The sequence below is a fragment of the Platalea leucorodia genome, assembly GCF_965183815.1.
Source record: "Platalea leucorodia genome assembly, chromosome: 7".
Lineage (NCBI taxonomy): Eukaryota > Metazoa > Chordata > Aves > Pelecaniformes > Threskiornithidae > Platalea > Platalea leucorodia.
In genome coordinates this window covers 53141139-53388745 of record NC_138829.1, presented here as the reverse complement: position 1 = coordinate 53388745, position 247607 = coordinate 53141139, and the positions used below count along the sequence as shown (strand labels likewise).

Sequence of the window (247607 nt, the reverse complement as noted above, 5' to 3'; positions counted from 1 at the left end):
TTTTTTTTTAACCTCCAAGAAATTAAAAGCCACGTACAGATGCCACGATAACAAACAAGTTAATTCTGTTTGCACTCTTAGTATAATGGGAAGATAAAGAGCATGATGGCCAGGAAGAATGTCACATGCGAGAACTATATGAAGCTGACACAAAAGGAGAAGGCAATTATGCACCACGCTATTTGACTCCATTTATTACTGCTGGTTTGTGAGCCAGAGGGTGGTTCTGCTTCAAAGAACAAGCAGAACGCTTCAATCCCCCTTTCAAATCAGTGTTTTTTCAGGGCACCTCCGTTTAGCATCACTTGAGAAGATACTTATTTGAAATTCTGCAGAAAACTACCTATAAATGGTTACTATTATATGTTTCTAGTCAAGTAGACATCCCTGGCAAGCAATGGACACAGAGCTGGCCACAAGCTTTGGTGAATACTGCAGAGGAAAGGAGGGAAGCAAGCATGAAAAGCGAGAAGGCAGGGGATGTCCTCCTCTCTTGCTCTTTTTCAAACAAACCCTCCTACCAAGCTTTTTTTTTTTTTGTTATGGAGGCAACACAGCAAAATTTGGAGACTAAAGCTTGATCCTACCCATTAGCTGAACAGTCAGCTTGCTTCTGATGGCAAGTCTGTATGTGTTAGTAGTAAAGAGGTCAGAAAGAACCCCAGCTTACTTTTCACATGCAAGTAAAAGTTGCAAAGCTGGCCTTGAAAGGAAACAAAAAAAAGACACCCAAATATCTTACACTGCATAGATTTTACAGGTGATTACAGTGAGGAATCACATAGCCACACTGATGAATGATAATTATTGCCTGCTACAGGCCGCCTTGCTGAAGCTTTTTGCCGGACCCTTTCCTTCCACAAAGACACAGTCTCAGCACAAGCAGCACCCGCTACCAGATGGTGAGTGCAGGCGGCAGCATGGGATGAAACAAAATGGGAGTTCAAAGCAAGAGCCATAGCAGGATTGCAGAAAACAGCCAGAATAAGAAAAAGTACAAATAAGAAATACATTTTCTGAAACATCCCTCTAACTACCTAAAAGACACCGAGGTCCCTAGAAGTAAAGAAGATCTTACTTTCTTGTTAGCAGCTTCATCGTTTCTATTTCAAAAGCAAGAGCAGCCCACGCAGATGATGTCTACCCAGCTCTGCTGCAGCAAACAAAAGGTTATATGAGGATGTTCTGTTCTCTCTCAGAAACATATTTGCAAGCTGAAATCGGACCCACTACATCACTACCTCTGGCATCTCCTCATTTTATCAGAAGCCCAGCTGTACCATAGCTCCCAAACATTGGCTGAGCTAAAAGCCTCTTAATTAGAAGAGCTGGGAGCCTGACACGGACAAGAGTCTGAAAGGATCACTCACATGTAAAAGACCAAGCCCATTAATTCAATGTTCGGAGTGCAGAGTCTCCTGTTCAAGCTGCTTCAAGTGGCTTCAAGCCAGATGTGGGTCTGTCAATGGCGAGACAGCACTTGTAGAGGAACAAAGCAGCAAATAAGAGAGAGCCCCAGTAAGCAAAATACACTGCAGCTCTGATGGACTTCTCCCCCAGAGGCCTTTCACTGAGAAGCTCTTTGTCTCCATCCCTGTTTGTAAGGGCATTGCATGGTATAAAAGTGGATAAGGCACAAAGCAGATCTCAGTCTAACAAGTGCTGTCATACCTTCCCCAGTTACAGATCATCACTGCAAACTACTGGGGAAGCAGCTTCATCAGCAAGATGCAGACCACCACTGAAGGACAACTTTCAAAGAGGCTGAGGTCACTACAATACTAAAACTGGGGACTGGTACCCAAAAGCAAGGCCAGCAGAGCTGGCTTCAGTGCAGAAAGATCAGTTTGGGAACAGCCATGCTTACCTGACACAAGTGGAGAAGACAGAGAAGATAGGTATGGGCATCTAATGCTTTTGGTCAGGCAAACCTGCCAGGCTCCCCCAGTGAGACGTAGCCAAGCCACCTCCAGTGACAAAGTTTTGGTCGTTACCAAAACTTTCTGACAGGATTATTTTTTCCAGGTCTCTTCTGCCAGGACAAGGCAGTCATTGAGTCAGCACCAGTTAAGAATTAATTTCCACACCTAGCCTGGAGTCAGGACAATCTCTGTGTCTTGGATGTTGCATCATAAGAACATATGCAAGGGGTCATGGCAGAGTTCATTGAGCCCAGCATCTTGCCCTCAACAGTGGCCATGAATGGCTGGCGAGGGAAGAGTAACAGCAGGGCAAGCACAGAGAAGGCTTCCCTGAAGAGATCTGCCAGCCTCTAGCTGCTGTCAGCCTGGGGCAATTCCTGAGCCACATGGTTCCTCCCTCGTCTTCCAAGACATTTGTCCAGCCTCCCTTTGAATCTGTATGAAAACATTCACTGTTCACATGAACGTGCTGATAGAAACGGGGTGCCTGCTGCAATCAGTGGGTGCTGACAAAGCTTTATGGGACTATTCCAGTTTTCTGGGTACACGGTTTGACCAGCACCCTCTCCACAAGAGATGGAGCTCCACCCAGCTTCAGCTCAAACATATGCTTCCTGCTACCTTCACATCTGGGAACCGTGGCAGAGACCAAAACCGGGCCTGGGAGATCTACCAGAAAGATGGAAGTGCCAGGGACATGGGGGCACCAATGGGCTCCAATCACCCTGGCCAGCCTTGGTGTGTAATGTTCTTCTGCAGCCCCCTTTTCCCCCCACCCCAGGGGTTTGGCTGCCTGTGCTCAAGGTCAGCTCTGGTACTTCACAGTCCAGATCTGGGCAGTGTCCAACATCTGAACAACCTGATACAGAGCTTCAGAGAAAGCCAGTCTTCAGGACCTGTGGATTACACCAGATATCTGCCACAGTGTGTGCTGGGGCCTGGCAAGCAAAAATTCACCTGCTCCTGCAAGACAACTTTCCCAGAGCCTGGAAAGCAAACACAGATCTTCTCAGACACAGCACAGAATGGGAAATTTGACTGCCAGTAAAGACAGCTAACACCAAGTCTTGCATTTCTACATAGCAGTAACTCAGACCAGTCTTACGCGCATATTTTAACCACTGCAGTTTGTCCTGTGCAAAGCTGTGCCAGAAAGCCAGCTGGATCCCATGGGCATGGCATTCTTTGGGGAAAATCACAAGACCTGAATTTTAATCCTGACTTAGCTTGCCATATGGCCCTGGATAAGTCACGTCACCTGCCTATGCTTATAGATTGTCAGATCCTCCAATTTGATTCTGATGCTTGTGACAGCTGGCACTTTATTTTAAGACTCAGTTCCTGGAGACTAGTAATTACATGTGAAACTCAAGCATCAAAATAGTTTCAAAGCCCCGAAGCTGAAGAATGAAAAACTTGAACACAGAACTTTAAGAATCTGCAAATTTCAACAAACAGAAGAACAGACCCAAGGTGCTCTTCCTGGAAAGGGGAGATACTACTTTCAAGGTAGCGTTACTGTGTCATGGTTTCCAATATATTGTCTGTGAAAGCTTCTTGTTGTAGCAGTAAGCTGTGTTAAAGAGGTAAAGAAAAGTCATGGCTAAAATGCTACCAACAGCCAAGCCCTTATCTATGTGACCATGACCACCGTGTGCACATGACAACTTCGGGTTTGTTTTTTTTTTCCCCCCACAGCCTGATGACAAGGAGGAAAGGAAAGTGGGGAGCACAGCCAAATTTTCCACAGCTGGTCCTCAGATGACCCCAGTCACTGCAGGGCATTGTACACAGCATTCCTAGGAGTCCTGCCCCAATGCAAGACAACGAATCAACAATTAATGAAGGAGGGAAAACAAAGCACAACTGGCTAAAAGTGGCTTACCCAGGATTTCAGAGCAAGTCCAGTGGTTTGGGTCCTGTGGAGCTATAAGGGAAAGCAGGTTTTTGCTTTCCTGTACCACTGTATTTTTGGCAACATGGAATATTAAAGAAGAATCGTTACAGGTACATAGTAGGTGTCCATGGTGTACCACAAACTGAAGTGCTCAGTTTCCCAAAAGAAGTCCTCCTGTGTCTCTGCCTAAGACAATATTATTAGAAATAACAAAAACACCCCCATACTAAAGCTAAATATTTAAGCCATTTATTTAAATAGATCAGAAGAACACACACCCTTTCCTTTCTACTCCTGGTGCAGAAAAAGAGTCTTACAACTTTAAGGGAAGGAATTCACTGGGTGTTTAGGTGTGCATTGATCATGCTCTTGATGCATATGCTGAATGAGACAGGTCTGATCCCATGCACAAGAGGACATTACACAAAGAGAAGGAGATGAAGGGCTAGGGTAAGGGATCCCTGCAGCAGAAGCCTGTTGCTTCAGCAAATTACAATCACACAGCAGGAGCATGCCAGGATGCAGTAGTACAAAGCATTTGTTGCTTGCTGATGGAATGGGAGCATCACTCAGGAGCAGCTGAGTAACAGGTACATTTTAAAAGAAAAGGGCAGTAAAAGCTTCAAGAGGTCCTTATACCATTTTATATCAAACAGATGCCACTTGCTCTGTTTGTTCTACTTTCCTTTCTCTCCCAATGTTTTGAAAGCAAATAATTACTAAAAAAAGTGCTCCTTGTAGGACACAGTCACATCTACACATCCCAGATTTTACAGTACTATGAGATTCAGTGATCAAATACACATACTTACAATTATTATCCTAGTTGCATGCAGAAAGCACATATTCTAAACGCATTGGCAAAATTACGGCCATGCAAATCTGACCAGGTGAAGGCAGAGCAGAGGTCTTGCCAGGGAATGACACTGACCCCCATGTCAAACTGGTTTCCACGTAGGCTAAATTTCCAAAAGCTGCTCAAAGGAACTGAGCACCCATTCGGTGGAAACTGTTTTAAAAGGCTCTGCCATGGTGCCTGAAAAGGCTGGGAGGAAAGCAGAAAGAAGAGAGTTATTTCTCAGTGTACTTTGTTCAAAATTAATTTTGCTCTTTCCCTTCTCTAAGAAATTTGTTTCCATTGTTTGGAATTTGTTTGGGTGGTTGTTGGGTTCTCCCTTCCCAAAGGGAACAGCAAGGAAAAAAATACACTGAAAAATTAGAAAAGCATCAATTGTTTTTCTGGATTTTTTTTCTTTAAAAAAAACCCTAAGAAAACCCATACACACCCTGGGCAGAGAGCCTGAAATCAGGTGTAATATCTAGAGCTACACTTCACTCACTCTCTCTCTTTTAATTGCCTGCACTTGATTATATCCCTTTAAGGAAACAGGAACGAATCCAGGAACCTTTGTGTTGTTTACTCAGCAGGAGATTAGCCCAGCTTGATAGCCCTGAGCTAACCCATGCTGCAATATCGACAGATGACTTCACCATGGGATATGCCAGTACGATACAGAGGTATATCCCAGAAACACAGACAGCTGTTAGGGATCCATCATTCTGAATAGCACCTTAAAAGAGGTGCTCTGCTGCAATTCACCATTTCCCTCACCAAAGTTCAAAGAGGGACACTTCTTTATGACTTCTCATACGAACTACTTGGTCTCTGCCAAAAAAACTTGCCAGGGAGAAACTTGTTTGATGCAGACTCTATGCTCCTATCTGCAAGCAACTTGAGATTGGTAACAGTTCTCTTTTTTTATTTCAAGAAGTGAACAAATAAACTGCTTAAAACTACACTTATGGATGCTTCCTGATTCAATGACACAACAGAAAGCACCAAACACATGCCAAGAACCATCAATGTAATAAGTCTTCAACACAAACAGGTATCCATGACATACCAAAACAATATTCTTTCCCCCAGAAATTGCCACAAATCCTCCATCACACCTACACACCATTCCCCAGCTATGCCCTTCGTAAGCCAAGCAACACTTTGCAGCTCTTTCACACTGGCACAGCGTCACAGTGTTGGCACTGCAAACACTGAGGGTGCGTGTTTGCACTGGAACTGCTCCTACTAATCGGGGTTTTGGCTTTGTTGCGTTGTTTTGCTTGGGGAGCGGAGAGAGAAAGCATCAGTTTTTCCTCTAATGATATTTGGGCCCAGAGTTAATTCTCAGCAATTAAAAACAAAATCCAAACCACATTTTTTCCATAAACAGCTAAGGGTCTTGGATCTGTCAATGTAACTAGCACACAGCTGATTTTTCAGAAAATAAAGAGCACACCTGCAATAAGACATGACAAATAGCAATAGCTAGTTTAAAAACAACTCATTTTTACAAATTCCTTCACTTTACAAAGGCTTACAGGTTTCCTGAAACTTTTTTTAAAAAAAGACACAGAACAGAACATTGCAACATCTCATACAACACAACATAATGATTCATTGTATATGGAATGGAAAAAACAGCAATATTAGAATCATAGAATCATTTAGGTTGGAAAAGACCCTTAAGATCATCAAGTCCAACTGTTAACCTAGCACTGCCGAGTCCACCAGTAAACCATGCTCCTAAGCACTACATCTACATGTCTTTTAAGTACCTCCAGGGATGGGAACTCAACCACTTCCCTGGCAGCCTGTTCTAGTGCCTGACTACCCTTTCAGTAAAGAAGTTTTTCCTAATATCCAAACTAAACCTCCCCTGGTGCAACTTGAGGCCATTTCCTCTTGTCCTGTTGCTTGTTACTTGGGAGAAGAGACTGACCCCCACCTCTCCACATCCTCCTTTCAGGTAGTTGTAGAGAGCGATAAGGTCTCCCCTGAGCCTCCTCTTCTCCAGACCAAACAACCCCAGTTCCCTCAGCTGCTCCTCATAAGACTTGTTCTTGAGACCCTTCACCAGCTTCATTGTTCTTCTTTGCACACGCTCCAGCACCTTTCTTGCTCCGTCTTTCTTGTAGTGAGGGGCCCAAAACTCAACACAGTATTCAAGGTGCAGCCTCACCAGTACCAAGTACAAGGGAACAATCACTTCCCTAGTCCTGCTGGCCACACTATTTCTGATACAAGCCAGGATGTTATTGGCCTTCTTGGCCACCTGGGCACACTGCTGGCTCATGTTCAGCTGGCTGTTGAGCAGCACGCACAGGTCCTTTTCCACTGGGCAGCTTTCCAGCCACTCTTCCCCAAGCCCGTAGCATTGCATGGGGTTGTTGTGACCCAAGTGCAGGACACAGCACTTGGCCTTGTTGAATGTCATACAATCAGCCTTGGCCCATCGATCCAGCCTGTCCCTCTGTAGAGCCTTCCTACCCTCCGGCAGATCAACTTTTTGTTGATTGTACCCTATTGTACTCTTTGGCTTCAAGAAGAATAATTCATTGTATTTCCGTAGGCTGGAGATCATGCTGCACATCCACAAAGGACATGGTTAGCCAGCGGTAAGTAAATATCATTCACTTAGTCAAGTAGAAAAGGCTCTGAGCAGTATCAAGTTTCCCGTTGATGCCACTGCTGTTAATGTTCTACCACAAATATGCGGTTGTTAGAGGACACAGGCAATCAGCTCAAGAAAATAATTGAGAAAGACAGGATAGTTTAGCCGTGAAGAGATAATACAGCCTTTATTCATGTTAGCTGAACCCAGTGTTGTGAAGTGGAAGGTACATGCTGCTTTGAGTTCAGCAATCAGTAACACCAAGCATGTTGACTGCAGAGCAAATGCTCTGCTCTGCTGGTGATACCTACTGGCAAGGCAGGTAGTCAGGAGGCAAACTTCTTTTGCCAGCCCAGATGTGGGAAAAGGAGAAGACAGAGGACTTGGCACTTGACATCAGACACACTGGATCATTTTTGATTGAAAGTGAACACTGAGCACTGGGAGCCCAGGCAAAGGAGATCCCTGCTCTCTTCTATTTGTCTTTTCCAAGGGCTGGTGCGGCAGGCAGGAACACCCGATAAGGAAGACAAGCTCCAGATCTAAGCTGGCATTCAAAGGTCTTCAAATAGTCTTTACAGGAAATTACGTAAATCCAGGGCAGCTCCTCAGCTTGTTTAATTGAACATTGCTGGCAATTTCCTCCTGCCTTACCAGCCCCTTTAGCAAAGGGAGCACTTGCGTGCAGAGCAAGTTATACCAGAGACAACAACCAGAAGTCAGTGCGCTTCTGGGCTTGTGCCACTAGTTATTGAACAGCTAAGATGTCATCCAGGAACACTCGACACATGATGAGCACCACCTTGGCTGCTGCAGCTCAGCAAGGACACGTCAGCAGAAATGCTGCTGTGGAGACTCCTTTCACACCCTGAGAGCAGCTTAGCCACCTCTACACAAGGCTGTTCCCCTGCCCTCAGGAATGCAACGATGCTCGGTGTTCTGCAGAGAAAATTAACACTGAAAGGAGGCATCCCTCAGTCCTGTGGTGGTGGAGAGATAGACACACTCTGTCAGTGTCCTTGAAGTACTTCAAGGGCAAAATTATATTATGCAGAAACAGCCATTTGTTGAATAAGTGGATAAAAGGTTCTAATGGATATACAAAGCTTCAAATGCAAAAATTTGTTTTTTGTGGAGTTGCCCATGTAACCAATACACGAATGGCAGAGATAGTGAAGAATTGTCCCCAGTCACTGTCGTCTTTAAGAAAAGAATCCAGAAGTCTCAGATAAAACTGGATGGTGGCAGTTGCACGTCAAACAGGAGGAAGCACTTCTCTGCAAACCATTAAAGCATGGGACTCGCTGACACGGGGTGCTGAGGATGTCACAGGTGTTCATGGGCTGCAGAAGTGGCTGGTTTTTTCTTCCCTGAGTTTGTCCATAAAGGACTATTACACAAAGTATCTGTTTTGGTGAAAATTTTCTGAGCCACAAACATCCAAGAGAGTGTACTAGGAAAGTATCATTACACATTTATGCTGGGAAGATGAGGGTAGCTGCTGTTGGAAACACAGTGCTGGTTCAGCCTGGCCCTTCCTCAGCATGAATAGAGGCTGATTTCTTGTCATCAGGAACCACCCTCAAAGTACACAGAGTCTTCTACCAAAAGGACCACAGCATTTGCTGCATTTTCACCAAGGACAGTCCTACGAACTGGACTTGCTACTCCAGCAGCCAAAGGTCAGGCTTCTTCCCACAACTATCACTGCCATCAGACCCATAACTTGGGTGCTGAACTCAACTCAGACCTCCCTTTAAGTCCTCAGATTCTAACCATCTGTGTAATACCAGAACAAAGATTTTCCTTTCCAACAAGAAGCTGAATCTCTCTATGACAGCCACACACATTGTCTGACCTCAGCAGGAACCCTCCTGGGCTGCTGTTACCTATGCACACTCATCCAGCGGAGTCACTGTTTAAGTCAGTCACCCTCTCTAGGCATCCTTTCACTAGTTCTCACCTCTGTTGTAAGAGAGGGAAACAACTGGTATTAGCTTTGTGGAGGATGATCTCTCTGCCACACAACCTTGGCACGCTGAACAAGAAAGGTGTTGACTCCTGCCTCTAGTTGGCTCCCAATCTTGTTCTGTCACTTCTTCATTAAGTTTCCCAACAGCCACCCACTGTCCTGAGCTCAAGCCCCTCCTGCCCATCTGCAAGGTTTCCTCAGCTACTTCAGTGCCCTCTTTGCACAAAGGCTAAAAATCCTGCGGCAATCCCATCTCACCTGGAGTACCACAGGTGTAAGTTCACAGAAGTGGGGCAAGAGCCTTATCTTTGTTGATCAAGATCCTTGATCTTGAAATCGACCTCATACAATCAAAAATTCATAGCCTTATGTTGTCCTCAAATAGCTCCACCACCACATGCACGCATAGATAAAATATCAAACCAGAACATCCGACCACCCAATCCCCTTTCAAAGAAGAAACTTCTTTTTGGTAAAGCACCCACTCACACTGCTTACTGAATACATGTGATGGAAAACGATTTCTTCTCCAGCTGAGCCAGCAAGTTCTCTGCAGCACTTGAAACCTCCTTATCCAGAGGGCTACAACTGCAGGGGGGATGCATGAAGTTCAACCATCTTTTCCTCATTCCAGGAAATTCACCTCCAGTCTCTTGAGAACTGGACACAGTGATCTCACCCCCATAACCTTTTCTGGAAGCAGGGGGAGAAGCTTTACCTCGCTACTCTGAATCTGAAAGATGCACTTAAAGGACAAAAATGGTTTGTGAAGACTGTTTCAAAAAACAAGTAGGAATGAGTATGGAGAGAATTTCTAGGCACCACAACTCTCTGGAGAAGCCTCTCCCTGGCTGGTGATGTATTGGTTTCGCCCAGGAGCAATGTATGGGACCCATGGACAGTTTGACCTTTCTGCAAATGCTATTAAAACAACAAACAGAGCTGAGGCAGCTGGGTGAAGCCCATTTCCAAGAAGACGGTTAACCCATTCTCTGCCTCACAGAGATGAAAATGGCCATAGGCACAGGTGCGTGACACTTGGTTACCTCTCAGCTAAGGATCCACCCTAACAGTGAGCATAAAGATTCACCCCTTCTTGTGAGCTAAGGAGGTGCTGGCTGTGCTATGAAAAACACCTTTCCTGAAAAGCCAGTGTAATCTGTGCACTGGAGAAGGATGAAATCCATACACTCAGTAAAGACATCTCTTGGCTACCAGACGATTGAGGGGGCCACAGGTGAAGACTTGGATCCAGAGGGTTAACACTTCCTTCCCTTAAATAAGAGAGGATCAGTCTGAATATCCAAGAATTCCAGGATCTCATTCAAGATATCAGAAATATCCTCTCCCTTTCTCATTCAGAGGGGACAATCACAACAAAATACTAAAAGCCTCAGAAGCCAAGACAGAAAACCAAAGAATGTTTTGAGCAGCCACAAGCCCTGAGCTGCTCCTCCACAAAGTGGGATAACACGTGCAGCTGAAGGGCACATGTTCCCTGCATACCAGGCACAGCTCAGTGCAAGGAGCAATCAACATAAAGAACAGCATTTAAAGCAAACTTGGAAGCAGATGCTGTCTGAGAGGTGCTTTTGTTCAACTTGTACAACTGTTCTGGGAAAGGTGAAATTACTGGGGGGGAAATATTCCCCTCTTTGACAAAAGCTGTCACTGAGTCAGAAGCTCACAGCAGCAACGCTGCTGTAGGATTACAGAAAATCAGGGAGGGATAGGTATGCTTATGAGAGAGAGTGGAAAATTTCCTGACAAATGTTTTTAAAGGAAAATTTCTAAGTAAGTCTTCACAAAGAATGCAGCAGAAAATCCTTAGTTTTTAATCTAACTAGCTTAAAGATATCCATTTCATAAGAAAACATCACAATCCCACATATTTGAAGCGTGTACTTTTTCCCCTTTACTTTTGAAAATGTAACCATTGCAGCTATTACTCTAAATCAGCAGTTTCCCAAATCAACGAGTTACTAGAATGAGTTAAGCAACCTGCAGAACCACATCAGAACTGAGAGCAAGTTTCTTCAGTTCAACATTTGCAAAGACATTGGGTGATCCAAACTGAAGCATTAACCATCTGCTAATTAAGCACCTCCAGCTCTTGAAAACCAATCAATAAATTTTCCCTCTTCCGTCAGGGGAATAACAACCATTTTCTGCAGTGGTATACAATACCACTGCACTCCGCAACTCTCTGTCCCATTTCTACTCTGCTGCTTTAAAGCAAAAGCAGGAAGTCAGAACAGAAAGTTCCTAGGAAGAAACTCTGCTGAGACACAGCAACTCATAAGCTCGTTCAGACTTCCTTCTACTCAAATAATTCCTTGCCCAGAAGAAACAGACTTTCTTCCCTCCCCTCCACCCCATTACACAACCTTGTTTTCTCTCTCTGCAGGTGTCCCCAAATACCTCAAGTGGCAGGACAGTATCGCTCCCCTTCTCTGGAACCGGCAGTATATTCCACAGTCAAGAGCTTGCGGAGAACAAACACCGCCACTGTAAATAGAGTATCAGAGCAGGTCCAAGCTAGGAGGTGTGGTTTGCAATGCTCCCTGCACATCTCATCCCCTTTCCAACAGGCTAGTAGCCATCGGTTCAGAAAGCAGCACAAGAAAACCTGCCATTAAGCTCCCAAGGTAAATTCCTTGTAATCCTGCCTCATGCACAGCTGTGAAGGAGAAGGGCTTGTTTCTGAGCTGCCTTAGGCAAGAGGGGAAGAAGTGGTAAGAAAGCAGGTGATCCCTTGTCTCATGCTGAACTTAACTTCCCTGAGAAACTCTAGCTGTGCTTGTAGGTAGCCCGCTGCCTACCTCACATCTGATTTCAACAAGGGCAGGACTGGAAACTACCCTTGTGAATCCTACCTCAAAAGTTTAATTCCATTTTTACATAGCTGGTAACCTGTTTCACAAAGAGAAGCGCAGAGACCTTAGGAAAAAAGAAAGGTAAACCACAACATGACACTGCAAGGAGCATCTTTCTTTGGAACCATAAAACACACCCTAGGGGTAGGGTGCACATCCCAGGACCTTCTCACTAAAGCAGCTAGAGATGCCACCCTCTATCTTGCCACTGACCAAAGTACCCCTCTATCCCACAGTGCCACCAAAAGGAAGCAAAGCCACCCCTGCCTGCTGACAGCTGGAGATGCTGATGGGGATTTGTCACTCAGTGGCAGCTCCAGGGCTTCCAGGCAGCATGAAGTTGCCCTCAGCTGTGTCAGCTCCCACTAGTTAGGCCTGACAACTTCTTGGAAGCTGACAAAGAAAAGAAAAAAAGAGCATGTTGAGACCCTGGGAGGCTGGCTCTTCGTCACCTGGTATGGTTTTGTCCCCTTTGCTCACCCCCACCCCAAATGTCTCTTCATGTCAGCCCTCAAGGACAGTATTTGCCCAGCAAATAAGCTTTGCCATACAAGTCACGAGCAGGCAAGCTTAGCCTCTACAGAGCACAAAGACCACTCTTTCACCGATTCCCACTGAGAAGACTCCAGCTGGTATCTGAACAATGGAGACCTCATCAACCTGCAGAGGAGCTACAAATAGCCCCATCCTCCCAGCAGCAAGTGATGATGGGACCTGCAGAAAGCAAAGCTAAAGGCGGGTCCTTCCCCATGTATTTTAAGATGGTTATATCAAACCCCAGACTAAAAAATGGGCATGAAGACTACTACAAACCATCACGCTTGTCTTTAATACAGGTTTAACGGAGCCAGCAAGCTCCTCTGAGCCATCTAGGAGGGCTCTGTGCTGCTGGAGGGCAGCTCTGCTCCTCTCAGACCAGGAGGATCACCTCCCCACTCCTCACAGGCTCACTTTGCGCCAGCCGCAGAACTACACATCCTTTTAGGCTGGCTCTGGCTGTGTAGCTGAAGCAAATAAACCCAAACAAACCCAGACCAAGTGAGTTACCTACTTCTGAGCAGGAGAGTTTACTCACCATTTTGTTTACCGTTGCTGCAGAGGTGATGCTAACACACATGAACCATCGTCTCGGCTGGGATGCTGCTAGAACAGCACAAAAAAGGGAGCAAACTGCTCTTCTGAACCTCGCAGCCTGTTCTGTCTCTAACCTCCTCCTGGGGTCCTTTATAAAACTGCTCTTAGTACTAACCAGAACAAAAAAGCTTATTGAACACAAAAAAATAAATAGCATTTTGGAGCCACATTAATGAATCCTTAGCATTACATGGATAAAGGTCGGGAAATGCAAAAAGTTACGGTTCCCATAGTAATGCTAAATCAACCATACTGCACATCCTGTGTATTTAGTGGTACACGTTGAAAAGAAAAAGGCTTCATCCACTAATGCCAAAAAGGTTTTTGATTTAGTAAAGACACCTGAATACCACCCCCTACACGCAACATTTATTGTTCAGAGAAGTGGATTTTCAGACTGAATTGGATTAAGCCAATCTAAGCATCATTACAGCTCCCCATATCAAGGGCAATAGCAAGAGCTTTCAAGCATGATTACAGACCGAATGTTATTTGCCCAACCTGAATAGAGGAAAGGGACTCAGGCGTCAGAACAGGTTGAGTCACCAAATCGCAGTCGGTGCCGATTCTGCATTTGGATGCAGCAGAGAAGTGGTAAGGAGAGAGGGGAGAGAATAACTGACCAACCCCCACACACCCATAACTAGTAACCGTTAATCCATTTCTATAAACACTTGTTTCTTTGATACTGACAGCCTGAAATATCCCCCTGCCTAGTATCTCACCTCATGAGTCCGGAAACAGGTTGTGAATGAACTAAAACCATGCTGACCTCTCTCCAGCACAAATCTGCGTACTGCTCTGCTCTTCAAGCTCCTGAGGTCTTATCTCCATGCTTTACATAAAGCCCACACCACTCTTCCCAGAGGGAAGAGCTACAAGTGGTCCATTTGCATTTAGCAGCTTTGATTGAGCAACCGGATTTGCATGGGAAGCAAAAGTCTCTTTTTGTGCCATAGGAAACGCATTAAATCAAAGGGGTTTGTGCATCTGTACTGGAGCAGAGGATTACTCCTCTGGCTATGTGTCTGGGAGAGAGGAAAGGTAGAGCAGAGATCTTGCAAACTCGTTTAAGAGGCAAAGAGGATAAGGAGGAAGGAAGGCAGCTCTCAAGCACAGGAGCAAAGTGTGCAATGGAAGAAACGTGTACATTTGTGGGGGCATCCACATGCGTCCTTTTACCCCTCCAATAAATCTGAATTCTTTTCCTAGTTCCCGTGATGTCAGACAGAAGGGCACAGTTCAGGACAACAGACACCTTTGAACTTCAAAAACCTGATAGGTGAAGAGAGATGCTCTGGCGGAGGTCCTCAGCCCTGCTAGACACCAGGGTACCCACACAGCCCTGCTCAGAGGACACTGAGCTGATGGAGCTGCTCACGGAGTGACATCAACCCCAGAGTCCACAGCAGGACACAAACACAGGAAAACACAGCAGAAGTCTTTCTGCCCACGGGGTTACTGCGTGGCTATTCCTTCACTCACACCCCTCAAGCCTTTGCTGTCACCATCCCTTGGGGTGCACCCACCTTCCCTTTTGGGCTCCAGCATCAAGTCTCCACATTTTAAAGAAGCTTTGCAACCCTTCCCACAGCTGCAATGCCTGGCTATTCCTTGGAGCTGCACAAGTCCCAGACAGCATCTACCCACACCTGCCAAGGGTAACAAGGATTTGGTCACGCTTTATCTTATCTAAGCGATGATGACGCTCGTCTTCCTTCTTGGGCAAAGCTCAGCAGCTCTGCACCTGCCAAGAAGGGGAGCTGGCCAGAGGCCAGGAGCTTCAGCTCTGATGGTGATTCACACCAGAGTGGGACAGCTCGCTGGCCTCCCTGTCCCACCCCACAAACCCTTCCTTCTTGGGCATTTAGTCCACAAGCAAGAGTTATGGGGAAAATAAGATTCAGTAATATTTACACATCTCATCTCACCTTCACCTCAGCTGCTAGCACAGGCATACAGCTCACCTTCCCTAGACACAGTACAGCCATGCTAGTCCTTGCCAATAGATAAACCAGTCAATTTTATTTTACAGGGAGTCAGACCATTTGTCCGCGGAGAAGACTTCAACATCCATCATGCCGTCAACCTACAAGTCACCTACAGCTTAAATTCCCAGCTGGAGATGAGCTTGGTTTCATCCTCTTCATTTTACAGAGGGGAAACTGAAGCTGATAAAAGCACTACTCTTACTCAGAGGTGTTTTGCTGAATGAGATGGAGAGAGGTATTCAGCTACTACAACAGTGAGTTCCACCAAGTTTTCCTGTGTTACATGTTAGATGTGCCTCCCCACACCTGCACCTCTCCCAGGCTCCTGCTACGCCCAGCCAAGGTCTTAAAGCTAGCCTGCAAGCCTGTGGTCTCCTTCCAACCCTCTTTTTCCAGAGGCTGGACTTGCCTGGCTATGCCCAGACATAGCTGGATTTTTCCCAAAAGGTTTGCTTTCCATAGCCTAAATTACATATTTAGACATTCCACAATTTTATTTTTAACACCACACAGCTACCAGTCCTACTCCTCCAAAGGTCTGCAGATATCCTGCTTGTTATTCTTTTGAAGAGCTTGAGATAGGAAGCAATAAACAGCTAGATACTGCTACCTTTATTACACAGCTACAACAACTGGACTCGACATTTTTCAAGCCTTCACTGCATTGCTTTAGCCTTCATCCAGCACATGTGCTAAAGGCTAATTCTTTCAAAAAAATGCAGATGAGGTCTTAAGAGCTCTCCCCTTACTCATACTCTCATCTCTTCGGAAATGCAGGTTGCCTCAGCCCATGATACATCATCTGCTGTGAACAGTGACATCTTTGCATCTGCCAGGATCTTAACAGCATCACAAGCTCAGGCCAGCCCCATGGCCAGACAGCGCTGGACCACGACAACAAATGTCAGGAGGTTCAGGGCTCCCAATCACATTTTTAGAGGTCTCCTGCCATCTTCAGAACACCACAAACCTTTCCTGTGGGGCTTTCAGGTGTAATCCTCAAACATCCTTCTGAACCAGGCAGTCTCTTCCACATAGATGGGGCCATTAATTGGTGCAGAAAAGTGATACGGCGTCTTGTACCAGCACAGAGATTAAAACTACAGAAGCAGGAACAACAGCTCCTCCTTCAGATGACATCTCCGCTAAATTAACTGCAATTGCACACTTCACTAGATAGAAAGCAGGGATGTTACAAGCTCTCAGTCTTATTACTTAACAAATTTTCCTCCAGTTATGACAACCAGATGAGAGCACTGTACCCTTCCAGAGAGCTGTACCATACCCCGTTTCCTCCAAAACAAACCAATGATTAAAGTCACAGTCTCTAAGAGCACAAGACAGTACTTTTTCCTGCTTTAGTGCTCTGTGACACATGGTTAAGAGAAAAACACTTGGCTAAAAAGTCCACAGCACTTCCCAATCATGTCACCCCAACCTGAATGAAGCACAGGAAAGCCCACCATGGCTCCAGACTTCACTTGAAAGCTCACAGTACCACAACCTATACACAACCCACAGCAGCTATTAACACGAGGTTTGGCACCATTTTCTCCCAAAGCTCACAACATTTGTTATGCCACTTGAGGCCCCTAGGTCCTGCAGTCAAGTAACATACTGAGATTCAAGCATTCCTGGCAGCTTATACAGACATGCAGAAATCTTCAAGACAGTCAGAAATCAGCATGAGAAAGCAAATTAAGAACAAAATTTTCAAAAAAAAAAAAAAAACAAAAAAACAAAACACACTTATGTCATCCCACAGCACTTTTTTTTTTTTTTTTTTTTCTTCTCCAGTTGTCTGACTGATGGTTTTTAAAAGCTTAGGGCTGGCAACAGCAGAAGCACGCAGGGAATACTTAGTGAATCCACCCCAGCGCTCCTTGCACAGCTGCAGGGGTCAGGTTTGCTTACCGAAATGTGCAATTGGGTCCATGCATAGGGAAATCCTTCTTGGCATGAGCCAAGAAATTAAAGCATTAGGATGCAGGATGGGGAAAAGAGAACACTGCTAGAAAAATATTAAGAGGGGTAATCGGAACATCAACAGCATTTCCCTTTCACACTGCAGGCTATCCATACCTCAAAGGATACACGGTGGCAAAGGAGAGAAAGCCTTACTAATTGTTGCAATTCTGCTCTTTTGATGTGACAACAAAATGGATCATTCAAGATTCAGATGTTCAAAGTAAACCAAGTATTTCCGCCTCAGACTTTATATGGACAGCAAGCAAAGGCATCTGGCAGGAACAGGGAAAACGCTGCTCCCCTCAGTGGAAGATGACACATTTCCTACAGCTGAAGTTTCTTGTCACTGTCTTTAAATCCGAGATGAGCTCCTGCAAGCAGGCGAGGAGAGGTGGGAGGATTCGGTCCCCAGAGCAGCCTTATCAAATCAAATCAAAGAGATTTAGACAGTGAGTAACATGTGGGCTTTATTATGGAAACCAAACCTAGTTAATTGTACATAAGGATCAATATCTGCAAAGCTCTCTGACCATGAAGAACATTGTGCATGGAGCTGTGCCCATATGATTTATGTTACTGCCAATTGTCCTCATCGCATTAGTTTATTCTCTGAGGCTACCTGGCAAAGTCACGAGTAACAGCAGACCCCCAGCACTGTCTGTGTGCTACTAAAGACAGCCCCACATGGAGCCCTCCTTTGCAATACAATCTTCAGATCAGTAGATAGTAGGGTCTTGATTCATTAGATGCATCAAATTGCAGTGGGGGAGAAATCTTCCTATTTGATGGGGACAAAAGAGCCAGACTTTCCAATCTGACAGTTTATGCTACCCAGCTTAGCTTGCTACAGCAGAGAGACCAAAAGAAGAGCGATGCTGTGAAGAACGAGAACGTTGTTTGCCCAGCAAGGTAGCTTTGGCGAGATTTTATACCATCTTATGAAGGATCCTAAAATTTTACGCCTCAGGCCTCACATCAGTCCCTGTGCAGGAGGATGCCCTGGCAAAAAGAGAATTCCTCCACTCCAGCCCATGGCAGTTTCTCAGAACCTCCTCTGGACCACCTGAATGGGCGAGTGAAAGGACAGACTAGATGGATTATCTGTTTGATCTAGAAAAGCAATTCCTGTAGCCCTCAGAAGATGTATATATATATTCATCTGTATATAGCTGCTTATATGATCCTCAGAAATAAATATAGCTCTAGAACATGAAAAATAAGATGTAATTGCCCCTGAACCTGGGTAAGGCAAGGTTAGAAGTTACCAGTTTTCTGAGAGCCCCTTGATGCACAACAGCCATCATCTCCATCAGAATAAGCAAGGACTCAACGGGTCACATCTAAACAAGCAAGCTGTGCTTGGATTATCCTGCCTCCTCGGGATATTCCTGAGCATGGCCTTCTCCCTGTGTCTGAGGCTGGCAATCGCTGGCCTCTTTTCCCCTTGGCTGTTTTCAGGAAGTCCTGCAGGAAGGACCTGAGGTTCAACACACAAGTTCACTGAAGTGCATCCTATGTGCATGGGATGTTAAAGAGAAAGACGCTGCAGTCTTAGGAGACGGAAAGCTCTGGTATTTTTTCCTTCCAAAGAGAAGGAGAAACAGCACTGACAAAGCTGCCATAGGGACCCGCATTATCTTTACTGTGCAGTGTCATCTGCACCTGGATCATGGCAAGAAAGAACATTCCCTGAACAGAGGATGCTGATAAAAAAGGAGAAAATAAAAGATCGCCACTCAGGTCCAGCACGCAGGACCGAAGCCCCTGGACCTCATCTCAAAGGAGTCTGCAGACTTCAGAGTACCCACGGAGGGGAGAAGGCAGAAGGGACGGCAGCTCCCCAGCCCGGACCCCACCACGGCAGCGTTCCCCATCCCACGGCCACAGCTGCAGCTACGCCTCAGGAGCCAAGAAGGCGGCTTTGCACGGGAACGTGGATCCTCCATACCCGTCCTTTGCTGCCGAGGGAGCACCGACAGCTGGGGACGAGGCAGGTATGTCGCTCCGGACAGGCGAGGACCCCCGCAGCACACAGAGCCCCCCCGGCCCTCTTCTCCCCTCTCCCCACAGCCGCAGGGCAGGGACAGGGGGAGCCAACGAGGCGAGGGCGAAGGCACCACCAGGGCCGCTCCCCAACACCTCACCTGCCGGCTCCCCGCCACAGGCTCGGGCCCCTGAGGGGGATCTGCCCGGCGGCCCGGGCGCCAACGGCCACACAAAATGGCGGGGGGCAGCCGCCCCGGTGAGGGGACCCCGTCCCCAGGGGCGACGCGCCCTCAGCCCGCCCGCCCCGCTGCTGCCGGTGCCGCCGCCGGCGCTGCCCGCCCCGGGGAGCCCCTCACACCGCTTACCTGACCCGGCAAAGGGGAGGGGGAGCGGCGCGGAGCGGGCACCTGCGGCCGCCCTGCCCGGGGGAGCGGGCGAGCGGAGCCGCCGTTAGCGCTGGAGGCGGCCCCGACCCGGAAATGAGCGGGGCCGCGGGCGGGCGAGGGAAAAGCCGCCGCACGGCCGGGCGGCGAGCGGGGCGAGCGGGGCGCCCGGGCCGGCTCCCCCCGCCCCGCCCGCCCAACCCGGGCATCTCCCGAACGACGCGGAACCCGCGGGCGGGGGCTTGCGCACCCCGCCCCGCTCGCAGCCGCTCCCCCGGCGAGCCGCAGGCATCGCCCCGTGCCCGCGCTGATTTATGGAAGAAAGATGAACTTCAGCGATTAACGGCACCGCGTTGGGATGTTTGGTTTTTGCTTTATCGGCTGCAGGCTATCATATTAATTACAGCACTTGCGCCTGACCTGATAGCACATGACAAAGTATCCCTCTACACTTTACTGCTGCCAAAAGACTGGAAAAAGAAGGAAAAAAAAGGAGAGCCCAAGCCCTGCAGCACCTGTCAGACACCCGCGGTACAGCCCCAAGGTGTGCCGTGACTCCCCCTGTCCCCCCGTCCCCGCGGGCAGCCCCGGCGGCGGGCGCGCGGCTCCCCGGGGTGGCACCGAGGGCAGCCCCGGGGTGGCACCGAGGGCAGCCCCGGGGTCCCCCCCAGTCCAAGGGCCGCGGGTTCCGGCGTGCCCCAGCTGGAGATCAGCCGGGGAGGACCGTGGTATCCAACTGAAACAGACCAACACGCAACAGCCAGCATCATCTCTTTCACCAGCTGGGAAACAGAGGCCTAAGAGACAGGGTTCATCTTCCCCGAGGGATGGCCCTGGATCGGCGAAGTTTCAAAGTTGTGAATAATTTTTCACTAATCCTTTCACAGGTGCCAAGCACCTGCGGCTCCCACAAGATGGTGCTTAATTCTTCTTGGAAATCAGGGTCTACCCAGAAGCTCCAACAAAACAGAGACTAATATCACTTGGGGCGTTTTGGCTTGTGGAAGTCAGCGCTGGGCCAAAATGCACCATTTTTCACCTCTAGGTCAATGCCCCATTCATCACATGCTGATGCATGCTTACCCCGAGAGGATTTTGAACAGGATGAACTGGATAGGGCCCAGCAAAACAAACCCACATCGTACAGTGCACTCAAAAATTTTTAATAAATCTTTAAAGAGCAAGGTAAGCAACCTACAACAGCCAGGTAAATATATTGAGAAAGTTTTTATTAGAAGGTATATTTCTGCTAAAATAAATAGTTACATTTTCTACACAAAACATTAGAAAAAAAAGAAACAGGAGAAAAAAAAAGCATCAACAATTTAATACTGAACTTTTAAAGTGACTGTGAACACTACTTAGTGACATTGCTGTGTAAATACATGACTTGCATATGCTATTGCTGGTCTAGTTGCTGCTCTGACATCAGTAATTTCCACAGGATCTCCACGTGCGTTGTGTACTTAAGGGTCTTCTAAAACTCAGTGACAGCAGCAGAGGCCCAGGACACATTTAGCTCAAAGAGCTGCTTTAGATGCTGTTTTCCAGAGCAAGAGAAAAGCCCAGAAGGAAAAAGGTTTTTATTTCAAAGTTACATTTTTAAGTCTTCTGTTTGGAACTGGAGGTTTACCCTCCCTGTGCAGGAAGGCTGATGTGGATCCACACAGGGAGATGGATGCAGTTAGAGACTGTCCTAGTAGAGCTGCCTGCAGATTGGAAACAGAGCAATGTCCCACCGGTAGGCAAGGGGAAGGAGGGGGAGGAGAGAGGAACAAGTGCTGCTGCATGCAGAAAGGCAGACACCGCAGGGACACCGAGGGCAGGCAGGCCAGAGCCCACCGTAAAGGCACAAGGGCGTGTTTGGCACAAACGAACTGGCTGACGTGGCAGCCAGGTGAGGTGGTCCATTCTCTCATCGGTTCAAGAGGAAGAAGGAAACAAAGCTTGGAAAAACTGTTGGCAAGGGCCTCTGACTTTGGCAATGCTCAGCCCTGCCACCCACCGCCTCGAGCATGTGTTTAGCAGAAATGGACCCCTAAGGGAAACACACACACGGAGATTCAGCTATTTCTCCCACAACCGCTTTGGCAAAAGTGAGAGCTCTTCTCTCAGAGGAAGGAGTGAATTACTGGATTAATTTTTAAAAATGGGTAAAAACACTGGAGAATATGCAATAAGTACTAGGGGTACCCTGGTGCTGGCAGACAGCAGATTCTCTTTTATTCTCTGGTCTGAGTGTTGCAGATGCACAGCCCTCCAAGAAGTCATGAGAAAACAATTCCTAGGTCCTATTGACAGCAGTCAGAAGTATTTTCTCCTACCCCTTGAAAATCAGCTTGTAAGAGTACTAACAGTAGGGCAGGCAGCAAACCAAACCCAACATACCACACACGCATAGTGGCTTACAGAGCATGCCATAGATATGGCCTGTTGTGCACAACATAAAACAACTCTACAGTGTTGTACAGGTTAGGGGCTGGTTAGATGCACAAGAAGTTCACCTTAGCCTTGTTAAAAGCAACAAGTAGTATCTGTGGCACAGGAAGGAGGGGAAAAAAAAAAAAAAATGTGGATTCCTGAATGCACAAACCCTTTGCACAGACCCTTTACATGAAACAGTGGAAACGGCAAGGGTTGGGACTCTTGCACGAGGGTTCAAGTGAATGCTATAAGGACAATTGGACACTGACTACAGGATGCACTTCTGGTCCAGGAACCTGACCTTTCAACCACCATATACTGGAGAGCAGACAGGCCCTGGCAACTACCAGCTGGTCTGCCCAGCCACACATTTTGCTTAAGAAGGGACTGACTGCTACAGAAAATTACCCTGTTCCTATGAACTTGACAAGTGTAGGTTAATCAGCAGCTGCTGCCCAGAAGATAACACATGCCAGGAGGTACATGTAGAACAAAAGCTTGAAGAATTCCAGTTTGCACTATCACAATAAACCCCTTCAGGTCCAACCCAGAGCCTATTAAGAGGTTTCCAGTGATTTGAAAGTGGAGTCTGATCTAGAGAAGGCAGCACTGCATAACAAAAAGCTATTCTTCAAAAGCCGCCACAGCCCTTTATTCTGCATCGGAAAGCTAGAAAGTCTTGACTACTTTCTTCATCCTTTGCAATCTATGATGAATGAGCAGCAAGAATTTCAAACAAATGCATGAAGCTTCTCTTAAGAAAGAGGAGGGTAGTTTGGGGTATTTTTGACAGATCTTCGGTGCCTTTATCAGACCTTAAATCTATACAGCCAACAAGCTATCACACAACAGCCACTGCATCACTTGGGGAATAAACACAGGCAAACAAAGCGTTAACACGGAGTGGTGCTTTCCCAGTATCCGTTCACACCCTGCAAATTAGCATAGGGAAAACAGGAGTTTCCTCCCTGAAGAGTTAGACCTTTATATTTAAAGCCAGACTTTGGTTTGTGGTTAGAGTTTGAAGTGTACAAAAGCTTCTCTTTGAGAGGTTAATATAATAAAATAAAAAACAGATGAGGTGAAACACAGAATGAAACTCGGGCCTTTTACCAGGCACAGCAGTTAGTCTGTTGAAATGCATGGACCAGAACCAGCAAGCCTCCTGGATCAGAGCAGTGGAAGACAGTGGCATCACCCCAGTCAGTTCTGATGCAAGAGGAGAATACAGGAGATCCAGGGGATAAGGGTGCCAAGCTGCAATTTCTTAGCACACTCCATTGCCAAGAGAATTTTGTTTCATAGTTTAGTGGTTTACATAATCACTCAGTGGTTTTACCAGTCCAGGAAGAAGGGATTAAAAAAAAAAAAAAAAAAATAGTTGCATCATTTTCTCCACCCATATATTAACACAAACAAAGCAGGAGTGAAAAGGGCAGCAGCTTCTAAGCACAAGATTTTCCTCATCTAGCTTTGCCCCTCACAGATGTTTTGCTTCTGGATGAAATGCCCTCATTTCTTGCCACTAAACATCTGTATGTTCTTGCCAATTGCTCTGTGTGCATGAGGGACAAGAGATATGCATTTGGCAAACTAAGCAGCTGTGCACATGCCATTCCCCCAAAGAAGGTAGCCCAAAGCAGTGGAAGAAAAGAAATCCCACAGCAAACCACAAAATAAACACGTTTTCTCAATTCCAATATTCATCAAATTCATTCTGCTCCCACTAACTGACAGCAGCTTGTTGCTGGTTCACTTCGATTACAGTTATATCCATCTAGCAGTGAGCTTTTTCCACAGGCTTTACACAGTCACAGGACTGACTTGTTTTATAATCCAATATTCCGATTCTGGTTTTGGAATCCTCCATTTTTTTCTCTTCCTGTAGTGACTTCCCTGTTACCTAATTGTGTTAACTATGTGACCCTTAAGACTAAATCTGACTGCGTAAGTGCAGGCCTGCTTCATAAGTTATGCAGGCCCTTGTATTACATAGGTAGGTTACATCCATGAAGGGCAGCGGGGTGATACTCTAAGTCACAAGTTCATATTTGCACTGGCGTCTCCCGGACAGTCGGTTAGCACCACAGCTGCCCAGTCTATTGCCTCACAGCTTGCAATGGCCACTGCAGAAAAGTCCTGATGCTTATCAGTCTCCACCACAAACACTCAAACCCACGCCCAGTGCACAATTGTGCTGGTAGGAAATAGCACCCACCACCTCACCCACACTGCTCATGCAGATGCAATCCAGCAGATTCACTACTTTCTCCAGCTATTAGTAGAACTTCTGGAGTTAATTTTACCTTTCTAAATCAAAGGTGCAAAAGAGAGTCTATTATAAGTTGCTATTCCACCTATAGGCTATGTAATCAGCTTCAGATACCCTGTCCTGCTCCCCAGCAAAGAGAGCATATGTTGCTTTGGCCAGTTGCATACTGTTTGTGCTAGGAGAGGTAGAAGACGCCTCATGCAGCTAGGCACACTGCAGAAAAAGATACCAGGAGCTAGTTTTGCGTCACCGTGTGAGGATTTAAGCTTAAGTACCTGCAATCCCCACAGGAAGCCATGTCTCATCAGCCTGTGAAGAACAGGGGGTTCGTGCTTCTGCACAGCAAGTCACAACCAGACCACCACTGAGAAGGCAGTACCTCATAAGGCAGAGTCCTGCCCTGCTACAGACCCACTAGCTCTGGTCTTTTAAGGGACAAGACAAACGTAGCCAGTTCCAAGTAGGCTGCATGTGCACCAACACTCCTAACTTCACTTCCACTTCTCATCCTCCTGCTATTGCCAGCTGCAGAGCTGTACCTGCGAGCCAGGCACGCTGTGAGGCTCGTATAGCTACAAGCCTACATCCTTCTCACTCCAAAGCCTCAGTGTCCAAACTCTTCAAGCAAAAGATAGAGCCAAGCCCCAGTTTGGCAGGAGATCCCTTCCATATTGCCCACTTGGAATTTCCTTCAGTTGTATGGTCCCGTAAGGGGAAAAACCCCTGGTCAGAGGCAGCCACTTCCCTAGCACTTTCTGCGATACTCCACCACAAGCCTCTCAAAAATAACATGCCCTGCACATTCTCACCTTCCTACAAGCACTTCACATTGCTTCAGCTGCTAAACTGAGCCGGAGACAGTCAGGCTGATCTTTTCCAGGGCAACCCCACACTAATTCCATTCACGGTGACAGGAATGGGGCCTCAAATTCAGCATGTTTCCCTGGAAAAAAAAATCTGTCTAAATTACTTCTTTAAAATAAGCTCAATGACTTACTTAACACTCAGAGTTCAAGCTGCAGAAGTTCATGAGGACAAAAATCAAAAAGGGAGAGACCATGACAAAATGAATCAGGGTAAATACATGACTTTTCTACATTTCTGCAGTCTCAGTGCAGTCTGCAGCAGGGCCAGCTCTGGCTTCCAGTGGGGATGCAGTTGAGCGACAGAGAAAAAAAAAAAAACACAAAAAACCATGGCTTCAGCAAAGAAGAAAGCCAAGAGGAGATTTGGAAGCCATGAGAAAAATTGGTTTGGCAAGAGGCTACTTCATCTTTCAGTAACACAAAGAGCCAAGGGATGTCAGATGATTTAAGAAAAAACAAGACTCATGCTCTAAAAAACAAAGGAAGCTAAAAGCTGTATGAACTTGAGAGCGTCATTTAGATCCTGACTATTTGGTGGTAAAAAGCTAACAGCAATTCAAAGTGCATTATTTGGGAGAGCTCAGCTGGGTCAGCATCAGCCTGGCCACCGGCAATGGCCAGTCTCAACACAAGTCTAGAGCAAGGTATCAGCGCACGCGTGCCTTTGAACAGAGACCCCTTGCCTGGCCCCGCGGGCAACAAATGGCTACAGTCAATTCCACCAGTCTCCATCCCAGGGAAATCCCCTTTGCAGCACATTCACGCAGCCCTGCTGCTGAGGGATGAGACTGGTCCCACCCTACATCTGCTCCCCGTCCCGCCCACCCTCATCCTCTCACAGCAGCAGGCTCAGAAGAGTGGCAGGCACTCTTTTGCACAGTCTAGAGGTGGAAGCTTTATCGGAAACCCTTCCCAAGGGAAGACGGAGGCCTGCATGTCCACATTGATGCAGAGTAAGCCCAGCATGAGCTGGCGCTGGTACTCCTCCCACTTCATCATGACATCAGATAGGGAACGATTGCTTCTCATCCACAGAGGCAGTGCTTCACCACAAGCCGATGCAGAAGAAACTGGCAGGCTCTGGGGCCCTCCAAGCTCGAGGTGATAGTAAAGCCTGAAAGGCAAACACATGCAAAGAATCAGTACATGGGAAGACTTGTGCAGGTCACCAGACCAGAGCTCCAGAACCATAAAGCTATTTTGTTCTACCACTGACTGCATGATCTTAGTCAGAAGTCTCTATGTGTGCCCATTTTCCCCCTCACATCTCTTGATTATTCAGACCATGAGCTCTTGTGGGTAAGCATCACCCCCTTGTACTAGGATCTGAATCACAGCTGCAACCTTCTGCCTACTACTGTAATACACAGTTTCCTATCCTCATCCAAGCAACACAGTCTTGCCTCAGCCTAAAGCCATGGCCTGCTGCAGGGAGTTCAGTTCAGAAGCACAGGTGCACACACATGCAGACCCATAGCACTCTGTCTCATTTAGAAACCCTCTGGTGTTTCCTGGCCACCCTAGTGCCTCCCTCACCCTAAACCAGGCCTAGATCTCGAGGCAGAACAGGTCAATTTGAATGCAAGTACCCCTTGGAAGGAACTTTTAGGGGACCTTGGGCCAGCAAATGCCACACAGACAAGCACCTCTGTCTTCTACAGGGAGCATGGAATAAGCTAGCATATTGTTTTAATTAGACCAACATCTTCTGCCCTATTACTATAGTAACTGCTTCATTACAGGGTCTGCCCTGTAATGGGATGAAGAAAGGAGACTACATGCCAAGTCTATCCCAACAGTTAATGAAGCCAAGAGACCATGGACCAGATTTGCATTTTAGGCTAGGCAGTAAATCGTTCTGTTCAATTTGTGCCTTCCTTGCTCTACGCCAATGGAGTAGAGGCTGCAGAAGTCAAAGATGGAAGGGGAAATGGAGGGCTCCTCCAGAATAGTGCTGTGGAAGAAAGCAGCCATACCTGGCTGAAAGATGGCTGCCCAGTTTCTTCTTGGCTTTCTTCACAAGATAGTTGCAGATTTCAGTCATCTGCTCCCTCATCCATCTAATATCCTCAGGGATATCTGGGAGCCATTCCAGCAACCTGGGAAGAGTCAGGAGACAACAATTAGTTGAGCCACAAAGGATAGAATGGAAATAACACCAGTTTTGCCTCCTATCAATGGTTACTCGTTATTTTTAGTGACAAATGCAGTAAGAGTCATTTACACTACCATTCATAGAATTAAGGGGGAGAAGCTGTGAAGGATGAGAACAGCCCAGGCACTTATTCTTTACATTTTGTGTCTGCACTTTCCATATTTTTCATCCATTTTCAGATTTGAAAAGTGTTTTTCCCCAAGCCTTTCTATCACAAACTATCTCCTTCCAGAACCTTTTCATAGGGTACTTTGTACTAAGACCAAGTCTGACAAACCTGTCTTCCTAGCCATGTAAGTGTAGAGCTGAAAATGTCTGGGACTACTCTACCTCTTGCTCCAGAGGGGAACCACCTCTTGTGTGGTTCCGACTTCCATCCCTGCACTCCCAATTCAGAAGTCTCTCTCCAGGCTCCAAAATTTTTCAATATTTCCTAGGGCAAGTTCCAGCACGCAGCCATCTTCCTTCAGGCTGGAATTATTGACTGTAGCTAAATGATACGTGAAGGTAGGCACTTCCCCCCCCCCCCAGGAACTCTTTCTTCTTAGAGAGGATTCTACTCTCCGTCCATTCATGCTCCACCAGCTACATCAAACACTTGGTTGCACTGGGAAGAAAACCACTGAGGGAATCAGTCGAAGGCCTACCTGACAGTGAAGGAAACTGCAGACTCCAGAGGCAGCATATAGGGGACCATCATTGCTGTGGCCACACGTATAGGCAGCATGTTGGTGATACCAGTCAAGAAACTTCTTCTTTCAGCACAAGCCTCCAGAAGAGCTGAAGACAGAAGAGAACATGGCTTAATCCCCATAATAGGACTATCCCTTTCCTTGCCATACCCCAGAAGTTACCCAGCCTGACGTTTCACCTTCCACTTCTTAAGGAAGTCTTGCTCAGGGTAGTAGTTTGCTGAGCACAGATGAGACCAGCAGCTTTTAGCTTTATCAGACTCCCAAAGGAGTGAGCATCAAGATCCCCTCCTCTCCTTACTATGCAGAACACTGTCAAATGACTCACCCTCTCCCAATTCAGCCTCCACAGGGTAAGCCACAACTTTATCTAAGAGTCCCCAACTCCATCTAACCATCAGTAGGTGCCAGTTCAATCCCCAGGTATGGCCAAGCCCAGCTACAAGCAATACCCACATCCCAATAATGCTCTGAAGTAGACCAGGCAGCACAGGAAGATTGCCTGGGCGCTCTCCCTTTGGATCATACCTTGGTTCAGTCTGGGAGGCAAGTGTTCAAAGATGTGCTCTTCAACAACTGCAAGGGCAGCATTTTCATCTAGTTGGTCCTCAGCTTCTGTTTCCTCCTCTTTTTTCTCTTCTGGTGGGGCTTCTATAGCAAGGAGAGGACGGGCAGGACTTGGACGATGAAGGAGACCTGAAAAGAGAAGTCATACTGTAAGGATGATACAAACTAGCTGCCCTGCCTTGCCTTTAGAGTGTTAGCCCTCACTTCACCCTACCCCCCCTCAGACAGACAGACATCATACCCAGCCCCTTTAGCTTACATCTATTAGTAATACTTACCACAATGAGTTAGAAACCTCGCTGCTTTGAGATCATCTTCTTTCCTCACCAGAAATTCTAACTTTTCCCCTTTAAGTACTGCAGGGTGCTGTTTGGCAGCGTTTTCTTGCTATAATCTGCCAGTCACCAATCTTGCAGGTAAGATTTCCCTCCTGCAGCTTAATCCACCAACAGCTGCACAACTGCTCTTATCCCAGTAAAGCACACGTCACAAAGCAAACAAATGTGCTTGATCTGCTATAAATTGACACTAGGTGGCATCAAGCACACACTCAACCTGCTACAATTGGCGGCAAGAAAGTCCAGCGGTTGCACATAGAACAGAGTGAAACAGTAGTGTCAAAGTGCCAGGCACTGGGGGCTGCTGAGGGCATGCCTGCGCTCTGCACTGCTGTGCCACATTAGACGTACCCTGCTCCTTTTTATGTGCAGCTAGGGTACCTGCAGGAGGTCCAAACGGCACTGGTGCCTAACAACTGCGTTGGTGCAGCACTGAACACATGCTAAGTGGCTTCAACACTCAGTTGTGCCAAAGCCACCACTCTGGTATCAGAGTGGTTAGAGTCCTTCTGCATTGCACTAGAAAGGTGTCCACTCCGCCTCTGCTTCCTGAAGCGGTAAAATAGACTTATTAATGGGAATTCCATATTCTGATACATGAGGCACAGCTCAATTCTGCCCTTCCACCTTTCATATGCACAATTGGCTATCCTCAAAGCCAAGCCACCAAGCCTGGCACAGAAGAGGCAAGTCAGTGCACCCTACAAACACCCAGTGCCTTACCATTCTTCTTCAAGAAGTGCAGTGCATCCCGATAGCCCTGCTTGCACATATCCCGCAGCACCTGTGAGCAGAGGAAGGCAAGAGCAAGTCATTTGGAGATTGTCTGGCTGAGCCTAGCAAACACCCAGCTCAATGCTGGCTTTAGAGGAATTCTCCTCACTCCTGAGCTACTCCAAGGACAAGTCTCATCCTTGCCAGCTCTTCCCACGTTTTGAGCAGGAATAGGAGGTATAACATGAATACACTGGATATGGGAATCATAGGATAAATCAGATTGGAAGGGACAGGCCTGCCTAAGTACAGGCTTAGAATCGCAGCCACCTCATTTCGCCATCTAGAGCTGATCTGCTGTGGGCAGCTTTCAGCAAGTCAGAATACTTCTCAGCAGATGCCAGGAAGGGCCACTGCATTTGCAGATAAAGCCAGCTAAGACTAGAGAGGGCGCAGGGAAAAACTTGTCCAAGTAATTCAGCACATGAAGGCATGCTTATTATGCCTAAATGCCAGGGCTATCTGAGGCTGCGTTTGCTCAGAAGCATGCAAAGCTGTTTGCAGTGCCACCTGCTCTACAGGCACTTTTTAGGAGACTGGCTTCAGGCTGGCAGCTCCATCCTGACCTTAAAAAAAAAAAACCTGAAGAGCACATTGGTTCCAATGGCTGATACATCCTTGTTTACAAGTGAGCCTGACTTCCTGGCAAACACCACTCTAGAAAGCCACATGGGAATACTTTCCAAGCAACTGCTACCACCTAAATTCCAGATCTCCAAGTAGCAAAAGAAAATCAAGCAACCTATACAACCCTGTGCAGATGGTCAAGGTTTGCCAAGTCACTGGGTTGATAATGTCAAGGTTAAAAAACAGACAAACAAGAGATACAAAACTAACAGTGTCTGGAATCTTCTGCTAAAGTGCACAGAATAGCCGGTGCCTATCTACTGTCCCCAAGTTCTGGTACTGCCACGAAACTCACCTGCGGCTCTGGAGGAAACAGGGCCTTTGAGAGGCGGTAGAGGTTGCGAAGGTTGAACTGGATGCTTGTATTGGTGACTCTCAGTTCATGCATGTTTGTGGAACCGTCCCGTGGACAGATATCACTCTCTCCTGAGAATGGAGACACCGTAATTGTGTTCTTCAGCTCATATCGTGGCAAGTTGTCAGAAATCCCTCCATCAACGTATCTCTAAAATCAAGACAAATGAAGCACTCTTCATTCTCGTAACTGATCAAGCAGCTTTTTTACTGTTCATATTTATGCCAACAACTTGGGAAGAGAATGGAGTACATCCACAAGCACTGGAAGAGCCAAAACCAGTGCTAGCACAACTGTGTTGCCTATAATATCTTTTTGCTATGTGCCTTTCTTCCTATGGTCAAGTGTGTTGGTCATAAGTCTTCAATGAGAAAGGCATATTCACTTGTGTGACTTCTATCTCCTACAGGGTTTGACTGCTGTCCAATTAAATAATATGACACACCAACAACCACCTGCAGTGCAAATTAGCACTGATCTAAGCTGTCACACTGTGACATTGTGCCATTTTTCACTTGTGTTTAAAACTAATAAGCTCAGACACGGGTCCCCACTGGTGGACTAAGAGTAGACTAAGAGTTAAACTAAGAGTAAAACCAGCTGATTTGTTGCTAGCAGGCTTATCAAGCAGCAATCCCAACACATGCATACACATTTGGAATCTACCTGCTGTGGTGTGATAATAACGTACAAGGGACTTGGACTTCTAACAGGCACACTCTTATCAGAGAGTGTTCTGTACTTATGTACCATAAATAAATACATTTGCGTTACCCTTGCTGGAAGGACAACCCCAGTAGCATGTACTCAATTCAAAGTATTCTTTGAAGTACCATAATTGCACAAGGAGCTGAGCAAGACAGTCCCTACCACAGGCCTTTGGCAGAGCAAGCAACATGCAGAAGATCAAACGAAGCAGATGTTGGTCAAGCCAAAAGAGGAAGAAGTTTGAGACCTTTGGAGAGTAACAACTCAAGCTCTTGTGAACCTCAGTTACAGAGGAGTCCTGCTGATTTTTGTATCAGGGTTGAATCTGCCATTTGCTGCCAGGAACCCTTCCCTTTGGACAGGTTCAAATGCAAACCATCATCAGGAGCTACTCAGCCCCATAAGCAGCAGCTCTAACATCTTTCAGCACTGCTGGCTGAGGAGCTGAGCTGGCAGAGGCTGAACCCAGGCAGAGCATGGAAATGCTGATCGGAAGAGGAGGCACTCCATTCTGTGTCATGCTTTGCCTCATCTCACAGGCAGACTGACCACTGACATCAGTCTTTTGCTGCACAATGCCTAGGAACACGCGGGCTGCTTTGCACTTTGTTCTCTCTTGCTCTGGATGGCAGACAGGCAGACACCTGTTCAAGCAGCTCCTCTGAGCCTAGGGAACAGTTCATAGGCACTTGGGCTGCAAGCAATCAAATTCAGCTATAGGAATCCAGCTCCCATCAAGGCAACCGGGTCAGGGTGAACTGCACAGCAGGTTTCTTGGGGGCAAACTAAACCTCGGGGCTACCTCTGCTTACAGCCTACACGTTCAAGGGAGATGGCTTGTGATTACAGTTGTAGGCTACAGCAGCACTAACTCATAGTGCAGGGCATTTCATCCGCATGTCAGGCGTTGTTCACCAAACACAGTATCAAGACAGACGTGCTTAGTGACTCCTGCACCACTTGGGTTTGGGCAGTGAAGAAAGTGGAAGGATGGGATTAATTAAACTCAAGGAAAAGTACACCCTGTTGGAAACAGGAACAGTCAGGTTGCTTACAGGATGCTTTCTAGACAATGGAGGTCCCAAAAATCAGTTGAACCCTTGCCCCCTTTTAAAGTGGGCATCAGTTTTCCCTTAGCCAAAAGCTATCGTCTTCCCAAAGCCGCTCCACTGAATACCAGATGAGGCACGGCCAGAGCTGGAGATGCCTGGCTGACTTCCTCTTCAAGGATGAGGCCACGACAGGCTGAGTGGGAAGAGGACAGAGCAAAGGAGGTAGTACAGTGCCAGGCACCCACTTCGTTTAAAAAAGATGGAGTTGTGTTTTGGCCTCTTAGCGAAGACAACACTAGTTTTGCTGTAAGGATGCAGAAACGTACGTTCCCCTGAGGGTGGCAGCATGAGTGAATGGATGCCATTAGAAAGAAGGCTTAACTACAACAAGGCTGAAAGGCAAAGCCTCCTCACTGCATGGAAATCTAGGAATACACCTGCAGACCCCGCTCCCTGGTCCACCATTCCTTACTCAACATCAGCCACCACTTCTTTGGATTTGCCTGAACCTCCAGCAACCCAAGACTAACGACTCTCCAACCTCCTGCAAAGCCCCTAACAGCACAGAGCCACAGGCTAGAGCAGCAGCAGCTTTTGGGGATGGTTCACAGACTGGGGTCAACTCTGGGGTGCCCAGTTCCATTCCCTTATCGTGTCCTCCCCCTCACTCACATGAACTGGCAGCTAGCTTTTTGACCCTTGTTAGGGGTTCATCTCACCCATGTGCTGCACACAGTTCACCGCTAGCGCATGTGTTGACAGGCCAGTTATTGACCCTTCCATTTCTCGGTATTTAAGAATTCTTTTTTTCCCTCCCCCCACCCATCTTCATCATCCACTCCATGGGGCTACAAAAGCTCAGAGAAGTGAACACTGGTAAAAGAATAGAAGGAATGCAGAATATGGATTTTACACCTTGCACATAATCATATTGCCTTGAAAACTGGTCCTCATGCCTGTCAGTCTGTCCTGTGGCAAATACAGTCATGCTAAGAACCATGTAGTCCCATTTAAAAGCCTTTTCCCAGGCTCATACCCAATGTAATTTAACCTCTCCCCTTGCCAGTCCCCCTTCAGAGACAGAGCGCCATGATTTTCTGGGGAAGAGGTAAGAATTAATTTCCTCATCTCATATATTCCCTCCCCACCTTTTCCCATGAGGAATCTTGACATGAGAAGTCATCCCTCAGCGTGCCAGGGCAGCTGCACATTCCAGAAACCCTGATGTTGTACGCGGTTTTGGAATTTTGAGAGTTTGCCTGATCCACACTGACCTCAACTAGCCCCAAAGAGGTGGCAGGCAAGAGCCACTGTTATGCTGCCACCAGCTGTGGGACAAAAACTCTGCCTGCAGTTGTTCAGCAAATGCCAAACTATTACTGATTCTGTCGCTTCTCTGAAGGGCTGGACATTGGACATTTCTTCTAGGTCATTCCCTGCCCAACATGCTTGCACAAGACAAAACCAGCCAAGTTGTATATTATGCAGGAGCAAAACTGACCTCACGTTTAGGACACAGGTAGCAATGGGAGCAGATTTGATGCCGTGCTCTGACAGACTGGGTCATCTTGGTCAGGTCACTTATCGGAAACCAGGAGGCACATACATTAATAGCAGTTCTCCCTCTCTCTTTTGACTATTTAGTTTGCAAACAAGCTGCCTTTTAATGTGCACATTAACCTATGTAGCACAAGGGGAGTCCAGGCTCAACTGAGGCCTCTTAAGCGTGACTGCAATTCAGAGACACTCTAGCTTTGTGCAGCTTTCAAGTGTTTTCTTTTCTAACATGCAAACACAGAAGAGAGAAACTGCTCTGGACAGGATGTTAAAGAAAGCTCTATCAGGCAGAAGAATATTATTCTCAGAGGAAGGACAGGAAAAACTCCACGGAAAAGAGGTCTGGTATCAGCACCAGTAGTTAAAACCCTGCAGAAAGCGTCAGGCACATGGGAGAGGGACTACACTCATGATTTCTATCCTGGACCCAAGTTCTTTCCACATGCAGAGGGTCAGAGCCTCAGCGATGGAGAGCATTGTACCAAGCAGCCAGAAGAATCATCTTCCAAGTCATCCAGCACTTGCCCAGATTGCTATATATTACTATCATGTTAAATCCTCTAGTCTTTGGGACATTTATAGCCAACTGCAGGCAACAGTGGAAAGAAGGCACGTCCACTGTTGGAAGTTGTTTATTTGGGAATTTCTCGTGCCTCTACAGGCTATTTGCTGCCAGAAGACAGGCAATAAGACTGCCAAAAATTGAGTACCAGCATTTCTGCCTTCTTATTCGTTAGTATGTGGTTTAATGAAGGAGCATCTTAGAGTCTTACTTACCACTCCACGCAAGGTTGGAGGTATCAGCCCACAGTAGACAGGGATAAAAGTGCTGCAGACACAGGCCTGAGGGAGAAAGAGATCCAGAATGTAAAAAGCAGACCAAAGCCTACTGAACCTATTACTCTTCTCGGAACACCACACTAGTACGTGCTGACTATTATACACAATAAGGACACTTGGAGACGAAGGCAAAACAAAACTGCATGCAGTTCCTGCCTAGCCCTCTGCAATGCTTCCATTCACCTGGATCAGCTCCTCCTTGGAATTGAAGTCCGACAGTATCACATTTTCTCCATCAGAGACCCGTGTCAGGGAAATACCCAGACGTCCTGCTGCAACCTCATGCCCATTCTCTGGCACGGTCTTGGACAGGCACATCCGAATGGTCTTCACCAAGTTGAAAGATGGGTGGAGCGGGCCCAAGAACCTCTTCCGGGCTTCTTTTGACACTCGAATAATGCTAGCGCCAGCCTCACCTGCAACAAGAGAAAGAAAAAGGCACTATGAAATCCTAGCAAAACCAGCCTTCTCCTTTACAAAATAAGGCACAGAAAAGTCTAATTCACAGATTTACTCAGAAGTTTCTCCCCACTGTCTGATACGTAAGACAAGAGGCTATTATGGGTAGTGTTATAGAAGTCATGGAAGTTTGCTGTCTTGGTCCTCATCGCGAAGAGCTACCCTCATCTTACATATGTTTTATAAAGTCAAGGAAGACGACATGCATCTGGCTAAGGCCTCACACTTTTTCAGTAGATCCTGTTTCACTGGCCAATGCAGGGCTGGTGAAAACACAGACTAACAAAGAAAACAAGGAAGATGCTTTAACAGCTTTGACCTTACAGCTAAATCCATTTCAAAACATGTTCCGCTAAAACTTTTCTAGTAAGCATCTTCTTTCTTCTGACATGAAAAAAAGTCATCTGCCTGTAAGCAAAAGTGCCAGTAAACAGGAATGTCGATGCTTTCTATCTAAGCGATCCCAGCTCTGCTGTGAATGTTGGACAGATCTCAGGTGAGCAAGATGGACACTATGCTCCACTAGGGAATCAGTGACATAGTGCCACCTGCAGTGTCTTTGGTGTCCTATCCCTTCCGTGTCCGATTCCACAGCACTAAACTAGGCCCTAGGCAAGCAGGACTTGCGAAGGCATGTCTGCTTTACCCTTTCACACAGCAACCCAGCTGGGTTTGGAGACATCCGATCTGCACAAAAGGGAAGGCATCTGCTAAGCTCATTATCTCACGGTCACTAGGAGCCCAATCTGGCAAAAGCATAAGGGCTCTGCAGTGGGAAAGGAGGCATGGGAGAAAAGAAAACAAAAACATCAACCCAAGCCAAACCCTCAGCACCCAACATGCTGCCCTTTGCACACACTGACTGCTGCTTCCACAGGCATCTTCTAGCCGTGGTGACATACAAGACAACAGTTCCTCTGAGTACCAGGCAATCACTGCACTCTCAGGGGCATCGGGAATATACATGTGGGAAGAATTAAAGAAACCAGAAAAAAAGGGACATGCTTTCACAAATCAAGACTTCTCTCCAATCAAACTGAAGTTCAGTTCCTGGAGAAAGATGAAAGACTATCAGTTCAAGCCAACTGGAAATCCCTCCGTTTTGCTCTCCCACTCAGTCTTGTGGTTGCAGAAAGGAGGCAGCAGAATGAAAGAATCCAAGTTAGACCCAGGTTAATAAATATAACGGAGATAAGAGCAACAACACCCTCAATGCCATATTGACACATCCCACTCTTTTGCAATACACGTGTGCCGGCAACACGTTTTCCATCAACTTAGCCTGGAAATGCAATTCTGTGCTTTGGAAACCCATCAGCACCAGTAGCCCAAGCACAAACAGAACTGGACCCTTGAACATGACCACAGACTCTGGGGTCAGGATTTTAGGCACTGTGAGGTAGCAACTTAGCAGAAAATCCAAGTTCCCCCCTCTGAAGCAATTTTTAGCACTATAATCCCAGTCTTTTACTCTGTCCTAGAGCAATGTTTAGCAGTCTAATTCTGATCTTACTTACTCAATTAGCAGTAAGCCATTGAGCCCAGCCTGTTCCAAATAGTAGCCACATGGTTCAACATCCTTCCCAACATGAAGGAAGCCAGCCTCACAGAAATCATGTTTATCAGCACCGTGACATTAGCACTCATAATGCTCCCTAAGGTGCCTTCATATCTGACAAGGGGAGGAAAGACACACAGAGAGTCTGCAACAGAGCCAACAACTTAATGAATCTCAGCTGAGCACCTCGGCCACACAACCCCAGGAAACTCCACTGCACTGAGTGCATTGCAGGGAACTGGTGGTTTACCTGAAAAACGCAATGGGTGGGTGGGTTTTGAGTGTGCAGCTGTGGGGAGACACCCTGCGCGCAAAGGCCATGCTGGGGGGGGGGGTGTCACCCAAGAGATGGTGCTTAGACAATGATGCTTTCAGACTTGGCATCTCAGTGTGCAGAAAGATTTGATAGCAATACTGAAAACAACTGCAATTAAATTGAGCTTATGACTGAGCTAAAATATGAGCTGGAAGTTGCTTAAGAAAAACAAAACAGCAAAGACCCAACTATGCCAGGAAACAGAGGGGAGACTTCAGTTGCAGCTGCCTGCTCTATCACCATTTCACAGCCAAGTGAGGCGGGGGGACAGAGAAGAACAGAGGACAAAATAAGAATTCTTGCTAATTAGCAATTTCATTCTTTGAATACTTTCAGTCTGTTTGGTTTTTTGGGGGTTGTTTGTTTGTTTTATACACGTGTGCATACACACAGGAGTTTCTGAGGTATTTCAATTTAAGGGAAGCTGTGATTCTGTTGGACTTTCTGGCTCACTTGCACCAAAGCTAAGGCAGAATGGTTCTGTGGGAAGAGACAGGCACAGGATGATCTGCAGCACCACCAGCTTTCCTGGAAATAAGGCTAGCTGAGAGTTCAGCCAAAGAAGTCAGGTTTACGTAGCTAGATCCATGACAGATGACAAGCCCTCTTAGAAATACATTTGGGAGGAGAGAAAAGAGGTGAGAGCATTTTAATCCCATTACTACCAGAAATGCTATTCCAGGAAAACCAGCTCAAATTCTGCTCACAGCCTGCCAGAGGGAGCAGCTGAATGAGAGGTGGTCAAGAGAGACAAGTCCTACAGGGGTCACCCACAAGCTGTCAATTATTACTAGGACTCGACCAGTGCCAATTCCAGTCCGCAGAAAAGCTTCCCATGTTTTTTGATGGATCTGGTGATTCAGGACATAGGATAACGTGAAGAAGCTAAATTAAGTTGTTCTTCCCTTACTGAGGTACATACCGAGGGGCAGAGACAATCCCTAATAGTTGGTATTGATTGCTGAGAAAACATTTCATTCTTCTCCTACCAACCAATTCATTCATCATTTCTCCCTATACAGATTTACCAAGCCAGTATTCCTCTAAAAGTTATATTAATACATGTGGAATATTCCATTTTCATTAGAAAAGCCACATTCCCCTTCTTCCCTGCCCCCAACACTGCCCCAGCGGGTGTTGTTCTACATGAGCCTGAGTACTGCAGGGCTATTGTCCTTATCTGAATTTCAGTTGTGATGACGCAAAGGAGCGTCAGACCGTTGTATCCTGAAACACCCCAACGTGTCCCTTGCGAGACAAGGGAGGCCAGCTGCTCCACCTCTGCTGGTTCATCCTGTGATTCTTCTGCAGGGGCTACAGGGGCAAGTTACTGTTACCCATGGGAAGAGACGTGAAGGCAGCTGCTAGTTCACATTCCATTTTCAAACTATGTTAAGTCAGCTTCACATTAGCTTATTGACAAAGCAAGATGGTTCCCTTAAAGAACTGGTTTTCATCCCCACCAGTCATGCTTAACTCCAAAATAACCCAGTAATCTAAGTCTCTACTGCCTTGCATTCTTGGGCATGGCTGCTCACCACAATATATAAATATATTTTTTTAAAGCCTAGAACAAGATACAGGTCACCCATTTCCAAGAGAAGCAAGAAGAGAGAAGATAGAGAGCTACTGCAAGGAGAGCTCAAAGGAACTAAGGCCCATCACAAGCTTCATCACCTTTTATTCAGAAGGCCCATTCCCCTAAACTACCCTTCTCTAACCCGAAAAGCATTCAAGCAGCATGTGCTATTTGTAACTGTATAAAGACATCTCCAGCCACAGCAACCTGCTACTCCTCTCTCTCTGGAAAAGGAGAAGAGCTGAAGATCAATCACCTAAAACTGATGTTAGCCAGGCAGCTGGAAAGACCTTTAAACGCAGCTAAGAGCTCCAAGATGAAACAGAAAGGCTACTTCAAGCCTGTGCAATGCATAAGGATGAGGACCATCACAAAGGTTAAACACCCCTTGGCAGGACAGGTGGCATGTGGGAAGAAGGGCCTCTTCAGACCCGCATCTTCAGCAGCAGGACTTTTGCACCAAGGGCACCATGATGCTCACCTGCTGATGTTAGACCACACTGATATCCATTTGCCAGCCAGCAAAAGGACAGCTGACCCATACAGTATTTCAAGGGGGGGGGGAACCTACGACACAAACAAAAATAGGAGCAGAGGCTGAGAGGGAGAGAGGCATTCTGGACATTCCACCCAGCAGCTCCTGTGACTGCAGCTCACCCATGACACTGCAGCTCACTCTGGAAGAGCTCCACATCAGCACAAAGATCACCCTCTATGCCAGGGACATTCCTGCTCCCTGGCTAGTGCAGCAGTAAACAGGATACAAGGTTAAAGGAAAGGCTCTCCAACAGGGATGGAGGACAGAGGATGGCACAGACAGTGAATGGATGTAGGGACAGCATCTCCTGTCCCCGCTGGTAGGAGGCATGCACAGAGAGGTCACACCCCAGACTGCAGATGCCATACCTCTCCCAGACTAATGGAGCAGGCAGGGAACTGTGCAAATCCCTGCTAAACCTGCTTCTCATTCAGCACCAGTGAGAATTCAAAGGGACTCCTTCCTACACATCAGCAACACATGAGGCACCACTCCTCCAGCAACACATGAGGCACCGCTCCTCTCTCCTCAGTCCCATTCCCCAACTAAGGCTCCACTGGCCAGACAGACCAATACCAAAAGCTTCGAAAGGAAGCCAGCTAGCAGAAGGAAGTACAGGTGCTTTTGACATTCCTCCAGCACCTGGAGAGCCCAATGCCTTGTTAGTTTGGGATGGCATGACCAAGCTATTTTGACTGCAAGACTTTCAGGACAGGAGCCAGCTCCCACGTACCATAACCAGGGACCTCATTCTGGAGCTGCATACGTTCTGCTTAGCTATCTGTTGGAGCAATGTTTGTGTGATGCTCAGCACAGATGCTCCCTGCAAGAGTCCCCAGCTACGATCTTCACACTTTGCTTTCAACTCAGATAGTTGCTGAGCATCACTGAAGTTCTCATGTCTCCCATTGGTAGACTGCAGTCCAGACTTGAATTCAGGAATAGGATGAGTCAGAAGGAATTTACTAGCATGATCTCCCTCAAGGTTAATTTAGCTTGGTTGCCTGTCCCTTGCTGTTTCAGCTGTTCCTGTACCTCATCCATGGAAAAGCTAAAAGCCAGTCTCTAATGATGAGCATGGGTTTCAGGAGAGCTGTCCTATGGTCCTCCTGGGCACAAATCCCCAAGCTGCTCCAGCTCAGCACACATAGCTCCTGCACCTGCCTCTTCTCTGAATACTGAGAGTAAGCAATGCGCATGCTTTTCCTGCCTGGCCTCTCCCAGGAGATGATACAGTCCTAATTACACCACAGTCCTGTCACCAGCCCAAAAACAAAGCTGTAAACAACAGGCACCGAAACAGAAGTTTGCAAGCTGACATCTAGAAAATAATTAACAGAGAACTTCATTGGATGTTTCCTCACAGGTAGCTCAGACCGCCAGAAAGCGCCCATTCATTCACCCCAAGGAGCAGTGCATAGCAATGCACCGGCGATCCAAGGACAACCCCAGTTCTTGTGGGCGGTGACCTCAGTTTGTGAAAGATCCCATTGCTTGGCTGGATTTCTCTTCCTCTTCCCACACTCACACCGAAGCAACCTGGTTTCCACTCATTGCCCCAAGAGAGCAAGAACCAGACATACCTTCAGCTGAGCTAAGCTGAATAAAGGCCAGCTTGTGCTGAATGGGAACCTGACCCAAGATGTTCTCTGACTGCCTATCAGCAAGGCCAGATGGATGTCAGAGTCAGGCCAGCAGGAAATAAAGTGAAAGCAATATCTTTTGATCTGCCCTTGTAAGACATTTTCAGGTGATAGGTGTACCCTACAGCTGGTAACAGCTCTTTAGTTTCAGCGTGAAATCCTAGACAGATGCCTAAAAGCATTGGGTCTGGAAAGAATACCTATCCCTCACTTGCCAGAAGTTGTATAACTCCCACTATTTAACACAAATCAAAAACGTCCATTTTAAAATATTTGAGGCTGGGGGATGGCAGCTAGCAGTGGAGCCTCTAAAGGGATCAATTCTTTTCACATTTGTACACATCTTCCCGTAAACCAGTAATATTGAGCAACTCCATGTACAAAAACAAGTTGTTCTTCTGGGACTTCCCTAAATTTTGTTGTTCTGAGGTATATTTATTTTAAGGTTTTCACCCAGTCCTTCTCTCCTACTATTTTGCCATCAGATAAGAAACAGCTCAACCGACTTGACTCCAGATAGGAGATACATAAAGGAAGCTTTTCTTTTTTTTTTGGCGATACATAGGTAGCAAACACAACTCCCCCCACAACACACACCCACTCAGTCTGCAGACAGCCCTACTGCTTGACTGGCTGTTCCCTGTGTAACCCTTCCCATCAGGGGCTCTGTGCAGGGATTTAACCCAAGCTCAACAAGTAAATGATTTTGCAAAGGAGATTTCTTAGAAAGCCTGGCCACCTGCTGTAAATAATGGTCTCTCTACCGCTTTGTTCAAGAGTGAGAGGCACCGATACATACCCTATCGGAGTAACTGCTAGGGATCCCTGTCACGCTATGGTAAGCGACACCTATTCTGACCTTGCAGGTGGAGCAGTGGAAACACTGATAGGAAGAGACAGCTTTTCAGGTAGGGGCAGCTCTGACAGCCAGAGGCAGATGCTGAAGGAAGGGCTCAGCCCACAACACTTTCTGGCTCAGATTCTCAGTATTCAGCATTGCAAAGTCTAGACACAAACAGTGCCAAGACACAGCCTGCAGCAGGAGGGCTAAGTAAATCCAGGTCACCTGCAGCTGCTTCAGAGCCAGAAGCCTCCCTCTTATTAACGTGTTTGTCCCCAAGATGTTTACTTTTCTACTTCAAGTAAAATTTGGGGAAAAAGCAAAAAGCTGTTGATCACTATCTTTTCAAATAAAGCCAAACCAAAAGGAGCCAAAAGAGATGGTTATTTTGTGTGGTCTGGATACCAGTTAACAGATGAACCAGAACTATTGCCATATCCTGGATGTGGGGAACATAAGGAGAAGATCTGCTTTTAAGTTGACCCAGTTTTTTCCTCTTTCACGGAGCAGCTCACCAGGCAGCCCACAGTGACTGCTGCCTGCCTGTCCACCCACTAGTACCTACAGGGTAGGACCCTCATGTGCCACAGTGCAGATGCACAATTCATGCTTCATCACATTAAGGCAGGCTGCTCTGCTTTGTCCAGAAGCAAAAAGGCTTTGGGAGAACAGGCACAAGAGCTGCCAGGCTTGATTATGTCTCTAAGCTAAACCTTCACACTGGCCTTAATGTAGTGTCAGCACACCAAAGCCTCATGAGGTGACTGATGCTCTGTAAGCCGAGGCACACTTGTTTCTGCAGCCAGGACTGGAACATTTACTCTTGCAACACAAATCAGAAAACAGTGCAGCTGCTACTGCTAAACAATCGATAGGAAGGCCAAAAGGCAGCTCAGTTCAGGCAGGCAGCCAGGATCATTCTCTGTCACAACCACAACAGCAATCCCCACTAGCCTAATCTTTCTCCACTGTAATTCCCTAATACAAGGCTTAATGCTGCATTTCTGTTCATTGTGTTAGAGAGAAATTAAGTGGTATAACAGTACATGAAAAGAAAAAGTTGCTCAGGACCACAGGCAAGCTCTACTGAAAGCCGCATCCTGTCCTCATCCATCCATCAATCCCTGCCAATGCTACAGTGCAACCCAAATTGCATGGGGTGGCAAGGAAAGGGGATTCACAGAGTAAGAGAAGGTACAGGTCAGATCCCTGCTGCTTGCTCTGAGCCAGAGCAATGCTAGGGTTTGGATCACTTTTTAAAAGCAAGTACTCAGCAAGAGAAAGCTAGTGGAGAGGAGAAACGGACCAAAAAACACGCTGTAATAATGCAAAATTGCCTTTTTCCTCTGCCCTGCACAGAGGCAAAAACGGAACCGCATTGAACTCTTGCTTTATTCATCTGAGTGAAAACCACTAGCACAAAGCTTCCAATGGTTGTTATTCTGAACAGGAGCTGCTGCAGAAGGATCAAGTCTCACCGACATGCACAACGTTACACACACCCCCTCCATACTCATTTCTCAGGGTCAGTTTGCAGGATGGCACTACACACCTAGAGAAAGAGCACGCCGTTTCCACCTCACAGTGGGGGTATCACTAGAGGCAAGATGCTTTGGAAGAAGAGAGACCAGTGCTACAGGACAGTAGATACCTTTGCCAGGCACCTGTACCACAGATTGATGATGTCAAAGTGAAGCGAGCAGTCACCATTTCTGTTTCCAGAGCCTGAAGAAATAGCTGCTATGCCAGCATCACTTCAGCTTTATCACCCACTAGCCATCACCCTCAGCTGGCTCCCCAACACCAAAGCAAGGCCCACACACAGCTTTTGGTGGCTTTCGGTCTAACACCTGCTAAATGCTCTCCTGCATGCTTGCAGGCAGTGATTGTTTGTTGTTGTTCAGCAGAGATGTTACCAGAGACACGGCTGGCTCTGTCATGCAGAAAAGGTCAGCCCGTCTTCCTCCTCCCCTGTCCTTTCTCACTGTATGCTTGCATGGCTTCTAGACCACTGTCTGGCCCTGCCACAGAATGAAAGGAATAGCTCTGCAGTCCTCCACTGGCCCTCAGCCTGCATCATGCCCAGCTCCCTCATGCTTGCGCAGCTAGCCAACTCCTCCAACTGCCAAGCACTTCCCATGCACCTGTGAGCACACTGCTTGCTGTGCCCGCTTTGCCCTTCCCTCTCATACAGGCATGTAAAGTGTCGCCTTACACCCCTGAACTTTTCCCCACTAGCCATGGCATGAGCAGAGCCTGCTACCAGCAAGGAAGCGAGAATGAGAAGCTTTGTTCCAAAGCAGCCCTCAGAAGAGGCACGAGCATTTTGTTCTAGAAGGAATCTCATTTTGATGATGAAGCTTATTTGGGAAGCATCTTCAGTCAGACTGCAAGGCAGGCTGCATTCCTTGGGAGCCACGACACAAGAATATCTGGAGACCAACATTACTTTTTTTCCATGGACGTCAGCAGCAGTCCCCCAACCACAACTCCTGGGCATCAAGATGATTCGGGTTCTGAAACCAGCCACGTGAGCAGGACAGAAGCTGCGCACAGAGGGTTGCACAGATCCCTGCAAGGGACGAGCCTCTGCTCAACCCTTCCTGCAAGGCTGAGCAGTGCACAAGCAAGGAGAGCAGCAAGACAGATGTAGCAGTGTCCACCTGAAGTTCACACACACAGAATGAACACTTTTGTGTGCAGAAGTATGGCTTGTAGTTAAATGGTTAGTTTGTTCCCATAAAGAAGTTTTTACCAATCCCACTATGTAAGAACACTGGGCTAAATAAATCAGTGTAACTCCCCCTGTGCTGACAGGCCACTCTGAAACAGGGTTCTAACTTTCTCATGCGTGCCATAACTATGGCAGCCTCAATCCACACCCTGCCTCCATGATACGCTGGAATAACTTTTTTACCAGGCCCAGCCCTGAATCAGCAGTGTTCAATGAAGCTGGCAAGAGCAGCTCTTGTAATTAACATATGTAAAGGGCTCTGTGATTCATTTACACCCTCAGATGCCACCTCCTCTACTTCAGAATGCTCAACTAGATAATCCACAGGAGCGGCAGCTCAGAGGCACTGCCAGAGCCTCCAACGCTGAAATGGTACTCAATCCATTAAACCCTAACCCAAAAGGCTTCCAAAACCAGTATCCACCCAAACAAACTGCAGTGTATGGAGAGGAAGAGAAAGATTTATTCTCAGAAGAAATCTTCCAGGTATGGCATAGCCAAAGCCTGGGAAACAACTGCAGAAGAGATTTCATTAAGCTTGCTAATTCCAGATGACTTGTCAGACAGAAGCCATCAGTGTAGATTTGGCCTTTATCTGTACCAGAAAGCACCGCAGTTTCAGGTCTGGGCAAGTTCCAAAGGGAAGCACAAAGCCCTGGGTTCTACTAACACTACCAGCTTTTACACCTGACATATCCCAAGTGCCGAGAACAAAGTGCACACCACCCACCTGGACTTGTCACCACTGGGATCGCATGGAGCTTGGCTTGTTCTGAGCCTTTCAGCTGGGGACAGTCTCTTTGTCAAGGAACACTAAGGGCAGCTCTCCCAGACACACTCTACTGCAGACCAGCACAACCCCAGGGATCAGGCCTGTCACAAGCAGCTCTTGTATCACAAGTGCCAAACTCTCTCCTCCCTTCCTCCAGCCTTTGTAGCTACAACAGGCAGAGCCCTCCAGCATCTTTTCTACACTCCCAGGCTCACCAATTCCCTCTCCCTTCTATGTGCTCCTTGGAAGGGATTTTCTACTGCCCCAGACCCTATCACTTCCAGGACACATTCTGCCTTTTCCCAAGGACACAGACTTATTTAGGGCCTTCTACATGGAGTCATCTCCTCTGCCCCTCCTTTTCACCAGCTCTTGCTCTCTCTGGTGCCTTATGCCTGCTTGACAAGGAAGACAGCCCAAAGCAAATACACATACATGAGCTCCCTCAACTCCCAGATTCTTGAAAGCACATCCTGACTTTCACCTCAAGTCCCAAGAACACTTAGCAGAAAGAAAGAGGCTGAGTATTAGAGCTAGGCAACGAAAGTGTAGCAGTGCAGAGGATTCAATGGGAGAGCTGTGGCCAGCTCGGAATCCAGCCAACAGCAGGGTTTGCCTCGTGGAGAGCAAGGTGTCACCTGCTCACACTGCTTCTCTGAGTAGGAGATTTCTGAGCTTTTGCAAAGGCCCTGGAATTAGGAGGCTTGAAGAGGGATGGAGATGGACAGAAAGAAGGAATGCTGACCAAATTACCATTTCTCCAGCCCTTGCATGGTCCTCTTCAAGTACAGTACAAAGCAAGCACAGCAGAGGTGAAAATCCTCTCCCAGCCAGGCCAGTGAACACTTCATCCCTGCTTCATGGAGGGCAGAGGGAAACAGAGAAACCCAGAGCGAGCAGGGAGCTAGCATCAGAGTACAGTCACTCCCAAGCCCACCATGCTGGAAGGCGGCACGGCCCTCTGACAGGCAGGAAACAAACACCATCAGCTACTGGACACGCAGGCAGAGCTGCTGTAACCACTACAGCAGCAGGAGTTTGGAACTGGAAGACAGAGCAAGGAATCTGAGGAAGGTTTTTGATTTATCAGGACTAAGCTTTCAAACATAATCAATAACCAGACATAGGACCCTGAAGAACACACAACAACAACAACTCGTATTTTATAGGGAGGACTTGCAGGTGCCTTGAAGGGTTTTGGGAGGTGAGGCAGAAAGAAGTGGAACAGCCTGGACATGCTACAAGTTCAAGCGAGATGCTGAAATTATGGGCCAGAAGAATGACCATGCAACGATCACTTGTGCTGTTGCCATGACACTGCACAGCTGCTGCGGCTGATGGAGCAAGGCTGGGCACCAAGCTGCTCTGCACACCTACTGTCTACGCGGGGTGACAAAAGAATGAACACATACATTGCTATGACTATGTCTTTTGCTAAGAGTGGCTGGTTGGCTTCCCTTGCGCTCATCCAACAAGATGCCTGCAAGAGCACCTTTCCTCACGGGAACTTCCTTATTAGAGCCAGGCAGACAGCAGGAACAAGTTCCTTCCCTCCCAGCAAAGGGTATTGCAGGGTGCTCTGGCTGCTTGGCTGCCAGCTTACTCATCTGGATACCCGAGCCTGCAGCCCTGTGACCGCTGATGGCACTGATCCAGGCATAGCAGCTTCTCCACCGAGCCAGTGAACATTTCCAACTACGTCAGCACACAGCATCCCCCCACCCACCTCCATTTTCCACCAGAGAAAGAAGCAGCAGCTTTACCACTTCCAGGGAGCGCCAGGAGGCTCCCCATGAATTACATCCACGCCTCCATGTGTGTACATAGGGGTGCCTCTCCTTCCATCAACTGTGCTGGGGCTGCTGAGCTCAACAACTTTTTCCCCAGCTAGGGCCTTTGCAGGAGATACAAATGACAATGTCCTGTGCAGGGAGGAACTCAAGTTTTGAGGGGCCGCAGATGCTATGAAGCTTTCCTTCGTGTACCTGAGGAGATCTATAGAGCTCTTCACACAGCCACAGAAGATAGCATCACATATACTTCCCCTAGGATAAGCTTCACAATTCACGCTTTGGCCAGCACAAACTGGCATTGCTCTGAGGACTCTGTAGAGACTAAGCTGATTTATTTCCCTCTCTCAATCTGGGATTTGGTGTTAGACTCCACACACACAGAGAAAATAACCTCCGTGACCAGTCCTTAAGCCGTTGCACGCACATAATCAAATTTCAGGAGCACAACATTTAAGATGCTGCTGTCCTTCATTATCTCAATTTCAAAAGGTAAAAGAGGGTTGGTTGATCGGTTTGTTTTTTCCTCCTGCTACCCAATGGAAAAAGTCTCTACAGTTCAGCAGTGTATTTCCTGGTGGTCACATGGTTACCGCTGACAAGCAAACCTGAATGTCAAATAACTTACTTCATCTCAGGTCAAGTCTGAAACAGAGTCCTGGCTAAGATACTAGTTCAAAACAAAAAAAAAAAACCAACCAAACAAACAAACAAGCCAAAACAAAACAAAAAAAAAACAACAAAAAACCAAAACAAAACCCAAACCTGTAAACAACCCAGGAATTGCTCTCCAAAGAACACCCCAGACAACACTGCTCAATCTATCAGATATATGGCCTCCTTTCTGTATTCTTAGTACTAGAAGCATCCCCTCAGCTTGCTTTATCATTTTCTGCTGACATTGTCATGCTTTAGGAGAACAGCTAACTCCCACAGATGGGTGTTTGATAGCCAGCTTTGCCTCTGACAGCAGAACCCACTTCTTCCCCCCAAAAAAGAAGCAATTCAGCAGTTCCAACCCACCCTCAGATGAGGGCTATATAGGACAATACTCACACGCTGCACAGACAACTGAGATGCTGTTGGTTAACTATGAGTCACGAGCACAGTCCGGGACCTTAGCATCAGCTCAAAAACAGCTTTTCACTGATTACAGCTTCACATCCCATCATTCATCCAGGCTGCTACGCTTCCAAAGCGGGCACGCCAAATCCCATACAGCTCACCAGAGTGAGATGATTCAAGACCCTTAACAAAAATATATCCCCTACTCTGTATTAAAGATTTAAGAATCTGACAGTGGCTGCATTTTAGCATTACGTGTGACTAAAAAAAAAAAAAAAAAGTCTCATCAAGTCATATAAGTCAGTTTTACTTATCCAGGCCTAGTGACTTAAGGATTTATTCAGACAGGTAAGCATCCTCATAGCTCCAGGCCTAGAGTTTGTGAAAAACTGCAGAATCTCAGGTACGGATAAGGAGAAGACTGCAAAGCCAGCACAAAAGGACTTCTCAGTTGCTTGGCGTATAGAGGTGCATTTCCTGGTGTGCTGGACTCCAACAGCCCCAAGAGAAGACACAGGCATGACAGAATGCCATTTCCCAGAAAACCCTCAGGACAAGAAGTGATTCATGGTACAACACCGCAGTATGCACAGTCAAGTAACTTGTAAACATGCCAGACTTTGCCCGATGCACCTTGATAGCCACACAGATTATTCTAGTGAAAAAACAGCAATGCTTTTTCATGACAGTGAACAGAAGAACCTCAAAGCCGGAGAGAGCACTTCAGATGTGGGACAATACCACCGTTGTAGCCCTGGAGAATAAATCCAAGATCCCTACAACTTAATGGTAAAGTGCTTAACAAGAGCGAGGCAAGGTTATATCAGACCATCAATACCTCCTGGCCTCTTATTTAGAAATAAGGTCCTCTGTTTAGCTCATATAGATGCCCAACATTGTGTTATTTGGTATTCTCAAATGTGCCTGTGAAGTCCACATTGAGCTCTCAAGGCTGCAGATCATTTGGTCAGGGCTTTCAGTTCAGTGTTAGCAAAGCCTTACTGCCATATACAAATGATGACAGCGTGGTCTTAATTCAAGGAATTCAGAATTGGCTTAGAGGCAAGCTGAACAGATACAAAGGCCAGAAGGAAAACACTGAGGTGGGGGGTGGGGTGGGGGGGAGGGAACACAAAAAACCCCAACACACTAAGGGGCATCTTACACTCTAAAGTCCAGGAAAATTTCTGTTCTCTCTGATCAGGGTCTCAAAGGATCGGAACCAAAGAAAAACCACAAAGGAAGAGGTTTTTCCACTCCTCCCCAGGAAGTATTTACCTTTGCACAGTAGAGTCTCATTGACTTCAAAGCCAAGTACAGATGCATGAAGGCACTAACATTATCCACACACAGCCAAATAAGCAAGGCTTCTGCAAAATTCCCCTCTGCTTGTCATCCATCAAGAAATACTATATAGCATTCCAATTTGAGGGACAGGGCAAAAGACAGTGCAGGGTAGCAGTTGCCATAAGCTTCAAAGCCCACAGGCTATTACACCTACTCTGAGACAGAAACCAGCTGCATGGCAAACACAGATACTCGGGATGCTACAACAGCCTGTACTAGGATGAACTGCTCTCCTAGCACAGGCTGCAGCTGTACCTTCTGCCCCATCCCCTTCTTCCCTATGATTTCATTCTAACCCCTGGACCTCAGCCCGGAATCTGCACTGTCAGGAATGTTTACAACAGGGACAAAGTGCAGCAATACTATGCCCCAACCAAGCACCCCGTTTCTTTTTACTTTCAGAAGTCAGCCCTGTTGCCTTAGAGCTGCTCTCTACCCCAGATATATGCCAGCCACACAGGCAGAGTCAAAAGAAAACTATCCCAGAGAAGCCAAACTTAAGACAGAATTTGAACACCCAAGATCCAAGCCTTGGCTGGCTTTAAACAGCATGGTTTGCCCTCTTTCAGGAGGGAGGTGAATGCTGCCTAGAAGGTAGCCCCTAACTCAGTCCTCTTTATCATGCCTCCTCCCCTTGTACCTCATATGAGTGGGAAAATCTATTCTAATCCTGATTCACAGAAAGCTCTCTACCAGGCTGGGTAACTCCCTGAGGGCAACGCCTAGCGCACCGTGGACGCTCAGGACATATAAATAGCCAGAACAAGGTAGACATGATAACAGACTTGCTCAGCACTATAATAGCATCTGAGCAAAGCAAAGGATTTGGGCACTACTGCCAGCCTGTCTCATGTTTGTGCCACACCTCTGAGTAGCACAGGGACCACCCAGTTAGGGAATTAATTGGGCAGGCACCTCTTCAGCAGAAGCAACGGCAAATTAAGCAACCAAATCCCTGGCAGCTATCAGCAAATGGATTCCTCCAGGAGAAGGGATTAGAGGAGGCCTTTTCCCTTGTCCACAATAAAAGCTGGCACCATGGCATGACTACAGCCTTTGAGATCCCAGACTGGGGTTTGAACAGCTGGTAAGAGCTTCCCATCAAGCTCCAGAAGCAACAGTTACACTTCATTGGGCATTTCTGTAAAGAAAACCCTAAGAAGGGGGAAATTTCAAGTGTAACTACACAGAAAAAAGCTAACTTTTGCTGTGTGAAGGCTACATCTCAAAACTCTACCTGTCCCTAAAGAACAGGGAGTGCCGTGGAAAGACACCTGTGATCAAGGTGAGAGGAGTTCAGGCAGTAAACAGCTCTGGTTTCACTTGGCTCTAGGAGACGCTCATACTTCTCCGAGACTAAATAGATATACCTGATTCTCTCACACCACATTCCCCTTTCAAGTTTAAGATACTTTTCTGCATTTGTTATTCTCAAAATACAAGCTTCCAACTACAGACTCTAGCACATGTTTGTTGACTTTTCCCCTCATATGCAAAACAGCTGAACTTCAAAACAGCAAAAGAACAGGAGGCATCACACACCATTCTCTTCAGCTGTTCCCCAGACATGCCCTAAACAGGGACAGACTACATTGGGTGCCTGCTTCAGAGATAACTTTTTAAGGTTTCTTCTGTAACTTGAAAACAGAGATAAGAGCTAACTAAACTGGAGATCTAGCTCTTGGAGAGGGCAAAAAAAATTCCTCAGTGCCCTACACCCCCAGGAACAACCCTCTTCCAGAAATAAATACGCTACGAAAGAATAGAGAGAGATTTCCTGGTTACTTGAAGATGCTGTTCAACTCTAACCCGCACACGCAACACACTGCTTGACGTCTCCATCTCCAGCTGCTTCGCCTCCTGTCTGCAGCCACCAAGAGCTGGCGCCCACACGGCGAGAGGCCAGCTCCTCTCCTCACCAGCAGCCCCACTAGACCTACATTCAAGCAACCCAACCCCAGGAACCCAGCCCTCGCAAGCCCACGTTGCTATGGTGGGGATCAAAACCAGGACCCTGTGCTGACTTCCTACCATCAGGGGCCTTCTTGACGTGTGGCGCCCGTCCCCCCTGCGGACACCTGCCCTGCAGGGCACAGCAGCACCCTCCCTCCCTCCCTCCCTCCGTCCCATGGGGGCCAGGGGGCCATTTCGGACACACGCTTCACCACCCCACGGGGCTGAGGTGCCTCCGACACCCCCTCGGACCCCAGCCTGAGGCACACAGCCACCCACGAGGAAGCGGGGTGAGGGAATACTGAGGTAAAGGCCTTGAAAACAGAGCGTCACAGGCATTTAGGAAGAACGCGGAGGAAGGCGGAGCCCTATTTCCACCCCCACCCCCGATGCTGTTGTAATTAGAAAATTAGTATCAACAACGGCAAGACGCGAAGGAGCGCCCGGCTCCGGCAGCCGGCTGGCCCGGCCGTGACAGCGCCGGCCCCTCAGGCCGGCCTCGCACCGCCCCACGGCCGCCCGCCGCGCCGGTGCCTCCGCGCCCGCCCCGCGCTTACCGAGGCAGGCGCCGCTGACGAGGGCGGTGGCGGTGAGCGCCCCGGCTGAAGCGCCATAGACCTTCCTGGCGTTGGCGACGAGGAAGGGGGCATGTTCCTGCAGGCAGCTGGCTACCCCGATGTGGTAGACCCCCAGGAAGCCGCAGCCGGCGAAGGAGATATTCCAGGGGGCGTCCAGGGGGAACATGGCCTCCGCGCCCCGCTGAAGGCGGGGGAATGCGGGGGCGAAGAAGCAGCCGCGACGGGGAGGGGAAGCCGCGGGGTTCCTCTCACAGCACACCGCCCCTGGGCAGGCGGGACGGAGGACGAGAGCCGGGAGACGCTGCTCCCGAAGGAAAGAGTCGCTGACACGGCGAGCTTCGCCGCTGCGTTACCGGCGGCAGCCCCGAGTTTATATGAGGCGGCCCGGCCTTCGGGCCCGCCCTCGGCCTGCAGAGGGGCCGAGCTGAGGGGCGGCGGCGACACCGCCCCTCAGCTCGGCCCCTCCACAGGCCCCGGCCTTGGGCGGGGAGCAGCCGGCCCCTCCTTCCAACCCTTCCTCCGGTGAACCCCCTCTCTCAGCCCGGGGAGGCCGGACCCCCTGGGCATTGCGGTTTTTCGCCGCCTGTTGAACCACGGCAGCCATAGCGGCGCCTCCTTGGAGCGGCAGAGGCTAAGCCAGTTCCTTCGAGGAGAAGGGGGAAAGGAGAGGATTACGGCTCCTCACAGCACCCCAAACCTTGCCGTGTACCAGGGTAGCAGCCTGTCTCCCCCCCTCAAAACATGCTGTTTCTTGGCGGCCTCTGCCCCAAGTTCTTGGAGTTTCCTGCAGGTACAGTCCTTTGGTTTTGGGGAGATGGACAAGAAACACGAGAGGAAGGGAAAAGCTTTCCCGTTTCATAAAAAGCTGAGGAGCCAGAGGGAGGCAAGGCTCAGCACAGCTACAGCACAAGAACAGAGAGAAAGGCAACCTCTCTGTCTTAACAGCTTTCTCTGCCTCTAAACTCACCAAAACATACACAGTTGCTTCACTTTGCTAACCTTCTCTTCACAGTTTTCTCTACATGCCTCTGAGCTCACCAGAACTCTTACCTGGTGAAATTACTCAGTAATTTTCAGCAGTGCTCCTGCACAAGCTCTTGGTGCAGAGAAGCCCATGGCATATCAGCTCGCCACAGAGCAGCGCTGCGTGAGAGGCCAGTGCTATTAGGAGATCAAAATAGATTTCCGAAGCTGGAAAGATCCCCTTGTCATAAACAATACAGACTATAGTCATTCAAACAATTAGATAAGTGTGAACGTTTACAGGGATATCAAAAAGATCAGCATAGCAAGAGAAGTAGCTGCTCAACTCAAAGCAAGGAAGCAAGATCAGCACCAGGGAGGTTTGGGGGTACAGAACAAAAAGCATAAGTAGTTTTTTAATAGAATCAACATGGGGCAGAATCACTTTCTACCAAAGTTTAAAAAAAAATCCTTAATTCATCTTGGCATAAATCTATTTGCATATAATTTTCTTATAACTGGTCAGAAGTTTCTCATTTGGGGCACTGTTATACCTATCCTGAACAGTTCTCAGACTAGGCAAAGCTAGCCCTTCCTCCCCACAGGAATTTCACCAATTCTGCTAGTGGAGGTCATACAAGTAGCCCCTCTCCTGTTCCTCCCACTCCAAATGTCCTTCCAAAGGATAAAAGGGAGGCTGGTACCCTCCCCATAGAGGGGCCATCCAGGCTGTAAGAACAGCTGTCTACTGCCTCAGTCTGCTGCCTCACAGTCAGCTGGCTGAAGCAACCAAACTCAGCAGGTAACCTTTGTGCAAATCCAATACTTGAGCTCAAGTTAGGCCTCGTACTCCAGCCTCTGCAGACAGAGTGCTTTATCATTAAACATTTGCGCTTTCCTTCCATCAGATGGGCAGGCGTCCAGCCTTATCTTCCTTCTGGGCCCTACCCTGGAGCCCACCACCTCACCTAGCTGCCAGGAGGTACCCTTGATACATATTCGCTCCATCCTGGAGCAGCTAAAGAATTAACTCCACTTATCTGAAGTCCTCTGTTTATGCCCTGTACAAACCCTTCTTTCTCTTCCTCTCGTACCTCTACTCGCTTTTGTGCTCCCTTGCATTTGGCGTGGTTACATAACCCTTGTCAGCCCTCATCTCCTCCACCTGAAGAGGTGAGCACTGGCGCACCTGAGCCTTGACCCTCTTAAAAAGGCCCTTAACACCAAGACAATCAAAGTGCTTTCCCCCCATGCTTCTGGTGACGTGGAAAGGTATTTCCATGTAGCCAAACCCAAAGAAAACATTGTGTCTTGCATTTTCCAGAACAGGGATTGTGCTGCAGAAGAACAATGGGCTGTGACTTTAGCGGAAATCTGTGGCAAAACTGAACACTGAACCTTGTTTGCGGATACCCCCCTAACACTTGTAACCACAAGAACAGCTTCGTTCTCAAGCCAACGCTGCTTCCTCTTTTTTGAGCATTTCACAAACCTTAAGGTTCCTACTATGTCTGGAAAATAGAAACAACCATGCTGTGACAATGCTGGGGTTAGTTTCACTTGATTTCTCAACAGCCATCTCATTCTGAGTTGTTTACACCACTCTGCCTTGGCCCTCAAGGTTACCTGTTTGAGGAGGTGAATGCTGCCCTGTTGAAACAGGTTAATGAAATAAACCATGGGAACAGTCATCTCCTGTGGAGTGCTGCCTGGGTACTGGCACTAGCAGGCTGGCAAATAACTGTGTTTTTCTCAAAAATAAATTATCCCCCAAAACTAATCTTTTTCTCCTCAATAAGAAAGTATTTCCATAATCCTGCAGTTGCTCGTAATCCTGCAATAAGCCAGGTCAGCAGGATTTACATGGCAGCTTTTCGTGTGTATCAAGCTCCTATCAGAGCAATGCGAGTTCACTTGTGCCCTTACACGTGATGCCACTGAGACAGCTTCTCGTGCACTCTCTCTTTGTTGCATTTGTTTTCTAGTCTAATGAATGGTGAGCAGTTAGTACATATGAGATAATAACGTGCAAGCAAACAATCTGTTTGTTTTTTTAGGTAAGACCTTTGTTGTTGGCGGCCAATGGGAATTAATTTTAAAGGGAAGCTGACAGGCAGTCTGTTACACTGTTTTCTTCAGCGTGCTACTTTAGTATTGTTGCTTGCAGTCAGCAAGACTGGGGCACTGGTCATGAAGCCCAACTCGACTGCTGTTAACATCGCTGGAAAGCCTGACTTTGATGTCTTCTTCTTACCTGTGATGTTTGTGTATATTGAACAATTCCATGGCAAACACTTGGGACTTGCTTCATAGGAGCATCTCCTGAGGCAATGGAGCAGTCCCCTTGTCCTGCTCTCTTGGGACTGAATTTTCCTTCTAGGAAAGCTACCGCAGATATCTCTGCCCTACCTAAGTCAAACCTACTGAGTTCAGCAGGGCTGCCTGCATGTACCAGCTTGCAAAATTGGGCCTTAGTAGTAAGAGTGAAGCCAGTCAATTTAACAGCGGCCCCAGGGAGCTATTGTTTATTGCTTTCCAGTAGTGTCCAGGACGTTCTCCCTGCTTTCCAAGTAGTGAAGATGTCATGTCACTCTCCCTGCCCCATGGTGTTTGTAAGGAATGATTTTCAGTCAGAGCTGATTTGAGATGGCGCAGCATTTGTGTCCCAGTGAGGAAAGCTCGCATGTTTCAACGTCAGGCCTATGACTAAATCACTCTCCCCTACCATCAATTTAGTAATCATCAGTTACCAGTGTAATCTCCAGGCACAAGGTTATCCTTTCCTTTCCCTTCAATGCCTTTGAGCCTTTCTTTATGAAGAAGTCAGGAAAAATCTGTTCTAGCTAAAATTGATTCTGCAAGGGGACAGACTAGGCCACCACTCCAAGTGTTTGCAGGCAGTAGTTTTCTCTGAGAGCATCGTGGAATACAACGCATCCACCCCACCACTACCCTTGCCTTTGGAAATCATTGCTAGGTCTGAAAAGGCATCAGTGACACTTGAAAATTCAGAAGAGTGTCCACAGAGCAGGAGCAGGGATCCTAACTCCTTCACAGCTGAAGCTCATTGAGAATGGCAGAACTCCCATCCAGATCACCAAACAAGTCTGCAACAGACTTCCAGGCACATCACTGCCCTGTAAATAGGTACAGGGGAAGAAAGCTTAAAATGCTTTCATTTTGCATTTGGAAGAAATGTTTGCCATGCAGACATTTTAGCAAATTCTGTAAAATGTGTGTGAAATCTTGGAGTAGACCTGTCCGTTGACCTTCACAAGGAATACCTACAGGGTGGTTATGTAAAATACATTGGCTCCCTGTGGCAGTGTAACTAATGCTGTATTTTCAGTACTTTCTCCAAGAGCTGCCCCCAAAAGTTTCTTCTCTAACAGTTTACCAAATGAGCTGTCCTCCTCTTTCTCAAAGCAGATTGAGTCACAGTTTTCATCAAAATGATGCACTTTCAGGAAAGAATTTAAAGGTGATAAGCTGACACCCAGCACAGGATCAGGTCCATAACTCAAGGTTTAACAGGTCATAGGGAGAAGACAGAGAAAAATAGGGGGAAGAAACAAGTTAGTCCAGATGTAGCTCTAGTCCTCCCCTCACCACAGTAGCCAGCAGCTGGCACCACAGGTTTCAGTCTCATCCCACAGGGCTGGGCACAGCAAAACTCACGGAACAGCTCAGTGCCACCGAACCAAATTCCTTTGTGCATGGAAAAACCCTGCTGAGTGGTGTGACAGAGCAGTTATTTCCTGTGAAAACAGTGACTTTGCTTTTGCAGTGGCCAAGCACGGCAATATTGCAGGGTGTATGGGGGGTTACTTCTCAGTAAAACCACATCCAAGAATCACTCTTTTTCAGTGATCTGAAACAGAGAAATCAGCAAGGAAATAGGTATATTTTATATATATATATACATACACATATATATATATACACACACCTATATATATATAGGTACAGGTATACCTGTACCCCTTCCAGTGCCAGACTACAGCTGTTACCAGTCTTGACAGAGAAACAGAGGGAACACGAGCGGTTTTCGTTACTACCACAAAGATCACCGTGCTAGGACTTAAGAGACAAAGTAGATGAAAGGTATTGGCACTCTTACCTCCTGTAACCCTGTCTTGCAGCTGCCACAGAAGGGCAGCAAGTTGCTTAAATCACAGCCATTTTGCGGTCTGACGATCTAACTTTGAACTGCCCTCTCCCTCAGCTGCTGTGAAGTAATGGGCATTTTCTCTCAGTACACCACAGGGAAATAAAATAAGTTTTTCCTACTTGGATTTCACCCATCTCTCCTCTCAGAAGTACTTGCCATGCTTTGTCCCATGACTCATAACCAACATAGCTGTATCAGCTACTGCCTTCTCCCCCCCCCCCCCAAACAACTATGTTAGAAAAGCTTCACAGTACAGACTGCTCCAGGACACCTCTTTTTGACACTACCTGTGGAGACCTGGCATGGGAAGATCATCCCATGTGATCACATGTGCTACTTGTGCCACTCTACCTACTTACAGTGACAGCCAAAGACCGCTGTAGAGGTCAGGGTAACTTGCCTGCCAAAACCATCTCCTAGCAGAAGACACTTCATAAAAGCAAAATTTACTGTCCTCTCAAGCTAATGTGTTCCTCTGGGCACACCAGAGGTCAGTTACATTTCTCCAAAAATCTCCTCATATAGTTTCTCAATAGTTTCTTTTTGTTCAGATCAAGGCGATTCATGTCCCAATAGTGCAGCTACCCCCAGAGCAGCCATTCAGTATGAAGAGCACCTTCGCATTGATCTCAGCATCCCATGAAGAGGAGGATGCGGCATTTTTGTTGGTTACAGATTCTATGTTAAGCATACGGATGAAGCATGAAATCCAAGCACAGTCAAGCATTTTATTGGTGTTGCCCCTAGATCCTGGAAATCTGCCACAGTGATGAAATCTGCACTTTTAGATATTTACAAAAACTAATTACTGTAACTAGCTCTGAAATGATGTTTCTGGACCAATTCAGACCTGCTGTCCATTCAGTTTCACATGTTTTGGAATTGATTAAACAGATCCTGAAAAATAAAGTCCTTTTATTGCTGAATATATGGGACTCTTTCCTGAGTAACTGGGATGGCAAAAGAGTGTGGAAGACAACTTAAGTTAATATTAGGTAGATTGAGCTTCCACATACTGTTTAAGAAACAAGAGTGTCAAAACAAGCATCCAGGTTCACACAACGTTAGCCTTTTCCCAAGTACTTTAAGAGAGATGAATCCCATGGCTTATCATAAAATTCACAAACCTGTTTCAGATAAAGATAGAAGTCAAAGCTTTGTCAGAGCTATTTTAAGAACAGTTGTCTGAATCCAATAGCACTTGTATGGTTATAATAATAAACTCAAAAAACATTTTAAACAAAGAATTTTAATAATTTCTCTATAACAAATAATTAATCAAATAGGCCGAATCCCATGTCATCGTCAGATTCTTCAGATTCCTCCTTCTTCTCTTCTTTCTTCTCCTCAGCTGAAGGGAAAAAAAAAAAAAAAAAAAAAGACCAAGCCACTGGTCAGTATTTACATTTTTTGCACCACAGATTTTCAAGATATACGTTTTGGTGTTCACAGCTTCTGTACTATTGGTATTTCAGCCTCCATGGTTCATCTCACTCCCTTTCGATAGCCAAATACAAACACCGAGGGGACAGACACTTCTACTGAAGGGATGTGCTTTACACAGTGAAGTCTGTCTGATTCTCAGTTCTAAGCCAGACCAATCTTAAGGTGGATAAAGAGCAAATGCTTCTGATTGCCCAAAGGAAAAGTAACTGTTCAGTTTAGACTTCAATCACATAATGAACTCCCAAAGTGGAAAAGCCTTGAAATTTGGACTCAATTGTTAAGATTTTAACAGAGGAAAACGGAGCTGCCCTGTAACAACGCCTCTCCGTGCATACTCACCGGCAGCAGGGGCAGCAGCTGCAGCAGGAGCAGCAGAGCCCCCTCCAGCAGAGACTGCCACAGCTCCCCCAGCCGGCATGCTGGCGAGTTTTCCATTACCTGAGTGGGAGAGAAGAGAAAATATTTAAATGCTCATCCCAAGCACAGAGGTAAAGTGAGAAGGAAGAGAAATGAGAGCGCAGAAAAAACAGATACTATGTCTCATGGACTGAACCTGTCACAATGAGCGGAAAGGAACAAGAGGCTGCACCCATGATAAGAAAGTATAAACTATTCTGTGAAAAAGAACTCAAGAGTTTAAGATTCACAAAGGCTTATCCTGAGACTGACAGCACGTTATTAGTGAGTTTTCTTCTGTACACAAAGTTCCCTATCTTTTTTCCAGAACTGAAATATAAAAATAGTGGCAAACACATCCAATTTTACACATACAGAAAAACTGTATGCTTTCTGAATACAGCATAACAGCCCAGAAATTCATAATTTCAATATACCTCAAAAATAACATATAGGCAACACTGGCTCCCCCCCCCCCTTTTTTTTTTTTAACAGTATAGAGAACTGTGAGGGCATGAGTGGATCACGCTGACAGGAGAAAAGGCGGAGAGATGTATTTATGGCAAAGAGTACAGTATTTTAAACAAATTCTCCAGCACCCTAGGAATCCCACTGCATCGCCTTTCATATTAGGTCTTCTGGTTTATGCTCATCTTTGGAAAGCTAGCTAGTTCTCTGGCATCTGCCTTTCACATACCAAGGCTCCCTTGGCATTCAGAGGTCGTGTACACACAGTATGTTTCCCTGTATTCCAATTTCTAGGAATCAATTTCTAAATAATTCCCTGTACTTCAAGCTCTAATAAACTAGCCAAGTAAACAAACATGTTTCATATGCATGTCAGTATGTTCTAGGAAACAATTTATTTAAAGGAAAAGTATTACAGAAAGAGATAGCGTAAGTGTGTTGTAAGCGCATGCATAATGACTCACTTAGGTCTTCAGACCACACGGACAGAAATGTCCAGTTACTGTTTATAACAGCAAGGCCAGGCAAAGTCCTGGCAACCTTTAAGCAAATATATGCCTAGAAGTTCCCTTGTGCCAACGCAGGTGCAAAAAAAATAGAAATTAATTAATCGGAAACCTCTGCACTACCTCAGCTCTGCTTTATTTCAGCCCTATGACCCAGTCAATTAATGTTAGAAGTTCCAGCTTCGGTAAGAGCCAGCAGGTAAGAGCACAAGCTTCTACAGAAGTCAGCACTCAGGGTCCTGTCTTAGGGAAAAGGAAATGCCAGACTTGGGGAGCTCTAGAAGAGATGTGTATGGAGAGGCTTGTATTAATCGCAGAGGGTGTAACTGTACCCTTCATGTGAATTGACACTTATCTACATTTAACAGCCTGTTCTTCCTGTTTTACATAATTGGTGCATACAAGTGGGTAAATGCAAAGAAAAAATCTCCCAGAGAACTTGAAGGACAGCTCATTCTTCCTCCAATCAACGTGTTCAGAAAACTACGTCATGAGCAAACTACCAGTAAGCTCACACATGCTTAAGTTTTCCAGTTTAGTGTGGTCCACAAGCGAAGCCCAGCAGGTACTGGCACCAACCTGCAGGGAATTAGAATGGACCTGGATTTCAGTCATTTCAGCTGAGATCCTGCATGGAAGTCCTCAACCGCAAAGGCAAACTGACGAACAACCAGGGAGTTGGCAGCAAGTCTACACTCTCGGTCTAAGTCAGCAAAGTAGTAGAGGCAGTTATCTGTGACACTCACGAGACTGTACTTACCCTGAGCAATGACATCCTCAATGTTTTTTCCATTCAGCTCACTAATAACCTGTGGAAATTAAGTTTCGAATGTTAATAGTTTCACAACAGCATGAGTATAAGCTACGTTTAAACAAGTACTGATTAATCATCATGTGCAATGCCTCCATCCTGCTGCTTGTACAGCCCCAGCATTCCCTGTTTCTCAGTGGAAGGAACAGGGCATTGAAATGAAAACTTCAGCTAAGTCTTTCATGCTTTTCTGTGAAAGCTTTTTAATGAAATCTGTCACGATAAATCATAACGAATCCAAAGACCGTGCAGAAAGAAGGATACACAGATATTGTGGAGCCAATCAGGAAACCCCACTAACGGTCTGTCAGTCACTGACCGACTGTTAACATATCTTGCTTAATACCCGCTGGGAGGCCCTGAAGCACTGGACCCCAGACCAAAAGCCACAGGGTCCTGTTCCTAGCGCTACCAAATGTCACAGCCAAGCCGGCTATTGTGTCCTTGCACTGGAACAGTGAGTCCCAACTTCAATTTTACTACCATTGTTGTATAACCAGGGATGAGGAAAGCAAAACACCAGAACAAAAACTGCTAAAGCAAGCAAGCACTTTAAAAAACAAACAAACAAACCCCAAAAGAGAATGCCACAGACCCTACTGGTGAGTCCCTGCTACCAAGAGTCAGTGCTGAACACTGCAGAATCGCCAAAGGACTTTAACCAAGAGCTTTTCGACAGGCACCGCCTGCTTACACAGAGCGTGCGATCTGTGAAATGCCGTGCCTGTGTGCTTCCTTCATCTGGAAGGAAGGTGTTTTTAAGACTTCGCTAGATTTACACTGGTGTAAAATACAGCCAATGCAAATAAAAAAGGGTTAATTAATCATGACCAAAACAAATTCCAGAGAAGCTTTCTGAATACTGGAGGATCAGAGAAAACAACTAATTTATGGAAGTATTAAACAAACGTGAACAATCCAACACTGAAAGACCTGGCATTTAAACAGAAGCACCACAAGTTCAAACCAACATCCCAAACCACAAGGATGCTGTCAGCTCAGTCAACCCATGGTTTGGTTGGGCCAATGGTAAAACACTGTCTCCAGCTGCGAAAGTAACTTGTGTTTTTTTTTTTTTTTTTCATTCCACCTCTCTGGAAACACTCAGCATACAAGTATAGGCCAGGTGATAAGACCATTTTTTTTTTCTTTTGCTTTTTTTTTCCCCCCATGGACATTTATTTTTAAGTCCACAAGGCTGAAAGTCTATTATATCACAAGAAACATTCTAATTAAGATACTCTCTTCTTAGAAAGCCTGTTTTTCAACACAACCATTTCAGCATTAATTTCCAAAATCTTCCTACATATTATTATTGAACACCTTTAATGTCCATGTTATAATTTGCCTATGTTTCTTGGTGACAGAACAAACGCTTCTTTGCAGTAAACTAAATAAGAATTTATTACTGAAAACCAGGCCTTCAGGTGTTAACTTTGAATCAATACTAACCAAAAGCCAAAATTAAATATTAAGCACAAACTATACATTACGTCAGAACAGAACTTATTTTTAATACATGCTAATCTATAGCCACCATCCCATTGAAAATGATTAGATTGATCAGCCAGAAGTCAGCAACAACTGACAGAGATCTTTGTGGAGGACAAGTGTTAAATAAGAAAGCCAGGCTTCTACAAAAATGTTGCAAAAACAGTTCTGATTGGCTAAGCAGTGATTTTAGCAATCACACATATCATATCAGCAAACATCTGAACAAAATAAGCTGGATTAACAGCAAGGCAGCTAAAGAAACACCGAAGCCAAGGAAACAGCTCCAATGTCTGATGCTGGCTGGAACACAACCATCTGGAATTAAGAGGCAACGCCACCTTGTTCATGCGTTCATCGTCCGTCTCAATGCCAACACTGTCGAGGATCTTTTTCAAGTCCTTTGACGTGGGAGATTCATTGCCACCGAGGACCGCTAGAAGGTAAGCTGCGACGTAACGCATCCTGGAAAACAAGAGAACTGGGCCTTCAGTGCTAATGATCTAATTACACGTTTGCAGGAAATTTATCTTCTCACTGGGGGAAGCAAACCTCGCCCTCCCGGCTACAACTGTTTTGCTCTACTTTTAAATGCAAGCCCACGACACGCGAGGCCGCGTACCGGCCTCCTGCCAGCACGGGGCCCCGCACACGGCAGCCCGTCAAACACCGCGAAGCCGCAGCGGCTCCCGCCCTGCGCCGGGCTCCGGGGCGCTGCGGCCCGAGGGCCCCAGCAGCCGGCCCGGCCCAACACCGCCGGCACCGCACGCCTCTCCCGGAGGAAAGCGGCACCGCGGCCTCCCGAACACCTGTTCGCCCCCGGACGCCATCCCCGCCCCGGCTCCCCGCGGCGTTCGCCTCAGCCTGTCCTGTCCTGTCCCGTCCCTCCTCAGGCCCAGGCCCAGGCCCAGGCCGGGAGAGCACATGGCCGCCATTCCCCGCCCCCCCCCGCCCGACGTGGTCTCGCCCCAGCCCCGGCGGCGGCGGGCGGGAGCGGGTGCGCCGGGAGGCACCGTTCCCGCGGGGCGGGGGGAAGGGGCCGCCGCGCGCTTACTTGGGCGGAGGCGGCGGGGCGGGAGACAGGCCCGGGACGTGCGCTCGCGATGGCAGCCGGGCGGCGAAAGGGACGGGAAGGGGCGGTGCCTCGGCAACGCCTTCTTCCCGTCACACCTCAACAACGCGCGCTGCCATTGGGCCAGGCTGGCGGGGAGCGGGCAGGCCAATGGGGAGCCGCGGGCCGCGCCGCCGGTGCCGCATGCGCAGAGCGGGGATGCCGGGCGCGGCCGGGCGGGGCTGGCGGCGGGGTGCGGGCCGCCGGCGGCCGCCTCAGCGCGGGGCCGCGGAGACTGATGTTCCGTCTTCAGGGTCGTTTTTTTCCCCCCAAACTGCGGCATCCGCGCGGGCCGGGCGACGCCACCCGCCGTGCCCTGCCCTGGCGGGGCCTCCCGGGAGGCGCAGGCCCCGCCGCTGAGGAGAAGCTCTCCACGGGAGGGAGCGGGCGGCTCGTCCCGTCCCGTCCCGGGGAGGCCGGGAGTCAGAAACCCAGCGGCAGGGTCTCGCCGTGGGATTGCGGGAGTTACCGCCTGCGCTTGGCTTGCTTGAATCCTTCCTGGATTAGGGAAATACATAAAAGTGAAAAGTTAACGTTGTGCCAAAATCCGCCGGGCCCAAATAAAGCAGAACCGCTGCGGCAACCGGGCTGTGAGGACGCTTTGGCCACCCCTGCCTTGCTGCCCTGGAGGCTCCCCAGAACCCCCCTGCGCGGGTGAGAGTGCTCTCCGCTTCCCTGGCGCCGCCAGAAAACAGCCAGGCTCCCAGTTTTGTAGCTGAGGAGGTGCTTCAGAAAAGCAGATGGTGTTTGCTCCTTGTGGGAAGAGAAATTTCCCTCAGGGCGCCGTGCGGCTTGTGTTCAGCTTTGAGCAAGGGGCGCTTCGCCCAGGGCATTAATGCAGCAGCGCCGCCGTGCCACAGCGCGGAGGCACCAGCCGGCAACCCGCCGTTACAGGAACACCCGGCTTTGCCCCTCGAAGCGCGATGGGGAGCAGCACAAAGGCTGCGGGGCCTCGCCAGGACGCTGCGTCAGACCAAGTGGCGGCCCTCCCTGCGAGACGGCCGGCTGAAGGCAGGCTCCCTCCTGGGCAGCCAAGGCCCAGCCGGGGCAGAGCCCCATGGCTCCGGGCGGAGGGAGGGCTGGCTCTGCAGCACCCGGCCCTGTGCCCTCCCGGGCTTGCGGCCCCGGCTCCCGCTGCGTTGCTCTCCCTGAATCTGCAGCGAGTGAGCACGACAGCAGGCGCTGCCCGCGCCTCCGGCTCCCCGCAGGCTGAACTCGTGTTTGAGCCCAGGGAGCCGCACCGGGACCGGCCGAGGTGCCGAGGCCGTGGCGGTGCTACGAAAATCTCATTTTGTGACATTTTTGTGAGAGCGGGACGCCTGGGCCTGGCTCCCCAGCGCCGCGGGCCCCGTGTCCCGCCGCATCCGGCGCCTCCCCCGCCTCGTCCCGCCCCGGCGGCGCCGCTCGCCTGCAAACTGTGCAGGAAGCGCCGGGGCCGAGCGGCGCGGGGCTGAGCCGGGCCGGGCCGGGCCGGGCCGTCGGGCCCCGGGTTCTCTGTGCCGGGGACCAGGTGCGGAGGGGTGAGGCGAGCGCGGCCGTGCTCAGCGGGGCAGAGCGCATGTGGCCCGGCTGCTCGGCTGTGGGTCCTGCCGGGGGGTCCCCGGGCGCGGAGCCGCGGCCCAGGGGCCCTGTGGGGCGATGGGGGCCTGGGGCTGCCCGCGCCGGCGGCAGGGCAGGCGAGGGCAGCCCGGGGCGAGCGCCTGGGCCTGGGCCTGGGCCTCTGCACGTGTGCGCGCCCGGGTGCCTGCAGCGCCCCTGAGGCTGCGTTTGTGGTCTCCCAGCCCCTCCATCCTGGCCAGCTCAGAGCTGCCCTCTCGTTCCTTCACCACCAATAGCTTTACAAAGCTATAGCAGATGGTCTTCTTGCTTACGCGTGTCTGTAAGAGTGTGTGTGTTGCGCGCAGCCTTTTTGTAACAAATGCTTTTTTTACTAAAGCAGTAGTTTCCATTTACCTGTTCTTCCTCTCCTTGTGTGTCGGTAAGGTTTCTGCTCTTTCAGGGGGCCAGGGGCGAAGCCTCCCCCCAGACTATGCCTTGGGAACATCAGTGCTGCCATGTCCCACAGGCTAACAGTAACAAGCCCTGCTCCTCAGGGTGTTGCAGGGGCATTAGCTTGCTTCTGCTGGCCTTGGACGTTAAAGCCGTTACAAGTGTTTTGTAGTTCTGCATCGCCCACTCGAAACTTACGTTCGCCTATTCGATCCATGGCAGGGTTTAAAAGTCCTGATATTCACACCATAAACTAGTTTAATTGCCAAGCTCAGGAGGCATTGCAAGAGATAAAGGAAGTGGAACGAGCAGGAAACGGGGGGACCTGGAAGTATGTGACTACTGGTATAAAAACAAGCGTGGTGCCTCTGCTCATCTTTGCACTACCAGTGTGCTGTGATGATGGCGGCTGATTTTGAAAGTCCTAGGTGGATGAAGGCTTCTTCACACTAAGAAGGCAGAGGAATAATTAATTTGTTCAAATTTCATACCTCTGCTCCTTTAGGTTTAAATCCTTAGCATGCACTATGTGATATCTGCTTTTCCCCTTTCTCTTTATCCGTGGAGGGTGCTGTGAGGGGAGGAAACAAGGACTAGCTGGTAACTAGCCAGCCATGGCTTTGTGCCTGGTTTGCTCCATTAGAGCATCCCTGCGGACGCAAATCTGCAAGAGCCCCAGTCCCACTGCGCAGTCCAGCGCTCCTGTGCCACGGACGTGCCTTCGCTAACCCCCTCCCTGGCCCTGCCACGTTTGCTCTGCTGCCCTTTGCCCGTTTTCATCTATGCTCACTTTTATCCCATTGGCACCCAGTTTCACAACGGGGTTCGACGAGGACCCATTGCAGCCTGTGAGCAGCCTCCGGGCTCTGCTGCTGGCTCATCTCTCCCTGCCCTGGTTTCCCCCTTCACTTGTAAAACTTCCTGCTAAGGCACTTTGAAATCTGCGTAAGGCATAGGCATTTACATTTACATCTTTTGAAGTTAATATTGCTGTTTATTCTGATGGTGGGTAATTGCTCCATTCCCTGCCGAGATGTTGGCTGCGAAAACTCAGAGGTTTTCCCTAGGAGGAGAAGCCTCTGTGGCATCCGTCACCCTGCATTTCTGTGCTCTCTGCCCACAGAGCTTTCAGTAACACGCGTGTAATCCCTCCTGCCCTCTTGCTGTGATTATAAACTGTTTCCAGCCACTCTGGGCTGGGGCAGGAGGCCTTCATCATGCACTTGTGTTCTCTTTCAGAGCCATCTTTCCTCCTCCTCCTTGTCCCAGCTGCCTTGTGGTGCTGCTGGTGCCTGCCTGCCTGGCAAGTCAGAGCATGTCCAGACCCCGTGGACGAGATGCAGAAGATGGCAGAGCTGCTGGGGCTCGGGGACGAGTGCGGGGAGGGGGCTTCGGGGGCTCCTGCGCTCTCTGGCTCCTGCCTTGCAGACAACAGGCTGAACCTGGATGTTTATCCTGACGGCTGCCACCGGTTCCTCCAGCTGTTCGAGGGGCGACGGGGAGAGGTGGTCCAGGTGGAGTTCCTCCGGCTCAGCAGCAACGATCACCTCCTTGGCACCACGCTGGGCATCCTTCCTCACCTGAAGCACCTGAAATCCCTGGTGCTCAAAGGTAAATTCCTGGGCCCGCCACCATCCAACTTTTCTAGGCTCAGCTTTTTTTTTTTTTTTTCCTTCTCTCCACATCTGCAGGACAAACTGCCCTTGGAATTGTTTTGTTCTAGTGCCCCTTACTACAGCTTTGGCTCTTATCCTTGCTCAGAGCTGCATGCAGATTTCAACAAGATACAGCTTCTAGACTCTTATTTCCTTCCTTTGTTTCTACAGCTGCCTGGGGACCGGTTTTTGGAGTCTGGTTGGGTTGATGCTGCAGCATTTTCTTTAGCCATCCTCTAGAAGAAGAACATTTTTTTCCACAGTTACGCAACGAGAGGGGGATTGAAGGGTGCTGGGTTTTTTGGTAAATATTCAGCCCCTCTTTCATTTTTGGGAGTACGATGAGCTGTCTTTGCTGCATTTCCATCTGAATCAATCCCAGCTTAATCCTTGCTTAGTGTCAGTGAGCATAGGTTTAGCAGAGTTCAAGACAGACCAGAAGAGGCTGCTCAACATTTTATCAAAAGTATGACTTAGGGCATGCACGTAATTTGGCAAGCCGTAATAACTGTTAGACCTATAAATATTAGATCATTCTTTGACTTTCTCATCTCTTTATTGTAGGAGGATCTCAATACAAATAGTATGATTTCTGTATCAGACAGAATCATTTGCTCTTTGGGAGGTGGAATTTTAAAAGAAAATGAGAGAAAAAAGGGGGAGATTGTGGCCAGAATTTAGGGTTCTAGCTGAAAACTGAAAAGATTGAGGTTCATTTCTATATCTGCCACAGATATCTCATGTGAATAATTTCATTTGTCTTTTCCCCCTTTAGTAAGGTGAGCATAACAGCAAATACCTTTTATCAGGCGTATTTTGTGAGATATACACACACCCTGAGCATCCTGAAGTGCAATAAAATAGTTTGCTAAGATTTTCTTATGTACAAATGTGTCTGTTAGTTTGATTGTTCTCATTTTTTACCACTGTGCAGCATAAAAAATGTTTGGTGCCCTCTGCTGTATGTGTATACAAATAGACAACAGTGGAGGGAGAGTAGGAAATGATGAAGAAATGGAGAGTTCTGGAAGTTTCCTTTTATTTGCTCAACTTATTTTCCGTGGGTGCAGCCCTTCTCCAGTTTGAGTGTCACAAGCTGGGGTGGGGGACATGTATCTTTCCCTCTCTGTGCTGCCTGGCCTACACAATACTGAATTACCTGCTTTTTTCCCCCACATTTTCACTGCTTTCCTCACATCTGCTCTCCAGTCTTGCCAGGGGCAGATATCAGTTCCCAGGGCTGTTCATCCCTCAACAGCATGGGCAAAGCCTGGAGGGCAAGGAATGTCATCTTAGTCCATAAAGTGTTGTGTGTTGGCTGCTGGTGCTGGTGGGGAAGAGGTGGGGAAGGAGAGTGGGAGGCTTGGAGGAGTATGGGCCACCCTGCTGAAGGGTGGTAGATGTCTGGAGCGGCCTGGCTCTTTCTGAGCTTCAACTCCAGATGTGTTTAGCAGAGCTCTACTGGTTGACTGTGGCAACCAGTGACCTTGATTTCATAACAGGTCCTCATCATTATGTCCCTTTTACTCATCAGGAAACTGAGGCAAGGAGCAGAAAACCCACTTCTCTATGAGTACTTCAGTATCAGTGCTGCTCATTGTGATCAGTAACTCCCCATCTTCTGGGTCTCTGTGCTGAGGAGTCTCACGTGAGGCTGGTGAGGTACCCCTGTAGCATATTGACCTCTTCCTCCATTTCCCTCCACACCCAGGTGGCCATGCCAGGGATGAGTTTGGTTCGTGTCAGCATGGCTCCCTGACAAGCTTGCCACCAGACATTGGGAACCTGAGGTGTCTCACCCACCTGGATCTCAGCTTCAACAGCCTCTCCACCTTGCCCAGTTGCATCCTCCACCTCCCCAGCCTCCGCGTGCTCCTGGTGAGCCACAACAGCCTGGTGGCACTCCCTGAGGACTTTGGCTCTCTGAGCAAGCTGACTTTCTTCTCTGCTATGAAAAATCAGCTGAAGGACTTACCTCAGAGCATTGGGGAGCTGACAGTGCTGCAGGACCTGGATCTCTCGGAAAATGCTTTGGAATTCCTCCCTGAAGAAGTTGGGAATCTGCACAACTGCACAGAGCTGGATCTCTCTGGGAATCGCTTATCAAGCATCCCAGACTCCTTAGGTAAGTATTTTCTAGGGGAAAAGAAGGACATGGGCTTGCTGAGCTTTTGGTACGGTCTAGGACCCCTGAGGCCATTGGTCTCTGTCCCCAGAGTTCTTAGCACAAACCATCTGTTACGTTAGAGCCAAATGGAAGGGAGATCCAGAAGAAACATGCTTGGTTCAGTCAGTCCCTTTGAGCATTAATGACTCTCTGGACCATGCTTTCTGCTTCTGTGGATCAGCAAGACTGCTAAGATTCCAGTACAATTTACAATAGCTGAGGATCTGGCCTGGCTGGTTTTGGGTAGCACCCAGGACTGGAAACAGAAGAGCTGGGGTTTAATGGGATGCAAATCTGGGCTTGAAATTGCGCTGTCCAGTGTAGACCACTCCACGGAACCGGGCTCTGACTTCTGCTGCCCAGCTTCCTGACTCTTGGGTCCTGTATTATTTTGTGCCCAGGGTTGTCATTGATGCTGTTACAGAAGCATCTTACGTCCATACTCGTAGCTGGGTGCTGAAAAGCAGAGGACAGAGGAGGCTGCGTTGCCTCTCAGCTAATTCCCTGGACCCCTTTATTTTGTGAGGTAAAGAGATGTTGGGCTCTTGTGCTTTTCTCTTCTTGTGTGTCTGTGTGCATGTGACGAGGACAGCGGCAGGAGGGTTAGAGCTGATGTGCAATGCAATTAACAGCATGGATGGGGGGTCATTTCTTGTTCTAACCTGCAGCCAATTTGAAGTCTCTGCGGCGGCTGCATCTCCACAGCAATCTCCTGGTGACGGTCCCTGCCTCGCTTGCCAGCCTGCCCAACTTGTCCAGACTTGATCTGCAGAACAATTGCCTCCGTGCCGTCCCCCCCGAGATCCAGACCTCGCCTTTCGTGCGCCTCCGAGGCAATCCCTTAGGAGAAACTGAGCCATCCCCGCAGGCTGGTAATTGCAAGGCTTCTGCTGCTGTGGGTTCTGCCCAGCTGTTCCCTCACTCAGCCCAGCGTGGTGTGGATGAGTTTGGATTAGAGAAGACAAGCAGGGGGGAATCAGATCAGTATTTATTTGTCTGGAATAATTATTAGGTTGTAAGGATACAGACAGTACTAGTTCTGTTTTCACAAGCCCAAGCCCCGTCTGAAGGGCTCAGTGGTCCCTGGAACTGGGCTTGCTAGGGAAGGTTTTACAATGGAAGTGAAAATGGGAAACGGATCAGGAGAGGCCCCTAAAGGGGTCCAGCCTTTTTAGCAGAGGTGAGCACCAGTTCTTGGACTTGCTGCCTGGCCCTAAGGCTGTGGTGGCTCATGCTAGAAGCACAGAGAGCAGTAAGAGGTCATTCTGCTGTGCAGTTACCTCCTGCTTTCCTGTGGTTTCCGTGCTGCAGAGGAGCAGCTCTTTGCCTGAGATGAAGGTGATGAATGAGCAGGAATCTGAGCAGGGTTTCCCAATGGTGCTCACGTTCACAAGAGCAAGCGCTGATTCCCAGGGGTGGTCCCAGGCAATCAAACATGGCCCTGAGATCTGCAGGGCTGGTAGATTGAAATATTTTCTATTTCCCCCTGCTTCTGAGTTTTCCTGGAGGAGAGTCAGCATTTCCAGTGCATCTTGGGACCCCTAGGCCTCTTCCCGTCCTCCTGCTGCTGCTTGATCTGAAGCCCGCTGCAGTGTGAGCAGGGTTCCTTTAGCGACTTCTGTCAGATTAGGATTAAGCTAAAACTGAAATGCAAGTTCAGCCTTTCTTGCCTACCTTGATTTAAGTAACCTCTGTCTCCTCCTCCCACCCAAACCTTCTTATTGCCACAGATGAATCCAGTGCCAGAGGGCTACAAAGACTTTTCCTTGCATCAGGAGAGGACAGGTAAGCCTCTGTTATTAGGAACTTATATCACAGTGTTGTAACAAGGTCCCAGATAAGATTGGTGCATGGTGGGTATTGCGTGTGTGTATAGGAGCTTATGACCTCAGTAAGCCAGTCCAACACAAGGTAGGAGATTCTTCTGTTGATTTTTGGAGGGCTGAAGTCATTGCATGGTGTCATACATTCATGCATTTCTTCTGGAAGCTTTACTGTCACCTCTGAAGGCTGCAAAGCGGTCCTGGCCTGTGGCATCCATTTCTACTTTCCACCGGGGGCTGCCTCTGGCCCTCTGCGGATCTACTTCCAAACCCTCGCACCGGACCCTCAGTGGGTAAAGCTGAGACACCATGATGTCCTGCTAAGTAGAGTCCTGGAGCTGCAGCCTCATGGAGTCAAATTTCAGCAGGTGAGGACACATCCAGGCCAACTCCTGATCAATCTGCCTCTGCAGTAGCTTGGCAGAGTCTTCTGAGAGAGTCTTTTGGGACTTTTGAGACAGCTACCCCCATCACTACTGCTTTTAAGTAGCTGCAGGACTGCCTTTCAAAGAAGCCCCGCTGCAAAGACTCAAAGGACACAGCCTGGCACTGTGCTGGTCTGGCTCCTTTGCCTTCCTCACTACTCCTGCTTGAGCTGGGCTATAACCTTCCTCACTAACAACCCTCCTCCTGTGCCAGAGGATAAATGCTGTTCCAGCATTTGGCCTTAGCCTGCAAGGAGAATGGTTCACATCCTTCCCTAAAAGTCTGATTCTGTGGTTTTCATTCAAGCTGGTGAGTACTTACACCACCAGCCCCATCATGGCTGACCGCAACTCACTGCAAAAGTTGCTTTGCCCTTTCTGCCCAAAAGCTGCTGAACTTTTCCTGCCGTCACACTACATAGCGGACCTGACATCTACTGTCACCTCCAGGGAGGCTGCAGGTCAGAGCAGGTTCTTATCTCCTCCTCCACTCCCTGCATATGGGCTGTGCTTCGCCCTCCCCCTCTTGTCTGTACAGGAAGCCACAGAGCAGAGCTAGGCTTGGTTTTATCCATTCTATTAGTGTCTCACGGGAATGCTTTTCTGCCAGGAGGTGCAGATCTGGATGCCATATGCCTCCCCTCAAACCCTTCAGCAGCGTGAGGTGGTAGTTCGGACCTTCAGTGGGCAGAGCTGGAGTGATCTGAGAACAAGAGTGGAGCAAAAGAGAAAATCAAAGGTAAGCAGATTGGAATGACCAGTGACACACATCGTTTCTGTTCCTCTCTTTGGTTTTGGCCAGCCAAGAGTGAGCCCATTTGAAACATCTCATGAGCTGTGTTTTGACCAGCTGTGGTGGATTTCAGCTCCAGATTTCCTCTCTCATGGAGGTGTGTCTCCTGAAGGTGATGAGTTGCAGCCTGCCATGCTTCATCCCTGTTCTAGTGCTTTCATCTGCTCGGCTGTTACTGGCACTTATTTTCCTGCCTTTATTGTATTATGTTATGTGCCTATATGTTTTCTCTTCTTCCCTGTCTTCTGTTACAGAAGCATGTGGCTCACTGCAGTGTCCTTCACTTCTCTTGGTTCCTCGTTGTGTCTCGACTTGTGCAAAATGAATGCAAAGTGCCAACAGAGGGGACATTGCTCTTTTCCAGTGTGGATCCAAACATCAAAGTGACCTTTCCTCCTGGAGTCACTGAAGAGACCCGCAGTGTCAAGCTGCAGGTATGCATGCTTTAAAACACAAGCTTTGGTAAGCCCTAGTGCAGCTGTTGTCCCGTGCCAAGTAGGGGAGACGAAGGTGAGATGTCGGCCCTAGGGTAATTCGTGTCTGACATGGATGCTTCATGGGCTGACCCATCTCAGATCACCTTCTGTCTTAGCTTCCCTGCCTGCAAAATGGGCTGTGCTCCAAGCTGCCCTGCATGGGAAAGGGATCTCCTCGCAGATCTGCCAGTGCTCCCTCTGGCAGATCAGCAGGTAGCTGCTGTGAAGGGAACACAAGGAGATTTTGCCTCTTGTTGCCTTGGAAAACATACTGAGCCTGGCAGAATAGCTCAGTGAGTGAGATTGGGGCGGGGATTATTTATGTGGATCTAATTCTAAAGCCACCCTACTAAAATTAATTTTTCTGTAGTGTTGCTAGATAGTGCTAAATGTTATTGTAATACTTTGGTCTGTCCCAGCTTGCCAGGTCGACACCAGTGTTAGAGCAGACTTCAGCCAAAGTTCACTGTGCTTCCATTTCTCACCAGGCCTTTAGCCAAGAGCAGCATTTGCCTGCTGGGTACTGGGGGCACTGAGTGAGTGACGTGGGAGCTTGGGTGCCTGACTGCTCCACTCACCGTACGATCTTCCACATCCAGGTGCTGCCGGTCTCTGCAGAAGAGGTAGAGGAAATCACGGCCGAGGCGGGGTGCAGAGCCAGTCCCCTGCTCTGCCTCTCCCAGGACTCCCTGGTGGATTTTCTGAGGCCAGTGAGAATTCAGCTGCCCCTCCCGCCCGGGGTCACAGGTCAGTTTATTCTCCAAATTGGCAAAGAGAAATGCCATATGCGGAAAACCATGAATGGCAAGCTGGGAATTTTGTTTGTCTCTCCTGTTAATAATAAAGCTTGCTGCTTTTCCTGCAGGAACAGCAAGGTGTGTCTGCTGAGTGAGTGGTGGTGCAGGGTGGTGGGAGCTGAAGGTAGTTCAGGTCCAGCAGACCAGCGCTGGGCTTCACAGACCAGCAGCACGAGCTGGGAGAATGGCCTTGGAAAATGGATTTCTCTGCCGAACTGCATGTGTATTTAGACTGCTAGTTTTGGTATGATGGGTTGGAGAAGCACTCTCACCAGCTGAGGAGATGCTTTGTAAAAGGGCTTTGATTCATGATTGGAAATAGCTTGAAACAGGTAATGAACATGCTGCCTCCAGGGGTCTGCCTTCTCTCTTACTTCGTTGCTCATGAGTCAGGTGCTGAGCCACTGCAGTTAAAAGTGTACGATCATACACTAAGCCATCTCCCACTCTGAATACTGCTATAAACAGCCTCAGCCTTGCCAGGGATTCCTCTGTTTGTGTGCTGAGTACCCTGTGTCTCTTAATTCCTATTTTCTTTGACCTTTCCTGGCTTTCTTGTGAAGAATTAAAAGCTTTTTGGGTGCAGCTTGGCTTCCATTGTAACACTACCTGGTATTTGTATGTCTGAAGTGCATCAGGATTGAGAAGCGTGTGGGATGTACATTTAGAAAGAGACAGAACTTAATTAATAATCCTAGATATTGGTGATGGGAGTTGTCTAATGAATCTGCTGATGGAAATCAGCACAGTATCAGTTTAAGTCTGCATATTCTGCCAGAATATCCTGGAAGCATTGGTGTAGCCTCATCCTTTTATTGCTGCTCTTCTTTGACCAAAGTTCAGTCCTGGATGCTGAAGAGAAGGCCATGAGCCTTAATTTGGTGCTTTTAAAAAGTGAATCACCCAAAACTGTGGCTGGGTTTGTAAAGCCATGAGTAAAGGCTTCTGCTGCATATAGCATCTCTTGATCATTATTGTCTTTAGGGCTAAATTTGGATCGGTCAAGGCTGCATCTTCTCCATGGCGACCTGGAGGGCCAAACCTGGGATGACATTACCAGTCAGGTGGTGCTGGAATTCACCCATCTTTATGCAGTGTTTGAAGTCACTCACTTCTCCTGGTAAGTGCAGGATTAGTCCTGAGGAAAAGATGGGACATTCCTTGGCCTTGCTTTTCCCACACTCTGACCAGGGGTCATGCTATTAACCCTGCCTGTTGCCTTTTCCCTTTGTAAGTCAGGCCCAGCTTAGCACTTTGTCTCTACCCATCATTTTTTACAGTCTTGTGGGTGTGACACTGGCTTGTCTTCCTAGGCAGGATCCCTCCTTTTTCTTAATTCCTTGTCTGCCAGGTACTGGCTGTGGTACACCACCAAGACCTACATTGGAGGCATTGCCAAGAAAGTCTATGAGCGGCTGCGTATGTACCAGGTGAACTTCATTGCTCTGCAGAGGAAGAAGGACCCCGAGCAAGTCCTGCTACAGTGTGTCCCCAAGCACAAGGTCTGATCTGGGTTGCATTGCCTTGCTCCTGAGCTTCCTGGGCCTCCCTTTGCAGGATGTAAGGGCAGCAGTGCACCAAATGGTCCTGTTCAGTGCCCCAGGGTCATGGCTGGGGTATGCTGTCACCACACTGTGTTGGTAGTGTGATACCGGCTCACTGGGAGCTGGGGGAAGAAGGAAAACTCATTCTATGTAGCGGTGGATGCCATGCAGTGATTTCCTCCCCTGCGAACCTTGAGGACTGCGCTGCTAAGATCAGCTGGGCCACAGTAACTGGCCATGTGCATGCTGTTAGTGTCCAGCAAACATGAGGCAAAACATGTTGGCTTAAACTTCAGTCAAAGATGTTAAAATTAACACATCATTTGTCTGACATGGGATAGTATTGTGGGCAGAAGCACTGCTTTGGTTTCAGCTGGAGTGGTTAGAAATGGCGCTCTTCCTGATGTTCCTTGCTGTTGACAGTTCAAGCAGTGGAACAGAACATATGAGCCCTCCTTAATCTGCTTCAGTGCAACATCAGGTTAGTTTATGCTATTAGTTTGAGCTAATCTGGCTGACTTTGTGCAGATGGAGATGGAAAGCGCTCACGCATTCTCTTCTGCTGCCTCTGCCCTAGGGGTATCAGCCCTCAGCAGTGTTGCTTCAGATGTTAGCAAAGTAAGTGTGCATCTGTGTTTGTAGAGCTTGTACCTTGACAGACAGTGCAGCTCAGTGAGGTGAGGGTTATTTTATCAGACTGCCAGAACTGGGCTGCATATCCAACTCTCTGCCTAATCCTCTGGTCTGGTTGCTCCTGTTTTTTCTTTATTTGTTCTCCTGTATTGAAATGACCTGTGGGCATAAACATCTGTAAAGATTCTTTCTATCTTTGGGTTCTGGGCTAAAATTTTTTCCAGAGGAGGCAGCAATGGCAGTCACAGTGAGATCGGGGTTTGGGGGTGTCTGTATTCCTGCCAGGGATGGTCATGAGGTAAGAGAGAAGATTTACTGTTACAAGTAGAAAGAAGAATAGACACCTTGCCTCTAGGCTGACTCTTGCACTGCCTCTGAGACCCCAGGTCTGACAATGTGATCACAGGCTGCAAAGCCAAAATGAGCTTTCTGGTGTCCTCAGCTGTGTGCTATTGTAGCATGTGGCTTTTTGCACAGAAAATGTCTTTTAATGGCATACTGTGGGGAGGATAAATTCTTTGAAGGTTACTGACCTGTTGAAAAGATAGAGACATTGCTGAAAATGCTTTTTTAATGGCAGCTTTGGGATGGCCTATCTTTGTTAGTCCACATAGGCTTTTCTGCTTTTTACTTGAGAGGAGAAATAGGGAAGCCACAAAACTCAGAGCACCACTTGTCTGTAGTGAATGTACCTGGGATAGGATGGGGTGGGTGTTTCTTTATTTGTTTACGTCCTTTCCGTGCAAAGTGGACTTTCCCTGTTGAAGGTGAGTGAGAGGAATGCCATGGATAGGGATGTGGGTCAGGGGACAGACATGCTTGAGACCAAACATGGGATCCTGTATTGTCATCCTTGTCAGGTTGACCCAGTGCTGAAGAAGCTGCAGGACCGTTATCGAGGACCTGAGCCATCCGACATGGTGGAGATGTTTGAAGGAGAGCAATTTTTTGCAGCTTTTGAGCGAGGCATCAGCATCGATATGGGTATGGTAGTACTGGCCTCCTTTCTGCTCCTACCTCTTGTGCTTCTCTAGCCCTAGGCGTGTTTCTGCTGGGGGCTGTACTCCTCCATGGCATTCCCCTCTGTCTCCAGCTCGCCCACTACTCACAGCAGCTAGCCCATGGACATTGAACTTGTCATATTCTCTGGTCACCCAACTTTTGTGTCTACTTTTCCTTACGAAAGTGCTGTTTGCAGGCTTTCGTTTCCTCTCATGCTGTTGTAGCCTGCAGAGGGCAATAGCCAAGTGTGTTTATTTTATGACTGATCTGCTTCTGCAGCCATCTATGCCCTTTTCCTGGCATCTTAGACACCACACTGGAATGCCCATGGTGATCTAATTAATGTTGCCCATTTCTGAGAGAAGACATATAAAGATTTTTTTTTGGAGAAGGTATTTCTGCAATAATCCAGAGCAAAGAATTCCCCCTAATGGAGCCATTAGAAGAGACGAAAAGAGGGAGCAGGACCAAAACTCAAGATGGTGTTTTATGCCCTAATGTGTCTGCATCTGTTACAGCTGCAAACTGTGCCATTTTCTGCAAAACTTGAATGTACAGCTCAGTTTCATTGGTGTAAATTAAGCACAATTCTGTGAAGAATAATAAAGTGCACTGGTCTTTCAGTGGAGTTCATGAGGCCAGAGTCTGTCCCTCTGTCCTGATTTAGGCTGGACTCTAACTTAATTTCTAGATAATTACATATATATCCATATTGTACCTGGTTATATTTTTTTCCCTTTAGCTCTATTCCTATTTCTGCACCCACTGCAGAAATGGTGAAGAGATAGGTGACCTATTTTTGTGCATTACAGGATGTATTGCAGCTGATTCTACCCTCCAAGGGGTAGAATGGACCAAGGATGGGAGGGAAGTGCCGAGGATGGACTTGACTCCATCTGAATGTCTTGTCCTGTCTTGCCTTCCGTTCTTGAACTTGATCTCCACCTTGTGGCCATTCTCCTTTTTCACCTGTAGGACCTGCTTTCTCCACAGCCAGTGTTTTCTGCTTTCCCATGTCACCCAGCAAGGAAGGGGGGGGTTACAATTCTTTCAGGCATGAGTGGAAGGAGTAGGTAGTAGCATGGAGGCTGCTTGTAGACGATGGGCTGTTCGCCAGGCTTGAAAAGCTGCACAGTTTTCTGCACAAGTTGAGTGTTTGCTCCTTCTCTGCACAGATCGCCCTGACTGCGTGGATGGACGTCTCTCATTTATTTTTTACTCCCACTTGAAGAACATGAAGGAAATCTATGTGACCTCCCCTGTAGACAGGAAAGGCCAAGCTGTAAAAGGCCAGGTGAGCAACCAGTTGCACTGACTTTGTTTCTTCCTTCATCATCATCATCATTGCTTTTACAATGCTCCTCATAATAATCTCTGAGCGCTGGGCATGACTGCTTTCCTCCCCTCTTTCCCTTGGCTTTGCATTTCACTGATTAACCCTGAATAAACAAGAAGAGTAGTCTGGAAGGACCACTCATCACTTAGCTTTCTGACTTACATTCCTGCCATTAACTCTTGGGGTGTTGGCAGTGAGTCCAGCCTTTATGGCAGAACCTCAGTGCTCCTCCCAGTTGCACTTAATTGGGAGGCCATATTTATGGACTGAGGATAGGTGAGAAATGCTGAATTCATTCTTTCCGAGACAGAAAAGACATGGTGCAAACAGGCTTGGCCACGGTGCTTGAATCTGAGCCTCACTGCATGCTTTCTGTTTGCAAAGGTCTCTTTCTACCGAGGGGCAGTTCCCGAGAGCATCCCTGAAGATGCCAGCAGGAGGAGGAAAGGACCAGACTCCCTCTGGCTTGCTACTCTGCCCATCAAACTGCCTGTGAGTTGTTTTGTCTCCTACAGAAAAATTAATCTAGATGGGGTAAGAGCACGGCCCTCCTGCTTAGCTAATTTTGTCTTCCTCCGCGAGAACGGATGCAATGAATGACTGCAAGAAATGGCTGCCCAACCATGTGATGGTGGAGATTTCCCACTCCTCATGACCTCTTCTGAAAAGAGAAACATGGATAGCTGGGAGTGGTCTCCATCTCTCCTGCTCGTCTTGCCTGTCAAGCGCAGGCTTGTTGGATGGGTGGTCAGAGAGGGTGGATCCTTTGAATGACTGAGAGATGTAGAACAGGAGGAAGCTCGCTGTAATTAAGGGAAGTGTCTGTTTTGTTTATACATTTCTTAGTCACACAGCTGATGCAGCAGGAAAAAAGAAAGGTCTAGGATGAGGTAATTAGGCTGGATTTGAATACAGGCATTGAGTGTAAGTATTCTGGTGTGAGCCACTGGCCTTTAAAGGCTAGGCTGTATGTTACAGTGAGAAATGCAACTTTTGCTTATGGAATTTAATTGATTTTTGAGAAGCTTAAAACAATAAATACCTTTGTAGGCCGAATGCTTCCCTTCAGATCATGTGCCGTGATCTCACATCCCTTTCTGACACATGCAACCTCAACTACAAATCTAGACTAAAAGTGCTCTCTTACTGCTGAGGCAAATATGCTTTGGGGAGATGGTTCATTGAAAAATACTCTGTAAAGACAAGAAAGGAAATTTCCAGTGTGAGCTGTGACCATAAACACTATGATTTGATATTTTTCAGAGGCAGCGAGCATTGCTGGTCGTTGCCAGTTCAAGTGCTCCTTGCTTCTTACAGCCTGACTCTTCAGCCCCAAGATATTCCTTCCTCCCCAGTAGGAGGAAGGAAATTTCAGTGTGGAGACTGAATGGCCAGACACTGTCCTCTACAAGAACAATTTGTTCAGCATGTTCTCTCTCTCTCTCTTCTCCTTGACACAGCGATTGAAACCCCGCTGGGGTGAGAACCCCAGTCCCCTGAACGGCTTCTCCTTTCCTCCCTTGAACCTGGGCAATGCTGAGACTGGCTACCTGACACAGGCAAACCTGCTGAGCATTGCCAGGCGCGTGGGAGCTGACTGGCAGACCATTGGCCTGAACCTGGGCTTGACCTATCAGCAGATTGAGCGCATAGGATACAATAACAGGTAAGATAGGACACAGTGATCAACAGTGATACATTATATCTATCTATCTATCTATCTATCTATCCGCAGTGTAATAGTGTAAATTAATGCTTGGCTGGTTGAAAGTTTTCCCACTGGAATTGTTTCACTGGATAAAAGGCGGGTTGACTAATGGTTCTTCTCAAAACATTACCTTTTTTATGGAAAACTGATTATTTTCTCTTGCCTTTATAAAGCAAAGCTTTATGTTTGAAAAACAAGATTGGGAAATAACAAACCTGATGAGCTTTGTAGTTCAGATGAGTCGCATTCCTGTTTTGTTCTGTGATCTGGATTCCTGGCCAGACTCCCATCTCTGACAATGAGCAGTGGTCTATGGCATTAATTGTGAATATCATCTTTATTCAGAGCTTGTGGTATGTCATGGGACATGCAGTCTGACCAAAGAGCCAGAGCAGCAGGAGAGAATGAGACTTGTTATGACCAAACTACTGTTCCTGTGGGGAATTTACATTCAGAAGCAGAATGCTTTAATTTGGTATTTCCATTAGGAAAAAAATTTCTAGAGAGATTTTAGTGCGGGAACTGCAACTCCTGTATGATGGGTGGGGAAAAGGCACTGAGTGCTTTGTGTGTCTGGATGGCTTCTTTGGGCCTCCAGTCATGGGCTAGGACTCAGGTAAGGCCTCTTTGGGTTGACAGTCAGGAGAGTGTGTTGATTACTTCTGTGCTTTCCCTTTTCTTCAGAGACGACCTTGATAAGCAGATCCTGGACATGCTTTTCTCATGGGCTCAGCAAAACTCGGAGGATCCTGACTGTGTGAGCAAGTTGATTACAGCCATGAAAGAGAGTGGCCGCCAGGACATCGCTGATGAGGTCAAAACCATCATTGAGCTGGGACGGCAGAAATACTGGGAGTCTATCCGCCGGGTGGGCTTGGAGCAGGAGAGCAGCACTGAGGACTCCGCAATAGCTATGATGTAGCACCTAGCAGAAAGAACTGGGTTTCATATGGCGTCCCTCTGTGTACCTGGAGTGACAATGTCTTGGGGCTGCTTCCACCTCAAGGGCCAGTGTCTTCCCGAGGAGCTGGACATCAATTTACTTGTGAGCAGACTACTGAGCTCACATGCCACTGCTGCCAATTCCAGGCAGTTTAGAGTGCATTTATAAGCCTATTCTGTACTTCTGCTTCTTGACCTTGAGCTTTAGATTTCAGAAACACGGAGAAATTCAGAGACTGAAGTGTCTGTCAGTTGAGTAGTGGCTAAAGTAGCCTTTAATTAATTAATACTCATGTTACGTATATTTATTTATAACTTATTCCTGAAACTGTGTTCTGCTGGAAACACTGGGTGTGAGCATTTGGGTCTGTTTGTGCTCCAGTGCTTGATGGGAAAGTGGAGGAGCAGTTGCGTTATGAAGGCCTGCGGTGCGGTGGAGACTGTTCGGCTATTTCTGTTAATGGTGTGTTTTGCTCACATGAAAATGTGAACTGTATTCCCCATGAAAATTTTTTCTATTATTTTCTACAAAATCTCTTCCAGTTCCCTCAAGCCCAAACCAAAACCTAAGTATTCGTGAGGAAAAGAGAAGAAACTAATTTCTAGCAAAATAGCTCTTGTTTTTTGGAAATAAAATTTTGCATTGTCCCTAGGCTGCTGCACCTGCCAGGCTTTTTAGATGAGACCTACACACTCTGTCTTGAACAGAGTTCCAGTTTTATTTTACAAATAAGTAAAAATCCGTAACCCTGCTGTTCTGGGAGAGACTCTAATTTAAGTGAAAGTAAAAATTCCCTTGCAGTTTCAAAGGGATATTCCTCACATCCTCCCAGTGAAATATGCCCATGTAGTAGTGAAGGTGTGACCCCTTCTGAAGTTTGGTGAAAAGCATGACTTAAATTTGCATTTTAAAAACTGGTCTGACCAGCTGTGAAATAGGCACTGTTGTGGGACTGGCACAAACTGTGCTGAGCTAACCTCCCCGTTTTGCAGTCTGAACATCTTGTATAAGGCTGGAAGTGTTTATTGCGTTTTAACTGCTCAATCATTGACTACTGAGGTGCCCTTCTCTTCCTGTTCCCCATCTCATAATGGGCCTCAACTAATGACCCACTAATGACAGTGGGAAGTTTCATGCAAGCTTTTTGAAAGACTACTGTCATCTACATAAATTCAACTCTTTCAAGACGGGTTTGGATTCAGCATATCCCACTCTCTAAGCAATATTTAAAGGGCTGTTCTCAGTCTGAAAAACAAAAGTCTGTATAAAAATGCCAGGTTGCAACACCCGAAGTCAACCTGCAGCTGCAGGTCTGAGAAATCCTGGTGTTTTCTTCCCCCTGTGAAAAATCATCGCTGGTTTCCCTGATGCTGTGTTTCAGACCTGCCATCAATACTATTGAAAGAGAGGCATAAAATCATTCTGCTTTTTTTTTTTCCCAAGGCCATTCTAACATCTCAGCCCATGGAGTGATTAGTGTCCAGACCAGAGCAGTGGACAAGGACTTGAGTTGTTGCCTTGGGCTTAGGGACTTCCTCAGATCTGATTTCTTAGGCCATGCTGCCCCTCAAGTCTCATGTTGGGTTCCAGTCAGCAGTTCTCTTTTGAATGTACATTTTTCCTGGTAGTCTGTGTCATACGTTCTTGTCTGTAATTTTGATGTATACCAATGAGGTATTTGTTCTTTCCTCCAGTTTTGGAGAGATGCATTTGGGCATATTGCTCTCACTGGGAATAAAATAAGCACTTAACTGTTTCATAGCATGGTCTGCTAATCCATAAATGCCTCGAGGTGTTAGACAGAGCCAGGTCCCTTTAAACCTGCTAGCAGAAAGACACAGGTGAGCTTGTCCGTGCTGCACAGAAATGGGGGAAGAGCTCTTGTTTGGGTACTGCTGGCTGCAAAGCGCAGGACAGACTGCAGCTGAGTTAATGCTGTCCCTGTAGCTTGGCTTTGCTGCAGTGAGGCTAAGCCAGGAAACACAACATTCGGGGCACGGGTTTGACGAGCTAAGCATATGACTAGGGCTAGTCTAGAGGGGACAGTGCGTAGGCTTAGCCTAGCCTCTGGTGAAGATGCAGGAGGCTTTTGGCTAGGCAAAGCTAGGCTAAGGAAGTCTACAAGTAGCATAAGGTAGCATCCACAGATACAACAGGATGAGGCTTTTCGTTTGCAATGGCCAGGCAACAGCTGAGTTAGGCAATGCCGAAATAAGGGTTGGGTAGGCTGGACTCTACGGAGGGCTCATCCAGACATCAGCAGAACTAGAGCTCTTCCAGATTACAGGTAGATTGGGCTAGGAGAGAGGCAGGTTAGTGCTAGGTGTTTAGGTTACTCTAGGTATGGGCTACAACCAGGACAGGTCCACAAGTGATACCAAACCCTAAACAGCATCATCAGCAGAACAGCTCTTCAGGATTTGGGCCGATAACTTAAGGAAAGTTAAGTAACTACCCCAGGCAAGTATTGTTCTCTCTCGTCTTTCACTGCTGAGTGGCAGCTGCTGGGCTGGGCCACCTCACTGGCATCTGGTTTTCTCTTTGCAGTGACACCGAAGCAAGCACCCAGCTGAGGATACGGAGGTGCTGGCTTTTATCAGAGCAACCATCTGACCACTCGTTCCTTCAGCTGACTTGGCAGCAAATATTTGAGCTGGATGAGAGTCAATGGAAAGCACGTTATTTTCAGGTGTGCTATCTTCATCAATAATCTCTTTGAGGCACAGTAACTCCTTTGTAAGCCTGTAGTTGCTATAGCCAGGAAACGCTGATTACAGTTGCAGTAGATGGTTGAAGAAGCAAAAAAAATCCCAATGTGGCATTTATCTTTTGGATCAAAAGATTGCTTTCCTTTCTGGCTTCTTTCATGGATCCATAACATACTGGAGAAGTCTCTTCCCCTTTCCAGCTATCTGGCTTTTCCTGGTGCCTATTAGGCACCTTCCAGTGTCCTAGTGATGATCTGGCAGATTTTGTGGTTTTTACTGTGCATGATCCTGATGCATCCAAAATTCAACCAGGAAAAGCCCCCTTACAAAAAATTTAAAAATAAAGGGAGAAATTCTTTGGGAGTGGGAATATTTTTTTTCCTCCTTTTTTGACTGTAACATCTATACCTCTTTAACTCTCATAATTAAACCCTTTTCTACTTCATAAACCTGCAGATCTCCAGCAGAATGACCAAGTGGCCCTGGAAGGTAAACAGTGTGTTTCCCACATATCACCCTCCACTTCCAGGTCCTGCTAACCACGACAGTCCTCTAGCTGCCAGGAGACAGATTCAGGTAAGAAGCTTCCAGCCCCTGCAAAGATTAATAAAAGAGATTGCTGAGAAATGAAAGCCCAGGCAAAGCTCAAATCAGTTTATTAATTCTATAAAAAAACACAAGGCAAAGCCTGACTACATCCTGCAGGGGGTTAAACTGTTTACATGGTCCCAGCAGTAAAATGCTGTATAATTCCCAGTAAAAGGTCTGAAGGAAATATGAAGATGGGAGAGAGCCTGCAGGGGCTGTGTTCAGTTTGTCTGTGTACTGTGGCCAGACAGCAATACTGTAAAATTCAGCACATCCATAGGATTGCTCTGATAAGGGAAAGGAGATACCTGTGGTGCGTTGAGGACTGGATGGTTCAGCCATGAACCTACCGAGCTTAATACAAAACTGAGGGAGCATTAGAAGATACCCTGCCAATTGATACGAATTCCTGCTGTTTGGTACCCTACAGTGTCCATACTTGATAGTGTCATGCTGCTGTTGCTTTTAAAAGGGAAAGGAAATCTGATGGTCCTTAAATTCACTGTTTTCCCCCAAAAGGAGGATCACAGCATGTTTTCAGCCTTTAAAGCCAAAAGTAGCTTTCACTGGGAAAGGTGTGGGGCTGGTTTTTAGACACTGGTGCATCAGAGCCCGAGCCCAGGGCTGCCTCGAAGTGAGCCCACCATGCTTATCAGTTGTATGTTGTTAAAATGAAGAAAACAGCCTTTGCTACAATTAAGCATGTGTCCATTTCCTGAACTCTGCGGAAATAAACTCTATGCTTAAAGCACTATTTTTGTGTAGATCTGTGTGGCTTGAAAATCCATGGGGAGAGTTTGATGCTTGTTCCAGTTCTCAGCTACCTTGAAGGAACGCGGTGACTGGGAAATGTAGAAACCAGGCAGGCACCATGACGATGGAAAATTTAGCCTCTACCCTTCCTGCCTCACAGTAGGTCTGTAGGTTGAACCATGCAGAAGGTTGCTTTGGGAGGCCGGGACTAAGATCCTTCTGCTTGGTTTGCTCATTGAACGCCAGTGCAGTTCTTGTCTTTTCCAGAGAAGAAATAGTGGAACTGGAAAATGTGCAAGGGGCAGGAGGGATGCTCAGAGATGAGTACTACGGAGTATTTTTAATTCTTTTTACAGCAGCGTATTACATGTCCTGGGAAAGGATAAAGACTGTGAATAGATGGTTGCCATCCACTGTTTCTCAACTAGGTGGCACCAAATGAAATAATCCAACATCACCTGCAAATAAGCAAAAGGAGGTACTTTTTTCCGCACTGTGCGTAGTTCTAACGCTGATTCATTGTTGTGAGATGTTTGAGGCCAAAATATAAATGTTGTGTTCAGAAAGCAATTAGTTAAATTGGTGGGAAAAAAACCTGCAAACAAATTCAGAAAGCTGAATGCATTACCATGTGGAAGGAATGAGAGGCTGGGGCTGCCTTTCTCAGGCAGGAGATAAGACAGCAGCAACAGAGTATATGAAGAAACAAAGCAGGCACAGGAGGCAGATCAGACATCTCTACTTGCTTTCTCTAGAAAGGCAAGATGGTTGCAAGTCTTGCTTCTGCTTCTGCTGAAGCTGCCCTGTGGATAAGGGGAGACCACGCTTGCATGGGTCGGAGGCAGCTCTTGCCTGGACCCCTCCTCGGAGCCATGTGGCCAAGTTTTGCTCCTGGATTGAGAATTTCAATGGTGACCCATAACAAACCACCAGCACTGCCCAAAGGGAGAGACAGGATTTCTACCCTGGATATATTAAGCCTGAAAACATCTGCTCTGCCTTGTTTTCACTGCATCTCAGCAGGGAGCTGCAGCTGGAGGTATCTCCGGGCACCTCCTGGCTGGACACACAAAGTCCCATTGGGTCACTGCTCCCATGCACTGGGTCACCAGGTGGAGCCACATCTTGAGGCAGGCCCTGGGTGGCCATCAGATGCAGGGTCACAGGAGGCCACCAGGGAATATAGGTCAGTCACAGGGGAGACAGACAGCCTCACACATCACAGAGAAGTTGGGCAGGTCTGATTTAGCTAATGGGACATGAGAGCTTGAGGGATACTGTCTGCAGACATTTAGTGAGTGACTTGGGAAAACAGCAAGCTGATATTCCTCATCTTTTAGTTGCTCAAGCTGCTGTAAGTTTCCAGACTTTCACCACCCTGTCAGCCCTCTGCTTGAACCAACAAGCGTAAACCTTGGTATTTCTAAGAAAAACACAAATAGCTTGAGAAATGTTTGAGTTTTCTTCCCTCCTAATGCAGAAAACCTTTTTTCCTGATAAGAAAAAGGTACCAGGGTGCTGCAGGTCTACCCATGGGATGGCTCCAAGGCAGCACCAAGAGCTCAAAGCTTTGGGTATGAACAGGAGGTGGCAATACACAGTGATCTGAGTAACCCCAGATGTGTCCCAGCCACGCTGGCTCTGCCGGGTCTGTGCCACGGGCCAGACCTGGTCTTCTGGAGGTGTTTAGCATCACCAGGTTTAGAAAGAGCAAATCTGCGTGTCCAGGAGAGAGTGGGGCTCATGCAGAGGGTGGCTGCAGCCCCTATGGAGATGCTCATCTCTCCCCACAGCGTGAAGAAGGGACCTGGCTGATGAACCTGGGTGGTCAGACTCCTAACTATGCTCTGTTGGGCTGATGAAAAGAAGCTTTAGATTACAGTGAGAAGTAGGACAGGAGAGCTGGCCGAGGGAGGTGGTAACGGGATAGCTGGGGGAGGACATGAGCTTAGGTATGAATTTTCTTCAGCCCAGTCCTCAGAGGATTTCACTCCCTCTGGAAGTAGCAATGGCTCGGGATGAATGTTTTCAGTTTTCTTTCATCCAGGTTGGAGAAAAAGGAAATCCTTGTGATTCTTAGCTTCACCCCGAGGCCAGAGCTGAGAACAAGCACAGGTTGTGATGCTGGTTGTAGCTGCTCTCTCCCAAGACCGCAGGTTACTGGCTCCTGGGGCCTGGCACAGCCTTCATGTGCTGCAGGAGCATCAGGCTGAGTGACAATCCTGGCGAGGCTTTCATCCTGGTGCATTGAGAGGAGCAAGAAAAGACAGTGTCTCCCCCTCAAAAATCCCTTACAACAGATGATTTGGTCACAGCCTGGGCAGGGAAAAGAAGATCCTGCTGCTTAAACAGGCTCTTTTGTGACAACTGCTGTGCATCAACGACAGCTGGAGGGCAGAGGCAGTCACAAATGGATCAATCAGCTTTTTGGGGTCCCAAAATAACATGGCCCTGAAGGAGCTGGCAGCAGCTCTTGGCAAGGCAGTGAGCTCGGGAAGCCATGACTCTCCCTGTGCGCCAGGCTGTTTCATTTTCACCTACAGCAGGATGGCTGTGTCCTCAGTGTCCACTTCACCCTCCAGCCAGGTGGCATGCAGCCATCTCACCTTTCTGCCCCTGAGAAACAGCAAAGCAGGTTAATGCGGCTGCAGATTTCCCTCAGTTGTTTGCCGGTGCTGGAAGGGCAGATGAACGAATGAGCTGTGGAGAGTGGGGAACACCGTAAAATCCCAGAGCAAATGGCACCGTTCGTTTGGCATTGCTCGGCCACACACCCCAGGGAAAGAGAGTGATGCTCCCTATCCTGCAATGCCCCATAAATCCGACGCTGCCTCTGCATGGGGGCAGATGCAGATGGCGGGATGCTGTAGGGCAATTTCCCCCTGGGATGAGGGGGTAAGCCCTGCCAAAAGGCTCCTATGGCAATAGGTGGCTGCAGTTGCGGGCTCCCTGCCAGCAGCTGTGCCTGGAGTGGGATCTGGAGGCCGATCTTGCAGCCAAGACAGCGCCATTTGTCGGCACTCAATAAACAAAAGTGCCTTGCTGTTTTATCCGCGAGATAAGCATGCAGGGCATGAGATTGCTTTCCCTTGCACTCTCTGTGCTGAGCGTGGGAGCCCGCGTTGGCCACCAAAGGAGTCAGGGCACTGCTGCTGTGGGACACGCTGCAGACAGGCGCACAGGAACGGGGGCTGCTGGGTGTCAGGCAGCCCTGAGGCCAGAGCCCCATGGGTGCTAGGCACGGCGAGATGTTGGTGCTTACTGGAGGTTGCCAGCCCTGCGGCATGTGGCAGGAGCTGGGCCATTTTGCGAGCCAGCTCATGACACATTACCCGCTAGCACTCCAGGGTCAACCCTGCAGCTCTAAAAGTCACTCACAAAGGGAAGAAAATTCTACTTTTATGCCTTTTTGGCTTCTTGATGATCAATGATGGAAGCCTGAAAGCTTTTTGCTTGTTTTTTTTTTTCAGAGACTAACATTGCTGAACCTTGATTTCCCTGCTTTTGCTGGAGAAAAGTGGCCGGAGAGTTTGCTGGTGGGAACTGAGGAACACTTGTGTGCCTTGAGCATCAGGAACTTTCCTCCTGCTATTTGTTAGGCATTTGAATCAAATAGCTACTAAGAAGATGTCTGCAGCCTCCTTCCAAGGAATGATAGCCAGAGGGGACAGAGGGGACAGACAGACCATGTACACTGGTTCACCTGCGTGGTCTTACAGCCTTGAGCTCTCAGGGACAACAGAGCCGGGCTCGGGGTAGAGCTGTCCCTTTCCTGCACCCCCTTCACTCTCCGGCTGCATCCACATCCCCTCACTTCTGTGATGTCAAGTGTCTGCACAGAAAATGAAACCAGACCTGCTGTGTCAGTGGTTTCTGGGTGACTCCCAGCATCCAAGCCAACAGCCAGCTGTGAATCTGTTCATTTTATTCACACCCTTTGGCTGTACTCTCAGCGGTCGGATGCTGGATCCTTCCCCTGTCACCCCTGTGCTGTTACCTTTGGCAACCCATCCTGCGGTCCCAATGGAGAACGAGTTGAGGCTCGGCTGAGATTGATTCTTCCGGAAAATGATGTTGACTGGTGCTAATTATATGTTATTGCCTTTTCAGTCTTTATCAGTTAAATCGTCTATCAGCGCCCTGCTAATCACGTCCCGCATGGCCACCAGGCCAAGGGAGCAGTGACCAAGCTTGCCCGATCTGGCTTTTTTAAGTGTTGGTTTAATACCCATACTCATCAGGTGCTTGGGGATTTCACCAGCACTCCACAATTTATTAAAACAGAAAGCAATGCAAATGGAGAAGGAAGCTGAAAAACGCAGCCTCGTGAAAGACACTTTCTTTGCCAGCAGACTGAACTTGACCCATGTCCTTGGCAGGGCTAAACCAGCCCACGGCTCCTCTGGAAGCCAGGCTGAAAGCAGCACAGGATTTTGAGACTCATGCAGGGGGAGCTTTGTGACAAGCCAAGCACAAACCTGGTATAATGCTCCCATGTGTGCCATGATGATGATGATGTTGCCTTATACAGGGGGTCCTGAGCTCTGCTCTTCACCTTGTATCAGATGCAGACGTTGCTGCTTTGGAAGCTTCACTTCATTATGAAACGGTTTTAAATCTCTCTTGTGTCTGTGTCCTGGTTTCAGCTGGGATAGAGTTAATTTTCTTCTTAGTAGCTGGTAGAGTGCTCTGTTTTGGATTTAGGATGAGAATAATGTTGATAAGACACTGATGTTTTGGTTCTTGCTGAGTAGAGTTTACACTAGTCAAGGACTTTTTAGCTTCTTGTGCTCTGCCAGGTGCATAAGAAGCTGGGAGGGAGCATAGCTAGGACAGCTGACCCAGACTGGCCAAAGGGCTATTCCATACCATATGACATCATGCTCAGTATATAAACTGAGGAGAGCTGGCCGGAGAAAAAAGGGCGATTGCTGTTCAGGAACGGGCTGGGCATCGTCGGTGGGTGGTGAGAAATTGTGTCGTATATCACTTGCTTTACATTATTATTATTGTATTATATTATTATTATTACTACCATTCTATTTCATTTTACTTCAATTATTAAACTGTTATTATCTCAACCCACGAGTTTTTTCTGACTTTCACCCTACCAATTTTCTCCCCTACCCCACGGGGGGGGGGGGGGAGTGAGCGAGCGGCTGTGTGGTGCATAGTTGCTGGCTGGGGTTAAACCACGACAGTCTGTCAGAAGAAAAAATTTATGTCTGAGAGCAGAGGAAACCTTGACAACCTGGCACTCGCTGAATGCGAACTTTCTTCCTCTGCCTTTTTCTATCCCGTCTTAAAGGCTGCCAGAAGAAACAGGTCCTCTGCACCATGCAGGTTACAAAGAGCAGCAGAACCAAAAATAAAATCGGGTGATTGCAGTCCTCTTAAAACTCAGCGCAAAGCTGTACAGCATTAACCTCTTCTTTGCCAGGGGATGATACTGTCCTACCATCACATCCATGAGATGGCATGTTATGATAAATGTAAAATCTATCCCCCTCAATCCATGCTGAGTTCAGTTCAGCATTTGTCTGAGTTGGTACAGTGGAGTGAAACCCACCAAAGCCTTTGCAAAAACAGGGTAGAGCGGGGACCCACCACCACCAACGAAGGGGGTGGGAAGGAGTTTTGCAACTGAGGAGTAAGAAGGGGTGGCTGCAGCTCCCCCGCGCTCTGTTTCCCTGTTCCCCGAACTGGGGGAGCCCCGTGTCAGTGCCCGCCAGCGCTTTCCCAAGGACACGGTGGAGATGAGGCTGCGGGGCTGGATAGGCTATGCCAGTGGCTCCCTGCCCACAGCACTTGCATTTTGCTCCTATGGTGGATGCCCAACCAATACACACCAAAATATGGCCGTGGTGCACAAGTCTCCTTCCTTGGTCAGGCACCACCTTTCTGGAGTGAGCTTTGTCACCTCCAGTGCTGTATCTTCTCACGCTTTGCCCAGCCCAGGTTGAAAAGTGCATAAGCTTCTCCCTTTTTCACCTACATCCAACTCATCAGCATTGGCATCTGATGCTTCACCGACCTCTGGTTTACATCTTCTCAGCTTGGGTTACAGGTCCCTGACTGTGATAACAAGCTCCTCTCATTTTCAGGTGCATGCACAACTCTGATGTTTCTGGGCTGTTCATCATGGCGCCATAGAATCGTCGCTTGTCCCGTGTACACAACGTCCTCATTAGCCTGACACCCTCCACCATCCTCGTAGCTGCTCTTCTTAGTTCGTCTCCGGTTCATTGCACAGGCTGCGTACTCGTGCTCTGCTGGCTCCCACGCGCCTTTGGTGCGGAGCTGGTAACCCGGCGCCCGCTGCGCCTGTTACAGCGTAGCGCCCGGTGCGCGGCAGCGGTGAGAGATGCCCGTACGGGTGTGTAGCCCTGGAGGTCTTTCCCTCTTTCCTTGGTGGTGTCACACCTCTGGGTGCCATCCCAAGAGGCTGGCTACTGCTGTCCTCCTCGTTGCCTTGGTTTCCAAAGCCCACTGAAACGGTCTCCGTGGATGTTTCTGTGCGAGGACTCAGGCCCCGTTATGCTCCTGAAACCACAACAGAGCCTATGAAACCCGAAAGCGATGCCCGCCTGTGGCCTTGAGGCTTTCCAGCAGGGCAGCAGGCAGCAGCACGGTGACCCAACTGGCCACAACTGGCTTGGTCTTTATTTTGAAGGGAATGCCAGATTTATTATTTTTCCCCCCATTTTCGCTTGTCCCCTTGCTCCACCCGTGTGCCGCCTCCCCAGGTGGCTGCAAGATGGCTGACGGGTGGGGTGAGGGAGAGCGCACCTCGCGCTGCGGTGGGGCGAGGGGTGTTTGCTGTCGGAGGGGAGGGCAGGGCTGCGGGCACGGCGGGACAGCCCCCTCCCGCCGTGGCGCTCATCGCCTGGGGACGCTGCGCCCCGGGGCCGGCCCAGGCCGGGGGAGGCCGCGGCGAGGCCCGGCCGCCCCAGCCCGCGTTGCCGTGGCGACGCGGCGGCCGCCCCGGCGGGGAGGGCCCGGCGGCGGCGGTGGCGGATTTTCCTGCGCCGAGCGCGGCCGGAGGGGGCAGAGCTGAGCCGGGCCGGGCCGCGCCGCGCCGCGCCGCGCCGAGGAGCTCTGCACCCCACCGGCCTCCGGCCCCGGCGGGAACCCGCCGCCGCCCCGGACCGGTAAGTGCGGGCGCGGGCCCTCCCCGGCCCTCGGGAGGCGCCGCCGGCGGTCCCGGCGCCCCTCCTGCCGCCCGGCTGCGGCTCGCCTCCCCCGGCCTGGCCCCTGCTGCACCGGCCCCTTCGTCTCTCGCCCCGGCGCCTCAGCTCAGGGGTGTGCCGGGCGCCCTTCCTGCGTCCCTGGTCCTTGGGGGGCCGGCCCCTCAGCCCGGGGGCTGCGGGCTCCCCCGGCCCCCCACTTTCCCCCCCTCACCCCAGGGGGGTGTAAGCCCTCCCGGCCCCCCACCTGCTCCCCTCACCCTGGGAAGCGCCGGTCCCCCCAGCCACCCCCCTCATGCCAGCGGGTGGGGGTCCCTCTGCCCGAATTTGGGGCCGGAGGCGGAGGTGCCGGTGTGTCCGAGCCGAGCCTGGGGGAGATGGCCCCCTGCCCCCCGGAGCTGGGGCTGCCCTTGCCCGGCGTCGGGGGCTGCAGCGGCGTCGCCCTTCCTCTGCTGCCCGCGGCGGGGAGGTGGCGGTGACACGTGTGCGGTTTCAGCCGTCCCCTTCAGTGCCCCGGAGCTGCCGCTTTTTGTGTCGAAAGCCATCTGCACGTTTCTCCGGGGCTTCTGATTTCTGGGGTGATTTGTAGGATTGTAGCCTCTGGCCGCCCCAGTCACAGGGCAGGGTCCTGCATCTAAGCCCCTCCGAGCTCCTTCCAGGCTCTCCTAAGCCAGATCTGCGCCTCTTTGAGGTAGGTCAAGGTTATTGTGCTCTTCCTCCTGCGGGTGGGGGACACAGAGATGTGCATAGGCTGTGGGATTTCCTCAGGGTGACCCTGGGAACTGGACCCTAGGCATCCTCTCCTCTCTTGCTGCACTCTCCGGTGCTGCTGGGCTCCTGCGGGGCAAGGGCGCAGTGTCGGAGATTGGATTTTCCAGTGCCCCAGGCCTCTCTCCTGCAGGGCTTCTCAGCTTTTAGTTTCTACACCTTGCCAGGCTGTCAGAGTAACAAACGTCAGAGCAGGATCCCAGCTATATTTATTTGGCCTAATATCTTTTAGATATTAGTTGTTTACAGTTAAAGACTGGGTGTTTTTACCATAGCATGTTCATCTCCAAGAGTCTCGCTGCTCTTAGGATCTAACCTCTTGTGGCGTGGCTGCTGCTGTTGGGATGGCATCTGCAGTGATTTTGATCACTGCAAGTCACTGTGGCTTTGCCTCTCAAGAACTTGCTTCTTGGCAATGGCAGGCAAAAGGCAATCAAACTAGAGTGGTACTCGGCTGATAACGATGTATCGTGCGGGACTCGGATGGCGGTTGTCTTCTTGTCCTCGGCTTGTGTTTTGTTTTCCAGGCTGTTACAAATGAAGGTATAGATGAGGTCTAAGGAGGAGTTACTTTAACCTCTTCACCAGAAAATAAACACCAGTATTTAATGAAGATTTACCCCTTTGAATGTCTTGCCTGTAGGATTTTTAACTGTGCACCTCTACTTCTTCTTGTCATTCACACAGGTACAATTTTTCTCCTGGTGCTGTGCCCTTGGGCTCATTTGTTCAGAGTGCCTGTCGTAGTAAGGAGCGTTATGTTTTGAGGGCGAAGGTGATCAGTGGCAGAGACGGATGGCCGAGTTGGAACAAGGAGCAAATCTGTGTTATAAATTGGAGCCTGGCCCTGCTCTGAAGGAAAGTCTGCAGTCTTGTTTGATGCCCAGCAATCTTGTTAATGTCTTACTAAATGCCAGGGCCCTAGAAGATCCTCCTGCTGCCGTTTTAAGAAGGGGTAGTGTGCTGTATTGAGTTACTAGGAGGTAGAAATCACTGACAGCCTGACAGGGCCATTGCTCCCCTTTTCCTGCCAAGATTTAAGTTTGTGAGTCAGATGGGGAAATATCTACCTGGCTGGCCAAAGCAACAGCAGCACGTACATGTGGAAGCAGCCCCCCTGCTCGCTTGTGCGTCACATTTTGTGTTGTAGGCCTCTAGCAAGGCAAAGGTGTGATGGAGAGAAGGGACCAAGATATAGTGGCAAGGGTTTGGTGTGCCTTGAAGCCTGGGAGCTGTCAGGATTTGGAGCTGTGCTCTGATGAGGGTGTTATAATGGGGAAAGTCTTGCTTAGGAGCTGTATTTCATGTGCCTATACAGTTGTTCTTGCGTAACTGTTGTCATGCTGAGAATTGTGAAATAGTAGGAGGGAAAGATTTTCTGGAGTAGGGCAGCAGCGTTTTTAGGTGGGAAAATGTGCTGTGTTTAGCTAGAGTAAAACACATCTAGATCCAGCATCCCTGACTGGCAGCCCAGTTTTGCAGATTCCCCTAAGAAAAGGTTTTCCGTGAGGGGTAAAGCCCAATCTAGGGAACACCCTCGTTGCAGTGTATGTGATGACCATGCAATGCTGTGAAAATAGTTAATTTTCCCTGGCACTCTGGGTTTTATCTGAATAATCTGCAGCCAGGAGGCTGTAAGAGGAGTGACTGATGAGTTGCTCCATCTCCAGTCCTCCAAAGGGCTGGGCTTTGAGTTTGCTGCTGGACTGGGAGTTACTTGTTTTACAGATGCTGGCAAACCTCTGGATTCTGTTTCACCCCCCTGTAGAAATAAAACGCTCTTGGAGGGTCATTGCCAAATTCACAGTAGCTGCTGGAAGGTGCTATGTCCTTGTGAAATTTGGGAGGTGAAAGGCTTGCATGGCAAGAAGAAAAGTTTAGCAGCATTGAATGTAGCCATGGAGTGACTCGCATCCCTTGGTGCCGTCTCACAGCACGTCCGCCTTGTTTCAGCGTGATGATTTCTTTTGTCACTTGATCCCTGGGCTCACTTGGGGGCAGGGAACTGCGGATGTTTTGCACTGCCAACTTTCTAGTGCCAGCAAGATGCCCCGTGCAGGGTGTATCTCTTAATGGGCTGTTTCTATCTGCCTGAAGTCATATTGTGCTGCCAGAACGACCTAAAAAAATCTTTGAACTAGGCCCCAAGGGGAAAGGAGAAGGGGTGGAAAAATGCAAAATATTTTTGTTCGGTTGTTAGGAGATCCTATGCTGGGGATATGATGCGTAACCAAACCAGGTTTGGAATGGCTGGGACAAATGAGTTTCCTTGTGATCCTGGGTGCTGCAGTTCATGTGTATTATGGTAGGATGCTGATGCCCTAAGAAGGGAGTTTCTGCAGTTTCCCCTTTTCTAGGCTGTTGCAGAAGAGAGGTGTTTCTCCTAAGCCTGCCTTGTTCCTGGCTGTCCTTTTTCAGAATGTTTTTTTTTCCCCTGTTTTTTTTTGTTTGGTTGGTTGGTTTTGTTTTTCCCCAGAATGAAGTTTCTGCACAGCTGCTGGCAGGTCAGCAGCGTCCCAGAGCTGTGCACCTTGGCCCTTGAGTGGAGTAAATTGATGTAGCTCTGGCAGAGGCAGCAGAGCAAATTGGGTTTGCACCAGCTGAGGTTGGGCCATCATGTGGGAGCCCTCGAGCTACAGGAAGAGCCTGGGCACACAGCCTCTTTAGCCTGTCACTTACAAGTTTGTTACCATCCTGTTAGGTTTCCAGTTGGACACACTTATCTCCCAGCTGCCCCTGCTCCTCTGTTTAACTCTGCAATACTGTGTAAGGACAAGTGCCTGCGCTGCTCCTTCAACAGCAGCGTTGCAGGATGGGGAAGGATCTGCTAGGTCACAGCATCCTGCCTTCTGCTGCTGCAGGTACAAAAGGACTGGTTATTGTTCCTCTTACATCTGTATATGCATTCACCTAATTCCTTAACCATGTTTTCAGAAAATGCAAAAGCCTGCTTTGATGCCCATGTTTGCACATTTGGGCTTTCTTAGAAGTACCCAAACATCTGCACTATCAGAAAGTTAGGAGAGTTGAAATTATCAATTACTTGTCACGGCAAACGAGCTATGGATGCTGCCTATGCGAGCCAGTGCATCATTTTTATTTTTTACTCTTGAGCATATCATACACACTGTGTATGTTTCCTTGTGCGTTTCTCATAAATGGCTGCATGGGCTCTAGCCTCACTGGAGCTGGTTGCCTTGTCTGTCTGCAGTGAGACAGCGGGGCGTGACTGCAAGCACCTCCTCTTCTCCTCGGCTGAAGAGGTGCCTGAGGTCTAACAGGACAGTGTGTTTTGGCTTTCCTGGCACCGTCATTTGATGAAGCATTCCTTCTTCTGCAAGGCTGAGTCCTCTGGCCTGTGCTCTATAGGAGCGGGGACCATCATTTGGCTATATCCCGCTAACAGCTCGGCAGGCTGATAGAGCTAACACTGTGTTGCTCCAGCTAATCCGAACAGCAGATAAATAATTTTTTCCTGTCCTCTTCTGTTTGCCTTCCAGCACAAAGCGGCAAGGAGGAGGTGGATTGAGCTGTCCAATGCAAAACTGGGTGTTGCTTTAACCTTGCAGTATTGATTGCCGGGTAGTTCCAGTTGTTGTGGAGATAAAGTAACAGAGGGTACAAAAGCTTTAGAAAACAAGGCAAAACCCCAGACAAACCCAATGAAAAGAGCTTGTCACTCTGGGTGGTTTGGATTTCTGTCTGGCAGTTTCCTCTTACACATCTGCAAATATGAAAGCTTTGAATACTTGCTCTCTTAGGAGGGCAGCCCACATGGAGATTATTTGCTTGGGGAAGGGAAAGGCACCTAGGCAGCAATGCTTGTTCTGTGTCGGCAGAAATGTTTATTTAATTTGTGGGGTCTCTGTTGATCTTGATTTAATGTAGCCTGTGGTGAGCTTCTCACAGGAATGCAGTGTTACGTGTATTTTGTTAAACCGTTTCATAACCGGTTCTTGTTCTCATTTTGGTGGTGCTGTTGTGGGTGGGTGGTTATGCCTTGTCAAACCTCCCTCTGCCCTGCTCCTTCCTTTGGTGCTGATCCTGGTGTGTGGCTTATCAGGAGAGCTGTCTGGATTTTTTTCTTTCCTGGGTCTGCAGCATTTATTCAGAGGCCAGGAGGAGAGAGGTTGTTTTTGATCCAGCTGAGTTTCCCAGAATGGCATGAATTTGAGCAGCTGGAGATGCCTGAAGTCCCATCAAAGACTGTGCCTGCCTCACCTGGAGTTTGGCTCCATGGTTGGGGCTCTTGCTTTCAATTTAAAGGCTGTCCCAGCTATGAGGAGATTCATGGACAAAGTGGGGAGAGGGAAGGAGAAGGAAAACGTAGCCTCTTATAGACGACAGCGGTGCTGCTGCACTGAGTGACTGTCTTGGAGTAGGCCTTTGGGAAGAGAGAAGGTGCGTGCTTTTCTTTTTTAATTAGAGCACAAAGATATGGGACTTTCAGCAGGGCGTTTTAGTAGGAGAGAGATGCTGTGTGGGTGAGCTCTTAGTTTAGATCAAGCCAGAAGCCAGTCCACTAGCCATGATCCTTCATTTCTGAATTCAACCGCTGCTTCCAGTGAATCCTTTTTGCGTTGGCAAGGGGCTGTGCTCTGTGATGTGAGAGCTCCTAGCCAGGGCGAGCACTGGCTTTGCGTGGATAAATGCCTGGAAGGAGGCGGTAGCATGTGGTGTGCTTAGTCTGGACCAGCACATCTGTCATTTCTGTTGCTGCCGAGTACTGCGTCCTTGTCACTGCGGTGTCTGACCCCTTACTACCTTTAATGGGTGTGCTGCCTGCGCGCCTCGGCAAAGGAGGCAAGGGCCATTCCTTGTTGCCCGCCGGGTAGGGCGGGATGAAACACCTTCTCCAAGGCCACGTGCAGACTGGGAGCTTGTTTGGTGCCCTGTTCAGTGCTGTGGTCTTTGCTCTGTGATAGTTAGGGATTTATAAAAAAAAGAAAAAAGAAGGAAGCATGCTTTAGGGACAGGATATGTCAGGGGCTAACTGTGAATTTCAGTACTGCTTTCTCCTTTGCCACAGATTCAGAGCACAACCTTGGATAAGCAGTAAAATGTCTGTCTCTGACCCTGTCCCCTACAATCAAATAGGGACAGCAGCACTTCCAGAGTTTTGCCACTTGTACCCAATAGCAGTGGCAGCTGTTGCAGAAGGTATGATCTGATGTAGTAAATGGTCTTTCCTTCTGAGTGCTTCATTTTCCTTTTTCATATTGTGTTGGCTTTCTCAAGGATGGGGGTAGCTTCCTTTTCCATGCCCTGCGTAAGCTGGGCTCTTCTCTGTAAGGCAACAGGAGCACTCGTTGGTTCATCTCGTCCTTTGGGAGCAGCTGTTGTTTATGAAGGCTATTTTCTAAGGGTAGTAGTTCTTTTAAAGGACATAAACCACATGTGTTGGCCTGACCCCCTTCCCCTGAACTGTCCCGCTTGCTTTGTTAGCAGCTACATGTGTGCATGACCTGAGCAGCTGTTGTCTTTTTGATGCCCCCCCCCCCCCCCCCTTTTTTTCTTTTCTTTTCAGAAACTTACAATGAAGATTCATTGGTGCCCCACTCTGGTTCTTCAAAACTAATGGAGAGCTTGAAGGAAATAGCTTGGATACTGAAGCGATAAGTGGTACAGAAATGCCAGACGCTATATAAACAACTAAACTCAGCCCCCGGCCTTTCCTGAAAGAGGGATGATTTACAGAAATACTTCAACAGATGGTCTGAATTTGGGTTTGGAAAGGGGGCAAGAAATGCCAGGCTGCTGCTGAGCTGTGTGTGGGTGTGTGCCTGAGTGTGCTGTGCGGTGTGCTGCCTGCCAGCACGCTCCTGGGCAGGCTGAGCAGACTGCTCCCGCAGCTTCTACGTGCTTGGGAGGCATCTGCGCACCGCTGACTCAGTCTCTGCGGCTCTGCCACGTCCCTGGTGTGGAGCGAGCTCCTGCTTCCCCTGCAGTGGGGTTTGGCTGTGCCCGCTTGCTGGGCTGTGCTGGTGGAGGTGAGCCATGGCCAGTTTGCAGAGGCATGGGGTCAGCTTGTGGGAGAGAGGCTGCGGAGCTGCCGTGCAGCTTGTGAGATGTTGCTTGGCACGCGGGTGAGATTGCGGGAAGGCTGCGGTGTGATCTGACACCGGGTTGTCTCTCACACTGGTGTGGTTACCTGGACCTGTGGCAGTGCAAATTGAGGTGGTCTGAAACTGGAAGCAAACAAATCAGCCGTGGCAAAGGGCATGTGCAGTTTGGACACACCTGTGCATATACGTGAGCTGACAAACTTGCCTGAAAGGACATGGGATGGGAGAGGGTTTACATGTCACGGTCAGGGACCCTGATGAACTCTGTCAGAGCTGGCTGCTGTGGCCACCGTCCCCTCTCCCTCTCCCCTGATGAGGTTACTGCTCTTGCAGGGGAAGGAGAACATGGTTTCCCCAGCTGGTACCGGACCTGGGGTCCCGACACCTACTGTGGCAGCAGCAGAGTGCTGCGCCACCTCTTGTGTGGGCTCTGCCACAGGGCAGGCAGGCTCCCATGTCAGTAGCCACAGCTGGCTCTGATGGGGATTGTGGATTGAAGCCCAGAAGTACTTGTCCAAGGACCTCTGGAGCAGAGCAGTGTGTCTGGTTCCTGCATTGCCAAACCGTTGGTAGTCTCCCAATGCAACATGGCTGTTGCACTGCTCGCTGGCATGACAGTTCGTTGTGACTAATGCTATTTGCTGTTCCTGCCATGCGCTCCTTGGCGAGACAGTGTTGGTTGGTAGTTAGAGCAAGGCTGTGAGGTGTGCTTCAGGGGTGATTTTTTTTGGAAACTTTCTGAAAACAGGTCTGATTCTTAAGCAATGCAATCATCTTAAGCAATCACTTTGCTGAGGATGCTTACTATGTCAGGTAAATTCTTGTGGATACATCTGGCAGGTTTGCATTGCTCTGCACATGCGGAGTAGCCAGGCAAGACATTTAATATCTAGAGAATGACTTTCCAAGTTCAACTTATTGCACTTTTGTTCTCTCACTCTTTTTCCTTTCTTGTGTTACCCATCTCCTTTTGCATTGTTTAGGTGAGCAGGACTGCATGTGTTTTCATTTGCCTGTAGCCTCCTAAATATATTGTTTCACTGCTGGGAACACCTGAATTATGCCACAGACTCCCGAGCACTCAGGCAGTGGTTGCAGTCCCCTTGACAATTCCCCCGCTTGTCACAGAGCACGTATGAGTTTCCCTGTAAGAGCTGCTAACCTCTTTAGGAGCAATGTGACCAGTGTGGGGCCACTGACGTGCATTCAGCAAGGAACCATTTTGCTGTTACCTGAACAGCTTTGGCATAAGCAAACAGCTGAGGTGCGTGTGTGCGTGTATTCTCTCAGTGCCAGGAGGCACACAAGGCGCGAACATCGTTCTTCCACTTCGATCGGTCTGCGGCTGCGTGCTCTGGAGTCCAAGGGCCACAGCGCAGTCTTCTGTTGGTTTTTTCCTCAGGACATGACCGATCCAGTTCCATCTCCTCCTCCTCACTTCATTACTGATTTTCTCCATCTCCGCCATTTCGTTTTTTTGAAAGTTGATGCTCGTCGTTTCTGCAACTTTTTTTTTTTTTTTTTTCTGGGAGGAGGTAGTTGGCCTCCTGCCCAACCCCTATGACTTGGAGGGCCAGTGGTTTTTCTGTCAGGGTGGCCTTCCCTTAGGCTGTGTTGGTTCGCGACGCCTTCTTCAGTTTTATCCGGTGCACCCTCCAGAGAGGGATCCCCTATCCACCACCCAGGGGACGCGCCTTCTAGCCGTGCAGCCCCAGCCGAAGGAAACAGCTGAGGAGGAGAGAAATGCAGTTTGTGATGCAGGAGCGGAGCACGTATGTTCATGTACCCCCACTGCAAAGGGACTGGCAGCAGCAGTGTCCTGTATTGCCATTCCTGTGGCTGAGAGGCAAGGAATATTGATTAACGTGACATTTAACTGGCATTTCTTCTAGTACACTGGGAGCATTAGTGAAATTCTGCCTTCAGCGGTGGGAAGTAATGAGGTAAGCTACCTTCCCTGGAAAGGTCTCCACCTGCTGTTGCAAAGCATTTGGGAGGCTGGGAGATGTCCTTTTGCTTTCCTGTCTACTCTCCGTGTCTGGTCTCTTGTACAAAAGGCACCTGAAATACAGTTTCGGCTCTAGCGAGCAGCTGAGCTTGCAGCCTGTACACCAGTGTTTGCATGCTTGCGTGGTGGCTCTTGCTTGATGCTTCTCTCTCTCACCTTGCCTTAGGTGGAGCCCAGCTCCTAACTCCAGAGGGTGACACAGTAGGGTTTACGTCCTTTCAGACCCTGGGGTCCTGTTTCATTAACCTATGATATTTTAGTGTTGGCACCCACATTGGCGGCTGGCTCTCTCCGGACACTGTGACATTGCTACAGGGGCAGGGTGTGGGGTTTGCTGGATGCATTGCTGTTCCAGCGAGGCTTGCGCAGTCCCACTTTGGGACTCCAAGTGACAGCTATCAGTTGACGTATGGCCCTGGAGGGCTCTGGATTTCTAGGTCTTTTAAAGCATTTTGTTCAGGGCCCAGAAGCCGTTATCTCCCAGGCTTCCCTGGAAGGATTCTTGTTCTGTTTTATTGTTGTTTATTGGGTTTTCTCCCAGTGCACACAGCAGTCAGGCTGCAGGCTGCTGCTGAGAGGGGCAGCCCTGCTTCTCACTCCTGCCTCTCTCTTTTTGTGCTGGCACAAGCATTTGTGTGTTCACAGCTACGCATTGACCTGGGAATAGGCCTGGTCCGAAATTAGTTCCTCTAGTTGCTGGGGGAAGGAAGAGCTCTCTCCGTTTTGGCAGTAGCCTGAAGGTGTGCTGGGCTAGTGGTTGAGTAACCACAGCCTCTGCTGGGAAAGAGAATCATGTGGCTTGAGAGATGCACTTTCCAGGGGCTAAAAATCCCTAGTATGCTTTCCTTTGTGAAAATATTTGCATCTTCTCTGCCAACCCACTGTCAAGACTGCATCAAGCCTGAACCAGTGCCTCTGTGCAGGACAAACTACATTGTACTACCCTTCTGTAGCCCTGGGTCTTACCTGGTGCCTGATTGTAGATCCTTTCTTTGAGGGTGACAGTCGGCATCATGTCTTTTAAAACACCCTGCAATTCATGTGGCATAGTCCTTGCTGCCAGAGAAAGGTGGTTGCTTTCCAGGCCTCCCGGGGATGGCCCTGTGTACCGCCAGATGCACGTGGCACGGGAAGATGTGGGAACAGAGGGGAAAAACCCCACGCATTTGCTTTGCTCTGGCACAGTCCCCTAGTGTTCACAGGAACAAGTGCATGCTTCAGAAAGTGCTCGGTGAGCACGTGTCCTTGGAGGTGCAAAGAAATACGACTTCCTCTCCTCTTCCTCTTCCTCTTCCTCCCTTGCCTGCCAGGAGGTGGTGGCAGTGCCTAGCAGACACCCTTGGTGTGAGCGCAGCTGATGCCGAGGAAGGCTTCTCACCAGGGGTGGCAGAGGTGAGGAGTCTGGTTACCCGTGGGCTGGGGAGACAGGAGGCTCCTCTCCGAGTGTATCTGAACCTTGCTGGGATTGTGCATCTCTCTTTCCTGCTGTCCTTTTGCTTCTCCCTGCCACAGTCTGTGCCTTCTCCTTCCCATTTCTGAAGGCTCTGTTCCTATTTTGACATGGGAGGTGAACACAGTCCCGCCCGCCTGCCCCCATTGCCAGATAGGTTTAGGAGGCCAGTTGGGATTGCCTAACTTGGTTAAGCTCACTCTACAGCATGAGTACAGCTTCTGTGCGCTGCTTGTCTGGCTGAGCTGTCCCCAGCTGCCTTCGGGGACGTGGAGGAGACAGGTCTGCGTGATGAGCGCTGCGTGGCAGGATGCTAGGTGACTTGTAGCCCCCGGTGCTGCTCTGTGGCTGGAGGCTGCTGGTGCCACGTGGTCCCTGCGGGAAAGGGGCTGCCTGCAGGGTCTCAGCCGCACCGTCCCAGAGCAGCAGGGGCTGCAGTCCTGAGGCTTGCAATGTGCTCGGGACACAGAGGTAGGAAGGGACAAGCCGGCTGGCCCTTTGGAGAGGGGATCCCGTGTCTGTCGTTGCACCGAGGGCTGGGTGAACGAGCAAGCCTTTTTACAGGTTAACCAGGTGGCTGGGTTGAGTGAGGCATAGGGTGCAAGCCGCAGTGCTCCTATGCTTCTCCTTTGAAAGCCATGTCAAGGCAAGTACTTTCCGCTCTCGTGCAGCTATTATGAAGGAGCCTGGGTTTGCTGCACCCTTTTCTCCCTTTGCCCTCAGGGCATGCTGGGCTTGTTTGAATTAATGTAATTAGCACATGCCTTATTAGCTCACTAAGGCATAAAGAACTCATGTATATTTGTAGCCAGCTTAAGCAACCCCTATTAATTTAATAACGGTGTCCTCCTCAGTGGATGCAACAGTTAATCGCTGGTGGTGACTCAGGATCAGCCAGTATGGAGGCAATTTGGGCAAGGTGTATATGTGTGTGGTTCTCTTTTATTGTGTTGTATTTTTATTAATGAGCAGAGCTGTGAAGGGAATTAGCAGCAGACGCAGTAGATGGAAGGAAGCTTTCAGTGCTGGTTTGCTAAACAGCCAGCTGTGGGTATTTCCTATGCTCTACGCTGTCTGTAGAAAAGGATCTATAGAATGAATCGGTGTGATATGACACAGACTGGGAGGTGGAAATACACAGAAATAAACTTTAGCAACCCATGCTTGAACTCTGCTCCAATTGGGTTATAAACTAGGTACTGATAGTAATTTTGCTTCGTTGTCTACCTTATTTCCCCTTGGTGAATCCTGGGGCAGAGGAAGTGGCTGGTGTATGCTGGTGCTGCTCGTAACTGAGACTGCAAAAAGGCAAAGTTCTCGTGAAAGGATAAAAAGTAGTTGCAAGCAATTTCATTCCCTGCAGTGCTGTGGTCCTCAGTCCCTTTTGCTGGTCAGGGTCTTGCCATGCACAGAGCTTAGCTAGGTTCTGCAGGATGCTTGTCACCAGGTTGGTTTTTTTTGTTTGCCTTCCCCCCCCCCCCTTCCCCCCCCCCCCGAAGATGCAGATTATGGGGGTGAATGCCAGTTTGTGCTCCACCACCCCGGAGCGATGCAGCCTGTGAGTCCAGGACGGTGGCATGTGTCTCTGTTCCTGTAGTCCTGTATGTGGGATAGTAAGGTCCTGCACTGCTTCTAAAACCAGTGACTTAAGCATTTTGGGGTCTTCTTTCAGCCAAGATCGCTATGCGTGCAAAGGAGGCTTCCTGCATTTCTTCTCTTCTTCGCTTTCCCACAATGATCATGGGTCATGTTCTTTGAGGTGCGCTTGAGCTGGAAGGAGGAGCAGGAAGAGTGGTGCTGGAAAGCAGCTGATGTGCTTGCCCAGTCTTGGTCAGGTTTTCTGTAAGCAGCTGTTGGAGTGAGATGCAGGTATCCTGCCTGCTCCCCTTCCCTCTTTTTACTTTTCTCATTTGCTGTTTCTCCCCCTTGCCAAGTAAGCTTGGGCTATGAAGGCTTGAACTGTTCCTGGTCATCATGAGCTTGTGCAAGAGCATCATTGAGAAGATGAGGCTGTTACAGGCAGACGGACAAGGAAACCCCATGCAATTGGCCAGAAGTGTGTATGTGCTTGTAATAATGTGCGCTCTCACTGCAGCTGGTGGGGGACCAAGTCCCCAGGCTCCAGCAGAGACGATGAGCTCTTCTGGCTTGCATCTGCTGAGGACCTGGCTCTCCTGGGAGGCACAGCAGGAAAATAGAAGTCTCTCTGATATCTCTGTGGAGTGACAGGGGATGCACACGAGTCTGTCTGCAGCAGGTTGGAGCAGATAAATTTATTTCTCCTTCCTTAGAGTCTGTTCCCAGGACAGCCCAATGCTTTGATGAAGGTACTACAAGTAGTTAGTGGGGTGAGGAGCTGCGATGGTATATGTTGTACTGGTGGTATGGAGGTACCCATATGCAGCTCCTAATGGGTTCGTTGCAGGGAAAAAAATAATCAAAAATGCAAAAGTCTGCAGGAAGAGAAATGGTTGCTGGGGTACCTTGGATGCTGGCTGGAGGTGGTGATTTCCCCTCCCCCCCTTTTTTTCTGTTCTCTTCTCTGTTTCAGGGGCAGGAAGGGGCGCTGCTTGGCTTGGTGTGTACAAGGCTTTCTGTGCAGGATCAGAGCAGCCTGCTGGCTCATAGCTGTGGGTCACTTGGTACACACTGAGACGGGGGGGCATTTTCCAGACCAGCTTTTTTAGCCAGTGAGGACTTTCATTTTCCCCTCTCTCTTCCCTCTGTTCACTGGCTTGGATGAGTTTGGAGAAGGAGGGAGCAGTCTTGACCTGGTGGAGTTTAACCCAACAGCGTCATTGGTCTTCCCTCGTGTTGCGCTATAGGAGCAGCCATGTGTCAGAGCCGGCTCAGCAGGCTCCTTGGTGGCTGCTGGGCTGGAAGGGATGGAGCTTAATTTATAGCCCTGGAGTAGCTGAAGTTGGGGCTATTTCTGGCACGTGTATTGTTCAACATCTGCCTGCAGGAACACAAGGTAGGGGAAACAAACTTGGATTTGTGGGTTGTTTTTCTTTCTTCTCAAAAGAAAGAAAAGTTTGTATTTCCCCCCCCTTTCAAGGAGAAAAAGCCTTTGTAGGGTTGCATGCAGCATTCTGAGAAAAAAACATACTCATATTGCGACATGAAGGTGGTGGTCGTCCATAACAGTCGGTCCTTGACACAGCTGCTGCCAAGCTCTCTGACTTGTGGGCTGTCATCAGGGTCCTGGAGGCCTTGAATTGCATCACATCCATCCTGCGCGCTCCACGCTAGCCCCAAGGCAGGACCACCAGCTCTTGGCAGGGGGTCTGCAGCGGGCACAACACTGACCTGCGCTGTCAGTCTTTCCCCTCTGCAGCCTCGGGTTTGGCAGCAGCGAGCTGGCACCGTTCCACGGGGACACACTTCAAGGCATCAAACAGGAACAGCTTTGTAGGTGTTTGGATGTTGCTCTGATGAGGTACTGCTGCAATTTGGCCTGAAAGCGTGTTTATTTCTCCCAGCAGGGCCACTGGCACCCCTTTCTTTTGGAGGAGATTGGTCTGCTGAGAGCCAGGAACCCTGGTTTTGTTGCTGGTGGGGAGTGAATGGTCCCTTTCACACCCCAGGACCTCAGCTCAGTGCTCTGCCTCATTCCTACTGAATGAGCTAGAATCCAACCCTCACTTTCCCTTGGGCTTCTTGACTGGTTGTTTTTAATTACTGCTTTGTACATGGTGATTATTTTAAATTGAGAGGGGGAAACCTTTTTTCTTACTCTGCCAGTCTCTTGTCAGAGCACCTGAGTGAGGGATTTGCACCATTTAGTTTCTCAGTGGTAAGTCCTTCCAGATCAAAGGATTGGTCTGTCTGTCATCGTCAGTTGGCTCTGCCTTTTCTTGACCACCACAGATTACTGAAGAGGAAATGCTGTATGTAAGTTCTTGTTTGTTTTCCCAACTGTGTCTCCCATCTGCCAGATTCCAGCTTCTCAGCAAAGCTGTCCTCTTTCTCTAGCTAATGCTGCATGTCTCTGAAGCTGTAACTACATAAAAACTGGTATGGAGAACTGATCCAGGGGAAGATGGGTCCTCTGACCTCATATCACTGCATCACTGAAGATTTTGCGATAAGAGATGCATGTGAAAGGGTTTTTGGCCCTGTAGCTCCTATGCCTCTTGGTCCATGTTTCTGTAGAAGCCATGGAGAGCCAGGACTGAATTTGCCTTTGAGCATAAGTAGTTGTCCATAATTTAGAGGCTTGTTACTTGTGTTCTAAGTGTTCAGAGGAATGGGAGGGGAGCTGGGCTGTAGCATGCTTGATGTGGCATTTGTGCAGAGCAGAGGAGCCAGATCTCTTGAGACTCATCCACTAGACCCAGTTGCCTTTTTGAGAACTTGGAGAGGAGGCAGGTTGAGATGGGAAGAGTGCCAACAGCTCCCATAGGTCTCCTTTGCTCCCTTCAATCTTGCCAGGGGTTCTGTGAGCCCTTTTAGACCTGTTGTGTCTCCCTCCTGTGAGGGAGGGCTGTTACTAACTAACTGCAGTTACTGCCCTATGAGAGTGTTTTAGTGTGTTGCCCTCCTATGGAGCAGGACTCTGCGATGTGTTCTCAGTGAGATGACTGCAAGCTCATTTGTCCTACTGAAACCTTCCCTCTGGTTCCCTCAGCTTTGCAGCCCCAATGTCTTGGATAGCAAGACTTGCTGTGTGAGCCCTGGGTGAGTCACTTCTCCTTCTAACGGCTGTCCTCACTCATCTCGTCTTGCAGTTAGCTGCAAAACCTCCAGGACAAGGACTGTCCTTGACTGAAGGTCTGTGCAGTCCCAGATCTGCACTGGGGCCTCTTGGTGTGCTGCAGTGCTGATACCCAAATCCAGCTTCAAGATGAGCGCCAGCTTTCGGGCTCTCAATCCGGGGCAGTTTCCCAATCCATGCAAAGCTGAAGGGCGTATCTAGGGTTTGTTCCAGATTGGCACAGGCCTGCTCCTCGAGTCTCTCCATCTGACTTGAATGTAGATGGCTTGGCATTGAGCGGTTGCCCTTTGCAAACCTTTGTGCCCAGCCAAACTGGGATGTGCTCTGGTAACTGGAGTGTGTTCTGGTGTTAGGACCTATGAACTGGACTCTGTTTCCTGAGTTGTCCTGGGGTAAAGCTGAGGGCTGGGAAACTTGTCTGGGAGAGAGATTGTGTTGATGCAAGGAGAGGCCTCCATGGGACTCCCCCTCTTAAGCAATAGGGCAAACAGTTTCTGCACTAATCTAAGCCAGTTGCTGGTTGTTTGGCCTGGCGAAGCTCTCCAGGTCAGGAAGGCACTTCTCTTTCTTCTCACAGTGCCTTTTGGAGGCCTTTTTCCAAGCCTTAGCTCTCACAGAGGTAACGGAAGATGCTTGTTGTCTTGACTTATTGCTTAAGGTTTCTCAAAGCAGGCAAAGTTGCATGATGCTGTACTGGGAGTGGGGGGACAGCCTGTCGCTTCCAGCAAGATGGAGAGCCCAGAGGGGAGAGCGTGGGAAAACCGGATGTGTTCCTCCTGCTCGTACTGCCCGGAGGCAGGAGGATCCCCACCTCCTTTCCTGCTTTTTTATCCCCTTTCTTTCCAGTAATACCAGCTGCTCCACTCACTCTGATCCTTGCTTTGGAATTGGCAGCTAGGTTGGCTTTTCCCAGTGTGGCTGAGGCCAAGCAGACAGAGGGATTGTTGGTAGGTGCAGTAAAGTGTCTGATGTCTTGGGTAACTCTTTTGCTTTGCATTGAGGTGATCCCAGTGACTGAGGCCAGAAGGCAAATCTGGAGAGAGAGAGAGTGAGAGCGCAAGCTGCCTCCAGCACACGGTGGGACTTTCGTCTCTGAGATGGGAGGGTTGGTTGGACCAGCTCAAAAGAAGCTCTTGAGTGCTGAGCCCTCTCCCTGGTGGAGGTGGCTGTGTTTCCAAGGCCAGTCTCTGCTGTCTCTGTTTTGTCTTCTTGACAGCCGTTGTGTGAAGATAAATGAGGTCTCTGAATTTCCTGTAATCTCAAGTAAATCCCAGGGAAGAGGATAGTTGTGGCACTGTGTATGCAGTATCAGAATATAGGACATTGCTGTAGTCCTAGGGGCTTGCAGGATTGTCCCCTGTGACACCACTTCCACCGTGGCCCTGTTGTGGCTCCTCTCCTGTAGCAGTGTTACGGGCAACTACACTGGCCCGGATAGGTAAAGGATGTGGTCAGGGCAAGTGCCTCTGCTAAGCTGGAATGTTGTCATGGGAGCAAGGTGTTCCTCAGACTGCCAGCTGTGGCTGGAAATCCTGTCTGAAGGTAAAGGGCAAATCAGTGACGGAGCTGGAATGAGAGCTCAGGAGCCTTTGCTGCTAATCAGGAGTTTTGGTCCTCTTTTTCCTCTCTGTGAGCATCCAGGTAAACCTATACTGCCACCACCTGTGTTTGTTTTGTGTATAATGATGTGCCCTCAGCCTGGGGACTGTCCTGCACCACCAGGGAACGTGCCTATTTCTTTGTGGCATGAGGGAGATGTTTTGAGGTGTTCTTCTATCATCACAAGGTCTCGCAGCATGGAGAAGTTAAGGCTCCCCAGACTGAGCCCAGTTTGCAAGGAGCATGGAGGCCAGATAAGGGGGCAAAGTTTGCCTGCTGTTTTGCAAGGGTGCCAGCCTGACTGTTTTCACTGCGAATGTGCTCTGGCATTTTTGGCTGTAGATAGGAGGGTGCTGGGGGACACCCATCCCGAGCAGCCAGTGGGAGGGAAGACGCACAAGGCAGAGGTAAGTCGTGGAGGATGGAAGGGGCTGCAGGAGCTGAGGGCTCTGCTCTTATGGGGGGCTGTCAGGAAGGAGGAGCGAGCACCCTGCATGCTGGGGCTCAGCATCCCTGCTGTCTTGCAAGCTGAGCGGGCGCTGTGCCACTGAGCCCGTCCCCACGGGGGTGCAAGCAGCCAATGGTGCAGGCAAGTGGCGTGGCACCTCCCCACTGGGACTTTGGCCTTTTTTCACCTGAGGAAAGGAGGGGACCTGCCCTGGGCTTGGCGCTTTCAAAGCCCAGCGTCATACAGGGACAGTCAGCCGCTGACCACAAGGCAGGTGAGTTTGCGTCTGCAGGCCCGGGGCTTCTGCCTGGTGGCAGAACAGTACAAAGGGGCTGCGCTGTCCTGCTGCGCAGCCGGGGAGGTGACAGTGTGTGGCGGTGGGGGAGCGTCCACCAGTGTGTTCAAGAGCCACTTTGTTCTGTTGAGGACTAATGCCCTGCCTGTGCTGCGAGGAAATTCATGGCAGTCCCTGCTTTTGAGAGTCTAAGGGCAAGCGAGCAGCAGAGATGAAACTGCCACCAATTCCCTCCATCCCCTCTATCCCAAAATGTCCTGGGCAGGTGAGAGCCAAGTCGACAGCTTCCCCCCAGGTGAGGTTTCCTGGTGCTGACCCCCTTGTGTGCTTTGTGCCCAGCACACATCTAGAAAGCAGCTTCTCTCAGGAAATACTTGCAGTTCAGTTTGCACTCCTTAAACCTTATAGTTGCGATGGCAGCTTTGCTTCAGTCGTTAGCAAAACTTGCCAGGGTGTCCACACCTTTGAACGCGTTTGTGCTGTGAAGGAAAGCGGTGCGCTAATCCCAGAGGGTTCTTCCTCTCCCAGCAGGTATTAGTTGCCGATTGCTTCCCCCCCGCCCCTTCTCTGACTGTCGTCGGTCGCGTGGCTATGTCCTCTCGACACAGTGGATGCTGGCACAGCTTTGCTCCCTCCTCTCACCCTCTGAGCCCTGCTTCTTGATGTCGGCTTCTCTGGCTGGGTCACTGAGTTTATCTGCCCTCAAGACAAATGGAAATATGTGGAAGGGAGTCCTGTCTTCCCCTTCTACTGTTTATTTTCACGTCAAGGTTGTAGTTTGAATGTTTGCTTTCAGTGACAGCTCCAGCATGTGCTGACCTCCAGTTCTGTCTCATCCCTGCCCGATCGCTCTGCACAAATGTTTGTGCTGGCAGGAAAGCAGGGATGGGAACACATGTTTGGGTGTAGGGAGAGGATGGGATTGCTTCCTTCGGCCGAAGCGCCAGCTGACGTTGGCTACAGGTCTTCTGTCAAAATGGCAGCCTGCGTGTGCTCAGATAAATTGGCACGTCTGACAGTCTGCACCCGAGAGGCTGTGCTCAGCTGCAGAGTGGGGCTGCTGGGGAGGGGAGAGCCTGGAAATGGGAGGGCTGGCAGAGGGCAGAAGCAAAGAGCTGGCCTCGGGGCGGGGGGGCTGCTGGCAGGACTGGGGGAGCTGGTGGACTGGGAGCCCGCGGCTGGCTTGGAGGATGCCAGCGGTGGCTCTGGCCTGGCAGGGGGAGAGCAGGACAAGAAGGAGGGTGCTGAGCTGTGGGGACCCCCAAGGTCAGATTGTGGGCAGAGCAGGGGCATCTGGGGGTAGAGGTAGCAACCCACAGCCATAGGGCAGTGCAGTGGCAATAGATGCGATGAGCGTGGTCAAAGAGGAGTGGGTAAGCTTAACCTGTTCCTTCTCCCGTGATGTCATGGCTTGTGGAGATGCTGGGTGCCTGTATCTCCATCCAAACTTGCCGGTGGCACACATGGCATGTGTGCTCCCCTCCATGCCCCAAGCTGGGCTGTGATTCTCTGGTAAGCACTTTTCCTTCAGGTGATAAGGTAAGAAGCGAAGGTTGAGAGTCCAGCCCCGTGCCCAAGGCTGGTTAGGAGTGCAGCAAGTCCGCAGTGTGCAAAGGTTGGCCATCCTGGAGAAAACCTTACTGTCTGGGTAGCATAGGTGTATGAGTGTGTGTGGCAAGGCAGGGGAGCAAATTAGGACCATTTTGCCAGTGGCCAAGGCCGTGAGGACCAGATACATCCAAAGCTGGCTAGGTTTGCGTTGTAGTATCCCCAGTCTGGCTACTCTGTCGCTCTCTGGAGCTGGGTTTTGGGAGCTGGGAAAAGGGAGAGGCCGAGTTGAGGAGGCTCTTGGGCTATCTGCGTGCTGCAGCATGGGCTTTGGGCCGTTGGCGCCACTTCTTCACCTAGCACGGAGGCGATTCCCCATGCTGCAGTGCCCGCATTGCTCTGAAACTAATTTGCTTGATCGTTTCAATAAATATAGAAGGGACATCCTGGTGCGTGAGTAATGGGGCATTAATCTGTGCCTAGCTGTGTTAACAGCACTCTAGGAAGGAATTAACGCCATGTAATTCATCACCCATGCAGCTCTCGCTCTCTTAATTATGGGATGTACAATTTAGGTCCCCCCTTCTGTGAGGGCTGCTCAGCTTCTTTGGCTTTGAGGTAGGTCTCTGGCAGATCGCTTCCCCTGCCCACCCACTACCAGTTTCTTCCTGGCTCCCCTGCTCCTCGTGCCATGCAGGTTCCCAGTTCCAGCAGTGCCGCTGTCCACCTGGCTGTGAACTTTAACCGTATGGAGACTTTCTGAGATATCAGCACCTTTTTGGTGCTGCTGGCTTGTCTGCTGCCTCAGTGCAGGTGCTGATGGGAGGTTTCCTGGCCAGATGCAAGCCCTGCTCCCATAGGAAGCCCTGGAGCTACACACCTGCTTGGCTGCAGAAGCTTTGCTTGCCTGCTTTTGTTTGCATTTTTTGGCTCCTGAGAGCACCATGCTCCTGGGGAGATATACTTAGGTCTCTACTTAATTTCTTTCCTTTCTAGGTTAAATGCATAATGTTGTTCTGGATTTGTTTTTTAAATATCTTTAAAAAATTACCACCATTCTCTTCCCATCTGGTATTTTTTGTCCTCTCAGACTGCAGGCCTGTAGCAGCTATTTTCCTGCCCTGGGCGGGACTGGGGTCTGGCTCTCCCGAGGAGCTCCCTGGCCAGGGTGCTGGAGGCTTCATCATTCACCATCTTTTAAGGGACTCGGGGAGTTCTGTAGATTACAGCAAAGTGCTCAGATAGAGTTTGCCATGACTTTGGGTTTGTTTTGTAAATGGTTGTTCGCTGGAGCTCTGTTTAAACAAACAGAGCTCAAATAAGCTTTCCACTTCAGTGCGTTAAAATCCCTGAATGCATTAAAATCCCCTGGCCATGGACATTCAGGCCTCTGCTGTGCCACGTGCTGTATAAACAGTTACCAGCTGCTGGTGTCTGCTGTAAAATGATCACATCACTTGCTTCCCCTCGTTCATCCGCGAGCTGAGTAGCTTTTGTTAGGGGAGATGATACTAGTGCTGGCATTTGCTGGCTGTACAGCCTGTTGCCTGCTTGGGTCTTCGTGCACTAAGAAAGCCTGTAACTTTGCCTGGTTTTATACCCAGGAAGGTTTTTTTTACTCCTTCCTGCTGTGCAGCTGCAGCAGGAGCATCCATTCTCCGGTGGGAAGCAGCAGCAGTTTCCAGCTGAGTCGGAAGGCTGGGGAGGGCTCTGCAGTTACTGGGCAGGCGGAGAGCTGAAGCCAAAAGCGGTGCCCAGGTTGTGCAGAAAAAAAGAGAGGAGAGAGCTAAACCCAGCTGTCCCTCTCAGTGCGGTACCGTCTTCCCTCACTCCCATCACCCTACTTGCGTCAACAGGTAAGAAACAGCCCTGTGATACGTTTGTGTGTCCATCTTGGTCTCTCTCACTCTTTGAGCTACCGGACAGTGGTGAATATTAGCAGCCTTGCTGTCTTCTCTTGCGTTGCCCTTTGCAATGGGTGCCTAGCCTCCTGGATGCCCCCGCGCAGGGAAGGGGGCAGCAGGGGCAACAAGGGGGGAGTTTGCCAGAGCTTGGAGCGGGGTGTCAGGACCACACGGTGCATGTATTTTGTCAGAGCTGCTGCCTTAATAAATACAAATATCCTATTGAGGGTATAGACATTATCTAGTGAGTTTTCATGGTTCAGGGCTTGTTTATGCCAGGGTTAGAGGCTTTCAGCAACTGGTCTCCCTATATTTTTATATTTTGTTCTTATTCTGGTTGAATTGATAGAGAATTAGATTAACCTGAAACAAACTACTCTTGTGAACATGCATATGAAGGCACACACAGTGAAAGGTCTAAGCGATTTTTCACTTGGAAAGTGCAAACTTAGCTGATCTGGAGATTTTTAAGGTCTGCCTCCATGGATTAGTCGAGATCAGGTAAACTGTTTGAAGAGGGGTCACAGGAGGGATGGAGAGTGTAATAGTGTAGTGTAGCGGATGAGGTTCATGTGCAGTGTTTTGGAGACGAGCCCCTTTCCTTAGCAAGCTCCGTGTGCTCATGGCTTTGGCTGAATGCAGGACTCCAGAAAAGGCAGTTTTAGTCTCCTGTCGTCCAAGTCTGGGACACTGCAAATGCCTTCATGCTGCCCCGTCCTTGGCACTTGATGTAACAGGGAGGGGAGCAGGTCAGTGCTGAACTGTGTGTAACCTCACCCCCTCTCCTTCCCATACATGTTTGCACCATCACCAGCTCTTTACACTTTAAGGGACCTCTTATTCTCAGGAACGCCTCTGGCCCTCAGGTTGTATCTCCAGAGCAGAAGTGCGAGCCTGAAAGCCACCTTGTTGGATGTGAGATTCTATGTGGTTTAGGCAATCTGCAATTAAGGGGCAAATTTCATTCCAGAGGCAAAGGGCAAAGATATCTCCTCTGCTTCTGGCTTGCCACCCAGGTGGCAGCTGGAACAGGAGAGAGAGGAGAGTGGCTGAGTGCTGCTGAGATGCCTGAGGAAAGCATGGGGCACCTGATTCTCAGGTTGGAGGTAAGGAGGAGACAAGGGCACCTCCAGAAAGCTGAAGGTTGTGGCCACTTCTAAAATTGTCTCTGGTGTCCAGGTTTCTTTGTGTGGTGACTTCTACCAGCTTCTGTTAAACAGTAGCAACTAGGAGTCTTAGAGAGAACCGTTTTGTGCAGGCTTGGAGCTTCAGTGCTGTGCCAGGAGGCACTGTGCTGAAAGGAGCGGTCCAAAGGGCAAAATTACACCAATAGCTTGGGGAGGGAGAGGCACTACTTAAAAGACAATGTTGGCACAAGACTGAGCATGGGCTGTCCATTTGGGCTGGGAAATAGAGGAAGGATTGTAAGCACTAGAGGAGCAGGTTTTTGAAGACTGTCCTTTAGAAACAGCACATATGTGTTGGAGGGTAGTGCTGAACAGGTCTTGAATTGATTGTCTTGGTGTGGCTGGGTGGACCTGCAGAGGGTTGGAGGTCCACACGGTGCAGTGTGAAATGCTCCCTTGAGTTGGAGAGAGCTGTGAGAGTACTGCTGTCCTGGATGCTGGGCAGAGCTCGTGCACTGCCTGGCTGCTGCCCTTCCTCACGTGCTGCTGGAGCCTGACAACTCTGGCAGCTTTTCCCTCCGTATGTGCTTGTATATTTATATACACACACATTTATAAGACTCCCTCTGGAGCTCAGTCTCCTCTCTGAGGAGACCAGGTGCTCCTTTAAGTCACTTGTTCCTCAGCTGGCCTCCCCCTGCAGCCTACCCAGTAGGACCTGAGCTTCAGAAAGAGTGTTAGTATCTCAACTTTGTCTCCTTGGTGTCTTTCTCTCCTTTCCCAGGAAGAAACTGAAGTGAAAAAGAAGTGACTGAAAAAGAAATTAAAGAACGACTTGAAGGAACAGATTCATTTCTTAACAAGATCAAGTTTGAATTAAATGGCTGATAAACAGATCAGGTAACTTTTTTTAAAAAATTTTTGAGTTGTTGGTTGTGCTTTAGATTTTTCTTTTAAAGTATTTCAAACTTAATCCCTTTTGTGATACAGGATGTTGGAGGAAATCACCTGATTTCTTCAGTTCTTTTTTCTGACTGCCTTTTTCTTTCTGTCTTCTGCTTTTTACCCTGCATGAGTCTGTTCCTTTTTGCTTCCTCTTTCAAAGGTCATCTTGACCTGCTGACTTCAGCTTGCTGACATCAAGGGAGCAAAGCCAGCTCCTTGACCAGCTGAGGATGCAGTGCTTGTAATTACAAAGTCCATGTAGATGCAGCCTTGTGCCCTTCTCCTAAAGCCAGTCAATGCTTGAGTGATTGCAGGAACATGAAGTACCAACAATAATTAGTGACACTTAAGTGCACAGTAGGAACTTAAGAGCGTTCATTGGTCCTGACATATGCAAAGGCTGGATTTGAGTCCTCCCTGGAAATGAATTGGGATGCGTTTTCTGGAAAGATACAGTTGTACCCTTAGCTTCCTAAGAGCTGTGTCGGGTGGATCTGCACAGTCCTGCACATGGGTTTAACTTTCTGCTGCTTGTGAAGTTGCCCCAGATAAATGACTCCTACATGCTGTGGGATTCCTGTGGGTTTTTTGTGGTCCTCTTCTAACATCTACTTTTCCAGACTACCAGTTCAGGACAAGAAGGTCAGTGGGTGAATGAAACCTGGTGACAGAGGGCCAGGACTTGGCAATGCCTGAATGCTACAGGCAAGAGGGCTGCCCCTTCTTAGCGTTTGCCATGATTAGGATATCTTCCTGTGTGCCTGCCTTCTGCAAATGAAAACAGTCCTGAGCTGCGCTGATAACAAGACAGCATTTTGGAGTGTTCATGTGCCTAAATTTGACTGTCATCAGTTACCCAATTTGGAGAGCACTTGGCACTCTTCTCTTACACCCATGAAGGACACGCTGAGATTCACCTCCATGGAGCCTGATGAGTGTATGTCCCTGATAGCCTCAGCAGAGCAAAAGGACCAGATGTCTGTGGCCACTTGAAGCTTGGTATTTTGAAGGAAGGAGAGATGCATCCTCCAAGATCTCCCCGAGCCCCTCCGATGTGCTCTTGGCAGTATGAACAGGAGCTTGCTGGCTACAGGGACTAGTGAAAAGGACTGAAGAGGAGCACTAGGAGAACTGGGATGCCTTTCTATCCCGTCTCATGTTAAACTGAGCAAATGGCTTTATTTGTATGCTAGCCTGTGTTGTCCCCATTTCACTAAGCCCTGAGCACCTAGGTAGTGAGAGGCAATAGCTGTGCAGAAGCTAAATAGGACAGAGAGACCAGGCAGGGTGGATTCTCATCCCATGAGGGAGAAGAGAGCACTGAGGTGAAAAGTGGGATGACTTAGTCACAAGGGGAAAAGCTTTTGATTCAGGGTGCAATGCCCTCTGTCTCAAGTTCTTCTCTGTGCCCCAAATCCCTCACCTCTCCTGCTTAGGTCATCTCTCCCATCTATGCAACCAAAAGTCTGCAGCAGTCACAGACAGCCAAGCCAAGGAGATCTGTTTAAGCTTGGAGCATCTACTGAACCCCTCTTCCCTTGCAGCGTGTATCTGTCATCCCTTAGCAAAACAAGATTGAAACCAAAAGATTAAAATCCACAGCAGGGGTTTGCTGCAAGGTGAGATCAAGGGCATTGCATTTCTGCAGCAGTGCATGTGGAACTTGATCTCAGTGTCTCGATGGATACTGCTGCATAGTCCATCTGTGCTAATATCCCTGTGCAGTTTGCATGGGGGAACCTGGATGATGGATTCGGGTGCGACGGGGGTGTTGAGCAAGGGTTTCTCACCCACAGAGTGAGAGGCTCTCTGCAGCCCACGTTGCCCAAATTTTTGGCTTGCCCAGGCACATCAGACTATCCCCCTTTATTGCTGAGGTCTGTGCTGAAATTGGGGAATCTTTTGCACTTATGGTGCCAGCAGGCAAGGTGTTTGCTATGTGTCTGTGTCTCACTCCCACCTGATATAAGCCCTGTGGTGATTTCACTGTTGGAACATGTTGAGAGAGGCAAATGTCTGCCTGCCCCGGGTGTTTCAGGGACACTTAGAGAAGCGATGACAGTGCTGAGGCTGGAAGGGGGCACTGGTTGTGCCTTGCAGGCTGTGACCTGCCAGCAGTGACTTCAGAGCTGAATTTGGGGTGGGGAGGCTGATGTGATCCTGTCTTGAAACACCCTCCTTCTCAGTGGTGCCTCCATCCTGACACGCTTTTATCTGGTCTAACCTCCTCTTTCAGTGTGACTGTGGGTTAATTAAGGAGAGCGCCATGATGTGAAGCTTACTGTTTGAAAATTTTTCCCATGTCCTGAGAACAAGTTGAGTGTAGGAGTTTGCAGGCAAACTTCTCAGGCTGTGGTGCAAAGATCCCCGAGGCAACAGAGTCTCGAGCTGGTGAGATCTTGCAGTCTGGCCCTGTGCTGAGCTCATGCACTGATTTGGGCCTGCCTTCCTAACGTGCTGTGCTTGATTTAATCTTGGTCAGCACTGTCTCATTTGGGGGTGTGGGCTGAGCTCAGGTGTGTCTGCCTGTCTTTGGCACCTCTTCTTCCAGCTGTGCCAGCCCTGGGGCTGCATGTGTGTGTTGTATTGGTGCGGGTGTTGAGGAGGAAGGAGCTGTGGCTGCAGGAGAGCAGAGGCTGAAAGGAATTTCCTGGAGTGTCCAGGTCATGCTTAGCACTTGCGGGCAAAGACTTTATTATTTTTTCACCCCTCTTTTGCCTGCTTCCCCCGGGGAGACCTCAAGTTGAAACCCTGAGCCTGGAGCTGAAAGGCAGCTCTTTCAGCATGGCCAGTTATTGATCCTCTCTGCAGTTGCCCTTCGATGCAGAGCACTCTGCAATGCCGCTGGCAGGGGAATGTGTTTGCAGAGCCTTACCCCACTATGCCATGGCCAGCCCCACCGCTGCTGCTTCAAGTGGGTAATGCAGTCTGTGCCCCCATCCAGAGCATCATGTCACCGTCATGAAAGGCAGTGTGCCTGTTCCCCCTGTGGGAGGACTCAGCCTCGCCGGCTCATCTGGCTGTAATCTAGGACTGCTGTCAGCTATCAGTTTAATATCCGACACATCCTGTGTTCAGGGAGCCATATCCTGTGCTTTATTGGAGGGAGCTGACTCAAACAGGCTTCCTTTGTCTCTGTGTGTAGTGGTTTATTGAGCATGTAAGTGCTGTGCATTTTTCATAATTGAATTTGCTGGGAACCCATGTTTAGCTGATCTGGCTTTCACTCGGTGCCACTTGCAAGAATTCCCTGTGGGAACACAAAGGCGAGTGGAAAAAGCCCAGCGTTTTGGAAGCACGTGCAGCCAGCCAGGTTTAGATTTCCCCGAGAGGTATGAGCTCACATCTCTGCATCTGCGGCTGTGCAGGCTGCCAGTCCAGTGGTTTCGCCAGGCTATTGGTTTGTGTGTGTTCCCCTCGCCCCGGGCCGTGGGTCTGGAAACAATTTCCTGGAGCTGCAGCCGTCTGCTCCTCGTCTGCCAGCTGGGTGCTTCTGCTGGGCTCGTTCCCACATGATGGTAGCAGCTGACGTGTCACGAACCTCTCGTTAGATGCGTATCTGATTGCAGTGCTGAAAAGCATTTGCCAGTAAACCTGCTGGCTTGGATGCCATCAGGCCGTAACTGAAGTCTGTCCACGTGGTAGACGGTCCAGCACTCTGTCTTTTCTCCTCTAGGGACAACAAACCGTTCGGTTTTTCCTTGCTCTTAGCGGTGTGTGGCTTAGCTGTTTGGCTCCACTCCACTCATCAGTGATTCGTCCTGATGCTATGTGCTGCTTTCCCCTCCTCCCGTGTATGTACAGCAAGGGCCAAGCTTTGCCTTGAGGTAGAGCTCCCTTTGTGCTGGGTTGGGGGACAGCCTTGTCGCACAGCGATGTGTTAACTCTGGTCATGCAAAAGAGCTCCATTCTTTCCTCTTTCCCTCCCCTGACATTTTCCCAGTGTTAAGACATCTATTTCTCTGCATCTCGTCCCCTTACAGTTTACCTGCCAAGCTGATCAATGGAGGGATAGCTGGGCTGATTGGGGTCACCTGTGTATTTCCCATTGACCTGGCAAAAACTCGCCTGCAGAACCAGCAGAATGGCCAGCGGATGTACACCAGCATGTGAGTACCGCCTGCACGGGCAGCATCCCCTGGGGCTTTTGGTGGGGAGTCCTTCCACTTTGTTACCTCTTCCAGGTGAGTTCAGCATTTCTAGGAACTGGGCTGCCCCCAGGAGAGCCAGGGGACAATCTTCAACCAAACTGTGCTAGAGCAGATAAAGCAGCCGTTCAGGCTGCTGAGCCCAGCAGGCGAGATCTCTGCAGAGGGCACATATGTTTGCATCCCTTGCTTGGGAGCAATGTGTTTGCAGTCACCCATTCCCAGTCTAGAGCATTTGCATGCAGACTATTTGAAGGATCACAGGTTGATACATGCTATAGTTATGCCAGCAGTCCTATGTCCAAAAAAATCAAGTGCTACAAGCTGTAGGAAAAGCATGAATACATCCAGCCCACCAAATTCACCTGGGATTTGTGTGGGATGCTTAGGCCTGTGTATCTGCTGCGGGAATGTGCACCACACTCAGCACAAGATGCTTTATCCTAAGAAGCAGAGTCAGGCCTTAGTTTTCCAAAAGTACTGGTGGCATTGACGGGGTAGAAGGGACTGGGACTGATGATGTGCATCCTGTCCTCCTGCCACTTTGTTCAGAAGTAGTGTTACCTGCTCCCTGCTCCTCCACACTTCTATCTTCTTCTTTCCTGCCCAGGAGAATTTGAGACAGAGTGGGAATAGGAAGGAAATGCTCTGTGTGTTGTTGGTTTTAGTCTCTGGGCCTCCTTGCTCTAGCTGACGACATGTAGTTACGCATGAGCTTAGGCTGTAGGCTCTGGTGTGCCACGGCAGACTGGTGCCTTGACAGTTACAGCGCTTTCCGCTCCCTGCATTGTTTGTGTGCCCAGGCATGCTGGCAGGACATGGCCTCCCATCTTGCCGTGCCTCTCCTTTTTGTTGTGTCCTGCTGCCACTGCTGCGGATTGCTTCTCCCTGAGGATTGCTTCTCCCCCTGACCTGATAGGCAACAGCAACAGGAGTTCAGGCAGGATGGAGGATTTGTAGGCTCCCCTTGGGAGTGCATGCCAGGATGCCTCATCTCTGGAGGCTTTTAACCTCTAGCAGTTGAGTGCAGTTCTGTTCCATAGCCAGGAGTTGTTGTGGGATGAGGTGCCACTAAGGAATACACAGGATTTACCCTGTATGTTTGAGCTGCCTCCTCCTAAAAATCTGTGACAAAGCCTGGATGTGAATGAGTAATGCTGGAGGTGTTCTGGCATTGGCATCAGCTGTAGGGAAAGTGAGCTTGGGCTGGTGGGGATAAGTGAAAGGGTCTTTTGGGGGCCGAGGGGCCAGTAGGGACAAGGAAGTAATGGGGATAACGCATCCTCTAGATGACACCAGGCCATCCTGTGTCCTGCCTAAGCAAGCAAGGGAAAGGCACTAAGAGGATGCTGTTACCATGCATGGAGCATGTCTTCAGAGACACCCTTATGTTAACTAGGGATTTGGGAGGGCTTGTCTGAGCTCCCCAGTTACAGGGGCTTATTTTTCAGGAAATAGTGTATGCCCATTGATACCAGATCTCAAAGGTGTCTGCTGAACACCTAGGAAGGCAGCAAGTTCACTTAAAATATTGGCTGTGTTGCTTTCATGTCAGCATGCCTGCCTTCTGCTCAGCTCGAGAGACCTTTGGCATCAGGGGAGCCTTTTCCCTGAAAGAGCCAAAGATGCTTTGGAGCAGTCCTGAGGGCTGGAGAGAGCTGGGCTTTTGGCTGCGCTGCCCCAGGTAGGTTATGTATAATTTTAGTTGGCTGTTGGCTCCTTTTTTCCAGGGAGAGAAAGGAGCTGGGCACGGCCTTGGCTCCATCTTGTTCTGCTGCAGCTGGAGGGGCTGGGAGTGACGTGCAAGCCTTAGGGTGAGGCAGCAGGGCTGCATGAGCGTGGTGGGGAGCAGCTCTTCCTGCTCCCCTCTCTGCCGTGGCTTGTTCAAAGCAGCACTGCTGGCTCGGGGAAAACGCCTTGCCTCCAGCATTGCAGTGGAAGAGCTTGATGGAGGGCATAGGAGAAAGGTGCTCCGAGATTTCTGGGGCTTGCACATGCGTTGGGGAGGCTGCTCCCAAGAACAAGATGGGTGCGTGCAAGCTGCAGGAGCTGGGGTGGTGTGGGTGAAAGATGGGGTCCCAAAGGGTGTGGGGAGTCCCAGCAGAGAGGGGAAACTCATTGCCGTGACTGGCAGCAATGTAGGATGGGCTCTTCACAAATAACACAGGGCACCCTAAAACAGTCTTGACCCAAGTAGGGCCATAAAGTCCTCTAGGGAACTCGGTATTTCCTTCTCTCCCACCTCACCCCTACTACAGAGCGGAGATGAAGTTTACTCCTTGTGTTGCCAGATCTCTTAGAAATGTATTCTTGTTTTCATCAGCTACACTTCCCTGATTACTACTTTAAAGAGCCTTTTGTTCCTTAATTATGTACGCATGCATGCATGTGCGCCTCTTCCTTCCCCTATGGCCACAGCAAGTGCTGTCCCTTCCCAAAGACCCCAAAGCAGCCTTCAGCAAGCACCCGGGCTTCATACAGCCGTGGTCTAGAGAGGGAAACTGCCAGGGGATCTGCGCTGCCTTCCTGAACTGCACCTCTGGATTTGTTAGGTGTGTGTCTGTGCCTTCAAAAGGCTTTGAGCTATTCTGGCGCTCTGCACAGTTTTCCCATTTGCAGTAAATGTAACTGAAACAAAGAAGGTGACAGTTTTCCTTTTGGAGCGGTTCTCCGCAGCACCCTGTCACGCTCTCCCCAGGGCGAGAGCCGGAGCGCTTGCTGCCTGCTGTGGGACCCGATGTGTTAAAAGTAACTGCTTTAATCTGCACGGGAGGTCACAGATGACTGAGCGTTCAGGTCATCTAGTGTTTGTGTGCCTTGTGTCGAATTTCATGGAGTAAGTCAAGCAAGTCAGCACTGGGGGTTTTGGCCCCCCTTATTTCCCTTCCAGAGCTGGATTTAAAAACACGTGCACGGGGATCTGCTTGTTAGAGCATCTCATGTGCGTTTGCCACAGGGGACCCTGGATAAACAGCCCTTGCAGTGACATTTTTCCCTTTCGTGTTTCTAGAAAGCAGGCAGCGCGTGCAGGGTGAGCCGGGGGTTTCAAAGCCCCTGTGAATTAGGGGCTGAAATCGGACTCAGGCCTGAACAGTGGTGCGTTCAGTGGCTGACGCGGTTCCCTTCTCGGCTCAGGGTTTTGCTGACAGATCGTAAATGAAAACCACTCCAAGAGATTTGCTTTGTTTTTTTCTGGTCTCACCCACCTTTGAGCTCCTGTGGTTTATCTCTTTCTGTTTTGTTTGCAGGTCTGACTGCCTCATTAAAACAATTCGGTCGGAAGGCTACTTTGGCATGTACAGAGGTAAGTAAAGCTGAGTCAGGCACAGCGCAGCTTTTGCGTTGGAAGCACTGGTGCATAAGTGGGAGGAAAAGCTCATATTCTCTGGCGTATAAAGCAATAACTTAGCAATATCCTAAGATGTTGAAAGGTGCAGCTGTTTCTGAAAATAAACTCCTCCACGCCAGGTGTCTGCTCTCTACCATTGAGGGCTTGAGTCCTTCCCATGGCTGTTTCGGTATTAAACCTTATCGTTTACTGAAGTTCATCTTTACTAGCAGTTTAAGTGAAGCTGCTGGACTTTGTTTCAGGACTGTATGTGTGTGTTTCCCAGCTTGGGCACGGTAGCTTTTGTCAGAAGGGCAGTAGCAAACTTGAAGTGTCTTACTTTCTGGCTGGTGATTGAATTTATGTCAATGCCTGCCACCAACGTGGTCAGGCCTGCTGTCCCATCTAGTCGGTAGCTTGTCTCCAAAACTAGCTGTTTCTCAAGCATGCCTGAGTGCTTTGTTCAAGTATTAAGACAAGCTGTAATTTAAAAAAAAAAATTAAAAATAACCTGTCCCCAGAAAAAACCTCCCTTGGGGTGGTAAGAAAATCAGAGCTTGGCTCATGATGGAGCTTCAGCTGTTTGGTCGTTGTTTGCTAACCTGCTAGAAATCTCCTGGCTCTTTGGCTTAGGCTGTCTGTTGCAGCAGTGAGTTCCTCAGTTGACATGCCTTTTCTGGTTTAAACACAAAATCCTTGAAATTTTTTAAAGATTTTGAGGAGAGAGGAACAGCAGGCCAAATTCTGACTTTACTCGTGGCAGAGGAAAACGTGGAATAACTTCTTGGCTTTCAGCACAGTCCAACTGGCTTAGCTGACACTGAACTCTGGTTCATTTTATATACTGGTATTCAATTGCCCGAATATGCAGTTTTTATCTCTGAGCTGTTCAGATAGCATTCTTTGTGGCACTCATTCACTGATAAAGCCTGATTAAAGTACTGCTTTGATTAAGTGAGTCCTTGCTCTTGTTTTTTTCAAGCGGGAGTCCGGAGATGCTGGTGCCTTGCTGTTGGCAGCAGTAGCGTCTCTTGCCGCTTCTTCCATAGCTCCTAAGGAAACACAGACGCCGCGGCCGGCCATCCTGGGAGCAGGCACTGGCTGTTGAGGCAGTGTCTCTTGCCCAACTTGCTGGTGGGTGTTTCGGGGGAGTGGGGTGGATGCCGGGGATGGATTGGCTGCTTCGCACCAGCTTTCCTGGGACTGGGCAACAAGACAAATAACCCCGAGGAACCCTGGCAAGCTCCATCTTCAGTGCTAGCAGTGACGTGTTCCCCCTTGATTTTTCCCAGAAGCTGGCTGCTACTGTGTTCCTAGCCAGGAAGGGAGCCTGCATTAACTTTGGCTGTAAGTATGCAGTGGCAGGCTGCTTGCTGGGGAGCGCAAGGAAGAAGCTGTTCCTGGAAACTTACAGGGGAGACTGTAAGACCCATCAGGGCTTTTGGGAGAGACAGCTCAGTCCTATAAGGCGTAGGGTGGTGGCGGGGATGTGCATCTCCAGTCCCCTTTTCACTCCCAAGCAGAAATCTCAAAGGGTGCAGAGGGTTTTGCATAGCTCTTGCTTTTCCCAGCCATAATGAGCCTGGTCAACTTGGTCCGTGTCCCACTACCTTTGTACCCCCTCTGTTCAGGGAGCATATAGTGGCTTGAATTTACTTGTCACCTCTCACTATTAAATGGGGAGCTGGATTTGGAGAGGGCTTTTGTGAATAGCTCCAGCTCCTTCCAGAAATTCATAGATGTTTCAGCATGGTCAGGGTGCAAAGGTGAGTCCTCCAAGTACAGCAATCCTGGTCTCTAGGCCTCAGTTCTGTGAGCTGACATTAGCAGCCCTTCCCTCCCTCTCAGGAAGAAGATGGGCAGGTAAAATACATCCAAGATTCGTGAAGAATGCAAGTGCTTTTCTGTGAAGAAGGTAAAGAGACGGCTCAGCCTTGCAGACAGGGGAAGATGGAAATCAGATGGTGGGATTGGTTCCTGCTCCCTCCATCTGTCCCCGTTCCCCAGCAGAAGTTGCTGTATGACTCACAAGCTCTTATTTTCAGCCTTTAAGCTGAAATTGGGAGGATTATATGTTAATGTGCTAAAGTGGCAGCTGCTGTGCCCCACGGAGGAGTCACAAGTGCATCAGTCGTCCCTGCAGGGCACTTGGCTTCTGTCGGAAGACAGAAAGGGTCTGCTTGGGCGCAGCCATCCCGACTGTGTGACTTCAGGTCTCCTTCACGTGTGAATCAAAGCTCCTCAGTGCAGACAGGAGAGAGGCTTGAGCTTGTAGCATGCTTTTCTGCAAATCATCTCTGAAGGGGTGCTTGTGGGCAGGCAGTCCTTGCTCTGTATGAGTAGCCCATAGTGAATTGTGTGATGAATAAGGCAATCCCAACATTTCTCTCAAGTTCTTCCACAAAAGTTACAGGGATTCTTGGGTTTGTTTGGAGGAGGAAGAGGAGGAGGATTTTTTCCCATGTTTGCTCCGTGACACCTAGGTAGCAGCAATGTCTCAAAGCTGAGTGGTGCTGCCTAGCCCTGTCTGTGCTCAAGGGATGACAGTGTGCTTCCTTCAGACGTGATGCCAAGGGAAGGAACCCATGGTGCCTGTAGGCTCCTGGACCATGTGGATACCAGTGGAAGGAGACCTTGGAGAGGTGCTCTCTCCGCTCCCTGCTACAGTCCATCCAGAAGCCATCTATAGATCCCAGCACGCATCCTGGAAAGTCCCACTGCTACTTGCAGCCCAGCTGTTTAGCCTAGCTGGCGGGAGCCAAAGACCTAGACCAGGCTGGGGAAATATCCTTTGCAGTTGATGACATTTGGAGGTTAGCTGCAGCTTAGCTACAGTAGTGTGGCAACCTTCCCTGGCCTCTGCTAATAATACCTCCCACATGCACCAGTGCCGCACTGGGGATGACTCAGTCCCCCTGTTATGTAGGTTGCTGGTGGTATATAAGGCCTTCTGTGAGAAATGTGTTTTAATAACAAAACCCAAGGCTCAGTGAGAAGAGGGCACTTACAAGTTCATTTGGCGAACAACTGGTTTTGCCTCTACTTGATTTCGTTCTTTGTAGTGCTTCCATGCTTCTTTTCAAAATACTTTTTATTTTTTAATGATTGCAATTTATTTTTGCATTCTGTTTGTCTGTCATTGCTTCTGGTACACGTAGCCTATAGGCCAAGGTTCGCTTTAATTAAGGAGATAGTCATTGGCATAGCTAGAATTGAAGAGCTGTGAGATTGTGTAAAAAAGGTAGAAAATGCAGTGGAAAGCATACAGCCAGCAGCTGAAGTATTTAATTTCTCCTCCTCCAGTGAATTGGAGCTCTTATGGATTATTGAGGACAGGGATTATCCACTCTCTGCTAAGCAGCTTTACTGAAAATATCAAAGATGTAGGAGAAAACCCAGGTTCATTAACTTTTCTCTGTATATTGTGTGGTTTTACCTTCTACTTTATTTGCAATTGAAGGAAAAATTGCTGTGAAAGCCTCCTGGTTCCTGGAGGAGGTCAGCACGTGGAAGGCTACTTCTCGCTTACCTTTCTTACTTTATGGCTTGGAGTTTATTTTCTTTCTTTCTATGAACCCTTTGCACTGGTATTACATTAGGGGTTTTATTCTTTTTTTTTTTTTTTTTTTTTTCTTCTTCTCTCCTTGTTTTTCCAAGGAAATGTTATTCATGGTGCATGTCAGTAATGTACAGGTATTTTAGTTTCTAGCCATTAGGAGTGGGGTTGAAGTTGTCTTCAACTTGGCATTAGAGGAAACACTTTGTGGGTAGCCACTTCCACTTAAAAATCAGGCTGTGTGGATTTGCTTTGTAGATCCTGATATGATTGACATTAAATGGTGGAGGTAGAGCATGAGGGTCATGTCTGTGTGGCTTCTCATCACATGCAAGAGCCATGGCGGGGGGACACGATGTGTAGGAAGCACATCAAACTGAAGCAGCACAATCACTGGTACGCTTAAAAGTTTGCAAAAACCCAGGAGTGTGAGAGGGCTGCCCTGCTCCCCAGGTAGTTAATTTGGCTCCCGTAGAAGATGATGGCTTTTGTTGGATGTCATGGCCAGCGTGGAATCAATGCATTGGCTTAGCTTGCTACAAGGCACCATTACTCTGTATTTTCTGCAAAATCTGAACGTGGCAGTTGGAAGAGGGGAAGATGCGTTGGGCTGCCCAGGCCTGCCCAGCAAAGGCTGTCTGTTTTCTTGCTGTGATTTCCCACGTGATGGAGATGTGTCTGCTGAGCAGAGGATGTGGAGCCAAGGATTCCCATGTCCTGGTCCCAGTTGTACTGGTCCCAGAAGTCCCAGTTGCGACTTTGCTTCCTAATCTGAGGAAAGTCCCCCTAAACCTATGTCATTCCATGTCTAATTTAGGAGTTCTTTAATAATTTATGCAGGGAGGGGAGTCCATCCTGAGGAACGGAGAATTGAGTTGCCTTTCTTAGGTGTGGTGAGCCCTTACAGCTCCTGTCAACTTGTGTTCAAACCTCCTGAAAATGAACCCTGCCAGGTCTTCGGAGCCTAGTGGGAGTGCAGGCTTCTCTGTCTACTTCTCTTTGGCAAATGGAGCTTTGGGGCAAGTTGTTTAAATCTCTACAGCAAGCATAAATGCAAAAGGTATACCCTAGTATTTGTGTTTGTCCTTGCAAAGGTGTTCATAGGCCGTTAGCAAGTCTCAAGTGAAGCTCTTCCAGAGGGCTTGGAGCTCAGTATGCTTCAGTGCAGGCAGGGAGAGCTTGTGGTCCTGCACTGGAGGACTTTTTGAGCCATAAGATTTAAAGGGAGGAGAATATTCTGGAACATTAATCTAATGGTGCAAAATCCAGTATGCTCAGAACGGACTGGCCCTCCCCTCACCTCATTTCCCCTAGGGCAGCTTGAAAGCTGCCTCCCAGCCGCTGTGTTGCACTAATGCTGGTGTCCATGGCCCACAGCAGCCAGCCAGGCCATGCAGACCTTTCATTGTGGCAGGCACAATACAGGGATTTGCCGCTTGTTGCTTCTGACAAAAGGGCACTCCAGCGGGTGGTGGGGGAGCCAAGGCTTGTTTACACCCCAGGTCCCCTGGCAAGCCTTGCCACCGTGCTCGAAGGGAATTTCTGCATGCTGCAGCTTGTGGTGGACAAAAAGCCATTTCAACGGTGGCTGCTCTGAGGGTGACACCCAGTGGAGATATACAAGGGAAGCCACTTAACTCCAAGGGTTGGTCTAGAGCTGGCTGGCTTCTGTGCAGATGACTTCAACCAGCCTCCAGGTCTTTCAATGGCTCTGCCTTTTCTGGGCTGCCTGGTAAGCAAGCTGCTCTGGTTTTGGTTGTGGTGGGGTAGGGACACTAGCAAGAAGGTGAGGCAGGGAGCTTTTGCTTCTCAGTATCACAAAATACCTGCAAAGGAGTGCATCACAAAATATTTACAAAGGAGCTGGGACTGGTTATTAATCCAACTTATACTCCTTTCTTGAATGTCTGATCTGCATCTTTCTGGATTCATAGGCATGCATCCTTCGATGAGAGAAGAGGATGCATGTATGCATAGTGGGAGGTAGTAGTGAAGCTAAAGAAATTACAGAAAACATATTGCAAATGGAGTAGAAACACATCAGCGGATGTTTTCCAAAACCCAAGGTGTTGGGAGGCAGAAATCCTATTAATTTCCAGTGGTGTTTCATGTTTCTAAACCCCTTTGGTGCATTGGGAGCTCTCCTTCTTCAGTCCTTGGTTTTGAGCAGGAGTTGGAAGACACTTCTGAAGGATCCAGTTAATGGTTCCTTTAGTCTCATTCTCCAATGGTCTTTTCCTCTTTTCCTTGCCCAGGGGCTGCAGTGAACCTGACTCTAGTGACACCAGAAAAGGCTATCAAACTGGCAGCCAATGACTTCTTCCGGCATCACCTCTCCAAAGACGGGTGAGTAGGGGGTGCAGACCTTTCACATTCAACTTAAGACACCAGCTCTTGGGACAAGTCTGGTGAGACATCAGGGCAAAGGTGGAGTGGGGTGATGTGATGACTGAAATATGAGTTGACCTTGAACAGCTCTCCTAGTGATTACATTCGGGCTAAGGATGTAATGTCTAAAATGGGAAGTGAAAAGCTCTCCACTGGATGACTGCTTTTTATTCAAGCTTCTAAAAATAGTCCCAGATCTAAGCCAAGGTTTGCAGATCCAGAATTTGTAGGCAAAATATTTGAGAGGAACCCAAAGACACTGATCATTGCTCAGAGAGCTGCGGGGAGGACCCTTGTCCTCAGCATCCTATTGGATGCTGTTATGCTCTTTCTGGCTTGAACAGATGCCAAGTCAAGTTCTGTAGACCCCAAACTTGGCATCCCTCTTGTCCTTTTGTAGCTTGAAAATAGTTTTAGACAGGTGGTGAGTCTGAATTGACAAAGGGCACTTGCAGCGTTGCCCAGCAGCTAACCTGCAAATAAATGCTGAAGGAATAAAATTATCTGCTTAGCTTGCAAGTGGGGTTGGTTCATGTGAATTAAATGTGAGTGAAAGATGAAAGAGCTGAGCAGTTGAGAGGGGCTGGACCCTGAATATTTAATGCTGTTTTCATCAGGATGTTTCCCTTGCAATTTGGAGGACACTTGTGTCTCCCTTCAGACCAAGACCTCTCTCCAGATACAGCCAGGGAAGGTCACTGTCTCCAGTCCTTAGTGACAGTATTTAGAAAACGGCCTGCTTGGGATATGATTGTGACTTCCATCAGCAGTGATGGAGTGGAGCCTCACTGAAAATGCAAAGCTCTGCCACGATCGCTTGGTTTAACCACTTCCTATAACATACCATGTCAGTCTCGGCTGCTGCAGATCAGTGGCTCAGCAACTTCACTGGAGCTTGTGGACTGACACAGGTTGACGATCTGTTTTTTTCATGTACCTAATTTTTTTGTTCTGGAGTCTTTTAAAGTAGCAGCTAACATACGTCTGTGTGACTCATCGGCTTGCAGCTGTTTGTGATTTTCTCTTTCTTCAAATAGTGTCTCTTCTGTGCTCTGCTCAGACAGTGGGAGGTAATAATGTCCTCATTGCTCCTCGCTTCTCCCAAGTGGTGGGTCTGATCTCTGTAGCAGACAACACGGCAGGCCCTGGCGTACTGCAGTAGACAGGAGCACAGCTAGCTCTTTGCCACCACCTACAAAGTGAGGGCATAGTAGGTTGTACAGGGAAGACGAAAGGGTGCTAAGCTGCCGTGCCTTGTACCACCACTGAGAGAGGGACCCATGGAAGGAATCAGACCAGCATTGCAAAATATTTGGCATTCTGTGTGAGCGGTCACTGCTGTGATGTTTCAGCCATTAAAACATGACAGGCCTGTCAGTAGATGTCCTGCACCATGAGAGGTAAAGACTTTCTTACGGGACAAATGTGTGTGTCTGCCTCTCAGTGCTGAGGCAGGCTTTGAGTATGTGTTCGGGTAAGTGGGATGCATCTGTTTCCACAAGCAGCTGAGGTCTTCACCCAGACCTCTTCCAGTTTGACTTCTGGGTTCCTGGCTGATCCGCACATGATGTGGATAATGTGCTGTGCTTGATTCAGAATAAAAGGGCTAGAGAGTTTTCCCAAGAGTAAGACACCCTGTTCTCCTAAAACATATGCACTGATGGGACTGGCACCACAGTGACCTGGAGCAGGAGCGTGATACCACTCAGGTAGTGGGGTGTCTTTGTGTCTCAACACGAAGCATTTTTAACGCCTTTAGAGAAGATAAAGGTTGGGCCACAGTTAGGTGACAAGAGCTAGGCAGCACGTGGAGTCGGGGTCACTCATCTCATTCAACCACCATGGGGGGCTTGGATGAATGAAATCTGGTCAGCTCTGCCTGTGAGGATAGCTAGGGTGAGCTGGACAGAGAGGCAGAGCCTTGATACTGCTGTGATAAACGGTTTAAGGTGTTTCTAACTAGAAATGTCACTCCAAGATGTGATGGGAAAGAAAATGCCTTGCAGGTTGGCTGTGGCTGGTATAGGCTATGAACCTGGGATCTAGCTGAAAGGTCTGTTGCGTGCTGTAACCTTGCTTAGTGCATGGGGAGCCGGGGATGATGGAAAAGGCCATGACATTACCAGGAAGGATAAGCGCCCTTAGAAACTGCAGGGCAGCTGCTTATCGTGGGATCCTTTTCCTCCATGCTAGGGAGATCCCAGGCCTGGGGATGGAGTACGTGACCTGCCGCAGGGGTTGTGCCTGGCCATGCTGCAGTCGTTGCATGCTACCTTGCCTTTGGCAGTTCACAGAATCTTTTCCCATGTGTAGCACACGTAGCAAATAGGAGTGACAGCGAGGGGCTGTTTCATTGAGCTGTGTGTCCCCCAAGGATTTGCCTTGCTCTTGCTCCCTCTTTCCAAGCTGTTTGCAGTCTGCAGGTTTCTCCCTTGAGATGCTTCTGTCCCCTCCTCCCCAGTTGTGTTTGTAAGACAGGGCAGGATCAGCAGTGCTGGAATCCAAACACCTCTCCTCCTACCCAGGGCAAAACAGGGTACGTACCTGCTAGCACATCACAAGGCTGGCCACCTATTTCACAACTGCAATTAAAGCCTACATATGAACAACAAAATAGTCCAGGGTTAGAAAGGTGAAGATTCAAGCTGCCTGGCATGTCAATGTGGTTTCATTTCTGGATATGTAATTGCAACAGTCAAGGTGTTATATAGTGTAAAGTGCAGCTGAGGGAGTTAGGCTCAGTGTAAGGCTGGGGGCTGGTTTTTTCATGGTAAGCCACTAAGATCTTGGTTTAGCTCCACCAAAGTCCTTCTTGCACAAGCCAGACTATCTGCTGTACATTCACAGTATGCCGTGCTCCTAGACCGGCATCCCAAAGGATGCTCTGGTGCTTTTCTGACTCAGAGCTGCAAAAGCCATCTAGACCTGTTTGACATTCAACGCCTTTGTTGCTAAGCTTTTAACGCTTGTCTTGCTTGAAATGCGTTGCATGAATTGGATATCCTTGTCTGATAAAATGTGCATGTTCCGTCAGTATTTGCTGATTAAAATATGCTGAGTGTGTCCTCCACGTGCAAGTAGAAGCAGCATGTGTGGACCAGAGAGAGTGTGGCAAATCCAGCATGACCCAAAATAGCGTCAAGTTGCACAACGACTTTTAGTGTGTGTTAATTTTTTTTTTTTTTTTTTTTAATGCTTTGAAAAACTTAGTATTGAAATGAACTTGCTTTTAAACTGCTAGGAAAAAAAGTGGCATAAAGCCTGTTTTCAAAAGGCCAGACTGAAAACAACAACTGTGGTGTAGGAAGCTCCTGGCTGCAAATTGCTGGAAGCGTATTTTGGGGATGTATCACTGCAGGTTTGTGCTAGACTCCCTTTTCCCTGGCTGTGCTCTTGGATGCTGCTGGAGGTAGAGTGTTGAGACAGCAGGACCTCATGTGGGACCCTGTGCCCTTGTTGGTGCACCCATCTCCCTGACTCTGGAGAGTCTGTTCCTGCAGCCCTCTCCACCCTGGGACCAGCTCGGGGGAGGAGGCACTCCTGCCCGTACAATGCTTTTCCCCTCCTTTTGGTGCAGGAGGGATGTGTGCTCACGGGTTAGGGGACTTGACTTCTGCTTCTTTACCTTTTTCTGTTTTGGTGTCGAGACTGGTATGACAGCCTACTGCTACAGCCTCTTGTTTCATGAGAAAACAAAACTGTTGGTCCTCCCAAGCTGTCCTGGTCATTTAGGAACAAGGGAGGCCTGGGTGAGTTGTGTGAGTGCTGGGAACACCCTTGCTATGCCATGGAGAAAAGGAGGAAAACAAAGATACTGAAAAACCTTAAAGAGGCACCCCATGACCCTGACTGAGACAGGCAATAAGGGTCAAGCATTGTCCTGTGATGATTCTGGCTTGAGGGCCTCTGCAGTTCCCAGGAGAAGAAGAGGTGACCCACAGAAGAGTCTTCAGACAGGTCCTTGTTCCTGTGGTGCTCTGTGCCGGCTGGACCACACAGCTGAGGAAGGCAGGACGTGAGAGAGGGGAAACTTCCAACCTTCAGGCTGCTGAAAATGAGATTTTTTTACTCTGGATTTCTGAAGCTGGATGTATTGAGAGACCCATAATCTCACAGGTGCTGTTAAAATACCAGCAGTTTCATTGTCAAGAGCAGAGGATGTGAGAAGAGGAGTCACTAGGGCTAAGTGAAGCACTTGGATATGAATCTAAGAAAGCAATTTAAATCGGTAGCACACCAGCATGCATTTAAAGTACATTGTTGATTTTTGGGTGCTCAGTGTGTGAGGCCTCTTTGATAGATGTAAGCATTACCTACAATTTTTTATGTCCTCTTTGAATTTGAGTGTTAAGCACTTCATAAAAACTAGTCCCTTTAAAGTGTCCTACAGGGTTTCATGTTTATCTCCGAAGTGGTGAGTGCCAGACAGTTGTTGTGTTTGGCATGTGTTTGCCAGGTTTTGTTGTTCAGTTTTCAGGTTCTTGGTTAAATACTCTGCCTTGGCTGCGGTAAAAAGTGTCTCATGGTTTCTTATAAAAGCAATTTCTCGCTCATAAAAACTCTCCAGTGTCCCTGGATGAGTTTCCTGCTGCTCTTCTCCAAGGTATGTTATTCCTTTACCTCTCCTGTCCTCTTTAATCTTGACCTTCATTTTGTTTGCTGTTCTGGAGCAAAGGCTGGCAATCTGCTGACTTAGCAGCTCGGATTCCTACAAAGACCAGCACGATTGCGTTAATTGTGGCTTTGCTGATGCCAGCACATTTTCTTCCTTTCTGCTTCCCCCTGCCTTGTAGCTTTGCTCAGAGAAGATAAATAACCAACTGTAATCCTGAGACAAGCAAGGCACTTTTTGTTCTCTCCCATGCAGACAGGGAGACTGGAGCTTGTTCTCAGTTGCCTTCCCAGCTGATACGTTTCCCCAGCACTCCTTCCTTCATCTGCTCCTCTTTCAGGCTCTCCTAAAATACTGGGACCGTCTCTTCTGTGGCATCTGTATAAGTAGCCATTGCATGGCCTGGTTGATCCTTGAGCTGCAAAATGCTCATAGACAGGCTGTGAAGTGAGGCTCCTGATTTAGAAAGGAGGGATGCTGCTGCTAGTCCTGCTGCCGAGCTGCTGTGTCACCTTGCACACACTGTGCTTTGGTCTTTCTCTGGGCAGGAACCCTTGTGGGCCAAGGCAGCCTCTCCTGTAGTTATCCACTGGATGTCCAGACACTTCTTTAATGCAGATAACCCTCATCCAACGCACTGGGACTTGTAGATGGGGGAATCCAGCCCTTCCTCTAGAGAAAGAGTCAGTTAAGAGCAGATAATCTCACTGTGCCTATTCAGGCATAGCTATTTGGGGAGGGGCTCTTTTATTTAGCACACAGAGGCTCAGGGAATTAGAGTGGGTTGAAGTTGTAGACATCAAGGATCAGCCAGAAAGTAAATGCACTTTCAGCTGTTAATAGAGGGAGCTAGAGATGGGCTGCTTAATCACAGAATGCACCCGTGAGAGGAGCATTGCCCTTGTCTCCATTCCAAGTGCATGTCTTGGGACAAAACATGGGTTGTGTCCGTGCTCAACGTGCCTAGACGTGTTGCCCTGCCTGTTGTTCCCTTCAGACATTTGTATTGGAATAAAACACTTGGGATCTCCCGCCAGGGCAAACCTGATGTAATGAGCGCAGGCACAGAGTCACCTTCCTCTTGACTTAGTCCAAGCACAAAACACAGAGCTTCTGCGGCCAGAGGTAGGTTTTAGCATACCTGGAGTAATGCCTGCCAGAGCAAGATTTAAGCTGGTGGCGTTACACTGAGCAGTTATTAGGGTGGACCTGTCCCACATCAGTGCTTTGTTTTGCTTCTCTGAGGCTTTTTTGAGCTGGCACTAGGAGTGGGAGGGAGCTTGTAATGGGAACTTTCTTGCGTTTACATTTCCCCAGCATCACAGCTCCAGCTTTTCTGAAGTGCGGTTGCAATAGCTTGTTGTTCCCTCTTGGAAGATCAGGGGTTGGGTTGAAGGGACTGACTGGCAATTTGTGTGCATGTCCTCATGTGGCTGCTGCAGACAGGTTGCCCTCCCTTTGAAGGACAACTCCTGTATGTTGGTCCCCTAATCCATATCAAAGACCCACTATTTAAATTGTTTGAAAGCAGCTCTGTCTGGTTTGAAATTCTTGGGGAGCTTTCTACAATCTGTCAGGTTGACAGACCAGAGGCAGAGGTTATTTTATGAGTGAAGAAGGTGATGTCCAAGCTGGGGACAGTAACCTCTTGGGAAGCAAATAGAAACATATGGCTTTGTATGGATGTTTCCTGAGGTCAAAGATTTCCTGCCTTTGGAAATCTGGTCATCCTTATTCCAGAATGGCAGGTTTGGGTCCCTCCCCAAGCACAGTCAACTCCTACACAGTCAAGATTTTTCAGAAACTTGAAAAACATCCTACTCTACTCCCCTGCGACATCAATATACCACTGCTTTCAGAGATGCTAACTTTGGACTGATGCGTTGCTCTTGAAAAGCCCTCCATAAACCTCTGGTTCCTGCTTTTTTACTTTCTTGTTGTTCAGCTCTAGTTTGAAACTCTAATTTAGATGGAGCATGAATCTTCTCCCCTTCCTGTTTGATATTGTTGATTTGTCACTAATTAATTGCATGTCAGTTAGGAAAGTGGAACAACTGATTCTGCCAGTGCAGAATTTGGGGCTATTGTGTATATGTTACATTTAAGAACCTCTTGCTGTGATAAAAGATGGTTTCTGCATTTGTAGGACCAGATCCTTGCTGGTATTGCAGCTTTTGAAGGCAGTTGAGATGTGCCAGTTTTTAAACCACTGAGGATAAGGCTTGTGGTGCCTTAAATATTTAAACCCCTTTGTCATCTAGAGATGAACTGTTTTCAAACTACTTTTATGTGCAGACTGGTGAGGTTTTGCAAGGGAAGTTTGACCCCTGTATGGTAAATTTTAAACCTCTTGACAAAAGATTTGCTTATTTTAGGCTCTTTTTTTCTTGGCCTCCTCCCAGTTCCCAGGATGTGCAAACGAAAGGATGAAAGCCCTTGTTCTACATGCTTTTGATGTACCTGTTTGACATGTTTAAAATACACCCATGCACATAAATCCTTCACTGGGTCACGCTGGCATAGCTCCATGAAGTTCAGTCAAGCCAGGCTGGCTTTTGTTGGCTGGGATAATGGTCCACAGATGAACACATAGGGCAAATCTTCCTGATCTTTTGAACTGGGTATCAAAGCGGTCATGCTGGATGAAAGCCAGGGGACATGTACTCCAGGGATGCTCCAGGGCTCTTGCTAAAGTGGGAGATGCTCTGCTGTGCTGTAGAAGGGGGACTGCCAGCCAGCTCCTTTGGGTAGTTTGCTTCCTCCCACAGCTGGGCTAGAGGTTGTACAGCCTTGCTGCTGACTGTGTTGAGCCGTGCAGAGACCGGCAGTGTGCTTCAGGCCGCCTGAGTGGCACAAGCTGGCTACCTCCAGGTGTCAGTGCCAGGGGGGACCTCTGGATTTGCACACCTGATACCTACAGATCTCCAGGAAAGCTTGCTGCGCACACTTCAGCGCCCGTATGGGTAATTCCGCAGGAGGGGCTGTGTTTTGCAGCTTCTCATCTATGGGGGAATTTGGAAAGGGGAGTGAGATGTTCCTCCCTTCAGCCTCACCGGAGAACTCTATATTTAGTTGCTCGTAATCTCTGATATGGCTCTGTGCCTCTAATCCCCTGCTCCGATATCCTCCCTGGAGAAGATGAGAGGTGAAGAAATTGTCACAGCTGACGTGGTGGGCCAGCAGGATTACGGCGCATCTACGCTCCCTTTCCTATAGGGTTGGCATTGAAACTTCTTTGCTGGCCCACAGTGCCACAGCTGTGCTCTGTGTGTGTGTGCGCATATGAACCCCCCGGTAAGGGAGTGTGGCTTGGTTTTGCAAGGGAATAGGGCATATCATTGTGGGACTGCTTTTGCCATAGTGTGGGGACTCACCTTGATTAGGTTAAGATGAGGTATTGCTGCAGGAGCAGGGCTGTGGGGAGTAAAAGTAGTACTTGCATTTAAAATGAAGAGGCTGTTTCCCTCTGGCTGTGTGATTTATACATGCTTCCCCCCCCACCCCCTTTTAGAAAAGAGGCACTTTTTTTTTATTATCAGTGTTTCTGGTGCCAAGGGATGAGATTTTTTTTACAGGGCAAAAACTCATCAGTTTCTGAAAATTGAGGCTTTCTGAGCATTTGCATCCCAAGTTCCTCTTTTTAGTCTTAGCTGGACTGTTCCATAGCTTTGGGACAGAGGGAGCTATGAAATGCTGCATTTTGTTAGGCAAGAATATGTTGCTCATAATCCCTGCTCCCCAGTGCAGAGGAGGCACAAAGCTGCAGTGCTGGGTGTCCATCCCCTCCCTTGTCCCTCAGGCAGGACCAGTTTAGTGCAAAGGCTACTTTTTCAGGTTTGGAAAGGCTGGTGAGGTGAAGAAGCTCCTAACCACAGGGGAACTGCCTCCCTGACTCTCATGTTCCCTGTTTGTTTATTTTGCTTTTGTCATAGAACTCCAAAGCAGCAACTCAAATGTTTGCCCCCCTTGCTCCTTGCCCTGTGGTCTCTGTTTGTTTGTGGGGATGTTGACTGTGTCTAAAGGACTAGGCTGGCAGAAGGAAAGCTACTTATCCCCCTTAATGCTCAGGTCCTCTGCTGCCCTCTGAAGCAATGCCCTTTCTGGAGGCTGTGCCCTGACCCGGGGCAATGCCGGGCTGGAAGAGAGCTGCAGCAGTCTGTCTGGGGATGGAGGGGGTTGTGTGCTCCCATCTGGGCCTGTTCTCGCTGTGCTTGTGGCTTTTTCTGAGTGTTGTTTCTGGGGCCAAAATGGGTCTTTTCCTCCAGATCAGGTGATGCCGGCAGAGATGCTAAGTCTGGGCTATGCTGAACTGTCAAGCCTAGCAGGTTCCCCTGTCCCCCGGGCTACGTCTCCTGTAACCCCCAGCGTCAGAGCTGTGCCCCGAGCACCTGCACCCAGCTGCCATGGTGTTACTGAAGGCCACCTCCTCTGACTGACTCTTTCTCTCTTTTCTTTGGGCAGGAAAAAGCTGACGCTGCTGAGGGAGATGCTGGCGGGCTGTGGCGCGGGTACCTGTCAGGTGATTGTCACCACTCCCATGGAGATGCTCAAAATCCAGCTGCAGGATGCGGGGCGAATTGGTATGTGGTCTTATCTTCCCTGTGCACTGAGCAGGCGGGGGGAAAGGGCTGGGACTGGGCTGTCAAGGTAGAGGGGGAGGGAATAAGCAGAGAAAACCCTTTGCCTTCCTCCTGGTCTCCCAAGAAGTTTCTCTTCCTCTTCCCAGCTCATTTCCCCCCACCTTTTGCTCACCTGGTTTTACAGAGGCCCTTGCAGTTACAAAAGGTGATGATTTTTTTTGCTCAAAACTTGGCTTGGCAAGTGAAATAGCAAATGCTGGTGGTGGATGGGGAGAGACAGGAGAGATGAGTGGGCGTTCAGCTTGTGAGTGATTAAAACTTGTTAGTTACCATGTGCCCAAGAAGGGATTAGCATCCTCCAGTGCTTTTCCTGTGGTGCTTCCTCCATCTCCCTGTTTTCTGGTGTCTATTCTCTCTCTTCTGCCCCCCTGTAGCACCTCCCTAACAGCTTCCCAAGAGGAGTGTCCTTTCCAAATGATTTGTCTCCTCTCTTCTCTTTTTTTTTCCCCTCCTGACAAAAGCAGCAGTTGTTTCAGCTGAAACAGTAAATAAAATTCTCCTGGCGTGCTGGATTTGGAAGAGGTTTGGGGTCAGGCTCTCGGGGCTGTGGGCAGGAGCTGGCAGGCAGAGGCAGGAGGGAGTGCGAGCCTTTTGGTTGAAACACTGTGGGGTGTTTCTGGTGAGAACAGAGACCAGAGTCTGGCACAGAGGATCTGGGCGAAAGAGCTGTTTACTATCGCCTTAATCTCTTCCGGAGATCAGGCTGGGGTATGGGCTCCTTCCCCAGGAACCCTGCATGATAACGTTAGATACCACGTTTGTGGCCCTTCCTGGAAAATGGGCCAGTTTGTCCTTTAATCTCTCCTTTGATGTGGCATTCCTGAATAATCGCAGATTTACTTTGTCTTTCCTCTCTTCGCTGTTTTTAATGCAGACCTTATCCTCTTTGTGCGTATTATTTTAAAACGTTTGAAAGAATTAAGCCATGGTTTGAGGGTTCAGAAGAGGTTTTTGCTGCTGTGAACAGCCTGTTCTCTGTGTAGCAAGAGACCTGTGGCGTGCTGGTGGCATCCAGAGAATTGCCTATGGGTTGATGTGCTCTCCATCTTCTGGCCAAAGAGCAGAAATGCATCAGTTTGAAAAGGCTGCTTCTATAAATGTGGCATACTTAGTGCAGCTGAGGAACTCCCCAGGTTAATGATTACTTTCAAGGGAAGGAAGCAAAGAACAGAAGTGTTGAACCTCCCTCGTTCGTTAATATCTTCCGTTTATCCTACCGGGAGCTTGGGGACGTAGCTGGAAGCAGGTACCATCACCTGCCTGCTCACGGCAGCTCCTTTTCTCCGCAGCACGGAGGTTGTGCGTGACGGGCTGCTCCTGCTTAGGTAAAACTGATTGGTAGGAGAGTGCAGCGGACAGCGTTGCAGTGTGGCAGCAGCCAGCTCTGAGACTGGGGCAAGCTGGGCTGCCTCAGGCTGGGGGAGGTGGGCAGACAGGGAGCAAAAGCTTGCAGGGCACCTGGGTGGCCTTAGTCTGCATGTTTTGGTGCACCTGGAGATCTGCCTCTTCCTCCTTGTCCCACAGCACTGGGTGGCAAGAGACTGCTGTTGAGCATCTTGCAAACCAGTGCACTCTGTGCTCCTCTCCAGCGGCGCAGAAGAAGCTGATGGCAGCGCAGGCCCAGCTCTCCTCTTCTGTGGCGGGGGCAGCGGAGCCAGCGGTGGAAACACGCACCACAGCAATGCAGATAACAAGGGAGCTGCTGCGGAGCAAAGGCATCGCAGGACTCTACAAGGGCCTGGGAGCCACGCTGCTAAGGTAGGATGGTGTGGGCTCAAGCTCAGGGCACCAGTATCCCCAGTCTTGAACGTAAAGCACCAGCAATCCAGAGGATGAGCCTGCAAATGGGCTGTTGGCTCCAGGGGGTGTGGGTTTGATTTGGTTTGGTTTCCATGCACAGGTTTTGTGCATTAAAGAGGTGAAGGTCAGGGAAGTCTGCCTTTTATTCCTGGAAGATTTAATTCTGCTGCTTTCTGTGGAAAGTTTTTTGTCTCCCACGTGGCCTATATTTTAACACTGTAGAGAAGTCCTTGTGAGTTAGCAAAGCAAAACTGTCAGCCTTAGTCTCCAGAGTGTGAAATGGCTTCTGGCCCATGGAGCTTTTGGATGCAAGGACCGGTGCCCTTTCTGACTCTCTTTACCTGGGCTTTCACAGAGTGACTCTCCTCTAGCTTTAACAAAGGCAGAGCTAAAGCAACGCCCAGTGGGATGGGGGGCAGGATACAAACCTCTTGTAATTAACAAAAGTGGACAAAATGATTGACCTCTGAATGTGCTGGGGTCTTCAGTTTGAGTGTTGAAAAATCAGGGGGAGGCCAATGACTCTGCAGGGCTGCATGCCTCCCATGGGCCTGTTGTCCTTTGTGCAGTCAGTTTTGCCCCTGCTGAGTTTCCACTCCTGTCTGCGTTGCAATTGCATAGCTGGGACGTCTGCGTTGCACTCGTGGCTGTGCTGCCAACGCGTGATGCTTGCAGCCCTTTCTTTGATGCTCAGTTTGTTGGTCTCCTGCTCTGACTTTGCTCATCCTTGTTCTTCTTTCTTCTCCTTCCTCCCTCCCCACCGCAGGGATGTCCCGTTCTCCATCGTTTACTTCCCGCTGTTTGCAAACCTGAACAAGCTAGGCCAGAAGGACCCTGATGTCAAGGCTCCGTTCTATGTGTCCTTCCTCTCCGGATGTGTGGCTGGCAGCACAGCTGCGGTGGCTGTCAACCCTTGCGATGGTGAGTCCCAAGTAGCCTGTGCTGGTGGCCTGGCGCCAAGTGGCAGAGGCCCACGAGTGGGCTAGGTGAGGAGGAGGGTGACCGTGCCAGCCTCTTCACAGCATGAGCACACAGGGAGGTACAGGAGGGGAGCTCTGCCGTCTGAGCTGCCTCCAGCTCAGATGATGTTTCCTTCAGCTGAGCTATACCTTTGGCCACAGCTTACACAGAGGTTTGCAGTACTTGCTAGGTAAGTCAGGAAGAGGGTGTCATTCATTACAGTCATTCTTTGCAGGAATGGCTGTGAACATGCCCCTGAAAAGGCACATTTCCATGTGGAGTGGTAGTATGCAGACCATTTACGTGCATACGGTCATAGATAACCAGAGGGAACCTCAGATTTGTGGCCTTTTCTCCTGCTCCACAGCATCTGCGTTAAATATCACCTTGGTTTCTCTGCTGTGAAAAACACCAGAAAATAACTCCTCTCTCTTCAACATTGCACATGCTCCAAGGTGGGAAGAAATGTAAGAGCAGCATCGTATATTTTAGATACTTTTTCCAGAAGGAGCTGAGTATTTGAAAATCGGTCCCCACTTTGCAGAAAGATATCTGAATTTGGAAGCGTTTAAAGCTTGTCAGCCTTGTAAACCTTGGTCACGGTGAGGGGAGTGGGTTGGTTTTTGGGTGGCTGTGTTTTTCTTTTATCCATTTGTAAAGGAATGGGGTTTTTTTTCCCCTGTTTTGCTGATAAATATATGAAAATGGTCTGTGTTCTTGGTGATATCGTTTTGACTGTGTTTCAAAGCCATCACTCTCAGGGTGGCTCTTGCCTGCTGAAGAGCATGCTACGTTCTCAGTTCTCACCACTGTCTCTCTTCTCTCTTTCTCCCCAGTGATCAAAACGCGGCTGCAGTCCTTGCAGAGGGGAGTGAATGAGGACACCTACTCAGGAATCCTGGACTGTACCAAGTAAGACTCCTTGTGAAGCAGGCCACCACATCAGATGTACAGCATCGGCTGCTGCCTGCTGCCAGGCAGTCAGTACAGCTTCTAGACCCAACCAGCAGCTTCTCTGTTTCAGGTTCCCTCTGAACCTCTGCTTTTATCTATCTATCTGTATGGATAGATATATAGATATATGACCAGATACATACTGTTCATATATATAGGTATATAAAAGAGATCCTATTTTGAGCAAGGTAAATATAGCATTTATATTTAAATGCTTCTGTCAAAACCCCAACAGTGATAACACTGAGATTTTATTTCTGCAAAGGGAGGCAATGCTGTGGTTGTCCCTCTCAAGCCCCTGTTGTCTGAAAATCCTACAGCATTAAGTTTCGTATCCCCCCTGGCAGCCCTCAGAACAGTGGCTGTAGGAGCGCTGTCTGGCTGGGCTCTGGCCCAGCTGCACTCTCCTCTGACCCTTCGCTAAACTGTGGTCTGGCTGCTTCAAAACATGAAGGGAGTTTCAAAACACAAGCGCTCTGCTTCTGTATTGCTGTTGTAGCCAGAGTCTTGCGAGAGACATCTGGCTGTCCCCCATACTAAGGGTGGAGCTGACCCCAACTTTTGAACAGGGGGACCTCTGGGGTGCAAGCATGGGGTTGTCTTAGCTGTACATCCAGACCCAGGCAGACGCTCCTGCTCCTGGCCAGATGTAGGGATGGGGCGTGCTCCTGCATGGCCATTTGCAGAGCACATGGAGGATGGTGGATGATCTGCTGTGGAGGCAGTGCCAGGCAACAGCAGTCTCTGGAGGGAGGCAGAAAGCCAGGGCATGGCCAGAGGGTCTCCTGGCATGGTGGAGGGGTGGGATGGACACTTATCTGTCTGTGCTGTCTCTCCACAGGAAGATCTGGCAGAAGGAAGGGCCCATGGCCTTCCTGAAAGGGGCGTACTGCCGAGCCCTGGTCATTGCTCCTCTCTTTGGCATCGCACAAGTTGTCTACTTCATTGGCATTGCGGAGTTTCTGCTGGACATGCTCCCCAAGCACCGGGCCTAGGCCCGGTGCACCTGCGTGTGCCCTCCCGCCCTCTGCTGCACTGAATTCATCCCCGTGTTTGTCATCCATGTCGATTGGTGTCAGAGCAACAGCACAAAGGGTTCGCGCGGGGACGCTGAGGGAACGTGGTCTCCAGACGAGCAAACGCAGGGAGGGAGAGAGTCCCTTTTTTGTCTCGGTCTGGAACCTGTCCCCTCCCGCTCCTTCCACGGACAATACCTAATTATGCATATTTTTTTTTCTTTCCTTTTTTTTTTGTTTTTAAATTGTCATTCTTAAGGACACTGGTAAGCACAGACTGGGCTTGCAGACCCAGAAGTCTCCTCCCAGCCTTGGGGAGGAAGAGGGGTGGGAAAGAAATAACCTGAACCCTCTTTCACCCCAGTCCCTCTCTTTCTTCCTGGAGTTGCCACCTATCTGAGGAGGAGCTGGAGGGCCAGCTGTGTCTCCTTAGCCCCCTCCTCGGCTCTGCTGGTCCCGGGTCCAGAGCGGGCACGACACAAAGGGGGCTCATCTCATCACCGCCGGAGGTATGGCGGGGGGGATGCTGGATCTGGCAAGTTCCTTGGCCTAGAAGCCTTCACCCCTCCCTTCTCCCTTTCTCAAAAATGAGTTGTACTTAGATGAACTTCTTGGAGATCAGAGGAAGGGAAAGGGGGTCGTTGCTATTGATTTTGTAATTATTTTTGTTTTAAAGCAAAGGGATGTCCCTCCTAACTAGGTGTCACAGGCACAGCCGGGTGAGGTGCAGAGATGAGATGTCTGCTCTGTAGGGAACACGTCTGTGGGATCACACAAATGTCTGAAGGTGCTTCACTGCTTGGCTACAGGCAGGGGAGGGAGAGGAACTTGGGATCAAGTTATTTTTGTTCGGGGTTTTTTGGGGGGGTGGTTTTGTTTTGGTTTTTGGTTTTTGGTTTTTTTTTTAATGCAGGGGTTGTAGGGAGGGAAAACCAAACAACAAGAAACCACTTACATTCCTTCCGCCTGCCCGCCCCTGGGGTGATAAAGTGGTGGCTGCAGGTGTAGATTAGCTGATATTTTTTTTTTTTTTCCCAGCCTGGCCCCAGGTGCATGAAAGGAGGTGCCTGCTCCGCTTCTGTGGTGCCCAACCTCAGGGAGCCGCACTTAGAAACCCCGTGCCTGTGTGCTCACCTTGCAAGGTGAAAACACAAGGTCTGGTTGTGCTTTGATGTTTGACTTGGGCGTGTTTGGAGTCAGATGTTGTGGAAGAGGTGGAGGGCTCCTGTGCCCCGAGCGAGGAGCTGTTTGCATGTATGTGATTATGGGGTCAAGTCCTCTGGATCACGAAAACTCATCATCCCGCTCGCTTCTGGGGTGGTGATGGTTGTTAGGTGGCAGGGGGCAAATCCACACCTACAACTCACTCTGTCAAAGGGACGCTGCCCCAGCTGACATCACTTGTCAGAGGACTTCCTTGTTCAGTACTCTCTTGGGCTGTGTAATTAATTCTAGTTTAAATGATCTTAAGTGTGAGATCCACCAACCCAGTGTGATCTTCTCCGTTATTTATTCCATTTGGTGCAATCCACCTGACTTTGGTGTTTAAATTAAACTGGTTGAATTAACTTTTCATTCCTCCTTCTCTTTGCTTTGTTCTCCAGGCGCTTGCTTGGTGTTTGTGTTTCAAGTGTATATTTAAATTAATTAAAAAAAAAATCCCTTTTTTAATGTTTAAAAGAAAACCACCTCTGTTTCAACGTTCTTGGGTTAGGGTTTTGCAAAACTTGTATGTATGTTGAGGGCCTTCTTCCTTGATGCGTCCTTTTTCTCTTTGAAGAAGTTGTTCTGTGGCTGATTTGTTACTTGTCACTTTGCATATGTGAATAATTTTCTTTATTTTTCTTTTTTTCCTAATGACTTCTCTGTGTATCTGGGAAGGAATCTGTGCAAAGATGATGATAGATGTCTGTGCTGTGTGTAGTGCTGTGATGCTGCTCTTGTTCTGGATTTCCCTTGGGTGGATTAAAAGAGAAAGATTTTTTTTTTTTTTTTTTTTTTTTTTCTTAAGGCCCCCGTTCCTTGCTGCTTTGTGATTTACAAATTCCTTTTGCCTCCTACCTGCTCCCTCTGGCATAGGGTCCTCCACCGACCCCAGGCCCTTTTCAGTCGTACCTTGTCCCATGTCACCCCTGTCCCTTGCTCCTGCCCTGACCATGGCTCTTGAGGCTCCAGTTTGTTTGGGTGTTGTGGTGTTTACTGGCCTTAAATATGTTTTGGTGGAGGTGCCCCATATCCCTCTCATGGGTTCAGGCAGGTGCCTCGGTTTTTGCTCGTGAAATTTCCTGAAACTCAATGAGGAAATTTACTGAAGCCCTGGGGGAAAATTCCTACAAAGCAAAAGGGAAATTTCCTGGAAACCAGTAGGGGAATTCCTGGAAAGCAAAGGGAAACCATCCTAGAAAGCTACAGTAAAATACCCTGGAAAACAAAGGGGAAATTTACTGCAAGACAATGAAGGAATTTCCTAGAGAGCACTAGCACCTCAAAAGCAAAGGGGGAAATATTCTGGAAACTTGTGGAAAGCAATGGGGGAACTTCCTAGAAGGCCATAAGGGGGATAGCCTAGAATTCAAAGGAGGAAAATTCCTAGAAAGCAAGGAGGAAATTTCCTCAAATACCAGGGAAATTCCTGAAAAGCAGAAGTGACGTTTCTTAAGAAGAAAGTAGCAGTGATATTTCCTAGAGGGGAAATTTCCCAGAAAGCGAAGGAGGAATTGCTGGAAATCAAAAGGGAAAGTTCCTGGACAGGAAGAATGAAATTTCTTGAGAAATAATTTCTTGTTTCGCAGGCAGCAGTAGTCATGGGGAAATAAATTTCCTAGAAAGCAATAGAAGTCCTGTAAAGCAGAGAGAAAATTCCTAGAAAGCAATGGAGGACTCTAGAAAGCAACAAGGAAATTTCCCAGGAAGCAAGGGAGGAATTTCCTGGAAAGAAGGGGAGGGAAATATCCTGCAAAGCGACAGGGAAGTTACCTGGAAAGCGATGGCGGAAATTCCTACAAAGTGATAGGGGGATTTCTTAGGAAGGAAGGGAGGCATTTCCTGGAAAACAAAGGGGTATGTCCTTGAAAACCATGTAGGAGTTCCCATTAAGCAGTAGGGAGAAGTTCCTGGAAAGAAGGGGAAATTTCCTTGAAAGCAAGAAGCACAGGGGGAAAGAGGCCAAAATCCTGTGCTTCAGTCCTGATGACCACCACTTAGGTAATAAATTTGTAAAACTCCTGCAACTCTCAGGGTTTTTTGGTTTGTTTTACCGCTCCCTGCAGAGCTCAAATGGGATCAAGGAAAATCAACAAGGGTGAGCGCTTGGGCCGCAAGTGACCTGCCTGAAATCATGGTTATTTGCTAGTTTTCCTCTAATTTAATGCAAAAATCTACATAACCTGCACTGCAGTGGTCCGAGGCACAGGGTCACCGTTTTCTATCATGGGTGGCCATGCCCAGGAGCTGCGTTACTGGAAACCAGCTGCAGCCCCGTCCGGGCGCCGCTTCCCCTTTCCGGGGTTGGGGGGCTGCGCTGCCGCTGTGCACCAGCCACCGGGACCCCGCTCCCACCTCCACCCGCTCCGCGCCTGGCTTTCGGGGCCTGGCATGGCGGGCGGGGACCCCCACGGGGTTCATCCCTTGGCAAGGCTGGTGCTGGCCTCGAAACACACATGTGGGGCTGGTGCATGGCCCTGGGGTTGGTTTTCCTCCTTTTTTCCCTTCTTTTTTTACATGAAACTGTGGTGCTGCCATGCCAGACAGCAGGGCCCGAGATGCTCGTGATGCCCGTTTAGCATCCCGAGCGATGCCGAGATCCCGCTGAGGCAGCGGTGGGGCACAGAAGCCGTGTGCCAGCGGCTCCGGGCCCCCCTGCCGCCGTGGCCGAGGGCGGCTGGGTGCCCCGATGCCCGCCTCCACGGGTGTTCAACCTGAGGCGCCGGGAGCAGGTGCGGTGCCGGGAGCAGGGCCAGGCCCACGGGAGCGCCCCGGCTTTACTGGAAAAGGAAGAGCCGGGAAAACTGGCTCCTGGATGCGGGGAGCGCAGCCAGCGCCCACTGCCCTCCTGGGTTTTGCTTTCATTTTTTAATTTTTGTACAGCATGCCCTTAGAGGCTGGAAACCAAGGCAGCCTGAAGGAAGGAGGATTAAAATAAATATAACAAATATAATAATAAATAAATAGGCCACGGGAGTTTCCAGGCCTGAGGCCGAGCCCTGCGTGCCTGGGCTGCGCTGCCCGTGCACCCTGGAAAGCCCCGGCGGCGGGGGGTGCAGCTGCTTTCGGGCGGAGCCCCGCCGTTTCGGGGTGCCCCTGCCGCCCGCCCGCCCCTTGCTCTTTGCAGGCCCGCGTTGTTTGATGTCGGGTGCAGCCGCCCCGCACCGGCACTTTCGGGCCGCAGCAGCCCCCGGGGAGCGACCCCAGCGCGGGGCACGGGTGCCCCAGCCCCCGGCTCGGGGCCTGCTCCCGCCCCTCGCCCGCCGAGGGCCGCGTCCCGCGCCGGTGCAGGCACGGCTTAAATCTGGGTTACTTTCGTCAGTCCCTGTTGATCGGGGGGTGGCGCGGGGCCGCGCAGCAGCCCGCGCCCGCTGCCCGCCCCCCCGCCGCGGGGGGGCCGGGGGGCGCCGCCGGCGACGCTTTCACTTTCGGAGGGGTCACGTGGTTTCCAGGAAACGGGCGCGGGCGCAGGGCGCGGATAAAAGGCGCGGGCGGGAGGCGGCCCCCCCCGCCGCCGTCACCCACCCGCCCCGGGCCCGGCGGCACCATGGCAGCGCTGCAGAGCGAGGGGTAAGCGGCACCCCGGCACCCCCCCGCCCTCCCCGGGCCGCCGGCCCCGGGTGGCCCCGGCCCCCGGCGGTGACGGCCCCGCGCCCGCAGGGAGGCCCAGAAGCTGCGGTTCGGGCCCTGGCTGGTGAGCGCCGTCAGCAGCGGGAGCTACCGGGGGCTGCGCTGGACCGACCCGGCCCGCAGCGCCTTCCGCGTCCCCTGGAAGCACAACGCCAGGAAGGACATCACCAGCAGCGACCTGGAGGTCTTCAAGGTGGGTGCGATGGGGGTGGCCGGCGGGGAGCTCCGCGCCGTCCGGGCGGGTGGCTTGGAGGTGGCCAGCAGCGACCTCGAGGTCGTCGGGGTGGCTGGGACGGCGGCGACCAGCAGCAGGCCCGGGGTATTCAGGTGGGGGTGTGAGACCAGCAGCAACTTTGCGGTCTTCAGGGTGGGTGGGACGTGGGAGCTGGGGAGTGGGGGGGAGACCAGGCATCCCTGAAACCTCCGTGCTGTGGTGGCCATGCTCCCTGCCCGCCCCCCCAGGCCTGGGCGCAGGCCAGCGGGCGCTATGAGGGGTGCCCCGAGGACCCGGCCAAGTGGAAGACCAACTTCCGCTGCGCCCTGAGGAGCACCGGCATGTTCGTGCTGCTGGAGGACCGCTCCAAGTGCGGTGACGACCCGCACAAGGTCTTCGCCATCGACCCGGGTGAGCCTGGCCCCGTGGGGGGCTGTGGTGGGGGTGGGGCGGGCGATCTCAGGGCACCCCGCTCACGCCGCTGTCCTTCCAGCCGCCCTCTGGCCCGGCCAGGAGGGGGATTTCAGCAGCCCTGACGCTGCGGTGGGTCAGCAGCCGCTGCACCAGCAGCCACAGGTAAAGGGGTGGGCACGGTGGTCTGGGGGGGTTCCCACTGCTACTGCTCAGGCATTGCACCCCATGTCCTTGGGGTGCTCCCAAGCTGGAGACCAGCACCCAGCCAAAACCCAGCCCAGGAGGCTGGGTGCCCCTCATCCACAGCGGTAAGACCCCATCTAACTTCCCTTCGCAGCTGGAGCTCAACCCCCAAGATGTGGCCCCAGAAATTGCCCCCCCAGGTAGGCGCTGGTCCCCCAGTTTTTTCTGGGGGAGTACCGTGGTAGGCTGAGCTGGGGCTGGTTTCAGGGTTGTGAGACCTCCCACCTGCTGTGCCCCACCTCAGGCAGCACCAACCCCGCACAGTCCCCGACGCTGGAGGACCTGGAGGCGCTGCAGTGGGTGCTGCAGCACTGCGATATCTCCCCCCGCGACCTTGACTCCCCGACACCATCCTGGGTGCCTGCAGGTGAGACCAACCCCGCTCGCGAGGTGCAGGGTGGGTGACACTATGGGTGGGTGACCCCAGCCCCTTCCCACCGGTGATTTCTCTGCAGCAGACGCCCCCCACCAGGACGCCGTGCTCCAGCCTCACCCAGACCCCAGCCAAAACAACTGCCTCCCCCCACCGGCATTTCAGCAATGGGTGCCCACGGCAGAGCAGCCCCCCTTGGGCACCTACAACCCCCTGGACCCCATGCTGCTGGCAGAGCGAGGTGGGTGCTGTGGGGCAGGATCCAGCTCCGGGCATGGGAACACCATAATGGGGGTGGGAAGAGGCCGGGGTGCTGCCACATGCACCCCATGCCAAAGCAACCCCGCCCCGCTGCAGCCCGAATGGCGATGCTGACGCTGGCCGTCTCTCGCCGCAGGGCCTGTGGCACTGCCGTGCCACCCGCCAGAGGTCATGGTCCCCGTGCCGCCCCCAGGGGAGGCGATGCTCTTTGCCCCCACCGCCAGCCCTGTGCCACCGCCACCGGAGGATAACACAGGTGAGGGTTATTAATAGCTATAAGTAATTATTAATAATAAATATTATATATAATTATTAATAGTAATGCTGGGGGCGGGGGACACGGCTGCTGATCACTGCCCAGTGCAGGTGGCATCATCCCCATCCTGGACGTCAGCATCTACTACCGAGGGAAGCTCTTCCACCAGGAGGAGGTGGGGGACAGCCAGTGCCTGCTGGTGTACCAGCCCTCCGACCCGGCGGTGGCCCTGCGCCCCGGGCGCCTGGTGCGCTTTCCCAGCCCTGCCGAGCTGGCCGACAGCAAGCAGCGGCGTTTCACCGAGGAGCTGCTGGGCAGCGCGGGGCTGCAGCTGGAGCAACGCACCAGCAAGCTCTTCGCCACTCGCCTGAAGAAGTGCAAGGTCTTCTGGGCCCTGTCCCAGCAGCTCGAGGGCGCTGAGGACCCCCCGCCCAACCTGCTCTGCCGCAACCAGGAAACCCCCATCTTTGACTTCAATGAGTTTTGCACAGGTGGGCAGGGGTGGGTTCTTGTTCCCCACCCCGGTTTTGGGGCCCATGAGAGCCAGCTCCAGGATGTCACAAGCATCCGAACCCTCCCAGTCCCTCTGCGTCTCCCAGGCTCACCCCAAAACTGAGTCCTGTCTCCCCTCGCAGAGCTGAGGAACTTCCGCAATGGCCAAAGGCAGCGGTCCCCTGACTTCACCATCTACCTCTGCTTTGGGCAGTCCTTCTCCAAGGCCAAGCCCAAGGAGTCCAAGCTCATCCTGGTCAAGGTGCAAGGGCCAACACCCACCACTGCCCCACTGCTGCCCAGGGAGGGGGACCCTCAGGGCCCAGGGGAGATGGGGGGGGGTCTGCATGCCCAAGGAGGGGGAATCCTCAAGGGCAGGGGGAGATGGGTGTCTGGGTGTCCGGGGAGGGAGACCCTTAGTGTCCGGGAACATGGCGGGTCTGGGTGCCCAAGGAGGGAGATCCTCAGGGTCCAGGGCAGATGGGGATCTGGGTACCCAAGGAGGGGATGCCTTGGGGGCTGGGAGAGATGGGGGAACTGAGTGACAGGGGAGGGGGGACCCTTGGAGACCAGGGGAGATGGGGGGCTGGGTGCCCAGGGAGGGGAACCCTTGGGACCAGGGGAAATTGGGGGGGGGCAGGTCCCTGGGGAGGGGAACCTTGGGGGCCTGGCATCCAGGGAGGGGCACCCTAGACAGGGGGCAGCTGCCTGGGTCAGGGGACCCTTGGGGGCTGGGCAGGATGGGGTTGGAGGCAGCTGCCCAGGGATGGGGACCCTCAAGGGCTGCAGGATATATATACAGGGTGCCCCGCACACCACCTTCCTCCGCTGCAGGAGGATGAGGCCGTGCAGGGTGTTGCAGCCACATCAGGCAGCTGCTCCTAACCCTGATGGTTTGCTGCCGCAGCTGGTGCCCAAGTTCTGCGAGTACTGGTACGAGCAGGTGCTGCGGGAGGGAGCCTCCTCCCTTGACAGCGGCACCGTCAGCCTGCAGCTCTCTGACTCCTTCAGCCTCTTCGAGCTCATCGAGCAGTGGAACATGCAGACAGACTGACCCCCCCCACCCCGCTGCCTGTGGCCCCCCGGGACAGGCACCTGCCAGCAGGGGACCATCGGGCATCAGGGGCCGTGCAAACCAGCATCCCCCTGGCAACGCCACGGTGGGATGCCTACGGTGGGGACCTTTCCTCCTCCGCTTCCCCCACCCCAAGGACAGCTTCACCGGCCGGTCCTGGAGCTGACACGTTGCTTTTCCCCTCCCATCAGCTGCTAATGTGTATTTTTGTGGAGTATGGTCATTTAAAGATTTATTTTCTTAAGTTTTCTAAGTTTAAATATATATATGTATAGAAAGGTGCTTCCTGCTTGCTGATGTTACCTGGACTTCTGCCCCCACTATCAGTCTGAGATCTTCACCCCTCCATCCCCCAAAACCATAGGGGTCCATGGCCAGCCTTGTCCCAGCAACGCCCCTGCTGGCAGAGGGCTCGCACTTGTCAGCATCTTCTCCCCTTACATTTGTGTAAATGAGGTAACTTCCCACGCATGAAGGGATGCATTTATTGATGCATTTAGTTCTGTGCATTAACGCTGCAAACATGACTTGCAAGCAAAGCATGTTGAGGACAGCTTGGCTTTGGCTAAACAAAAATAATTCTTTCTTCAGCAAGCGCCTCCCTGCTGGCCCAGAGTTAATCACTGGAGATGTTCTGGAAAAATAAGGCAGTAACTACAACACGAAGCACCCAGAGCTCAGTTCTGAGGCACAGAGGTGGTGGTATCTCAGGGAGTATCGTGGTAACCAGTGCGCTGCCTGAAGATGGGGTGTTCCCTCCCCAGTCTGGAAGCAGCTGCACCCCCTCATTTCAGGAGTGAGCGGAGAGGATGGGCTTGGCCCTCAGTGTTGGACCCTGGGCAAGGGGAGGTGGCAGCCTCCTTACCTGCCGGTTGACGTGGATGCTGCTGGGCCCGAAGGTGGTGGTCCCGTAGCTTGTCACGTAATAGTGAGCAGAGGGCTGCGCCGGGGGCTCCTCCAGCTGCTTGGGCACTGTGGGGATGGGGGGACACCATCAGCACCTCAGCTCCATGAAACCCTCAGCCCTCCTCCCCCCCCGAGCACTGCTGCAGCACAAACCCATGGCCATTAGGCTCACCTTTGGGCAGGAGCAGCTCTGCGCCAAAGCGGTGCCCGCACGTCCCACAGGTTTTAACATCTTCCTTTGTCCTGCGGAGGAAAAAGCCCAGAGAAGGAGCAGGAGCTGCCCTCAGCACTTCCAATGGAAGACAATGCCAAGGCGATGGAAGAGGCTCCCTCTTTCCACCCTGACCTGAGGTCCCGCCATCGGAGGGACAGCTGCTGCCTTCCCAGGTGCCTGAGCACCTTCAGCTCATCATGAAACAAGGGACGTGTGGGCACTTGGCCAGGGTGGACACTATGTGCCTGAGTCCCAGAGTCTCAACTTTTTCACCTTTCTTTCCATGCTCGAATTTCCCACACAAGTAAATGCTAACACCATGTGGGACACGGGCTGTTAAGGTCAGGAGAAGGGCAACGTCGTGCCCAGCAAGTTTTGCAACTAATTTCACATGGCTTTTAGAAGCTGACCAGCCCCACCAGCATTGCAGTAGCAACCACCCAGCTCCTGCCCTCAGTTTGGAGGGACGCAGCTCATACATACATGGCGTTTGTGCCATCCATGTCCGGCCAGATGAGCTCCGCGGGACAGCCGGCCGTTCGGCAAGGGGTCTTCACACACACGTGCAGCCCCGGCCACTCCTCGGCAAGCTTCTGGACGATGAACACAACTGCTATGAGGAAGTCCCAGGCAAGCTGGAAACCTTCCAGGCAAAAGGAGAACATCTCACTTACTTACTCACAGCAACCAAACTGCAGCAGCCCAGGAGATACTGTGGTGGTGCATGCATTGCTTCCAGCCTGCCAGACCACAGCCAGAACAGTTGGACCAGCTCTGTTTCTCAAGTCAACCCAGGCCCATCAGTCTTCAAAGGGAGTTTAAAGATATGTTGGAAGAGCTCCCCAACTCGGATGGCCCTTTTGCTTACCACTTGGAGACCCAGCCTGAGACTGTACTCTGCTGGGACCTTATGGGGAAGGATGACCCATTTGCTCCATGAGAAAACTGAAAACTTGACTTTCCATGTGACACCTTGAGAGGAATCCTCACCAGGTTGTGCAGAGAAATGGGAAATCTTTATTTGAACTGCTGGTGGACCCTAGCCAGACTAGGACATGTGGCAGAGGCTTCTGGGATGCTTTGCCCAGAGGGGTGGAGGTGGCAGGGGGGAGCTAAGGAGAGACGTGTGGTTGGGAGGCACGAAATAAGGATCAGGGATCCTTACCTGTCCTTCCTGCCGGCTTTCTGCACCGGAGCTCCAGGTAGCTGTAGGCCCTCTGGTTATTCTCTTTGATCAGCAGAGGTTTGCCGTTGCATATGAGCAGGCAGGTCGCCTTGGCCACCCAGTGTGTGGAGTAGAAGGAGCAAGCTTTCACCAGGAACCTGCAAGGAGATTGCTCATGGCTTTCACCACCCTCCTCCCTGCTTACCTCTAACACTGAGAGAAAGCGGGGCATCAGGTGGACTTGGAAAATATGAACGCAATTTCAGTAGAAACAGAGGCCAACACCCAATGAGAACCCTGCCCTACTGAAAGCTCAAGCAGTAGGAGCAACATCTTAAGCCAAGAGCTGCTTCCAGAGTTGGCCATCAGATAAAACGCTGGACACAAGTCAAGAACCCCACAAGGACAGGACACCTTCCAGAAACTGGAACAGTCCCAGCACCTGTAGAAACTGGACCATCCTCAGGTGGGACTGGGAAACCTCTGACTGCCTGGATGGGCACAGACTAGCCAAAAACCACCCCAGATGAAAGGTGAACCAGAAGGAGCGTGGTCCTTGCTCACATCCAGGCAGCGAACATTGAAATGGTTCACCCAAGGCTCCACACATCTGTGGCAGAGCTGAGAAGCTGCCCTGGTCTCCTGAATCCCAGCTTCATGCCTCAGCTGATACGGTCTCAACAGCCAAGGGCTTGCTGACAGTCATACTGGTGCTGTGCCAAGCAAACTCCAAACCATGCAACCTCATCGAGGGCTGGAAACCACTGCTTACCTCTGGAAGAAACCCTCAGGTATTTCAGGTGAGAAGTAGGCACGGATGTGGAGGTCCTCTGGGTGATCTCCTCCCCACACCTCAGAGACCTCTTCAGTCTGGTTCAGATAGGTTGGGAACAAGTACCAGGACTCGCCTTGGCCCTGCGTTGTCTCCCACGGCTTCCCGGGCACAAACTCACTGGCCTGTGGGTTGAGCGCTTTGGCGTGCCTCACCTCCAGGCAGAGCTCAAAGTGCTCCAGGAGGCTGAAGAGCTTCCCTCTCCCTCTGTGGGGCCTGTGTCCCATGATTTCCTCAAAGATGTCCCGCATCCCTTCCAAACAGAGCTGGTGCTTCACCAAGGCACGCACAGCTCGGTGGCACAGCATTGCCTTTGACTTGAAGGTCCACACCCAATTGGACCTGTCTCTGATGGTGGCATGTTCCCCGATCAGTGTGTCCACAGAGATGCTCTCGAGCTGCTGGACTAGGCGGTACCTCACAAGGAGCTGGTTGGAAAGAGGAGAGAAGAGGCGGCAATGAATGAGAGGAGCCTAGCAAAGCTGCAGAGCTTGGGCCCTGCAGAGAAGACGGTCTTGATCCCCATGCTCACCTTGAACACAGTTATTAGGAAGGCAGGCTGGAGAAAAACAGTGCTTTCCAGGTGCTTGATTTCCTCATACCACATGACAAGTCCGATGCGGTGGAGGTACCGCAAGATGTCCTGGAGAAGCTCTCTTCCCAGGTTGGCCAGGTGCTTGCACTGGGAGAGTTTGCTGAGCAGGTACTGGAGGTCCATCATGCCTAGAGGGAGACATGGGAGCTCAGCACGCATCTCTCGGACACCAGCATTCCAAGACAGATGCTTTAGAGAGCCAACAAACACCAGCAGCACCCAACATCACCCATGCCATCCCTGGGGAAGCAGCTGGGACCAGTGCAATGCTTAGTGGCTGTAACCCAAAATGGTTCACCCATCCTCAGCTGCCCCACTGCCACCCTGCAGCTCCCATGGTCTTGCCTTGCCTCAGCGGTGCCAACAGCCTGCCACGACCTCAACAGAGCATCTGAAAAATGAGGCTAATAATGCTGGTTTTTTTCCTTGTTTGCGAGAGCAAGTTTGTTTCCAGCCAGAAAACCTCGGATTGCCAATTAAACCTCAGATTGTCATTTAGTCATGCAGCAAGACAGGCAACAAAACCTGGCTTATCTCCACAAAAGAAAAGCATTTGCTCCTCATCCTCTAATCCTACAGTGGCCAGGGGAGCCAGAGATGACACCGGGCACTGGTGGTGTTCATACCTGCTTTCGGTATGTAAGCGAGGAGCTGGGGCTGCCTGCTAGTCCTGCTGAGTCACAGGAGACATGGAGAGGGGGCGAGGGAGGGGTAGGAGCCATTAAATAAAGTTAGCAGGACATAGGCTTGGAAACCACACAGAAGCATTAAAGCTGTGGAGCTCCTTCCTGCAAGACTCTTTAATTGCTTCTACAGGGCAAAGGGGAGAAAGAACATTACTGGAAAGAAACAAACCAGACAACGTGGCCAGCTCAGGGTACCTCCAGCCACAGGCTGGTAGATGTTGGCAGAGCCTCCTGGTGAAGACACACTCGTCCTTTTACTATGCTTTTCCCTAGGCACCTGCCTTGGGGGCAGATGCTCGTAATGACAGAGCTGGGTAGTAGCAATTTAATGCTCCAGCAATAACAGTGCAAGGTCTTCAGCAGCGACCCCACCACCACATGAGTGGGGCCAGAAGGTGCAGCAAGCACCAGAGAGCCTGTCTCAGCCGCAGGACAGCAGGTCCTCCCAGGAAGGTGTGGCGGGGGTGATGGACCACTCACCATGGTCTGCCATCTCCTCGCTCTGTGCGATATCTACGATGGCAGCTTCCACCTGCCTGTAGACGGGCGGCAGCACTCGGATTACCTCAGGGAAGAGCTCTTCATTCTTTACATGCTCCAGAATAGCGGCCTCGAGCTTTTTGATATCACGGTGATCCGTGCAGTTGACAGCAACTAAGTTTAAGATCTGGAAGAGAGAAAGCACACACCTGCCAAAAGCACATCCAGAGGAGTCTTTTAGCCTGCGAGGTAAAGGAGGGACCTAATGCCATGGAGGTCACTGCTGGCTCAGCTTCACAGGGCACTTCCTTTATGCCTTTTTCTGAGAACTGCTGCAGAGCAATCACCTGGGGATGGTAAATGCCCCCTCACACTCCTCCCCAGGCACTTGCTACAAGCCACAGGAGGAGATGCCCATCATTGAGCAGGGACAAGGACCCGGCAGGTCACAGCCAGGGGTTACCACGTCCACCCCAGCCCCAGGGAGTGGCTGCAGTAGCAGCCTGATGCATTAGCAACAGGTCACCCATCACCAGTAGCACACCAGGCTGCCAGAGACAGCAGGATGAGCACAGACAGCAAGGAACCACAATAATCTCAGCCCTACGGTTAACGTGCAGCTTTCCATCTCCTTCAGCCTCTCCCACTGGTCCATGTAAAACTCAGGCTCCTCGCTGCCCTCCAGGTTGGCGATGAAGTGAGCGAGGATGCTTTTTCTCTCTGCTAGCATGGCTGCAATCTTGGCCATGATGTCATGCCTCTTCTTCTCCACCTCCTCCTGCTGGCAGCAGTCCACATGGGTTCCCACGGGAAGCACCACCGAGTTTGGGACTCGCATGGACAGGTTGTTGATCCAGAAACCGACGAGCTCCTTGAAAGTCTCATCGTTAGTTTGGTACCTGGGGAGGAAGAGAAAGAAAATCCCAAATTCCCATCTAACCCTCTGGATCGCCAGCCAACTTCCACCACCACAGGCCTGACCAGGCACCCTGTGCTGTCCCAGGGGCTTACTGGAGAAGAGCTCAGATCTCCTAAGCTGTCATGGGCCATATCCAAGCTCATCCTTAAGTTTCCCATCCTTAAGCTAAGCCAGTTAAAGCTATGGGGTGTAGCAGAGTCCATCCCTGCTGTGGATGGGAGCATCCCTCTGTACCACAAAGCCCAAGCCTGACGCTCCCTCCATGTTCAGGGAGCACCACAAGTTACAGGAGGGCTCATAGAGGTATTGCCAAGGCAGAAAGCAAAGCCGTTTAGACAGGGATCAATTGTCACATAAGGAGTTAATGCTCATCTAACCACTCAAACCATTGGACTTTGGTAAGCTGATGACAGATCTAGTAGCTTAATTGAGTGATCTGCAAAAAGGGGGAGAGGGAGAGCTAGCTACTCCAGCAGTGAGAAGACCAGGCATCAAGGTCCAATGGAAATGGTGTGAACACATGCAGAAGAAAGCTTCACCAGCCCCTTTTTTCTTCTCCCACTCCACTTTGAATCCGAACCAGCTCAGCACTTACATGTGGAGATTGATGACAAGGATGACAAGTGCCTGTGGAGTGATGAACACGTGGTGAGTCATGTAGTACTCCAGCTGGCCGGCAAAGTCCCAGAAGAGAAATCTGAAGTCCTCAATCTGGAACTCACTGATCTCTATCCCAACCGTTCGCTCTTCCTTGGGCACCAGTTTGGTTTGCCCTTGCTTCAGGCTTTTGCAGATGGTGGACTTCCCTGCCAGTGAGGCCCCCAGGAACATGGCCTTGACCCTCTTGTCCTCCTGCCCCAAACTGTGTTGAAGCTGGCTGAAGTAATTCCGGATCTGCTGGATGCCACCAGCACACACTTCACTGGGTGGCTCCCGGAGGGGGTTCCCATTGGCCTTGAACATTTTCAGGGATTGCCGCTGAAAGAGCTCCTTCGGGAGCTGGCGAAGGGCATTATTCTGCACATGGAGCTCCTGTAAGTGTGCCAGCTGCAGGACAGGCTGGGGGAAGGTTCGGAACAGGTTGTTGGAGATGTTGAGGTACTGGAGGCTGCCTCGACAAGCTGCCAGGTCCCTGGGAAGGGCACTGAGACGGTTGTTGTTCAGCCGCAAGTGTTTAAGCCTGGGGAGATGGGAGAAAACCCCCTCTGGGATGACCCGGATTTGGTTCTGGTTCAGCTCAAGCTTCTCTAAACAGACCAGGCTCTGGATTTCATTGGGAAAGTCCACAATCTCGTTCTTGGACAGTATCAGCTTCTTCAGGTTGAAAAGCTTAGAAATGCCGGTGATGCTCCTGAGCTTGTTCCTGTCGAGGTCAAGGCTCTCCAGCGCGGGGTTGCTCAGGACTGCTGGAGGCAGCACCCGCAGCCTCTGGGTGGAGAGAGTCACTTCACGCAAACCATCCTCCTGCTCCTGACCTGGACGCATGGGATGGGACAGGGAAGGTGGTTAAGAGAGACTTTCACCTTTGGGTTGCAGACCATTTTTTCCCTTGAGCTCTGCACGACTTTGGGATCGTTTCAGTCAGCAAGGAAAAGCAGAGGCAAAACACAGGAGCTGGTTGAACAGCACGACCACAGCTGCTGCTTGAGCAGCTCCTGCGTCCTCTCAAGAGAGGAACCAAAGCTGAGGCATGAGGATCTTGGTTGGGCCTGAAGACACAGGAAGAAACGGTGCCCACCAGACATTGACCTGTAGCCCAAGCGTCACGTTAACAGCTTTGCTCTCATTTAAAGCACTGTGAGAGCTCCAGCCGCAGATACATCTACCCCGAAACCGGCAGGTTTCTAATCCCAGCAGTGGGCTGGCAGGGCAGAGCTGACGTCAGGAGGAGAGCTGCTCTCCAAATAACTCGCCCAGCCCGCCCTCAGCTCTCGACCACAGCTAGGGAGATGCGTTGAGGCCAGGGCTAGCGAGTTCAGACACTTCCTCTCTCACATCCTCCCCCCGCTCCAGATGCACGCTGCAATTCCCTGCAGAGATGCTCCCAGCCCCAGGAGACCGGGGCAATAACGCAGGGACAGTGGGGTCCCCCGCAGGACAGGGCGCACAAGAAGGGACTCGGCGATGGCCGAGAACATCCCCAAAAGGAGGGCGTTTAAGCAGAAAGGTTTGCAGGCGAGAAGAGTGCCAGGGGGATGTGGGATGGGGATCACACAATACTAGAACAAAACATGGTCAGATTTGCTTTCCTCTCCCTCATTTCACTTCCTCACCAGAAGACGCCCAGCACAGCATCCCCTTGCGCAAGGCACCCTGCTCAGGACCATCAGTTCTCAGCATCACCAATGAAACCTGGGTCACGCAATGAGCCCAGCAGGAAAGCAAGCTTTCACCCTCTCCCAAACGCCCGGTTTCTCCTCCAGCGACACCAGAGAGACAAGCCAAAGGGCTCCCACCACCACTCTGAACCAGAGCGGCAAAGAGCCGGGGCAGCTACTCACAGGCTCTGGGCTGGGCCATGGCCCTGCAGCGTGGCACCGGCTAGATCCTCCTGGTTGCTCGGCCTCCTTTCGTTTCCTCCTCTCGTTTTGCTCCCCGCCTTCCCAAGCTCTGCCCAGGAACCCCACCCTCTCTTTCTGCATCCATCCTCAGAGCAGCTCCCAGCAACCCAGAGACGAGGGCCATGGGTATGTCCTGAAAGGTCACCTACAAGACAAAGATGGTAGCAGAATAGCTCCTGAGTCAACTTTTACAGCAGCATTCCTGCCTTTGCTAAAGGAGCTTTTGGTGTTACCACTGTTGCAAAGGAGGGAAAGGACACTAACGAGGTTATGCTACTACCAAACTACTGCTGAATAAATAAGATTTCTTCCCTTAAACAGGTGGCAGCATCTGATGCAAGAGGGTCAACCAGAAAGAAAAAAAAGAATGCAAGTAGTAAACACAGTACACTAGAAAAACTGTTTTCTAGAACATGGCAGAAGAGGCATTTTTAGGTATGTTTCTCATGGCCTCTCCCAAGGAGCAGCTTACAAATTGATGGATTTAACGGTAGACAGAAAGAACGAACCAGTATTCTTGTTCTAGCTACAAGTTTAACTTTAAAACTAAAGCTTCTCTTCCAGCTATTCTGGAAGCAGTCTCAGTGAGCCTTTGTTCCAAAAAATATTCAAAGAAAGCCCAAAGTTATCATTCCCTTATACTCCATTCAGGCTGCACTTCCACACATGAAGCAAACAGAGCCAAGGAAGATCAGCTCCAAAATGCTCAGGGCTCATCCATAAACACTTCTGTAGGATGGTGAATGATGGGAGTGAAATGTTTTGCCAGTCCAGACAGGACTGGTATAAGGGCTTGTCTTGTTTTTTTTTAAAAAAAAAAAAAAGTTACAGTATGCAGACAAAAATCTTACAATCGAAATCAGAGTTCACTGAAAAGTTGGGAACGCCAGCAAGGGATCAAAAGTCTTGCTATTTGTGTTTTCCTACACTCATCGGTGTGTGGGGGGGAAGTTCTGCAGTTATTTGCTTTGTAAAACTCATCCCAGAGTGCCTGTTTTCTCTTTGAAGACAAGCAGCAAGACTATCCTCAAAGAGGGCAGTTTCCAAGTGCACTCCTAAGAGGTTAGGAAAGCCCTCACCTACGACGTGTTGCTGCCATCTGGTCCAAAAGGCCAGGCACATTCAGTTCCCGTTGAAGTTAAGCCAGTTTCTAAGTAAGTTGTAACTTACTGGTTTTCTCTTCAGCTTCCCTGTTAAATGTCTTCTCCCTAACATGGTTGGATGGGGAATGATGCTTTTGGTCAGGTTCAAGGGTGCTGAATGTATTTGTAAGTGACTATTTCAGATGATCACTTAAAAGATCGGTTGCTCTGCAGTACATGCGGACAAGGAGTGCTTTTAAAGAAAGCAAGATGACATCAGTAGGTGTGCTGGACTCCATTGCTTCTTGATAGAAAAACCAGTCCTCCTACAGAAGAGGAGGAACAATTAATTACTTCTCCAACTCCAATCCTCTTCTAGAAACACAGTATTCCTTATGCAAGAGCCAAGCGTGCAGGTTTATACAGAATAGCCGGGGCAAGAGGCAGCTGTAAGACAAACAAATGACACCTGCTATAGGACTAAAACCATTCAAAATAACTTTATAAATTCTGTCACATTTCTGCTTTGTACATCAGTTCAACCTTATCCCTCCAGCTTGTTACTGAAAATTCACAATGCTTGCTTTTTCTTTTGTGTTTTTTTTTTTTTTTCCTTCTGAAAGGCAGACACAAAACCAGCCATCAGTGCATTATTTACAGAAGTGCAACACAGTCTCCCACCCCGAAATTAAACTTTTCACTAACAAGATACTTCCAACAGAACGTAAATAAACACCATGGCTTGAGCAGTGTTTCTAAAGTCAGTTTATAAAGGTTAGCTCAATTCTGCAATCCCCAAACGACAGAGCGAGTAAAGCATCGCTCACCATCGAACAGGCTAAAAATACAACATTTCAAGTATTAAATCAGAAATTTCTAAAGACAATCCATATTTTGATAAATAAACACAAGGGAAACAGTATACAGCTCTCAATATACTGTGTATGAAAAGTGGTGTCCAGTTTCAAACTTTTAGCAAGACAGGTGCACAGCCCAAAAATGTGATCAAAGTAACCCTGAAAACTGTAGCAATCCGGGAGTCCCAAACATTAATCTCTTCTGTGTTTCCCCTCGAATTACTCTGCTGGTCTGAGGCATTTGATTGTTATTTAGTTCTACAGTAGGTAATAAAAAAAAAAAACCAAACCCCAAGTTCATTCCCATATGGAAACAATTCAAAAGAAGGTTCCGCAGATAAGTCCTATTATAATCTTGCTCCTCTGCACTTTATTTTCAGTGAGATGCAACTGCAGATCTATTATTTCCTCTGGCATAGTGTTCGCAGCCAGAATAAGTTCAGTCCAAGTCATGCTGGCTGTGGCTTGCTCTCAGTTTTCCACTTCACGTGCCTCTTCACCCTCAGATTTCTTATGTTTCCTCATATGTTTGTATTTTTCCACGTATGCCTTCACCAGATTAGCTACCTTCATAGGGTTGATCTCTCCACTTTTACTGTGGCAGATCTACAAGGGATTAGAAAAGGCATTCGGTCAATTAACAGTATTACAGCAGTTCAGGCAGGCAACAGGCAGACAATAGAGAAGCCCTAAGCTTCCCAGGGGAATTGATTCCTGCATAGGCATTCAAGTCTCATAGCAGGATACGTAAAGCAGGAAACTCAAAGAGTAGTATTTTACTTGAAGCATTCCAGAAATGGCTCAGGGCTGAGCACCAACTGAATGCAGAAGCATCCCTGAAAGCAGAATTATTAATTTTTACTACAGGCTTTTCCATCTAGCCAGCTTTACATAATATATGGTAACCAAGGAAGTGTTGATTTCCCATTTTTCTGATAATTTTGAGGAAGCAATGCTCAGACTAAAAGAACCTGGCAGTTTTGAGGGCCCATTTTGAGATACGGGAGAAAGAGAATAGACCCTACAAAACTTTGTCACTGTTCAGAGAAGAGTTCACAGCGACTTCAGCAGCAATTGGTGCTGCTCAGCTGTCCTACAAACCACACTTGAGGTTCATATGGGTCACGAAGATGATGTGAAATTGCAGCCATTATCTCAGGAATTTTGATTTATGATGGAATTTCTCAGTGATAGCAAGAATGCAGAGCAGGGAGAGAATACAGTTCTCCAGGGTATCACTTAACTGCCTTGACCACAAGAGCATTACTTGCTCTCACAAGACAACATTTACCTGCTGATCAGGTCTTTTTCAGCCACGATGTGTCAGCACTAAGATTTGAGACAAAGTCAACATCAGCCAAATTGCAAGGCCCTCTTCCAAAGTTCACGGACACCACAGATGCTCAAGGAATTAACACACAAAGTATTTTCTCACTTTATCAGAAACAGCTAGGCGATCCTAGCTGAAGTTCTTAATGAGAGAGATTTGACCATTCCCACCCAAGGCACGTACCATGTAACATTTCAGCTCAGGCAGCTTAAGCTTAGCAATGTTCCAGACCACTGAAAACACGATCTTCTAAAAGGAACAGTCTGACAGCTCTCACCAATGGCACCATGCAGTCCTGCTTAAAGCAACTATTGCTTCACCAAAAAACTGCAAAGTATGAGTCAAGAGTCCAAAGATCTGCTACTCAGTTACAGTCTGTAATTGCTGAAGCTGGCAAGTGCAATCCAAAGTACGGCCACTTATTTAACTATCTGCACAGCTCCTCCTCTTCTCTTCATTTCACTGTCACCTTACCTTTTGCACTGCTTTTCGAAGAATGTTCTTGTACTCCTCCTTTGTAATCTCCCTCTTCTGGTAAAAAGGTTTAATAGCAAGTTTCACTTCTTCCACAGCCCTTTCCTGCATGTGAAGCTTCTTCATGTACTGCAAAGCAGAGAGAAGTTCATTACTTTGTGCTATCTTGGGAATGGTTTCTGAATCTGTTTTTCTTAGAAATGCTCTAACAATGAAAATGCTCATTTCACAGTTTCAATGACCCACGTAAGAGCTAGCCTCAAAGTAATTTCCTTTACAGTAAATTGCAGTCTTGAAACAAATACCAGTTCACACTATGAGGAACCCTTGTTTTGTGTAACGTTTATTGTCTGCCTTAGAGAATGTGTTTTAAGCAAGTGACTACAATGTTCACTTATTAATTTTGGTCTCCTCCTTCCCTTCCAACAGCTCTGAAGTAAACATACATCCATCAAAAGGCATCAGATTCTACAAGCAGCAAGTCATAGCTGCGAATATAAAGCTTCAGGTAGCTCTAAAGGCATTCTGAAAATTGCAGAGTTGCCTGTAAATTAAGGATTACAGATGACATCAGAACATATTCTATCAAAACAAGTTCACAAAAACTGCTGCTCATAAATGGAGGTTCGGTGGGAAAAGTATCTGTTTTGTTTTGTGGTAGAAAGTAAAATAATTGGCTAAGAAGTTTTTGTTCTTGTGTTAACATCGACTACACTTAGAGCAGATGGTCTGTACAGTAAACCCAAAACTCAGCAGCAAGGGACTAGTCCCTTGCACTGCAAAATCTCCAAAGTATTTTACTAATCTCTGCATTTTCAGTGCTGATAAGCAGCCAGATACCTCTCTGTAGGACTGTTATGAGAACTGACATTAATTTCAAAGCTGGAGGGAAAAGGAGAAAACCAGGTGTTTAGAGAAATTTGGACATTCTGGCTTCTGTAAAGTCCCTTCCAAACATTCATACAAGAAAGTTTCAGAACTTTGAGAGCATATTTTAGATGCTTTAATCCCTCTCTATCTTATTGCAATGAGCAGTAGAAAGTGGAACCATCAAATGGAGTAAATCCCAAAAGAGTTCAAAGAAAGGATTGCCTGCCGCTCCTGGGTTAGCACAGTCAGTCACCAAAACCAACAGTAACAGGGGCTAGGAAAATACAGTACAGAGAAAGTTAAAAAAACCCAAACTTTAAAAGTTCAAATAAACAGCTCATTAATGTTATGCATTTGCTACTTGACAGCATTCACTCACTTCCTCGTTTTTCGTTTTATCCACTGGAGGTTTGGGTGCTTTGATCTTTTCTTCCGCGTTTCCAACAGAAGCAGCTTGGGTTCCTGGTTCAGACGCAGTAGCCAGGCTGCCCGGCTCCGGAGTCAGGCTCTGTCCTGCCATGCAGCCAAGCGCTGGAAGACTACCCTGCATGATAAACTGAACCGTGGGCTGGCTGACAGGGGCATAGGGGGGAAGGCTTGAGGGCAGAGGTGGCGTCAAAGGTATATTTTGACAGTACACCTGTGAAACAGATATAATTTTGTAAATGCTTGTACTTACAAGAGAGACCATCAGATCAGGATTTCCAGGTGACCTTTTATCCACTCAAAGAGGCAAGTAATAGTTTAAATCAGGGAGGCTAACATCTCAGCCCTCAACTAGATCTCTGTGCACCAGGAGCTAGCACCAGCCCCACTCACCTTTTAACTGGTGGACAGCACAGACTGATGGCATGGACCAATGCCACCAGGACAATTTTTACAGCCTGCTCACAATCAGGGAGAAGCTCACAGCTTCTCGAACAGCACCATCTTCCCTCAAGTTACTGCTGAAAGCAGAAGTTGCGTGTATAGAGCAGAATTGAAAGAAAATGTTCTTATTCAACTGTAAGGACCACCTGAGAGATTAAATGATTAGAGGATTGCTGAGGTGTATGGGCTATATGAAATGTACCACACGCAGAGGAAGGCAAACTCTGCCATGAGAGGAAGGTGTTGCACAACGAGGGCACAGATGAGGTGGGATGCCTTCCATGACACTTGGGCGCCGGAATAGGAACCAACCTGAGAGGAATCTAGATCAGGAAACATAGGCTCAGGAATCATATAATTGGTTGGAGGAGGCTCATTTAACTGCACCTGATTTAATGTTTGGTTCAAGTCCTCTGCTTTCCAGGCCCCTTCTTTTGCTCGCTGAAGTTTGTAAAACGGCATCCCTAGGTTTCCAAAGAGAAGGAAAAGAAAATATTTAGGAACAAAATAAATGTCACGGGTCAAAGATTCAAAGCCAATTATATTTTAAAAAATTAAAATAAAAATGATCTAACAACAAAGCTAGCTATAAAAGGATTTAGTTTAGCAGTCATCAACATTTTAAAGCTTCTGATAATAGAGGACTTACCATCCCCTTGAACAATTGCTTTTTACTAGGTTTCCATGAGAGTAACCAAGAAGAACCACACAAGCAACTCTGTCAACATACATAGTGCAGGGTCCCAAGCCAAACGGTTTCTAGCAGCTTTGGCTTAGCAGAGCTCACAGGAGTGAGCTACAGAGATTTTTCACACTCCTTGGTTCCAAGAAATACTTATAAATTCTGAATGCAAAATGACCATTCTAGTTAACTGCAGAAAGGGTGGAACATGGACTGCCAGTTCAGAGATCGGGTTGCAATACACGCTTCACGGCTGAACAAGCTGCCGCTGGCTAGCTGAGCTGTGCTGACAGCATGTCCTCTCTGATTCATTAGCACAACTCACCTCATGATTTCAACAAGTGCAAAATGCCAGCTCTCAGGATTAGAAACCACAGGATCACCCAGCTCAGATGACAGAGCTGTTACACTACAACCAGGTTTAGCCAGGCACCAAAACCCTAAGTCTTATACAGCCTGCTTCATCTGCTGCTTGTTTTCCAAAAGAGAGACTTACTTGGAGCTTTTCCAGCAGACAATGTGCCACTTTCTTCCTCTTGAAGATTCCAGGTAACTCTTTTCACTGGCGCTTTTGATTTCAATGCAGGACCCTGAGGTACCACCTCCAGTTCAGGCTTACTGAAATTACTCGTTTTCTCATTTGACACAAGGCACTCATCTTTAACCTCCTTCACACAATCTGTTATTTTGCTTTTGGACGAGCTTTGAATTGGTGCAGCCTCAGTTGGAGCGTGCATGATAACTTCCTTCTTTGGGGGCGGTTCCATCAGAGATGGACATAATGCAGTATTTTCTATTTTAACTGTAATCTCAAGGTTTGTATTGCTACAGCTACCAAGCACTGCTGGATCACTACTACTCATTAATTCTGTTTCAGCAAAAGAATCCACATTGCCAATTGGAACACAAATGTTTGTGATCTCTGGCACAGGGAATGCAGCTTCACTGGTCAATTCCTGACAGATGGGCTCTACCTTTATATTTTCTTGGGCCTCTCTCAGTCGAACCGGGGTCTCAGCCTGTATTTCCTCAAGTTTGACATTTGGTTGGATGGTTATGGAAAGCTCTTCTAGTACTAGCTCCTCCTTTGGCTCTTGTTTGAAGGAATGGGGTTGCTCCAGACACCTGGACACATTTTCAACTGGAGGCTTTTGATCCTTTTCTGGTGGAGGAGGAAGTGAGGTCTCTTTTGATCTGTGTTTTCTTTCTTTGGAACGTGATCTCGAGCGTGGTCTTTTTTCCTTTGATTTGCTGCTTTTGTGCTCCCGAGATCGAGATGCAGACCGAGACCGAGACCTCCACTTTCTCCTCTCCCGAGACCTGGATCTCGATCTCTTTCTGTCCCTTGACCTCAAGCTACTATCTTTATCATACCTCTCATAGCTTTTGTCTCTTCTGTGTTTCCGCCTTTTAGTCCTCTCAATGCTATTCGATCGGGAACGTTCCCTCCGTCTTGATCTTGATCGAGACCGTCTTTTCTTTTTCCTATTTTCATAAAATTCAGAAGTACTTCCAGGACTACCTGAACGTGACCTAGATTTCCTTCTCTCCCTAGACCAGGAAGTTTTTGCCTTTTTATCCTTGGTTTTATCCTTCACTTTCTTTTTTTTTGATCGTTCGTGACTGCTAGAACGGTCAGTAGAAGACCTCCTGCTCTTGGGTTTCAATGTGTGTGTTTTGCTATGCTCCTCTCCACCTGACCAAGAGGCTGATCTGGAGCTTCGGTCCCTTGAGTGTGCTCTATCCCTAGACCCTGATCGGGATCTCTTACGCTCTTTGACAAGTGCCTTTTTCCTTTTCATCTTCTTCTTGCTTCGGGAGCTGGAGTTCGAACAGGATCTGGAACGCGATCGCCTCTCTATTTCTTCTACCTTTTGGACTTTCTGCTGCCCATCATTCTTTGAGGGACTATCTGGTTCTAGTTTCACATTAATATGAGGTCTAATCAATTCTTCAGCATTAAAGAACACATTAGGGCCCTCTCTGTTTTCCTCCTTTAAACACTCTACATTAGAAATTTGCTTAACAGCAGATGAAGTGCAAGGACTGCTTAGCAAGTCTTCCTCATCCATATTGTCTGGTTCCTCTGTATCAGAGATCTGTTCTACAATCCTGCTTTGTACTGTCACGTCATCATGAGACTCTGTGTTACTGGATGGTACATCAGAGTCAGCCCCAGATCCAAATATATTTTCTACCGTGTAAGGGGTGAAACGACGGACAGTTTGAAACGTCTGAACTTTTGGATTTTCAATGGAAATAGTCCTGGTAATATTAGTTAGTGGGATCCCTGAGCCAAGCCTTTCAGGACTGCTGCTTGCTGAACTTGAGTCTGATCCTGTTGGCTCAAAGGGATCATATATTTCACTTTTGACCTGCTTTTTCTTAACTGAGAAAAGAGGTGAAGGACTCTCTTTCTGTTGCACTTTGTCGTCCACAGGGCGGAAGGTGTTACAAAATCCTGGGTTAGACAGTCTGCTGGGATGCCCTGCGTTTCCCGGAATATTGATTTTAAAACTCTCAAAAGAGCTTGGGCCTTTGCTCCTTGAAGCGCCCAGTACTGATGAACTGCTATACACGCCTGTATTCGTAGAAAAAGACACCCCACTTATACGCGTTTGTTGCTGAGATTCCTTGGCATTTGACTTCTGACTTTCCACCTTGCTACCCTTTCCCGGCTGATTAGTGCTCTCTTTGCCAGTCAGCTGGGTTATACAGGAGCTGGGGATGTCACAGCTTTGGTTTCCTGTGGGTTCTGGCTCCACCTGCTTGCTGCTGGTTTCCTTTTTAATCTTTGGTATCCTGGGAAGCTCAAAGATATCAATTCTCTTGGGAGGTGGTTTTAATGGCTGCCTCACAGTTACAGCTTTTGAGCCAGAATTCAAGTTACAGCTCAGGGGCTTTGAAGATGAGTCAGTGGGTGCAAAGTTTTTGGAGTTTCCATTACATCTGGGCATTTCATCTAACTTGGAGCCATGCCTGCTCAGAGTAGCTGTATTCTGAGTCTGAACAGTCCTGTGTGTCATTGAATATTCTGATTTTACAGTTGCCGTTTCTGATGTAGTCTGTGCAGGGTTTGTTGCAGGCTCAATCCTGCTCAATGACGGTGAAGGTGATGAAAACAAGCTTGAGGAGGAGGGTCTGGTGCGAATACTCAGCCCCGAGGAAACTGAAGGTCCAGCAATGGAGCTGCTTGCTGTGGTCCCTGAGTGCACTGTACTCGGTTGGGTGTTATGTCCTGAACCATCATCCACTCTCGAGTCATTCACTGATTTTCTGTGAAGTGGAGCTACGGCACACAAGCAAACAATTAAATAGTACGCATCTGGATGTTTTCCCCCCAACATTAAAAGTAGTACTGAGCTAATTATTTTAAGTTCCTCTTCAGTTTGCAGACATACAACACAGTAATAAGGCAGTCCAATAGTTCTTTTGGTCAGATGCTCAAGGTTTAATGCCAGACAACTGCATCTTTGAGGTAAACACTAATGTTTAGGAAATAAATTATTCGGTTCTGTAGATATCACCAGATTCATGTTTATTATCCTGTAGTTGCTGATTGATAAAAGTGACTATAACAAAGGATGTTATATGTACTTATTTTAAGAATAAAGCTCTAAGTTTCAATGTGAAGAGATTCCTTCCAAATTACACCATGCCAAGGGAAGACACAGCTGAGATGCTAACACATATTCTAGAGCTCTACTTTTGCAAAGAAGCTTCTTGCCAAGGTCCTCATCACTGCTCTTCAACCTGAAGTACAGTTCACAGGCATGGCAGCAATGCATGACAAATGCGAGAAGAATTGGGTACTAAGAGATCTCTGCTCTATCCAGTCCTCCATTTTTTTTTTTTTTACTAACAAAGCATGAAACTACAGTACAGTACTTTTGAAAGCAGAAAACTACCTTTTAAAACCAAAATCCTTCAGTAACAGCTCTGCAATTAAAACAGAGACAAGTAACACTATTTCAGAGCGTACATAAGAATCTTATTAGAGAGATTACTGCTGGCAACTACTGAATCTACCCTACATATTTAAATGCTCAATAAGAGTACCCCTATATTTGAAGCTATGCAGCCTGTAGGATGAGGGCAGACGTGGATGAAACAAAGAGGCTAATTGCACTGTTACGTGCCAAACCCTTACCTGCTTTCTTCGCCGTCAGTGAACCATCTCTGTTGATGACCACATCCGAACTACTCATCATGAGAAAGCTCTGTCCAGACAGGATACTTCCCAACAGATCAGGCACAGGGGCAGCTTCTGCTTCTTGATCAGGACTCAAGGCAGGTACACTGCTTCTGCATGTTTCAGAGGGGTTATATTTCCTTTACTCTTACAGCACTTGTTCTATACACACACATTACATTAAAAAGAAACCAAGATCAAGGGCATAAACAGAGGTCAGCCAGGGAAGTTCACTTGTAGTTTTGGCTTCACTAGAGTCATTCAGCCCCCATCTCCCTCTGACAAACAGAAAGTGAAGCTTTTACTGACTTCCTACAGGAACACCACAGGATAGGAAAGCATGTAATCATACCAGAGACCTTTGGTAAGCAAATGCTTTTAATCTTATTTAAGAGTGGTGTTCACTGTGTCGTGTATCAAGATTAACTTTCCAGTGCATTTAAGATGCATTTTTGAAGTGTAAACCATTGTTCAGCACTTCAGAGACATTTCCATCCTAGCTGCCTCTCTTCCCCCCCACCAAATCATGATGACAAATGGATTCCTCAGGCCTACGCTGCTATCTAAAAAAATTGATGCACCTTGAACCAGTGTTTAGCACCAATCAGAATACACATAGGTGCCTACTGGTAGCGTAGCGAAGAACATGGCACAGGAGGAATTACACTGAAAAACAGCAGCAATGCTGCCACACATGGGACAACACAAACACTCCCCTTTATGCATTACTCAATCATACGAAAATGGTTTAAGTTCTCCGTTCTTGAAATATGGACTGAAAAGGTCTGAGTGTTTTTGGTGTTGAGGTGTGGCTTTTTTGGTTTTCTTTCTTTGCTTTTGTGTTGGTGGGATTTTGGGGTTTGTTTTGCTTGGGTTTTAAAACAAACAAACAACTTCAAAAGGGACCAACAGACCCAGCTCTTCGAGGGAGCTACATTTCATTTCTGTATCACAACAAAGCAAGCTTTCAAAACATAATGTACACCAAAAACCTGTAATAACATACAACAGAAAGACTAAATGGGAAAGCTAAAAGAATTGGCCTCCAAGGCCAGACCAGGAAACTCAGGGTAGTCCAGGCAAATCAAACCTTCAGAAAAGCTGAATTTCAGCTAAACAGTTCTACCTTCTAAACAATGTGCTACTCAAATAACTCTGAGGTCATGGAAAGCTTCCTGAAAGGCTTCCTTCAGGATTGACATGGAAAAGGCGGAGAAATATTTCAAGTTACCATAGAAATATACTATCTTAATCCTGAGAAACCAACCTTCACTGTAAGTCAGACACATTAGAGGACAGCCATGTAAACCTCTCACACCTTTAATCATTTAAGCTGAGCTCCCTCCATTTCTCCTAGTCTTCAGTTCCCTCAGACTTGCAGTTTTCTGTGACTCAGTTGGTACCTGCCTCAGTCATTTTCCCCATCCCTTTTCTCCTTGTCATGCTCCTGCTCCCTGTGTCTTACCCCTCTGCACTCTGTCCTATACCCCACTCCTGAAAACCCACTGTGGTTGCCAGTGGGAGGGAGGCACTCACCAACGCTCCCTGGCCCTGGCAGGCACAAGGGCACACAGTTTGCACGCAAACAGACATCTGTCAGACAGCAAAGCAACTGTTACATTGCAGGCTCCAACAAAGAGTTTTCTCTCTATTTTCTAAGCTCCAACAAATGGCAGAGGAATTGGGTGAGGTGGGTACATCCCTCATCTCCTCCTCTGGATGTGCAATTAGATTCCCTCGCCCTCTCAAATAAGCAAGCAGTTTTTTAAAGGTTAATGAGACTGGGATTTAAAACATACTAATGGGGCTACTGAACAATCCCAAAACAGAACGCAAGAAGAGCCAGATTAGAGTGGAAATACAAATTTGAAATTTCAGTGCAATAGTTAGAGCTATTATGAAAGAGTAAGTGTGTGTCCTTCAACATAAAAAAAGAATTCTTGCATAAAATGTTGTTGTTTATCTACTCATGTGCAGGCACACATGCACATACACACTCTTTCAAAATACTCAGGGTAAGAAAAGAGTTAAGTCAGGATGATCACCCAGTCTGCTCCTTTGTTAGGGTCATTAGACAATTAAGAAAAATAAAATAAAATAAATCACTTGATGGATTTTTACCTGGGAAGTCCCACAGAAATAGGTCTAGCTACAGGGCGGTGAGACCTCAGTGCTGACTGGGAGAGAACTCTCCTTTTGGCACTCACTGGTGAATCTGGATTTGCTGGAGCCTCTTCATTACTGTGGGTAAAACACACACACACACGAACCCTGAAATTGTCTGAATGTTTTTCATGTCAAATAGATGAAGTAGATAATACTACTAGGACAGATATGGTTAGAGAGCATTGTTTGTTTTATTATGATACATTAAAAAAAGATTTGTGCAATGTATTTATTTTCTGTGGCTACGTAAATAGAATAGCGTAACTCAGCCAGCAGAGATTCGAATGCAGATTTTTATTTTTAAAATATTAAATGGGTAATTTCCTTTTATGAAAGGATCAGAGAGACTTATTCAGTGGAAAATTAAATTTCACCAACAATAATTTCAGATGCCCCCTCCCCAAAATCCAAAGTTTAAGAGTGACACAAGCTATGGCACAGTAAGATTCCTCCTGAATTTACAGTGTCTGGAAAAGTGAAGATGGGAAAAGCACAAACATGGAAGATTCCACAGGTCCATTTAATTCTAGGTGAAGTCACTGTTTATCATCTACCAAATACACTAGCTATCTTCATTTAAATAAATAGAAAATGACTGATTAGGATCCGACTCCTTCAGATTCTAGCCTTTGAATAACCCCATAGATCTTATTAAAGGTTTTCATGAGGCTTATTATTTCAACAAAGCTCTTTAAAGAGGGCTGATTCTTTAAGAGCTCAGCAACTTGGCCAAGAAGGAAAGAAAGAACAGGCCAATTTCTCATTATGAGCTGTGTATCCAAAGCTGTCTTCAGATGCAAGATCTACACTCTGCAAAAAGTTACATGTACAAACAACCCAACACTTGTGAAATTATCAGGTCCCTGATCATAATCCAGAGCTATCTTACCCTTCATAAGGATCCAACTCATATGGATCTCCAAACACAGACAGAGAAGCTGCACCAATATCTGCTCTCATCAGACCAAGCGAGGGCTCCATTGGTTTGTACATGGAAGGAAGCGAGGCCCCACGCACAGGTTTACTAAGACCAAGAGCTCTTGCAATACGGGAGCGAGTAGTAACCTCATTTTTCACCTGTACAGATAAAGAGATTGGGTTATTTGTGTGTTAGGACAGGTACGTACCCTGGGTTTAAGGCCCCAGATTCTTCACTTAGGTTAAGTATAGTCATCAGGTTACTACCATCGGTAGCAGAAGTCGTGTGCATTTATCGTATATATATTTTTTTTTTACAGCATTTATTAAGCTTCTAACTATGGCCTATATGTCACTTCATACAGAGACTGCACGTATCAGATTTAAGCGACCAGATAAGTTAAGTTTCTAAAAATCCTTAATAATGTAATTCAAAATTGTCAATTCCTTATTAAAGGCTGGAGGGACAGTTCTGGCTGTAGGATGAAAACTCTAGTTAAAGCAGCTGAGGACCAAAGTCAAGGTGGTGCAGCGTATTCAGTATAGTTCACATGAGAACACCACCCACAACTGAAATGGATTTTGAGAGCCTTATGGCTGATTAACTGGGTTTGCAACAACACAGACACAAACATCCATAGCGCATTAAAAAGAATAGGTGCTGGCAATTTTAACTGAGCTTGTATCAGTACCAAGTAAACACTACAGCTGAATGGGCAAGGCATAACACAAAGCCTGTAGGACGTGCTTTACAGCGTGATCCCTGCAGTTCAGGTAACAGGATTTGTCAGCAAACCCACCAGGCCTGCCTGGAAACTGAAATTCGTTTCCACATACAGCATTTTTCTGGAGTACACTGGACTCATCCTGCACATACTCCCACCAGAAAAAAGTTATCATTATAAGACAGTATTTTTTGCATTGAATGCCATGTTATAGTGCTTTTATAGATGGCTGAAAAATGGCAGACACTGACGCTGGCAGAAACTCACATGTGATTTTGCTCTCCCCTTTTTCCCCCTTCTCTTCTTCATCAGACGCTTGCGTCTCTTCAGCTGTGTCCCTGAACTCTTCTTCCCAACAGAAGATTTTGTCTGAGTTCTTTTTTTGCCTCCTACTTTCTTCCTCCTACCTGATGGGACAAAAGACAACCAAGTATTTGGCTGACTGCTGGCGCTGCATTTTACCCTGTACCTTCTTCATTCCCCCATGGCACACAAAGCAGCTCAGAGAGATCTACAATGTGCTGCAACAGTATAAAACAGCAGAGCAGAAAAAGTGAAATCATTAGGATTTATTTAAAATCAACCTTCAAGACACTTCTGGGCAGAGGCGGTATGGGGAAAGAAGAAAACGCATGTGGTATACTTCTGTAGCTGCACAGGTGTGGCACCATACAGCTGATCTAGAGTATTTTGTATGATTCAGGCTTATCTTCCCAAAGCTTTTATTCTTGCAGATAGGAACCACAGAAGGTGGCTGACGCCCTTACCTGTTTTTCTTTTCTGCCTAGTAGGAGCCCGCGGTGTAAGAGGACGCTGGTAGATGGCTGTGTTTAGGCCTGCTACAACTGCTTCAATTGTTTCATCCAGAAGAGAGGACATGAGGTACCTTGGCACACGCTGTGTGGGGGATTAAAAGTTATATGATACAGGTATCTAAAGGTCAGCAACAAGTTAGTTATAAAGATATTTGATGAAAAATGGATTTGAGATTTGAATGAGAAGCACTCGTGTCACCAAGCTGCCAGTTAAGCAATTTTGTCACCTTTCTCACCTACTGACTGTTATATTAAGAACATGACCTTGCTCTTCAGCCTCCCTCAGTATTACAAGTCATGGCTAGCCTAACTCTCACTCTTTAAATGAGAACAATCCCCGAAACTGTTATTTCCTCAATGAAAATGTTCACTTAAGAACTTTCCGAAATCCACCTAACTGACCTCTGGCTCATCATGCAGCAGAGTGCGATGAGCAAAGAGTGAAAAGCCAACACAGTACAGGTCCCCCTGTCTTATACTACTCATTCTTTACGTCAGATTTACCTAATGCTGTGAAACATGTCCAGAGGCAGCATTTCAAACACACACCTCAGGGAACTCACTGAATTGACAGGTGTGAGTCACCCTCCAGAGCATCACTTCATTGTGATAAGCAGGGGCTGCTCCTACAAGGTTCAAATTCCTCTTCCCTCTATACTCAAGGGTCAACCACATTTAAACAAACACATTTGAAAAGTATGGATTCTGAACCACCAGCCTCAGAATGTGAACTCAAAGCCTCCTTGCTGGGCAAACATAGCACAGGTTTGTTCCTTCCTTTGTTTGGAAAGACATCAAGAGCAGACTTCTCTCAACAGCTCTGTGGGCCACACCTACACCAACCATATTCCTAAAATATCATAGTCACAGAATCATAGAATGATTTGGGTTGGAAAGAACCTTTAAAAATAATCTAGTCCAACCCCCCTGCCATGGGCAGGGCCATCTTCCCTACCCCCTCTCCTTTCTTCAAGCAACTACAATGCATCAAGAATGGATAAAGTTTCATATGAGCGTAGCAGATGCAAAGATGCCTCTGATGTTACAGATTATTCACTGTGCTTACTTTCTACCAGAGCGTACGCATCAGATCCTTGTACATTTATGAAATGTATGTGTGGCACAAGCACTAGGAGAACGGCTTTACAGTATCTTGCAGTGGCAAAGAAGCTTCAAACTGCGAAATGTTTGGAAATAGAATACGCCAAGAGAAATATATGTTTCAATTGATCTTACTATGGAAGTAGTTTTGCCAGGCTTCTCTGTTAGTGTCACTAATGCATGCTCTGAACTATTTTACTGAGCTATTTTTATTAGAATGCCATTGTTTTAAGTATCATGGGTGCCAATATATACTACATAAGGTTCTCTGCTTTGGAGAACAGGATGGAGTAAGGAAAGCCCTGAACATTAGCCTAAACACATTTATTGTTCTAGAAGGACCTAAAATAGCGCATCTAGTTAACCACCAGTAGTTTAGGCACCTACAGAACAACAGATGAATTACAAAAACTGCCTCCCCGATTACTAAAGTTTTCCAAGGATCTGAAATCAGCATCTCTCTATGCTTTGAGGACAACAGCTTACACACACCTTAACCAGTGGAATTAACTTCAGACAGCTCAAGGTATGAGCTAGAATAAGATGCACTTTTATTCAGAGACAAAGGGAATAAGTAATAGTGCCTTTCTAGGTATAGTTTGTAATAATCTCCGCAGATCGAGAAGTGGAGCTAGGAATGGCTTCTTGAATGGGAAGTACTGGGCTCCCTGGTTTACACTACTATGCAACAGTAAGTCCCCAGGCACCACCTCTCTCATCTGCAGGAGGCAGCTCCACACTTTTTCTAAAATGACAGGTGGGGAAAGAAAGAAAAGCACCAGCAGTTACCTTGCACAGCCTTTCACCTCAAACAACACTCTTCTACAGTTATTTTTTTCAACATGTAGCCCTAACAACTCAGATGTAATTGCTTAACAACAATGCATCAAATCATTCATCAAGTTTTTCTATTTTGTTCATTCTTCTACAACCTTAATTAAAAGGCCTGGGTTTGGAGACAGGGGGGTTGGCAGCCAAATAAGACGACCTCCACCATGAAGGACATAATGAATTTAAGGACTGCTAAAGTACTCTGGGAAGTCCTTAAATCAAGGGAAATTAACAGTAGACTGCTCTTCCCAACCAGCAGGAAGCTAAGATAATGGAAAACTTCCACTTTTTCCCCTAGATTTTGGCATTTTGTTTTCTTCCCTTAAGCCTGTCTTTATTTACCTTTATTTCCCTTTATTTCTTCTGCCTGAAGTTACAGAATATAGAAGTGTAGCTCATGAAGTTGAGGCACTTCACAATCTCATTTCCTTTTTCTTTCTCACCTGAGTTTTACAACTGGATTACAAGGGAAAGCTTAATCTGCCAGACCTCCTACTTCTAACTCAAGTCTTTTCCCAGTCTGCAGTTTACACTCCAAGGAGAGACTTTATAGCAGACCAAACCTGAAACCCCCAGCCAATTGACCAACTTGAAGAAATACTTAGTTTTATCCATTCTTCCCTTCTCCCTCTTTTCTACATTCTTATCTTTGGAAAAAACTGACTTAATATAACCAAAACAGCATGTTATTGTCAGATGAAACCAAGTTTATTTTCGTAGAATCACAGAGTAATTCAGGTTGGACAGGATCTTGGGGTGTCCCTCTGTTCACTGTGACCTTTTGTTCACTGGTCAACACTGAATTCAAACCAGGTTGTTTAGGCCTTTCTTCAGGTGGGTGTTGAAAACCACCAAAGATAGAGATTTCAAAAACTGTTCAAGCAACCTATTCCCATGATTGATCATCCCCAGGGAAAAAACAATTTTCCTTATGTCAAGTCAGATCCTCCTCTTCCTTTCTAAAGTTGTAGAATTTCACATATTTCTACCAAATTCAACAGCAGCATTAATGAAGACCCAATTAACATATCACTAGTCACACAGAGGTTATTTACAGGCTCTGCTTCCACACTAAGTCACCATAAGCTCCTGTGCAATTTAAGGCTTTTTATGTTCATGCAAGTGACAGGTGGAGTGCTTTGGCTAAAGCCAGAGGGCAAAGCAGGCAGGAGATCCCCAAGTTTGAAAGTTCTCAGTTTGCAGCATACTAATTGTTACCTAAAGGACTGTAATTACCCCAGCCAACAGACTCATCCAGAAACATCTCAGCTGCAGTCATCTTCGGTCAACAGTTCAATGAGTAAAGGATTTGAGGGACTTTGGGTGTTTGGGATACTTTCTTGCATAGACTCTCTGGTACCTGTTAGTGTGGTTGAACTCACATTGCCACATCATTGAGGATGCTAGCACCTGGGGTTTTTTTCTCTTCAATAAGAGGCTGATTTTCACAAACATAGAAACCTTAAAAATACTAAATTTTTCTCTTCAATTGGGCTGAAGGTGGCCAACAGGCTCTACTGCTATGGGAAAGGGGGTAGGAAGGCAAACAAGCAAATACACAAGTGTCAAATAAACATGCCCTGTCTCTGCAAAAAAGCATGCTAAAAAAACAGAAGCAGTGCAGAAACTGTGCATTAACAGCCACTGGGAATAAAAATACAATTTTGCTCACAGCTGAGGTGATAAAAATATATGATTAAGAGAGGAAGCTACCACAGATTTCAAAATAGAGAGTCTTGGTCATGTGCTGCACTCAATTTGCACATGTTCTACATTTCAATTTAAAAGAACTCTACAACTACTAACCATTGCGCTATGGACAGCCAACACAGACAGCTGAGCTACTTAAGGAGGGACTTATTTCAACTCTTCCACAAGGTTCTTCCAGAGGGTCAGTAGCAAATACTCCTAAATACCTGAATTTGTTGCGCTGTTGTTATCCGGTTTCTGTTCACTGTTGCCCTAACTCGTTCGCTCTGCCGAGTTCTGGCTATAGCTCGGGTTCGGACATGAGGGCGTAGCCTACTGGTGGTAGGAACAACATCAGCCACGAGGGCAGCAACCTCTTCTTCACTGACATGATCTGTATCTTGAAAGAAAAGATGCCCAGGTCACTTGTCTTTCTGCAGGTAAAAGCATTTCAAGAATTTTGGACAAAAAAACCAAACAGTATTCCCTTTCTTAAACCAATCACCTCCAAAGGCAGACATTATGCTCTCAAAAGGAAATGAGCACAGACACCACTGCTTCAGACTGTTACACAGAAAGACAATTTTCTAGGTAACAGAAATTGCTGCTACCTTGGCAATCTGAGGTCAGTATCCTAATAAATTCTTTCCAATGTAATATCATGCAGTTGCATGAACGTGCTGGGATTGCCTCAAGAAGATTAAAAAATGCTTATAAGAAGCAGCTCCACAGGTTGTACCTGCAGATGAAAATCTTAATAAACAAGATTCTCTTATTAGTCAAGAGTTCAAGTCAACTCTTTAGGTTCAAGAGAGAATGATTATCAAAACAATTATTTAAAACAGCTAAAACCAGGGTTAAACATCTATTCAAAACAGTACATGCTTCACATCATCTAAGTAAAGATAGAAATATTTACTTTGACTGGATACCACGAAACCTTTACCTGCAGCAGCACTGACACCCATGGGGGCACAGGCTGGACAGAACCATTCATCTACAGGGACTTCACTCAGAGGTGGATTAAGGCATTCCATATGATACCTTGAGAAAAGAAAAGAAAAAAGTAAAATAAAAATCAAACAATGTGCTCCTTACCAAGGGAAGGGAGCCTTTTACCTCTATTCACACGCTACATAAGGCAGATACATTTTTTGCTTGAAACTATGGTGTACACATCTGCTTCTACCAGTCTCCAGAGAAATGATACTACCTGACAGTTATATGTGTCTTCAATTCTAGACGGTATTTTGATCACTTTAAGCTCAAAAAAGCTCAGAAAAGTGAGCATTTTTCCCTCATTGTGTGGTGTATCACTTGCCATTTGAACCCAAGTTGTAGGAAATGTGCAGAGCCAAAACTGATGGTGGCAAAAAAAAAAAGGAGAGCAGTATTGAGGTGCTGGGGAGACAGGCAATCAGGAAACATCAGTTTCCTGCAAACCAACATACTATTAACGTTACTGGTACTTATGAACATTTTATTTTGCATGACTAGACACAGGTCAACTGCAATGCCTTGTTACATTGAATAAACACATTGCATTCCACATACACCTGGCACGATAAAGACAACTGGTGATAAGGATTTCTGCATAACTGCACAAGCTAGGTTGCAGAGCATTGGTCAGTCACTGGCTTCATACAGTTGCTTGCAGGACTGGAGACTAACCACACTGACTTCCAAACACCATCCGACTGAGAACCATGCTCATCCTTATCAAATCTCAAAGGGAAAGAAGACAGCATGATGCTCCCTTAGGTAGGCCCTTTGAAATGTTCTCTACCCAACAGGCTGAGCAACTAGATTGAACGGTCTCATCAGCCACTTACAGAGAAGCTACCCAGGAAAGCCCTTCAACATTATCCAGCTTGGGTTCTGCAATTTGTTCAATTCCATTGCAGCAATTAAAACCCAGCCAAAGCGACATATGTTAGTAGCACAGAATTTTTGAAGCAACTCATGTTCAAGTTACACTGCTAAAAAGAAAACAGATTTCCCAAGTAAATTAGATGCTTCCCATGAAAACCAAGTGCTTAGACCAAGTTCCCTAGGCAAGGAACATGGAGAGATCACAGCCTTCAATAAGAGTTTCAACTTCAAATTAGCAACATTTCTATGACCAACTTTTTCTTTTTCGAAAAGGGGAAATGCTACTGTTATTTCTGATGTAGGACGGTGTTTAACTCTGAAATAAGTAAAGGAAAGAGTGAAGCTCTCTGTTTCACCTTCCCGTGCCAAGATTCACTACCTGATAACATACCTTAGTGCCTGGCCACAGAGTAAGGAAAGGGAAGGAACATCTATCTGATGCTCTAATCCCATTTTATAGCAATACAAAAAAAACACAGAGAGACTACAGCTGTTAATCTACCTCCCACCCATCACCTAAACTTCAGATTGTGTCTTTCAAACCTGTTTCCAACCATGTTGTGATAAACTCAATTTGCAGATAAACTGTCAAAACCACCAATATTATGTTTATACTAAAATACATTAATTGCCAATACAAAATGGAATATCATGTCCTTCTTGCATGAAAGAGTACACCTTAGCAGATGAGATTTTGCACTCTCTCAAAGACCTAAGAAGATGAAGTTGAAAAGTGAAGTTTACAATAAATCATTACTTTAAAACTAGAGTAGCAAAGTATTTTCCTTCTCTGGGAAAGAAGAGTTCGTTCTCCAACTGCCAGCTACCAGGAATGAGATCATTTCCCCAAAGTAGTATTCTGACAAGTTAATATTGTTAAGTTCATGCCAAAGTCATAACAAAAGTACTTGTAGCAAGAACTTCATTACATACTTTTCAAACTATCTCTGGGAGTTCTGAAGTCATGTTATGAGCCACTTGACAAGAAAAGACTTTCAGCCCTAAAACTTTGGACACTGAAGAACCTATTGCAACAGCTATCTAGAGTCCCCTGGATAGGGAAAGAACCTCATCACACAGAAAATCATCATAACAAAACTCAATGCCAGATCTTACAGAACGATAAGGTGGTACTTGTTTTACAAAAATACTCAGAGTAAATTGATTTTACTCACATTCATTCTCTCAGGCTCATTTACCTGCTGCCCAGCTCAGCAGGTGCGTCTTCTCTGTGACTACCCCACCTTCCCAGGTGCCCCTGCATAATAGGTACAAGGCTCCGCAAGTGGAACCAAACAATAACGAGGACGATGGTTCATCTAGCTTGGAGGCATTGCCGAGGTTAAGTCAGCCTACAACCTGAGTCAAAACTGCTTCCATAAATAAAAAAAAGACGGGTCATCGCCACAGGAGACTCCTTTCTGAAGGGAACAGAAGGCCCAATATGCAGACTGGACCCACTTCTTAGGGAAGTCTGCTGCCTTCCTGGGGCCCAGGTTAAAGATGTGAAGAGAAAGCTTCCTACCCTGGTATGGCCCTCAGATTATTATTCATTATTGATTTTTCATGTAGGCAGCAACGAAGTTGCAACAAGAAGTCTGAGGGCAATCAAGAGAGACTTCAGGGCCTTGGGACAACTGGTTAAAGAATCAGGAGCACAAGTAGTGTTCTCCTCTACCCTTCCAGTTGCAGGGAACGATGAGGGAAGAAAAAGGAAGAGCCAGCAGATCAATACCTGGCTCCGAGCCTGGTGTCACTAGCAGGATTTTGGGTTTTTTGATCATGGGTCAGTTTATGTGACACCAGGCCTACTGGCAACAGACAGGGACACTTCCCTCAAAGGGGGAAAAGGCTCTTTGCACAGGAGTTAGCAGGGCTCATTGAAGAGCTTTAAATTAGATTTGAAGGGGGAAAGGGATAAAACCAGGCTCACTAGAGATAAGCCTGGGGGCAGCACACCAATGTTTCAGAGACTATATGCTAGCGAGGTCCTTCGGTCTGCCATCTCAGTAGAAGCAGGGGATGGAGAGCCATGCATCAGCAATGATGCAAGGGTTACTGATGTGTTTTCTAACACAGAAGCACCCGAGAATGGTCACATACATAAGAATTAGAGCTTCTTCCCCCAAAAAGGTGATGGGATCAAGAGCCCAACTGAAGTGCACCTACACCAATGCATGCAGCATGGGCAACAAAGAGGGAGAAGCTGGAAGCCATTGTGCAGCAGGAAAACTATGACACAGTTGCCATCACGGAAACATGGTGGGATGACTTGTGCAACTGGAGTGCTGCAACAGATGGCTGTAAACTCTTCAGAAGGGATGGGCAAGGAAGGAGAGGTGGTGAGGTAGCCCTGTATGTTAGGGAGTGTTTTGATTGTCTAGAGCTTGAAGATGGTGATGAAAGGGTTGAATGTTTATGGGTAAGAATCAGGGGGAAGGCCAACAAGGCAGATAATCATGGTGGGAGACTGTCATAGACCACCCAACCAGGATGAAGAGGCAGACAAGCTGGCAGGGGAGAAGTCGGGCCTGGCTGAACAGAGAGCTTTGGCTGGAACTCAGGAATAAAAGAAGAGTTTATGACCTCTGGAAGAAGGGACAGGCAACTCAGGAGGACTACAAGGATGTCGTGAGGTTATGAAGGGAGAAGATTAGAAGGGCCAAAGCCCAACTAGAACTTAATCTGGCTACTGCCATAAAAGACAAAAAAAAAAGTTTCTACAAATACATTAGCAAGAAAAGGAGAGCTAAGGAGAATCTCCATCCTTTACTGGATGTCAAGGGAAACATAGTGACTAAGGATGAGGAAAAGGCTGAGGTACTTAATGCCTTCTTTGCCTCAGTCTTTAATAGTCAGACCAGTTGTTCTCAGGGTACCCAGCCCCCTGAGCTGGGAGACACGGACCGGGAGCAGAATAAAGCCCCCGTAATCCAAGGGGAAATGGTTAGTGACCTGCTACACCACTTAGACATGCATGAATCTATGGGGCCGGATGGGATCCACCCAAGGGTACTGAGGGAGCTGGCAGAGGAGCTCACCAAGACACTTTCCATCATTTGTCAGCAGTCCTGGCTAACTGGGGAGGTCCCAGTTGACTGGAGGTTAGCAGATGTGATGCCCACCTACAAGAAGTGCCAGAAGGAGGATCCGGGGAACTACAGGCCTGTCAGCCTGACCTCAGTGCCAGGGAAGGTCATGGAGCAGATCATCTTGAGTGCCATCATGCGGCATGTACAGGACAACCAGGGGATCAGGCCCAGTCAGCATGGGTTTATGAAGGGCAGGTCCTGCTTGACTAACCTGATCTCCTTCTATGACAAGGTGACCCACATAGTGGATGAGGGAAAGGCTGTGGATGTTGTCTACCTGGACTTCAGTAAAGCCTTTGACACCATTTCCCACAGCATTCTCCTGGAGAAAGTGGCTGCTCATGGCTTGGACGGGCATACTCTTCACTGCGTAAAAAACTGGCTAGATGGCCAGGCCCAAAGAGTTGTGGCGTTAATGGAGTTAAATCCAGGTGGTGGCTGGTCACAAGTGGTGTTCCCCAGGGCTCAGTATTGGGGCCAGATCTGTTTAATATCTTCATTGATGATCTGGATGAAGGGACTGAGTGCACCCTCAGTAAGTTTGCAGATGACACCAAGTTGGGTGAAAGTGTTGATCTACTAGAGCGTAGGAAGCCTCTACAGAGGGATCTGGAAAGGCTGGATCGATGGGCCAAGGCCAACTGTATGAGGTTCAACAAGGTTAAGCGTCAGGTCCTGTAGTTGGGTCACAACAACCCCATGCAATGCTACAGGCTTCGGGAGGAGCGGCTGGAGAACTGCTTGGTGGAAAAGGACCTGTGCGTGCTGCTCGACAGCCAGCTGAACATGAGCCAGCAGCGAGCCCGGGTTGCCAAGAAGGCCAATAGCATCCTGGCCTGTATGAGAAACAGTGTGGCCAGTAGGACTAAGGAAGTGATCGTCCTCTTGTACTTGGCACTGGTGAGGCTGCACCTCGAGTACTGTGTTCAGTTTTGGGCCCCTCACTACAAGAAGGACATGGAGGTGCTGGAGTGTGTCCAGAGAAGGGCAACCAAGCTGGTGAAGGGTCTAGAGAACGAGTCTTATGAGGAGCAGCTGAGGGAACTGGGGTTGTTTAGTCTGGAGAAAAGGAGGCTGAGGGGAGACCTTATTGCTCTCTACAACTACCTGAAAGGAGGTTGTAGCGACGTGGGTGTCAGTCTCCCAAGTAAGAAGTGATGAGAGGAAATGGCCTAAAGTTGTGCCAGGGGAGGTTTAGATTGGATATTAAGAAAAATTTCTTCACCGAAAGAGTTGTCAAGCACTGGAACAGGCTGCCCAGGGAAGTGGTTGAGTTCCCATCCCTGGAGGCATTTAAAAGACGGGTAGACGTGGTGCTCAGGGACATGGTTTAGTGGTAGACTTGGCAGTGCTAGGTTAACAGTTGGACTTGATGATCTTAAGGGTCTTTTCCAACCCAAATGATTCTATGATTCCATACTTGCACTCTTGTACTCACCCACTCACAAGCACAAAGACTCTATGTGCCCAAGCAGTCTGGCCAGGATTCTTTGTGTGCAACAGACACTGGCCATCAAGCCCTCAACACACCTCTCGGGCTCTGTGACTGGCAGTGAAGAACTGAATTCTGACTTCTTTCTTGTACCTTTAAGGAATGAATGGATGCTTTTGGGGACCTTCTGCCTCATTATTTTGTCTCAGTCCTCACAAACACTCTGGACACTTTTAAGACTCAGCTGGACAAGGTGCTGTGCCATCTCATCTAGACTGTGCTCTTGCCTAGAAAGGTTGGACCAGATGATCCTTGAGGTCCCTTCCAACCTGGTATTCTATGATTCTATGAAACAATAAGAAAAATGAGATCTATAAAATGAAGGAATTTTGGTCATGGATGTAGCCCTGTTCTTTATCTTCTTGACACCTGTCTCTATATCAGTGTTACTCTCTTCTTGCTACTTGGTAACCTGAACGAAGTCACAGATTAATGTGTCACGACATGAATGAAATTAACCCTTTTTCTACTGTTTGTTCAAGTGTCTAGGCATGCGCACTTTTGTATTCATACCAACCTTAATGCTATTGTTACGCAGTTCAGAAAGTTAGGTTGTCACATTCCAACAAGTCTTACCTGAAAATGGTTTCAACGGAAAAAGATTTGATTACTGAAACCATAACTTAAATTCATAAGATAATAGTATTATACTACACAGTTTAAACATTGCAGAAAGCCACGTCTAGCTAAAAGCAATGGAAAGACAGGATGACTCCACTGGCTTTAGAACTGTTGGCAAAAATAACTGACGAAATTTTCACTCCAGTGTCAAGTCAGACAGAGAATGTAGAGGAATAAAACTAGGATTTGAAGCAAGCTAGTGTACATTTTTCTAAAGTTAATCTCAGCCATGGAGAGCCAGTAAAGATGGCAAGTTCCTTCTTCAGGAAGTGCTTCCAGAAGTGCTAACTCTAGAAGTCAAGCATTTGTAAAGAACTTATTTTAGGAAAATAAGATAAAAATCAAAAACTGTATCAGACTGGGGGGAGAGGAGTGGGGAATCAGAGGAACTATTGAGAGACCACAAAGGAAAATCTGAAGCAATACCCGGACTTCAGATAAAGCTTATAAAAGTTCAGAAAGAACTGAAAGACTTGACTTCAGATAAGACCTATGAAACATTGGTTTTGGTTAAGTACTTTAAACTCAGTGTTCTGATGACATGCTTAACAACATTTATCATTCCTGATTTTGTCTCTTCTCCAGAAGGTGAATCAGTGTATATGGACACTACAGAACACAAAGACAGAACTAGACTTACCAGATGTCTAGTTAGCTTGCTAGAAGTAATTTTTGAAAGATTATTTTACATATTCATTACAAGCAAGTATCTCTCTTTGGTCAACAGGTAACTTTTGATATGATAAAGCTGACAATGACGCAAGACTGATTAAACAGTATAAGAGCTTTAAATTCTAGTAGAAGACTGTAGGCCCAAAGTTGTGTTCAAGTATCTTGATGCCTCTACTTAAACACTTATTTTATTAATCGGGGGGGGGGGGGGGGGGGGGGAATATGTCAGGCAGAGACAGAAGTAAGCAAGAGTAAGGAAATCATTTAATAGCTGTGGCTATAAAGAAAAGACCTCAAAATTTCACAAACCTGTGAATCTTAAGCACTTCTCCCGCACATCACTAATGCCCAGTCAGGTGGGACAAGTCACCCTCTCAAGGAGACATAAAGGATATAAGTTTTTTTAGCCTCCATGCACCCATATGTTGCATGGATGAGTACAGAACATCTTCATCACTTGAAGGCATGGTCACCTGTTTCAGTGGTCTGCAGCACTGACGTGTGCAGGACTCTCCACACAGATGCTGCTACATGACCAGAAAGAGATCCACCACATCATGGGGATGTCTGCACTATAAGCACATGGGTACAAGTCTGGGCACATGATGAGCCTGAAGAGAGCAGCAAGGGGCAGCCTACAGACCAGATAGTGCCTGTGGACCCGACACTGGCCAGCCCTGCAGTGCCATATCACGCAGGTGCTACATTCATTTCAACCTTTCTTACCCTGCATCACAGCCATCACACAGCAGCAGGCGATCCTCATGGTCACTTCTGCCACACACCTCACAGAAGGTTGGATCATCCTCTCCATCATTACCCTGAGTTTTCGTGTTCTCAACAGGAATCTACATAAAAGAGGGATTCACATTTTATGCAGAATGTGGCACTTTTTAAAATCCATCGACACATTAACAGTACTCGCAGCAAAATCTAAAAGCGAATGAACCAAAATGGCTGTTACAACCAGAACCTTCATTTAGTTTGTTCAACACATGTAGGGCATGATCAAATGCTTGAAAATATCTACTGAACTTGTGTACTGTCAGACACCAACAACTATAGAAAACTGCATTTTAAGAACAGGCGAAAGCAAAATTCCCAAATAAGATCAAAAGTAGTCAAACAAAAAAAAAAAAAACCAAAAACAAGACAAAAGAGAGCAAGCTTAGCTTTCCCCCCACCAAACATAAGATTTAAATGTTAATTGGCGCTTCTGTTAAAATGCAAACATTTAATAATAAACCATCAGTTTATGAAAACAGAGCATCAAACTCGTAAATGTCCCCTAAAAACCAACATGTTTCTGATATTAATAAAGAGCAATGACAGCTCTTCAATATTTTTTTGAGAGAGAAAAAGGCACAGGCTGAGTGTGCTAGTAAAAAGCTCTACTATTGCCTTGTGTCTCTCTCCCCTTACAAACCCAACTGTTACACAGTATAGCTGGTAGCAAGACAAAAGGAAGAGATCATGTATAACCCAGATTATTCCTATTCGTATTATAACAGCACTTGCAGTATGTAGGGCATTTTCCCCATGTGGACAGGCTTATCAAGGCAGAACAGCTTAGAGTCAAATGTCCATTATGCAAAAGAGGCAGTTAAGAAAACCACCCTTTTTGCCATCAGAAACAACGCCACACTTCAATCCACACACAATACTGCAGGAAACATGGTTAAGGAGGAAGAAAAACAGTAACAGTTCCTTAAAAGGCAATCTCAAAATAGGACAGAAATAATTCATCCAGATACCAAATACCAGATAAACACGCCAGAAGTGTGAACCATTGAACAGCTATTTTGTGGCAATTGGCCTTGTTGTTTGCTACAGTAGAAAGCTTACCTTTTTTAAGATTTTACCACCAAAATGTGCCCGAATGCTAATGTACTTAAAGAGGATTCGATCCACTGGACAGGAGTTTGCATTCTAGAAAGAAAAAAAAAAAATTTCCCCATACAGTTAATAAGCACATGTCTTGATTCAATTTTTTAAAAAGGAAATCTTCAATTTTTAATGTAATAAGCCAAAGCAACATCAAAGTTCTTCCAAACATTGCCTTGAAATAGTGCTCATGTTTTAGGGCATTTTCTTTCTTTTGGACGAATGAGCAACCGGAAATGGCTTACAAATACATTCAGTAAGAGTGATTTTTTTTTTTTTTTTAAATTTAATTACCACTGGTACTGCTCCATGCACAGTAAGTTTTGTTGTAATTCTCACCCTGGATTATGATTATGGGAACTACACAGGCAGCAAGGAACTCTGACTGAAAACTGAATTCAGAGCAAACTGCTGACTTAGTCAGTATTCTTTTATATCTTTTCTATGTTTAAACGTTCACTGTTGCAACAGACCTCCATCCAACAGCCACAACACAGAATTCAACAAGAGATAAAGACAGATATACAGAGAAATACACACACACACAGAAAAACCAGTATTACTGGTGTCTTGACTTGAAAAAAAGAATTTTAGATGCTTAGAAACACACTTGCTTATCACATTACGGCTTTCAGAGAACACAACAGATCAGGATGGGTACAAGAAAAAGAGATCCACACTTCACAAACATGAATCCTGCCAAACAGAGAAGTAAACCAAGTCTATGTAAAAAAAGCTTAAGAAAGAAAATATAAATATTACAGCGTTTTGTTCTCACTACAGCAGAACAGCATGATCAGAGGGGAAAGTGCCGAGCACACCAGAAGGCCACAAGATATCAGGGACAAAACAGCTCACCTTAGACCACTCCACGATGCAGTCCAAGCAGAAGTAATGGGAACAGTTCTCAGGAGTCCCAACAGCCTGATCCCTAAACGTGTTGAGGCAAATGGGGCAGTTTTCGCCATCCTCATCAGAGGAAATGCTCGCTCCGTTTATGTGTGGCTCTAGTTTCAGAGAATCAGTCATTCTCTCCACAGTGGCCTCAGTTTCTTCCTCTTCTTCCTCCTCTTCATCATCATCTTCACAATCTTAAAAAGTGAGAGAAGAAAAACAACTCTCCTGTGCTGTAGGGCTTCAGCAGCAAGGGCAGAGGGGGTGGGCAGGATGGGGTACCAGTCCGCAGAAAACTCCAAGTAAGCTTATTTTATGGGGCTGCAAGGGCAAAGCACAATCTCCCCAGTTTGAGGCAATAATTTTTGCTGTTTTCTTTTTTCCTAAATCCCTTCACTAAAAAGCAATGGATTACTCTGGCAAAAAATAAAGCCTGATAACGTGACTAGTCTTGCAAGAGATTAAAAGGACAGACAGCAGAAAAACAACAGATTATCAAAATGAGAGTAGGATATGTCAGGCTACCACTGAACACTGAAGTTATAAAATAAAATTATAGTAAAGTTATCATGTATCCAACTATTTTTTTTTTTAAATAGACATTCCAGAGGACAAGAAGCAGCAATACACTCACCTGCAGAAGAACAGATTAAAGATTTCACCAGTAAATAATGATTTTGAAAGTCAAGGGATCTGGGTGCCTAGCTGGAGACTGCTTAAAGAAGCTTGGGTTTAAGTAAAATTAATTTTAGACACTCAGCACACATTATTGAAAGGTGATTTTATTTTTAGTACAAAACGCAGAGACGTGTGTTAGTCTTTCCCTAAAATCTGCAAATTAAGCTGACATTTTCAAGAAGTAGTGAAAAGTTACCTAAAAAACACTCTCACTTATTTTGTTGGGTTTTGTTTGTTTTTTGTTTTGTGTGTTTTTAGGTTTTTTTTGGGAGGGGGCTGTTGTTGTTTTGGGTTTTGGTTTTTGTTTTTGTTTTTTTTTTAATAATGAAAATGGGGCCCTTGTCTTTTGTCTTTTCTATTGAATTCTCCTGTCCAGACACAGCAGACAATACTCTAAATGCTGGATTCATTAAGCTTTTTGGCATCTGGCATCAACTTTTTAGTCTGTGTTCAAATCAATCTAACTAGTAACTTGGAAAATTGTGCTCTTGCATTCCCAACAAGCTTTAAGATGTGATAAAAAACTCTATTTTTGCCTATCTAAATAATAATTTGAGTGCAGCAGTTCCAGAAGTACATGCATCTACAGAGTACATTTTCAGTAAAATTAACAAATCCAAGTAAGATCCACACTCCTTTTTCAAACAAAAAGTCTTCTTCCCTCCTCCCTAGACTTAACAGCAATAGTAATTTATTTCCAAAACTCCCCATCACAACATTCACTTTAGAGCCCCATGCCAAAGCAAACAAACAAACACGCTTTTCATAAATGAAAAATTAGCATGAGACATTGCTGCAATTTTGACTTTTTTTCTGCTCATGCTGGGGCAGAGTTCACTCCTACTGACTATACCTACAACAGTTTGGCTAGTGGATAGTCTTCAAACATACACATGCTTTAAAAAGTTAGAAATTAGGGATTATTAGTTGTTTGTTTATTACTGTAGGATTTGGGCATCAGCCTGACACAGCAGCATCTGTGGATTTACATTTCATGGTTAATTTCTGGAGAAAAAGCTTTCATCCCGCTCTTCCTCCAATTGTTAAAAAAAAATGCCTGTTAACACACATTACCAGACCTACCTTCTAGTTCTTCATCTTCACTTTCTTCCTTGTCCTCCTCACCTCCCTCTTCCTCAGTGTCATCTTCTTCCTCCTCACTGCCGGTATCATCTTCTGAATCACAGCTATTCCCACCATTGCTTTCTTAAAAAGAAAGGAGAAGAAGAGAGGAAATACCTATTTGATGCAGACAGACAGGCAGAACAGTGAAGGACACACCAGAACTCCTGCTTGGGATGTTATATGTGAAGTGAAAACCCAGATTTCCTCAGTGGTATCAAAGCTGCCTGTTCTGAGAAACTCAAGGGAAGCATGCCAGCAGTTTGAGATACAGAATTTAGGAAGCAAACAAAAAAAATTCTCAAGGAAAAAGAAAGAAGTGGTCACAAATATATCTTTACTTCTCTTTGGAGGTTAAACCAATAGGTTCTCCAATCTATAACTATAAATGTGCCCATGCAGAGAGGCTGTATTTACCTGTTTCACTGAGGAGCGCGAGACTCTGTCTTTTGCCCTTGCCTAGTGCAGCATTCTTGTTTATCAGTTCATCCTGGCTGTCATCATCCATGGCAGGACATTGGGAATCCGCTCCCTGCAAGAAGGCAGACTTCAGCGAGGCAGTGCACCACCTATGCAAGCAGAGCAGGCGTCAGCCCAGCAAAGAGCATCCGATGCATCTGCGGAGACGTGAACGGTAGAAGGAACATCGCTCTACAGCAAAGGCTCCTCACACCATTGATTGGTTTTCCAAGTTTCAAGTCAGAGGTGGCTACAGGGAGGCAGTTATCGTTACATGAAGTTTCACATCCCTGCTGAGCTAGACGAAACCAGCTGCTTGTGAAACTCAGTTTAGGTGAAAGACTCAGCTTTATCTTGGGCTCCTGGACGACGGAAAAAGGTATAACCAGAACTCCCCACTGAAAACAGGAATAGAAAACCTGCAAACACCAAAACCATCCTGTGGACTAGCAACAAAAGGTAAAACTGAAAGGGACCAGAGGCGCTTTGAACAAGGCCTAACAGGATGACAATATGTGTTTTAAATCAAAATACTCTATCTTGCTCAATTGAAAACAAACAAGAAGAAAGATTACGTGATTTAGGTCTTTTTAAAGAAAGGCCTTTTCACAGCTCTGTCATGAAATAGAGAAGTCTCAGACCTCACAACCATTATTCCACAGAAAGGAGGAGACTTGATTTGGTGCATATTAATGCAATCACATTAATTGCTGGCATTGGTACAGACTGGCAATAAAACTGACAGATGCTGAAAGATGTCTCATGATCCAAATTCATAATGACATTCAAACCAGAGCTTTTAATATATAACGCTACAAAGCATTAAGACAGACAGATCCCTGCAAGCTTCTATAAGCAAGTCATGGGAAAATATAATTGACACTTATAAAGCTGGATATCGTATCTCAATATAAAAAAAAAATTAGATTCTTCTACAAGTGTGGCAAAGAAGTTTCAATCGTGTGCTCTTCTCCCCCTCTCCCTGCTCCACATTACGTATCTGGCATATTAAGAGAATTTTTGGAACAAAACAGTACATTTTATTCAAGTACTCTTGATGCGTATCTTTACTTGCACACTCCCTTTTTGAGCCACGTAGCACAGCTCTGCACTTAAAAGCCTTAAAAATGTAGGCTTCCCTAAACCAGACTAAACTGCAAATGGAGTCTTCAATGCTCGGGGGGGGGGGGGGGGGGGGCTGAAAAGAAAAAAGATCAAGCTTCAACACAACCAAGTTCTTGGAAAAGATTTCTCCTGAAATCTTCAGTAAGAATCTCGCCTAAATGTTTAAACTTTTAGCTAAATTTGTGGCTGTTAACAGGAGTGTGTTTAAAAACAATTTCTGTTGGCTGAAAACACGCAGACTCATCAAAAGCCAGTCACTCCGTGATGTAACTGAATAGGAAGAAACACTAGGAATTTTTCAAGTTTCAGCAGTGCGTACGTATGAATTATTCAAACTGAAACTCAATTATATAATATCCTCCCAAAAGCTGTTAGCCCCAGCAACACAAAATTCCTGGTGACGTTACAGCCAGGATACATACGGGCAGCGACTGGCAGCACCACTCCCGTAGCAGGGCAGCGGCAGGCATATTTGTTATGTAGGTAGCAGGAATGTACGTAGCGTATTTCGATTTTACACAGATCCTCTGCCTGTATCGCTTCTCCATTGGCAGGTTGTGGGAATAGAGCAGGTTCCTGCTGACCCATTACTGCCACGTCCAGCCAGCTACAGCACTCCCAAGCTGTAGATGAAGATGATGGAGGCCAACCAAAACCACCATGGGGATAAAACCATGGATAAGCCCCCACTTTGCTACCACAAAGACCTTCATTCCCCTGCTCCGTAGTTCTCCTTAAAGCAAAGCAATAAGCACAGTGAGGAAAGGGTCTTTTTATTTTTAAAAGTGATTCCCACAAACCACAGTTCTGACCAACATATACTTAACTACATTTTCAAACAGCATGCATTTCTTCACTGCTGTGGAATAAAACAACTACCCATGTTATTTTCGCCCTGCTACCCCATAGAAAGATATCCTTTAAGCACAGAGGCAAACAAATCAGCACTTGTGACTTGACAATCTAAACTGACATATTTATGCTGCAAATGCAAGCTTGTACTTTGCTCGGAGGCAAAACTCAGAGTTAAGGAAAATCTGGTATTGCAGCAAACAATCAAGTCTTCAATTCTTGTCAGTAAAAAAAGTCTGCTTTGTGGAGAGCTGGGAATAGACAAGGAAGGAGAAACCAAGCGAGATGAAATGAATTTGAGACTTTAAGCACATCACAAACCTTACTTTACAATCTTTTCCAAACTGGGCAGCTGCTCTTAAGGAAAAAAGAAGGAAACCAAAGTTGACTATACACCTAATACGAGAGCTTATTCTCCTATTTTTTAAGAACAATAAGCAGCATTTCCAAGTTTTTTTCTTATGGGAGACATTTCAAACAAATTACCACTGTGAAACACAAACACATTCATGATACACTTCAGGGAGCTCACCCACCTGTGCAAAAGTCCAGCTTTTGTTCCAGCACCTCCCACATCAGAATTTTTCTAATCCCCCCAAGCTGGAACCAGCAGATACAAAATAGATAGGAAACATTTTTATTATTATTATGTAAACCAAGAAGTTTGGTTAAGAAGGAGATTGTAGTCATTGCTTTGAGGTAAGACTTAACTATGCACTTCTGTTAACATAAAAGCCCAGACTGCTAAAAAGCAATCGGTTATCCCTGAAGGCCGTTCAACTGAGGCAACTACAGCTGCTTTCAGTTTTGGGGTGCCAAGGACGTGCCCTCACCGGTGTACCCCACCACCGGCTGCTTGCTCACTTGGAAAATCCCGTGGTGTGCAGTACTCTGCACACAGGCCTCCAGCAGTGGAGGCTCTCGCATCTGCTGATGCTCTCTTCTGCATCCCACTTCAAAGACTCTATTCAGAGTAATTTAGGATGTGTCCCCAGCAGGTAGCTTGTGATCACAGATGCAGGGTAACCTGGCCAGAGATCCCTTGTCTTTGGACTCAATACCACTAACGCAAGGCATCGCCGCTTACAGCAAAACCCATTTCAATTCCCTGAGCAGGTGCGTCGTTTGCACATTTGCAGTCTGCGCACAACATATCCAGTATTTGAATTACACGTTACACACTAGGTCTGCTAAAGGCAGACACCGTACTCCTCCTTAACATCCCTGTTTTCAAATTCACAGTCAGAAGAACCTTACTCTCATTTAGAAGAAACTTTATTTTAATAAAACATTAAACCGCAAAAACGATGAGTGTGTGGCAGGTGTTTGATCACTTTATGTGCACCAGCACCCACTAGGACCAAGTCGGGTTTGCACCGAGTGCTGTGTGCCTACCGCAGCATGGGCTCTGCTGCAGTATAAATCGTAAGCCCAGGCTTTGCTATTAAGACAGATTACATTTTTACGTCAAGCTGCCTTAAGTCATTTTAATTGTACATTCAAATGGCAATTACAAATACTTTCTTCAAGCCATATTAGCAACAGGGTTTTCTGTTGCCTTTAAGAACAGAGAAGATTAAGTGTTTCCACCAGAACAAGTGTTTATCAAACAAGCACTTCAGTAAACATTTACTTTTTTGAAGTAAGATCCTTATGCATTACCACAAATCAGTATTTTAATGTACTTTGAGTATGTTCCAGCCAAAAGGCAAGTGCAGGTTTCTAACCATCAAAGGAGCCACGGTCTGCAAAACACACTCAAGCTCCATCTCATTCTGACACGAAGCCGGCAGAGCCACCTACAACAGCGAGCAGCTCTTCCAGCCGTACGCACCTTCCTTTCTAGCACCAACCCATTTCCTCCATCACCAACTTCTTTCAGCAGTTTCTAGTTTTTAGAAACAGAAAAGCTACTAGACAAGGCATTTATGTTAATCTGCTTGGGTAACGTTCGGCAAATACACAGGCAAAGAAAACAAGTCAGCTGGATTTTCTCACAGGGTGGTTTTGAATGCTGATCTAATTTCATGGGCAATTATTGAACAGTCATGTTCTAAAGAGCACTTATAACTAAATTTAAGTCTACGAAATATTCAAATACATGAGCTTTCAGTTCTCGTTGGCACATCTGCTTTATTTGTTGGTCTGTTGTTTTTTTTGGTTTGGTTTGGTTCCCCCCCCAACTCAACCGAATGATTCAGTTCCCTCTGGAAAACCAATGTCACACATCAGAAAGCATTCGGCTTTGTTTCCAATTTCATATGCTACACTGAAAGAAAGGAGTTGTAAAAATCATGGTTGTACCCAGTTGGAAAACATCTGGATATGCTGTGACTAATATCTGCCACCACCACATTCCAAAGGCAAAAGTAAGAAGAACTAGGCAGGGAAAGTATTCAGATTAACAAGAGACTCCTACAGCATAGGGCCTCGCAGTGCCAATCTAGCCTGCACAGGGAGCTTTAAAAAAGCCCTCTAAATCTAAATTTAGATCCAACTCCCCCCTGTTTAAGTTATGAAAAGATTAACTCTTAAATGCCACTACCAGAACTGCCCATGAAACGATTTAAATAATGAAAGTGCCTAAGAACCTAACAGATAAGACACAGAAAATTAATCCAGGGGTACGTAAGGAAGCGTTTATCTTTCCCCCACTCTGGCCCTGCCCTAAACTTAGCCACTCTAAATTCCAGGACCAAAACTGTCCACCAAAGCTTCCCCAGGAGCTGACACTGCACTCTTCAGGGAGTTTGTAAGGCAAACAAAGCAACGCACATGGGCTTTGTGAAAGCACTTTTGAAGTGCGGCATCCTACCCAGAGGAGCAGCTGGGCGTTTTGTACCTCTGTATTCCAAGCAGCAGCCAAGCTCTATGCAATTCCCAGCCTGCAATTCCCTGAAGCCACTGGCTCCATTTCCAGCTGTCAATCAAACACTCTCCAACACTGCACATCCTCCTCTTTCTTAACAGGCTTCTTTTCTTAGAAAGAGCCACCCTTACTAGTGAGTTCCCTTTCAGCATCAGTCTTTCACACCATTCCCATCTTTAATTACAGCTTCCCCTGCTGTTTATGGGCATGGCTGGAAAAAAAAAGAAAAACAAAACAAAACCAAAACCACCCACACCCTCCTGCACTTTTTTTTTTTTTTTTTTTGGTGCAGAGCCATAACAAAAGGTACCAAGACCTAGTGACCTTCAAGAAAGGAAATAACACAGCGAACACCTCTGCAACACATCAGCAATACATCCACGCAACAACAACCAGCAGAAAAAACAGTAACTAAAGCTAGAAAAAGCACACCCACCCCACCGTTACTGGGCACCCAACGAAGGGGGCACCAGTTACACAACTTAAAAACTTGTCAGTAAGCGCAGGTCCCTCAAGGCAAAGCTTTTAAGCCTAAACACGCTTTTGCAATACGCTAACGTGCATTAAACAAACGCTTGCACGAAAACCTCACTTCCACTTGTCAGCCGAGAGACCCACCGACTTCCCTGTAGAAGGCTGAAGTAGCTTCCAACTTGTTCAAACGCGCTCACACGTGCACCACAAACAACGGGAAGGGGCGCGGGGAGCGGGGGCGCGGGGAGGGGGTGACACGCCAGAGACATTTCGGTTTACTCAGTGAATCTTTGCAGCAGCAAAGGAAGCCGCCGGCTCCCCGGCCCGGGTCGCCTCCCCGTCCGGGGCCGCCGCCGCGCAGGTCCTCCCCGCGCAGCGAGACGCCTCCGCCGCCTGCTCGGCCCCTGTACAACCCGCGGGACCGCTTCCACGGGAAACCCGGCTGCGGGCAGCCCGGAGCGCACGGCGGGAGGCGGCCGGGCCGGGGGCGGCCCCCCGCAGCGGCGCCGCTCAGCCGCATCTCCCGACGGCCGCCAGGCAGCTGCCGCCAGCCGCTGCTCCAAGAATCAATCAATCTTACAGGAACGCGATTAGATAAACACCAACGAACCCGAGGGCGGCGGGGCAGTTTCCCTCCGGAGCTGGCAGCCCGCCGCGGCGGGCGACGGCCGTTCCGCGCAACTCCGGCCCGCGGCCCGGCGCCGCCGCCACCGCCCCCCCGGCCCAGCCGCCGCCCCCGCCGCCCAAGCGGGCCCCGGCCGCCGCCCCGAGCACTCACGCGAGGAGCGGGCCCCGGCGCTCACATACCCGGGCCGGGCCGGCGTAACGGGCTGCACGGCCGGAAGCCCCCTCGCCCCGGAAGTGTTGCGGGAGCACTTCCGGGTCACGGCCGTGCCGGCGCCAGCGGCCGCGGGACCGAACCACTCCTCGCGCGCGCGGCAGGGGGGTGGGAAAGGAGCGCGGCGGCGGGGTGAACCATTCGGGGGAGAGGGGAGACGGCCGCGGGACTGAGCCATTGGCGGGGGGGTGCGCCGGGCCGCGGGGGGGCGGGGCCGCCCCGCCCCGAGGGGAGGGAGCTGCGGCCCCGCGGGCGGCGCCGGGCCGGGGCCCTGCGGGGGCGGCGCCGGCCCCCGCCCCGGCCGCTCCCGGTTGCCCCACGGGAGCAGGGCCGGCAGGGGCGTCCCCGCCGCCATCCCCGGGGGGGGTCGCTGTCCCTTCGGCCGGTGTCCCCGAACGCCGGGGGCGGCGCAGAGGCCACCGAGGCTGCGAGGCCTGCGGGGGGGCTGCCTCCGCCCCGGGATGGGTCACCCCCTCACGGCGCTCGGGCCCCTCACCCCGGGCGGCGGCGGCGGCTCGGGGCGCGGGCTGGGCCGCCGCAGGGCGGGCGGGCGGCCGGGGCTTTCCCCGCCGCCGGGGCGGCGCGGCCGGGCCCGGCGCACGCTGCTCGGAGAGGGCGCGGTGCCGCCTGGGGGGCAGGGGTCGGGCCTGAACGCCGCCGCCAGGCGACGCGGACCGCGGCTGGCCTCGTTCCCGCTGACTACGCGTGGCGGAGCCCGGCCAGGCGCTCCCGTTCCTGGGGGCGATGGCAGGCACGTAGCGGGGGAAGGGCCGTTCCCTCGCAGCGCCGTCGGCCGCCCTGTCCCGCCCAGGCCCGGCTGCCGGCCGGGGAGGGGGCGCGGCCCCGTCTGGGCGCGTCGGCGGACGTGACCGGGCGCTGCGGAGCGCGTCCCCGCAGACGCTCGGGTCGCTGTCGGCCGGGGGCCGGGGGGAGGAAGCCAGGCCCTTTTCCTGGAAGCGCAGAGCGGAGCAAAGCCCGCGCCAGCCTCGCTGCTGCCGGCCCGCCCGGGGCTTCGGGAGAGGGACGCAGCGGGGGGGCCGGGGTGAAGCTTTCCGCAAGCCCGCGGCCACGAAACACGGAGCGCCTCGTGTTGGAAGAGGCGCGATCTGCGCTGTCCAGGGGCAGCTTTTTAATTGCACGTTAATTAGCACGGCGTTTGCCGGTGCCCGGGGGCAGGACGGGGGCGCGTTCCCCCTTTCGGCGGCTCCCGGTCGCCGCACGGCCGCGGGGGCTGAAGGCCAGCGGGGCACAAGGGGAAGCGCTGCAGGGCTGGGGTACGCGGGGGCTCTCCCCGGGGCGGCACCGGCCTCGTCAATAGGAAATTTCACCCGGAGGTGAAGGGCCGAGCCGCCAGCTCGGTCGGAGCTGGAGCGGGCGCAGGGCCGCGGGCAGCACCACCGGCCAGCGTTGCTGCGGAGCCCCCGGGCCCAGGCCGCCGTCTGCGCCCGGGGCCGCGCCCTGCCTCGAAAGCCACGGCAGGCGGCACCCCCGGAGCGGGCGCCCGCCCGTTGCGGCCTTCGCTCGGGCCGCAGGCGGGCGCTGTGCCCGGCAGCTCCGAGGCGGGCAGGGCCTGGCGGCGCGGGCAGCCGGCCGGGCCAGCGCCGCTTCCAGCGCGGCCCTTCCCTGCCGCTGACGGGCGGGGGAAGGAGGGCTTCGTTCGTTACGTGCTGGTTAACAACAGCTGAGATGTCAGGCCCCGCCTGGGAGAGGAGGCGAGGGCCGCGGCGGAGCGCGGCTGCCGCGGGCTCGCCGGCCCCGCGGAGCGGCCCGGCAGAAGCGGCAGCGCCGGCGGGGAGGTGTCGGGGCAGTACCCGGCCGTGTCACTCTGCACAAAATACCGATTTTTAAACCCAAACACCTGTTTTCCACAGCCGTGCCCGGCTTTGAGCGTCATCTCACCCCAGAGGGCCCGGGCTCTGCGGCCCATTCTGCCGCAACCCGGCCGCGAGCCCGGCGCTGGGGAAGGCGTACAATACGTGACTCTGCCTGCAGCTGCTGGGTCAAAACAAAAAACCCCACACAGCATGCACGCAAAGCGGCAACAGAGGCGGTCATTGTGCGGGCTGTCACGCAGGAGGGCTGTCCCCCGTCCTCCTCCCCACCGGCAGCGGGAGGGCAGAGCCACGGGTGACTGGTAAGCGCTCAGCAAAACGCGTAGGGAAATCCTTCTGGTGGGGAATCGCCACCAGCTATCGGGCAGCCTGCGCTGGGCTTTGCTTCCAAATCGTTCAGCACACCTTGCGGGAAGAGCACTGGATTGCAAAACAGCCGTCGGAGCCGCGACAGCTGATGCCGAGCAAGTTTCCACAAGGGATGCCGAGCTTGTGCCATTTCTAGGCACCGTGCACGACTGGTGGAGCAGGGATGTGGTGCCTGGCCGCTGTTTGGTCAGTTCGCACCCAAAGCATTTTTTCCTGCGCATCAGCAGTATGGATGAAGCGGGGGTCCCACCAAACGTGCCCGCTCCCCCAGACGCGTGCTGGTTTCTGGTCTGTTTGAGGGAGGCGTGTGGCTTCGGGCAGACGGGAGCCAGCCTGCCGGCTCGCTGCCTGACTCCCCCTGTCTCCAAACAAGGCTCTTCACCCCCGCGGGACAGTGCTATGCCCATCCATGAAGCACTACCTTTGGCGCTTAGCTAATCCTCGTTGAGGCCCCCTAAAATGTTCAGCGTTTCAGCCGTTGGCTTGGTTGCCAGCTTGCGGGCTGATGAGCGAGAGCGAGCTCTCCCAATACGAAGGTGTGCGCTGTTACACTGGGAACGTCCAGGCGGCCTTCAACTGGCCGCCCTTTTTGGGGGAAGGGACTCTGGAGACTCCCTGGGCGCCTGGGCCCTCGCCCCTCGAGGCCACCGCCACCGCCCCGGGGCGCGGCGGGCCCTTCCCGGCTGAGGGGCCCCCTGCAGCGCCCCGGGCTGCCAGGAACCGTCCCCACCCCCGGCAATGCAAGGGGCACACGGGTTTTCCACACGCCCACCCCGGCGGGGAACAACGGGAAAAAATATTTTAAAAATTAATATAACCGCGTAAAATTTAATACAACGATGTGACGGGCGGCAGCTCGCCGTTCCCGCCCGCGGCGCGCGCCGTGACGGTTGGACGCCGCACGCCGCCAACGGCCCCGCGCGCCGCCAAAGGCCGCCCCCCCCCCCCCCCCCCCGCCCCAGCGTACCGCCTACGTGCGCCCCGACACTGCCCTGATGGCACGGCCCCGGCGGACCGTACCATGGGCCGGGCTGCGGCGGGGGCGGGAACGGGACGGAGGGGAAGGCGGGGGGGGCAACGGGGCTCCGGGGGGGGGGGGGAAGGGGCTCCCCGCGGGCGGCGGCGGGGTAGGGGGGTGCCGCTGGCGGGCGGCGGCGTGAGGCGAAGCGGCGAGGGCGGGGAGGGGGTCGGCGGGGCGGGGTGAGCGGGAGGCGGGCGGCGGTTCAACAGGTACAGATGGTTCCTCCCCGCAGCAGCGACGTGCAGAAGCGAACGCGCCGCGCCCGCCGCTGTCACTGCCGGGGGGGCGGGGGGGGCCGCGCCGCCCGCCCCGCCCCGCCCCGCCCCGCCCCGCCGCCGCTGCCGGCGGGCGGTGACCGAGCTGCCATTGGGCTCTCCGGAGCGGGGGCGGGGCCGGCGGCCGGGCGGGCGGCGTCGCTATTGGCGGGCGCGGCCCGGTGGGTGGGGCGGGGGGCCGTGGCGCGCGGCGTGGGCCGGGCCGGGGCAGAGCGAGAAGTTGGCGGCGGCGGCGGCGGCGAGGGGATCGCGGAGCGGCGGGAGCGCAGGTGAGCGGCGGCCGTGACGGGGAGAGACCCCTCCACCCCCGGGACGGCGGAGCGCCGCTGGCCCCGGGGCGGCAGGAGGAAGCGTGTCGCGGGGGTGGGTGCGCGGAGCTGCAGCCCGCCGTGCCGGGGCGCGCCGCGAAGCCCGGGCACGGCGCGACTCGCCCCCCCCCCCCCGCCCCGTCCCTCACGCTGCCCGGTGTCTCCTGCGCCGCAGGTGGGCCCCGCCGCCCCCCGTCACCCTCCAGGAGCAGGTGAGCCACTGACTAACGCACATTGTGCTCTCGGCGACTCCACTGTGCGTGTGACAGCGGCTAACCTGCTCCTCGGACATCGCTGTGCGGCCGCCTCGCCCCACGGACCCACGCCTCGACGCCGCGACGCCTGCCTCCCCTCCCCGTCACCCAGGTGAGGGGCTCCGGCGTGAAAAGGAGTCGGACCCCCCCCCCCCCCCCCAACGCCGCTGTCCTGCCTCCAGCGGCTTCCCACCCCCGGCCCGGCGGACCCCCGACGTGCGGTCAGTAGCGCCCTGCGATGAGCTGCGCTGCACGGCGGAGCTGAGGAGATGTCACGCTTCTCGCAGCGGGGCTCAGGGCGCCCGGCGGGAGCGGAGGTGAGGGGAGCGGGCGCCAGGAGTCCGGTGGTAAAGTTGCACGGGAGGGATGGCGTGCCCCCCCCCCCCGCTCTTCTCCAAAGTAAATAAGTGCTAGTGGACTCCGTACCAAGTTAAAGAGACGCTTCATCCCAGCCGGTGACGTCTTGATACCCAGTCAGTGACTAACTGAACTGCTATTGCCAAGGGTGTGTTAATAGAAGAAACTGTGCCTGGTATTGCCCTGGATGAGTCACCTTTAAAGAGAGACTCTCTAGTCTGTTAAACGAAAAGGAGAAACGAGCCTCACCTTCCTTTTTTGTTGTCGTTTGTTTCCCATCCCACCCCTCACCTTTGCTCACCGCTTTTTGCTTCTTGCGCCAGGGCTCTGTCGGCCCCAGAGCCCTATCTGGGCGCTGGCAGAGCTGCCTTGCGCGATCGTGCTGTGATGTCACACGGGGACTCTGACATCATGGCCCCGAGGAGCAGGAAGGCGAGCCAGGCAGGGACTCCTCCAGCTGCCCAGGGTAGCTGTCACTAGAAACGGAGGAAGTGACAAAGCAGATTGCTTCTCCTACAAAGTTCTCTTTTGCGATTTTTGGGCCAATGAAGACGCTGGGTAGTTGAAAAGTGCCTTTTTTTGAAGTGCAGCGCAGCTTTTGTCAGCAGCTTAAGCTCATAATAACCAGCTAGGATTCACCGCAGACAGCCGAGGTTCCCTGAAAGGGCTCAGGTATTCTCCCTCTTGCTTGGGCTGCTCATGTGTGGTCCTGGACTGTTGTAAAGGCTTGATTTGAAGGAATCAGCAGTGCTCTGGTCAGTAAGTAGTTAATTGCACAGAAGGCAGAGCAACGTCCTCTCACGGATAAAGTCTCTCACGGAGAAATTTTGCATGTCCCCATCTCTCCTGCCTGTGCTCATTTGTCGTTTCTCCCTCTGGGTCCCGGAGGAGCATCTGCTCTTCCACAAGAAAAATCAGCTCCCTCTGTGCCCCGTGCAGACTGGGTGAGTTCAGGGTGCTCAAACACGCTGGAAAGAAAGGAAAAACACCTGAATTTACCAAATATGCTTTCTTGCTGGTTCATAAGCCAAATGTGCCTTTTTGGATGGGGGGAAGGAAGGGGGAGCAGGTCCGCAGCTTTCTCAGCCCCAGGCAACTTTCCTCCTCCCTAGCTGCACCTACAGCATCTTCCCACTGCTGGTCCCGAGCAGGCGGGAGCACGGTGTAGCCACGTGGAGAGCAGGGAGAGGGGGAGACCTGGTGCAAAATACACCTGTGTATGAGTGTGTCTGCAAGCTGGAACTGAAGCCCCGCAGTCCCCTACCACCCCGTTTCATTGGTGACTGTGCACGTAACAAACCTGTATCTGAAAATGAAGGCGCTCTCTTTGTCTTTGAAGAAACAGCCCTGCATTTGGGACTGTGCTGCCCGATGACTAACCCCTGGCGATGCCACTGGCAGACGCAGCTCCACGGGTCACCTGGCAAGACTTGTCCCAGTTCCCATGAGCAGCACCCTGGTATGAACACTTCTGACTTCCTGCTACCTACTGAACCATCCTGTTCAGCTCCAGTAAGCAAAGGCAAGGGGTTGAAGTAAAGTTTGTTTGGTTTTGCCTTTTTTTTTTATTTTTTTGTGTCTCTCTCCAGTAAGCAGGGGGGGCATACAGTTCAATTCCTGTTTTTAACATTCTTGTGGCATGATTCAACACTAACCTGCTGTGCTGTCACCTGAAGTCTTCAATAAATAGTGCAAAACCAGTGTTTGGGTGCTTATTACTGTAATCCAGGTCGCCAGACTGGCTGAAGAGGAAGGCTGTGCCTTCTCAGTGACATGTCTGATGTGCGTTGCATGCCCTGTGCTTCCCATCTCTTATTTTGCCTCTGTAGCTGGTGAAGGTGGCTTGAAAAGGAGAGCGGAAGGGTACGACCTGGTTGTCCCTCAGGCAGAAACCCCAGCATCGGTGCTTTCACCCCTGCCCCTTAATTTCATGTTTTTCAGTAGCTAATAAACAAATTCGTAAGGTGATATTTAGCATGGTAACAAGAGTAGTCAGGTGCTAAAAGCTCTCGCTCAGAACTGATGCTGTAAGATTTTGGGGGAGAGGCAGGGGTGTGCCTCACAGGAAGGGACGATGCTGAATGTCAGGCCTGTTATGCCAAAGGGACTCTTTCTTTGCTCCTCAAAGATTTTGTTCTCTTATTTCAGCGCTTCGCAGAGGGAAGTGAGCAGGCCTAATGCTTCAAGCACCATGCTAGGAAGCACCTATCGTGTTCCTTCTATAATGTGTGCCAGTGGCAGGTCCTACGTGGTGAGCCTCGCCACAGGAGCAAGCTGGCCTGTGAGGAATAGGAGTACATAAATTGTTTAAGAGGAAGTCAGTTAAATGCAAGCAGGGACTTATATAATACATCCTAAAAAAAAAAAAAAAAAAAAAAGATTTCTGCTGGCAGGAGGTTCCGTTGGGAGAGAAACTTGCTCATCCATAAACAGGAAAATTTCCCAGCCTCCTCTAGTGCTTTATGATTTTTTTTTTTTTTTCAGGGCAAGGTAGAATGTGCTCAGCCTTTACCCTGAGACAGAGAAAGGAAAATCATCATAGGGAGAGCAGACAGTGCTCCCTGCATGGACACGCTTGCCAGCTCAAATAGTTTTTCTTCTCCATCTGCAGTGAACTACCCTTGTAGGAACTGTGCGCCCAGGAGCAAGCAGCAGAGCATCTGTACACCACTTGGGGAGCAAAACCAACAGGCATTTTCTCCTCCAGTCATTCACACCTTTCCTTACGTAACTGGTGCTGAAGCATGTGCTCTAAAAGCTGCTTGCCAAATCCAGGGGCTGGGAGGCAGCACAAATGCTTCTAGCACTCGATGATAAAATTTAGTGGGGGAAAAAAAACAAACCCAAACACCGAGGAACTCGTACAAATCCACAACTGCGAACTGGGAGGGTGTTTCAAGTGTCCGCAGCTCTGCTGCCCTTGAGAAACTGTACTGGCCTGGGGCAGTGCTGGCCCCCTGACCACCATCTGCTGAGGATGCCTGGCGTAACGAGCCAACACAGTCCAGGGTAGACAGGTGAGGAGCTGGGAGCCATCTTTCTTATGCAGTATTAAAAAAAAAAAAAAAAAAAAAAAAAAAAAAAAGATGGCAGGTAGTGCAGAGAAGAGAACCCCGGGGAGGCTGGAGGTGGCTGGATTACTCTCCTGAATGGTGCCTTGTACTGACAGAGCCTGTAGGTAGATTGCAGATATATTTTATACATTAAAAAAAAAAAAAAAGATGCTGGGACTGTTCGCCAGTGAAAAAACAGGTATATCCTTTTCGTGTGGCACTGGAGCTGGCGGTGAGAAGCATCCGAGGAGGGAGAAGCCCTGAGGCCTGTTCCCGCCTGCCACAGGGAAGGAAGAGGCCGCCCTGCAGCGCCCGAGGGATGCGGGGACACAACTCCCTCAAGCCACAGCACCGCATCCTCAAGCCACCCGGTACGCTTGGATCCCTGCCTTGCCCATGAGCCAGTTCTTCCCTCTCCAGTATGCGCCGTACGCCGGGCTTTTGGGTTGGTTTTAATGGAAAAAAGCAATAATTTATTTGCTTTGTTTTAATCTCATAACAATGAGTAATTTCTTCCTACTGCTCTGTAGTGGCCTAGAAAAGGACAGCATCATCTCCACTGTAGCAAGAAGGCTTCTCCCAGGGCATAAAATTTTAATTAGGAACAATCATGCAGCCTTGAAATGGGAATTGTGAGCAGCAAAAAAGTCAAACCATCAATAAAATATTCAATGGCAGAAATGTATTATTGACACAGCCTTTAGAGCAGATAAAAGCAGAAAGGCGGGGGAGCCAGAGCGGGTATCAAGCCTCGCTCTGTTAAATAACGCGCGGGGACCTGCACGCTCGCCGTGCCATTGCACGCCCCCCGTGCCAGGAGGAATATGGGTCACCGACGGGTGGGGAGTTTCCTAAGGTAATAAATGAGTTTGATTAACGCCTCTCCCCCCTGCCGTGGTGTGCGCCACGGCAGAGGGAAGAGGCGTTAATCAAACTCATTTATTACCTTACGAAACACGGCTGCCTTTGCAGCAGCTGGGTGATGGTTTATAGGACACATAACAAAAAAATATCTGCAAAATGGCACAGCCTTGAGCTGAAAAAAACAGAGTTAGCCCCTGGCCACAGTGCTCTCCCTAACCCCACACCTGGTTCTCACACCTCAGTGGGGCACATGGCCGAGTTACACTGTGCCCCGTCTCACGCAGCAGTTCCAAGTCCTGCATCCCAGCCAAGGGGCATGAACTGCAGGGCCAAAATCTGCCACGATATGTATTTTTTAAACCCTTATTCCCCTGCCCCAAGAAAGACTGGTGTTGGTTAGATCATGGCTGAACAGAAATAACCCGCAAAAATAATAATCAAATAAGATATAAGCAGGAGCGCAGGGCAAAAATCCCATGCAAAATCAGAGGTTCAAATTAGTTTTCTGCCCAATTTTCCCAGCGGGAGGTGCCGTAAGTGATGACCCTTTTCTCTTTATTCCCATTTATTTTGCAGAAGGCAAAGCTACAAATGTAGCCCCAAAACCAAGAGATCCAGTTTTAACCTCTGGGTCAGTTTTTCAGGGCACGCAGAGGACTTCACATAACATCCCAAAATCTGGCCGTGTCTAAGGCAAGTGGGTTTTCTGAACCCACTTTTCGAGTGTTTTTCTCCCAAGCAGCACTGAAACGCTCTCTACAACTTCCATCATCCCTCCGCTTCTCTTCTTAGCAAGGTGGAGTCTCATTTTAAAACCAAGAGAGTCCAAAAAACGAGCGCAAGAAGCCCAAAAAGCAAGCAAGCAGAGGAGAAACTCAATGCAGCTGCATAGAGCAAAGTATTTTTAACTCATTTTCCCAGAGGTATGTGGTTTAAGGAGGGGGGACCCCCCTGCCCAAAAAAACCACAAAAACCAAACCAAAAAAACCCTGATTCAAAGAAGACAACTCTGAAATTGCATCTCCCGTTGCGGCTGGTCTCCAGTCGTAACCAGCTGCACCAGTGGTCTCCCAACGAAGCCAACTTTAATCCTTCAATATCACTTGACCAACCTGCTGAGCTGCAGTGACACCTCAAAAAATCGGCTTTGAGAGGGGCACGTCCCTGGGCACCGGCGCCCAGCAGAGCCTCAGGGGAGATGCTGACGGAGAGCAAGAGCTGATGTTCTTGCTTGTGGTTATCCAGGTGCAGACGGAGGGGCTTGAAGGTGAATGGGAGGTTTCCCCCTTACCTGCTCCTATCTGCAGCCGAGCGCCATCCCCTTCGCCTCCTGTCCTAAAATGCTCCCAGCTGCTGCTGTGCATTATTAAAATGCTGCCATGTTTCATCCCAGAGACGGCCGCCCTCTCACCGGAGACAAGCTTCATCCGCTGGTTGTAAAGCACTTTGTGATTTAAAAAAAGAAAAAAAAAATAAAATAAAAGAAGAGCAGCGTGTGCATAAGATGCATTCAGTCATAAAATACTTAGAAGCTTTAATTCGGCAAATGGAAGGAGATGGCTTGGAAACAAAAGAGGTGGCTGTGGGGTGCGCAAACTGCTCGGACGTGCCCTTCGGGCACTGGACCAGGAGCCGGCAGGGATGGCTCACCCTGGGCCACAACAGCATGCTCACGCTCACTTTGCTCAAATCCTTTCCCAAAGATTTATTGAAAATTGAAACCACGGCACGCAGGATTACATTCGTACAGGGAAAGCAGGGGTTTACGGCAAACACTGCCCGAGTCACATTTTTTTTTGCATACGACGCGTTGAAAACAGGCTCAGGGACCTCCTGGACAAACCCATCCCCTCCCCAAACCGCTTTGGTTTCACAATTAAAATACAAGGCAACCCATTGGGACAGATGAACAAAACCCGAGCATAACTACTGGCCATCAAGTAAAAAAAAAAAAATTCAGTGAAATGTCACCAAGAGCATTTTGGTCCTGGTCCCCACCCGTGCCGCCACTGGGGAAGGGCTCATTCTGCAATCTTTTTATTTTAAAAACAAGTTGAAAAATTAAGTGGATTTAAGAAAAACAAGCTCCCACTGTGTGTTCCCTGCTCCCCTGAAGCCTGGTCCATGGCACTGTGGAAAGGGGGTTTCTACTACGAGTTTCTTATAATAAAAAAAGAGGGGGTGGCAGAAATTGAAACTGCTCTTGGGCCTCCCCTGCAGCCAGCGAAGAGGCTGTCTGTCATGGCCCCGCTTGCTGCAGCAAGATGCTATAAAATCCGCTAACTTGCTCCATCCAGGCGAGCCTCCAGGCAGGTCTCCACCGCAGCTTCGCTCCCCTAGACAAAGGAGCAAGGACTTTTCCGAATGCATGATGGGTCTTTTGAGGAGGCTATGCAGAATGGGAGTGCCGCTGTTTTCTGTTGAATATAGAATGCGCTTTAAAAAAATAGAAGGGGGTCGCTTCCATCCGCAGGGGAAGAGGGCTGCTTTGTGTTGTCAGTCTCTGGTTTTATTTTACAGTCTGTAAAAATACTCTGTCTGGCCGTCCACATCCATTCACAATATAAAGCAGTAAAAAAAAAAAAATATATATATATATATATATAATAAGGTTTATTTATACAGTTACACTTGCAAGGCAATTGATCCTCTGCTGGCCAGGCCCTTCTACCTCCAGATGCTCTGCCTGGTTGGTAGGACTGCAAGACAAGATAAAAATACCCTCAGTGACCCCATCACAGCGGGCGAGTGCTCACGAAAAGGGGAACGGAAAACAGGACACACGCCAGTGCAAAGCCTGGACTGGGAGATGGACATGCAGACGCCGCAGCATCTGGTGGGATAGGGATGGATGTTTTGGGCTGGGAGGAGGATGGCAGTAGGGTTTTGCTGAGGGGATGGTGGCGTGGGCAGGAACGGTATGCCAGGATGCAGGCAGCATTGCCACGGCAGGTAGGGACATCCCAGCTTGCTTTTGCTGCACCCAAAAACATGGTGCAAGGTGGAAAAGGTTTTGGGGTGAACTGGTCCCCAAGATGAAGCAGAAGTGACTCCTGTAAGAGATGGGAGCCAAATCCTCCCTGACCTAACCCTAGCAAGGTCTTAGCCCTGGGGGATGCGGCGTAGCAGGAGAGGGGATGAGGAGCATCCTCCGCACTCCCAGCAGGGCAGAGAGCCGGACCGCCAGCGTGCAGAGCGTGGCAGCAGAGCGGAGGCTGCCGGGGTGTAAGCTTTGCTCTTCCTAATGGCATCTATAAATAGCTCCGGCCTCCCGCTCCCAGCACACACTTGCTCTCTGCAGCCTGTTTTGGGCAGCAAAAGCCTCTCTGCCCTTCCCACGCATCCTCCTCAGCCTGGCTTGTGCTCCTGGGGGCCTGCTGGGACGTACGCACCCTCAGGGTTCAGGCTGGACACCAGGGGCTCTGGCAGGGTCCTGGGATGGCCGAGGAGCTGCTTGGTGCTGGCCTGGGGAGGCGAGTCGGTGCCGACAGTGGGAGGAAAACCTAGGGGATGGGGAAAAATGCCTGGCTTAGGCAGGGCCCACACCTCCCGCGCTCGCCAGGCATGGCCCCTGCAGTGCCATGGGGCAGCCGTGTCACCCTCTCCACATGCTCCGGAGGAGAAGCGACCAGGTCCCTGCTTTCCCCCATCCCTAGATGAGGGCCTTCCGCCGCCTCCTCTCATTCCTGCAAGGATGCGGACGTGGCCCCGGGCACCACGCTCGCCCTGCCCTCGCCAAACACAAAGAGGTCATCGGCAGCCGGAGCCCATTCCCACCAGCCCACAGCCCCCAAGGGCTGACGCTGGCCCCTGGCCACCTGCTTTTTGCCGCCGCTGCTACGATGGCAGGCAGCAACGCTGTGAAGGAAAGCTCTCTGTGGCCACCCCGGCCCCAAAAGCAGCAACTCAGGATCCAACCCCTGAGCGTGGCTACGAGCAGTCCCGAGGCTTCAGTGGGGAGGAGGAAGGAGCCCTAGGGCTGGCAAACCTCAGAGACCCCCCGGGGTGGTGACCGACTGCCATGCCAGCACCGAAACCCTGTCCCTGCTGCCTAACCTCAGCGCCCAGGGCAGAACTGGCCAGCTTTGGGGCCGACCCCCTTGGACGGGAGGCAGGGAGCGGGCAGGGGTCCCGCGGAGCAGCCCCTGCGGCCGAGCCGGCGGCGGCGTGCTGACCTCCGTTTCTCCGGCAGGCTGGCAGCTCGCGCGGGCTCGGCTCCGGCTGGGCGTCCTCCTCAGACCTGGCCTGCAGGACGGTCACAGTGGCCCCCGTCTGCTGAATAAACTGCTGCAAATTACACTGCCTCAGCTCCTTATTTAACTCCTCCAGCTCTTGGGTCTGGGCCTGCAAAACACACACCGAGGGGAGGGACAGGGTGAGCCGCATGTCGCCCCCCAAGCCCCCAAACCAGCCGGAATACCCCCCCCCCGGGGTGGCTCACCCTGCCGGAGCCGGTGGAGAGGACCTCGGGGGTACGGCGGCTCGGCCGCCCCTCTCCGAGGGCTTGTGGGAAGGGGGGTGCCCGGGTAGCAGGGACGAGGAAGGCGTTTTGGGAACAGCCCTGCTTTGCTGCATCTCCACAAGAGGGTGCGAGCAGCCGCCAAACGGCGACTGCTGCAGTGCTGGGAGATGCCGGCTGCAAATGAGATGCTCAAGACGAGATGCTGGAAGCATGGCCGCCCTGGGGAAGGAGAGCTACTACCACCTGGCTGGGCAAAAGCTTCTCCCTTTTGCTCCACCAAAGGGGACCCAGCGGGTGGAGGGCAGCTGTCACGCAGCACCTGGACCCCCTGATGCTGGGGGGGCCAGGACAGGCGAGCTGGGGAGCATCACGGCTCAGCCCCACGGCTGCCATCTCCATGCTGGCGCAGCCCCCCGTGATGAGCCCGAGGCCCTGCACAGCTTGCACGGTCAAAAGGCTTCGTGCACAGGCACCATGGGGACCTACACTATCCCTCTCCAAGACTCCTTTATCCAAGATGACATCGACCCTTGCACCAACACCACTGACCCCACATGGACCATTTGCTCTAGTACCATCGTCTGTGCCGGAGCAGGTGATGCTGTGCTCCCCGTGCACCAGCCAGCAGGAGCCCCAGCCCAGATGCAGCTTGCACGGAGAGTGGTGGGTGTGGGACTCTGTGCCACCGGGTAAGAGCGGTAGTGTGCCCCCAACAGTGGTCAGGGCTGCTGAGCCACCTCCATGCACCCAGTCCCACACTCACCAGCCAGGCGGGGCAGGACCAACCGCACTCAAACCATCAGCCCCATGCTGCTGGAAAGCTGGTCCCATCCCCTCCTGAAGGTCCCACCGCCTCATGGGGCTGCTTAACCCGATCCTATCTACCTGCAGGTTCCTTTCAGCTTCCTCCAGGGCCTTCTCCACACTGGCCAGGTTGCTCTCCAGCTGGGTGCCTTGCTTGACCTTGGCCTCCAGGTCCCTTTTCATCTTGGCAGCCATGTCCTCCAGCTCTGTGGGGCTGGGCACAGGGGTCTCCTTCCCCCTCTTGGCCCTCTCGGCCATCTCCCACTGGATCTCCTCCTGCAGGGCTTCGGTCCGAGCACTCAGCTCGTAGATCCTCTGGGTGTACTCCTCCAGGTTGGCCCGCAGGCTCCTAACCCGCTCCTGCCGCTCCCGCTCACACTCCTTCTCCAGCCGGAGCTCGCTCTGCCAAAACTCCTCCTCACCCAGCTCCGTCTCATTCCTCCGCACGAGGTGCTCCAGGTAGAGGATCTCGTCCTCCTGGCAGGTGAGCCAGCCGCGCTCCCAGAGCCGTAGGTCCGTCTCCAGGGTGTCCCCGTGGGCCTCCAAGGAATGCAGCTGCTCCTGCTGCCGCAGCACCCTCCTAAACAGCTCTTCCTTGGAGGGCTGGACAACCCCACTGCCCTCCAAGTCCATCCCTTCCCGCGCTTGGTGCCTCCAGCGGCTCATGGAGAATGGTTCGCCAGAGCCCGCAGGACCCAAACTGAAGGTCATTGATTTTTTCGGCTCCCGGGAACGGGGTGCATCCATGCCAGCGGGCCTGGGCTTGATGGGCAAGCTGGCCCTGATGAACGTCCTCTCGGGGGCTTGGGGAGCACCCTCTGAGGAGGGCCGCTCGGCCACGCTGGGGCCCGTCCGCCGCAGGACGAACTGCACATCGTTGGCATACTGCCCGCACTTGGCCAGTGACTCCAAGGGGCACTCCAGTGGCAGCAGCTGCCGCTCCTTCTCCCGCAGCTTCTGCACCAGCACGTAGCGGCCCGTCTGACCTGCCAGGAGGAGGTGAGCACGTCAGATGGGGAAAGTCATGGCCAGCAGTGGTGTGCCGAGGCTGCTGCCCCATGGGCAGCGGTTGGTGACATCCCCACCACCCCAGAGCAGGACCCCCACCCACCCAAGGTCTCCTCTTCCCAGGAAGCACTGCAGATGGGGCAACCCCTCGGCAGATGGCTCCACCCACAAAGGGGCATCCCCCCAGCAGATGGAGATGGCTCACCGATGGCCCGCGCCAAGGCGATGACCACTTCTTGGCAGGTGGTTTGCTCCGAGACGCCGCAGACGACCCTCTGGATCCCGTCCACCCAGACCTTCAGCTCCATCCCTGCGGCTGCCGGGCTTCAGGTGCACTGGGTCATCACAGGACGGGATGCCTGCAGGGGGAAAAGAAACCAGGTTTCCATCCCAAGCTGCTAATGAGGAATACAAGATGCTTTAAGAGTGGCACCATTAAATCATCTTTAACACCAGCATCCCATAAGGTGCATCCTAGACCAAGCAGTTGCTCACTGCTGCCCTCCCCCCTCTCTGCAGCTCTCCCTGCGCACTGATGGCATTTTTGTTGATATTATTAAAAAACTGATGTTCATCTGAAAAAAAAAAAAACCAAAAACAAACAAAACCACACCACAAAAAACAACGTTTTTTTCTTTTTTGCTCATGTGTGGGCAGTGGGTCCAAATCTTCCCATGGTGGGAAATGATGGGGTTTGCGTGCCTGCATGGTGCCCAGAAGAAGATGCCCAGGCTATTTCTGCTGCAAGTGCAGACTTTTAATGGGTTTGCTGGACTTTCACTGCAATTCTTCTGACAATTTGGCAGCGCAGCACTGGGGGATTTTCCAAATAATATTGGAAAAGGCGGAGAAACCTCCGCCTGCCCACCCTCGCAACAGGATATTGAGAGAAGGTGCAGATAATGCACATTTTAATCTATTTACCTCCATCTCAATTTATCAGAGAGGAATTAAGAAATTAAAATAAAGCCTCTTTCTGCACAAAAACGGGACCAGAGGCCGGGTTTGGGAGGGGAAGCCAGGCACAAACACCCATGGTGAAGGCTGGACTCCTGGGGGATGTTCTGCCCAACACCAGGGCCCAGCCCAACTCCCACCCGGCGGTTACTTCTCCTGCATTAAAATAACCCCCGTTAGCCCATGCGCACCCACCTCCTGCCTCTTCCAGCAGCTCAACAACTGCGGCAGTCTTAAAAAAAAAAAAAATTAAGGACAAGTTGTAAAGATCTCAAATATTTAAGCTTACAGTGTTTTCAAACACCGTGCAAACAAAGATGTATCTTTTTTCCCCCTATAACACTGTTTTTTCTAGCATCAGGCTTGTCTGAAAGCCCTGGGTGGAGGAACGTATATAGGAAATTTCCAGGGCCTCTGTCCAGAGGGTCCCAAACCGCTTTCCCAACCTCACCTGGCTGGTCACAGCCTCAGCTCCAGCTCTCCCAAGTTTGCAGCCAGGCTGCAAGAAAGCTTGGCCTCGGGTTAAACGCCACTTCTTGCTTATTTTTTGTTGCCTGCTTGAGTAATCAAAGGGAGCATTTGAAGGGTTCCCCCCTCTGGCGACAAGGGATTTTAGCCATGGTGTGAGAAAGGCGAAGAGAAACCGGGGAAAGTACGGCTTGGTGAGGCCGTTCCCTGTGGGTGCCGGGTCCCGTCAGTGCCAGCCCCCTGCCCACCTCCGAAACACGGGCACGGAGTGGCCACCGCAAATACCTTGGCGCTGAGATCATGTTTGCCTTGGCTGGGCAGCCGGGGAAAAACAGTGGGGGTGAAGGGCACCTTCGGCTCAGCCGACCTCCCTGTGAGCCCGAAACCACTAGAATTTGCAAGGTTTAGCCCAATTTCATTTCAAAGCTGGGTTTTGGCACTGCTCCCCCCACCCTGTGCATTCAAGGCTGCAACTGGCTCCCGGCATGGAGCAAAGTCCAGGCGCCGCCATGGCACCACCCAGCTCACCCCGAAGCTACCGTCCCACCCCTGCCCCACCGCAGCACCCTAACACCAAATTTGGGGTGGTAGCGCATCCCGGGGGGCATCGTCCCACCCTGGCCAAGGGACCCAGCTAGCATCAAACCCGGCTTCCCTTGCCCCGATCCCATGGGGAGGCCAGGAGCTTAAAAATAAATAAGAAAAAATAACCCAGCCGGTTGAGTTGCATCAAACAACCTCACCTTGCCCAAAAAATCCAGCGGTTGCCGAACGCTGCCGGGTGCGGGAGCAGGATGGCTGCCGGCACAGCAGTCCCAGGCACCTGTTTGGGTTCAAACCCGTCACCAACCTCCGGCCCCGCCTCGGCCAGCCGCCCTGGCAATCATTTACCAGCAGGCAGTGCATGGCGCACCACCGCCAAAAATCTGGGAGTGGCAGCAGCCAGTTTTTCTCCTGATATGGAGGAAATCCCCCCAAAAAGCAGCCGGTGCATCCCTCCCTGCTGCATGTCTCCCTGCTGCATCCCCCAGCACCCCAAAATCCAATCGTTTTACTATTTCCTTAAATCCTTGCAAGCACAGGGGGTCCCCATTAACCGATTGCTTGCCATAACCCCTGGGGTTTTTGGGGGTCACCGTCCCCAGCTCGCTGCCAGACATGCAATGTTACCTGCCCCCTTGAAAGAGGGTGGTAAATAGGGCTGGGGGCTGCTCCCTCCTCTGCCTGCCCTCCTCGTCCCTTCCCAGGGCAGGATCAGCTCCCCCAGCCCACCCAAAACCAGCCCGGCTGCCCCTCTTACCCCAAAGCCCTGGGCTCACGGAAGAGCTGATGGGATGAAGGCAGCTCATCCTCATCTGGGGGGACCAGAGATGCTCCCCCACCCCGCAGTCCCTGATCGGGATGGACATCACAGCCCACATGCAGCATCTCATCCCCAATATCCCACAACGACAGCATCACCCTGGTTCAAAAAAAACCCACCCTAAAAGCCACCAGGCAATAAACCTCAAAATCTCCACCTCGCCCCCAGCATCACCTCCGCTGTAGCCCCCCCAAGCTCTTTACCATCACTCCTAAAAAATCAGCAGCTGGGAAGTGGTCTTCTTGTTCCACTTGCAAATATGACCCCCCCTCTCCCCAAGCTTCACTGCCCACCCCATGCTTTAATTAGTGGGTGCCTTCATTACACCACCAGGTAGCAAAAAGGGCTTTTTTGGGTGAGAATCGCTTTTCTTGGGGAAGAAGCACTTCTCGGCAGGAGGCTGGTTTCCAGCTGCCTCTGTTTATGTTCGCCCTAGGAGTCACTTTGATCATGAACCAGAAGTGCAGGCAGCTGCCAGGCCCTGCCGGCTGCCCCAAAAACAGCACAGGAAGTGAGCAGGTGGCTGCAGATGCCAGGACGTGTGAGGGCTGCTGCCGAAAGCCACTCTCATTTTATTCTTATCCCCCCCCCCCCCCCCCCCGGGCTATGGATTTCTAAATCGTTTTTATTGGAAGCAGATTAAAAAAGTGACTAATTTTCTGCTCCCTTCCCCATGTGATGGGTCCTAAAATTGAGGGTAGGGATGATTCATACCACGACTTCAACAAATTTCCTAACTGGGAGTTGGAATTTCAAATGCTGACACTAAAAAAAAATTTTTTTAAAAAATTAACAATCTCAGACCTTGCAGCTTTAGTTTGTTCCCTGGCACTGCCATCTCCCAGCATCCCCGAAGCTGCTGGGCTAAACAAAGAAGAGATGAAGGAGCATTTCTGCACATGCGGGACGATGCACATTTCGTGCAGCTCCTGCAAACCACCATCCTGATGGCTGCTGGCACTCGCAAGGGTTCAGTGATCTCCCTGGACCTGAAACAATACATGGCCAGCCAAGAAAATTGGCCACTTACTCTCCTTACAGAAGCAAGGACCGCCACCAATTTACAGGGACCCCCCTGTGTCCCCCACAGGTACTCTCAGAACCTGAGACAGCACCTTCCAGCCAAGAACTACAAACACTTTGCAAGTGCCTTTCTCCCACATTTTGCCACACACAAGAAAAAAAATATCCAAACCCACCAATTTTGCACCCAGCAGCAAAGCTAGCTGCAACCCAAATCCCAAAGCATCCCAAATGCCTCTCAGCTGCATCCCAAACACCCCTACCAGAGCTCCTAACAAGCACTGTCTGGGACCAGCATGAAGGTTTTGAGCCAAGCATCCCACCAGCACCGAGGTTTCACCCATTTTTGGGGGTTTGCTCACCTCCCTCACTATGTCCACCCACAGCAGAGAGCTGGGTACAGGGCCGGGCAGGCAGGAGAGCAGCGGCACAGGGAGAGCTTCCCAGCAGGCCTAATTAAAACTGAAAAAAGCCAGAAGACTAGCCTTTCGGGTCAGGGTTTGGGCTGGGGGTAGGGTTATAAAGACTCATAATTAATAAAGATGTATTTGCACTTGAGAGCAGGCTGCGATGAGCCCACCATCAAAGGAGGACCAAGGTGTCCATGGGGACCAGCAGCTCTGCATCCCTTTGGATGCGCTCCAGGCAGATGCTGGGGTACTCTTGGTCATTTTATTCCTGCTTTGAACCTGATGGTCTCACTCCTCTCCCACCTCATGCCAGGGGAGATGCTCATCCCAGCTGCATGCAGACACACGAGTAAAAAAAAAATCCAATACACGTGTAAACAGCAAGAGTGGAGGGGAGGAGTGGCCCCGTGCCGCCATCCTGCATGCCGGAGCACTGGCGGGCTGGCCCTGACTCACCGCCCCAGATCAGCTGCTGCGGTGACGCATCCAGCAGCTATTTAATGCTTCCTGAGGTCCCTCCCTGGCGGAAGAGCTGGGCCCAGCTCCTGGGCACCAAAGGGAAGAGGTGGTACTTGCCCATATACTGAAACCTTCTGGTGGGACAGAAGCCTCCCCGTTACTCAGGTGTGCAGAGGTGACCCAACATGGAAAATGTCCACAGGGAACCGAAGCTTCCTGACGGCACTCATCCTGCATCAGGTTGAAGGGGCACAAGCCGTGGTCCAGGCTCCCTTCCAGCCCATTGACAGTGTCCTCCTGCCTTGGGTCCCTCTTTTGGAGTGGCATCACCTGCCCTCAGCTGGGGTGCTGCAGGGATAGAGCAGCTCTGCTGGGCTTCCCATGCCATGTCCTTCCCAAGCCAGAAGGTGACACCGCGGTCAAAGGTTGAGGCTGTGGCCAAGGGTTGACTTTGCTGGCAGGTCCAATGCTGGGCAGAGATGATCATCCACGGCTCTGAAGGGGCTGTCTGTGCAGCAGACTCTGGCGACCATCAGTGGTCACTGCCACTGCAGCAGGGAGCGCCAGGCAAAGCCCTGCCTGCAGCCACGTGGTGCAGGACCTTTCTGCAGCACTGTGCTCATCCTGAGGATGCTGGCCCTGGTATCCTGAAGGGACACCATCTCCTGGCCTGGTGCAAAGCAGCCAAGAGGGCCACCTACCAAAGAGGTCATCGTCTTCTCCGGCAGTGTGGGGGCCGTCAGAGTGCAGGCAGGACACAGGTGCAGGGCTCTAGCCAGGGCAGCAGGTGTGTTACTTCATCCTGGCACAAAGAGCTGACAGGGGTTAAACAAGCTCCAGAGGTGACAAACAAGTCCTACCAGAGCAGTCACAGCCCAGAGAGGCAGCTCTTCATCCTTCGCAGCGAGGGTGTGCAAGCGTTACTCACCCCCCAGGCCTATCAAAACCACCAGCTCTTACGCAAGGTGGCTGCAAATATCCAGGAGCAAGGAAGTGGCAGGCACAGGGCCCTAATTCACACCCGAGCTGCTTATTTAGGGGCAGCCATAATAGTCCCCACATCCTTGGTCCACCCATCATGCCCTGTCCAGCTCCCTGCTCTGCCACAGCGTGCCTGACAGCAAGCTCTAAAAATCAGCAAATTACTGAAATCAGTAATTCCGAAACTGCATGAGGGCTTCAAGGACTCCGCTTTTCTCTCCTCCTTCAGCTGGAGAAACCCCAGATGGGGACAGGGGTACTGCAAGCGTACCCTGAAGGTGCAGCTTTACCAGAGATGCGTGGATGGATCCCAGCCCATGTGCAGCCCCGAGCTCTGTCACGCTTCAATAGCAAGTGGCTTCTGCTGGGGGCATCTTACAATGCATAAAGCACACTCGGCATCTGCAGAAGTTACATCCATGTTTCAAAGGCTTTTTGTACCCAAAGGAGATTGAAGGGCCAAAACCAGGAAAACTAAGTCCTGTGGCACTTGCATCGCTCAAGAACTGAAGCATCACTTGAGCCTGAAGCCACAGACCACCACCGAAGTCCCCCAGCACCCCAAGGGGGATGTGTCCCATACATTAGGATCTTGCAGGAACTGCCCAGAGAGACAGACTTCTGGAAAGCCATAGCACCACGCCAGCAATCCCCCATTAAGAGCAAAATAGAGGCTTGGGGATTTTCTGCTCCACTTCTTCCCCAAAATTACAGACCCATGCTAACATGGCTGGACTGTACCAGCAAGGCTGGCTGATGCCAAGCAGGGCAGGAAGAGCTGGGGACAAATCCTGCCCAGGGCTGCAACGCAGGATGAGGATGGGTGTTGGGGTGACGGCCTTCGGCAGGCATTTAAGGGAGGGAGGCTCATGCCCCGGCCGATGCGGAAGAATCTCACCCCATCCCAGCTCCACCTGTGGGGATTTCTCTCACTGTTTCTTTCACCCAAGCTTTTGGGTCTGCTACAGCATCAGACCCACACAAAGGCTTCAGAAACAGCACTGGGAAGGAGCCAGGGAACTTCCCCCTCCCCCCCACCCCCCCTTAAACAAGCCAAGATTTGTGGCCATGGTGGGTCAGCATTGAGAGCAGTGTTGAAACATCAAGGATTGCGGGCAGCAATGACATTTCAGGGATGTTTACTAGCCAGTCCACCCCACAGATGAGCAACCAATCAAAAGCTCATTATAAATTAAAAGAAGCAAAAAAAACCAAACCCCTCCACCTTCTGCACACACTCACGTTACAGCGTTTCAGCCTGGAAAGGGAAGGATCATCTTCCTCACCTTAATGCATTGTATTTCTCCCTTGCAGCACTAATGGTCACCATCCACAGGGGGGAGAAGAGCTGACAAGGCTGGCTAGTAAAGTCTGCCGTAAAGATGAAGGTTTGCAAAGGAAACATTAGCAGCACCTGCTATTGCTGTAACCATTACCATCAACCCCAGACGTGCAAGTGAAGAGCAACTTCATGAAAGCAGCTGAGAATAAATTTGTAGTTTCTTCTCAAGGGGGCAAAGCAAAATAAGCAATAATGTGTAGATTAGAGGGAAAAGAGGAAAGGCTCTTGCACTGCCATGCTCCTTTTTTTCTTGTGCAATTGAACCCGTCCGGATGCCAAGCCCAGGAGGGGCTGGGGAAGTATTTAGGTGTCCAGCTCCCAGCACAGGGGCAAAGCTGGGCTAGGTACCTTTGGGCTCTAGGCTGACCTAGATCACCCTTGAGGATTAGGGGTTGGACTTGAAAACCTTTCAGGGTTGAGTGCGCTCCCCAGTTTTTCCCTAAAACTATTGCCTTTATTTTTAATACAAAAAGTTTTGGTTCTTGCTCTTCAGCTGTCAAGGCACCGCTGTACCTGCAGCTGCTGCCCAGCTGCAAGCCCCAGCGCAGCAGCTCCGGGATGCCCAAATGCCTGTCGTCTTCAGGGGATGACTCACAATCCAGCTCTTAAAAGCCAGGCTCTGAGGGGTATTTGCCAGACCATCCGCATGCAAACACAACCCCAGCACGCATCTGCCAGCAGGTCCAGCATCTCCGCTGCATTAATCTTCCACAGTGGCCAACAGTGAAACCATGATGCAATTTGCAAACATTCCTCCATTATTACACACAGCCCATTCCCCAAGTAAGAAAACAGCTTATATTTCCCATCACGCGGGATGCAGGAGGAATGCTGCAAATCTGGAGATGCAAGAGCCTGTTCAAGCCTTGGAAATACTCCAAAGTACCTGCTTTCTCCTCCCCAGCCAAAGAGGAGGAGAAGTGCTTCAATTTCCTCCAAATTTCCATTTTTTCCCCGCCAACGGTGAGATAAAAATGGGGAAAGCCCAACCAATGAGCTATTTCTCCCAATGTCTCCAGAAGAGCCAGAAACGACCCTCAAAGTGCAGCTTCCTCATGATGCTTGCCTGGGCCAGCCCAGAGGACGAGATGCACCTTGGCCACCTATAAGGCAAGCAGAGACAGGCACTGACCTGCTGCTCTCCCCATCTCATCTCAAAGCGATCAAGGATTTCACTTCCGTAGGATTACAGGAAAATTCAGGCTCTGCACCTCTCCTCTGAGTAGGACCAGGGACATGAAAAAGCCAAATGACCTACAAATATTCTCCCCCCAACCTGCCTTCCAGCCTCCTTCAGAAGAGCTGGCATCAGCCACCAGCAATCCTCTTTCCACTCCAATTCTCATCCTAGGGGAGAGGGTAATTAACAAATTAGCAAATGCAAAACCAGGGATAAACCTTCCAGATTTTATTTTCCATTTCCAAAATAACTCGCAGTTTCCTACCCTGCTTCGGAAACCAGCCACACGCCAAGGACACGCTGCTGGGTCTCCGGAGGAAAGGATGCACTGATGAATATGCAGGTGCATGCTGCCATGGATATTTATTTATAACTTTGCAGGATTAAAAAGGCCTTTAATGACCATTTGCCTAGAGCCGGAATCACTCCTTTCTCTCTCTCACACATACACACACAGACGCAAAGTCAAATAAACAAGAGACCCAGAATTAAACTAAGCTGAAACCTTTGATAAGACACTTGGGTATTTTGGAAGTCTCTGCTTTCATGCTACCTGGCACATGATTAATTAGGCAGAGGTGCTATCAATCCCCGCCTGAATCCACCCAGAGATAATAAGCTCTTTAAAGCACTGAACTGGAGGCACATCTCTGGACAGGCAACTCAATCCCCTGTCTGGGACTAAAATGTAAGGGGCCATCCATCAGGGGGTACAAGTCACCATCCTTCAACAAGTGACGGAGATCATGGCTACATGACCACTTTAATCCCCAAAACCATCTTGCTGGGAGGCGGCAAACCTCTGGCTGAAGGGGTTTCGATGCCAGCAAAGGGCTCCATCTCCCGCTCCACACGGAGGTGTCCTCCTTCCAAATGCTGGGGTTCAAGGGCTCTGCCAGCACTCGGTGATATCCAAAGGACCAAGGTGGGATGGGAACTGGTGCCAGGGACTGCACTGGCCCTCCCACCTGCACGGAGAGGGAGATGCAGGAAAAATATCTTGGTTTTTCAGAAGCATTTAGGAGCTTAATCCTCATGCAACTCATGCTCACCTGAGGTTGCTTTTGGGAAACTCAGCCTTTTGAACCTCCTAGCCCAACTTCTTTATACTCCCAGCAGGTCATTAAAAAGCCAAATGACTTCAAAGAGGACAGCACAAAGTCCAGTGCTGCAGCCTAGGCAATCCTCAAACCGCGTTAAAACACTCCAAAAATGACTTGAGGCGAAGTAGATTTGAGGGACAACTAGTCCTCAGCATGCAGCATCTCAAAGATGTAAAGCAATGTTGCTTCTAGCACATCCAGTCCTGGGTCCCAGGGATATTTCCCTGCCAGACTGGGAGAGCAAACATCCTTTCGTGGCATAAGATGCTGAGTTTGCAAGATTTTTAAAAGACTAGAAAGAGCAACAGAAAAGGATTTAAAAAAAAAAATACAGGAATCCTTTCTGTGGTACAAATCCCTGTGCAGGTACAGATTTTTTTCCCCCACCGATGGTGGGGCAGGTGGCAATACCTTAGACCAGGTATGGCATGGTACAACCTGGTGCGCAGGCTGGGTTAGCCCCGGGAAGGCCTCACAAAGCCACCTCTTTGCAATGGGACCCCAAGGACTTCACAAGCTGCCCTGAGAAAACCCCATCCCAGAGGAATCAGGGCAGGGAGGAAAGGAAGGAGAGATGTCCTCAGAGCAAGCCTGGGAAACACCTGACTTTCTACAGGCACGAACCATTAAGCAAAGACCTGGGTGTACTGGTCAAGAGCCCAAGGAGATCAAGAGCTGCTTTCTGTCAATTAATTAAGCTCAAGTCGTCCCTCAGAGAAGAAGGGGGGTTCATGTTGCAGGAACAAGCCAGCACTGATCACAACATGCAAAGAGGCAAAAGCCCATCGCCTAGTCCACCCAGCTTTCCCACTGCAAGTATGTTTGGCTCTTTGCAGAAAGGAGCACTGCCACCTCCAAACATTGCCAGAGCTTGGAAAAGAAAATAAATAAAAATCAGCAAGTGAAAACAGTAACCACAAAGCCTTCAAAAAAACCAACGCAACCCATCTTTATTCTTATCTAGAGATGTCTGTGGTGTTCATCCAACCCCCTGCACACCACCAGCTGCCTCAGGCAAGCATCCAGAGGCAGAGACCAGCTGCCTGCTGCGCCCTCACACCTCCCAGGGACAGCAATATTCCCAGCAGGAATCATTAAACCAGCAAGAACTCAAAAATGCTCTGCCCACGATCCCCCAACTGGGCAGCTTCACAACACCAGCTGTGTGCTCCCACCCCTTGCCAATGGCTTCCCTGGGCTGGCGGGAAAAGCAGGGAGCAAAGGGGAGGCTGCCGCTGGCCAGGCTTCTCTGCTGACCCAGCTGCTCTCCTACAGGATGCTATAGGTGCCTCCAAAGTCCCCGTGCTCAGGAGCACAGTGCTAGGTCTAACATCATGGGGGAACTCCATAGGGGATGCTGGACCCCAAAATGCTGTTGAGAGCACTGTAGCATCCCATGGCCAGTCCTCCCAGTTACACAGGAGGCACTTGAGGGGACATGGGGAGGTTTGAGCATGTAGCTCCTAAGACCAAGAGCTCCAGCAGGTCCCTGCGCTGCAGCAGGGTTACAGAGCAGCAGAGGAAGCCTTCCCAAATTCAGGCAGTGCTCAGTTGCCCCAAAGTTTCCAGCTCAGGGCTGATCCACCCATGTCTTCAGGTAAGAAGTGTTGCGTTTTGTTTTTTTTTTTCCTCCTTTTTGAAGCAATGAATTATTCTAGATGACTAGCCTGGGGCAGCTGGAAGCACCCCAGCCCTCAAGAAAGTGCTGACTCCAGTCCACAAAAAGCCAGATAATCAGCTGCTTTTAGAAGCTCATAAACTTGGCATCTGAAAAATGGAAGGACATAAAATTGTTAGCAATCATTTACAATAGGATTTTGTTAAAAACCTTCCGTGGAGACACGCTTATGCCTTAATTTGACTACACAGGTTTACAAGGGCATAGACAAGTTGGGACAGATCAAGGAACATCCCTTAAAAAGATGCTCTTAAAAACAACGCATATACACAGAGCTAATACTTAAAATGTCCCTCACGCCTTTATTTAAACTCGGGCACAGAGCAAGCCATCGTCAAGCAGCACCTGGATTTCCTCCTAGCTCACCACAGTGCCCACCATCACACGACTCGAGGAAATACTCTGCTCCAAAGCCTTGGCACACACACCATGGCCTCCCAGCCAGGGAGGATCAGCTCCTTGTCTGGATTTGGTCCCAAAGCATCACCCTACTGGCACATGGGAGGACAACAGAACATGGGCTTGGGTCACTTCCAAGCAACCACGGGAGGTTTTTCCCACAGCAGAAGACACAAAGGGGACAGGGCAGAGAGATGTTGAAAAACATGGATGAGATGAACCAGGGGGGACCCTAGCAGATGCACTTGGGCAATATTTCTGTGCAGCACACGGTGACAGCGAAGGCAACCATGACACACGTCTCCACTATGGAGGTGGACAACACACATCTTGCCCGAGCAGACCAGCTCCCACCCAAACCCATTTTACATCCAATCCCCAAAATACTTTGGCACAGAAGCTCCTCTATTTGCCCAGGCGCAGTAAATCCCTGTATCTTCAGCAATTACACCACGCTACCTTTTCTGGTCAAGTCCTATTTCAAAGAGCAGGGAAGGGAGCACCCTGGGATGAATCAGACCGGCCGGTGCTGCACCGCTTCGGCCAGCTGCCACCTGCTGCTAAAAGGTTTGGTCAAGCCTGGCAAGCTCCTCAGCACGCTCAGTGAGGCCTGTGGGTATCCAAACCTACCAAGCGCCTGAGCGCAACCATAACTCGCTTTTTGTAAGCATAAGGAAAAAAAAAAAAAGATTTTAAAATAAATCAGACTTAGTTCTTAAGTTGTTTTATTATCTCAGGGTTAGACCATGCTCAGGTGTCCATCTGTCCATCCTCCCCTTCAAGCCCTGGGTAGAGCTAACTCCCATGTCTCTCTCGCATCCATTTGCAAAGAATTTTATTTTTTATAGCAACCAGCATCCCCTTGCTAGGAAATTTCAGAGTGCAGGATCCCCGGACCTGCAGTCCTCAATGCCCCGGGGTGCTGGGCACCCGCAGGCAGCGCAAGCCGCACTCCCCAGCCTCACAGCTTTCTACAAAAAGGTGGAAGACAGACTTTAGGAAGATGTATACACTTGGGGAGGCTTCTCGATTTCCATGCCATTTCTTTCAAGAGGGCGTGGGGAAGCCAGCGGAGCTATGCCTAGAGGGAGGCCAGGGGCTGTGCTCAGGCTCTCCCGGCAGATAACCAGGATGCGGGAGGATTCCTGGCATTCCAGCAGCACCAGCAGAAGGTAAGAGTATCCCCCCTTCCCCACAGCCCCTTCCCAAGCAGACACCACCAGCACTGCCTGGTCAGGTAGGCAAGCAGCGTTTGGGTACGCTTCCCACTCATAACCACTGCAGATACAGCACATGCACACACACATTTCCTCTCTTCTCCCCAAGAGCTGCAATTCTCGCTGCATGACGAGCATGACCCCACACAGCTACCCCGCAAGGTGAGCGGACAGGCGCATGCAGCATCGCTGCCCATCCTGGCCGAATCCAGCGCCCCGCCATTTGACAGCTGAGCTCTGGTGTTCGTGCTGCCACACGTTCCTGAGGCCCGGTGCCTGCCTGGCAAGTTTCAGCAGAGCACCGAGCCAGGGCCCGCAAGTGCGCCGTTAGCACCGGCATCCCTGGGAGCTGGCCCTGGCTTACTGCAAGGAGCAGCCAAAGCTCCCATGTCACCTCTTCAGATCATTTCTCACCCATTTCCACCTGCCTCTTCCTAATTTCTTCTGAAATCAGCCATCATGAGGGCAGTGCCACAGGCTGTGCCGGCAGCAGCCACTCTGAGTGAGAGGTACATGGCCATGACCCCTTCCTCCAGACAATACCACCCTCAAACCCACGTTCGGGTTTTAACCTGCAATTGGGTTTTTAACATGCAATTACAAAGTGCTATCGCAGAGCAGGGGAAAAACAGGGAGAGGAGTTTGTTCTCCCACCCGCAGCAGGCCAGAAGCAGAGTTACGAAACAACCTGCCGGCAGAGTTTGCAGAAGGCATCAGAAGCATGCAGAGAGGAGCCAGGCTCTTATTGAGGAATTTAACCCCTCTCCTCGGGGAGCTGGAGACGTCCCTGAAGGGAGGAAGGACGGACAGCTTTGCCCCATGGATGCAGACCGCAAGGGGAGGCTCCTGGCACGCGCAGCTGAGACCCCACTCCACCTCGGCTGCTCCTCCACTGCGGGCTCTGGCCAGCGTTTTCAGTGCTAAGTGGGACCGCGATGCTGCTCCTTTCGGGGGGCTTGGGTGGGCCATGGAGGAGCTGCTGGGGATGCTGGTGCCAGCGCCCGGTGCCCCGGGGAAGGTGGGAAGCAAAGCCACCCACTGCTCGACCGACGGGGACACGACCAGCACGGCACCGGGCAGGCGGCAAAGGGGCTCGGGGTCTTGCCAGTGCCGAAAGCCGCTCCCAGTCATCCCAGCCTGGGCTCTCGTTAAGGGATTTGGGGTTTCTGCAAGCACTCTGCCCCCAGGTCACCTCCTCGCCACCCCGGCCCCACTCCCTATGCCCGGGCGGGTCACTGCACTTCACAGCCCCAAAATAAGGGGGTTATCCCCCGCTGCCGGTGGGCCCCGCCAGGCGGGCAAGGCGCCGGCTGCCCGGGGGCGGCACGTTCCGGGGAGACCGGGGGCCAGCAGCCCCGCCGCCGCCGCCGCCGCAGCAGCAGCCGCCGTCCCCGGGGCTGCTCCCGGGGGCGCCGGCCCGGCTGCGGGCAGGGCCGCGCCGCGACCCGGCGCTGCAAAGCGGCGGCAGCCCCTCGCCGGGAGGGGAGGGGAGGCCAGGCCGGGCCGGGCCCGGCCCCACCGCACCGGTGCGCACTCACCTGCCGCCGGCCCAGCCGCGGCGGCGCGGCCCCGGCTCCTCTCCCCGGCGGCGGCCGCTCCGCTCCGCGCCGCTCCAGTCCCGCCGCGCCGCCCCGCAGCGCGGAGCCCCGCCGACCTGCAGCGCGCGCCCCGCCCCGCCCCGCGGCCCCGCCCCCGCCCCGCCCCCGCCCAGGTGAGCACCGCCCCTCCCCCCGCGCCCGGCGCCCCGAAGTCTTGTTTCTTTTAAAAAAGAGAAGTCTCAAACTCTCCTTTTTAAAAAAAAGTCGTAAATCATTACCATGTTTTTCAAAAGAAGTCTTAAATTCTCCTTCTTTTAAAAAGACCCAACCAAACCCGCACTGTACTGCTCCGCCCCCCGCGCCGCGGGGCCGTACGCAGGAGCCCGGGCCCGAGCGCCGGCCGGGCCCAGCCCCCCGCCCCCCGGCAGGGCCCCGGCCCGGCGGGGAACAGCCAGCCCCTCTCGGGGAGGACGAGCTTGGCCCGGGCCAGGAGGCGGGCGCAGCCCCCCCGCCCCTCAGCCGGCCGGGGGCTTCGGCCGCCCTCCAGCCGCAGAGAAGCGAGGGGCGGCAGACAGGTTCAGCCGGTTTGGGAAGAAGCAGGTGCCTGCTGCCGCGCAGGAGGCGTTGGAAACTCCTCACCTCCTCCCTCCGCCTGCCTTTCCCACCCTAGCTCCCAAAAAACCCACCCGAAAGCTCCCCCTGCCTCGCACGCCGATGCCCGTCCTCCGTGGCCCGCCAGGCAGCGAGGGCGGCTGTGGCGGCATCAGCCTCAGCAGCCGTCCCGGTGGCCTCCTCCGGCGAGGGTGCCCCAGCCGTGCCCCCGCCGGGGCGACCCCAGTGCCAGGCATCTCCCGCAGCGGGGCGGCTACCTTTACATTTCTTTATCCAGAAGCTCTTTGGGAAATGTCCTGCCCCTCATGAGAGAGGATAACCCACCCATCAGACCGTGGGTCCCGAGGTGGCTGCTCTAAAACGGATCTCAGGGCTGCTGCTCCATCACGAAACGTACATTAATTTTTACTAACAGTCAGAAAAATCCCCATCTCATGTGGCCCTTGCCAGATAATACATCTGGTGCTCTGTAAAACGGGCTGTGCCCTGGAGACCTTACAGCACAGGAGGAACAGACCTATATAAGAAAACAACAAAAGCTGTTCTCAGGAGATAGATACATATCTTATTTATTAGCTTGGATACTCTGCTGAGATCCTAATCAGACACCAACTGAGCAGAGGTTCGTTTGCCACTAGTGAGGACGGTAGTCTTTCTTTTAATAAAAAGATTTTGAGTTTTAAATCTTTCTACCTTTAGCAGCTTGTAAAAAGATTGGAAATCTCTTTTCACTTGTAAAGGTAAAGCTATTACTGCGATAAATAAATAAACTTCTAACTCTGCACCCGCATGTCTGCATGATCCCCTGGTCCCCCACCCTATAAAGAGTTCTCCACGCTTTCCATCAACTGAGATGGATGAAAGTGTTCAGGGGATAATTTCATACTGGTGAGCTCTTCCAGACCGGCTACTCATGGGCCACCACCTCCAGCCCTTGCAGTGTCTCAGCCCACCTCCAGATTTATTCCTGAAGCTTAGAAGCTCCTGTGGCGCCGAGGCCATCTTCAGGGACTGACCCAGGAACAGTGACCGATCTGATTTTTGGCTTTGTGCTTGCTGGTTCCTCGATGGGATTTCTAAAGATACGTCTTAAAGTTTTGAAAAGTCACATGCTCGTTGTACACTGAGCAGCCAAGCTGCTTTCGGGAGGAGAGCAGAGCTATCTCAGCATCTTGAGCAGTTGAATTATAACCAAGCAGGTCTTTTGGTCTCTCCAGCAGCCTCCCTATTGCAGATGAGGTAGTAACCCTATCTGAGTTTCCCCAAAGAAGATGATGCTGTCTTGCTGATGTGCTCAGGAGTGCAACAAGACGACTCCTTGCTCTGAGCCTTCTTAAGATACAGAATATATTTGCACAAAAAAACCCCCTCATGAGTACAAATGTACCATGCGCCAACAGCAAGTCATCATTTGGTGACCAGCTATAACCTCTCTTAACAGAGCACATCTCCACTGAGACGGCCACCCAAGCCAGCTCAAACGCAGCAGTGTTAGCCCGTGCTACAAGGTGGTGCCGCATGGTCAGCGTGGGGGATGAGGGGAACATAGGTATTTGAGGCATGGGAATCTGCAGAGCTGTTGTGCTTTCAGCACAAAGCTGAAACCCTCTCAGCTGTTCTTGGGAGGGGACAGTAAGGAAAGTTTCTTTTTCGGGTCCATCTCTAAAAGGAAAGAGTGAGAAGTTAGATTTTCAGAGGTGCCCCACATGGTGTCTCCACAGGAGCTGGATGCAGTCAGCATCCTGGCTATCAAACCTTCTTGTTCTCCTGAAGGTTATCTGTTATTTCACTATCTCCCACCAGGCATTGCCAGAGGCAGGAGCTGCAGTTCCCTTCCTCCTGAGGCACAAGGGCTGCATGGTCCCCATGGTGCTTTCCTCTCCTTCTCCCCTTGCTGTGGACTCCTTGAGACCTTGGGAACGTGCCTCCAGGCCCCGCGAGCCTCAGGAAATTTCTCGATGCAGCCGCGACATTTCATGTGCCACAGAGAAATTACCCAGCGCATCCCTTGCCTGGCTCAGCACACAGAAGGGCATGTTTCCCCCAGAAGATGAGCTTCCCTCTCAAATAAAGACAACTGCCCCCCAAATCCCGGCATTTCCAGGGGCACCCTGGCAGCGGGAGAGAAAAGTGGCCAATATCATATGGCATGTAGACTTTCTCTTCCAGCAGCCCCCCCTACCTCAAAAGCTGTAATTCAAAGCCAGAAGTGAGGACCTATATATATATGTATGTATATAAATATAAAAATAATATAAGTAATGACAAATATATAAATATAGATTAAAATATATTTTTTATGTATATATACAGGAGTACTGCCTCCTGTTGCTCAGCATACTTGTAGCAGGGTTGGGAAGCGCCTATTGACCCTTTCAGCACTCTGAGGACTTTGGAAAAGTTTAGAGGGTGTGAAGTTTTTTCCAGGTTTCTTTGGAAGGTTTTGAACCCAGCATTGTTTTTCTGGCAAGGGTTTTATTATGCAATCATACACTGTTTTGCTATGAGACAGAAGATGCTGCCTCGACTGTAACAAAAGGGCTTGTCTGGAAGAATTTTTTCCTCTGTTTCTAGGACAACAAGAGACATGAGAAAGAAAAGATGCTGCAGCACCACAGGAAAGCCAAATCGGGGCTCAGCACCGCAGAGCCACTGCAGCTGACTGCCAGTGTACCATGGACCACACCCCGCCATTCCCACCCGCAGCCCTGCTTGGGTTAGCGCTTGCAGGAAGGAGAAACCCTGGTCTGGTAGGAAGACCTCAGTCTGGTGGGAAGAATAGCCATTCTCCTTCAAGGGCAGGCCTTCTGGCCTCTGAAACTTGATATATTTCCTGTCTTCCTCCTTTATTCAATGAAGTATTCATTCTGCTTCTGCAGCAAGCCTGCAAAATTGCTGAGCACTTATCTCCTGTGGCTGCAATAGGAATGGGGATGCTCAACAGAAGCCTGCAGGATTGCAGTCCTAGATGGTAAACTTTTTGGCTACATTGGTCTTCTTATGTATTTGGATTGCACCTCATAGGCCTACAGCACTTTTCTGAAACCACTAACAGCAGCTGCAATGTCTGCGTGTGCCTATCTGCTTGCCACACCTGCGGTGGTGGGAGCTGTGAAGGGGTCTCGTGAAAAGTGGTGCCCAGGAAACTCGCGGTGCAGATGAATGGGAGCCAAGTGGAAAGGCAGCATTGTAAAAATCCACGACGGGGTCAGAGACAGAAATCTCGGGTCCCTACATCCTCCAGAAACCTGTGTTGCTTGCTCTTTGCTAGAATGGTTCTTGCAAAAGGTCCAAACCAGCAAAATCTACCTTCAAAGTGGACGAGAATAACTCAAAACGTGGAGCAGGGCTCTTGCTTACCCCTTTTGCAATAAAAAGTAGAAAAAAAGGGATGTAATTAGGTTGGAGCTCCTGGGTTCCTGTCCAGCGTCCCCAGGGGAGAGTATGGCTGGATCATTACACCTCCCTCACCATTCCCCACTTCAACAGCTCGTTGAGCCGTGTGACACTGGGAACAGGGCAGGAAGAAACGGCCGAAACAGCGCTGGATGGAAGTAAAGAGAGAAATAGAAAGGGGAAAGGGTAACAGTGTCGGGAGGAGAAAGGATGCCCAGGGCACATTCTGCAAGCTTTTACTTCCCATCCAGGTGCTGGATAGGATTCTCAAGACCTGCCTTTCACCTAGGAAATATCCCCATTAGTTATGTTTGTTGAGTATGGGAATGCAACAGCTCCTTGCCACTCTGCTGCTGGGGGAGCTTGTGACCCGAGCTGTCCGGGTTTCCCAAGCATTTAGCAGTGTGGTCATGCTAATTTAGTTCAGGTTTTTCAAAGGCTTGCCGGGAAAAGTCCTCTCCTTCCCAGAGGCATTGAAAGTTTTGACCTCCTGACCCTCCCTTTTACTGGGAGGTTCAAAAGCAGCATTGCAGCTGCTAAAGTTTTTCTTCATGCCTCAGTGATTCTGATGGGGGACCAAGCTGGTGTTCATCTAGGCTTGACCTCTCTTCTTTGAGCCCAGAGATGTCTCTTTCTTGCGATGCTACAGGCAGGGCAATGCTGGAAACCTCCCTGCCTTGCCATTCATTCCCTCCCTGCACGCAAATGCATCGGTACCCGTTACTAATCCATCTCCCACCAGGAGCTGGGGCTCCCGGCACTGATCCCATTTGTCCATCAAGCTGCAGATTCATTTACATTTAATCCACCGTGACTTGTCTATGAAACATGACCCTCCTCCCGCTCTGATGCTGGCATCCATTTGGCTTCCAAAAGTCAACTGTTGGTTTCTGAAAAAAAATATAAACCCCCTCCCAACAGGCTACCGCTGGCCTTGCACAGACCTTCGGTGTCTCATCCTCCCCTTTGCTGCTAAGGCTCATTATTTTCAGAGGACATCCTCCCCTTAATTTACATCTTTGTCACACAGCGCATCCATGGTGCCAGACTCCCTCTTCCTCAAGGACCAAGATCCATCAAAGCACTCGAGCACATGTTTAACTTCAAGCATTTTGTTAGGGGCTGGCACTACGTGTGTCACATCCCCAAGCGAAGAGGCTGGAGATGGATAGCCTGATTCGTTACCATTGTATCCTGTTATTCACAGCAGGCCGATTTCTAAGCCAGGAGAGGGGTCGGTGCCTTCTGCTTTGCACGAGTCCCACCAGCTCATCCCAGTGCCAGAGTTAGGTAGGTTAGGATGCAAAGTGAGGTGTGAGGAGGCGGGAGAGGAAAAGTTTCTGAACTGCCAGTCCCTAGAGCTGTGGGATTAACCACATTCACACCAACAGATTAGGGTCATTAATGTAGTCATTAAAAAAGGGAGAGTCCTACTGTGAATAATGACAGGTGCTTCACTCTGGCAGGTGCCTGGTCCCCGTGGTGGAGGCTTAAAGGTGGTGAGACAGTGACGAGCACCGTTGTTGCAGACATCTCCAAGGCAGGAGCAGCCCTCACCCTTTTTACACCTTTCCTGCCACCCGAAAATGGTGGTAAGCACAGAAATGTGCGTGGCTGAGGGTCTGAATTACCCTGGATGATGTCCCCAACACCCACACTGCAGAGCCCTCTGCAGAAAGGTGCTTGTGGTAGAAGCTGGGGTAGAGACCTGCTCTCTGGCCTCCTGCACCCCTGCTCCTTAGGTGAGGTCAGCTTCCCTAGCTGCAAAATGGAGATAATGTTTACTTTGCTTGCAGGGGTGTGGAGGAATAATTAATTAATGTTTATGAAGTGCATTCAGATCCCTGAACAAGAGGGGTGAGATAAGCAGCAAGGAAGGATTCATGAGGTAGGTGCAAAGCGTTATGATGAATTATTGCGATTCAAAGGTAAATGATTGTTATTGCTGCCTAATAAGCAGATACAGCCATTAGCCTCGGACAATCTGACTTCTAACTTTGTTAGCTTCTTTTTTCCTCCTCTTCCCAACAAGACTATGGTTTCACCCCTACTACTCACACCCAGTTGACTATAATAACCCAATAAATCATATGGGGCTGACCCATCTGGCCCAGCTTCTGGTGGGAAGGAGAAGGGTGGTGCAGCCAGCCCCAGTGCTAGCGCAGATGAGACCTGCAGCGAGGTAGCTTCAAGTTGCACCACTGCCATGAGCTTCTCACCTGCGATGGCATCTGGGGTTGGCACAAGACTCTTCCTTTGCAATGGGAGCATCCACAGAAGCCAACTCCTGTCCAGCTTCAACCAGAAAACTTGCTGAGTGAGCTTCTTCAAAGCCTGTTGCAGGTCAGGAGGTGTGAGCGCCTGGATGCAATCCCACTGCTCATGGTTACCACCCCTCAGATGGGCTGGGGGACATGCGCATGTGCGTGCCCCTAGCCCAGCCTTTGCTTAGAAAGACTTAAACCCTCAGTAAAACCAGTGCAAGCACTGGCGACGTGTTAGGAAAGCACGGGGGCAGTGACACAGCAAACAGGCAAGCAGGAGCTCGGACCTGCTCTAGGCTGGGCTGAAAACAGTCTGTAGGCAGTCTGGCCATCTCTGCCTTGAAAGCAAAGCAAAACGTGACCTGTTTTAAACCAGTGTGAGTAATGTGAATCCTGGGCTGGCGTGAACAGGTTTTTCCGGTTCTTGCTGCAGCCTTTCCGCCTCCTTCCCTGCCTGGGCTCCCAGTTTCGCACTGGGAGGGCACCCAAGCCTGGGGAGGAGCACAGCTTCCACCCTTCAGGACACCTTTTCCTGCTCTCTACGGGTGCCATTCCTGTTGGTCCCAAATTGCCTTTCCAACACTGTGCCTCCGAAGCCACCTGCCAGCCTGTGCTCTCAGAAACCCCCATGTTACACACAGCCAGGCCCACATCTCCAGCCTCACAGTCCTCTCGCACCACCAAAACCAGAGGCCCTCTCCCACGGCCTCGCTCTGCTGCAGCTGCTGGTGCCAGGTGTTGGAGCACAGCACAGTCCTGCACCAGCTCTGTGCCTTGGCAGGACCCAAGTGGGGACTTCGGGCAGAAACGGGAGCGTCCTGAGCCCAAATTGCTTTGAGTACTGACTTGGACATCCAAGACCACCTCTAGACACAAGCCTGCACAGGACAGGCAAGTTCTCTAGTTTCTAAGTATTTCTAAGTCCTGTATTATTTTTATACTCAAAATCATCTTTTGTTTTGTTTTTTCCAGCTAGGAAGACCAGGGTTATTCATGAAGACCCCAGTTCAGCAAGACAGTTACACCTGGGTTGGAACCCATCACTAAAGACTTGAACCCCTGCGGGATAACAACAGTTATCCTTAGTTATTTCAAGTCCCAAGTGGGTCCTATATGCACCTGAAACACAGAAAGAATGCCTGAATAAAGAGGAACAGAGATTCCTTCCCCCCCCCCCCCAATGAAATTTTGCAGTTTCTTTTAATTTCAAAGATAAATCGTTACTATCCTCAGGGGACTAATTTTTTATTAGCTATTGGTTTTATATGAGGATATTGTTTGTTAGGATACTTTATTTGCTCTCCATGTCCAGAGTACTTGAGTAGGTTAGGTAATGTACCTCAGTCAACTGGAATTCACTTGGAAAGCCAGAGAGAAAACAGATTTCGTTACCTACTATGCTAAGAATAAACATTACCTGATGCCTACAAAAGTATCGCTGCCTTCTTAACCCAAAGTTTTCTAGTAACTACCTAAATCATGGAAACAAAGTTGCTTTTCCATTTGTATGTTAGCAGCACGCCTGAAATAGAAATATCATCCAACAGATGCACATTCAGCATGTATCTTCCTTTCTATTGGAAAGTCAGTAAATTGGCTTTCGCTTCCATAATGCTGAGCTCTTGGCAATTTCTGAGCACAGCCGTACTCAGCACACGGCAGGCAGCTCTAATAACAGGCGATCTAAGCAAAAAGGAGGATTTAGGCTGCCCTTGCTCACCGAGATTTTCCACCTCTTAATAGTCAAGATCTGCCTTCAGGCTGCAGGTTAGTTAAAGAAGCCAGGGGCAACCCAGCACCAATGAGGCTTTGCAAAGTGCTGCTCATCTCCTGCACCTTGTGTGAACCAGCATAGCCCCAAAACACACACAACAGCCCCGAGAAGGACATGCCACGGCAGATGTTGGCACCTCCAAATGGCTCTCTGACAGGTCCTGCTTTTCCTACCAAGCATCCCCCCTTTTCCCACCAGGCGTGGGAAATATGCCTGGCTGGCGTTCAGAGAAAGTGGAAAACAACTGAACAGCCAGAAACTTTAGACTGGACGAAGCCTGGAGCGCATCGCCCTCAACAAGGGGGAGTTTTAGAAAACACCACCTTTGTGAAACCAGAGAGAGAAGACAATACAGAGCTTGGCAGGGGCAATGAAATATGTATGTACCTAGGACCTCATCCAGCTCTCTCCAGCCACTGTACCTCTTGCCTTTGCATTCAAGGGGCGCTGGATCCCAGCCAAAAAAGATGCAGGGGAACAAATGTAGCCCTGGCAACCCCACTGAGGGCAGGGAGGAACAAAGAGGACCCCCCTGGGCTGAATTTGTTTCCATTTTTAATCCTTATCTATACCCATCACCCCCATACATGGAAAGAGGCTTCTCAGCTGTATAGATTTGCATTGCTATGGGAGTTTGAAGTGATAAAACATTTGGCCTGTCTATCCAGAAGCAATTAGTGATTCAAAGCAGCCTGAGACATCTTAAAGGGGCCTGGTTTTCCAAGAGACAGGTGTTCTGAACTGACTGCAGGGGAAAATTGAGATTTTTAGAAAAAAGAAGTCACTGGCTGCTTGAAAATACAGCTCTTTCAAGTCTTAGTAGGGAAAAAAAAATATTGCACAGAAAATTCCAGTTTAGGCTGGTAAAATCTGGGAGGAGGCGGGGAGAAACGGCTTAATTTACAGTGCTGGTAGAAGTAATGCTTTATCTATCTGTTGAACACATATAATTTATATGTTCCTTTTCAAGGTTAAGGATTTCCCCTCCACCACGAGTAATGCAGGCACAGCCATCTCCCACTAACGCTGCCATCCCAGCATCCCTGTCCCAACGCAACATCAGCTCCGAGCCAGATTTTCTCACCTAGATCTCCTACCAAGGGAGGAGGTATTTTTTTGAGCATTGTTGCTCTTAGACTTTTAAATCTACCTAGGGAAAAGGGCAGCCTTTAGTTTGACTGCAGGGACCAGCACATCCTTGGTGCCGCCATTGCAGGGTAAACCCAGGGAAGGAATGAGACCTGCACCACAGCCCAGGCTGTCACAGTCTCTGGCAGGATGAAAAGCCCTGGAAAGGCAGCTCAGGGATGGTTAGCTCTCAGGGTCCCTGGAGAAAGGCAGGAAAATCCATGCCAATGGAGAGCTTGCCCATACAGAGACATCGGGGCAGGGCAAGCTGGTATATAAATGTCCAATGCAGAGAAGAAGGCATCCACCCTCCCCCTGAAAGAGTTGTCTTATGGTGTCCTCCCCATGCAGCTCCCTTTCTCCTCTATAACCAGGAGACAAAATAGGTGCCTGCAAGAGGCAACTGAGAGCAAAGTGAGGCTTTGCTCACGGAGGCTCCAGCTCCTCCCTATCCCCACGCCGCCAAGTTATACTGACACAACCACTGAGTTGCTGGATCCAGGAGAAAAAAGGGAGGAGGAGGAGATCTCTAACTTCCATCTGGAGGCGTCTTCTCCTCCCCACTGTACTGTGTACAGCACCTGGGCTCCCTGCAAAAGCATCCCAGTCAGCCAAAGTCATTTCTACTACACGTGCCACGTTGCTTGGGGGCTGCTGCTGAGGCTTTGCCAGGCAGAAAACAGCATTAGACTGTAGGAAAGGGTAGGGCTGAGTTAAAAAAAGAGGATTTGTTCAAGAGAGCGCTTGAAAGCTAACAGGGCAGAGAGCCGCAGCTGGCTGGGGATGCATTTTAAACAGCTTTTTAATCCAAGAGCAGATATATCCATCACCGTCTCTAACATCTGTCTGGCAAGTGGGATGGGTGGGGGCAATAATCTCCCAGGCTGTTACATGCAGACTAGGAGAGAAACTAGACAACAGATAGATTTGGCACCCCTCAGGGGTTTCCAAGGTGAAGCACCAGTTGTGAATGGGTGCTGCTTGGCCGTGGCGAGCAATGGAGGAACACCCAGGTGGTACAGATATCCCCCTCTCCCCATAGCACTGAGGGAATGAAACGCTCAGTGGGGGAACAAATACCCTCCACTACATGCAGCTCTGCAAGGCTTAAAGAGCATCTTGGGCTGCTCAGCTCCAGAGCTGGTTTTGTGTTATTCAGTACAAGTCTCCAGCTGAGAGCAGGGCCTGCAACATGAACTCGCACACATATGGGGACATCTCCTATCCCAGAAGCTTTCAGGCTGGAGAATACCAATCAAAGGAGAGAGAAAAGATACTTCTTCCTATTTCCCAAACAGAGAACAAAATTCTCAGAGCCACCTTAAAAGCAAAATAAAGAGCATGCAGACATCAACCTGCACTTTTAGGTACTTATGTGTGTTCACGCAACTGGTCCTGGCTGATTTTTGCCCAAGATACAAAGCATCAGAGGCAGAGGCGCAAATCATCACCGCTTTCCCTGGTCCTGGGTTGCTAAATGTGCACTTCCCTGCCCGTGTAGAAAACTGCCACTGTACTTGGCCAAAACAAGGGGCCAGACCTGCAAACCTATATCCCAGGTGCTCTTCAGAGGGTGCTACACCTGCAAGAATAACTTAGATTTAGGGCAAGGTCATAAGGGCGTGTGAAATGCAAGAAGTGGCAGTGAAAGAGAGCCACAGGCATTGTGGAAGAGGACCAAGACACCTGGCTGGGACTGATCTCAGAAGATCTGTCAGCCCTCACGGCATCTGCCTGTGATTACGTGGATATCTCACTTTTCTTAGCACATACACAGGCACCACCAGGTTTTAACTCCCGCTGTTGTGAAGACACGTTACAAGTGTGACCCAGAAATGCTGCAAAGGTTCAGAAAGCAAAGCATACCCACAATTTACTTCTTCAATCTCACACTTTGGGGTGTGCTGCTTTTTGAGTTGACAAACTGGTGTGGGACCAACAGAGTACTAAAATGCCAGAGGTTCCTCCCCAAACTCAGGTGTCAGAGAGGACAAATAGAGTCTAACAGCAGCTACAGGAAGGACTTTCCTAGATCCTACGGGACCCTCAAGACCATACAGCAATCACTTGGAAAAACTCACCAGACAAGAAGCAAGAGGAGATACAGCAGAACCAGTAGGTTTGGAGGTGGTCCAGGAGACCGTCTCCAACCCACTGCCGGCACCCACCGCTCACCCCTTCCTCCCAAAGGAAATTTCCGGCTGCTCTGGCTCACTCGTATGACAAGTTTTTCCTCCCCTACCTCTGCTCAGGTGTGACCATCTCAGCTGTTTTTCAGCCAAGAGGATACTTTGCACTGAAGGGATCTGGAGACAAGCCTTGTAATTAGGAGGTGGGTGCCACCCACCAGTTAAACCCTCCTCCTTCCTCATTTAGCCTGGGAGATGTATAGCCAGGTTTGTTTATATTGCCCATACAACTTATTATTTGTGCATACTGCTTTCTGTCTTCAAAGCACTTCAGCAGGCGTTCTGCAAGCTTCTCCCCAACCCTCATGTGACAAAGGTTTTGGAAAGAGGATGGAAGGGAAGTGGGGCAAAGTAGAGCTAAATAAATTGCCCCGGGACAAAAAGAGTCGGCAGTAGAGCCAGGATCAACACTCAGCAGCTCCTGCCTTTGAATCTCATGCTCTGATCTTTGCCTGTACCTCACTACCTTCAGGTTCAAAAATGGTGTGTGAAGCCTGGTGCTCATCTTGGTACCAGAGAGCAGATCTCAAGGGACTTGCTTCAGCTCAACACTCCTGTGGTCACAGCCACTGGACCAATCATTAAACTAAATAATTTCAAACATCTGGCAGTGGTTAGTAAAACCACGATCAGCACGTTTCCCTTAACAGCACCACAGGAAAGAGAAGGGAAAGGATCCATCCATGACCTCTCATCCCAGCTGGTATTTTGGAATGGTTAAAGCAGGCAGTGGTGGCCTGGCAGCCTGTGCTGCCCCCTCCATCACACCAGCACTACTGTTGGTGCAGAGAACAGGATCAAGGACTGGTCCAGCTGTAGAAAAACCCCAGGGGAGAAAATGGTTATTGTTTCCTGCCAGACCAGTGTCTCTGCATCAGGTAGTCAGAGAAATGCTCATGCCAACAAAGGAGAAGGTGTATCCAAGTGCTGCTTGGGTCAGGCTGGGGGATGAGAACAGCTTAGACCACTTTTCCCATCGCATGTTAATGGAGCTACAGCAACCTGGACCAGCACTGTCATTTGTATCAGCCTGTACCTGGAAATATCTGGTCCAGTTGCCCAAAATTCCTAATATACTGATAACTCTGCCACAGCTTTACCGTCAGCACTCCTGACTTGTTAAACCCCTTAAATCATTGTTGGGCCAAGAGCAGCCCCTCTCCTGGGTGGTCCTGGGTCCACAAAATACTTATTTTCTCCCCATCGCTGCAACAATCTTGTACTGAAGATTGTTCTGCTGGTTTTGCTGCAATTTTTCTCTCTTACTCCACAGGGAGAGGAAAGCTCATTGAAACTGAGAGAAGAGACACACTCCCCATCTTTGTCTCTTAATTGCAAGGCAAAATGTAAAGGCTCTAGCAGATAATGAGCCACTCCATCAGAGTGTTGCCAGTACCAGACCCACCTGATGAGCTGCTCCCTTGGGTGAGGTGAGAGCAACACTATCAGCCCCTTGGCTCTGCTGGGAGAGCCCCTACCTACACTTGCCATTTGCTCTCCTCCCAGCAGTGTGTGTCAAGGCTCTGCCCCTCACTTTGCTTCCACCCTCCCAGCTGTAAAATAGACATAATGCATGCGGCATCTTTCCCACAGCCCTCCAGGACCTGCTGATGAAGACTCCAGAAGCATTAGAAGACTCTAGTGTCACCATTGCTTTGGGGATTACTCCTTTCCAGGGTAGGAGAGGGTGGCAATTATAGGACTTTCCTCCACGAGCAGGGAGGGCAAGGCAATTTTGGCTTCTCCACTGATGGCTATGCAGGGCGAACAAACACAAAGTGCCAAGGCTGGAGACCGCAGGTGCTGGGGTGATGCAGAGCTGGAGACAGCCCGAGATGCGAGGGCTAGGCAAGGACTACCAGCTACGTGGGTGCTGAGGCTGAGTAATATCCTGAGGAGCCCAAAGCGTGCAGAGATGGCCGGGACTTGGGAAATCTTGCCCAAGGGCCAACAGGGCTTTAGCGAGTGACCGCGCGAGCTCCTGCAGATCCCACATTCATTAAAGGTAAAATTAATGTCTCCCTTTAATAACCTCAGTAATGATGTCTTCTCTCCCAGGAACCAGGATTGCTTGGGGCTCGTGTCTATGGACAAGATCTGAGCTTATGCTGAAGCCTTCAGGTGAGTGAGCTTTGCCAGGGTCCCTCTGCTACAAGGACTCCCTGGTGTCTACCTGAGGTTGGGTCTATGCCAGTCCTTCATAGGCGCAGTGAATGAGTCTGTCTTTGTCTTTCCTCCCCTCAAGACCCATTTTCGGGACACTTGTAGGTGTTCCAAAGCAGAGCATCTCTACTTCTCAAAAGTGTTTAAAGGGTATGAAGAGAAGGAAGTGGCACAGACTGACAGGCGCACAAGTCTTACCATGAGTGTCTCTTTAAGAAAGCAAGAGGGGAGAAAACAGACCAAATGTTATTTTTCTCAGTAAGGAGAAGGGATAATTTCCAGGTCATGATTCAGTGCTGTCATATGCAGTCAATGACTGTCCTTTATACACCTCACAGCTTTGCCTTTAAAACACCGCTCATGACAACACACCTCTGTGCAATTACCTGGGAGTTCACTAGCTCATCGCTAGCAATTACCCAACTGCCTTGTGTCCCATCAACCCACCCTAATCACTACATCATCACTACGGCCCTAAAACTGGTAGCTCCTACTCTCAACAGTAAATACCATCATTAAACATCTGGGAGTGAATTTACTACCAGCCACAGAGAGATTACTTGCTGGGGTCATTGCAAACATGCAAACTGAGCAGAAGGATTGTTATAAAATATGATCCCACTCAAATAAAAGCAGATGCTATTAGCGAGCAACAGGCAGTGTTTATTCCATAAAACACCAGGAAAGACAAGTTATTTAATGACTATCTGGGAAAGTCCTGCTTCGCTGGGGCGCACGCTCCCAGTTCATAAACTGCTTCAACAGAACTGTTTGGGAGATACAGGGAGAGCTGAATTTATTCCTGTTTATGGCCTGCATGGTGTGGGTATGTTTTCCTCTCTCTTGGGTTTCAGACTGACATTACTGTTCATGAGTTTAATAAAGCCTGAAGAATGTACTTGGCTTAACCCTTCAGAGAAACAAGGCTCATTTGAACCAACTGGAGCAGGAAGAGCTGTTGGTCCAAGTAGGAGCAGCATCACCCAGTCCCAAGCTGTTGAACTTTAAAAAATGGCTCTAAAAACATGATTGTTGAAAAAAAAAAATAATTAAAATACCCAATTCATTTCATTCACCTTTAAGATTCTGAATTTCCAAGTTCATCTAGGTCATACCTCCCCTAACCACATGGGACAGATGTTTTTCCTTGACTTTTATTTAGATACAAAAAGCATAATTGATTCTCACAGATCCAGTAAATGGGTCTTCTACGCAAAGCCTACACTGCTGTAAGCCTCCTCCTAAAATTGTGAACTTTGGCAACACTGCATGATGCAGGATTTATTTTTTTTTTAAACTGACAACTTGTGCTACATATTCCCATTTAAACAGTGAAAAATGATCTATGTAACAGGCATGACCCTTTCTTTCTCTTTAATTGCCCCCTCCAGCCCTGGGATGGGCTGGCTGTGCTAATCTTACACCTCCAGGTCATCACTGCAAATCCAGGTCAGCAATAACCAGCAGCTTGCTCCCCATCACTAGGCTACTTGGTTATTGCACCATTGGTTTGGGGACTCCTTTGGCAGAGAAGCCCTTGCCACGTCCTGCTCCCAAAGTCCCCAAGCCTCGGTATGGAAAATGCTCCGGGATGGTTCCTATGCTTCATCACCCCACTCCCGGGACAGATCCAGCTGTGATCTGGCTGGGGGGCATGGAGGGAGATAGCTGGATGGCTGCAGTCACTTTGCCAAAGCATGTGTCCTGTGTCAGGTGTGCTCCCAAGGGGTCTCTGGACAAAGCCTCCAAATGCTGTTTCAGGGATAGGGCAAATCAAATATGCCCCCTCAGCCCGAGGACCTCCCCCTCCTGTTCCAGCTTTGCTTGACACACAGTCAGCAAAACCCTCTCTGCTCATTTTGTGATGTCCCTCTGCCTTTGCCTGCCACCAGGATGCCGAGGAACTGCCCTTCTGCTACAAGCATGACGCTAGGAGGGATCTCCAAGTCTCCTCATGCCTTCAGGTCCATGGGAAAGGCTTGTTCAGGCAGCCCCCAGCCCTGTGCCCTAATAAATAACACAAGCTGTGAACCAAAAGGTCTTGGCATTGCGAGCCTGCTCCGTCCCCCACTTGCGGCACTGAGGCTTTTCAACACATGCTGCTGAACCCGTGCAGGATGCCAGCCCTTCAGCGAACCTGCCACTGAGGCAGGAGGCTCCTCCGGGATGGATGCTACCCTGTGGAGGGGGTTTCTCATCTTGGATGGCTCGAACCTGCCCCGTCACCCACGGCTGGCGTGTGGTTTCACACATGTGCTCTGCCAGTTTTGATGGGTGCAAAAGGCGCTGTGCTGAGCGCTGCCTCCCCATGCAGGCAAGCATCCTCCCTCTGCCAGCTCCTTGCATCTCTGCTCCCATCTCCCAAGTGGAGGAAAAATCCCTTTCTTTACAGCACACTCCCCCAAATGCCCCTCGCTGCCCTGCACACGGCTGAGCCCTGGGGGCCCTTCCCGCCTCGCCCCCTGCTCCACAGGTCAGGCATGCAGGTGGGTCGTGCTGGGGCGAAAGCAGAGCAGCTCTCTATCAGCAGGAAAAGCTCTTTCATTTTAATTTAAAGCCACCTTTTTCTAGCACAGCTCCTAGCCCTGGGTGCCTTGCAGGGCTTTCGTGAGTTTGACTCATCAGGGGAACCCAAACCTACCCGAAATCACCCGCTCCATCCTCTTGGGGCAAGAGAGCTGACCACGCGGCCGTCTGAAGGCCCCTCGGCTCCCCCTCTCCCCGCACAGCTTCTCCCCGAGCATCCCTCCCGCAAGCCCCACTGCACGGTCACTTTCGAGACCCCCCAAAACCAGTTATTCCCCCCCCTCCCCCCGCTTCAGGCGGCTCCTCCGCTGCCGTCTCCCTGCGGGCCGCAGGTGCCGGCGGAGCCGCCGCCAGGTCAGCGCCGGCGGCGGCCGCCCGACGCCCGCCGTGCGAAACGGGCGGAGCTCATCCCCGCGCCGGAGCCGGGGCTGGGCGACGGCCGGGACCGCGCAGGGGGTACCTGGAGGCGGAGAAGGAGGAGGAGGCGGCGGAGGAGGAGGCGGAGGAGGGGGCCGGCGGCCGGCGGCCCCGAGCGCCGCTGCTCGCTGCGCGGCGCCGGCCTTTCCCCAGCGCCCGCCGCGCTGCCGGAGCGGGGAGGGCAGAGCCCGGCTCCTCCGCTCCCCGTTGCCAGGGCACCTCGGCGTTCAAACCCGGGCTGGGACCAATCAGCCCGGCGCTGGGGAGCTCCGGCCCCGCGTCACCCGCCGCCGGCGTCCATCGGAGCGAAAAGGCGTGAGAGCGGTCACACAGCCCGCGGGAGCTGCCTTGCTGCGGGCCGGCTCTGCCCCCGCCCTGCCGCTCGCTGCAGCCTCTTCTGTCGGGCCGCGGGAAACAAAAGAGCCGCGGCGAAGGGCAGGGAGAAGAGCTGGTCCCTCCGACCGCCAAAACCGAGTTCGAAAGTCCGGGCTCTTCTGCGTGTCCTCTCTCTCTCCACCTCCCAGCTCCGGCCCAGACCCCGGCGGTCACCTCACCGGGGAGAGCCAGCACCCGGGCCACCTCTGCCGGGGGCGATGGAGCTTCCCCCGCACTGGCAGGGTGCTCCTCATGCCCCCGCTGCGGCCGCTGCCACCTGCCTGGCTCTGCCCCGGGCCGCACAGCGTGGCCACAGACTCGCAGCTTCAGGGATGCTTTCTGACTCCGAAGCAGTCGCAAGCGGATTTTTTTCTCCCAGCCAGGCCCTGCAACACGTTTTCTGCAGAGCCCAGAACTGGAGCCCTAAGCCCCTCGTGAGCACAGAGGACTCAGGTGCACAATGCAGACAGACCATCCTTGGTGCTGGCTTCCCTGCTCAAACATGTGCAGCTGCTACCAAGGTGCACACCTGAGCAAAAGAAGCAGCCACCGTCTCCACTCCTTCAGTGCCAGCAGTGGGCACCGGTGCATTTTGATTGCCCACAGCTGGGGAGGGTTAGACCCATCAGGCTCCTTCCCAAGGTGGGGTAGGTCCAGGTGCCTGGGTAGATACTGAAGAGAGACCTCCACATCACCTTGGTGGTGGTGGTAGAGGGATGGACAACAGGGACCCAGGTGTCCTGGCAGAGCTGCTTCCCCTTGAGCCCCTTAGACCCTCCAACCCAGGCATCTATGCAGATCTCCTTCCTGCGCATGGGACGAAATCGCAGGATAACATCCTCCACGCCCAGAGCAGATGCTAAGCCTCTGGGATAAGCATACCAGGTTTCTGCTAACGCTGCTGCCTGTTATTTATTCTCCCCAGCAGAAGACAACTGAGGTTTTCCCAGCTTCCAAGAGCAGAAGACCTGAAGCATGGTCTGAGCACGCTGGAGGGAGGAACCATAGGATCAGCTACGTGTGGTGCTGTGCCTGACTCACCTCTCCATTATACCACCTCCCAAACACTCATTTCACTCCATTAATTAGCTCTGCCGCCGAGGAACAATCCACTCCCGTGGCCGGCACTGAGGCTGGTTTGCTTGCCACCCGGTGCCGGCAACAATTAACAAATCCAGACTGGCTCCTCAGCCCGCTCCGCAGGTGGATGCGGATGAGCTGCAGCAGCCTTTTCCCAGTGTTGCCTGTACAGTACCAGGCACTCAGACTGCCTTCCTCGCCTTCAGGCTCAACATAGCACCTCGTGAAAGAGGTACGATTGAATTAAGGACACTGTTTCTGCAGAAGATGGCCCATGTGAGGCTGTAAAAGACTTTAACTCATTCCTTTTCAGGACATACCCGCAGTTAATTTGTGGTGACTTTATGGAGTAGACAAATGCACAAGGAGGTGTCTGTGTGGCTCTAAGGTTGCTTCTGCTCATCCTTGGCATCAGCCTCTAGCAGTGCTGGTAGGACCATGGTTACAGACATCCCTCGTTCGGCTCAGATACCAGATTTCTCCGTTGACTCAATGTAGAAGGTGAAGGGGAACAACAATCACAGAAAGTAATGGGATGGATTTCACCCCCTCATTAGCTCCATCAACCCAATTACAAAGCTTGGGGAGGGTGGCAGCTGTCAGGCAGGGCTGCAGCCCCACTGGCTCACACAGCGCAGGAAGATGAGAACAATGACATTTCTGGGAGTCTTCCCAAAGGGAATGGACAACGTGGCAAGAGAGCAGTTGTGTATTAGCATGGAGCCAGGTGGATATGAAAGGGCATCCCCACCAGCACTGTTAGTGCTTTTAGTAGCAGGTTATGAGGGCTGAACTAAATTGCAAAGCAGTAAGACCTAGCTGGCTGGGCATCGCCATGGTGTAGCAACAGATGGCAGTGAGCTGCAGTGTTGCACCTATGCAAAAGGCGAACGGCCAGCCCTGGCCAGTGGTGGGACTTGGGGATGAGGCTGTCAGAAACACCGAGCTGGTGCTGTACCAGCATTTCTCTGATGGAGAGAGAGCCATTTCTCCACTTCTTGCACACGATTTAGAAGTGTTCCCCTGTATCCTCCACCCATCTGTCCCCACCCAAGGCAGGAGTGAACTTCCAGGCCCCGACTCACCATCACTTATCTCAGGTTTCAACGTAGGCAGCTAATCTTGGGTCCCAGTCTCCTGGGGAGATTTTCAGTCAATGGAAAAAACACACTTGAGAGCTACTTCTCTCTTAGGCAGCTGACTCAGCCCCTGGAGGTGCCATCTCCCTCCTCTACATAGGCAGGAGCCAGGTATAACCAGGCATAGTCAAGTGTCTCATATTAGATGGGAGATGAGCCCTGCCTCCAGGCAAAATCAAAGGATGTGAGATACCAAAATGCTCCAGAGGACCTGGGCCTCTCTCCTTAGCTAGGAGCCACTGCCAGCCAGCCCCATGCCTTTTGTCCAGGCATGGGCAGCACTGGTGGATCGGGTCAGTGAGCTTGGCTCCCTCCTCCAGGACTCACCAGTTCCTTCCAGAGCTGAAGATGCTGCTGCTGCTGCTGCCAGCATGGGGAGGGAGAACAAAATCCCCTTTTGCACATCCTCTTGCAGCCAAGCTGTCAGCAAAGCTGTTGTGTCGCTGGCCAATGGACATCTGTCCGGGCAGATGGGACATCTGACCACGGACCCTTTGAAAGGGTTATAGTGGGAGAGGGTCCCTGCAGAAACCTCCTCCACCATGTCGCTACGAGTGTCATCATGCGACAAGGCTAAAAGATAGCAATGAAATGTGCCTAAACTAACTCAGTGGTGGGGCAGAGTGGATTCAACCACTGAACCATCCAGGGCAGCAAGCAGGTAGTCTTTTCCAGGGTCCAGTGGCTCAGTTTTGCCCCTTTTTGCTTCTCCAAGCAAGATCTGCTCTGCCTGTTATCGGTGCAGATGGCCCGTCCACAGCCACACAACATCACACACACCGATGCAGCGGCACGATGCGATAAGACTGTATCTGGATGCAGCAGCACAGTGTGATTTCCCTTCAAGCGGTTACTCCTTTGGGAGCTGCCCGAAATCCCCAGCTAGCCACCACCAGAGCTGGTGGGCTGGTGGAAGGAGAGAAATAAATCAGCTGTTTCTGGTGGGGCTGGAAGAGGGCCCAGCAGTTATTGATTCAATTCTTCATTCAATGCATCTTTGAGTGAAGCAATTCAGAACTGTCCCATCAATTCAAACTTGTGTAATAACATTACCCACAAAACTCAGGAACTTGGTCCATCTTTCCTAGCAGATCCATTATTCTGAATCAGTCTGTAAGTAACAACAATAAAATGATCTCGGCCTGATACAGCAAAGCCAAAACCCCTTTTTAGGGGGTCTAAAAGCCAAAGTTTTTGCTGTTACTTTTCTCTGGACAAGAATACCCTATGGGAACGTGCCAAAGACCAATTCCCTGTCTCCCCCTTACCTCGAATAAATAATATTATAAAAGAAGAATAAGAATTAAGTAAAATTATGAATATATACATATTTAATAAGCACATCTGAAAAAAAAGAAAAAAGAAAACATGCAAACCCCTTTAGCACTTGGAGCAGCCAGAGCCCAGGAAAATGCCAGGGGTGAAGGGGAAGATTGTGTTGGCACTGCCAGTGCAGGAATGGTGTACAGGGAGGGAACCGTGATCCTCACTTTTCCACACAGACACTGCACCCTTAGAATAGACTTGGCTTGAAGTTGTGTATTTTCTCGGTCCAATAATACCTCCAGCAAACCTATGCCCATCTCTGCCCTCCCCACACCACCTGCTTTCAGGTGATCATCTCTTCTTTCCCATACTTTTGGCTTAGCCTATGTCTTCCTCGGACAAACTCCTCCAAGGTAGCACCCTCCCTCTCCCCCCATTCCCCCTGAACGGTTTTCCTTCTCCATCAAATTTGTTTTTCCACATGCCCAGCAGGAACTGGAATGAGGGTAAACACGCATATTCGTGCACATCTCCATATCTGTCTCACAGGTAAGATGCAAACCCTGCTGTGAATAACAGCTTTAACCATGGCAACGTGCTCCAGCATTACAAACACAAAGGCACCAAGGTTGTAAAAAGGCTGGAAAGAAGCATGAAAGGAGGAGAGGGGCCAGGTCCATCAAGGCCTGTCAAGAGCCGGGCACCTGGACCTGGGTTGAGTAGCCAGGTGGTAGGGATGTTGGTACCCCTTCTCCCCCTTTTTCCTCCCTTTGTACTTACATCTCAGCATCTTGCTGAGAGGAGGTCTTATTCCACCACCTCTGCCACCGCTGGGCTTGATTGACCTGGAGTAGAGCTTGCTTCACTGTGCCCCGAGTTGTAATAAAGACATGTTACAAGTGAAGATCCCGTCTGCTTGAAAATCACAGCACTGCGTCACCGCATGGCCTGATGGAAAAAACAGACCAGTGGCGTGATGCCATCGTCTCGGCTCCATCCTCCTCCTGTGAGATGAGCCACATGGCTCAGGCTATGAAACCCAACAGCCCCTTCTTTGGATATGGGGTACCCAAGTCCCCTCCATGCCAGACCCCATCACCATCTCACCTGTGCTCATAGGACAGCTTTGGGCGTACCTGCTGGCTGGATAAATCACGATTTTCCTGGGTTTGCACTGATTTACTCATGGAGAGGACGGAGATCATTGCAGCTGTACAGAAAGCACCTGCAATGCAATTGGATCATCCTTGGCATGCTCAAAGCCTCCAGTGAAGACCCTGACCCCTGTTATGTGAGACACTGCATAGGCAAGACCCTGTCTCACAGAGCTTGCAAGCCAAAGGGGCAAGATTGATGGGAGGTGGAAGAAAGCACGTTTTATGATCTGCATTTTCCAAGGAGGATGTAGAGGAGCGAAAGGGTTAAGCGATCTGCCCACGGTCAACCCAGATGCCCATGGCAGAGCCAGAAGTGGATGCAGCCCCACTGCAGTATCACCTCTCTTGTGGCTGCTAATGCTCTCAAGAAACAGCCAGAAATATGGGACTGACACCTGGTCTTGCTGGACTGGTCTCTCCTCTGAGATGGGAGGTGAATCTGGATGAAGCAGCAGCCTTTTGCTAGCCACAGCTAAAATGTCATAATTTCTGGATGATTTTAGCCCTAGAGTGACCTCAGACCTCCTTTTAAAGGGTGATGTGGGTTGTTTTGCTTATTCTTGGTTAAAACCCTACAAGTCTTTGTAGCCTGCAAAGAGCGAAGGAGATGGTAATGAAGCACACTATCTACAGACAGTGAGACTGGAGGTGACAGCCATTGCTTAGGAAAGCTATAACCATGCAAATCAGGGAAAGCAGATAAATCAGAGTGGTGTGGGGAGAGGAGCGCCTTCAAGGGTAACCGGTTAGTGAGGTGGAGGGGTGCTGAAGGGTTAAAGGGTTTTACTGAATGCACAGAAGAGACTAAATGGATGGGAGAGTAAAAATCCAATTAGGAGATCTAACAGGAAGAAGCCAAGCCCTGAAACAATAAAGATAATAGTTTTAGCTGCCAAAGAAGAGATTAGAGCTGAGTGGTGAGAGCAGATTTGTGGTGGGGCCAAGAGGAAGGAAAAATTGTAACAAAAAAACATTAAAAAAAAAAGAGTTATTGTTCCTCAGGACAGATTCACATTACGGCCTCACCTGCAGCAAAGTTCATCTGGGGACCCAAACTGTGCAGCTGCTTCTTGCTTTTATAATAGGCTGAATGCCTTCAAAGAAGTTTGGAGTTCCAATCTGAGTCCATCACTGACTTTTTTGCATGCAATAAGCCAGGAGAGAATTGACCACAGTGAGGTTTGCTT

The 247607-nt window shown here is 49.6% G+C and overlaps 8 protein-coding genes across 21 annotated transcripts; 3 read left to right on the top strand and 5 right to left on the bottom strand.

The window, feature by feature from the left end:
• Positions 1 to 20731: 20731 nt before the first annotated feature.
• On the bottom strand, positions 20732 to 52368 carry PNPLA2 (patatin like domain 2, triacylglycerol lipase). Its single transcript, XM_082318586.1, has 9 exons — positions 51958 to 52368; positions 34989 to 35221; positions 34743 to 34808; positions 30589 to 30798; positions 29616 to 29676; positions 28516 to 28683; positions 27943 to 28075; positions 27117 to 27239; positions 20732 to 26254 (listed from the first exon to the last, which is right to left on the bottom strand). The coding sequence occupies exons 1-9, from the start codon at positions 52142 to 52144 to the stop codon at positions 25990 to 25992; spliced, it is 1446 nt and encodes a 481-aa protein (XP_082174712.1). The 5' UTR covers positions 52145 to 52368; the 3' UTR covers positions 20732 to 25989.
• A 5973-nt stretch (positions 52369 to 58341) lies between these two features.
• On the bottom strand, positions 58342 to 63388 carry RPLP2 (ribosomal protein lateral stalk subunit P2). The gene is made up of 5 exons (XM_082318595.1): positions 63285 to 63388; positions 62572 to 62695; positions 60689 to 60737; positions 58898 to 58996; positions 58342 to 58463 (listed from the first exon to the last, which is right to left on the bottom strand). The coding sequence occupies exons 2-5, from the start codon at positions 62692 to 62694 to the stop codon at positions 58387 to 58389; spliced, it is 348 nt and encodes a 115-aa protein (XP_082174721.1). The 5' UTR covers position 62695; positions 63285 to 63388; the 3' UTR covers positions 58342 to 58386.
• A 178-nt stretch (positions 63389 to 63566) lies between these two features.
• PIDD1 (p53-induced death domain protein 1) lies at positions 63567 to 88472 on the top strand. 3 transcript variants are annotated; one of them, XM_082317229.1, is made up of 19 exons: positions 63567 to 63995; positions 66570 to 66941; positions 68697 to 68863; positions 68948 to 69110; positions 69821 to 70024; positions 70883 to 70937; positions 71142 to 71343; positions 72011 to 72139; positions 72448 to 72627; positions 73269 to 73416; positions 74451 to 74586; positions 74818 to 74968; positions 76504 to 76627; positions 77821 to 77939; positions 78366 to 78473; positions 79442 to 79647; positions 80374 to 83321; positions 83797 to 83916; positions 88152 to 88472. In XM_082317229.1, the coding sequence occupies exons 2-17, from the start codon at positions 66668 to 66670 to the stop codon at positions 80609 to 80611; spliced, it is 2604 nt and encodes an 867-aa protein (XP_082173355.1). In that variant the 5' UTR covers positions 63567 to 63995; positions 66570 to 66667; the 3' UTR covers positions 80612 to 83321; positions 83797 to 83916; positions 88152 to 88472. The 3 variants fall into 3 exon arrangements, with proteins under 3 accessions (XP_082173355.1, XP_082173354.1, XP_082173356.1); XM_082317228.1 differs by having other exon boundaries at positions 68697 to 69110; XM_082317230.1 differs by lacking the exon at positions 63567 to 63995 and adding an exon at positions 64779 to 64851 and having other exon boundaries at positions 68697 to 69110.
• Positions 88473 to 91745: 3273 nt separating this feature from the next.
• Positions 91746 to 142750, top strand: SLC25A22 (solute carrier family 25 member 22). Its single transcript, XM_082316847.1, has 10 exons — positions 91746 to 91832; positions 114582 to 114697; positions 118726 to 118851; positions 122139 to 122194; positions 128030 to 128120; positions 137236 to 137354; positions 139004 to 139172; positions 139981 to 140135; positions 141011 to 141086; positions 141970 to 142750. Exons 2-10 carry the CDS (start codon positions 114678 to 114680, stop codon positions 142121 to 142123), a joined length of 966 nt encoding a protein of 321 aa, XP_082172973.1. The 5' UTR covers positions 91746 to 91832; positions 114582 to 114677; the 3' UTR covers positions 142124 to 142750.
• Positions 142751 to 146805: 4055 nt separating this feature from the next.
• Positions 146806 to 150992, top strand: IRF7 (interferon regulatory factor 7). 6 transcript variants are annotated; one of them, XR_014228778.1, is made up of 12 exons: positions 146806 to 146917; positions 147008 to 147170; positions 147440 to 147602; positions 147685 to 147767; positions 147943 to 147988; positions 148093 to 148215; positions 148304 to 148462; positions 148619 to 148738; positions 148849 to 149229; positions 149374 to 149492; positions 150138 to 150404; positions 150897 to 150992. XR_014228778.1 is itself a non-coding variant. In XM_082317809.1 (11 exons), the coding sequence occupies exons 1-11, from the start codon at positions 146895 to 146897 to the stop codon at positions 150282 to 150284; spliced, it is 1527 nt and encodes a 508-aa protein (XP_082173935.1). In that variant the 5' UTR covers positions 146806 to 146894; the 3' UTR covers positions 150285 to 150587. The 6 variants fall into 6 exon arrangements, 5 of the variants coding, with proteins under 5 accessions (XP_082173935.1, XP_082173933.1, XP_082173932.1 ...); XM_082317809.1 differs by lacking the exon at positions 150897 to 150992 and having other exon boundaries at positions 150138 to 150587; XM_082317807.1 differs by lacking the exons at positions 150138 to 150404; positions 150897 to 150992 and having other exon boundaries at positions 148307 to 148462; positions 149374 to 149838.
• Positions 150885 to 160204, bottom strand: LOC309593376 (malignant fibrous histiocytoma-amplified sequence 1 homolog). 2 transcript variants are annotated; one of them, XR_014228777.1, is made up of 11 exons: positions 159834 to 160204; positions 158604 to 158808; positions 156698 to 157577; positions 155791 to 156082; positions 155184 to 155370; positions 153955 to 154145; positions 153363 to 153850; positions 152591 to 152748; positions 151909 to 152068; positions 151171 to 151454; positions 150885 to 150939 (listed from the first exon to the last, which is right to left on the bottom strand). XR_014228777.1 is itself a non-coding variant. In XM_082317805.1 (11 exons), exons 2-11 carry the CDS (start codon positions 158620 to 158622, stop codon positions 151096 to 151098), a joined length of 2628 nt encoding a protein of 875 aa, XP_082173931.1. In that variant the 5' UTR covers positions 158623 to 158808; positions 159834 to 160204; the 3' UTR covers position 151095. The 2 variants fall into 2 exon arrangements, 1 of the variants encoding a protein (XP_082173931.1); XM_082317805.1 differs by lacking the exon at positions 150885 to 150939 and having other exon boundaries at positions 151095 to 151277; positions 151384 to 151454.
• Positions 160205 to 160324: 120 nt separating this feature from the next.
• On the bottom strand, positions 160325 to 196239 carry PHRF1 (PHD and ring finger domains 1). 6 transcript variants are annotated; one of them, XM_082317796.1, is made up of 18 exons: positions 196150 to 196239; positions 190010 to 190124; positions 189554 to 189676; positions 187757 to 187989; positions 186860 to 186943; positions 185741 to 185862; positions 178212 to 178309; positions 177493 to 177665; positions 173597 to 173726; positions 173097 to 173236; positions 172076 to 172263; positions 171142 to 171261; positions 168979 to 169133; positions 165325 to 168117; positions 164534 to 164610; positions 163656 to 163916; positions 162407 to 162535; positions 160325 to 161208 (listed from the first exon to the last, which is right to left on the bottom strand). In XM_082317796.1, exons 2-18 carry the CDS (start codon positions 190098 to 190100, stop codon positions 161074 to 161076), a joined length of 5052 nt encoding a protein of 1683 aa, XP_082173922.1. In that variant the 5' UTR covers positions 190101 to 190124; positions 196150 to 196239; the 3' UTR covers positions 160325 to 161073. The 6 variants fall into 6 exon arrangements, with proteins under 6 accessions (XP_082173922.1, XP_082173927.1, XP_082173923.1 ...); XM_082317801.1 differs by having other exon boundaries at positions 177493 to 177659; XM_082317797.1 differs by having other exon boundaries at positions 196179 to 196238.
• Positions 196240 to 203133: 6894 nt separating this feature from the next.
• On the bottom strand, positions 203134 to 211124 carry RASSF7 (Ras association domain family member 7; the record flags this gene model as incomplete). Its single annotated transcript, XM_082317292.1, has 6 exons — positions 203134 to 203138; positions 205834 to 205986; positions 207935 to 208045; positions 208718 to 208886; positions 209890 to 210794; positions 211022 to 211124. The coding sequence occupies 6 exons, from the start codon at positions 211122 to 211124 to the stop codon at positions 203134 to 203136; spliced, it is 1446 nt and encodes a 481-aa protein (XP_082173418.1).
• Positions 211125 to 247607: the final 36483 nt, after the last annotated feature.

Excerpts from the sequence above, each read along its gene's own strand:
- PNPLA2 (XM_082318586.1), bottom strand. The coding sequence starts at position 52,144 with ATGTTCCCCCTGGACGCCCCCTGGAATATCTCCTTCGCCGGCTGCGGC. Across the intron at positions 34,809-34,988 it reads CCAAGGAGGAGCTGATCCAG|GCCTGTGTCTGCAGCACTTT; the intron begins GTGAATGGAAGC and ends TTTCTCCCTCAG. Across the intron at positions 29,677-30,588 it reads TGTTTCCTCCAGAGCCGCAG|GTGCTGCGGGATATGTGCAA; the intron begins GTGAGTTTCGTG and ends CTCTGCTCACAG.
- RPLP2 (XM_082318595.1), bottom strand. The coding sequence starts at position 62,694 with ATGCGTTACGTCGCAGCTTACCTTCTAGCGGTCCTCGGTGGCAATGAA. Across the intron at positions 58,997-60,688 it reads TGAGGATGTCATTGCTCAGG|GTAATGGAAAACTCGCCAGC; the intron begins GTAAGTACAGTC and ends TCTCCCACTCAG. Across the intron at positions 58,464-58,897 it reads AGCTGCTGCCCCTGCTGCCG|CTGAGGAGAAGAAAGAAGAG; the intron begins GTGAGTATGCAC and ends TTTTCCCTTCAG.
- PIDD1 (XM_082317228.1), top strand. The coding sequence starts at position 66,668 with ATGCAGAAGATGGCAGAGCTGCTGGGGCTCGGGGACGAGTGCGGGGAG. Across the intron at positions 72,628-73,268 it reads CCCGCAGTGTCAAGCTGCAG|GTGCTGCCGGTCTCTGCAGA; the intron begins GTATGCATGCTT and ends TTCCACATCCAG. Across the intron at positions 74,969-76,503 it reads AGTGTGTCCCCAAGCACAAG|GTTGACCCAGTGCTGAAGAA; the intron begins GTCTGATCTGGG and ends CATCCTTGTCAG.
- SLC25A22 (XM_082316847.1), top strand. The coding sequence starts at position 114,678 with ATGGCTGATAAACAGATCAG. Across the intron at positions 140,136-141,010 it reads GGCTGTCAACCCTTGCGATG|TGATCAAAACGCGGCTGCAG; the intron begins GTGAGTCCCAAG and ends CTTTCTCCCCAG. Across the intron at positions 141,087-141,969 it reads GGAATCCTGGACTGTACCAA|GAAGATCTGGCAGAAGGAAG; the intron begins GTAAGACTCCTT and ends GTCTCTCCACAG.
- IRF7 (XM_082317806.1), top strand. The coding sequence starts at position 146,895 with ATGGCAGCGCTGCAGAGCGAGGG. Across the intron at positions 148,739-148,848 it reads GCCACCGGAGGATAACACAG|GTGGCATCATCCCCATCCTG; the intron begins GTGAGGGTTATT and ends TGCCCAGTGCAG. Across the intron at positions 149,230-149,373 it reads CTTCAATGAGTTTTGCACAG|AGCTGAGGAACTTCCGCAAT; the intron begins GTGGGCAGGGGT and ends CTCCCCTCGCAG.
- LOC309593376 (XM_082317805.1), bottom strand. Across the intron at positions 153,851-153,954 it reads TCCTAATAACTGTGTTCAAG|CTCCTTGTGAGGTACCGCCT; the intron begins GTGAGCATGGGG and ends CTTTCCAACCAG. Across the intron at positions 151,278-151,383 it reads AGAGCTGCTCCTGCCCAAAG|TGCCCAAGCAGCTGGAGGAG; the intron begins GTGAGCCTAATG and ends CCATCCCCACAG.
- PHRF1 (XM_082317796.1), bottom strand. The coding sequence starts at position 190,100 with ATGGATGATGACAGCCAGGATGAACTGATAAACAAGAATGCTGCACTA. Across the intron at positions 187,990-189,553 it reads TGAAGATGAAGAACTAGAAG|ATTGTGAAGATGATGATGAA; the intron begins GTAGGTCTGGTA and ends TCACTTTTTAAG. Across the intron at positions 173,727-177,492 it reads CAACAGCGCAACAAATTCAG|CGTGTGCCAAGGTACCTCAT; the intron begins GTATTTAGGAGT and ends TCCCCCACACAG.